General features: G+C 41.3%; 2 protein-coding genes, 1 long non-coding RNA gene and 1 other non-coding gene across 5 annotated transcripts in view; 2 read left to right on the top strand and 2 right to left on the bottom strand.

Annotated features, from left to right (window-relative positions):
• WDR44 (WD repeat domain 44) overlaps positions 1-79485 on the bottom strand; it is a 115073-nt gene extending 35588 nt beyond the window's left edge. Inside the window, exons 1-13 of one of the 2 annotated variants that reach the window (XM_058658267.1) lie at positions 79346-79485; positions 78993-79185; positions 48924-48957; positions 42522-42596; positions 36362-36995; positions 35733-35863; positions 34569-34664; positions 33243-33379; positions 32264-32347; positions 27515-27621; positions 26374-26525; positions 24173-24311; positions 22882-22946 (exon numbers count right to left, since the gene is read on the bottom strand). In XM_058658267.1, the coding sequence (XP_058514250.1) occupies positions 22882-22946; positions 24173-24311; positions 26374-26525; positions 27515-27621; positions 32264-32347; positions 33243-33379; positions 34569-34664; positions 35733-35863; positions 36362-36995; positions 42522-42596; positions 48924-48957; positions 78993-79069 (1731 nt within the window). In that variant the 5' untranslated portion in view covers positions 79070-79185; positions 79346-79485. Of the gene's footprint in view, positions 1-22881; positions 22947-24172; positions 24312-26373; positions 26526-27514; positions 27622-32263; positions 32348-33242; positions 33380-34568; positions 34665-35732; positions 35864-36361; positions 36996-42521; positions 42597-48923; positions 48958-78992 lie in introns of both variants that reach the window. The other variant, XM_004587628.3, reaches the window with a different exon arrangement.
• A 60631-nt stretch (positions 79486-140116) lies between these two features.
• LOC131478522 (uncharacterized) lies at positions 140117-249652 on the top strand. The gene is made up of 3 exons (XR_009244525.1): positions 140117-140211; positions 185124-185263; positions 249592-249652. It is a non-coding gene; the product is annotated as an uncharacterized LOC131478522 (long non-coding RNA).
• LOC118760651 (small nucleolar RNA U13) lies at positions 144027-144130 on the top strand. Its single transcript, XR_004996907.2, has one exon. It is a non-coding gene; the product is annotated as a small nucleolar RNA U13 (small nucleolar RNA).
• On the bottom strand, positions 230944-231336 carry LOC131478521 (translation machinery-associated protein 7). Its single transcript, XM_058658643.1, has one exon. The coding sequence runs from the start codon at positions 231306-231308 to the stop codon at positions 231114-231116; it is 195 nt and encodes a 64-aa protein (XP_058514626.1). The 5' UTR covers positions 231309-231336; the 3' UTR covers positions 230944-231113.
• Positions 249653-255852: the final 6200 nt, after the last annotated feature.

Genomic DNA, 255852 nt, shown 5'->3' with positions numbered 1-255852 from the left:
GGCTGCGGGAGAGGACGTCTAGCTCGGATCCCGAACCCAGTCCGCCATGTGCCCATGGCTCATGGCGGGCTGGGCCCGGACATGCCTGGGTGCGGCCTGCTTCCTTCTGGGGTGAGTACGCCGAGGGGGGAGGCCTCCGTGACTGGGCATGTCCGGGACCCACCCAACACCCTCATTGGGTGGTGGGTGAACGGGATTGGGGAGGGGCGCAACCTCGGGCCTGCAGGATTTAACTTCCGGCTGCCAGAGGCGAGCCGAGGGCTGCGGGAGAGGACGTCTAGCTCGGATCCCGAACCCAGTCCGCCATGTGCCCATGGCTCATGGCGGGCTGGGCCCGGACATGCCTGGGTGCGGCCTGCTTCCTTCTGGGGTGAGTACGCCGAGGGGGGAGGCCTCCGTGACTGGGCATGTCCGGGACCCACCCAACACCCTCATTGGGTGGTGGGTGAACGGGATTGGGGAGGGGCGCAACCTCGGGCCTGCAGGATTTAACTTCCGGCTGCCAGAGGCGAGCCGAGGGCTGCGGGAGAGGACGTCTAGCTCGGATCCCGAACCCAGTCCGCCATGTGCCCATGGCTCATGGCGGGCTGGGCCCGGACATGCCTGGGTGCGGCCTGCTTCCTTCTGGGGTGAGTACGCCGAGGGGGGAGGCCTCCGTGACTGGGCATGTCCGGGACCCACCCAACACCCTCATTGGGTGGTGGGTGAACGGGATTGGGGAGGGGCGCAACCTCGGGCCTGCAGGATTTAACTTCCGGCTGCCAGAGGCGAGCCGAGGGCTGCGGGAGAGGACGTCTAGCTCGGATCCCGAACCCAGTCCGCCATGTGCCCATGGCTCATGGCGGGCTGGGCCCGGACATGCCTGGGTGCGGCCTGCTTCCTTCTGGGGTGAGTACGCCGAGGGGGGAGGCCTCCGTGACTGGGCATGTCCGGGACCCACCCAACACCCTCATTGGGTGGTGGGTGAACGGGATTGGGGAGGGGCGCAACCTCGGGCCTGCAGGATTTAACTTCCGGCTGCCAGAGGCGAGCCGAGGGCTGCGGGAGAGGACGTCTAGCTCGGATCCCGAACCCAGTCCGCCATGTGCCCATGGCTCATGGCGGGCTGGGCCCGGACATGCCTGGGTGCGGCCTGCTTCCTTCTGGGGTGAGTACGCCGAGGGGGGAGGCCTCCGTGACTGGGCATGTCCGGGACCCACCCAACACCCTCATTGGGTGGTGGGTGAACGGGATTGGGGAGGGGCGCAACCTCGGGCCTGCAGGATTTAACTTCCGGCTGCCAGAGGCGAGCCGAGGGCTGCGGGAGAGGACGTCTAGCTCGGATCCCGAACCCAGTCCGCCATGTGCCCATGGCTCATGGCGGGCTGGGCCCGGACATGCCTGGGTGCGGCCTGCTTCCTTCTGGGGTGAGTACGCCGAGGGGGGAGGCCTCCGTGACTGGGCATGTCCGGGACCCACCCAACACCCTCATTGGGTGGTGGGTGAACGGGATTGGGGAGGGGCGCAACCTCGGGCCTGCAGGATTTAACTTCCGGCTGCCAGAGGCGAGCCGAGGGCTGCGGGAGAGGACGTCTAGCTCGGATCCCGAACCCAGTCCGCCATGTGCCCATGGCTCATGGCGGGCTGGGCCCGGACATGCCTGGGTGCGGCCTGCTTCCTTCTGGGGTGAGTACGCCGAGGGGGGAGGCCTCCGTGACTGGGCATGTCCGGGACCCACCCAACACCCTCATTGGGTGGTGGGTGAACGGGATTGGGGAGGGGCGCAACCTCGGGCCTGCAGGATTTAACTTCCGGCTGCCAGAGGCGAGCCGAGGGCTGCGGGAGAGGACGTCTAGCTCGGATCCCGAACCCAGTCCGCCATGTGCCCATGGCTCATGGCGGGCTGGGCCCGGACATGCCTGGGTGCGGCCTGCTTCCTTCTGGGGTGAGTACGCCGAGGGGGGAGGCCTCCGTGACTGGGCATGTCCGGGACCCACCCAACACCCTCATTGGGTGGTGGGTGAACGGGATTGGGGAGGGGCGCAACCTCGGGCCTGCAGGATTTAACTTCCGGCTGCCAGAGGCGAGCCGAGGGCTGCGGGAGAGGACGTCTAGCTCGGATCCCGAACCCAGTCCGCCATGTGCCCATGGCTCATGGCGGGCTGGGCCCGGACATGCCTGGGTGCGGCCTGCTTCCTTCTGGGGTGAGTACGCCGAGGGGGGAGGCCTCCGTGACTGGGCATGTCCGGGACCCACCCAACACCCTCATTGGGTGGTGGGTGAACGGGATTGGGGAGGGGCGCAACCTCGGGCCTGCAGGATTTAACTTCCGGCTGCCAGAGGCGAGCCGAGGGCTGCGGGAGAGGACGTCTAGCTCGGATCCCGAACCCAGTCCGCCATGTGCCCATGGCTCATGGCGGGCTGGGCCCGGACATGCCTGGGTGCGGCCTGCTTCCTTCTGGGGTGAGTACGCCGAGGGGGGAGGCCTCCGTGACTGGGCATGTCCGGGACCCACCCAACACCCTCATTGGGTGGTGGGTGAACGGGATTGGGGAGGGGCGCAACCTCGGGCCTGCAGGATTTAACTTCCGGCTGCCAGAGGCGAGCCGAGGGCTGCGGGAGAGGACGTCTAGCTCGGATCCCGAACCCAGTCCGCCATGTGCCCATGGCTCATGGCGGGCTGGGCCCGGACATGCCTGGGTGCGGCCTGCTTCCTTCTGGGGTGAGTACGCCGAGGGGGGAGGCCTCCGTGACTGGGCATGTCCGGGACCCACCCAACACCCTCATTGGGTGGTGGGTGAACGGGATTGGGGAGGGGCGCAACCTCGGGCCTGCAGGATTTAACTTCCGGCTGCCAGAGGCGAGCCGAGGGCTGCGGGAGAGGACGTCTAGCTCGGATCCCGAACCCAGTCCGCCATGTGCCCATGGCTCATGGCGGGCTGGGCCCGGACATGCCTGGGTGCGGCCTGCTTCCTTCTGGGGTGAGTACGCCGAGGGGGGAGGCCTCCGTGACTGGGCATGTCCGGGACCCACCCAACACCCTCATTGGGTGGTGGGTGAACGGGATTGGGGAGGGGCGCAACCTCGGGCCTGCAGGATTTAACTTCCGGCTGCCAGAGGCGAGCCGAGGGCTGCGGGAGAGGACGTCTAGCTCGGATCCCGAACCCAGTCCGCCATGTGCCCATGGCTCATGGCGGGCTGGGCCCGGACATGCCTGGGTGCGGCCTGCTTCCTTCTGGGGTGAGTACGCCGAGGGGGGAGGCCTCCGTGACTGGGCATGTCCGGGACCCACCCAACACCCTCATTGGGTGGTGGTGTGAACGGGATTGGGGAGGGGCGCAACCTCGGGCCTGCAGGATTTAACTTCCGGCTGCCAGAGGCGAGCCGAGGGCTGCGGGAGAGGACGTCTAGCTCGGATCCCGAACCCAGTCCGCCATGTGCCCATGGCTCATGGCGGGCTGGGCCCGGACATGCCTGGGTGCGGCCTGCTTCCTTCTGGGGTGAGTACGCCGAGGGGGGAGGCCTCCGTGACTGGGCATGTCCGGGACCCACCCAACACCCTCATTGGGTGGTGGGTGAACGGGATTGGGGAGGGGCGCAACCTCGGGCCTGCAGGATTTAACTTCCGGCTGCCAGAGGCGAGCCGAGGGCTGCGGGAGAGGACGTCTAGCTCGGATCCCGAACCCAGTCCGCCATGTGCCCATGGCTCATGGCGGGCTGGGCCCGGACATGCCTGGGTGCGGCCTGCTTCCTTCTGGGGTGAGTACGCCGAGGGGGGAGGCCTCCGTGACTGGGCATGTCCGGGACCCACCCAACACCCTCATTGGGTGGTGGGTGAACGGGATTGGGGAGGGGCGCAACCTCGGGCCTGCAGGATTTAACTTCCGGCTGCCAGAGGCGAGCCGAGGGCTGCGGGAGAGGACGTCTAGCTCGGATCCCGAACCCAGTCCGCCATGTGCCCATGGCTCATGGCGGGCTGGGCCCGGACATGCCTGGGTGCGGCCTGCTTCCTTCTGGGGTGAGTACGCCGAGGGGGGAGGCCTCCGTGACTGGGCATGTCCGGGACCCACCCAACACCCTCATTGGGTGGTGGGTGAACGGGATTGGGGAGGGGCGCAACCTCGGGCCTGCAGGATTTAACTTCCGGCTGCCAGAGGCGAGCCGAGGGCTGCGGGAGAGGACGTCTAGCTCGGATCCCGAACCCAGTCCGCCATGTGCCCATGGCTCATGGCGGGCTGGGCCCGGACATGCCTGGGTGCGGCCTGCTTCCTTCTGGGGTGAGTACGCCGAGGGGGGAGGCCTCCGTGACTGGGCATGTCCGGGACCCACCCAACACCCTCATTGGGTGGTGGGTGAACGGGATTGGGGAGGGGCGCAACCTCGGGCCTGCAGGATTTAACTTCCGGCTGCCAGAGGCGAGCCGAGGGCTGCGGGAGAGGACGTCTAGCTCGGATCCCGAACCCAGTCCGCCATGTGCCCATGGCTCATGGCGGGCTGGGCCCGGACATGCCTGGGTGCGGCCTGCTTCCTTCTGGGGTGAGTACGCCGAGGGGGGAGGCCTCCGTGACTGGGCATGTCCGGGACCCACCCAACACCCTCATTGGGTGGTGGGTGAACGGGATTGGGGAGGGGCGCAACCTCGGGCCTGCAGGATTTAACTTCCGGCTGCCAGAGGCGAGCCGAGGGCTGCGGGAGAGGACGTCTAGCTCGGATCCCGAACCCAGTCCGCCATGTGCCCATGGCTCATGGCGGGCTGGGCCCGGACATGCCTGGGTGCGGCCTGCTTCCTTCTGGGGTGAGTACGCCGAGGGGGGAGGCCTCCGTGACTGGGCATGTCCGGGACCCACCCAACACCCTCATTGGGTGGTGGGTGAACGGGATTGGGGAGGGGCGCAACCTCGGGCCTGCAGGATTTAACTTCCGGCTGCCAGAGGCGAGCCGAGGGCTGCGGGAGAGGACGTCTAGCTCGGATCCCGAACCCAGTCCGCCATGTGCCCATGGCTCATGGCGGGCTGGGCCCGGACATGCCTGGGTGCGGCCTGCTTCCTTCTGGGGTGAGTACGCCGAGGGGGGAGGCCTCCGTGACTGGGCATGTCCGGGACCCACCCAACACCCTCATTGGGTGGTGGGTGAACGGGATTGGGGAGGGGCGCAACCTCGGGCCTGCAGGATTTAACTTCCGGCTGCCAGAGGCGAGCCGAGGGCTGCGGGAGAGGACGTCTAGCTCGGATCCCGAACCCAGTCCGCCATGTGCCCATGGCTCATGGCGGGCTGGGCCCGGACATGCCTGGGTGCGGCCTGCTTCCTTCTGGGGTGAGTACGCCGAGGGGGGAGGCCTCCGTGACTGGGCATGTCCGGGACCCACCCAACACCCTCATTGGGTGGTGGGTGAACGGGATTGGGGAGGGGCGCAACCTCGGGCCTGCAGGATTTAACTTCCGGCTGCCAGAGGCGAGCCGAGGGCTGCGGGAGAGGACGTCTAGCTCGGATCCCGAACCCAGTCCGCCATGTGCCCATGGCTCATGGCGGGCTGGGCCCGGACATGCCTGGGTGCGGCCTGCTTCCTTCTGGGGTGAGTACGCCGAGGGGGGAGGCCTCCGTGACTGGGCATGTCCGGGACCCACCCAACACCCTCATTGGGTGGTGGGTGAACGGGATTGGGGAGGGGCGCAACCTCGGGCCTGCAGGATTTAACTTCCGGCTGCCAGAGGCGAGCCGAGGGCTGCGGGAGAGGACGTCTAGCTCGGATCCCGAACCCAGTCCGCCATGTGCCCATGGCTCATGGCGGGCTGGGCCCGGACATGCCTGGGTGCGGCCTGCTTCCTTCTGGGGTGAGTACGCCGAGGGGGGAGGCCTCCGTGACTGGGCATGTCCGGGACCCACCCAACACCCTCATTGGGTGGTGGGTGAACGGGATTGGGGAGGGGCGCAACCTCGGGCCTGCAGGATTTAACTTCCGGCTGCCAGAGGCGAGCCGAGGGCTGCGGGAGAGGACGTCTAGCTCGGATCCCGAACCCAGTCCGCCATGTGCCCATGGCTCATGGCGGGCTGGGCCCGGACATGCCTGGGTGCGGCCTGCTTCCTTCTGGGGTGAGTACGCCGAGGGGGGAGGCCTCCGTGACTGGGCATGTCCGGGACCCACCCAACACCCTCATTGGGTGGTGGGTGAACGGGATTGGGGAGGGGCGCAACCTCGGGCCTGCAGGATTTAACTTCCGGCTGCCAGAGGCGAGCCGAGGGCTGCGGGAGAGGACGTCTAGCTCGGATCCCGAACCCAGTCCGCCATGTGCCCATGGCTCATGGCGGGCTGGGCCCGGACATGCCTGGGTGCGGCCTGCTTCCTTCTGGGGTGAGTACGCCGAGGGGGGAGGCCTCCGTGACTGGGCATGTCCGGGACCCACCCAACACCCTCATTGGGTGGTGGGTGAACGGGATTGGGGAGGGGCGCAACCTCGGGCCTGCAGGATTTAACTTCCGGCTGCCAGAGGCGAGCCGAGGGCTGCGGGAGAGGACGTCTAGCTCGGATCCCGAACCCAGTCCGCCATGTGCCCATGGCTCATGGCGGGCTGGGCCCGGACATGCCTGGGTGCGGCCTGCTTCCTTCTGGGGTGAGTACGCCGAGGGGGGAGGCCTCCGTGACTGGGCATGTCCGGGACCCACCCAACACCCTCATTGGGTGGTGGGTGAACGGGATTGGGGAGGGGCGCAACCTCGGGCCTGCAGGATTTAACTTCCGGCTGCCAGAGGCGAGCCGAGGGCTGCGGGAGAGGACGTCTAGCTCGGATCCCGAACCCAGTCCGCCATGTGCCCATGGCTCATGGCGGGCTGGGCCCGGACATGCCTGGGTGCGGCCTGCTTCCTTCTGGGGTGAGTACGCCGAGGGGGGAGGCCTCCGTGACTGGGCATGTCCGGGACCCACCCAACACCCTCATTGGGTGGTGGGTGAACGGGATTGGGGAGGGGCGCAACCTCGGGCCTGCAGGATTTAACTTCCGGCTGCCAGAGGCGAGCCGAGGGCTGCGGGAGAGGACGTCTAGCTCGGATCCCGAACCCAGTCCGCCATGTGCCCATGGCTCATGGCGGGCTGGGCCCGGACATGCCTGGGTGCGGCCTGCTTCCTTCTGGGGTGAGTACGCCGAGGGGGGAGGCCTCCGTGACTGGGCATGTCCGGGACCCACCCAACACCCTCATTGGGTGGTGGGTGAACGGGATTGGGGAGGGGCGCAACCTCGGGCCTGCAGGATTTAACTTCCGGCTGCCAGAGGCGAGCCGAGGGCTGCGGGAGAGGACGTCTAGCTCGGATCCCGAACCCAGTCCGCCATGTGCCCATGGCTCATGGCGGGCTGGGCCCGGACATGCCTGGGTGCGGCCTGCTTCCTTCTGGGGTGAGTACGCCGAGGGGGGAGGCCTCCGTGACTGGGCATGTCCGGGACCCACCCAACACCCTCATTGGGTGGTGGGTGAACGGGATTGGGGAGGGGCGCAACCTCGGGCCTGCAGGATTTAACTTCCGGCTGCCAGAGGCGAGCCGAGGGCTGCGGGAGAGGACGTCTAGCTCGGATCCCGAACCCAGTCCGCCATGTGCCCATGGCTCATGGCGGGCTGGGCCCGGACATGCCTGGGTGCGGCCTGCTTCCTTCTGGGGTGAGTACGCCGAGGGGGGAGGCCTCCGTGACTGGGCATGTCCGGGACCCACCCAACACCCTCATTGGGTGGTGGGTGAACGGGATTGGGGAGGGGCGCAACCTCGGGCCTGCAGGATTTAACTTCCGGCTGCCAGAGGCGAGCCGAGGGCTGCGGGAGAGGACGTCTAGCTCGGATCCCGAACCCAGTCCGCCATGTGCCCATGGCTCATGGCGGGCTGGGCCCGGACATGCCTGGGTGCGGCCTGCTTCCTTCTGGGGTGAGTACGCCGAGGGGGGAGGCCTCCGTGACTGGGCATGTCCGGGACCCACCCAACACCCTCATTGGGTGGTGGGTGAACGGGATTGGGGAGGGGCGCAACCTCGGGCCTGCAGGATTTAACTTCCGGCTGCCAGAGGCGAGCCGAGGGCTGCGGGAGAGGACGTCTAGCTCGGATCCCGAACCCAGTCCGCCATGTGCCCATGGCTCATGGCGGGCTGGGCCCGGACATGCCTGGGTGCGGCCTGCTTCCTTCTGGGGTGAGTACGCCGAGGGGGGAGGCCTCCGTGACTGGGCATGTCCGGGACCCACCCAACACCCTCATTGGGTGGTGGGTGAACGGGATTGGGGAGGGGCGCAACCTCGGGCCTGCAGGATTTAACTTCCGGCTGCCAGAGGCGAGCCGAGGGCTGCGGGAGAGGACGTCTAGCTCGGATCCCGAACCCAGTCCGCCATGTGCCCATGGCTCATGGCGGGCTGGGCCCGGACATGCCTGGGTGCGGCCTGCTTCCTTCTGGGGTGAGTACGCCGAGGGGGGAGGCCTCCGTGACTGGGCATGTCCGGGACCCACCCAACACCCTCATTGGGTGGTGGGTGAACGGGATTGGGGAGGGGCGCAACCTCGGGCCTGCAGGATTTAACTTCCGGCTGCCAGAGGCGAGCCGAGGGCTGCGGGAGAGGACGTCTAGCTCGGATCCCGAACCCAGTCCGCCATGTGCCCATGGCTCATGGCGGGCTGGGCCCGGACATGCCTGGGTGCGGCCTGCTTCCTTCTGGGGTGAGTACGCCGAGGGGGGAGGCCTCCGTGACTGGGCATGTCCGGGACCCACCCAACACCCTCATTGGGTGGTGGGTGAACGGGATTGGGGAGGGGCGCAACCTCGGGCCTGCAGGATTTAACTTCCGGCTGCCAGAGGCGAGCCGAGGGCTGCGGGAGAGGACGTCTAGCTCGGATCCCGAACCCAGTCCGCCATGTGCCCATGGCTCATGGCGGGCTGGGCCCGGACATGCCTGGGTGCGGCCTGCTTCCTTCTGGGGTGAGTACGCCGAGGGGGGAGGCCTCCGTGACTGGGCATGTCCGGGACCCACCCAACACCCTCATTGGGTGGTGGGTGAACGGGATTGGGGAGGGGCGCAACCTCGGGCCTGCAGGATTTAACTTCCGGCTGCCAGAGGCGAGCCGAGGGCTGCGGGAGAGGACGTCTAGCTCGGATCCCGAACCCAGTCCGCCATGTGCCCATGGCTCATGGCGGGCTGGGCCCGGACATGCCTGGGTGCGGCCTGCTTCCTTCTGGGGTGAGTACGCCGAGGGGGGAGGCCTCCGTGACTGGGCATGTCCGGGACCCACCCAACACCCTCATTGGGTGGTGGGTGAACGGGATTGGGGAGGGGCGCAACCTCGGGCCTGCAGGATTTAACTTCCGGCTGCCAGAGGCGAGCCGAGGGCTGCGGGAGAGGACGTCTAGCTCGGATCCCGAACCCAGTCCGCCATGTGCCCATGGCTCATGGCGGGCTGGGCCCGGACATGCCTGGGTGCGGCCTGCTTCCTTCTGGGGTGAGTACGCCGAGGGGGGAGGCCTCCGTGACTGGGCATGTCCGGGACCCACCCAACACCCTCATTGGGTGGTGGGTGAACGGGATTGGGGAGGGGCGCAACCTCGGGCCTGCAGGATTTAACTTCCGGCTGCCAGAGGCGAGCCGAGGGCTGCGGGAGAGGACGTCTAGCTCGGATCCCGAACCCAGTCCGCCATGTGCCCATGGCTCATGGCGGGCTGGGCCCGGACATGCCTGGGTGCGGCCTGCTTCCTTCTGGGGTGAGTACGCCGAGGGGGGAGGCCTCCGTGACTGGGCATGTCCGGGACCCACCCAACACCCTCATTGGGTGGTGGGTGAACGGGATTGGGGAGGGGCGCAACCTCGGGCCTGCAGGATTTAACTTCCGGCTGCCAGAGGCGAGCCGAGGGCTGCGGGAGAGGACGTCTAGCTCGGATCCCGAACCCAGTCCGCCATGTGCCCATGGCTCATGGCGGGCTGGGCCCGGACATGCCTGGGTGCGGCCTGCTTCCTTCTGGGGTGAGTACGCCGAGGGGGGAGGCCTCCGTGACTGGGCATGTCCGGGACCCACCCAACACCCTCATTGGGTGGTGGGTGAACGGGATTGGGGAGGGGCGCAACCTCGGGCCTGCAGGATTTAACTTCCGGCTGCCAGAGGCGAGCCGAGGGCTGCGGGAGAGGACGTCTAGCTCGGATCCCGAACCCAGTCCGCCATGTGCCCATGGCTCATGGCGGGCTGGGCCCGGACATGCCTGGGTGCGGCCTGCTTCCTTCTGGGGTGAGTACGCCGAGGGGGGAGGCCTCCGTGACTGGGCATGTCCGGGACCCACCCAACACCCTCATTGGGTGGTGGGTGAACGGGATTGGGGAGGGGCGCAACCTCGGGCCTGCAGGATTTAACTTCCGGCTGCCAGAGGCGAGCCGAGGGCTGCGGGAGAGGACGTCTAGCTCGGATCCCGAACCCAGTCCGCCATGTGCCCATGGCTCATGGCGGGCTGGGCCCGGACATGCCTGGGTGCGGCCTGCTTCCTTCTGGGGTGAGTACGCCGAGGGGGGAGGCCTCCGTGACTGGGCATGTCCGGGACCCACCCAACACCCTCATTGGGTGGTGGGTGAACGGGATTGGGGAGGGGCGCAACCTCGGGCCTGCAGGATTTAACTTCCGGCTGCCAGAGGCGAGCCGAGGGCTGCGGGAGAGGACGTCTAGCTCGGATCCCGAACCCAGTCCGCCATGTGCCCATGGCTCATGGCGGGCTGGGCCCGGACATGCCTGGGTGCGGCCTGCTTCCTTCTGGGGTGAGTACGCCGAGGGGGGAGGCCTCCGTGACTGGGCATGTCCGGGACCCACCCAACACCCTCATTGGGTGGTGGGTGAACGGGATTGGGGAGGGGCGCAACCTCGGGCCTGCAGGATTTAACTTCCGGCTGCCAGAGGCGAGCCGAGGGCTGCGGGAGAGGACGTCTAGCTCGGATCCCGAACCCAGTCCGCCATGTGCCCATGGCTCATGGCGGGCTGGGCCCGGACATGCCTGGGTGCGGCCTGCTTCCTTCTGGGGTGAGTACGCCGAGGGGGGAGGCCTCCGTGACTGGGCATGTCCGGGACCCACCCAACACCCTCATTGGGTGGTGGGTGAACGGGATTGGGGAGGGGCGCAACCTCGGGCCTGCAGGATTTAACTTCCGGCTGCCAGAGGCGAGCCGAGGGCTGCGGGAGAGGACGTCTAGCTCGGATCCCGAACCCAGTCCGCCATGTGCCCATGGCTCATGGCGGGCTGGGCCCGGACATGCCTGGGTGCGGCCTGCTTCCTTCTGGGGTGAGTACGCCGAGGGGGGAGGCCTCCGTGACTGGGCATGTCCGGGACCCACCCAACACCCTCATTGGGTGGTGGGTGAACGGGATTGGGGAGGGGCGCAACCTCGGGCCTGCAGGATTTAACTTCCGGCTGCCAGAGGCGAGCCGAGGGCTGCGGGAGAGGACGTCTAGCTCGGATCCCGAACCCAGTCCGCCATGTGCCCATGGCTCATGGCGGGCTGGGCCCGGACATGCCTGGGTGCGGCCTGCTTCCTTCTGGGGTGAGTACGCCGAGGGGGGAGGCCTCCGTGACTGGGCATGTCCGGGACCCACCCAACACCCTCATTGGGTGGTGGGTGAACGGGATTGGGGAGGGGCGCAACCTCGGGCCTGCAGGATTTAACTTCCGGCTGCCAGAGGCGAGCCGAGGGCTGCGGGAGAGGACGTCTAGCTCGGATCCCGAACCCAGTCCGCCATGTGCCCATGGCTCATGGCGGGCTGGGCCCGGACATGCCTGGGTGCGGCCTGCTTCCTTCTGGGGTGAGTACGCCGAGGGGGGAGGCCTCCGTGACTGGGCATGTCCGGGACCCACCCAACACCCTCATTGGGTGGTGGGTGAACGGGATTGGGGAGGGGCGCAACCTCGGGCCTGCAGGATTTAACTTCCGGCTGCCAGAGGCGAGCCGAGGGCTGCGGGAGAGGACGTCTAGCTCGGATCCCGAACCCAGTCCGCCATGTGCCCATGGCTCATGGCGGGCTGGGCCCGGACATGCCTGGGTGCGGCCTGCTTCCTTCTGGGGTGAGTACGCCGAGGGGGGAGGCCTCCGTGACTGGGCATGTCCGGGACCCACCCAACACCCTCATTGGGTGGTGGGTGAACGGGATTGGGGAGGGGCGCAACCTCGGGCCTGCAGGATTTAACTTCCGGCTGCCAGAGGCGAGCCGAGGGCTGCGGGAGAGGACGTCTAGCTCGGATCCCGAACCCAGTCCGCCATGTGCCCATGGCTCATGGCGGGCTGGGCCCGGACATGCCTGGGTGCGGCCTGCTTCCTTCTGGGGTGAGTACGCCGAGGGGGGAGGCCTCCGTGACTGGGCATGTCCGGGACCCACCCAACACCCTCATTGGGTGGTGGGTGAACGGGATTGGGGAGGGGCGCAACCTCGGGCCTGCAGGATTTAACTTCCGGCTGCCAGAGGCGAGCCGAGGGCTGCGGGAGAGGACGTCTAGCTCGGATCCCGAACCCAGTCCGCCATGTGCCCATGGCTCATGGCGGGCTGGGCCCGGACATGCCTGGGTGCGGCCTGCTTCCTTCTGGGGTGAGTACGCCGAGGGGGGAGGCCTCCGTGACTGGGCATGTCCGGGACCCACCCAACACCCTCATTGGGTGGTGGGTGAACGGGATTGGGGAGGGGCGCAACCTCGGGCCTGCAGGATTTAACTTCCGGCTGCCAGAGGCGAGCCGAGGGCTGCGGGAGAGGACGTCTAGCTCGGATCCCGAACCCAGTCCGCCATGTGCCCATGGCTCATGGCGGGCTGGGCCCGGACATGCCTGGGTGCGGCCTGCTTCCTTCTGGGGTGAGTACGCCGAGGGGGGAGGCCTCCGTGACTGGGCATGTCCGGGACCCACCCAACACCCTCATTGGGTGGTGGGTGAACGGGATTGGGGAGGGGCGCAACCTCGGGCCTGCAGGATTTAACTTCCGGCTGCCAGAGGCGAGCCGAGGGCTGCGGGAGAGGACGTCTAGCTCGGATCCCGAACCCAGTCCGCCATGTGCCCATGGCTCATGGCGGGCTGGGCCCGGACATGCCTGGGTGCGGCCTGCTTCCTTCTGGGGTGAGTACGCCGAGGGGGGAGGCCTCCGTGACTGGGCATGTCCGGGACCCACCCAACACCCTCATTGGGTGGTGGGTGAACGGGATTGGGGAGGGGCGCAACCTCGGGCCTGCAGGATTTAACTTCCGGCTGCCAGAGGCGAGCCGAGGGCTGCGGGAGAGGACGTCTAGCTCGGATCCCGAACCCAGTCCGCCATGTGCCCATGGCTCATGGCGGGCTGGGCCCGGACATGCCTGGGTGCGGCCTGCTTCCTTCTGGGGTGAGTACGCCGAGGGGGGAGGCCTCCGTGACTGGGCATGTCCGGGACCCACCCAACACCCTCATTGGGTGGTGGGTGAACGGGATTGGGGAGGGGCGCAACCTCGGGCCTGCAGGATTTAACTTCCGGCTGCCAGAGGCGAGCCGAGGGCTGCGGGAGAGGACGTCTAGCTCGGATCCCGAACCCAGTCCGCCATGTGCCCATGGCTCATGGCGGGCTGGGCCCGGACATGCCTGGGTGCGGCCTGCTTCCTTCTGGGGTGAGTACGCCGAGGGGGGAGGCCTCCGTGACTGGGCATGTCCGGGACCCACCCAACACCCTCATTGGGTGGTGGGTGAACGGGATTGGGGAGGGGCGCAACCTCGGGCCTGCAGGATTTAACTTCCGGCTGCCAGAGGCGAGCCGAGGGCTGCGGGAGAGGACGTCTAGCTCGGATCCCGAACCCAGTCCGCCATGTGCCCATGGCTCATGGCGGGCTGGGCCCGGACATGCCTGGGTGCGGCCTGCTTCCTTCTGGGGTGAGTACGCCGAGGGGGGAGGCCTCCGTGACTGGGCATGTCCGGGACCCACCCAACACCCTCATTGGGTGGTGGGTGAACGGGATTGGGGAGGGGCGCAACCTCGGGCCTGCAGGATTTAACTTCCGGCTGCCAGAGGCGAGCCGAGGGCTGCGGGAGAGGACGTCTAGCTCGGATCCCGAACCCAGTCCGCCATGTGCCCATGGCTCATGGCGGGCTGGGCCCGGACATGCCTGGGTGCGGCCTGCTTCCTTCTGGGGTGAGTACGCCGAGGGGGGAGGCCTCCGTGACTGGGCATGTCCGGGACCCACCCAACACCCTCATTGGGTGGTGGGTGAACGGGATTGGGGAGGGGCGCAACCTCGGGCCTGCAGGATTTAACTTCCGGCTGCCAGAGGCGAGCCGAGGGCTGCGGGAGAGGACGTCTAGCTCGGATCCCGAACCCAGTCCGCCATGTGCCCATGGCTCATGGCGGGCTGGGCCCGGACATGCCTGGGTGCGGCCTGCTTCCTTCTGGGGTGAGTACGCCGAGGGGGGAGGCCTCCGTGACTGGGCATGTCCGGGACCCACCCAACACCCTCATTGGGTGGTGGGTGAACGGGATTGGGGAGGGGCGCAACCTCGGGCCTGCAGGATTTAACTTCCGGCTGCCAGAGGCGAGCCGAGGGCTGCGGGAGAGGACGTCTAGCTCGGATCCCGAACCCAGTCCGCCATGTGCCCATGGCTCATGGCGGGCTGGGCCCGGACATGCCTGGGTGCGGCCTGCTTCCTTCTGGGGTGAGTACGCCGAGGGGGGAGGCCTCCGTGACTGGGCATGTCCGGGACCCACCCAACACCCTCATTGGGTGGTGGGTGAACGGGATTGGGGAGGGGCGCAACCTCGGGCCTGCAGGATTTAACTTCCGGCTGCCAGAGGCGAGCCGAGGGCTGCGGGAGAGGACGTCTAGCTCGGATCCCGAACCCAGTCCGCCATGTGCCCATGGCTCATGGCGGGCTGGGCCCGGACATGCCTGGGTGCGGCCTGCTTCCTTCTGGGGTGAGTACGCCGAGGGGGGAGGCCTCCGTGACTGGGCATGTCCGGGACCCACCCAACACCCTCATTGGGTGGTGGGTGAACGGGATTGGGGAGGGGCGCAACCTCGGGCCTGCAGGATTTAACTTCCGGCTGCCAGAGGCGAGCCGAGGGCTGCGGGAGAGGACGTCTAGCTCGGATCCCGAACCCAGTCCGCCATGTGCCCATGGCTCATGGCGGGCTGGGCCCGGACATGCCTGGGTGCGGCCTGCTTCCTTCTGGGGTGAGTACGCCGAGGGGGGAGGCCTCCGTGACTGGGCATGTCCGGGACCCACCCAACACCCTCATTGGGTGGTGGGTGAACGGGATTGGGGAGGGGCGCAACCTCGGGCCTGCAGGATTTAACTTCCGGCTGCCAGAGGCGAGCCGAGGGCTGCGGGAGAGGACGTCTAGCTCGGATCCCGAACCCAGTCCGCCATGTGCCCATGGCTCATGGCGGGCTGGGCCCGGACATGCCTGGGTGCGGCCTGCTTCCTTCTGGGGTGAGTACGCCGAGGGGGGAGGCCTCCGTGACTGGGCATGTCCGGGACCCACCCAACACCCTCATTGGGTGGTGGGTGAACGGGATTGGGGAGGGGCGCAACCTCGGGCCTGCAGGATTTAACTTCCGGCTGCCAGAGGCGAGCCGAGGGCTGCGGGAGAGGACGTCTAGCTCGGATCCCGAACCCAGTCCGCCATGTGCCCATGGCTCATGGCGGGCTGGGCCCGGACATGCCTGGGTGCGGCCTGCTTCCTTCTGGGGTGAGTACGCCGAGGGGGGAGGCCTCCGTGACTGGGCATGTCCGGGACCCACCCAACACCCTCATTGGGTGGTGGGTGAACGGGATTGGGGAGGGGCGCAACCTCGGGCCTGCAGGATTTAACTTCCGGCTGCCAGAGGCGAGCCGAGGGCTGCGGGAGAGGACGTCTAGCTCGGATCCCGAACCCAGTCCGCCATGTGCCCATGGCTCATGGCGGGCTGGGCCCGGACATGCCTGGGTGCGGCCTGCTTCCTTCTGGGGTGAGTACGCCGAGGGGGGAGGCCTCCGTGACTGGGCATGTCCGGGACCCACCCAACACCCTCATTGGGTGGTGGGTGAACGGGATTGGGGAGGGGCGCAACCTCGGGCCTGCAGGATTTAACTTCCGGCTGCCAGAGGCGAGCCGAGGGCTGCGGGAGAGGACGTCTAGCTCGGATCCCGAACCCAGTCCGCCATGTGCCCATGGCTCATGGCGGGCTGGGCCCGGGCGGCCAGTGCGCCATTTGGCGCCAGGCTGTGCCTACTGGCCGCCCGGCCGGGGAGCTCTGGGGTATTGGACATCTGAATCGCTGCTGAGATAGCTCTAGAGTGACCCCACTGTTTCTGGGATCTGAGTCAATCCTAAAGATTCCCAATGCCAGTAACTCTTCCTTTGAAGAACTTCCAATCCCTTAATAATGCTGAGCTTTGAACACCTATCAAATAAAAGATAAGCTCCGGCTTGTGTAGCAGGCTGGCACCTAATGGTCCTCGGAGCAACCACGTGCAGGTGCGTGATTTACAGCTAGGAACGGTCCCAATCTGGAAAGCCACAGCTGGGATGAGGTTCCCACCAAGGGGTGCATGTGCTGGAATGGGGGCTGCGTTCTATCTAGGAAACAGTTGCAGTCACCCGAGGCACTAGTGTGGGCTGGGATTGGATGCACCAGGCCGGTTCAGATCCCAGCACCATCTGGTGTTATGGAGAAACAGGGTAGATGTGGGACTGACTAGGCTGGGTCTCAATCCCCTTCTGAGCCATGTGTGAGCTGTATGTGGGTATGGACGAGCCATGGCTGGGCTGAAACATCCAACAACAAGAGTCAGAATGGGGTGAAAGCCAGCCAGGAAAAGCCACTGTTCCTGCTAGGACAGGAGGTGAACTGAGTAGGGTTGGCTCAAGAACCCCCTGGCAAGCGCAAAATCTGGCATTGGGAGGGGTTCTGATGGAGGAGCCTGGGCAACTCCTCTGGCAGGACACAGTCCCTGCAGGTAAGCGCGAGAAGCATGATTGGAAACAGCCCAGAATAGGCCATGGAAAGTTTCCCACTGGCATGCATTCGGCATGGGTCAGGAGCAGGCCAGGCTGAATCAGTTCATGTCATCCTCTGGCAAATCCGATCACCAGAACAGAGTGTGGAATGGGCCGGGTTTGGTTGCGACAAAACCAGTACACATTCTGGAACGCCAGGGCGTGGTTGCCTGTACTGGATATGAATGCAACACCCATCCAGCACACGTGAGATCCAGGAAGAGAGGGGCAGAGCTGGCGGGGGGGTTAAGGGGCTGGTCCCCTCGCTGGACAACCACTCCCACTGGAGAGTGTTGGCTGGGATAGAGACAGACACGACTAAGCAAGGCTACAACACCTGTGCGCTGCATGTGGACAAGATCAGGGCCACAGCATCAGCTGGCAGAAGCTGGCACTGGGGACTAATTCTGTCGAGTCAAATCACAGGACCACCTAAAGAGTGCATAAACCGGGACAGAGAGACCTGGGAGGGAAAAAGTGGGTTCCCCCTTCTTGGGTCACTATTCCCGTGGGAGGGCATGAAAACTAGGACGGGGGCTGGGATGGCTAGACAGAGGCACTCAACAACATCTGTGAGGGCTGGATGGTTGAGTCGATTAGATAGAACTAAGCTTTAATACCCATTGACAAGTACCAGAGCCAAATGGGATGGGGGACAGACTGGTCTTCTGCTACACAAATTGGCAAACCAGGGTAGGGGGCAGGCTTGGTGGGGGTTATTGTGGGTCGCCCCGACTAGGCTGCAGCTCCCACTGGTTGATGTAAGGACCGAACCAGACTGGACTGCAACACCCATTGGTTCCAGTGCAACTCGGGACTGAAAACAGAACCAACACAGCAATTGCAACCACCAGCTGATCAGGGTGATGGACTGTGCCGGGCCCTGTGCTTGCTAGAACATACAAGAATCTGGTCTGGGAATACCTCAAAGTATCTTTGGAGATCTCCCCACTTGAACTGCTGGACTCAGAATTCTAACCAAGAAAAGACAGAAGACAGAACAGGACAATCATTCATCTCAGCTACATGTTGGCAGCGAAATATGGGACAAATGGAGACTTCATGATGGACCATATCAATCAGTGGACCACCTCATCGAGCGAAACTGGCAGTGACTCATAACTGGAGAACTATTAACTCTACTTGAGCACATATCTCAGAGCATGCCCCACATATGGGACTTGGGGTGGGCGGGAAACCGGGTGGGGCTTCTCCCTCAATATCCCCTTTTACCTCAGATACATGATGGAAACAATATGGACATAATAGCATTGCCCACCTCCCTATCCCCCTGAACCTTTTTTTTTTTTTTTTTTTTTTTCCTTCTCTTTCTTGATTTTCCTTCAACTATAGTTAACTATGTAAAGATTGTCAACAACAATACAATAAAATGGATTATATATAAAAAAAAAAAAAAAAAAAAAAAAAAAAAAAAAAAAAAACAATACTGACTTTGGAATCTTACAACTCAAAATAGGTTCATGTGGCCCTCAGATATAATGGCCAGCAGGTTCTGGCAAGATCAGCACCACCAACAACCTAGTTATTTTTATATATATATATATATATATATATATATATATATATATATATATATATATATAATATTATATTAGATATAATATATATATAAAGATTCATTTCTTTTTATTGGAAAGGCAGATATACAGAGAGGAGGAGACAGAGAGGAAGATCTGTTGATTCATTCCCCCAGGGGCCACAACAGCCACAGCTGAGCCAATCCGAAGCCAGGAGCCAGGAGCCTCTTCTGGGTCTCCCACATGAGTACAGGATCCCAAGGCTTTGGGCCGTCCTTGACTGCTTTCCCAGGCCACAAGCAGGGAGGTGGATGGGAAGTGAAGCAGTCAGGATATAAACTGATGTCCATATGGGATGCCAGTGCTTACAGCTGGACAATTAGCCTGTAGAGTCACCTTGGACCCTGAAACTGTTAAATCTCAAAATTCAAGACAAAGTGGAAATCAAAAGCATGCACAGGTTTGACGTTGTGGCACAGTGAGTAATCCCACTGCCTGCAACACTGGCATTCCACGTGGACACGAGGTACAGTCCCAATTGCTCTACTTTTGACCCTGCTTCCTGCTGACATGCCTGGGAATGCAGCAGAAGATGGCCTAAGTGTATAGGCCCTTGCTACCCACGTGGGAAATTTGGAGGAAGCTCTTGGCCACTGACTACTGACTAGTCCAGCTCTGACCATTGTTGCCATTTGAAAAGTGATTCAGCAGATGGATGATCTCTCTCTCTCTCTCTGTAACTCTGCCTTTTAAATAAATAAATGAATCTTCAAAAAAGGAGAATTGTATTGTTCCCAAGAACTTTTTGAAGATGCCCTCATATGCATTATTGTGTAATCAGTGTTTTATTTTGCATGAACACTAAGAAGAAAATCTCTCTCCAGCTCTGCTTCAAATAAATAAAAAACATAGTTATGTAAATAAAAGAGCAGGGAGTGTTGTGGCTCTTCAGCTGCTCCATTTCCCATTTACCTCCCTGCTGATGTACCTGGAAAAGCAGCAAATGATGGCATAAGCCTGTACCTATGTGCGAAATATGGGTGGATTTCCAGGCTCCTAGCTTTGACTTGATCCAGCCTCCAGTTTTATAGCCGTTTGGAAGCAAAGCAAATAGCTCTCTCTTTCTGCCTCTCCCTTTCTCTGTGTAACTCTGCATTTCAAATGAAGAAACCACCTCTTCTTAAAGAAAGATAAAGGAATGAGAAAACATCTCAAGAGACGTGACTAAGGTTATCAGTATCATAAGGGAAAAAAGAACATGCATTGGGCCGGGCACAGTAGCCTAGAGGCTAAAGTCCTCGCCTTGGACGCACCAGGATCCCATATGGGTGCCAGTTCTAATCTCAGTGGCCCTGCTTCCCATCCAGCTCCCTGGTTGTTGCCTGGGAAGGCAGTTGAGGATAGCCCAAAGCCTTGGGACCCTGCACCCATGTGAGAGATCCAGATCAAGCTCCTGGCTCCTGGCTTCAGATCAGCGCAGCACCATCCACTGTGGCCACTTGGGGAGTGAATCAGCGGATGGAAGATCTTCCTCTCTGTCTCTCCTCCTCTCCGTATACCTCACTTTCCAATAAAAATAAAATAAATCTAAAAATAAAAAGGAACATGGACAACAGGAAAATAAACTCAGTTGCATTTATCGTACCCCACTGCACCTAGTGCTCGGTTAAAAGGTAATGGCAATATGACCCAGCAATCCCGCTCTTAGGAATATACCCAACAGAAGTGAAATCTGCATACGAGAAGGGGATCTGTAATCCTATATTCACAGCAGCACAATCCACAATAGCAATGTCATGGAAACAAACCAGATGTGCGTCTAAGGAAGAATGGTTAAAAAAACTGCGGTACATCTATTCAATGGAATATTATTCAGCTGTCAAGAAGAACGATATTATTCTATTCAAACCCAGGTGGTCCCAACTAGAAACTATTATGCTCAGCGAAATGAGTCAATCACAAAAGAATAAATACCATATATTCTCTCTCATATAAGGAAGCCAACATGGAAAGGTAGAGTTCATCAAGTGCCCATCGAGTTCTGATCTAAATATAGATTGCTACAAGTCAGGTCCCACGGCAAGAGAAGGTGAAAATTCTCTGTTCTAGGCATGTAGGCATTCCATGGATGAAGTAATAGCAGAGTATACTTAGCATGTTGTGAACATGAATATGGCAAATTGGCAGTTTCCGTCAGTTGCTGGCAATAGTTTAGAGTGATGACAAATATTATTTTGATTTTTTTGTGTGTTATTTAGTTATGAGGAAAGTGTATGGTAAGCAGTCCATTTGATGCTTTACTAATTTCCTCGTTGTTGAGAAGTCCGAGTTGATTATGTATTTAATATGATAACCATTTGTGTGCTGTGAATTGCATTAAGAGTTATGTAGGGCAGAGATGATGCTTACTAAATGTACAAAATGGACTGATGAGATTAGCCAGTTAAATCTTTTCACCAGTAAGGCACTCAACAGCCCATGAGATATTTATTAAAAATGTCAAGTAAATCCTCTTATTTTTGTATCATAGTGTCAAATAGCAGTAAAATAAACATGTTAAGATCCTTAAAAAAAAAAAAACTCAGTGTTAAAAAAAAAAAAAAAAAAAGGTAATGGCAAGGGCCAGTGCTGTGATGAAGCACATAAACAGCCTTCTGCAACCCTGGCATCTGTATGGGTGCCAGTTTGAGTCCCAGTGCCCCATTTTTGATCCAGCTCCCTGCTAATGCACCTGGGGAAAGCAGCAGAAGATGGCTCAAGAGCTGGAGTCCCTGCCATCCACATTGGAGACCTAGAAGTATTCCCTGGCTCCTGGCTTCAGCCTGTCTCAGCCCTGATCAGTGTGGCCATCTGCAGAGTGAACCAGCAAACAGATCTCTCCCTCTCTCTGTTTAATTGTGACTTTTAAATAAATATTTTAAAAAATATTATTTTTATTGGAAAGACAGATATACAGAGAAAAGGAGAGACAGAGATCTTCTATCTGCTGGTTCATTTCCCAAGTGGCTGACACAGCCTAAGCTGAGCTGATCCGAAGCCAGGAGCCTGTAGCCTCTTCTGGGTCTCCCCTGTGAGTCGCTGCAGGGTCCCAAGGCTTTTAGCCATTTTCCATTGCTTTCCCAGGCCACAAGCAGGGAGCTGGATGGGAAGTGGAGCAGCCACAACAGAGATTAGCACCATATGGGATCCTGGCGCTTGCAAGGCAAGGATTTAGCCATTGAGCCATTGTACTGGGCTTTAAATAATCTTGAACAAAAATGATAAATGCAGACATCAAATTTCAATGACATATGAAAGAGACTTCTTTGTCTCCAAATAGACGAAAAAGAAATGTGAAATAATCACTTCCGAAAACATTTAAATGTTATTCAACGGTTGCAGAAATTTTGTCAAAAAACTATGTCAATTTTGTCAAAAAAACTATTTACACTTGTTTTTAAAAGGCCCTATTATTCAAGCAATAGTGAGGTTTACTTAAGATTTTTTTTTTGTGGGGTTGGGGTAGATGGAATTGGTATAAGTAGGATTGTTGAAATGAAGATAATACAAGATAGAACAGACAGTCCAATGCCCAGAAATGTTATGGTAAACTGACTAATAAAAGCAAATTATTTTCTTTAAAGCAAAGCACTTAAAATTTTACCAGTACATTAGAGAACGCTTTATGGAGAAAATGGGTCATGAAAATTGAACAAGCTTTGAACAGCAAGAAGGGAGGTCGAAGGCATCCAGATTAGCGAACAACATGAATGGAGGCACAGAGGCAGGAAAGGAACACGGACTACAGGCATACTGCGGTGGGCACGAGGTCAGACTCCAGGAACACACTGACAGAGAAACAAGGCATGTTGACATTTATATAAAAGCACTTATGATGTGCTATCAGAACAGAAATGAGGAACAATTTTGCCTGCTGAATTCGGGGAAAATCATAAAAGAAGGTAAGATAAATGGGGTCTTGCCCTGTGAGGAAAGTGGAGTGAGTGAGGAGTATTTCTGGCAAAGCAAACAGCACTGACAAAGAACATGCAAGGGCAAGCGTGTTAAAGGTACAACTTACATAACATGCACAGGTACTAGGGAATTAGAACTGATTTTAAAATAGGCAGCATAACAGAATTGCGAAGGACCTATATTCTAGAAGTGATAAGGAACTAACAGGAAATTTTAAACTACAAAAATGCTATCTTATTATTATCATTTTAAAAGTATAGAATAACTTTTTCTACATTTTATATTAACAGTTTGGTGCCCTGAGTAGCATTATTCTCTGCCTAGCAATTTCTAACCACAACTTTTTATCACTTCATACAATTCTAATTTCTGATACAAAAGGTACTTCATAGTAAACAGATTATACCACAGCATTTTATGATAGTAATCATACAATAAGAAACATACCCCTATGTCAGTATCAGATTTTGATGAGTTTAGGCTTTCCTGAGAAGGAGATGGGGACACACGTCCTGTAAACAAAATAAAAAATTTTAAAAGAAATGTATATATACCAATACATCCATCACAAACAACATTCAGAAATAATGCCCAAGTAAACCCAGTTAGTACAGAATGTACCATTCTGAAATATGCATTTCCAAACAAGTCAAACGTGCTATTAGCAAGAAAGTATTTGTTTTTCATTATGCTTATATAAATGGGTTAATTATTGCTCCATTTTAGTAACAATACTGCCAAATGCTCAATATTCAAAGAGAATAAATTCTTGCTCATCATGACAAGTAGCAAGGAGTACAATAAAGGGGAAGAGGCTGGGTCTCAACGTTCACTGAACAATAGTATTTCTATTGTAGCTAGGGCCATTGAAAGCAACTATAAGGATCTAGAATGACAAACACCCACTGCATAGGAAACATAGTTTAATTGCTTGTTAAGTCATCATTACCTTCAATTATGTATTACAACATAATGTAAGCAAAACCCACAAGAGTTCACTAAACTACATGGGGCTTAACCTGTCAATTTATTGAATCTCTCTGGAATTCTATATTCCTCAAATCAGTGCTTCAGTTACATACAGCCAATGCTCTTCTCCATGGCTCCCTCTGCTCTCCTTTTCTCCCACTTCTTAACCTCTTATTTTCAGCTTTAGGAGACAGGAGGGGAGCAGTGGAGAAATCTGCAACACAGTTTAATAATTTTAAGAAAACGTCTTATGCCCTTGGAGCTCCTATTTACATCAATTCTACATACTTTCCCAAAAACTTACTATGATATAGAAGTAGTTCATGAAAAAATATGTAATCAGCACGCACAATGTTCCGAGGTGTCTCTTTTCTACTTAATATTTCTTTATACACCCCCTGATATATGGACAGTTGCCATTTACTTTCCATGACCATTTACTTAATCACTGCTTACTTATTGGGCATGTATATGAGTGTTATTCTCTTCTAGTTTAAATAGATACTTCATTTTAATCAGGAAAGAAAGGAAGGTTGTTGAGGAAACCAAGCAACTTTGTTCACAGTAGTTAAGAAAATTAACTATCCTAAAAGAGGATAAATCAAAAGCTTTTTGTAGCTCTTTTCACAGGTTTTTTGCTGTTGATTTTTCTCTTTTAGTTTTTAGATAGTATAGAAAGCAGTGATTGTTGCAAATATGAGCCAAATATTATTCCCAAAATAAAAAGAATCTAGTTTTTTCCAGATTTTTTTTTAAATGAAAAAAATACCTTCAGTGTTATATTTCATTCGCATATTGTTGAAATAGTCAAAAGCATTTTTTAAAGCCCATATTCTGACTACATTGTCTTGTCCAGCTGAGGCAAGTAATCGGCCACAATGAGAAAATTTCATAGTCCAAACAGCGCCCTAAGAAAATAAAGAAGTCTCATAGTTACAACTTTAAAACTTTACTGACATTATCTTTAAGCCAGAGTTTGAAATGATGCCAACCTATACACAAGACAGTAACGCTCACCACTTCAGGCCAAGAAGGGTCCTTTGTGTTTAAGACCAAGGCAAAAGTGCCGTAATACAGACGGAGCATCACTAATACAAAAATCTTAAATCTGAAATATTCCGAAATCATGTTAGAGGTTAAAAAAAAAAAAAAAGATTTTGGAGCATTTCAAATTTCAGGATTTCTGATTAGTGATACTACATAGCTAAATTCTACAGAAATATTCCCAAATTAAAAATAACAACAACAACAACAGAAACTCCGTATCTGAAACTCTTCTGATCCTAAGCATTTTAGACAGATTAAAGAAACGGAAGATAAAATTGCTATATTGTGTCACAACCTAAACCACATTCATGGAAATGGGAACTTCACAGTGACCAGAAAATACAATTAGAAAAGCTCTAATCCTAATTTGGAATCTTACTCCCCACATTGATTGTAAAACAGAGATGGGAAGGAGAGTCCTCAGCACAGCAGTAATAACTCTTGATCAAGACTGAGGGAAAATGAGTGAATCAACCTAGCTTAACCATGATCCTCACAGAAGTGGGCACTTGCAAAAGTATTGAAATGGTATGGTCCTATCTTGCTTTATCTTTATAGAAACAAGATTTTGCAGTATATCACTAGAAGCTCCAAATAATGAAACCATTGGGAAAATGTGTACGTGTGCACGCACATGAGTGTTATGGGGTGGGATGGGAAGGTTGAGTCTGGGTATTGAAAAAAATTAACCGAGGACCTGCACTGTGGTTGTTGGTTCAAGTCCTGGCTACCTCACTTCTTATTCAGCTCCTAGCTAACGTGCCTGGGAAAGCAGCAGAGGCCAGCCCGAGTCCTTGGGCCCCTGCTTGTGGGAGACTAGCATCCTGCTTTGGATCAGCTCAGCTCTGGTAGTTGCAGCCATTTGGGGAGTGAACTAGCAGATGGAAGATCTTTCTGTGTTTTTCCTCTCTCATTCTGCTTTCAATTAAATAAATCTTTAAAAAGCCCCACAAAACATATACCCTTACATTAGAAAATACCAAACCCTATTGCCACATATACTATTATAACATACATCTAGGTATATTGAGATTATCCAAGTTAGAAGCAACAGAGAATTTACTGGAATAATATTTATTTCTACAAAATGCAAGTATATTTAAAGGTCTGTCACAAAATTTTACTTAGAACATTTATCTAATTCTGAGTTTTATTTCTGCTTTTCCTTTGTTGCTAGCATTTGGAGGGAGTAACTGGAATTCAAGAATTTGCACTTTCATCCATGTTGGTACATGTGAAGTTAATAGAGAATTAGAACTTCTAACTCTACCTAATTTTCTTGAGTATTTCACTTTTCAATGTATATGCTGAACTTCTGAAATAGTTGTATCAATTACTTAAAATCTAGCAGGGAACATCTTAAATATGCTTCAAAGTAACAGACTACCCCCTACCTGCTTTAAAGTTCGATCCCTTCACATAGCTTAATGATACAGACCTAAGTTTACTTACTCAATGACTAACTTTTTCAATAATAATTTAGAAGGGTCAGTGTTGTAGAGCATCAAGTTAAGCCACCAGTTGCAACATCAGCATTCCATATCAGAATGCTGGTTTGAAGCCTGGCTGCTCTACTCCTGATCCAGTTCCCTGCTAATGTGCCTAGTAAGGCAGTGGAAGATTGCTCAAGTCCTGGGGCCCCTGCCACCCATGTGGAGACCCAGATAGAGTTTCTGCATCCTGGCTCCAGCCCTGGACATATTTTTGTCTTTCTCTTTCTCTCTATTGTTGTTTCAATGCAAATAAATCAGCCTTTAAAAAAACAATTTAGAGATAGAATCTATATTACCTATTCAGTAAATACTATTAGTATGTTTTATTCTTCTTGAGGCAGGCTAGTACAATTACACATGTAAGAAGAGATTAGTTTTATTGAAGCCAACAAGAGCCCTATTAAGCCTGAAAAATTTAAAAGTTGCTTACCATATGTTCACCACTAAGATCTTGCACCACTTTTATCTGATCAAAATCATAAGGTCCTTTGAAACCATGAGCTGCTTTAAATTTAACTGGTCTTGTATATGGCATTCCTTCATCATCACTTGATGAAGGATCATCTTGATCAGTATGAAACACTGAATAGAACAGTAATGGAAATCATTATTAGCTAATACAGAGACAGCTGTTGTTATCTTTTCATCTTCAGCTTATCAAGAGAATTCATTAAGTGAGAAAGCAAAATTCACCTATTATTATATAGCATACTGATTAAAAGCATGAAGTCTGTTGTCAGATAGCTTCAAATTTACCTGTCATTTACTACCACCACAAGCACAGGCAAATTAATCAACTTGTTTATGCTTCTTAGGTTTGTCATCTACAAATTGAAGATAATGAAAATATTCACATCCTAGAGTATGTATGGGTTTACTACAGGTAAAGGTGCTTAAAGAGCAAGCATCATGGGGGCTGGAGTAGTGGCACAGCACACTAATGCTTCGCTTCACATCCAGCTCCCTGCTTGTAGCCTGGGAAGGCAGTCAAGGACAGCCCAAAGCCTTGGGACCCTGCACCCATGTGGGAGACCCAGAAGAGGCTCCTGGGTCTGGATCTGCTCAGCTCTGGCTGTTGTGGCCATTTGGGGAATGAACCAGCAGAGGGAAGATCTTTCTCTCTCTCTCTGTAAACCTCTCTTTGAAATTAAAAATTAATCTTAAAAAAGTATCATGTGATTTTACTGAATAAAACAAATAGGTACACTTACAAAGGCATAGGAGATTAAGATTTGTGAACCTCTGGAAAATTTAACTAATTTTGCATATATTTATGAAAACCAACCTTGTAAACTAAAACTAACTGAAAATTGATTATTAAACACTGAATCCTTCTACATTCAGTGTTTATGATCCTGCTGTCAAATCAAAATACGTACAATTTAATGTTTAAGATGCCTAAATTCATTTTTCTTCACTCACAAAATTAAAGAAATAACTTATGATTTACTGAAATACTAAAATGTTAGCTATAAAGGTTTATTATTTTCAATAAAATAGAGTGTTGTATATACCCCAAGGTTAAATTTTGATAATCAGATTAGCTATTCAGTAGAAATGTTCTTTCTTACCTTCATCTCTAACACTTTTGACTTTATTGATAGCACGTTCGCCATATTCCTCTGCAAGGTGCTTTGCTCTCTTTACTGACTTTCCAAGAAACTTCTTTAGTTGAGTCCTTAACAAAAATACAAAAAACCCACATTGTTAATCCAACAAACCACAAAATTTCAATGATTTACAAACATATTATCTTTGACTGGTAAAGTACATTATTTTGAAATAAACTTGTTTTTGGATATAAATCAGTGTTTGAGTTTCCAAATTATTTATTCTGTGAAATAACCCCATGCATGTATTTTAAAATATTTATTTATTTATTATTTGAAAGGAAGAATTGCAGAGAGAGAAGGAGAAATATATATATAGACAGATCTTCCATCCTCTGCTACTCTCCCCAAAGGGCCACTGCAGCCAGAGCTGAGTCAGTGTGAAGTCAGGAGTTTCTTCTGCGTCTCCCATTTGGGCCCCTCCTCCACTGCTTTCCCAGGCCATTAGTGCAGAGGTGTATTGGAAATGGATTCACTGGGACTCACAGGCCCAGCACATGAATATTAAAAATATGTATATTTATTTATTTGAAAGAGTTACGGAGAGAAAGCGAAATACCTAAAAATCTTCCATTCACTGTCTGCTCCCCAATGGTCACAATTGCTAGGGCAGGGCCAGACCAAAGCCAGGAGTAAGGAGCTTTACCCAAATCTCCTATATATGTGTAGGAATCCAAGTACTTGAGTCATATTTTATTGCTTTCTTTGGCAGGCATATTAGCAGGGAGATGGATTGGAATTGAAGCAGCAGGGATTGGAACTGTTGCCCATAAGGGATGTTGGCATTGCAGGCAGTGGCTTAGGTTGCTATGGCAGCCCGAAGCATATTTAAGTCAATATGCATACTTAAGTCAATATGGCTACAAAGGAAATACAGGGAATTTCTTAAATTTATTCTGTTATATTCTAGAGCACTGGTTTTCAGTGGTGGCTAATAATTGATACATAGAAGTAAGATGGTAAGAGAAATCTAATTTAGAGGGTCTAGAGTAAGACCATGAATCCATTACCCTGGGAAAATTGCTTCAGAGTTGTCTTATTTTAAAAGATTTATTTTTATTTGAAAGACAGATTTGGGGGCCCAGTGTGATGGTTCAGTGGGTAAATTTTTGCCTTGCATGTGCCAGGATGCTATATGAGTTTCAGTTTATGTCCTGGCTACTCCATTTCCCATCCAGTTCCATGCTAGTGGTCTGGGAAAGCAGTAGAAATGGTCCAAAGCCTTAGGACCCTGCATCTATGTGAGAGACCTGGAAGAAGCTCCTGGCTTCAGATTGGCTCAGCTCTCTCCATTATGGCGATTTGGGAAGTGAGCCAGCAGATGGAAGATCTTTCTGTCTCTCCTCTCTGCAAACTTGTTTTTCCAATAAAAATAAATAAAATTTCAAAAATAAAAAAGGCAGATTTTAGCACATATGCTGCTGAAGAAAGCACTGAAAGCAGGTTTTAAAGAGAGAGAAGAAATAGAGAAGGTTTTCTATCTGCTGGCTTGCTCTTGAAATGGCTGCAAGCCAGAACTGAGCCGATCTGAAGCCAGGAGCCAGGAGCATCTACTGGGTCTCCCTTGTAGGTACAGGGTTCCAAGTGCATAGGTCATCCTCCATTGATTTCCAGTCCGTAAGAGGGAAGTGAGATCAAAAATGGAGCAGCCAGGGCTAGAATCAGGGCCCATATGAGATGCCAGTGCTGCAAGGTGGAGGATTAGCCTGTTGAACCCCTGCACTGGCCCCTTAGAGTTATCTTAAAACACATTTTACCAAAAAAAAGGGGAGAAGAGATATTAATTCTTAAAAACACAATAGCCAAGGGCCCGGCAGCGTGGCCTAGCGGCCCTTGAACGTCCCGGGATCCCATATGGGCGCCGGTTCTAATCCTGGCAGCTCCACTTCCCATCCAGCTCCCTGCTTGTGGCCTGGGAAGGCAGTCGAGGACGGCCCAATGCATTGGGACACTGCACCCGTGTGGGACACTTGGAAGAGGTTCCTGGTTCCCGGCTTCAGATCGGCGCAGCATCGGCCCATTGCGGCTCACTTGGGGAGTGAATGATCGGATGGAAGATCTTCCTCTCTGTCTCTCTTCCTCTGTATATCTGACTTTGTAATAAAAATAAAATCTTTAAAAAAAAAACACAATAGTCAAAGATGGTTTCTTTCTTTTTTCTTTCAGTGTCAGTATCTACATTTAATAAACTTAAGCTAAGCTTTCCTAGTAGGTACACCCAAACACAGCCCAGCGCTGTAGCCTAGAGGCTAAAGTCCTCGCCTTGAATGCGCCCACTTCCCATCCAGCTCCCTGCTGTGGCCTGGGAAAGCAGTCGAGGACGGCCCAAAGCCCTGGGACCCTGAACCTGCGTGGGAGACCCAGAAGAGGCTCCTGGCTCCTGGCTTTGGATCAGCTCAACTCTGGCCATTGTGGCTACTTAGAGAGTGAATCAGCAGATGGAAGATCTTCCTCTCTGTCTCCCCTCCTCCATGTATATCCACCTAGCCAATAAAAATAAATCAGTCTTTTAAAAAGTACTCATTTTAAGCCTCCATAAATAGTACTTATTGTTTTCTCAATTATCTAAGCTTCAAATTTAATACATTAAGATCATTTTTTAAAACAATGTACAGTATGTGATATTTAAAATAAAAAACTTACAAATCAGGGGTACATTTTACCAGTTCAAATAAGCTCATGTTAGGGATAATACTTGGCTAACTCTATTACTTTTATAATCTTATTTTCTTTATAATATTATTAACATAGTTAAGAGGGAAGCATGCCCATGTGGGCCTCTGATTAGGATGGGAAGGGTCAGGTATGGTGTAAGGCATGTGGGACAAACGTTTCAACTTTTTTTCTCCCATGTCCACATGGGGAAGAGAAGGAGAGAGCTGTTCTTTGCTGTCTAACTACATCAGTGCCTAGAGATGGGTGATGGTACTTTAATGACACCTTAGAGATCTCTATGTGAGGAAGTGTTCCGAGGGTATCACTTGAGTGATTTTGAGTTCTGAGAAGCTGTTCATTTCATTGCTACAGGGTTGAGAAGCTGTTTTCAGGACTACTGGCTGACAAAGTTCACCTTAGTACATCCACAGACTCAGGAACATGATGCAAAGCTTGGTCAAGAGAGTGGTCCAACCTGTTCTGCTCTCCATTCTCTGAGGAGGCACAGCAGAACTTCTCTGCTGGCCTAGATGAGCTAGGTGTCAAGTCCCCTGTGTGCATCTACTGCTTTTTAAGTGTCAGATCATACAACTATCTCAAAAAGACACCTCTTGACTTTAGATCAGTGCCTCCAATGGCATCTCACATTTTTACCATAACCAGATAGTGTTATTTGTGTAATTACATGGGTAATGTCTCTCTCATTTAACTGGAACTTCTATGAGGGCAGAAACTATGACTGTCTTCCTAATGGTCACATACTCAGCACTTAACTTCCATGTCTGGCTAACTCAAAGACTGTAATGTATTTACTGTTGATACTGCTATGAATATATGCTTTCGACATATTCAATTTTCAAAGACATGCAGGTTGACACACTATTGGCAGAGTGTAATACCATCTTTGTGAGGAAAATTTATGCTTTGGAGAATATATTCAGCTTACCAGTGATTATTTATGGGTGTGAAGTCTGGGAAATTTTCACTTTACAGATTTCTGTTATTACTTGTGATAACCAGAAAACAGAGATTATACGTAAATCATCTTTAAACCATCACAAGGTCTCTGTTGTCTATAATTCTGGTTCTGTTTTCTACAGAAGTGGAGGTTTATTACTATTTTCAAAACCCCCAAAATCCCAAATCTCAATTATTTTGGATTAATATTTCTAAAATATTTTCATACCTTCTTAAATAGCACTTCACAAGCAAAATCTTTTCCCTTGATGAATAGGGACATCACTATCATCTTTATTGTTCTATATCACATTAATGGTCTTCCTTTTTTTTTTTTTAAGATTTATTTTTATTACAAGCCAGATATACAGAGAGGAGGAGAGACAGAGAGAAAGATCTTCCATCCGATGATTCACTCCCCAAGTGAGCCGCAACGGCCGGTGCGCACCGATCCGATGCCGGGAACCAGGAACCTCTTCCAAGTCTCCCACACGGGTGCAGTGTCCCAATGCATTGGGCCGTCCTTGACTGCTTTCCCAGGCCACAAGCAGGGAGCTGGATGGGAAGTGGAGCTGCTGGGATTAGAACCGGCGCCCATATGGGATCCCGGGGCTTTCAAGGCGAGGACTTTAGCCGCTAGGCCACGCTGCCGGGCCCCATTCATGGTCTTTCAAACAGGTGGCCTATATTATCAGTTCCACCCTCAAGGGTGCAGGGAAGCAAGAACCCTGGGCTAATGTCTTCAGCTTATCAGCTGCCTCAATGGTTTACTCCAGCATTCAGTGCAGATATTACTATGTACTATGGGTGTTACAGCACGAGAAAAGTTGAAAAGTGCTGTGGTTCAGATAGTTGTGCTGTGTTTGATTCCTTTTAGAATTTTTTCATTGATCTCTCTATCCACAGTACTACCTGACACTGTTACCTGTGTTGTCATAGTTTGCTGCAGAGTGGCTGGGACCTGAACTGGAATCAGCATTCTAATGCCGGATGCCAGCATCCCAAGTGGTGGCTTGGCACACTGTCTTACAATGAGGACCCTGGTAGTTGCTACATTTCAAACAAAACCTTGAAATTAAGACATGTACTGTAACTCACGTTTTCTGTTTTAACCTTCCACCATCAGTATCAGTTTGTTGAGACTGTAACTTCTCTTCATCATCTGACTGTGCTGCATCATTACTGTAAGAAGGAAAAGTCATTGGTGGGAGGGTTTGGGGAGGGGTGGGAGAACCCAAGTATCTATGTAACTGTGTCACATAATACAATGTAGTTAATGAAGTTAAATAATAAATAATTAAAAAAAAAAAGAAGGAAAAGTCATTTTACACTTGATCTTAGCCAAAAGGCTGGGAAGCAAAGAAAAATCATTTTTAAAGAAACTATTTTACTATATACTTCTCAAAATTCTCTATTTTAGTTGTCACCAAATCAGAACATTAAAAAATGTATTAAACTTCATATAATTTTACATTGTCATACTGAAAACTTGAGAAGCTTAGAAACTAAAGCATCTTTAAACAAAGTACAACATACAAATTATAAGTGAATACAATTTAGTCTTTATAAAAAACTTACTAACTTTTTTGCTAGGTGAAATGTACCATACAGAACTGACAGAATAACTTGTAGACAACTTCCTGCCTTCTTATCAGTTACATCAAGTATTATATTTAAAAACTCTTGCTTTTATAAAAGGTCTACTTATATCTCAAAATGAAGTCTACTGCTTCACTCTAGAGCAATTTCTAACCCTATAGAAATAGTATCATTTGTCATAAAATTTATGATCATTAGAGAAAAGAGTCAGGAGGCTAATAAATATTTACCTTTTAGCTTTAAAATGCTTCTACACTGTCTCTAGTATAACATTAATCATTTTTAAAGTACAGAAACTAAACACTATGGAATCTAAGATTTGTTCCATTTCCCCTAAGTAACTAGACAATCATAAGAGAGAACAAAGTTAAAGAATTCATAAATCAGCTAGCTGTATTAATTCCAGATTTAAAAAATAATACTGAATGAAACCATCATTCTGAAATACTACAAAGATAAATAACATTATTTGACATACCTTACATACTCTTTCGTTCTTCTCATGATGTGTAGGGTGAGAGGATTAATACCTGTTGGCAATTTCTCTTCTGCAAGACTCAGAGGTATTTCTTCTCCAGTATCCAGATTCTTAATCATTACACTGGCTAAAATTTCCTGATGTAAAAAATATAATACCAAGAAAATCTATACTCATCTCTGGAGTCTAAGGTATGGCCTTACCAGTTATATTCGACATTGAGCAAAATCATTTTTAACACTTATATGGTGATATAATTCACATAGTATAAACACACTCATTTGAAGCAAATAATTCACTGGTTTTCCCATCAGAGTTATGCTTCCACCACCACGGTCAGAATATTTCCATCACTCTAAAAGGAAATTTGTCCATTAGCATTCACACTTTATTTCTCTTTCCTCCTAGCCCCTAGCAACTACTCAACTACTTTCTATCTCTATGGATTTGTCTATTCTAGAAATTTCATGTAAGTTAAGTCATACAACACACAGTCTTTTTTGTCTGCTTTCTTTTGTTTAGAATGAACTTTCCAAGGTTCATTTATTATTGTAGCATGGACCAATACTTCCTTCTTTGAAACTGTTGGAATTATATTGCTTCTTGGAAATATCAGCACTTCATTTATTAATTCATTGGTAAAAGACATTGAAGTTGATTATACCTTTTAGCTATGAATATTTACATACTGTTTTATATGTAAATATACGCTTTTGTATATATGTAGGAAAATATGGCTTATGATTATTGGTAATAATAATACTGTTTAACTGCTGAGAAACTGTTAAACTATTTTCCATAGTTAATGGTTTTTAAAATGTGCTATTTTAAAGAAATAAAAATCAAGATTTTGTTTCAAAACTTCATTCTGGATCAGTTGGCCAACAGGTGTATGCTGCTAAATATTAATGATAAGAAACCATTAAAATAGTAAAACCCATTTTAGTTTTTAAAAATATACACCATTTTATATTACCGAAATGTAGACCTTGCTTTCAATATATTTACTAACATATAATTACATGAGAGCAAGAAGCCAGAGAAATAAGATCCAGCATATCAAAACACAAAACCAACAATATTTAATTCATATTTTTTTCTTCTACATGATTTGTTTTGCCCATCAGCAATATACTTTAAATGCTTTTTAAATTCTGTTAAACTAAATCACACAAAATTCACCATTTTAAGCATTTCTAGTATATAGTTTAGGACCACTAGGTACACTTGAAATGCTGTACGACCGTCACTACCACCCATCTTCAGAACTGGGTTTTTCCCATCATGATTTTTATGCTTTACATTTTTAAGAATAAAAATAACTACCTCATCAGTAAGTTCTCTCCCCGAATTGGATCTAGGTCTTTGAGGGCCCATCACTTCACCGGCTACTGTCTGCCCATCAGGTGCTTTCCCATTTTCCTGAAATTACATTTTTATAGCAGAAAATAGACTGAGTCAATTTCTATAAAATTTCAATTATTTATTACCATACACAGTTATAAAGAATCCCATAATTCAGATAATGGAAAATACTAAAAATTTAAGTGGAACACTCCATTTCAACCCTTTGTCATTCCCAGCATGCTGAAAAAAAATCAAGTACCAAAACTGCTGCTACCCATGAAATAATGCCTTAGTCACGAAAACAAATAAATCTTCTATTTGAACCAGGCCAAAAAAACAAACAAAGAAAAAAAAGCAGTTCTCTACTAAGACTGCATCAAGTCAGACCATAAGTGGATATTTTGAAGGCAGGGATCAAAAGTGTATTTTTCTGAAAACACACAGACAGTAAATATTTCAGGCATTTTTATCCATATAAAGACTCCGCTGTGTACTTTTTCATTTTTTAAAAAACAATACTTTTAAAATGTAAAGATCATTCTTAGCTTGGGACCCTACAAACAGGCCACTGCCAATCCCTGTTATGATTATACCAAGACTACAGTGTCATTTCTCTCAGCCTTTCAGGCTGCCCCACCACGGCTACCACCCAAATAACCTTGAGTCTCAGAATCTGGCTATGGTAAAATCTAGATTACCAAGTCTTATATATAGCCCACTTCCTAAGCACATGAAAATGTCATGATTGGGAAAAGAAAACCATAAAAATATTAGTAAATGAAGACTATAATAGGTATTTATTAATACCAGCAGTGTTACAAACAGCAGCATCTATTAGTTTTTGAATACCCACTACCTGCTCAACTTGACACACTGTTATCTCATTTCATCTTTGCAAGAAAGCTTTAAGGAAGGTTCTTTTCCCACTTTATTATCGGGGCACCTGAGACTCAGATGCTACATTGCTTGCTTGTTAAGCTAACCCAGCTAATTAGTAGCAGAGCTGGACAAGGGAAGGAAGGAAGCCAGTTGGGGGACAAGAAAATATTTGGCCTAAAGAAGAGGAAGATTCAATAATCAACAAACCAGTCAGTTGCACAAAGGCGATAAAACCTACATCAAATATAACACTAATTCACCAACCTGGGCAGTAACTATTTTATCTCCACTGGTAGCACTTGCCAAATCAAGAGAAGGCTGAGAATCCCTGACTGTACTCTCTGAAGCCATGTTTGTAGTTAGGAGAGAATCAGACGTAATATTCTCTTTGGGTACTGCAACGATAACAATAATAACAACAACTAGTATTTAAATAGGTCCTTATAGAGCTTACAAAGTGCTTTATCCTTTATTTGCTTGATTCTTATAACAACCCTGTCATAACAGTGGTCTTATTATCATGTTCTATACAGGGATACCATGTTTGAAATTATTTAACTTTCACAACACTATGCAACTCATACATCTTAAGAGATGTGGGACTTGAATTCAAGCCTTCACTTTCCAAATCCCATGTTCGTTTCATCACATAGCATTGTCTCTTAGGGGGGGTAACAGATTTCAAAGTTCAAAGTTTGCTGAAATGTTAATTACAGTATTGTAACTTAACATCGATGTAAATGTTTCTCATTTCTTTCTATCACTAAGGAAATGCTTTTTATAATGTGGTCATCAGTGTGGTTTTCTATGTATGAACTGAAACAAAAGCAGACAGTTGAATGATTTCATCTCAAAATCCCCGACAAATTAGTTATTTCTCAAACAATACTTGCCGTCTAGATCAGGTGTTTTAAGAGCCTCAAATTCCAATTCACTTTTCTTTTTTCTTGGTGGTGGTGCAGGACGAGACGGAGGTGGGGGTCTAGGAGGTGGAAAATTAGTTGGAGGGGGTGGGCGTGCTGGAACAGGCTTCTTTGTACTGGCCACAATATCAGGTTCTGGAGTAAGATGCCTTGGGGGTTTGGCAGGAGCCACTTCTTCCACAGCAAGAAAATGAGCAGGTAAGGTATCTGAGGATGTTGGTTCTAGAACATAACTTTGTTTTTCTTCGGCTACTTCCTTGTCCAATATTTCTGTTTCCACTTCAGCCACATGAAGCTGCTCAGTTGAACTTATTTCAGTTAACTTAGTAGGTTCATCAACTGGCTTCTCACAGGTATTATCAGTAGGAAAACATTTCTTTGATTCGAATTCATTTTCTTCACATACATTCTGACTCTCTGCCTTTATCGACTCTTCTTCCTGCAGTCCTTGGCCTACAGCTAACAGTTCAGGTATACTGCTAAAATCTGTTGCAGCTCCAAGAGGACCGGTACTCTGATCAGAGAGTTCTTTTCCTTTAGAATCCAAAGGGTCATCTTCAAGCTGTAGTACTTTCTGACTCTCCTCAATAATACTTTCAATAATCTGATGAAAGGTTAGAAAACAGTTTTTAAAAGCAATGCTATTTACAAGAATATAATAGCAGCTTAACATTTTTGCAGTACTTACAATGCGCCAGGCAATGTTCTTAACTCTGAAGATACTGTAGTATTTCTCTCATCATTTTAACCATCAGGTAACTAAAGCATAGAGATATCAGGAAACAATATGGACATAATAGTCTTATCCACTTCCCTATAGCCCCTGAAACTTTTTACTGTAATTAACTATGTAAAGATTGTCAACAATATAATTTAAAAAAAAGAGAGATATCAAGTAATTTGTCCAAGGTAAAAAAGGTAGTAAGAATGAGGGTGGTATAAACCAGGAATTTGGTTCTAGAATCCACACTCTTAAGCATTATGCCAGAGAATATGTGGTTAGGACACAGTCACAAAAGTTCCTTTATGTAAAACAAGCTTAATCTCTAAATTTACACTAAGATTTATAATTCATTTACATATCTTTAAAAATATTTACCTTTTTATTGGAAAGTCAGGTTTACAGAGAGGAGATACAAAGAGAAATTTCTTCCGTCCGCTAGTTCACTCCCTAAGTGGCCACAATGGCTAGAGCTGAGCTGATCTGAAGCCAGGAGCCCAGAGTCTCTTTCAGGTCTCCCACATGTATGCAGGATCCCAAAGCTTTGGGCCATGCTCCACTGCTTTCCCAGGCCACAAGCAGGGAGTTGGATGGGAAGTGGAGCAGCCAAGATACGAACCGGCACCCATATGGGATCTTGGAGCATACAAGGCTAGGATTTTAGCCACTAGACTACCATACCAGGCTTATTCATTTACATATTTTTGCTAAATTATAGTTAGTTACAGTAACTGCTCCCACTGGTTCAAGTTTAATTAGCAAAACCACAAGAATAAAATCTACTTAGGACAAGAATTACACTGAGAAGAAAGGCAAGTATGAGACCTAGTGCCTAAAGACATGGTTTAGAATGCCACTATCCCGTATTGCAGTACCTGGATTTAAGTTATGGTTCCATCCCAAATTTCTGTTGCCTGCTAACATCAATATGGGAGGCAGCAGGTGACAATTCAAGTAGTTGGGGCCCCACCACCCATGTGGGAGATCTTGACTGAGTTTCTGATTTATAACTTCAGGCCTAGACCTGTCCCAGCCATTGTGGAATGAACCAGTGAATACCAGTCCTCTCTCTTTATCACGTTTCTCATAAATAGATAAAGTCTTTACAAAAGAACTCATCTTGTTTAACCCTGAACTCAAGCATATGATGAGAGAAAACAGGCAGATGTAGGAAGATGCATAATTTTCCACATCCACACCAACGGCAGGTTCATGGAAAGAGTTCATTCAGTTCACCTGGTCTTTTCTCTCCTTTTATGTCTACAGCTATAAAAAACATATACAGGCTTTCTATGAATACCAGTATTTAGAAAAAAGTACATATCCCAGTCTTATTACTAATACATTGCCTCCTGGCCCATTTATTCCTCCACCATGCTCAATCACCCAGTTTCTCATTTTTTAATTCCTTTGTTGCTGAAAGCTAATGGAATGTGTCATAGAAACAACCTGTTTTGGCTGACCACAACTTCATACTAATGCATACAATTGTTGCTCAATAATATTTATCGCTGATTTCAAAATGTATTTAATTTGTAGTTTTCCTGTCTTCAAATTTTTAATAATAGAAATTACCTCACTTTTACCAGAGGAATATTATAATTTACCTAATCTGTCAGCTAGTTGTACCAAGCACTGAGGATCTAAAGTGACAATAGAAGCCAGTTTACAATGGATTTAAGGAGGAAGAAGAGATAAAGACAACTACAGCTAGTAGAGTCTGTGTTTTTCCAAAGTTAAGCTATAAATAGATGAGGCTGCAAGAAAGTGATCCAGCGTTTTTAAAAACTGAAGGGAAGGAACCACTGGAAAGGAAGATAACAGCAAACTTCTGAGGAAGTTAGTATGTATTAGACCAAGCATAAATGTCATTTAATCATCACACAGCCCTTGTCAGGTAGCTGGATTATTTTCCTTTCCAAAGCAGGAATTTGTGGTAACACATTAAGAATTTTTCTGAGGGCCCGGCGGCGTGGCCTAGCGGCTAAAGTCCTCGCCTTGAAAGCCCCGGGATCCCATATGGGCGCCGGTTCTTATCCCGGCAGCTCCACTTCCCATCCAGCTCCCTGCTTGTGGCCTGGGAAAGCAGTCGAGGATGGCCCAATGCTTTGGGACCCTGCACCCGCATGGGAGACCTGGAAGAGGTTCCTGGTTCCCGGCATCGGATCGGTGTGCATCGACCCGTTGCGGCTCACTTGGGGAGTGAATCATCGGACGGAAGATCTTCCTCTCTGTCTCTCCTTCTCTCTGTATATCCGGCTGTAATAAAATGAATAAATCTTTGAAAAAAAAAAAAGAATTTTTCTGAATGTCCACAAGCTAATAAGCCAATATTGAAATTCAAGTCTGTCAAAAATCCAGTGTTCTTTTGTCTTACACCAGGGCCTTATTCTGAAATATTCCCAATCCCCCAATTTTTGGAGCACCGATATGACACTTTAAGTGGAAAATTCCACATCCAACCTAATGTGGTGAATTCACAGGCAAAATGAAAACACATCAAAAATACCATATAAAGTTATGTTCAAGCTATATGTATAAGTTGTATATAAAATAAATGAATTTTGGTTTTAGATGTGGATATTCCTAAGATATCTCATTATGGATATACAAATACCCCAAATCTGAAATCTGAAACCTGCAGCACTTCCTTTTCCAAACATTTTGGATAAAAGATACTCAATTGTGCACTAAATTCTCAGCAACCAATAACATGAAAAAGAGATAAGAAAAGCAAGCAAGTTTGCAGATAAGGGAATGTGCAGATGAAGGAAAGGACGGGATTTAGGCTTCTTGGTTTCTAATGTTTACCTGCAGCTTAAAATCAGATTATTTTCTGAAAGTGAGGGGCATGCACGTGAGTACAATGAATATAAGGTAAAAATTTTAGGTAGGCCTAAAATAACGATTTTGCATAATGGAGTGTCTTATGCCACAAGAGAGGTCAAAATGAGGTTGAAATCATGTCTTCCCTCTTTTCTAATCTTCTGTATGAGAGCAATCTCTCCTGCCTCTGAACAGCATCAATCTTATTGTTCATCGTATGACAAACTCTAACATAAATCCACAAAAGTACATGGGCTAGCTCGGTCCAATCACTCTCCGTTCACTAGATAATTAGTTCCTAGAAATTAGAGCCCATATTTTCCGACTACTGATATGTCCTAACAATACCTAGCAATGGTGTCTAACTCTTTTTTTTTTTTTTCCTTCTAGAAGATTACAAAAAGAGAAAAACCAAGAGAACAGTATCAAGGCCAACACAGAGATAACACAAAAGTACTGTTTGCTTCCAAAAGCTCACTGCTTTGCTGGTGACTATAAAATAAAAACCAAGGTATTCCAGAATCTGGCCCTAACTTTGATTTCTAGATTCATGCCCAAACGTTCTACACATTCCTGATCTCCACACCTTTGGCAATATATTTCTCCTATCTCTGCCTGCCCAAATGTTGCCCATTTATAAAGAACTAGCTCAGATGCTAGTTCTTCCATGAAGTCTTGCTCATTCCTACTCTCAGGCAGGAAGGTCTACATTATATTCTTACAAACATCAGTCTGCTAGTTTATTTGGACATGCAATATATTTAGTTTTATGCCTGTCCAATTTCTTCTACTAAAAGGCAAACTCCTTGAAAGTATGGACTGTATCCTAGTCCAGGTATATCTCCCACAATCTATTTCATTAAGCCTGATATAGTTCATTATCTGAAAAGGCTAGAAATTCAAATGTAATACCTAAAAATCTTTTTTTTTAAAAGATTTATTATTGTTGGAAAGCCGGATATACACAGAGGAGGAGAGACAGAGAGGAAGATCCTCCATCCGATGTTTCACTCCCCAAGTGAGCCGCAACGGGCCGGTGCGCGCCAATCCGAAACCAGGAACCTGGAACCTCTTCCGGGTCTCCCACGCGGGTGCAGGGTCCCAAAACCTTGGCCCGTCCTCGACTGCTTTCCCAGGCCCACAGGCAGGGAGCTGGATGGGAAGTGGAGCTGCCGGGATTAGAACCGGCGCCCATATGGGATCCCAGGGCGTTCAAGGTGAGGACCCTAGCCGCTAGGCCATGCCGCCAGGCCCGTAATGCCTAAAATCTTAAACTATGCATTACTGCCCCACAGCGTTTTATATTTTTTTAGATCCCAATATCTCCTTAAAACCACTCTTGTTATTGACTATAGAAAGATTATAAACAGGTAACCAAGAAGAAATTCTTTAACATAGAAAGAAAAAATTAGAAGAAATAGAACGTTTTCAAGTTTCAACAATAAAAATGGTTAGATACACTGTAGTACATTTGTTTGATGTAGAACCAATAAAGGCTGGTAGAACAAATAAAAGCTGAATTGTAGAAATATGAGGAAAATTTACACATGGTAAGAAGCAAAATAAGAAAATGTCTATATTACAGCTGGGCAAAAATTGCATGCAAATATGTGACAATGAGAAAAAATGCTACAAAATTAAGTCAGCTGCTTGTTATAGAAATGTAATTTCTTGTTTTGAAGAAAAGTTGTTCTATTTCTGTTATAAACACACACACACACACTGATACACAATACCAACACTTCTCTTAAGTGGTAAAGTTTTCTTTTTGAATGAAAACAGATATGACCAACATTAAAGTATGCAGTCCACTGAATTTCTACACTGCATAAAGGTAGAACAATGGAAATTCACCGAAGGCAATATTGCTCTATACTCTCCAGACATGAGCTGATGTCTGTCACCTAGTACAGAGTAGCCAACAAATCTGCTAAATACCCTACAACTTGTACACCAGGACCCTCTTCCCTCCTCAACCAAGAGTTGATGAAGCCAAAACACTAAGATTGTAGCCTTTGGAGAAAGTCTGTGATTGACAATGTTCCATTTTGCTAGTCTCTAGAAACTAGTCACCTTGTTCTAGGCCTAAGGCACAAAACATAAAAAATGAATGAACAATTACCAAACACAGGCACTCTGAACGAGCCATTTTCGAATTTTTTATCCTGTGCTCAGGAGCAAATCAACCTCTGAAGCTACACAGCATCAATTATTTTGAAGACATCAAAGGTCATTATTACAGCAAGCCCATGCCATAACATAGGACTCTCAGAGAAACATCTGAATTTCCTGTAGCGAGTTTTTATAACTGCAATAATAACTTTAATAACAGGGATTATTGTTAAAAAAATGCAGACAGAAAAAAACATTCTAACAAAATACTGATTCAATGATACATTAACAATTAGAATATAAAAATAACTTTCAAAAACCGTGATACATCTTCAATTATAAATTTGACCAATTCAATACACAGTAAAATCTCTACCATGTACATAGTCTTACACAAATTTAGAACATTTTGTTATACATAAGATATAAATATGACATATGCTGTAAGCTAATATTGAACAGCTTTCCAACCTTTTTAGATACATCTTGTTTCGATTCTTGTACTGGGGACTCATTTCCGACTTTGTGGGCAGTGTTCTCTGGTTCCTGTTTTAGAAACAAAAAAATAGAGACCAAACTGTAAATTATTTCTGTGAAATCTGCCAAAGATGAACACACATGAGAAAATATAGTATTCATAAACCAAAGGTCTTTAAAGGGTTTAGATATTTGTATACTGATACATGCTCATGGATTTTATGTCAATGGAGACAATGTGATTTACACAAGAAAAGTTACCAATCAGCAACTCTCCATTTTTCTACTGTAAAAAGATATTTACCTCCAACCATGAAAATTTGCTCAATTTATAATATTAAAAAATTGTAATGGAAGGTGAGAACTTCTAAGTACTTCTGTAGCTGAAAAGGATGAAAGATTTAAGCCTAGGGTTGAATCACAAGTCTTAGTTTTCCTACAGTATTGTTCTATAAATGTACATACATATGTATAAATATAAATGTGGATAAATATAAGAGTAAATAACACAGAAAATCACATTCAGACAGCAGTTTTCTTACAACTCTGCAAGCTTTGGATAAAATGAATAAAGACAATCATAAATTAAATAAAACCTTCAAAATAGTATCAGATGAAAAAAATTAAACCCACCAAAAATACATATATATCTACGTATACATTTATATATACATACGTACATATATATATATAATTGGGAGGTCAGAGATAGTAAAAATGGATATTGCATTTCTGCTAGGAAAAAATAAGAGTAAAATAAGAGTCATATATTTGTAACTTGTAACATAAAATTATTTTCCATCTTAAGCTGCTCTTATAGAAATACAGAAACTAGATGGCTATAATCAATATTGAGAAAAATGCCCAATCCTCAGTGTAAATCAGTTTGCTAGAAGGTCATTATAACCATTTTGACAGATAAGTGACCCAAGGCACACAGGATGCAGATGAGTATCAAGTGGTATTAGGGACAGATGTTTGGCACAATTAATAAATTGCCCACTTGGGCAATTTTATTGGAGTGTCTGCTTTGAGTCCTAGCTGTTCTATATTTGATCCAGTTTCCTGTTAATAATGTAGATCATGGGAGGCAAGAGATGATGGCTCAAGTACTGAGTCCTTGTTACCCACATGTGAATTCTAGATTGACATAGGCACCTGGCTTTGGTGTGGCTGCACGCTGCTCACTGTGGGCATTTAGGAAGTGAAGCAGCAGAAGGAAGAGCTGAATCTTTCTCCTCTTCCCCAGTCTTTCTTTCAAATACAATGAAAATAAGTAAATGAAGACATTTGTAAAGCATAGAAAGTTGGAACGATTTTTGAAAATTATTTACAAAAGGTATACAAACACAAGTATCAGGGCATGTTCATGATGGGCTTTAGACAAAATTACTCCAGAGATTACTGCAGTGCTTAAGATTCAATGTGTTAATGAAATTCCTACGGGAGTTAACAACAGATCTGATCTGAAAAGCATTTTCACTAAATTTCTCCACATTTGGAGAATACTAACAATCTTATGTAGATTGTTCTAGAAGACAGTTGTTCCATGGTACCTTAAGTTTTATGTAAAATTCAAATTCCACTGTGGCTCATAAGTGCCTAATATGATATGGTCCTTGCCTGCATCTGACAATCTATACTTCTCAGCTCCATCTCTCACCATTTTTAATTATGCTCTGACCTAGTGGATGGCTCCTTGCCATTAGGATCTCAGTTAAGTGTTATTTTTTACCAGAAAAGCCTTTATCGACGATTTTAATCAGCTTAACCTCCCCTTGACCTTCTGTAGCAATATTTTATTTTCTTTACCTTTGTTGCACCTACCACCATTTAAAATGACCATATTTACTTGCTCATTCTTTTGTCTCTTATTTAACCAACTAGAATGTAAGCTCCAGGAGAACAAGGAATTTGTTTGTTCTATCACCATTTGCCCAGTTCTTAAAAGAGTACCTGGCACTAAGTTATCATTTGTTAAATGAATACTGTTAAAGATGCACATTTTTTTTAGTTAATAAATATATCTTTTAAAAATGCATTTACTTTGAAAGACAGACTGAAAGAGAAGACACACACAAACACAACTTCCATCTGTTTGTTCACCTCCAGAGTGGACACACAGCCTGGGGGTGGGTCAGGTGGAAGCCAGAAATGCTCATGTGGGCAGCATATTTGCATGGAAATGATCTATAATCACAGAAATCTTTATTACCATTTATTAAAGATCATTAAATTAAAAGCATTAATTATAAATAAATTCAGGTCACTCCTAGCTTTTACTAATGTAAGAGCTGAAGTTAATTAGCGCACCCAAAGTGAAATTACAAAAAAAAAAAAAAAAAAAAATAGAGGGACCAGCATGATGGCCTAGTGGCTAAATCCTTGCCTTGCAACCACCAGCATCCCATATGGGTGCCGGTTCTAATCCCGGCTGCTCCACATACCATCCAGCTCCCTGCTTGTGGCCTGGGAAAGCAGTCAAGGATGGTCCAAAGCCTAGGGACCCTGCAAATGTGTGGGAGACTGGAAGAAGCTCCTGCAGGGTTCCTGGCTTTGGACTGGCTTGGCTCTGGCCATTGTAACCCACCTGGGGAGTGAACCAGTGGATGGAACAACTTTTCCAACAAAGATAAATAAATCTTTTTAAAAATAGAAATGAAATGTGGCATTCCCTCTTTTTTTTTGTGGAGAAAAAAAGGGAAAGGCACTCCAAACTGGCTATTATATCACCTATCAATTCCTTTTAATACTTCCTTTTGACTGTGTCTCATGCCTTGGAATTCTGTGCCTTAATAGGTTTCTCTGGACTTAAGTTTCTTTGTTCCAAACTTTCTTCCACCTTTCCACCAGTTTTCTTAATTCCCTAGCAAAAATTATAAAAAACTGTACTATCTAGTACAGTTGTAAAACAGAAAAATTGACTTCATATTTCCTTCCTCAAAATTTAAAAACCAGAGTTTTCGATCTGATATTCAAGGTTCATCATAACCTGGCTCACTGTACTTCTCTAACATTCTACCACTAACATTTTTTTATACCAGTAAGTAACACTGCTGTTTCAATATCCATGTCAGTATCATGCTCTTTCAAATTCCATTTCTTTACATATTAATTAGTTTACATTATCTCCTAACTCTGCTTGCTCCATTTCCTCTACCGACACAGGCAAAGCTTTCAATTTTCAAAGCCCAGCATAAGTTTTACTTCCTTCCTGAAACATTTCCCTATTCCATGTAATAAAGCTTTTGTGTCTGTTCTTTTCTTCCGCTTGCTCTTCCAAACTCCTTGTAGGATTTAACACCTATAAATATCAAGATATCTTATTTGTACATCACCCACTGGGGTACTTGTCTCTTTAGTGAGACTGTCAAATCATCAAAAAATATCACACAGCAAACCTTTCTTTGTATTAGTTAAGATATCAGTGCATATATTGTTACACAAAACATGCACTCAATAGGCTCAGTGTATCTCTACCACAGAGGACTACTTGGCAATACAAACAAACGTATCATTGGTGGACAAAATGGATATATCTCATCCATTCAGCTGATAACAAAGGTCACATAATATATGATTTCAAGTACAGAATCTTCTCAAAATGACAAAATTATAGATGGAAAGCAAATTTAGGAATGGTGTGAAGGGTATAGTGCATGTGGCTATAGAGGGGCAGTACAAGGGAGAGTTGGATGATGATCAGGTCACCGGCGTCTTGATTGTGCTAGTGGCTTTATGAGCATACACATGTGATACACTGTCACAGAAACTCCCTTTGTACCAAATTCTGTGCTTAGATATAATCACTGGGAAAACTGGGCAAAGGACACACAGGATATCTTTGTACTAGCTTTGAAGCTTCTTGTGAATCCATATTTCAAAATCAAAACTTAAAAATGGGATAACATCTGGGCCTGGCAGCGTGGCCTGGCGGCTAAAGTCCTCGCCTTGGGCGCGCCCCAGAATCCCATAGGTTCTGGTCCCGGCTGCTCCACTTCCCACCCAGCTCCCTGCTTGTGGTCTGGGAAAGCAGTCGAGGATGGCCCAATGCATTGGGACAATGCACCCGTGTGGGAGACCTGGAGGAAGTTCCTGGCTCCTGGTTTTGGATCGACCCAGCGCCGGCCATTGTGGTCACTTGGGGAGTGGATCATCGGATGGAAGATCTTCCTCTCTATCTCTCCTCCTCTCTGTATATGACTTTCCAATAAAAATATATAAAAATATTTTTAAAAATTGGGATAACATCCAAATTCATATTTATTTATTAAATAGGTACTTTATTTTATTTAGGCTAGGTAAACTTATAATTTCTTGGATAAATTGAACTCCCCAAATCTACTTGTTAAAATCTTACAATCTTAGAGCTAAGTGGTTTTTCAAATCTATAAGCTAAACTTCAATATCTCATATGCTCTTGGGTGCATGACTAGGTATGGGGATAGCTACATTTTTAACCACAAATAGGTATTTTAAGAGATACTTGAAAATAGAATTAAAACATAGGTTTACTTCGGTACAAAAAATTTAAAAATCCATGTATAGCTTTTTCATGCTACATATTGTGAATGAACTTCTTGAAGACTGAGTACGTGCTGCTCCAAGCACATTTAGACAATGTACATGAAATTATTTAGATTCTTTTTATTAGAGCTGAGATGTTGTTCGTGACATCAGCATTCCATGATTTGAATCCTGGTTGATGTGCTTCTAATCCAACTCCGTTATTGTGCTTGGGAAAGCAGCAAAAGAAAAAAAAAAAAAAAAAAAGAACCAAGTAATGAGGTGTTGTTACTCATATGGAAGACCTGGATGGAGTTTCAGGTTCCTGGTTTTGGTCTGGCCTAGCCATGGCTTTTGTGCTTACAGTAAACCAGCTGATGAAAGATCTCTCTCTCTGCTTCTTCTCTAACTCTGTCTCTTCTTCTCTAACTCTGCCTTTCGAACAAATAAATAAATCTTTGAAAAGCCAAATATTTGAAAAAGATTCATATATATATATATATAGCATGTACAGATTTAAAAAATTTTGAAAAACTATTTTGATTAAACAGCTTGTAAATACAAAACACCTTTTATAACACAGAATATTATAACTTTTCTTAAGTGCTCAGTTAAGAATCATTTCTATTAACTGTTGAATCTCTTGCATATTTTTCTTCATTTTCATTTAAATATCTCCCTCTCACAGATAACTGATATTCCATAGTTTCATTGCCTTGATATTACCTAAAGTTTTACCATTCATGCATCTCTCAACAACCTATTTCTAACCAATCTGTAAATACTATATATATTTTCTTTTTAATTTATTTTTAAAATTTATTTATTTTTATGGGAAAGTCAGATATACAGAGAAGAGGAGAGACAGAGAGGAAGATCTTTCATCTGCTGATTCACTCCCCAAGCAGCTGCAATGGCCGGAGCTTAGCTCAATCTGAAGCCAGGAGCCAGGAGCCTCTTCTGGGTCTCTTTCACAGGTGCAACGTCCCAAGGGTTTGGGCCATCCTCAACTGCTTTCCCAGGCCACAAGCAGGGAGCTGGATGGGAAGTGGAACTGCTGGGTTTGGAACCTGGACCCATATGGGATCCTGGGGCATACAAGGCTAGGACTTAAGTCTCTAGATTACTACTGCACTGGGCCCCTATATATATTTTCTATGGCTTATTTATCCCCGAGTACTAACTAAAGTACTAGTACTGAAACGTATCCAAGTTTTGTGTACAATAAATTCATTCATTTCTACTGCTATGGAATGTTCTACACACACACACACACACACACCCATAATCACAGTACAATTTGTCAAAGTGACTGGTTTGCAATGTATGTACATGGTAGGTATACTTGAACTGAAAAAAAAAAGTGTTTCATAGCTATGGACACAGGCACACAAGCATACACATACAAATATATAATCTATTTGATAAAAATAGCTCAGGTTGGTAATATTATTGTATTTTAAATGGCCCTTGATGCAATAACGTCAATACCAAACTCCTCTGCTAGGATTTAAAACTGAGACTGAGTTTTATATATTGTGAAGTTATCAATAAATGTGTCCACAAGTATACAAGTGCTTTGGTTACTTCAGTTTTGTCATGCAGATTTTATTTTCTCACTTAATATATATCCAGAGGTATTGTATAATATTATTTTATCCCAAAAATGATAGTCTAAACAAGAAATGAATATAAATCTAAAATTAGTAAAAGTTAAAATCTAAAATCTCTTTTATAACATTTAATTAGCTATTTCAATAGTACTCAATTATACCCAGTAGGTTATGTGACAATGTTATTACAACAACAACAACAAAAATACATAAAATGAAGCAAAAGCAAGAAAGTGTATACAATCTCTAAAAATATTTTCGAAAAGGCACAACTTACTTTAAATGTTGAAAGCCCGACTTTTTCTGGAGACCTGTTCAGAAAATAAAAGTAAGGAGGCATTGAATATCGGAGATGAGAAGAGAAACACTTGTACATAGTTTATTAAAATTGAATCTACATGTTAAAAACATGTATATAGTTTCTGACTGGAAAGTCCTGCTTCATAAAAGGCAATGCAGAAACCAGAAAAAAGCAGAGGAAAGTGACTCACATATAATCTTACCACCTGGACTAGAGATTCAAGTATATAATAAAGATATATAACATAACATCTTTGCAAATAAAAGTGTATGCATCCTTAATGACAAATTTCCCTAAAATAAATTTTTAAAGAAGTGTAAATACAGGTCAACAGTATGTAAACTTCTCCGATTTTTGACAAACTTTCGAACTGCTATCTAAACTGCTGAACCAGTTTATAGTCCCACTGCTGTATGAGTACTTGTTTTTGATAGCCCTGCCAAAAGTATCATTTTAAAATATTTTACCAATTTGACAGGCAAAAGAATATCTCATTGTTGTAACCTGTACTTTGATTTTAGTGTATGCATTACATATTTATATTGTTTTTGAAAAAAGATACTTTTGTTCTCAGCTACATTCTCTACTAGAGCGAAACTCTTTAAATGGACTACTCCACATACATACGTAATAATTGTAAAAACAACTTTCACCAATTATTTTTATCCCTTCCTTCAAATATTTGCTTCCAAGTCGGAATAGTATGATAACGGATTCAAAGCATAAGGGAGAGAGCCATCTTATGGCCATTTATTGACTTTAAGGTTATATTGTCAGAAATATTACGAAAGGATTTTAAATAATATGTCATCCCTAAATTTCTCTCTATAAAGTGATACGATTATATATCATAAATCTTTGGGCTGAAAGGCATCTTTTAGACCATCTAATCTCATAGCCTCCTTTTACAGATAAAGAAATAGGTCCCAAGAAATTAAGTAACTTTTTTTTTTCTTAAAATCTAATTTAGAGGCAGCACAAAGAGAAGCATCAAGTACTCCTACCATATTCTTTGCATATCAAATTGAGCAATTACACTGGTGGAGAAATCCTTGATCTACAGTCAAAACTCAGTTGGATAAAAACATCACATTTGCATAACAAATAATCAGTTTACTTAATACACATTTATGGAATGCCCATTATGTACCAGGACTAGAGACAACGGGTTTTTTTAAAGCTTGATTAAAGGGTTTTTTGCTTTTTGAAAAAAAAAAAAGTAGCTATCTACAGTGTTCGGTCAATATATATTTGTGTAACAAATGACAACTTCTAGAACAGAAAACTTTTATATCACCAATTATCTGGCTCTCCCTGACACAATTACACAGAGTTGATTAGGACCAAGGCTATTCACATTTCTCTTTAAAAAACTCTTCACAAATGGATGCTTAAATAATACAAGTAAAATCAAAACAACAACAAAAAAATTTCCTAAAACACCAACCAAAAAAACCTTGGAGATCAAATTTCCATGTGGCGCAACTCAGGAACACCGCCAGCAACACAAGTGTAAAGTCAACAGAAGATGAGATTAAAACAGTGAGGTCCTGAATGAGGCAGAGAAGGAAAGAAAGGGGGTAGGTGTTGTGGCATAGCAGCTTAAGTTGTCACTTGTGACACCAACACCACACATCACAGCACTGGTATTCTACTTCAGGCTTTAATCCAGCTTCCTGTTAATGTGCCTGGAACGATTGTTGGAGTGGTTGGGCTCTAATCATCCGTATGGGAGATCCAGTGGAGTTCCTGGTTCCTGCTTTCAGTCTGCTCAACCATGGCTGTTGGGAGCAAATCAGTGGATGCAACATCTGTGTCTAAGTGCATGTCTGTTGTACTGCTTTTTAAATAAATGAATAAATATTTTTTAAAAAGAACAGGCGAGGTAGCACTGTGGCATCTCAGGTTAAACAGCTGCTTGTAGTGCAGAATCCCACAAGGGCACTGGTTCGAGTCCCAGTTGTTGCACTTCCAATCCAATTCACTGCTAATGTACCTGGGAAAGCAGCAGAAAATGGCCCATGTGGGAAACCCAGATGAAGCTCCTGGCTCCTGGCTCTGGCCTGGCACACTACAGCCACTACAGCCATTTGGGAAGTGAACTGGCAGATAAAAGTTCTCTCTCTCTCCCCCACCTTAAATTTGCCTTTTAAGTAAACTTAAACTTTTAAGTAATATTTATATTGCCTTTTATAAATTTTATAAATTTGCCTTTTAAAGTGAAAACATACACATACATATTATATATTTTCAAAAGGTAATGTGGGAAAGAAATCTGACTTTCCTATGACTGTCACATCCAGGTTTTTTAGATTCCTCTCAGAAAAAAAAGAAAAAGAATAGGATGCCACACTTAGATCTTATAGGTAACTATTTTCAAGAACAGCATTTTCTGGTTATTGATCTAAAGCATCTAAATTATTGACACATGGAATTATTCCAGATTGAGCCTGGCAGTGCTTTACATTAACCATGCATATTGCTTATTACTTTCTTTGAAATAAGGAGGCATAGTGAAAACAGGCTTTCAACCAGATGAAACTTCCTTGACTACTGTTTCTACCATTTACTCTATGAGTGATTAAAACTCTTAATCATTTGAATTCTCCAAGCTTCAGTCTCCTCCTTTATAAAACAAAAAGTGTGTGTGTGGGAGGGGGGGAAGAACCATAAGCTTTTTAGGGCTGCTATAAGGATTAAACAGGCGTACATGGGGTACATGATAAACAGTAACTTCTTAAAGCTTTTAATCGCTCTAGGTTTCTCAAAGGCCCTCTAACAGTCTGGCCGTAGTGGTAAGACTGAAAAAAAGATTTAGAACACAGAGTCTACCAAGCTCAAGTCCCTTTAACAAGAGGGAACATGACACGCAATCAACCCATCCAGCAACCCAGATTATACTGTGTTAGTGATTAAATTGGGATTCTATCAGTAACTGGTGATTTCATCAAACAAAAACAGGTAACATCATATCTGAAGCCTATTTTAAGTGTTACAAAGTTAAGGTCCTGGTAGGTAGTAAAACATTTTTAGCTACTACTATAGCTTCTCCAAATCTGTTAAGACTATGATACAGCTCAATCTGTAAGACCAAAATTTTTTTCTGATAATAAAACAAATTCTTTTAGAGATTTACTTATTTTTGAAAGAGTTATAGAGGCCCGGGCATGATAGCCTAATCACTTAATCCTCGCCTTGCATATGCTGGGATCCCATATGGGCGCTGGTCTGTACCCCGTCTGCTCTACTTCCTTTCAGCTCCCTGCCTGTAGCCTGGGAAAGCAGTTGAGGATGGGACCCTGACTTGGGACCATGCGGGAGACCCAGAGGAAGCTCCTGGCTCCTGGCTTTGTATCAGCTCAGCTCCAGCTGCTGTGGCCACTTGGGGAGTGAACCAGCAGATGGAATATCTTTCTCTCTGTAGATCTGCCTTTCCAACAAAAATAAATCTTTAAAAAAAAGTTACAGAGGGAGGGAGAAGAAGGGGGAGAGAGGGTAAGAGTAGAAAGGGATGGGAGGGAGGAGGAGAGAGAGGGAGAGGAGAGCGAGGGGAAGAGACACTGATTTAACATTTTTTCCACATATGCCTTCAACAGCCAGAGCTGAGCTAGGCTGAAGCCAGAACCCAAGCCCGATCTTCCCACATGGATGGCAGGGACACACACAAGTACTTGACTCACCACCTGTGACCTCCTGGGGTGTGCATTAGTGGGAAGACAGAAGCAGGGTGAAGCCAGGACTAGAAAGCTAGGTAATCTGTAGGTATTCCAATCAGTAGCTCAAGTGCTGGGCTAAATGCCTGTCTTTGTGATACATTTTTTTGGTTCATTTACGGAACATCAGTACCTAGCAAAAAATGGAACTATGCACAATTTGCAAAGTTGGTTAAAATGATTTGAGAGGAAAAGAAATTCTTATCACCATAAGCAGCAGTAAATCATGATTTAGTATCCCCCACATGAGGCTTTCCTAATAGGGACCTTTTAAACGAACAATAAAGTAATCACCATCATTTATTAAACATGCTTCAAAAACTATGCTAACTTAGCCTGACATATTTTAGTTTCTTTCTCAGAACCCTCCTACTAAGTTGTACTCACTTTGCTTTACAGAACAACAGAAACTAAGCCTTGGATCAGAGGAGGTCATTTAAATTGCACAGCTAATAAATATGTAGGCCCAAATTTGAGCTTGTGAAGTTTGACTCCAGGGCTACTCTCAACCACACTGCAAAACTCTCTCGTTTGTTGGCAAGGTTTTAAAAGAAGACAGTTATGAAAATATTGTTACTGGTGCTATATATGAGTACCCAAGCAAAAGTGATCAACACTACTTCTAGAGTTGCACTAAACTGATTTAAATGAAAGGCTCTGAATCCTGACCTGCCCTTAACATCTATAATTAACACCTAATTGACCTAGCACTTCCAAATAATGTATGTACATTTTCAGAGAAATAAAGCTTTTCTTTCAGTGCCAAGCTTAGGATAGTATTTTAATACTATTTTTGAATCTAAAATTTCAAAAGCAGCTTATGAATAAGTACATGAATAAGCTAAGCCCTGCAGTTTCAGTAATCTTTCTCTTGCAAATATACAATTTTCCCTTTCTTAATTAGCACAAATACTGCACTATATTTGAATGCAGTAATGCCTAATGCCCTCCAGGAATCCTAAAGTGCAGGGGATTTGTTTGCCTACACACTGAGGGACCAATCCTTAGCTATATGCTAGGAATGTCTGTGCTCTACAGTTTTGTTTCCTTCCTCATTGTAAGCAGTCACTTCTTAAATCCTCACTTTCAGTAGTCACTTCTTAAAGCTGGCCATGTGTCTACTTTTAAAAAGTTTCTTCCCAGTGCCTATCTAGTTTTTGGTTCTAGTAAGCATTGGACTAGGAAACCAGATTCTCAAGGAACAAGCTAGTGATTCTCACGGTCTCCCCAGGAGACCCTATCATGTGGCTGGCTTTCTTCCTTCCTCTCTTTCTTTTTTCTTTATTGTTCAGAGGCTTCTAATAGGATATTTCTTGTTTTCAGTTGTATCCGAGAATGAGAATGATCATTACCAAAGAAGTGGCCAGCAGGTAAGCGAGGTGTTCCTAATTTTCAGTATCCTCAGACAACTCAACACTTCTTTGTAACTCAGTTTCAAGGTAGAAAAAATAACGCTATATTATTCAGTGTGTTTAATGTGTCTAATCAAAACAACCATTCATTTTCAAGTTTGAGGATAGGAGGGAGAAAAGGGAAAGCAACTAGATGTCAAGAAAATTAAGTTCTACTCTGAGATCTCCTACCATCTAGCCACAAGATTTGAAAAAAAGGGTTTTTAAAAGTTCCTTTAATTTTAACATCATTCTAAATTAGTTGTGGAATGAAGATATCTTTTAAACCAGCAGTATCGAGAGGGTATACCTAAGAAGCCGTTGAACTTGACTGGACAATAAGATGCTGGACTCTATGTTTGGTATACGCTTGCAATGGGGGAATCTCAACTGAACTTGAGCTGTGGTTATGCAACAAGGTGGAGGAATCCACCATGGTGGGAGGGTTTGGGGAGGGGTGGGAGAACCCAAGTATCTATGTAATTGTGTCACATAATACAATGTAATTAATGAAGTTAAATAATAAATAATTAAAAAAATAAAAATAAAAAAAAATAAACCAGCAGTATCTAAATTTTATATCCTCTAATTTCCCTTAAATTTGAGATATGGTATATGAAATACAGACATAATCTGACACACACAAATCCAGAAATGTCCAGTAATACTTTGTTACATCCAGTTAACTAAGTTTCTTCACAATATTCTGTAGACAATAAATACAGCAAATTTGACTTCTCTATTTATAATGGCAAGGTAATTTTCCCTGTAAAAAATCCCAAATGCCCACATAAAGGAACTTTTATTACACTTCACACAAGTGGAAACTCTTAGAAAATCCTGAAATTGTATACTTGTTTGTGTGTGTCAGGGTGATAGAACTCATTTTAAAGAAAATTTAATAAACCAAAAATGAAAGCCGCAAGAGTTCACATTTCATTTCAAATGGCTATATCACAAGAAACTTTAAGTTCACACAGTATGCCAATTACTAAAGCTTTAAGTCATAAATGTGCTTCCTACAAGTTGAACAAAATCATGAGTATGCTTCTTGCTCACCTAATAAGAAAACCAAACCAAAACAAAAAGTTTTCAAAATATTAATAGTAATTGCAACTGCACTAAGTCTTAATTTTTTTTGTAGCGGTGTATTACAACTGTTCTATCTTAACTATTCTCCCCTCCAGTCTTACAATGGGTGTCCTTCATGTACCCTTACAAGTTCATCATGCTGCCACTGAAGTGTCTCCCAACAATGTAGGAGATTATCAGCCTTTTAAATTTTTTTAAACTTTTAATTAAACAAATTAAAACTGTGTATGGGGAACAATAAAATTTATATACTTATGTACCTTATATAATTATTAAATGAAACTAATACATCATTACTTCATATACTAGTACTTTTTTGAGGTGAGAAATCTGAAAAGTCATCTTTTAGTAATTCTAAAATATATAATACATTATCATTAACTAATGTCACAGTGCTCTAGAATACATTTCAAATATTTATTCCTCATGTCTTAGGGAAACTGTACCTTTAACCAACAACACCACATACCTCTCAACTCTTCAGCCTTGGTAAGTATCATTCTACTTTCTCACTTCTACAAATTTGACTTTTTAGATTCCAGATACAAGTGAGATCATTCAGACTTTGTCTTTCTGTTGCTGGCTTTATTTCACTAAGCATCCAGTCCTCCATGTTTGTCTATGTTGGCACAAATGATAAAACAGCCCCCTTTATAATGCTGACTAGCATTGGATCAGGTATGAGAGACTTCAGGCAATTTACAGAAAACACAAAGAAAAGATCGTTTATTTTGGTGAAAAAATATTTTTAAATTCATGTGTGTTTTTTATAGTGTTTTCCCATGAACTTTTAAAAGACTTGCTTCACGTGCAGATTTCAAAAACTGTACCGAAATAAACTATCTTCATTCCACTTGAAGTACCTTTATATATGGTATATTTTATCCATCATTTATTAACAGACATTTAGGTTGATTCCACATCTTGGCTATTGTGAATACTTCTGCAATACAGCTACTACAGCCATTTGGGGAGTAGACTAGCAGATGGAAGAGCTTTCTCTGTCTTTCCTCTCTGCAAATCTTCTTTTTCAAAAAAAATAAATCTTAAAAAAGAACATTGCACTATTACAGTTTGAATGACTAGTGACTACTTTAAAATTTACTGTATATGGGTGACATGGTCATTTTTTCATCCAATTTTGGTTTACAGCTCTTCCCTATATTCCCATTGAACTGGGATCTTTTTGATTTTTACTTGTTAAATTTTTTTGGTGAAGTATTAAGCCTTTTCAGTATACTGTAAATTTAAAACATATTATCTCAAAAACTAATTAAAAAAGAAAAGAAAGGAAAAGGGAAGGAGGATGAGGGAGGTAATACCATTATGCTCTTAGAGTTATTTCCACAAATCCCAATGAATCTGCTAAAACTGATTAAAATGCTTGAAAATTAAAAATAATTAAAAATGGGAGTACAGACATCCTTGACATACCGATTTCATTTCCTTTGTCTTATACACTCAGAAGTGGAATTATAAGATCATATCTCAGTCCTATTCTTAGTTTTTTGAGGAAGCTAAATACTGCTTTTCACAGTGGCTGTACTAAGTTACATTCCCATCAACAATGTACAAGGGTTCCCTTTCTACAGGGCCAATACTTACATGTTGTCTTTCTGATTAAGAGCCATTTGAAAAAGGTATGACGTGGTAGTTCAGTTTAATTTGCATTCCTTGACAATTACCTATGTTGAGCACTTTTGTTGCACAGTCTGTGTGTATCTTGTTTTGAGCAATGTCTCTTTAGTTCACCAAATGTTTTCAAATCAGGTTATTAATATATGTGAGTGTGTGTGTGTGTGTGTGTGTGTATTTATGGTTTTCAAATATACGCTCGATTCAAATTTTATTTTTATTTGGTAGTTCCACATCAGAATTTGCTTTTGTCGCCTGTGCTTTTGATATAATAAAAAACTCCATTGTCTAATGTAGAAAACACAACTTTTTATTTTGCAGCAATTTCAAAATGAAGACAGTGTTTATCAACAGTGTTATTAATTTAGACATGAAAAGCAATTTCCGAAACATCTTCAAAATAAAGTTTACTTTAAATATATACTAGTGTTTTACTTAAGTAACCTTATGGCTTACAGATCAATCCCTAAAGTGTTTGCATGGATTCCAGTTAGGTAGGTATTGAATATAAACACAATTTTCACATTAGTACTTCAGCAACTTTATATATACATATTCCATAAAAAAGTTATTTTAACACACACACACACACATTACTGTTCAGTTTATACTAACAAAGCTTGTGTTTCAATATAAAATAAAGTGTGACAGATGCTTTCTCTAGTCTCTATCTACTTAGCATTTTAATTAGTTTTCCCTTTTCAGCTAGCATGTTAGTGTTCAGTAGCAATATTTTTCAGTACATAGAACAGCAGCCAATATTTTAAATTTTACATGCTCTGATTAATTTGTAGGGCAGATATTACTTTTCCCTCATATCCTAGTTTGATACAATGATAACATTTGTATATCTGAAAATTTCCTTAGAATAATGTAATTACTCCCAAATAACAGGTATCTTGGTCACTGGAACCTGGATTCTGGTGACCATACCAGTTGACAAAGTTGCCCCATGAATTTTATCAGAAAGGAAAATATCAAATCCTCTATAAACTCTGACAGAACACTCCTGTATTCATTATAACAGCAGTGAAAAGTATAAATATACAAAAGAAAAGCGACATTTTTACTTAGCCCTTTTAAATGGCTGGAATTTGAAACTTGCTAAAATCTGACTCTTTACATATGAAGATACTATTCATCTATTTTAGGGGGAAAAAAAATCAAAAGAAAATGTATAGGACCTGGGGTGTTTTTTGAGATTTGGATGTAATATAACATTTATTGGTTTTCCATCTCCATCGTTAAAAATAAGAATATTATCTATTGATGTAATTTACCTTGGTTAAAGAAACTTATACTAATCCTTCTAAAAGTCTTCAAAGGAAGTTTAAAAAATCAGAAGTCAAGAATTTTTTTTTAGTTTTTCAAGCAAACTTAAGATCATTTAGACCAACTATTTCATTTTCTGTGTGAGTAAAAGGAGTCCAAAAAAGGATCAATTAACTCATTTAATATTTAAACTACTTATTTATAGAATCTAGAAGTCAGAGTTACACAGAGGAAGAGATCTTCCATCTGCAGGTTCACTTCCCAGATGGCCCCAACAGCCCAGCACTGTCGTGTCCAAAGCTGAAGCTGAAGTCAAGAGCCTCATCAAGGTTTTCCGTGTGGTTGCCGGAGTCCAAATATTTGGGCCATTTTCCACTGCTTTTCCCAGGAACATTAACGGGAAGCTGGACTGGAAGTAGAGCAGCTTGGATTTAAACTCTTGTCCACATGGGATGCTTGCATCACAAGTGGCAGTGTTAACAGCTACACCACAAAGTTGGTCTCTTGTTTAACTACTGCTTTATCATCATTTACCATACACAGTGACAGACACTAAATATAAAGTAATAATAATAAAAACATATTCCCTGTCAACCTAGAACATATGCTAAAGTCAAAAGGCCTAGTTAAGACTAGGATCCAAATTCCTTTGTTGATTTTAACAATCCACACAGACTCTTTAAAAAAATATCTACTGGGGCCACTGTGGTGGCTTAGCAAACTAATCCTCCACCTCTAGCCATCATGACCATTTGGGGAATGAACCATCAGAAAGATCTCTTTGTTTCTCCCTCTTTCTTTCTATAACTCTTTCAAGTAAAATAAATTAGATCTCTTAAAAAGAAAAAGGGCTGGCATTATGGCACAGTGGGATAACCCTCTACCCTGCGGTGCCAGCATCCTCTGTGGGCACCATTTCCTGTTCTGGCTGCTCCACTTTCAATCCAGTTTATGGCCTAGCAAGGCAGCGAAGGATGGCTCAAGTCTTTGGGGCCCTACACCCACGCACGAGGCCCAGAAGAAGCTCCTTGCTCCTGGCTTCAGGTCAGCTGAGCTCTGGTCATTGGGGCCATTTGGGGAGTGAACTTGTAGGCAGAAGATCTCTCCATGTATTTCCTTTCCTCTGTAAAATCTGCCTTTCAAATAAAAATAATAAATCATTAAAAATAAAAAAAGATGTGTTTATTGATTTTGAAAGGTGGAGTAGAGAAAGAAAAAGACATTTTCCATCCATTGGTTTACTCCCTAAAGGGTCCCAACCGCAGAGGCTAGATGTGGTCAAGCCAGGAACCTAGCATCTTTCCAGGTCTCCCATGTAGATGACAAAGGCCCAAGTCCTTGAGCTATATTACACTGCCTTCCCAGGCACATGAGCAGGAAAATAGATCAGAAGTACAGCAGTCAGTCATTTATTAAAACCTTGATTTATCTAGAAGTACCGCTATAAATTTCTCAGAGAAAGCTTTAGGGTCCCAGGGACTGAAAGGACCCTAAATAGAAGGGCCATAATTTCGGCTAAACAATAGGAGACCAGCAGCTGAAATCAGAAGACCCAAGTTTTAATCCTCAATCTGTTAATCTATATGACAAAAAAAAAAATTGGGGGGAGGTTTCCAACTTTTAGACATTTAAGACATTGAAAGCTTAGACAAAACTGGGAGGAAATCATGCAGCATATATACACCATGCTAACTATGCTCAAAAATGACCAATGTCAACAACCTACCCTCTATCGCCTGCCACATTACTTTAAAGCAAATTCCAGAAATGACTGAACAATTCTGTATGCTTCCTAAAAGGACAAGAATTTCTCTTTAAAACACAACTACAACACCAATGTAAAATTTAGTAATTTCTTATTTTATAGACAATAGAATTCCAAGAATGCCTCAGTTTTGTTTTGTGGTCAGTAAATTTCAATAAGGGAAGGTTATACATTGCAATTCGTTGATATGTGTTTTTTTCATTAAACAGTAAGTGCCCCTTCAATTTCTTCTACCACTTGTGTTGAAAAAGCTAGGTTCCTCCTGAATAATTGTTTGTTGTCTGAAATCTTATTAATTGCATCTCCATGGTGACAATGTCAAATATTTTTAAGGAAAATGAGGAGAGACTGGAGTAATGGAAAAGGTATGCACCTAAGGAAAATTCCAAAAACCTGTAAGAACAGTATCAAAAAGGTTAGTGCTCAGAAGGCACTGACAGTTGAAAAAAAATAACAAGGACAAAGATCTCCTTTTATGAAAAACGTATTTATTTAAAACCAGAGTGACAAGAGAATGAGAGAGAAAGAGAATGAGAGAGCAAGAGAGAGAGAGAGACTGAATATTTCTTCTATTTGCTGGTTCATTCGCCAAATGGCTACAACAGCTAAAGCTGGGCTAGGCTGAACGAAGGGGCTGGGAACTCGATCCTGGCAGCTTACATAGGTAGCAGCCTGGCTATTTTCCTCTGCCCTTCCAGGATCATTGGTAGGAAGCTGGATCAGAAGCAGAGCAGCTAGTACTCAAAACATACTTTTAAATGGGATACCAGCGTCATAGGTGGAGGCTTAAACTGCTGTGCCACAATGCTCTTTGCCACAAAGATAGCCCAAAGTTTTTTCTTTAATTCATATTTAGAACAACAAAAAGTGTAGGTTGGCTTATATGTGAATAATTACATGTTATTATAAAACCTACATTACCCACAATACGCTATGTTAACCGGTAATGGGGAGGGAGTGCAGGGAAATCTTTCAGGACCATAAAAAGAGTGAAGAAAAAGTACAATATAGCCTATCAAGATCAAATCTGGTAATTCATAGACAACAGACTCAAAGCGGCACTAAACAATAGTAAAACTACTATACCAATGCATGAGGGGGGAATCGGGTGCGATCCTGACAACCTCTTAACAGGAGGTCATGTGCGTGGAGCAGGGGGGCACTCCAGGGTGGAGCAGGTGGCAAGGAGAAAACCTGGATCGCAACCATGAAGACTCCCAGACTTTCACCACAAACTATTAATACGAGCAACAAGGACTATATCCCAACTGCCAAGGAGGCCACAGGGAATTGGATGCCCTCGGAGGCCGAGTACTCTGAGGTCACCTACCCCCAACCGGAGCTTCCGCAGGGGATGGAAGAAGTCCAAACACTACCGTGCAGAAACCAACGTCATCGGAAAGACAACCAGAAGCCCTGAGCAGTCCGCAGAAACAGAAGAACAATAAACGTCCTTCGAGATCAGGGAGGAGAGCTTTCTCTGGTCCGAGCCTGGCTCCACCTCTGGACCCCCACCCTCCCTCGCAATGACCATTGGGATCGCTACGAAAACCCCTCATAGCAAACAAACAATCACACAAACTAAAAAACCTAAAATAAATAGACAAACAACAAAAAGTAGAGCTTGGAATCTGACAGGAAAGAGCTGGCGTGGATTGGCTCATGCCTCGCTGGGTGGGACACAAAGATTAGTCACTCTTCACCATGGTGTTGGGGACTTTCCTGCACACCTCACCCCGAAAAAAAAATGTTCTGCACCTTAATTGTTGACAAATGTCTTGTTAGAGTTACAAGCCAGTCTAGATTACCCTAAAATCTGCCAAGATCAGTAAAATTATACTTCAACACAACAAATGGCTAAATACTAAAATGAAATAGACACGAGACAGCTGAATGGTACCTTATAGCCATTTTAAGGTATATAGCAGCCGGTCCTGTATACAAACTAAAATTGAAATGTCAATGAGCAAATCATAGGTTGTGGTTAAGAACTTGTTTTTTTTTTTTTTTAACATACTGGTTATGCAAAACCATGTCAATTCCATAATGTTACAAATTGCTGTTAATGTTATATTGGGACTCTTAATTGACTGGGATGATATTCTACCAGCTCTAACTTTGGACCAGAAATGGTCTCCCCAAGAAACTGTTCAACCCATCTGGACAATAAGTAGCTGGACTCTATGTTTGGTATATGTTTGCAAGGAAAGAATCTTGATTGAATTTGAACTGTAATACTGCATCAAGGTGGAGAAATCCACCAGGGCGGAGGGGCGTGGGGGGGATTCCCAGAGCCTATGAAATTGTCACATAATGCAAAATAATTAATAAAAAAATTTAAAAATGTGCACCTGAAAAAAAATGAATTGACATATAAAGGAATGCCAATTAAACTCACAGGAGATCTCTCACAGGAAACTCTACAGGCAAGAAGAGAATGGAGGGACATATTCCAGATTCTAAAAGAAAAAAATTGTCGGCCCAGGATAACATATCCAGCAAAGATTTTCTTTTGTCTTTGAAAATGAAATAAAATTCTTCCATAGTCAAGAAAAATTAAAAGAATTTGCCTTTTCCAAACCTGCCCTACAAATGATACTTCAAGATGTTCTCTTGACAGAGAAGAGGAATAGCACCTACCAAAACCAAAGGCAAATGGGAAGAACATCCTAGCAAAATGACAACAGAAGACTAAACCAGTGAACAACCCATTGCTAAAATGACAGGACCAAAGTACCATCCATACATATTAAACTCTGAATGTAAATGGCTTAAGCTCAAACGTCATAGATTAGTAGACTGGATTAAAAAACAAAACCCATCTGTTTATTGTGTAGAAGAGACGCATTTCACCAGAAAGATCAGCGGAAAATATATCGCATGGGTTTTGTTGTTTTCTGTTAGTTTTATCTCAAACACTTTCTTCTAATTAAATCATTCAATGACTCGTAGATCATGCAGTGGCATCATTTTTCTTCAAGAAGGTTCTTGATTTTCATTTCTTCAGCTACACGTTAGTCATTTAATAGCATGTTATTTAACTTCTGGGTGTTGCTAATTTCTTTTTTCTCCTGGATGTTGATTTTTTTTTGTGGCTCTTCATTTAAGGGGATGTATAGTAGCTGTGTAATGGAGACTGTCATATCTAGTAACATGTCATTTAACTTCATGGCATTATAAATTTCTACTTTTCTTTCTATTGTTGATTTTGTATCATGATTTTTCATTTAAGGGGATGTACAGTAGCTGTGAAATGGAGACTAACATCCAGATGTGAGGATGTAGTGTGATATGCATTTCTGCTTCCAGACAAAGATGGACTTACAATGAAACTGTTCACTATATCTTGACAATAGGATGCTGGACTCTCTGCCATTGTCCATGCCCACAATGATGGACATATGAATGTGTATGAAGTTAGTAATGATGTTAGTAATGATATAGAGGAACTAGGTGGGGGGGAGGGAATTGGGGAGGGGATAAGGGAATATGGAACTGTATCATAAAATGATAATAATAGTAATAAAATGTAAAAAAAAAATGCTAGAAATGGAACCTCTAAAAAAAAAAGCCAGAAAAGCAGCTATCTTCAAATATTAGAAGTAACATACAACAGAACTGGGATTAAGAGTAGGAATTAGAAGCCAGTGGAGTTTTGCTTAACCTAATGAATTTAAATACAACTAGAGTTTACAAACAAGAATGAGCTACTTCTTTGATAAAGTACTCAAACAGAAACTGAATGATACCTTAACAGGGATTTTACTGTTGGTTGGAACAAATGACCTCTATGGTATTTTGTTTCTAAGATCACAATCTCTCAAAACTGCAGTTTCTATGACTGTAAAAATGAAGGAGCTGGAATATAATGTTAAATTCTTTCATTCAGTCAACAAATTCTTATTGTATACCTGTGGTATAGTTGGTAAAGCCACTGTCTGTGATGCTGTTACTTCATATGAGGGCTGCCTCATTTTTTTAAGATTAAAAAAAACCCACTTATTTATTTTTCATTTAAGAGGCAGAATTACAAAGAAGAAGAGACAGAGAGGTCCTTCATTTGCTGGCTTATTCCACAAATGGCCACAATGGGGTTCTGATCAAGCTCCCTGATAATGGCCTAGGAAGCAGTGGAGGATGGCCCAAGTGCTAGGGCTGCTGTAACCATGTGGAAGACTCAGAAGAACCACCTGGTTCCTGGCTTTGCCCCAGCTCAGTCTCATCCCTAGTGGCCATTTGGGAAGCGAACTAGCAGTTCAAAGTTCCCTCTTTCTCTAATCCTGTCTTTGAAATAAATAAGGACTAAAAAAAAAATAGAACACTGAGTTTCTGTGGAGGGCCACAGCCCATAAGCCACTCTTCCTCCAGTCTCTCACCTGTTAGCTGTCGACACAGCCTCGGACCTTTTGGGCTCGGTGTTTTCTCTACCCTTACCTGAGATTTATCTGAAAACACACACAATTTATAAGCTTCTGTGAATGGGAAGGGATCAGTGTGAGGACTAAACCAACATTTGCTTCATATTCATCTTAGCAATCGGGAACTCAAAGAACCAGCTCCTAATAAAATACAAAATGCACTTACCAACCCCATTTCATGAATTCTCATTGTAGTTGATAAAAAATAATATCCCCACATAATTGATCAGCAAACAGAATAATGGATGGTAGGTCCTTTTAGTGATTTATTTATTTATTGGGGCCTTGCAAAACTCTTTCGTAGAGATGAAAAATTTGACAGATTCCTTAAAGAAAAAAGGAGCAATGATACAGAATGAGGGAGTAAAGAGAGACTCAGCTGGATAAATTGGTCGTTTGGCAAACATTTCTCCTACAGGATGGTGATTACAAAGAGTTTAGCAGGACTGAATCCTATAGGCTTATTTCACTGCCCTCCTGTTTCTCCCATTGCCACTAGAAAAAATATAAAACTTGTATAAGCTTAAGCAACATAACAAGCAACTAAATTATAGAGAGTTGAGAACCACTTGTGCATACAAAAAAGGTCCTGGGACTTCAAGGTCCTTAAGGTGAACAGACTATGAAGAGGTAAGGCCTTAGCCAAGTCAGTAAGCTAAGTAGTTAATTAAAGCATTTTGAATTGTAAAACCCAGCAAGCTGAAACTGTAAGAAACAGTAAGATCCACAGGAAACTAAGACCTAAACTGAACTGCTAAGAGTAAATAGGGAATCAGAAGGCTTCTGGTACTCAGAAACACTGACTTGAGGTTTTTTATGGGGCTTGTGTTATGGTACAGCAAGCTAGTATGCCACATGTGACGCCAGCATCAGATATAAAAGCACGGGTCTGAGTTCTGGCTGCTCTGCTTCTCATAGTCCAGATCTCTGCTAATGTTCCTGGGAAAGCAATGGACGATGGTCCAAACACTTGGGCCCCTGCTACCCATGTGGGAGACCTGGATGGAGAGCTGGGCTCCTGGAATCAGGCTGGCCCAGCCACGGCTGTTGTGGTCATTTGGGCGAGTTAATCGACAGATGAAAGATGTCTTTCTCTCTTTCTCTCTCTCCCTCCCCCTTTCATTTTCTGTCAGTTTGTCAAATAAACAAATCTCCCCCACTCCATTAGATCTAGGAAGGAAAATAAAACAAAACTAAAGGAAAAAGCATAACTAAACACCAACCAAGCAATGAATTCCAGGTTAAAAAAAATGAGGGCCCGGCGCAGTAGCCTAGCAGCTAAAGTCCTAGCCTTGAACGTACCGGGATCCCATATGCACGCAGGTTCTAATTCTGGCAGCCCCCCTTCCCATCCAGCTCCCTGCTTGTAGCCCAGGAAAGCAGTTGAGGACGGCCCAAAGCATTGGAACCCTGCACCCGTGTGGGAGACCCAGAAGCAGCTCTGGGCTCCTGGCTTCAGATTGGTGCAGCTCCAGCCATTGCAGCTGTTTGGGGAGTGAATCATTGGATGTAAGATCTTCCTCTCTGTCTCTCCTCCTCTCTCTATATCTGCCTTGCCGGTAAAAATAAATAAATATTTTTAAAAAACTGAATAGATATCAAATTTAAAGAAAAATACAATTGCTTTGGTTTTAAAGCTTGCTCTTAAGTGCACAAGTTTCAAAAATATGGTATGAAGTACAATGAAGTTCAAATATATTTACTGACTGTATGAATATTATTCTTGTGGAAGTGTTTTACTAGATTCTATCTAAGTGAGAAAATCCTCCATTGAAGGCTAAGATACCAAGCAGAAGCTTTGGGGCCAGCACTATAGCTCAACATGTTAATTCTCTACCTGCAAGTGCCAGTATCCCACATGGCTGCCTATTTGAGCCCCAGCTGCTGCATTTCAATCTAATTTCCTGGTAATGTACATAGGAAAGCAACAGCGGCTGGACAAAGTCCTTGTGATCCTGTGTCCACATGGCAGTCTTTGAAGAAGCTCCTGTCTCTCCTTCTCTATGTAAATCTGCCTTTCAAAAATCAATCTTAAAAACAAAAACAAAAAACACACCTTCAACCTAATAGTGCTCCAATGGTGAAAATTACCTCTAAAAGGAAATGATCTGCTGGCTTTTTGAACCCAAGTGTACCTGTGAAGCACCATGTCCATTCTCACAATTCAATTTTAAGGTGGGTACCTCAATAACCTGTAAAACCTAGGAACAGCAGCAAATGTAACTGCTAGGAAATAAAAAACTAGCCTTATTTTCCCAGTGCATTCTACAAGGTAATGTTTTATGTAGGTTACAGAAAATGGAATCACTGAAGCTTCCCTGGATAAGAGCAATAATTTGTTATTAAAAAGAATAACCGAAAGCTGAAAAAATCATTAGGACTATTACCTAACAGGAAAATTAACTGAATCTTCAGGACATGAATTACATTTTATTATCCTTTGAATAGTTTTAAATACAGTAGGAGCCTAGAAATAGAATATAGCTAAAGATACTCAGATATTACTTTTTACTAATGGAGATAGATGGTGAAAAAATTTGGCACAGTGGCCTTGCCTCTGGAATGTAGTATTCATGGGATTAGTTGTGTATGATCTTAAACAAAATCAAGGGAAACGTAAAGTAGACCATTAAGCAAGTACATCTTTATAAAATGACAAACTGATATTTAAAAGATCACCTACGTACCACAGGTTTATCCCATATTCCTTGGTCTAGTCAAACATTTTAAACAGAAAAGATCCTGCTCTCTACATTTTTAGCCATTCAATAAATATTTACACTGAAACAATAACTTCAGGCTAAGGCAACTACATCACAATGGCCCAATCTGCCAAAGTAGTTAGAATAAGGTCATATCTGATAATGAGGCAAGGTAAATTCTAGTAAAGTTAAGACAGAAACAGGTAACTATTTCATGCTTGCCTGGAAAAGACAACACCAATACAATCATGTAGAATCACTACGTATCATTCAAAAACTCATTTCACAGATAAAACTACATATATTTAGGGGATACCATGTGATGTTTTCATACATGTCCATATTTTATAATATTAAAAGGGAAGCATACTTATTTCCTCAAAATATTTTTACGGCAAAAATGTTTAAAAAAACAAACAAACCTTTCCCCTAGCTTTTTTCAGACAAATTGTACATTATTACCTACAGTCACCCTACTATATAGCAGAATACCAGGAGTTGCTTTTCCTACATTAGTGCCCAATGATCAACCATTCTCCATCCCTCCCTGCTACTCCTCCAGCCTGGGGTAATAACCACTACTCTGCTCCTGACTGCTATGGCATCAACTTTTTTAGATTCCACGTATAAGTCAGATCTTGTAGCATTTGTCCATTGATCCCAGCTTATTTCATTTAATCTCAGCTACTTCTGTGTTGTCATGGTAGGTGTTCATCTTTTTTATGGCTGAGCAATATTCCACTGTGTATACATGTCACAATTGATCCATTCATCAGTGGACTTAAGATGATGCCATTTCTTTTTTTAAAGTATTTATTTTCACCTACTTGAAAGGCAGACAGACAGACATGCAGAAAGACAGGGTCTCACCTGCTCATTTACTTCTCATAGGCCTGCAGCAGCTTGGCTGCCAGAGCTGGGCCAGCCCAAAATTGGGAGCCAAGACCTCCACCCAGGTCTCTCAACATGGGTGGCAGGGGCCCAAGCACTTGAGCCATCATCTGCTGCCTCCCTTGATTCAATGGCAGGAAGCTGGATAAGAAGCTGAGATCCTGGGACTCAAATAAAGATTCGGATATGAGATGCACGCATTCCAAGTTATGGCAGACCCACTGAACTACAATGCTGTCCTTGATACCATTTCTTCTTAAAAGATTTATTCATTCATTTGAAAGTAAGAGCTACAGAGAGAGGCAGAAACAGAAAAATATATCTTCTATTCTATTGGTTCATTTCCCAAATGGCTGCAACAACCAGGGCTGACACAGGCTAAAACTAGGAGCTTCATCTAGGTCTCCCACATAGGTGATAGTGGTCCAAAGACCTACGCCATCCTTCACTGCCTTTCCCAGGCAGATGGGAAGTAGAAGAGCTAGAACATGAACCGGCACCCACATGGGATGGCAGTATTACAGGCAGCAGCTTTACATGCTATGCCACAATGCCATCCAAATTTCATTTCTAGATTGTTATGAATGGGGCTGTAATAAACGCAGATGTTTACTTGACAGATTGATTTTAGTTCATATGTGTATCTATACTAAGTAGTAGGACTGCTGGTTCATATGGCAGTCCTATTTTTAATTTTTTGAGGAACATCCACATTGTTTTCTGATGTAACTTATTTTTTCCCAAAGTAAACAAACAAGAAGCTGAGCTACAAGCTTAAGCACAAAAACTTTATCAAACTACAGTTTTTACAAGTTACTAAAATATTCAATGAAATATTAATTTTACAAAATAAACACCATTAATTTTAAATACAAATGAATACACTACACAGCCTGTCACAACATTCTTTTCAAAAATTTAAATAAATTATATTGTTAATAATTCATATTTCAAGACTCCTTGATTTTCTTTCAAATTTATTGCTCATCATCAAGGATGAACAGAGGAACAAAATCTGGAATAAACTATTTCACTTTTAAACTATAGATAATCTGCTGTTATTATTTTTGATAAAAGGTTTGAGGGGAAAGGTTGTTATAAACTAATGATTTGTGATTTCTGTGTCACTAAATAGCTTTTAATTATTCATCCTCTCCCTTATAATCGTGAATAAAACCAAATTTCAGTAAGATATAATAATAAGTACTTTCTAAATTCAATTTTGTTAAGGACCTATTTATTTTTATTGGAAAGGCAGATTTACAGAAAGAAGAAGAGACCGAAAAAAGATCTTCCATCTATTGGCTCACTCCCCAACTGGCCGCAATGGCTGGAACTGAGCCAATCCGAAGCCAGAAGCCAGGAGTTTCTTCCAGGTCTCCCACATAGTTGCATGGTCACAAGGCTTTGGGCCATCCTCCATAGATTTCCTAGGCCACAAGCAGGAAGATGGGTGAGAAATAGAACGGCCGGGACACAAACTGGTGTTCATGTGGGAACCCAGTTCTTATAGGCTGTGGATTAGTCAATTGTTTCATCACATTGGGGCCCCCAAATTCAATTTCTACGTTTTATGCTATCAAATTTCTATTGCTCTATTCTCTTATGAAATATGTATCAACTTAATACTCCAGAAAAATTTAAGTTACCTAGAATGCTTACCTACATAAAACATTATACAGAATTAATTGAAACTCTTTATTATTCAGTATAAAAACGAGCATTCAACTTTATTGGCATCATAAATAATAAGTGCTGACAATGTCATAATTCTAAATACCTCACTAATGTGATGGCCATTGTGATAGATTCAATTAAGTGGAAAATGTTTCTAACTATCACATATACCTATTGTGACTGCTAGAAAATATACAGAAAAGGAGAAAGTAGAAAACACTGTGTTTCAAATTAGTGGCTTATGGCCAAAAGTATGAATCAAAGTTATTAAAAAAAAATTCTCAACAATAACACAATACTGTGGCCTAACTAAACAACTGACTAGAATCTATGAGAATCTATGAGAATCTATGAGACGTCTACAGGAAAAAAATCTGGGAATGAGAGTTTTTGTGAAGCTCTAAAGCCCAATCAGCAGAACCCAAAACCTGAGGGATCTGTCCTTAGGGACAAAGAACACAAACTTTGAAATGTCATGAATAGTGGGGTGAATGCCCAGTGTTTTCAGTAGCAAGATCATTTTCTGATGCCATGCCATAATCAACTAAGTCATAGCTTAACATTTTAGAAGGGCAGAAAAACCTTACATTTGATTGTTTTAAACAGTAAATCCTACATAAATAGAAGTCACTCTTAATATGATGGCAAAATGTGATAAGTTTAGAAAAGAAAAGTAGGGAGGAACTTGGTGTGATACAGTTCCCTTCAAAATCATACTACCTACTACAGGCAAGTAAAGTCTATCTCCTCATGCCTGTTTGACAAGTCCCCTGTTGTCAATATTTATCGTACCTATGTCACATAACTGCCAGAGAGCCAGGAATGATAACATAAATAAAAGAACATGAAACAAATCTCAAACACTGGCTGGTATTACAGCATTATGCCAATTTTCAGTGGTGAACATATTCATCTCTAAAAACAGAAAATTTATGTTATAAGGAATTGATATGAGTGTAGGATAACCAGCAACACCTCCAAGGCTTCACTTTAACATCCAGTAACTAGAGAATACATGAAAGCTAATGGTTAAATGGTAGAATTAGGGTGAGGGAATTCATTTTTGAAGGAATACTTTCTCCTTTTAAAAGGGAATACTTTGGGCCTGGCGGCATGGCCTAGCAGCTAAAGTCCTCGCCTTGAACGCCCCAGGATCCCATATGGGCGCCGGTTCTAGTCCCGGCAGCTCCACTTCCCATCCAGCTCCCTGCTTGTGGCCTGGGAAAGCAGTCGAGGACAGCCCAATGCATTGGGACCCTGCACCCGTGTGGGAGACCCGGAAGAGGTTACTGGTTCCCAGCTTCGGATCGGCACGCACCGGCCCGTTGTGGCTCACTTGGGGAGTGAAACATCGGATGGAAGATCTTCCCCTCTGTCTCTCCTCCTCTCTGTATATCTGACTTGTAATACAAAAAATAAATCTTTTTAAAAAAGGGAATACCTTCCCTTTTAGTGACAGGGGAAGAAAAGCATATTTTTAAAAAAGTTTTTAAAAGAGCACTCAAATTTTGGGGGCCAGTGTGGTGGCATATCAGCTAAAGCAACTGCTTGTGATGCCAGCACCCTACATATCAGAGAACCTATTTGAGCCCCACAGCTTCTTCCAGGTCTCCCACACGGGGGGCAGGGTCCCACGGCTTTGGGCCATCCTCAACTGGTTTCCCAGACTACAGGCAGGGAACTAGAAGAGAAGTGGGGCAGCCAGGATATGAACCAGCACTTATATGGGATCCCGGCACACGCAAGGTGAGAACTTCAGCTACTAGGCTACCATGCCAGGCCCAAAATTTTACTTTTTGCTTTTTAAAAAGAGATAACTTATTTATGGAAATCGATACCAATATTGATGCCAGTTATTGACAGGTTAACAGCATCCAATTTAGTTAACCCAAAAACTGTGCCTATTTAGAAGTTATTAAATACCACACAATTTTAATAAGCATGAGCATGAAAATCAAACATTACCAGAAACAACTTATATTTTAAAATATTTCTTCAGTATCTACTTTTTGCAAGACAAACTTAAAAAAAATCATTTATTTTTATTGGAAAAGTAGATTTACAGAAAGAGACAGATTTTCCATCCGCTGATTCTATTCCTTAAGTGGCTACAATGGCAGGAGTTGAGCTGATCTGATGCCAGGAGCTTCTTCTGGGTCTCCCCTGCAAGTACAAGGTCCCAAGGTCCTGGGTCATCTTGCACTGCTTTCCCAGGCCATAAGCAGGGAGCTGGATGGGAAGTGGAGCAGCTGGGATTGGAACCAAAGCAGCATCATATGGGATGCTGAGATGTTTGAAGGCGGAAGATTAGCCAATTCATGCACTGCTCCAGGCCCAAGACACGCATTTTTAATATAAAACTAGTTATGTGAACTGCAAGTTTCTAAGAAATAAAAATAAGTCTTAAGGATCCATACAAATATTCAATGTTTTTCTTTCTCCTTCCTTCTCTCCTCTCTCCTTCTCCATCCCCTTCTTTTCCTTTCCTTCTCCCCCCGCCCCCCCCCCCCCCCCCCGCTTTCCTTCTCAGACAGAGGAGAAGTTTTATTTGTGAAGTGAACATAAAAAGAAAAAAGGGAAAAGCACCTCCCAGAACAGACAGGCTGGGATCCAGGAGATGAGGTGTCTCTTGAAAGGAGAGAGATCTCATTGCTTACATTTGTTTTCCTGTTTATTCAAAGATGAAAATGAAAGGTAACATTTCCTACTACATTTGTAGACAGTTTCCTCCATTCTTCCTATAGCTCCTGGAAATCATTTTTTGTTTAAAGTTAGATTATTGATTCAGTAGCTTCTAAGAGTCAGGATGCTTTTGAGTCATTTCAGGTAATTCATGATGATACTGAGTCTAAAAATCATATTTGCAAATATATTTCCCAAATGATACCTTTGATCTTGAAATGTATTCTACTTGATGTTACAAGGGGATTACCAGTAAGGAAATATATTTAATCTTCAAGACAATGGTTGACACTGGAACTGCGAAAATCAGTATGAGAAATATTATACCTATTATGTTTTTATTAAATTTTGTATGTTTAAAAATGTTTGGAGACAAAAAGGTTTTGTGTATTTGAAAGCAAATGATCCTGATGGAATGCCAAACTGGAAACTGCCAGACAGCTGCAGCTGCTAATAAAACGCTAAGACCTGAAGGCTTTAGCAGAACATGATTATATGGTAATCCTAGTATCTGAGAGAAGGCAAAAGAGAAGAATAACTGATAGACTGGTTGCTATAGTAACCAAGATAAATTTGTATACTGATTGGGGAAAAACATTGGGGCTGCCATCAGGTATCAGGCCTACATTATGTCTTAGGTGCTTTTTTGCTCAGTTTCGAACTGTGAGATGACAGACTAACACAAAGACTGCTTAGTTTGAAACAAGCAAATAGAATTCCACTTGGCAGAATCAGGAAAGCATCCAATTAAAGGGTTAGCTAGTAAGTGAAATAATATCTAACAATAGGAAGGGAAAGAACTTAGGAAAGTGTTTACTAATTAGTTTAGCTCTGGATAGAAAATAAAAACGTTGGCTAATTATTAGTCCAATTTGAATATCAGCAGAACATCAAACAGCATCTACAATTTTATTACTTACATTTTGCTTATAGCATTTCTGTTTTTCTTCTTTTTTGAATTTTTCTTTATATTTAAAAGGAGATTTAAACAGAGAAGGAGAGTAAGAGAGAGATTTTCCATCCTCTAGCCCACTCCCTAATGCCTGCAATGGCCAGAGCCGTGAAGCCAGCAGCCAGGAGCTCCTCCCTGGTCTCCCACATTGTTAAAGGGTCCCAACGACTTGAACCATCCTCTGCTGCTTTCCCAGGCACAATAGTAGGGGGCTGGCTTGAAGGTGGATCAACTGGGACTCCAACCAGTGCCCACATGGGATGCCAGCGCTGGAGGTGGAGGACTAGCTTGGTATGCCACTGTACTAGCCCCTGTTTACAGCATTTCTTACAGGCTATTAATCTCTTACAAAAACAGACTTTTTAAGATTTCTTTTTTATTATTAGAAAGTCAGATATACATAGAGGAGGTGAGACAGAGAGGAAGGTCTTCCATCCAATTATATTTAACCGACGTTTGTTGTGTGTTTGTGTATATCTAAAACAATGCTAAATGGTGCTATTTGTGTTATCTCTTGCTGTCTATGCCCAAAGAGGAGGACACAGCCCTGCCCCCTTGTCATATCTGCTGCTATGGCTACCTTACCTCTGCTGCCTGCATCACAACCTGCAAAATCTTTCATATTCCCTCCCTCCATTTTCACTATCACTACCACAACCCCTAGCCACACTTCACACTGGAAGTTACTATCAAAACTGCAAGCAGAATATGAGGAAATAAACAACCTTTTCAAGGGGCTTGCCTGGCAAATTTACCTGTCTGTTCTAGCAACGAATTGAAGAGAACACACAGTACATTGTGAAAAGGTTATACAAGCCTCCAATACCAGAAATTAGAAATGCTATTTTCTAAAAGACTACCAAAGAACCGTATATCTTAGTTTTAAAAATCAAAAATCATCTATCCTGCTTTATGAAATAGGTTATGATCATAAAAACAAAGTTTTAACTTAACAGTTTTCACAAATTCCAACTGAGTGCTCAAATTTCTACACATACTGTCCTACCTGCCTCCATGATTCACCAGTGACAACTGTTTGACACTTGAACAAATGTATGAGTGTGATAAAAAAAAATAGCATTTACATTTCTATCAATCCACAAGGCCAACCACAATAAAATATGTAATCTATGATTAAATGCCAAGTCAGGAACAAACTGCCAATGTTAAAGAATCTTTCATAAAGAAATTTACATCACAAAAATATTTTAAAATTATAACTGAGATCAATTTTCAGCTCAGAGAAATGCTTCTGATGCTTAAATAAATTGAGATGCTGAGGTCAGTACTGTGGCTCAGTGGGTTAAGCCGCTGGTAGGGAGACTGGGAAGACTGGGATGTTGGCCAAGGACTTGGGCTCCTGTATCTAAGAGGGAGACCTGGTTAGATTTCCTGGCTCCCGGCTTCAGCCTGGCCTATTCCTGGCTATTGCAGCCATTTGGAAAACGGAAAGCAAGCCAGCAGGCAGATCTCTGTCTCTCCCCTTCTTTCTGATGCATAGTCCTTCGAATGAATAAATCAAGAAAACTTTTTTTTTTTTTAGATAATCAAAACATTGTTTTCAACAAAGGCAGCAATTCAATTTTTTAGTTTTTTGACCAACAATTTTTTAGTTTTTAGGATGGTGTGACGTCAGTTCTCCTAACTTAAGATGTTGCCATTATTCCAGTGTAACCGTGGTAAACTGCAGTGAACACCGAGCAGAAGTCAGAAAGTAAATAACACAAGTAACAACCGCTATTGTTAAACAGGCTACCCTTCCACAGTTTTTCAATCTTGAATTGGGGAAAATTATTGAGCAAATGTTAGGATCCTAGACTAGTCAATGTTTTTTGAGGGGTAAAATATGAAGAAACCAAGAGTCTCCTTCGAGAGCGGCAGAGCATCTCAGGAGCTAACAGGGCAGGTAGCAGAAACCTATTGCAACAATATCCAGAAACACTTCTGCCTTCCTTCCATAGACTTGGCAGCGTGGGATAAATGAGGAATTAAGAGATTTGGGCTGTAGTTCCAACTCTGCCCTGAATCAGCAACAAGACACTTCTCTTTGAACCAGGGTTTCACTTTCATTTAAATGGGGAGGCTGGGCTAAATGATCTCCAGCCCCTTCCTACAGTAAAAAATGCTATGTTTCTATCCTTCTGAGGTCTCAAAAATATTTTGGCTGCCACTAAACAAACAATAGAGTGCTGTAAATGATACGTTTATATCATGGTCTTGGTGTCAGCTTTATAATCCAAATGACTTAGCAAGGGCATTTATCACAAACACACTTCAATCAGGAAACATTTCATTTCAAATCTATGATCTGTAACCACAGACAATAGCCATACTGTTTGATATATATATGTGGAAAGATTTCCCAAGACCCTAAATTTTTCCATAAAAACACAGTATTAAACCTCAATACAATAACGAAACATTTAGAGTTGAAAGGGGCTCTCAAGTATGCCATCTCTTGAATTTGAAGATGAGGAAATGCAATGAGTCCACGGCTCGTTTCTACTGTAACACGGTTTCTCCCCCCTTCCCACTCTTTCAAGAGTCAGCACAGTAGCAGAGATTACTCAAGACTCAAGAAACGGATTTGGGTTCTAATCCTAGATATGTCATTATCTTGCTGTGGCACCTTGGACAAGTCACTTTCTCTGGGCCTCAGCTTCCACAACAGCTTGTGTGAAGCTGTTTAACTAGCTGGCCCAACTACATGCAACAGGCTTATAAAATTCCTATCTGACAAAATGAAAACGCTTTTTTGAAAGACAAAATAGGAAATTCCTAGTGAAGAGAACTGCAAGTTTGGGCTGCTGTTTTCCTAAAGATGCATTAGTACAATTTAGCAAGTTGGTAAATAAAGCATGTTACTACAGAATCTGAAAATTCCCTCACTTCGTTGCATGCATAGTGTGAGTCAGTAAGGATATACTGGGGGGGGGGGGGGGGGAGATCCTGCTAGATTAGAAATGTGAAGAGCTGGTTTCAAATCCCAGCTCTGCCACTTGAAAGCTGTTTCGCATGATAATTCTTTTAACCTCTCTGAGCCTAACGTTTATCATATGTAATTAGAAAAAAGGAAAACTAACCTAAAGCATTATCAAAACAAAACACCATAGGTGTCTCTCTCTCCCTCCTCTTTCGAGAGGCACCCCACCTCCCGGCTCTTCGGAGGTGCTTTCCCCTTCCTCTTCCTTCCCTGCTCACCTGGTCCCTTCACAAATAAACTTATCTGTTTGCAACAGAAAAAAAAAAAAAAAAAAAAAACACCATAAATGTGGTAGACACTGCAAAGCTGGGTGAATGGAAGTGATCTGCCACTGTGGAAAGGTAGGCTACATCGGACTCAAAATGTTTTTTTCTTTATATACTTAAAATTTTATATATGAAACAAATGAAATCTGCTCCCTTTGTATAAAAAAAAAGCTTTTCTTTTAAAAAATTAGGCGGAATCTAATTAAATTTTCTCAAAGAGCATATCTAAAAAAACAAAAAAACCCTAAAGACACCATTGGAGTGGAAATGTAAGATTTTGATACATTTGAGGAAATGGACTACACATCTGTGTTTTGCTGATCAATAAAATATACAGCATAACTTTGAACTGCCAGCTCAGTGTTACTACAATTCCATGAAATGATCTTGTATACTCCCAAATACAACAGCGAGGGACGTTTCTTAAGGTCCTCAAATTTGGTGTGCCACAGCAGTTCACATCCAAGGAGAGAAGATAATTTCTGATAACCAAACATTGAGTGATTCATCCTTTTCTACAACTCCAGATTTCTCATTTCTAAGTTGTTTAGCTGCTGGGCAAAGAGTCTTCACAGCACCTTATGCAAATGACAAGATGGGGGTGGGGAGGAAAATGTAAATGATGCCTATCTTTTTCTGTGCTCACAACACTGCTAGCTCTTTTCAGATGCAATTCTCAAGAAAAGTCCATTCTCTTCCAAATCCTCTATTCTGGCAAGGAAGTGTGAAATTCACAAACTGACCAGGGAGCTTTATCCACCTATTTGGGTAGGTTAGAGTTAAAACTAGAAAGCTAAATCTCAAAGGACTTTTTAACTTTTTACCTAGTATCAAAGTGCTTGAGAAGCTAAATTATCCCATAGGGGAAGAAGTGACTCTATCAACTCTATCAAAATGAGTCATTCGGTTTAGATAAGTAAAATAGCTCCGAGTTCTGTATACTTCCTCTCAAAGTAAGCACTGTGTAAAGTCAACAAATTTGCCCAGAAAGGAAGGAGTAGGGTATGAACAATTGAATGTTTTTTTCTGTTCCAGGTACTAGGCAGTTTACACAGGTCTGATAAAACTTTATTGTCCTTCGATATTTAACTTAACCATTGAACAAGAACAATGCCTACACAGTTCTGAATGGAAAGAATCCTGAGAAGGGACTGCTGTTTTCCCTCCTGAACCTGATACACATCACAAGCACTTAAGGATTTGGGCTCTCATTTAACCTGAGTTAACAGTTCATTACTTTGAAAGCAAAACCACACACACATACTTTAATTTCAGGGGAATCTACTTGGAAATCCTATTATATTTCCTATCCTCTATTATCTAGCTAAGAACTTGCTTTAGATGTTAACTTGAAGTTCATTCAGTAGGGTCTACTCAAGATTTGCCACTGCCATCTGAAACCCCACCACAGTGACAGGAAGGCTGACAGAACACACGCCGACATATATTTCTGACTTTCTTGCTGTCATTTCTGTGCCATCTGCTGTGTATAACAGACACTGGGTTTTAGAAGAATCTCTGAACTCCGCGGACAGCTTAATTTGCATTCTACAGGGAATTTCTTCCTCAGGGTAAGCAAGTGAATTAAAGCCAGTTGAACTTCCAGAACTGTATTAGTGATCAACACTAATACACAAATTGTACCAATTCGGAAGCTCTTACAGTGGGAAACGAACTGCGTCCAGTTCCACTCCCCTCCCTGAGTTCGCGACGTCGCTTTTCAAAACTGCACCAACTTTGAAAAGCAGGGTGGGTAAAGTAGTTCAAAAGTCCTGGTCAAGCAAAGCATTCTAACTCTGCACTTCCTACTCATAATCACCGAAACATCTTGCAGAATTGGATAGAGGGCACCAAGTTGGGATTGTCCTCCCAAACAGCAGATTACCAGCACTTGTTTGTACCTCCGTAGTTGGTTGTGTACGCACTCTCTCTAATGGTAAGGATCTTGTGTTCGATTTCTTTTGCCTACTGGCACGATGCTATTTTAATAAAAACACCGTTGATCTAGAGTACATCAGACAGAGGATTTTCTTAATGCCCAACCTTCACCGCCCTCCTGCCCCCGCTCCTTTTCGTTCCGTGCTGAGGAAGAGGGCGGCAAATAGGGGAGAGTTCTAGCCACCTCGGCAAGCAACGGCTGCATTAGCGATGAAAGGCAGGAAAAAAAAAAAAACAAAAACAAAAACAAACAAAACCGGGGAAGTGCAATTTCTACTGTCACTGCTCCTTTAATCTATGGTCCCCGAGGCCAAAACAGATGTTTGAAAGGTAAGCTCTGAACCGCACAAATAACAAATCTCCGGCTCCAGGGAACTAATCAGTCCCACGCAGACGGTAGGACAGGACGAGAAAAGAGCTCCCAGAGAGCCTCGGGGACTGTTGGCCAAGCAAAGGGGACTGGGGGTGCCCAAGGTGGGCGCATCCCCCTCCTTGGACACACACCGACCCCAGCAGCCGCAGCTCGGGGTTCCGAAAGTGCTCAAGTGAGACTGCGAGCACAGCGGTGGTGGACCCAGCGGGATTTTGGGAGGGCTGGAGGAGGAGAGCACCGAAGAAGCCAAGGGACTGCGATGCCCGACTGCTGGGCCGTAGCTGCAGTTACTTACCCTATCGGGGAGCCGCCGCCTAGGTGCACATCTTCAGGGGCATCATAGAATTCCTCGGTGTCGCTTTCCGACGCCATTTATAGGACACACCCGCGAGTGAGGGGGCCGGCGCCGCCTGGAGGAAGGGTGACTCTCGTCTCCTCCTCGTCGTCCTCCACCCCGGCGAGACTGAGGCGATGGGTCCCGGGTGAGGCTGAGGACGGAGTAGACAATCTGGAGTGAGGGGCCGGTTCCGGACAGGGGGACGCCCTCAGTGCCGGACTGCGGGAATGAGCAGTAGAGCAACCCCCTGAGAAGGCGGCAGTGGGTCACCGAGACTGTGCTGCTGCAGCCGCTCCCAAAGATTGGTCTACCTAGAGCCTGAGAGAAGAGGCGGTGGCTCTTCTCAGTGGGGGAGGGCGGGCGTGCCGGCGACAGCAGCTCCGATTTCTCCCGCAGCAGCAATTACAGCAGCTGGGAGAGCTAGTTGCCCGAAAAATACCGACGCCTTCTTACTCTCGCGAGACTTCGGGAAGTAGGGGGGGGTGGGAGAGAAACGGTAAAGCGTGGGCGGAGCGAAGAGGTGGCGGGGGCGGTTCCAGAGAGGCAGCGCTGGGATTACTTACGCGCGAGAAGCCTATCAAAACGGCGCAAGCGCGTGAAGGCGTGGTGGTGGGGGCGGAAGTAGTCGAGAAGGGAGAGGGTGAGCCTCTTGAGGGGAGGAGTCTACGGCCTGCGCGGAAGCCGCGTGGTTCCCCCGGTGTGAGGGCGCTCGCCCGACGTAGGTGGGCTCTTTCTGGACGTTCTAGCCACTAACCTCTATTAATTCTGAAGTTGCCAAGAGAGACGCTTCAGTGCGGGGGAAGGGGAAGGTTTCAGTCTGGTTTTTTTTTTTTTTTTTTTTTTTTTGTCTGGTTGTGAGGAAATGCTGTCGGGAAACATTGGTGCGGGCTCTTTGGCTTAAATTGGTGTTATTATTCCAGCCTGGACTATCCCACCCTAAGGCGCCGGCAGGCCCACCACGAGAACTTTACAGGAGTAACCCGCCCTACTCACTACAAGGTCTCTAATTGAGAACCCTGCCGGCCAGAGGGCGGGTGAAGTCCGTGAGAGATATATGGGGAGTGTCCTAGTTCCTTAGAGTGGTGATGGATTTATTGCTGGAGCTGAGCCAGGGTAAGGCCTCCGGTTACCTTTTCTCCACATTTGTCTATCGCTGCTCACACTTAGTGTAAGAGACATACTTGCATACTGCCCAAGATTTTCATCACCCAACTAGTCAATACTTACTGAGCAGATATCATTAGAAGACTAATAGCATCTGCCCAATGCTGAAAATAGGTACTTTTTAAAAACCATACATGTCCTTTCTTAAACAGCAAATCATTGCCTATCAAACCGTTAACACTGACTTTTCAACATGATCAGGAGGCAGTTTCCTACTAATGTCGTGTTAGGCGGGCTGTTTAAGCTGTGCAGCCTCAAGTAGTAAGATAATAAGTAGAAAAAAACCACACTGGGCCCAGTGTTGACCTCCAGTTCAGCTTGAAGTTCTTCTAGCCATCAGCTTGTTTGGTGCACTAACACCCCAGGGAGTTTAGGGAAAATGCTGCATAATCACCCACCCAGTTTATGATTTTGTTTTCTAGCTGGTAAATAAATACCAGTAAATAACTCCATTCAGTTCAGGTCAGACTATTGCCAAATGAAATTTGGAATAGACCAATCTGTTAAATAATTTATATAAAAAACAAACTTTGTAGAGCCTTCTGTATTTCAGAATTTTGAGGGTATGGCTTTTGTCAAAACTTAAGAATGATTAGTTTTTATGAGTTTTAAGCAAGATAATTAAAATATTTTTAACATCTTTATAAAAAGTGACCTTGGTGATGTGATGGATATGTTCATTAGTGTAAGTAAATATTCCTACTATATATATATATATATATATAGTAAACATCACATTGTATCCCATGATTATGAGGGTACTTAAGTGAAAAAGTTTGCAGAAAATGGAATTGACGGCTAAGGTTATTTTGGTGTCAACATTTTATAACTCCACACATACATTTGTTTGTAGAATATTCAATTTTCCATGTATGTTTTGAAGACTCCTTATATATAGAATTCTCATTTATGAATTAAAAATGAATAGAGTCAGTGTCATAGCATAGCAGATTAAGCTGGGGCTTGGGTCACTCCTCCCATCTCAAATTTGAGTGCAGCTTTGAGGCCAGACTACTCCATTTTCAATTCAACATCCTGTTTATCCCTCTTAGGAAACGCTAAATAATGGTGCAAGGGCCTGGATCCCCACTATTTGTTTGGGAGACTCAGATGAAGTTCTGGGCTCCTGTCTTCACCCTGGCCCAGCTCTTGCTGTTTTAAGCATTAGAGGATGAACCAATGAATGCGACATCTTTCTGTCTGCATTTCAAGTAAATTGAAATAGACATGTTTTAATATTTAATAAAAAGGTTTGTTTCTTAAATGTAAAAATGGATCTCAAGCTTTAAAATGCTCTTATTCAGTAAGAAAGACATACTTTTATCTCTTATGGATTATGAAAAAATAAAACTTTATATGAAAAGATATAGCCACCTGAATGTATTATCTTCCTAGTTTATTTAAGTGAATTTATGTATTCTTTTAACAAGTTTTCTTTATTTGGTAGAGACATGAATCACTTTGCACATTAAACAAAAATATATTTTAAAAATATCATGAATGGAAATCAGTCAACTCAGTAAAAGTATACTATTTGATGTTATGCATTGTTCTAGGTACAAAAGACAAATTGAGAATGAAAAAAACACTATCCAGGGACTCATGATCCAGCAATAGGGACAAATCTGGTGTCTTAGCTTGGTGCTCTTTTCCAAGTCACCATACCAACTCTCCTCGACATTTTCAGGTATGTTAAAGATTATATTTAGAAACAATCAAATGGAATAGGAATCGTAAGTTGATAACATTTTTAGATTTTTTAAAATTGACTAAGTGCTTTTACCAATTTCATCATTAAGTAAATTGCTGAGACTGTAAAACACATGCATAGCACCCCTTGTTTTTTTGAAGATATCAAACAATAAGTATTTTGCTTGGAAATCTGAAAATGAGGGGTTTTTTTGGTAAGATGATTTATTTTTATTAGAAATTCAGATTTGCAGAGAAAAGGAGAGACAGAAAGAAAGATCTGCCATAGACTGGTCCACCCTCCAAATGGCTGCAACAACGAGAACTGAACCAATCCGAAGCCAGGAGCTAGCAGCTTCTTCTGGGTTTCCCATTGGGCACAGAGTCCCAAGGCTTTGAAGCATCTTCTGCTGTTTCCCCATGCCATAAGCAGGAGTTGGATGGGACATGAAGCAGTTGGGATGCAAACCAGCACCCATAAGGGATCCTGGCTCTTGCAAGGTAAGGATTTAGCCATTGAACCAAAGCGGCAGCCCCATATCTTGAGTTTTAAAGCAACACATTTTAGTCTTAGTCCAAATAATTGGATTTGAATATTTTCTTCATGTTAGAAATGGGTATTTTTAATCAAATTAATTTCATATAAAATTATTGCTTTTATATATCTTCTTTTTATTATTTTATTTATGTAAGGTGAATAAATTTCATGTATTTCATAGTACAGATTTAAGAGCATAGTGATACTTCTCATCCTGCAGTCCTCCTGCACACATTTCCACCTCCCTCTTCCTCCTCCTCTTTTTTTCTTTAACCGTGACATAATTTCCATTTATTTCATAGCCACATGTTTAATCCTACATTGGAAAAAAACTTTAACTTTGCCCTTAAATAAAAGGTATGAACAGTAATCAGTCTCCCAAATGTCAATTTTATTCATATAGATTACATTTTTGTACTCTATATGTATTAGTTACAACTGAGCAGGGAAACATGCTTTTTTGTTTTGTTGTGGATTGGCCTATTTCACTGACAAAAATGTTTTCCATTTGCCTACATTTTGAATTTCATTTTCTATAGCTGATTAATATTCCACACTGTTTTGTATGTATGTATGTATACATATATGCAACATTTTCTTTATTTCGTCATCAATATGGGTATATGATGGGCATATGATGGGCATATGTGTTGACTTCATCTTACTCATTGTGGATGAAGCTGCTATAAACATGGCAATGCATATAACTTTTCATAGGCTGATTTCATTTCAGTTGGGTAAATTGCCAGGAGTGGGATGCCTAGGTCATATGGTAGATCTATTTTCACATTTCTGAGGAAATTTGTATACTGTCTTCCATAATGATTGCACAGTTTACATTCCCACCAAGAGTGGATTAGCTAAAATCAGTCCCTAGAAAGAACAGTCTGAACAAATGGTACTGGGAAACTTGGATCTCCACGTTGAGAAGACCAAAACAATATCCCTACCTTACACCCTTACAAAAATAGACTCAAAGTGCATCAAGAATTGAAAGCTGTGATCTGATAAGCATCAAGTTACTGGAGGGAAGCATCAGGGAACAGGGCATTGGCAGAAACAGAGGCTTCTGAGAAAAGACCCCAGAAGCACAGGTGGTAAAAATCAAAATAGACAAATAGGATTGCATCAGGCTAAAATCTTCTGCACTTACAAGGACAATCTTCAACAAAACAAAGAAAAATATTTGCAAGCTATGTAACTGTAACTGATAATTAATATCCAGAATTTGTAAATAGCTCAAGAAACTTAAAAACTAAACAATATAGTTTTTAAAATGTGCAAAGGACATGAATAGAAGTTTTGCCTAGGATGAAATCCAAGTGACCAACAGACATAAAAAAATGCTTAGGATCACTAGTAATCAGAAAAATGCAAATAAAAACCACAATGAGGTTTCACCTCACCCAATTCCAATGCTTATTGTGCAGAAATTAGAAAACAATAAACGATTCAAAGGATTTGGGGGAAAAGGTTCCTAAGTGCAGCTATTTTAAAAAATAAAATCTGCTGTATTTGAACCAGGGTGTTCACGTCTCTGCTTGCCTGGTCCTCATGTTTCCAGAGACTGCTCTAAGAATCTGTTTAAAAAAAAAAAAAAAAAGGAAAATTGGACCCGGTGCAGTAGCCTAGTGGCTGAAGTCCTTGTCTTGCATGTGCCAGGATCCCATGTAGGTGCCAGTTCATGTTCCAGCTGCTCCATTTCCCATCCAGCTCCCTGCTTGTGGCCTGGGAAAGCAGTAGAGGACGGCCCAAAGCATTGGGACCCTGCACCCATGTGGGAGACCTGGAAGAAAGCTACTGGCTCCTGACTTTTGATTGGCTTAGCTCCAGCCATTGCAACCACTTGGGGAATGAACCAGCAGATGGAAGATCTTTCTGTCTCTCCTCCTTGTACATCTGACTTTCCAATAAAAAATAAAGAAAAGAAAAATGATAGGTCCAAAGTGGTGATCAATACTTTAAACCGCTGGACAAGTTTATTTTATTGTCTGTACTTGTAAATAATGTTTTATTAGAACACAGCAAGGCCAATTTTTTTATGTGCTGTTTCTGGCTGTTTTCATGGCAAAATTGAGTAGTTGAGAGAGTCTGTATTGCTTGCAAGGCCTTTTACAGAAAAGTTTTGCTGGCTTTTGGTCCTTTGGATATGGTTTCCTAGGTTACCCCGGAAGTGAAAATACCCCTGAAGGAAATGGTTATTTGAATTAGTTTCACAACAGAATCATAGGGTGCCAAAAATCAAACTTACAGATAAAAATAAGGATAAAACCTTTTCCAACTTGGCTCATTACCAATGACTATAAAAACTGCACAGGCCTAAGTCTACATTGGTTTAAGGAAAATTTTTATGCTTGGCTTACTCACTTATCTGTGTAGCAAAAACTCTGTTCTCCAAAGGTCACAGCCGTAGTATGGAACAACTTGTCTGCAAGATGCTTGTTCTCCCCTTTAGACAAGAAAAAATACAAGCTAACTGTGTCATCTAAATAGCTTTGGCCCAACCCCTTTTGCTATGGACAAGAGTTAAAGTGAGAAATGTCTTTTATCTGGAGTTCAGTGATGTGAGGTGTGATGTTATAATGAAACGAATATTGTCATTTCTGTGAATTTTGAAGTATCACAATTCATTAAAAAAAAATCATTCTGAAACTGACCAAAATTTGTTAGGGCCATGACAAAATTCTATGATCATCAACTTTGAATTATCTCTTTGAAAGATCAATTGTGATATAGATAATAACAGTAAATATTTTAAAAATTTTATTTGACTTTAGAGGCTTGCTATCATTTTTAGAGTAAACCAGTATACTTTCTTAATGATGGGTAATGTATGTGAATCGAGTTTTTCAATGCCTAAGTACTTTAACAGTTATAAGTAGAGAAAGATAGTCTAGAAGTATATTAAAAATCACAGAAAAGCCAGCCTGGGATTGAAAATGTCTTATGTAACATAATATTATGTAGTCATACTGTTCAGGACTATGGAAGAAAATTAACTGGAATTACCTTAAGTCATAAAGGAAGTTAATTAGATTACATAATCAAAACATTTATTACATGTGCTTGTCCCATTATGATGTATATATCAGAAAACCGTTTAAGTCTAAGGTGAATTTTCAATTTGCTGCTACAAGATTTCATCAGCTGGGAACACTAGGTGAAAGTAAAAACGTGTGCTCAGCTGAATCAAGCCACATAAGACTATTTAAAACATGTAACAGAACCTCACATTTACCAGGTATTTCATTTTACTGTGTTTTAGGTCCCATCCATTCACATTTGAAAACTTTTGTTTTGGTCTCAGATGACTCTCTTTTTTCCTTTTCATAATTTAAAAGTTGTAACTTTTCTATTGATCAGTTTCAAAAGCAAGCATCAGATCTTAAAAATAACATTTATTATAGGATTTATAAATTTACCCATTTAGCATATATAACATTGTACTACCATTTTGAATAGGTTAATGTCTTTCTGTGTATATATTACAGATTGAATTCCTGATTGCTGTGCTCCTAGCCCCGGTTTTCTTGTAAACTCAGTGACTTTTATAAGTTTGTGTAGCAGAATGATTTTTAGGTGTACTGTTTTATCTTGATGATTTCATCTTGAATTGATGTTAGTCCGAATGAGGTGGCTTCAAGTATAGCTGAATCAGGACTGCAGATAAACCAGTGCTCTCTATTACTGACATCTTTGCTTACCTCTTATCTATGTTTATTGTGACACACTGGTCTCAATTTTCCCATTGCAGACAACTTTACTCCCAGCAAAGATGGCAACAAGCAACTTCAGATTATCATGTCTTAATGATTCTCAAGGAAGCAAAACTTTCTTCCTGAGTTTATACGAATATACCTCATCTTATTGCATTTCACCTTATTGCAACTTGCAAATCTTATGTATTTTACAAATTGGAGGTTTATGACAGCCCTGTGTCAAGGCAGTCTGTTGGAAACATTTTTCCAATAGCATGTGCTTACATGGTGTCTCAGTGTCATGTTTTAGTATTTCTCAAATTATTTCAAACTTTTTCATTATTATTGTATCTGTCATGGTGATCTTTGATGTTACTATTGTAGTTGTTTTGAGGGATCACAAGCTGCATCGCTGCAGTGAATTTTATAGATAAATGTTGTATCTCTCTCACTCACCTCGGGAGTCCCTATTCCCTGGGACACAACAATATTGAAATTTGGCCAATTAAACATACAGTGTTCATGGAAGAAAGAATAGCTGCAAGTCTTGCACTTTAAAGCAAAACCCAGAAATTACACTTAGGAAGGCATGTTAAAACACTAGCTGGGCCAAAAGTTAAGCCTATTACTCTGAAACAGTTAGCTAAGTTGTGAAAGTAGTAGGAAAGTTCTTAAAGAAAATTCAGAAGTGTTACTCCAGTAAACACATGAATGATAAGAAACAGCCCTGTTACTGATATGGAGAAGTTCCTAGTGCTCTGGAATGAAGATCAAAGCAACCACAACATTCTTTTAAGCCAAAGCCCAATCCAGAGCAAAGCCCTAACACTTCAATATCATGAGGACTAAAAGATGTAAGGCGGCTAAGGAAGTTTGCTCTAATAGACGTTGGCTAATGGGGTATAAGGAAAAAAGCCATTTTCATAGGAAGAAATTCAAGGTGAAGTAGTGAATGTTTACATATAGTAAGATGCCACAAGCTGTCTAGGAGACCAAGCTAAAATATTGATAAGGTGGCTACACTAAACAACAAATTTTCAGTGTAAATTAAATAGCCTTGTATTGAAAGATGATGCCATCTGGAACTTTTTTTTAAAGATTTATTTATTTTATTACAAAGTCAGATATACAGAGAGGAGGAGAGACAGAGAGGAAGATCTTCCGTCCGATGATTCACTCCCCAAGTGAGCCACAACGGGCTGGTGCGCGCTGATCCGAAGCCGGAAACCAGGAACCTCTTCCAGGTCTCCCACGTGGGTGCAGGGTCCCAAAGCATTGGGCCATCCTCGACTGCTTTCCCAGGCCACAAGCAGGGAGCTGCAAAAAGGGAAGTGGAGCTGCTGGGATTAGAACCGGCACCCATATGGGATCCTGGCGCATTCAAGTCGAGGACTTTAGCCACTAGGCCATGCTGCTGGGCCCCATCTGGAACTTTTATAACTAGAGACAGTCAATACGTGGCCTCAAAATTTTCAAGGACAGCCTGACTTTTTTGCTTCGGGCTAATGCAGCTAATGGCTTTATGTTAAACTCAATGCACATTTTCCTTTATGTAAATCCTAGGGCCCTTGAGAATTATACTGAGTCTACTCTGCCTTTGATCTATCAATAGAACAAAATCTGGGTGACAGTACCTCAGTTTATGATGTGTTACTGAAATCTTAAGACCACTTTTAAGACCTAATACTTAATCCAAATGATTAATTTTAAACACTTACTGCTCATTAACAACACATATGATCACCCAAATGTTCCGATGGCGATGTGTACAGTGAGACTCATGTTTATTTCTATACTTACTCATATGACATTCATTCTATACCCCATGGTCAAGGAGTACTTTCAAGTCTTATTATTAAAGAAATACATTTTATGAGACTGTAGTTGCTATAGATACTGATTCTTCCAATGAAACTCCTAGAAAAAGCACTAACCATTCTAGATAGACGTCATTAAGGAAATTTGTGACCCATGGGAAGAGGTCAAAATGTCAGTATTTACTTGAGTTTGGAGGAAGTTGATTCCGACCTTCATGGATGACTTTAAGAAGTTCAGGACTTCAGTGGAAGCAGTAACTACAGACGGGGTAGAAGCAAGAGAAATAGAAATGGAGCTTGAAGATGTGACTGCATTGCTCCAATTGCATGATAAAACTTGAATGGATGAGAAGTTGCTTCTTATCATTAACTAAAGAAAATGGTTTCTTTTTTTTTAAAGATTTATTTATTTGAAAGTCCAAATTATAGATAAGGAGAAATGGAGAGAGAGAGAGAGAGAGAGAGAGAGAGAGATCTATCCTCAGATTCACTCCCTCAAATGGTGACAATGATCAGGGCAGGACCAGGCTGAAACCAGGAACCAGGGAGCTTATCTGGGTCTTCCATGTAGGTAGCAGGGACACAAGCACTTGGGCCTTCCTCCATTGCTTTACTCAAGCCATTATCAAGGAGTTGAATCTTAAGTGGAGCAGCCAGGACACAAACCGGCACACATAAGGGATACTGGTATTGTAGGTGGCAACTTCAGTGCCACACTGCCGACTCCAGAAAGCAGTTTCTTGATCTAAAATATACTGGTGAGCACTTTTGAAATGACAGCTAAAGATTTAGCCTGTTAGGTAAACTTAGTTGATTAAAAGTATGGAAGGACTGACTCTAAATTTTGAAAAGTCTATTGTAGCTAAAACACTATTGCATGCTGAAGAGAAATCGATAACAAAAGGAAGAGCTAATCTGCAAGGCAAGCTTCATTTGTCCTTTTTTTTTTTTTTTTTTTTTTTTTTAAGAAATTGCCATGGATGCTGCAGCCTTCAGTAACTACCACCTGACAGCAGCTATCAAGATGCAATCAGGGACCAGTATGGTAGCGCAGTGGCTAAAGTCCTCACCTTGCATGCACCAGGATCCCTTAGGGGTGTTCCCTGCAGCCCTGCTTCCCATCAGCTCCCTGCTTGTGGTGTGGGAAAGCAGTTGAAGATGGCCCAAAGCCTTGGGACCCTGCACCCGCGTGGCAGACCCTGAAAGAACTCCTGGCTCCTGGATTTGGATTTGCTCTCAACTCTGGCCATTGCATCCACTTGAGAAGTAAATCAGCAGATGGAAGATCTTTCCATCTCTCCTTCTCACTGTGAATCTGACTTTCTGATAAAGATAAAATGAATCTTTAAAAACAGATGAAAGCAAATTGTAGCACTGGAAAACATCACAAGTCACTGAAGGCTCAGATAATCTTTATAGTCTACAGTATACTGTAAATATAACTTTTATATGTATACTGGAAAATTTTAAAAAATTGTTGTGATTGAATAATTGCAATGTCTATTATGATTTGGTTCCTGGAATACTTGTATCTATGAGGTTTGCTTGCATCTATACTAAATCTCATGGAAAGTATGGGTTGGTTTTAGGAAGCTTGTCTAGCTAGGGTCATAGAGAACTCGCATTTGTCAAGCCTATGTCAGCTCCTTCCCGGACACACACGAAGTTGAGACTATTGTGATTATTTTCATCACTAGGACCACATGCAGTATATAATAGGTGATTTTTCCAAGAAAAGGATGCTAGCAGACAGGAACAAGATGCTTACCGTAAATTATTAAGGGATAATTTATTTATAGTTATTGAATGGTAAGAGTTCATAATATGTTACAGATTTTACAGAATTATTGTTATAGATGTTATAGAATTCTTCATGTGGAATAAGCCTATTGCATAAATAATTTATATATCTATATGTGTATGGCTATGAATATAGAAAGTTTCGGAGGAATATTTCCAAAGGATTGATCATAGTTGCCTCCAGTTGCTGATAAAAATCTTACTACTGCTCTTCTAGTATCACTATCTGGTTTTTCTCTGCTCATGTATCCCCTCCGCCTTTTTAAAGACTTACTTATGTATTTGAAGGGCACAGTTACAAAGGAAAAAAAGGAGAGACAGAGACCTTCCATCTGCTGGTTTACTCCCTCAAATGGATACAATGGCCAGGACTATGGGACTGAAACCATGAGGTTAATCTCTTCTCCCAAATAGAGGAAGGAGCCTAAGGACTTAGGCCATTCTCTGCTGCTTTCGCAGATGCATTAAGATGGAACTGAATCAGAAGTGGAGCAGCCAGGACATGAATCAGCATCCATATGGGATGGAGTCACAAGTGGCGACGTAACCCACTGTATCACTATACTGTTCCCCATTCATTCTTTCTTCAACAGAATTAACAACAGATTAAGGGTTAATAGTGGTATGACTCAGTCCTTTTTGTATGGGTTTTTCATCCCTCTGATCTAAGCTCTTGGTTTGAGCTTACTCATAACTCCAACATTCTGTGTTCAGGATCTGACATATGTGACCCAGATCATCTGTGGGTGGCACTCCCTTTAGTCATTGTACAGTCCTTAAAAGTGAAACTCCTAAATTTTCATTTATTTTCTTTTATTTTTGCCTGTATTTTTCTTCTTTGCAGTCTAATCTTCTGAATGTTGGGCTTCTACAATTTGCCTTGACCACAGTTTTCCTGTATGTTCTTTGTGTAGTACTTAATTCTGGATTTGAAACCTAACTTGCCTTGCTGGAGCCTTTTCCCTGCTTCCGTCATCCCATCTGATTTTACTGCCTTGTCCAACTGAGTCATAATGGTTGGGAATACCTATTCTATTAAACCTTGTTTGCCCACTTATATCTTGATTGTGGGAAATAGTTTTGCAATTTTTATGACAGTTTCATGGGCAAAATAACCGTTTCATCAAAGGCATACAACTTGTTTAAAAACTAATCATGTAGTGGCTGGTGATGTGGTGTAGCACGAAAAGCCACAACCTGTGGTGCTGGCATCTTGTATCGATGGCAGCTTATTCTAATATGAGCTACTCTACTTCTGATCTAGCTCCCTGCTAATGTACCTGAGAAAAATCAAGGAAAAATGGCCCAGATACTTGGGTTCGTATACCCATGTGGGCAGCTCAGATGGAAGACCTCTCTCTCTTCCTTTCTCTCTCTGTAACTCTGCCTTTCAAATAAATAAAAATAAATAATTCTTTTTAAAAAGAAAAGCTAATAATGTAGATGTTTGAAGAGGTAGTCATGTTTATCCTGAATCAAACACTGGACAATGTATGCACATATTGACAATACATAGAGGTTTTGCATATCACTTTTAATGAACTAATCCTAAATATGACCTCAGTTATGGACAAATCTCAAAGTTATGAACTAAAAAGAAAGATAGAGGTAGGGTAAGATAAAAAGGGAATAATTTATTCTGTACCTGTGATCTGGCTGGTATGTTACATGCTACCTCAGTTCTTTAATTCACAGACCTCCCTCTATACATTTTTATTTTCATTTTTTCATTTTATTGAGGTGGGCCTGAAGCCGAGTGGCAGAGTCAGAATTTGTACTTGAGCCTGGCCATTAAAGGCACACTTTACCCGTTATACCATAGTAGGTGCCTACCTTTATCTCTGATTTTCCTTTTACAGGTTGAAGAATGAGCAAAGTTCCAGTTACGATGAGCAGAGGTTATCTAGCAAATGCAAATTCAGACTCTGAAGGTAAGTCTAGCTTAAATCCAGTTCTAGAATTCTGAAATCACCCATGAAACCAAAGCAATCATTGACTCTTTTGCGGATGACATCATAATTGGGTACCATGATGGCGGACTACCAAGGTTTCTCATGTAGGATAATGAAAGATTGGCATTGGATTAGTAAGTTGGATGAGCAGCCTGATGAGAGAGCACTAAATGTAGACTGAATCTGAGCATTTGCATATTTCAGTAAGTAACCATTTGATATTGTCTTTTTCCTATCATCTTTAGTATTTCCTACTAGTACTCCTGTTAGATGTACATAGATTATTCTCATACCCTGCATATGTCTTATATTTCATATTTTTGTTGATATGTTTTGTGATATCTGTTATGACATGCTCATTCAAATTTTATCTTTGTACATATTTGAAACCTGAGTTTGAAGTGCATTATTCCAGGAAAATGTTACAGTTAGTTCTTTTAACCACCTCAAATCCTACCAATCCAGAACTGGCTTAAACCTAATTTGTGGTGTGAGGATTTGTGAATCCTGGGCCAGAGAACAGGTTTGGGGTATGAAGTTTCAAGGCACTTTTTTTTTCTGATTTTTCTCCCTTATACCCGCAGCAGAATCATATCTCCACCATTTGTCTCCTAGTGATAGTTTTTCTTCTTGTTCATCTGTTACATTTGGATGTTCTGAAGTAAAAGAGAAAAAAGGGGTTGCTGTATACCTGGCCCAACTTCTAGCCTTATTTAGGTTCCAGGATTTGATTCCTTTGCCTTTTCTGGTCCACTAAAAAGTTCTGTATGGTTGATAGGAACCAGAAGCTATCTTAAGGTAAATTCTAGCTTTATAGCTTCCTTTTCCTTCTCATTTAATGATGGCATATCCTTAATGGTTTTTATTCTCACCACCTCAACTATCAGCCATACATTTAAAATGATATTCTATCTGTCCTAGCTCTCTACCTACCTGTCATATATCATTTATCAAGGTGTTAATATGTGCGATGCTGGGAGGTATTTATTTGGCCATCTTGTCTTACTATGGAACCTCAATTCAGTTCTATTTTGCAGAAAGATGGGAATTTGTATGGAGTTTTCACTGAGGTAATCTTTTAGGGCAAAGCGAAAACTATAACAAGTTCTGTCTTTGGAGCTTTATTAACTAGGTCATTCCATTGATATGGTGGTTACATTGTAGTGTTTAAAATTAATGGTTGTTAGGTTTTGGATCAGATAGTGTGCCATAGCTTATTCTGCTAACTTCACATTCTGAAGAGGCTGGTTACCTTTTGGGCTGGAGAACTGGAGAAAGTGAATCCATCACTGCTTGAGTAAAAGTATGCATTTAAAAAACATTTATTTTTATTGGAAAGATATGTTTTATAGAAAGAAGGAGAAATGAAGATCTTCCATCTGTTGGCTTACTCCCCAAATGGCTGAGCTGAGCTGATCCAAAGCCAGGAGTAGGAGCTTCTTCCAGGTCTCCTATGTGGGTGCAGGGTCCTTAACATTTTGGGCCATCCTCTGTTGCTTTCACAGGCCATAAGCAGGGAGTGGATGGGAAGTGGAGCAGCTGGAAAATGAGCTATTGCCAATATGGGATCTCGACACTTACAAGGGGAAGATTAGCCAATTATTGAGTCATCACACTGGGCCCAGCATCTTTTTTTTTTTTTTAATAAATGGATTCTGAAGATATCTGGTCTGTCTGTGCAGTATGAAGCTTCAATTCATTAGAAACTTAGCTACTGTATTACTGTATTACTGAGGTGCCGTAACCTTTGTCTAAGTGGTTATTGATTTCCTTAGTGGAACCTAAGTCTTCTTTCTTTGGGTCTTTATAGTTATCCAACATCTGTCATTTAAGTTGGGAGACACAGGTCAATGAAGCTAGTAACATGAACCAGTTTCTTCTTGCCATATAGCCTATGTGGGATGTTCAGATTCTAAGCCATGACTTATTTTTTTAAGATTGATTCATTTTTATTGAAAAGGCAGATTTACAAAGAGAAGGAGATGCAGAGAGAAAAGTCTTCCATTTGCTGGTTCACAAGTGGTTGCCATGGCCAGAACTAAGCTGATCCAAAGCCAGGAGCTAGGAGCTTCCTCTGGGTCTCCCACTCAGGTCCCAAAGCTTTGAGCCATCCTCTATTGTTTTCCTAGGCCACCAGCAGGGAGCTGGATGGGAAGTGAAGCAGCTAGGACACAACCAGTGTCCTTATGGCATCTCAGCAAGGATTTGCCACTGAGCCATTGCATCAGGCTCCTAAGCCATGACTTTTACCACCCATGGGAATCACTCTGGGCCCATTCAGTCAATTGTAAGTTCAAAAGTCCAGGCAAGAAGTGATTTACTAGTAATACCCTGAGCTATATTGCCCAAGATAATTATTAGGATAGTTGTGGAAGATGTTTATGATACTATAGGGAAAATGCTGAGGCCAGGGTTGTGGCATAACAGACTAAGCCTCCTTCAGTTATCCCAATATTCCAATTGGTTGTTAGTTTGAGTATCAGTTTTTCTTCTTCCAATCCAGCAGCTTGCTAACATACCTGGGAAAACAGTGGTACATTGCCCAAGTTTTTGGGCCCCTGTACTCACACTAGGCCTCTGCACTCTGGGGAAACCTAGAAAAATGTCCTGGCTCTTGGTTTCAGCCTTATTAAGTCCTTGCTGTTTCCACCATTTGGGGAGTGAATCAATGGATAAAAGATTCTTTTTATTTATTTATTTATTTGAATAGAAGGTTCTTTCTATATATCTCCTCTCCGTGCAACTTTGTCTTTCAAACAAGTAAAAAAGAACTCTTAAAAAAGAAAATGTTCTTTGATGATCTTGTATGATATGGAAAGTGGGAGAATTTGTCGAAGGCTTAGACTCCAAACCAGGGGTTGCCTTTCCCAAGAAAAAAGTGTTGAAAATGAGTCTCTGATTGTTTTACCTTGAAGAATGAGGATTTTTTTTTTTAAATGAAAGAATTTGGTTGTTAAAGAGAATACAAATGCAGAATTCTGATCACACCAGTGATTTTATTTTTTCTTTTTTTTCTTTATATATATATATGTATATATATAAAGATTTATTCATTTCCACGGGAAAGATATACAGAGAGGAGGAGAGACAGAGAGGATCTTCCATCCGATGATTCACTCCCCAGGTGAGCCCAACGTCCAGTGCTGTGCCGATCCAAAGCCAGGAGCCAGGAACTTCCTCCAGGTCTCCTATGCAGGTGTAGGTTCCCAAGGCTTTGGGCCGTCCTCGACTGCTTTCCCAGGCCACAAGCAGGGAGCTGGATGGGAAGTGGAGCTGCCGGGATTAGAACCGGCGCCCATATGGGATCCTGGCGCATTCAGGGCGAGTACTTTAGCCACTAGGCCACGCTGCAGGGCCCATACCAGTGATTTTCAACCCAAATTTTCCATCCCATCAACAAACTTTTCTCTTGCCAGAATTTTAGATATGCTGGTCAGAGGATGCATGCTGGTTGAAAAAGAACTTCAGATATTTTTTATATCTGACTCCACCAGGAAGCTCCCCTTTTGGAATCATTTATTTCAATATTAACTGAAAATGTTTCTTTTTTTAAAAAAGATATTTATTTACTTATTTGAAAGGCAGAGTTATGGGGGTGGTGAAGAGGAGTGAGTGTGTATGTGTGTGTGTGTGTGTGTGTGAGAGAGAGAGACAGAGAGAGACAGAGAGAGACAGAGAGAGAGAGAGAGAGAGAGAGAGAGAGAGAGAGAGAGAGAGAGTGTATGCATTGATCTTCCATCTGTTAGTTTACTCCTCAAATGCCCACAACAACCAGAGTTGGCCCAGGCTGAAATCAGTAGCCAAGAATTCCCGCCTGGTCTCCCACACAGGTGGCAGGGGCCCAAGTACTTAGATTATCTTCTGCTGTCTTCTTAGGCATATTAGAGGAGGTTAGCTTGGAAGTGGAGCAGCTGGAATTCAAACTAGCCACTCCAGTGTGGGATGCTGGTGTTGAAAGCAGGGGCTTAACTCATTGCACCATAATCCTGACCCCAATTGAATGAATTTATTATTCCTATTTGTTTGTATAGCAGGTTACCAGATGCTTACAGAACATATTAGCAAGAGATTAACAGAAATAAGCAAATTCTCAGTGCTTGGACAATTTCCATTTAATTCCTAATAAATACCTTGAAGAAAAAAATATATATTTCAAGTCAGTCAACATGGAATTATTACAACTTGGGAGATGCAGGCAATGATAGAAAGAAAATGTTCATGGGGTCAGCTACTTAAAAGGAGGATCTGGAGCAAAGATGCCTAGTGGGTTAGAGGACTACATGCCATATAGGAGTGAGTGGTTCCAGTCTGGCTCTGCTTTCAAACACAGCTTTCTGCTGATAAGCACGGGTCATGGTCCAAGTAGTTGGGTTCCTACAACCCACATGGAAGACCTGGAGTGAGTTCCTGGATCCTGGCTGTGGCCTGGCCTACCTAGTTTGTTGCTAAGTAATTGGGGGAGTGATTCAGAATATGGGAGCATGATCTCTGAGTGTGTCTGTCTGTCTCCCCCCTGTGTGTGCATGCATTAAATAAATGGAAGATCTGGAGATTGATAACAAAACCTGCCATAGACTCTTACAGTTTATAAAAAATTATAACATGTGTATGTGTGTGTATGCATACATGTACATGAGATGTAGAGTTCTTGTTATTAAAATTTAGGTTTTTCTCAAAATACATTCCTGTCTTTAGAAAGTCCTAAAATTTAAAATGTGCCCGTACATAGTCACAGATGCATTTCTGGGCAAACATGGTTAAGACCGCGATGTCTAAAGTGAACAGTGCTTGTTGAGCAGCATCTCTGACTACTACAGTGGTTTTCAAACTGTACTGTTACCTGGTGAAATGTACATTCTGAGTCTTCACCCAGTTTTATTGAATTTTGATATCTACAAGGGTCCAGAAACTCAAGGGTTTTTTTTAATCTTAAAGGCAGAGTTAGAGAGAGAGAGAGAGAGAGAGAGAGAAATCAAGATCTTCTACCTGCTGGTTCACTCCCCAAATGGTTGCAATGGCCAGAACTGGGCTGTTACAAAGTCAAGAGCCTGGAGCTTTTTCCAGGTATCCCATGTGGGTGCAGGGGCTCAAGGATTTGGCCCATTTTTGGCTGCTTTTCAAGGTACATTAGCAGGGAGCTGGATCAGAAATGGAGTAGCTAATACTCAAACTAGTTCCATTATGGGATGCTGGCACTGCAAGTAGAGTCTTAAACTACTATGCTACAGCACCAGCCCTTGAAAATAACATTGTAGGAAGCTTACCTAAAGTGACAGTAGTGTAGACAGTCCTTAGAAAATACTTTAGGACCTGGTGCAGTAGCCTAGCGACTAAGGTCCTTACCTTGCAACCACCAGGACCCCAGATGGGTGCTGCTTCGTGTCTTGGTGGCTTCGCTTCCCATCCAGCTCCCTGCTTGTGACCTGAGAAAGCAGTCAAGGGTGGCCAAAAGCCTTGGGACCCTGCACCTGTGTGAGAGACCCAGAAGAATCTCCTGGCTCCTGGCTTTAAGGCAGCTCAGCTCTGGCCGTTGAGGCCACATGGGGAGTGAATCAGCAGACAAAGATCTTCCTGTCTGTCTCTCCTTCTCTCTGTAAATCTGCCTTTTCAATACAAATAAAGAAATCTTTTTTTTTTTTAAAAAAAAACAGTGCTTTAAATAAGGTTTATTTGAGGAATTTTACATTATTTTTCATATCCTAAGTATTTTCCATGTCTTCCTTCCTCTTCCAAATGACTGTGGGATTAGAAGGGGGAAGTCTAAAGTGGGAACTTTAAAAAAAAAGAAACAACTATCAGTAAATGCTTGATGATGATTAGTGGTAGTGGGAATGCTTTTGAAGATGCATATTTCTAAATCCTGTATGATGGCAAGGTAAAGCTTGAGGAAGCTAAGGAAATAGAGCCAAACTGGTAGGTGAATAACACCAAAGGGTAGACTTAGACAATCCAAAATCCAGAATTCAAAACTGATTTTTTTTGTATGTGAGGAAAACAGAAGAGTCAGAAGACATGTGAGATAACTAACATCTAGATCTAGAAGAAGCTGGATACAGGATAGACACGAGTGCTTCAAAAAGTTTATGGAGGGGTAGGTATTGTGGCACAGCAAGTTTAGCTGCTGCTTGGAACAGCAGAAGCTCATGTCAGAATCCCTGGGATTGAGTTTCCATTCTATTTCCAGTTATCTAGCATCTGTTGATGTGCACCCTGGAAGGCAGCAGATGATGGCTGGAGGGCTCAGGGCCCTGTCACTCACGTGTGAGACCTAGGGTGAAGTTCCAGGCTGCTAGCTTTGGTCTGGCCCAACCTTGGCTGTTGTGGGCATTTGGGGAAGTGAAACAGCAGATGGAAAATATCTCTCTCTCTCTGCCTATGTTTCCCTGCCTTTAAAATAACTAACACATTTTAAAAGTTTATGGGAAAATGGAATTAAAAGATACTGTGGTGCAAAAAAGTTTTGAAATACATGCACATCAGCTGGCAGAAGCTGGCACTGGGGGCTAGTTCTGTCAAGTTAAACCACAGAACCACGTGGAGAGTGCATAATCTGGGAGTGGGAGAGTCCTGGGAGGGAAATAGTGGGCTGCTCCCTCTTGGGTTACCACTTCCATGGAAGGGCACGAAAACTAGGACAGGGGCTGGGGTGGCTAGACAGAGAGGCACCCCACAACATCCGTGAATGCTGAATAGTTGAGCTGGTTAGATGGAACAAGGTTTTAATACCCATTGACATGTATGAGCAGAAGGGGATGTGGGACAGACTGGACTAGTCTGCCACACATACTGGCAAACCAGGGGAGGGGGCAGGCCTGGTGGGGGTTATTGTGGGTCGCTCTGACTAGGCTGCAGCTCCCACTGGTTTATGTGAGGGCCAAGTATGTGCTGGGCAGAACCAGGCTGGACTGCGGCAAAAACCCATTGGTTCCAATGGAAGACAGGGATGGAAACAGAACCAACCCAGCAGTTGCAACCACCAGCTGATCGGGGTGATGAACTGTGCCTGGCCCTGTGCTTGCTAGTACATACAAGAATCTGGTCTGGGAACACCTCAGACAAAGTTTGTTTGGGGATCCCCCCAAATGAGCTTCTGGTCTCAGAACCCTAACCATGAAAAAACAGAGGGCAGAACAAGTTGATCAACCACCTCAGCTATATGTTGGCAATGAAAATACTGGGCAAATGGAGACTCTATGATGGACTATGTCAATCAGTAGATTCTCCAACGACCTCATCGTGCTTGGAGTGGTGAGAGTGGCAGTAATTCATAACTGTTGAACTATCAAAACCACTTGAGCAAGAATCTTGGAGCATGCCCCACATCAGGGATCTGGGGTGGGTGAGAGACTGGGTGGGGCTTCTCCCTTAAAATCCCCTTTAACATCAGATATATTAAGAAAACAATACAGAACTAATTGTCTTGCCCATCTTCCTGTAGTGCTTGAACCTTTTGACCCTAATTATGTCAAGACTGTTAAATAAATAAATAAATAAATAAGAAAGTTAATTTTCCAAATTTCTATCAATCTTCTAAAAATATTTGGTAACAAAATTTGAATTCTCACAAATAATTTTCTAGAACGGTGAATTTTTTGAAGAAAACCTTTAAGTAGTGGGAAATGAAACATTTTATAGATTTTTATTTTTAATGTCCTATGATGGGGAGAGAGGACTGTAGTGATGTCAAGAGTATAAAGCTTATTCCTAGGCATCTAACTGTTGGATGTCTTGCTACAGGCTCTGTGTGACTTGTGTACATTATTTTTGAAAATTCAACTGGAAAATGTAGACAAATACATAAATTTGGCTTATATTTAAATAAGTGTAAATGGCTTATGATAAACAAGTATGTTTTACTTTCTTCCCATCACTCTATAATAGTTATACACTGAATGAATATAAGCTAAGAAATTCCTATTACCTAGTGATGTCATAGCTGTTATGGTGTTGTATCACAATGTGTTATGTTTTTGTTTATGGTAAACTGGTCCAAACAAGTCTATACTGTCAATGATATAGAAGCATATTATACAGTTATGTATAGCACAAAATATATTTGACAATGATAATAAATGATTACTATTGAAAAAAATACATGCACAGTTCTGTCATAATGAACACTGTTGAGAGCTTTTTGAAGATTTTTATGTCTACATGGGTTAAAAGAAGGTCCAAAACACATATAACTTTTTATTCGTTTTTCTGTGAACTTTTTAAAGTGCTCTTGTGTAATTGGCAACTACAGATGGCAGAAGCCAGGGAAAGAGTCTGGAGAATCAAGAAAAACTGCAGCCTGTTGTGAATGTTACAATTCTGGGGTCAGAAACCAGGCACTGCATGGTAGCAGAGCTGCTACCACAAGCAGAGAGGAGAAGGCAGGGAGAAACAGGACATCCCAGGAGCAGCCAGAAGGAAACTGAACAAGTGGGTGAGGATGGGTAATCAGGAAATTAGTATTATTTCAACCCCAGGCCCAAAGCTGTGTCTATTGAAAGCCGAAATAACAAAGGATTTTTCTCCCTTGGGATACAGAAAATTTAAAAACAACTGTTTTCTGAAGGAATATATTATTGTAATAAAATAGGGGAAATCAGTGGGGTGGGGGGGGAGGAGAGTGGAAATTCCAGAGCCTTTGGAGTTGTATCATAGAATAAATAAATACATTTTAACAAAACCCTATGTAGTAACCTGGGACTAGAAAGTGGAAATAGGAAAGATGATTTTGAAAAAGTAGAACTCTGAGAGTCTAGTGTGTCTGTTGCCATTCCTCTGTATTAAATGGAGTGTTAACAGTGAATTTTGGAAGGCTCTAGTTAATGGTTTCTGCTGCAGAGAGATGAGCACTACTTTGCCATCACTATGTAGCCTTTCTTCAAGTTTGTCTTTCAGTGTTTTTATTTCAGTTGTATTCTTGAAGACATTGAGAGCCAATTGTTAGAGAAATATGAGGAGAGAGCCAATCAAAGCATTCCAGGTCCACTTCAGTGCATCTGCAACCACAGTAGAGCTTTCAGTTAGAGAACAAGGTCCTCAACCTTGTTCCTGAGAGCAGGAAGAATGTGAGCCATTTTTATGCCAAACCAGTCCTCCTCAGACTAGGCTTGTGGCAATATCTTGCTGCCTGGTGTCTGTAGAAGCACATTGTGCTTTGAAGGATTTGATGATAAGCATTCCAACCACTTTTGAGCTCTAGCTTTCTTAATCTGACAACACATGCACCAAGATAATTTTCTTGATACCTCATGGCTTTTTCAAATATTCAGGTTCCTATGTTTTTGGAAAGCAGTAGCAGTTCCCTCCCTTGAATGCCTTATGTGTGTTTAGGTCAGTGAGGTAAAAGGAGTAAAGGGGTCCCGTACACAAGACATCCCTGCTTAATCAGGGTACAGGTTAGAAAAAATTTCCCCCATCCAAGTCTCAGATCTTCATATTTCTCAACGGCCAGACTTTTAACTGTGGTTAAGCACCCTGATCTAGGAGGAAGGCTCAACTTTTCTGATGTCTTCTTTGTTTTGAAATGACAACAACAGGTGTCCTCTATTTCTATGGTCTCATTTGTAATTCCAGAAATATCTTCAAGGGTTTTTTTTTTTTTTTTTTTTTTTTAAGCTGGGCTGGTTGAGTTTCTTCAGAACTTTTTAGGTAAACAGCTGTTGATAAGAATGTGATGATATAGGGAAGCCATTTAGGGAAGCTGCTGTAGGAATAAATTGTCTTGGATCTCTGGATTGAGTTTCTATCTAAAAAAGAAATTTTGGGAGACTTCATTGTACTCTGAGTTTACTGTGAGGCTCTGGAATGTTGCTACATTGCCAACTGTAAATTTATCCCAAGGAAAAATGACTCTCTAAAATTATAAATATTTTCTTAGGAGATGTGTTAACTTACCTTTAGTGATTTTATATTAATTATCAAATAAAGCAAGAATTATTATGGCTGTATCCTTGAGAAGGTTGAGGTTGATGTCAGTGAGGACAACCATGTTCTTTTGCACTGTTGGTGGCAGTATTTTGTGTAAATAAGATGATTCTAATATGGTAATATAGCAGCATATTTACAAAATGGAACTACGTACAGCTATGGTATGTTGAAAGTATTTGTGGAGATTTGTGTTTTTTTAATTACTGATGGGGTTGGTTCACTCAATAATTTGTTCATTTTTGAAAGACATAGGGCGTGCAAGAATTGAATAAGACATAGTTTATTATTTTAAAGACCTCAGTGCGTAAGAGAGTAGTTGAAATACATTGTAATGTTAAACATAACGGAAGTGTTGTTTTCAGTTTTGGCTATATATCAAATTACTTGGAGAGCTTTAAAAATGCTGATGCATAGGTGGCGCCTGAAAGAGAAGGACACTCTTCACCTGAATCTTGAATACTGATAGCTCACCATATTAAAAAGAGGAGGAAGAGCATTGTAGGCAGTGGAAATAGCAATCACAAAGGCACAGCTGGGAGAACTGCAAGCTCAGAAACATGAGATTTTAGTAAACAAGAGAAGGGACTGTGGAGACCCGGGTTTGGAGAAGTAGGCAAGAATAATTCTTAAAGGGCCCAGAAGAGATTCTTGATTTCTGTATTTTTTTAATGGAACCAGTGAAGGGTTTTAAGCCATGGTTATTATCAGAATTTTGATTTAAAAGCTCAGTGCAGTAGCAGTGCTTGAAGAGTGAATGGCCTAAAACTGGGTTAAAGAGACCTATTTAGAAGGCTATTGTAGTAATCCAGGTGAGAAGTTCTGTGGTTCTGGACTTAGGCCATGGCAATAGTCGTTAAGAGATGGATGTTAGAAATATTTGGCAAGTAAAATTAGCTTGGAACATGGAAGGGACACAAGGCTCAAAGAGGAATGGGTGTATGGAGCCTCCAACTTGGGAGATTAGGAAAATAAAAATACGCTGGACAGACACAACTCAGAAATGGAAGACAGTTTGAGGAAACGTGTTTGAGTTTAGCGATTTTTTTTTTAATGTGAAGTGATGGATAATCAGGGAGAAATCATGAAAATGCGTTTGGATATAGAAGGCTGGAGATTTCAGAAGTGGATGGTGCTGAAGATAGAAAATTTAGATTTGTGCTTATCTAAGTGAAAGCAACTGAGTGAATAGATGCATTTCCTGAAACTTTAAAAACTTTTACATTTTCTTCCTCTTTGGCTTTCTTTACCTAATTGCCCTGTGGTGACAATAAGTGCATAATAGTTCAAAATGTCCCTAAACTTAGTTAATATGATAATAAAATATACATTAAAGATCTTTAATTTGGTAAAATTATTATTAATATTTCAATATTAGTGGGTTATATCTGTAGACCAAGGATCCCAGATTGAAGCTAGGTTAAGTTGTTGTTTATCGTAATTCAAGGAGAACTGAGAAGACTTGACATTTACCTTATTTTTTAAAATGTATTTGAGAGTACTTATTATTTTTTAAAATGTATTTGAGAGGGATGCAACTGGAAGCGTGGAATTCAGTCAGTGTCTCCTACGTGGGTGGCAAGAACCCAAATTACTGGAGTCATGGCTATTGTCTTCCAGAATTTATATTAGCAGGAAGTGGCAATCTGGAGCCAGAGCCAAGTACTGAGCCTGGGCATTCCACTGTGATATGTAGGTGTCTTTCGAAAAATTTTTTTGTGATGAATGTGATGCTAATACAAAAAGAGCAGATTCAATGTAGTTCATAGATACAATTCTAAAAATATAATGATACTTCCATTCTTTTTTCTTTTTAAATTTTTAAGGTAATTTACATTGTAGCCAAAGTCTTAATGCTCCACTGAAAGAATTCACAAGTAAACAGACCTTAGTTCAGTGGAAATATAGGCAAGGCTATTCATCTAATGAAATGAAAAGATGTACATTTTGGTCATACACAGAAAATTTGAAAATGATTACAGACCATTAAAACTCTAGTAGTATATCATTTGTAACCATTGTTTGACAAAAATAAAGAATAAGGTTTGGCAAAACTGTATTTGCAGAAATGAAAAAAGAAAGAAATATCTGTATCATATGTGGATGTCTTAACTGGCATCTTAACCTCTATGCCAAATTCCTGCCCTACCTAGTTATCTATATGAGAAATCAAGAAGCATCCTGTGAATTTATTCTAAAGTAGCAGTTGTCAACCTTGCCATCACTTCAGAATCGGTTCAGTTCAGGAGAGCTTTGAAGAATCCTGATACTTAGGACACACTCTGGACCAATTAAACAGAACTTTTGAAAATGGGACCTGACCAGGCATTAATTTTTTAAAGACTTATTTATTTTATTGGAAAGGCAGATTTACAGAGAGAAGGAGATACAGAGAGAAGTATCTTCCATCTGCTCATTTATTCCCTAAGTGGCCGCAACAGCTGGAGCTGAGCCGATCTGAAACCAGGAGCCTGGAGCTTCTTCCTAATTTCTCACGTGGATGCAGGATCCCAAGACCATGGACCATCCTCTTCTGGTTTCCCAGGCCCCAAGCAGGGAGCTGTCTGGGAAGTGGAGCAACCAGGATATGAAGCAGCACCCATATGGGATCCAGGCTTATGCAAGGCAAGGATTCAGCCACTAAGCCATTGTACCAGGCCATAGACATTAATTTTTATTAAATTTCTTCAGGTAATTTGGGTATCCAAGGTTGAGATTTTATACTCTAGATGATGAGAACCTAGAGATATGGGGGTGTTAGATACTGACTAAAGTGGCAGGTAATTAGTGGTACTGGGCATTATGTGTGTCTAATAATGAAATTGGGCACAACGTACATCTAGTAATGAATTGCCCTTGGAGCCAGATCTGAGGCCAAACCTGAATTGCCATAGCTGAGACCTAGACCTAAGGAGCTACAATATAAGAGAAAAAGCAGTAGGCTAGTCAGAGCGCAAGGAGTCAACAGCTTTGGCACTAGCAACGACACTGATGGTGAGCCCCTCCATTCAGGACAATTTTATCAAAAGCCAAAGCAGTGTGCCAGACCTAGTCTAGGTGCTAGGGATATAGCGGCAAAAATGAAAGTCAAGATCTTTTCTCTCCTAGACCATGGATCTACTGTGTCTGTTGATGGGCATGGACAAACAAAACAACATCAGGCAGTGCTAAATGCTGTGTAACACACACATATCTGAAAAGTGTGAAAAGATAGATATGAGTGGGTATCTATTTGGTCTGGTAGATCAGGGAAGGTTGCTGTCTACAGAGGTGACATTTAAGGTAAAGATACAAACTATAAGAAGAGGTCAACCATATGAAGAACAAAGAAAAAATTCTTAGCAACAAAGCAGCAAAAATACCAGGACTCCAAGGCAAGAACAAGTTTGGCATTTCTGAGGAATAGAAGGGAAGCTAATTGTAGTTGGACCAGATTGAAAAGTGGCACAAGATGAGGTTCTAGAGCAGGGCTGGGGAACCTTTTTTTTTTCTGTCAAGGGCTATTTGAATATTTCTAACATCCTTTACAGGCCATGCAAAATAAGCAACTTAAAAAATCAATCTGTTAGGGCCTGGTGGCGTGGCCTAGTGGCTAAGGTCCTCACCAGGATCCCATATGGTCGCCGGTTGTAATCCCGGCAGCTCCACTTCCTCTCTGTCTCTCCCCCTCTCTGTGTATCTGACTTTGTAATAAAGGTAAAATGAAAATCTAAAAAAAAAAATCAATCTGTTATAGATTTATTGAATTTTGAGTTTCACTTGCCTTGGCAGGTCCAGAACAAATAATTTTTTGGGCTTTGTTGCAACTCACAGGTCACAAGTTCTCCACCCCAGCTCTAGAGGTAGTCAAAGGCCAGAGCATATGTAACCTAGAAATTATGGCAAGAAATCTACATTTTGATCCATGTACTACAGGGAGTCACTGAATGGTTTTGAGCAGGGAAATAAGACCTATTTATATGGTAAAGGATCATTCATGTGATGATTCTGCAAATATATTGAACTGGCACAAGAATTAAAGAGAGTTAAATTGATAAGGTATTTGCAAATGGCACAAGAAAGGCATGGTTGGTGGCATGGGCCAGGTTAGTAACAGAGGATTTGGAAAGAAGCTGCATATTTGAGATACATTTTAGAGATTCAGTCCATAAGACTTTTAGATAAACCGGACATGGGAATGAGGAAAAGATACTAATGATGAAGGCAGTGGCAGAAATATCAACTGCTGCTTTGTTGAGGACAGTAGCTGTTGACAGTGCTACCTTCTGTGGCTTTGACTAATTGCATTGCCAGCTTCAGCTCAAACATCATCCCATTCAGCCTTTCTGGGCATTGTTGACATACCAGAGACTCTCAGTGATGACAGCACAGGAGACATCCTTTCTGCAGGAAGATGGCAGGCACCACATGGCAGAGAAGCAGATTCATTTATGTAGCATATGTGAAATAGCCTCATAGTATTTTTATCCCCAGAAGTATTTAGGAAAAATTTAACAGGGGTTATGTATAACTTCTGCAGAGCAGATGGAAGAGGAGTCAGAGAGATAAAATTTTATGATTGTGATTCCATATTATTCATGGAGTGCTTTTACTTTCACAAGAGTAATCTGGATCACTCAATGCAAACATTAACATTTTTGTATTAATATTGCACAGAATTTTCAGATACATGCTAATAAAGTTTAAAACAATCTGGAAGTTAGATGTCTTAATTCTTAGTCTTGCTGAAGTCACATTCCCCTGCAAGAGGTTACAATAAGAACAGCTTTGTGAGTTTTTACCAAAACATTTTCCAGATATATGTGCATATGTATATGTATAGAAATATATGTGTATGTGTGTATACACACATGAAGTGTTTTCATAAATACAATAATATTAAAAGTAGTGACTTGTATTTTGCCTTTGAAAAATATACTAATAGCAGAGGCATAATTCCATTCCAGTATAGCTGCTTTTTAAAACAAATACCCAATGGGACAGGCTTTAGGGCATAGTATATTAAGCTGTTGCTTGGTATGCATGAATTCCAAATGCGCTGTGTCAAAATGCAGTTCTCTAATGGCATGGGAAAGCAGTAGAGAATGACCAAAGTCCTTGGTCCCCTGCATCCATATAGGAGACCTAGAAGAAGCTCTCGGCTCTTGGCTTCAGATAGGCTCAGTACTGGTCATTTGAGCCATGTAGGGAGTGAACCACTGGATAGAAGATCAGATTCTCTGTCCCTTCCTTTCTCTTAGTCTTTCAAATAAAAATTAAATAAAGCTTTAAATAAAATTGACTGTTATTTGAAAGGAAGATCTTCTCAACTGAAGATTACCTATAAAAGTATTCTACTGTATTTTAATATGTTTTATTTGAATATTTTTCTGCTTTGTTATAATTTAAAAATTAAATGTATTGTATGAAAATATCATAGGTGTAATAATAAAATAAAACCTGTATATTCGCCATTCAGCTCAAGGAAGAAAACATTTTAACATCTTAGAAAAGTGCCTCAATTCATTCCTCTTCCCTCATCACCAGAGGCCATTACTATCTTGCTTTTTCTAAAAACAGCAATCATTTTTGTTTTGGAATTTTTGTTTGAATGGGGTTGGGTAGAGAGAGGGAGGGAAGGTGGGAGAGAGACAGAGAAATCAATCATTAGTTCACTCTCCTAAGTGCCCATAGCAGTCTGAACCACTCAAAGCCAGAAAGCTTAAACTCAACCAGGATCTCCCATGTTGGTGGCAGGGACTGAAGCATCTCAGCAGCTGGCTCCCAGGATATACATCAGCATGAATTTGAATTGGAAATAGGGTTAGGCCTTATACCCAGGTGGTCCAATATGGGATCTAGGTATCCCAAATAGCCCTGAATACCTTCTCCTATCTTGCCTTTTGTTTTAAATATTTTTTTTGATTCGTGTATTAGCAACCTATGTATAATATATTTATTTTGGAAAAAATTGTATGGCATGCACTTACCTGACTGTATAAGGAGTGGGTAGCCTTGGCACTATTTAGTAAGCATTCCCAGGGGAATTGTCTCCGGGGCACAGTTCCTCTTCACTTCCTTAAGGGTTTAAAAGAATACTTTCTAAGGAAACTAGTAGGCAAAGTTATGAGTATTGCTGTGCCATGTAGTGAATTGGAATTGGCTTATGAGTTAAAGAAACTTATGACATATTATATTAGCAGCTTAAAATTGCCTTTACTTGATAGTGGGGGTTTGAGGCAAGTTGGATTGAGGAGATGTTGGTCAAAGGGTACAAAATTCACTTAGACAGGAGAAATATATTCAAGAGATATTGTACAACATGATGCCTATTGTTAATAGAAAGTATTATTTGCTTGAACATTGCTAAGATTAGACTTTGAGTATTCTCATCACATAAAAATGGTATGTAAAGTAATACATATGTCAACTAATTCATTTTAATCATCCTACAAGGTGTATGCATTTCAAAGCATCATGTTGTATACTACAAACATGTACAATCTGAGGCCAGCGTTGTGGCATAGCACATAAAACTGCTGCCTGTGATGCTCAACATATGGCTGCCAGTTCAGGACTTGGCTCCTCCTCTGACCCGTTTCTCTGCCCAGTGCACCTGGGAAAGCTGCAGAAGATGGCCCAAGCGTGTGGGTTCCTGCAGCCACATGGGAGATCCAGAAGAAGCTCCAGACTTCTGGCTTTGGCCTGGTTCATGCTCTGCCATTTGTGGTCATTTGGGGAGTTAACCAGCACACGTAAGATCTTACTCTGTCTCTGCCTCTGTATGACTTTCAAATAAACAAATTCATCTTTTAAAAAGATATATGCAATCTTAGTTTTCAATTTTTAAAGTAAAATTAAAAATTTTCATAATGTGAATATTTTCATTGTGAACATGGGCAGTCCTAAAATAAGAACTTTTTGTTTTAATTAAAATATTTTTGGAGGGCAATGTTGTAGTCCAATGAATTAATTTGTTTATAACTCTGGATCCCGGGCCCAGTGGCATGGCCTAGCAGCTAAAGTCCTCGCCTTGAATGCGCCAGGATCCCATATGGGTGCCGGTTCTAGTCCCGGCAGCTCCACTTCCCATCCAGCTCCCTGCTTGTGGCCTGGGAAAGCAGTCGAGGACAGCCCAAAGCCTTGGGACCCTACACCTGTGTGGGAGATCTGGAAGAAGTTCCTGGCTCCTGGCTTTGGATTGGCACAGCACCGGCCATTGCACTCACTTGAGGAGTGAACCATCGGACGGAAGATCTTCCTCTCTGTCTCTCCTCCTCTCTGTATATCTGACTTCGTAATAAAAATAAACAAATCTTTAAAAAAATAACCCTGGATCCCATATTTGAACACTGGTTCAAGTCCCAGCTCCTCAACTTCCATTCTAGCTCCTTGCAAATGCACCTGGGAGAGCAGCAGAAGATGGATCAAGTACTTGAGTCTTTGACGCCTTTGGGGGTGACCTGGATTCCTACTACTAATTTTGACCTGCTCCAGCTTCAACCAGTGCATTCATTTAAGGACTGAACCAGTGGATGGAAACTCTTTTTCCCCCTCTGTCTCAGTCATTCGCCTTTCAGATAAGTAAATATGTCTTTAAAAAATATTTTTGGAGCACCCGGTAACCAGACAATACAAGTCCTGAGACACTTATGCCTGACAGTGGCCTTATTTGGTAAGACTGTAGCACAGATCACATTTTGAACATCCTGCAGAAATATGACCAAGGGAAATAAACTGTGTTTCTTAAACTCAACATGGTAAACCTTCAGCTTTCAAGGACAGGTCACAGGCATAATAAATCTTTTTAAAAAGCTTAATTTAATTTTCTTTTTATTTGGAAGGCAAAAAAAAAGAGACATATAGAAGAAAATATTTTCCATCTGCGTTTTCACTCCCCAAGGCCTTCAACAGCCAGTGCTTGATAGACCAAAGCAGGAGCCTGAAATTTGGGTCTCCCACATGGATCTCCGGGATCCAAGTACTTGATCCTTCATCCTGCTACCTCACAGGGTACTCATTAGCAGGAAGCTGGAATGGAAACAGAATAGAGAACTCAAGGCAAGTACTCAGATACAGGGAGCGGGCAGCAGACACCTCAAGCAGCGTATTAGCCACTGCACCAGATGCCTGCCTTGGCATAATATATCTGCAGAGTGAAATTAGAATAGTTAGTTGATCTAGGCATTAGTGGTTATTACGTGATACTCCCTGTTTGAAATGTCTTTAATAATCAAGTTTGTTGTTAAATTAGTAGTCTGACTTGGTATGGAATATTACTTTGGGAAATTTCCTTCAGAGTTTAGAAGTCATCCCTTTATTGTTTTTCAATTTCCTGTGTTGACATTGAGAGATTTTCAGTTATGGTAATTAGAAGGCTTAGGTGGGGCTGGCGTGATAGCCTAGCGGCTAATTCTTCTCCTTGAATGCACCAGGATCCCATATGGGCGCCGGTTCTAGTCCCGGCAGCTTCGCTTCCCCTCCAGCTCCCTGCTTGTGGCCTGGGACGGCAGTCAAGGATGGCCCAAAGTCTTGGGACCTTGCACTCACGTGGGAGACTTGGAAGAGGCTACTGTCTTCAGATTGGCTCAGCTCCAGCCATTGCAGTCACTTGGGAGAGTGAACCATCGGATGGAAGGTCTTCCTCTCTGTCTCTCCCCCTCTCTGTATATGTCTTTCCAATAAAAATAAATAAATCTTTTAAAAAAAGAAGGCTTAGGTAATGGCAGTGGAAATAAGTAAGATAACTTGGAAAAAAAAGCATCACAAGATGCAAAGGGTGCAAGGAAATGATTAACAATAGTGTTTTGTTGATCATCCCTGTGAATATCAATGTCACGAAGAATAATGACAGCAGTGGTGAGTTAGTATAAGCAGTAAGACTTGCAAAGTCATAGTTTACTCTGTGCTAGGTGACTATAGCCAGATATGGAGCTGGTGATTTTAAAGAAAAAGTGAAATGGAAATGGCTGTGAGGACATTGGGCAACAAGGAAGCATATTATATCAATTCTATACTTGTGATGTGTGTAAAGATAAGCTGTTGTGGGAATGTAAGTGATTAGGGGAGGAGTTAAAGTCTGACAAGCTGCTTGTCAGCTTACACAACAGCAAAAGTGGGTGGGAAAATCAAGATGGCAGAATAGGGTAAGGACACGTTTAAACAGATGGCAAAACATTAGCCTACGTGAAGCAGAGGGAGCACATTCCAGGAAATAGAGGAGGACAGAATGATAGCAGAGGGATACCTGGAGAAGACAGACACTGGAAGCAGTGGACACAGTGGTGTGGCGTTGCAGTGACTGATCCCCAGCGGCATTTAGCCAGCAGTGATCTGAATTGCAGCAGCCGCGGGAACTCCACCAGCAAAAAGGTGGGAAGGGGTGTTCACTGGGAGCTCAGGAGGTGAACCCAGACAAAGAACTGCCTGTCCTGCTGGTCTGTTTGATTTGACCAGGAGCAGAGGCAGAGCTGCAGATTCCAAATGGGAGGTGTGGGAACAGGGTGGATTTCACAGCTCAGTCCTCCCACTAGAGCTGAACCGGGCGCCATTTGGTTAAGGAGGCAAAGACTATGGGGCAGGACTGAGCATGCACTGAGCTGGGACTGAATTGTAACAACGTGGCATCCTATAAGAGTTATGGGAGTCCCAGAAGGTGTAGAAACAGAAGCTTGGTTTAAAAAATGTGTTTAACGAAATAATAAGGGAAATTTTCCATAATCTAGAGAGAGAATTGGGAAACAACATCCAGGAGGGGCACAAAACTCCTAACAGGCTTGATCAAAAGCAATCTTTACCATGACATATGATCATCAGGCTCTCATCAATTGAACATAAGGAAAAGATCCTTAAATGTGCACGTGAAAAAAATCAATTGACATTTAAAGGAATGCCAATTAAACTCACGGGCAATCTCTCACAGGAAACTCTACAGGCCAGAAGAGAAATATTCCAGTTTCTAAAAGCAAAAAATTGTCAGCCCAGGATAACCCAGCAAAGCTTTCCTTTGTCTTTGAAAATGAAATAAAATTCTTCCACAGTCAAGAAAAGTTAAAAGAATGTGCCTTTTATTTTAGGTTTTTTTTAGTTTGTGTGATTGTTTGTTTGCTATGAGGGGTTTTCGTAGCGATCCCAATGGTCATTGCGAGGGAGAGTGGGGGTCCAGAGGTGGAGCCAGGCTCGGACCAGAGAAAGCTCTCCTCCCTGATCCCGAAGGACGTTTATTGTTCTTCTGTTTCTGCGGACCGCTCAGGGCTTCTGGTTGTCGTTCCGATGACGCTGGTTTCTGTACGGTAGTGTTTGGACTTCTTCCATCCCCTGCGGAAGCTCCGGTTGGGGGTGGGTGACCTCAGAGTACTCGGCCTCCAAGGGCATCCAATTTCCTGTGGCCTCCTTGGCAGTTGGGATATAGTCCTTGTTGCTCGTATTAATAGTTTGTGGTGAAGGTCTGGGAGTCTTCATGGTTGGGATCCAAGCTTCCTCCTTACCACCTGCTCCACTCTGGAGTGCCCCCCCTGCTCTAGGCACATGACCTCCTGTTAAGAGGTTGTCAGGATCGCACCCGATTCCCCCCTCATGCATTGGTATAGTAGCTTTACTGTTGTTTAGTGCTGCTTTGAGTCTGTTGTCTATGAATTACCAGAATTGATCTTGATAGGCTATATTGTACTTTTTCTTCACTCTTTTTATGGTCCTGAAAGATTTCCCTGCACTCCCTCCCCATTACCGGTTAACATAGCGTATTGTGGGTAATGTAGGTTTTACAGTTTTTCGATGTAGATCTTAAGTATTCTGACATTAATTGTTGGTTTATAGATTATATCGCATTATTTTATTGCATTGGATACAGGTTGTTAGAGATTGCACTAACATTACAATATACAGGTACTATCTTCCAAGTTGTCATGTTTTCATCTCAGATTAAGGCAAACATGTGGTATTTAACCTTTTGGGATTGGTTCATTTCTCTTAGCATGATGGATTCCAGTCGGGCCCATTTGACCACAAAGAACTGCATTTCGTTTTTTTTAATAGCTGAGTAGTATTCCATAGAGTAGATGAACCATAGCTTTCTTACCCAGTCTTCTATTGATGGGCATTTTGGTTGCTTCCAGGTTTTTGCGATTGTAGATTGTGCTGCTATGAACATAGGCGTGCATGTTGGTTTCTTGTGTAGGAGATCTTTTGGATATATCCCTAGGAGTGCTATTGCTGGATCATATGGTATGTTGATTTTCAGTTGTTTGAGTATTCGCCAAACTGATTCCCATAGAGGTTGTACAAGTCTGCAGTCCCACCAGCAGTGGAGAAGGGTTCCCTTTTCCCCACATCCTCGCCAGCAAGTGTTGGTGGTATTATGTATGTGTGCCATCCTTACTGGAGTTAGGTGGTACCTCATTGTTGTCTTCGTTTGGATTTCCCTTATTGCCAGGGAACTTGAGCATATTTTCATATGCTTGTTTGCCATTTGGGTTTGTTCTTTTGTGAAATGTCTGTCCATTTCCCGTGCCCATTTCTTGAGTGGCTTGTTTATTTTGGTGTTTTGGCTGTTTTGTAATTCTCTGTATACTCTGGAGATTAGTCCTCTATCTCCTATGTAGTGTGCAAAGATCTTCTCCCATTCTGTAGGTTGTTTTTTTACTTTGTTGATTGTTTCTCTAGCTGTACAGAAGCTTCTTAGTTTGATGAGGTCCCAATTGTTTATTTTGGTCTCGATTTCTACTGCTTTTGGAGTCTTTTTTAGGAAGTCAGGGCCTACTCCTAAGTGTTGCAATGTGTTTCCAACATTTTCTTCCAAAAGTTTGAAGGTTTCTGGATGTAGGTTTAGGTCTTTTATCCATTTAGATTTGATCTTAGTGTATGGTGAGAGATGTGGGTCTATCTTTTTGTTTCTGCAGGCTGTCAACCAGTTGTCCCAACAGCATTTATTGAACAGACCTTCCCATTTGCTTGGATTGTTGTCTGTCTTTTTGTCAAAGATTAATTGACTGTATCTGTGTGGGTTTCCATCTGTTGTTTCTATTCTGCTCCATTGATCTTCCTCTGTATCTTTGTGCCAGTACCAGGCTGTTTTGATAACCACTGCCCTATAATATGTCCATAGATCCGGTACTGTGATTCCCCCTGTTAAGCTCCTGTTCTTCAGAGTGGTTCTGGCTATTCGTGTTTTTTTGTGTTTCCAGATGAATCTGTGTATCATTGTTTCCAGTTCCATGAAGAATGTTTTGGGCAATTTGATTGGGATTGCATTGAATGTATATATTGCTTTTGTTAGTATAGACATTTTGATGATATTAATTTTGCCTATCCAGGAGCATGGGATGTTGTTCCATGTTTTGAGGTCTTGTTCTATTTGTTTTTTGAGTGTTTTGTAATTTTCTTCATAAAGGTCTTCTACGCTTTTGGTTAAATTTATTCCCAGAAATGCCCCCGTAAGTGATAATGTATGATATTTGTCTTTGTGTCAGTCTTATTTTGTGTAACAGACAATTCTCCAGTTCCATCCATCTTGTTGCCAGTGACAGAATTTCATTTCTTTGTGTATCAAAAAATATTCCATGTTGTGTATATAATGCATTTTCTTTATCAGTTAATCTATCAGTTGACATCTAGATTGATTCCGTACCTTGGCTTTTATGAATAGTGCTGGAATGAACAAGTAGGTCTAGCTGTCTCTTTGGCATCTTGATTTCAATCCTGTTAGATATGTACTAAATAGAGGGATTGGTGTGTCATATGGTAGTTTAAATTCTAGATTTTAAGAAACATTAAGGGGATATTTTTAAAATGGAAATTTGGATATTTTGAGTATTATGAGACTCTGGAACTTGCCTTAAGTTTCTGTTTTGCCTGCCTTCCTCTGGCATACTCTGGCAAGGGGAGAGGCACATAGGTTTCTCACATGTAATTTAATGAAATTCACACAGTTGGGTTACTTCTTGCTAATGCTACATAGGGGGTGGGAATTCTAGTTCCCACCTAAGCCTGCATTCATACTTACCTGGCTGTTGTCTATACGGTCTCCAGTGACACTATGGGGTGGTGGTGGGGGGATTGCATTTCCTGCCACCAGACAGTGGTTGCAATTTCTGTTAAGCCTGCTGTGGCACTGTTCATGAAGGAAGGAAGAGGATCCTCATTACTTTAGGATCCCATTGTGGTAGCTACTTCCATTATTAAAGCATGTATTCTCATTATCATTCATCAGAAGTGAAAATTGGCTTCCTCACCAGGATATTGGGATAGCTTGTTATAGCCTAGAGAGAGAGATCTAGTTTTTTACTCAGTTACTGACAGGAATGAGGATGGAGATTCAGGTTTTTCTATAGAGTTTGCCTGCAGTGGAATGATTATTGCCTAGAAGGGTTCTGTCTCACCAGGCTATTTCATTCCTTAGGTATTTGTATAGAGAGGGCAGTTGTTTCTTAGGGATTTTTTTAAGCTATATATATCTATATCTATGTATCTATCTATCTATCTATATATTTTTAAGATATATATATATATATATTATACTGATATATATATATCAGTATAAACTATTACTGGCAAAGGCAAAAACACCCAGGGTACAGAAGCATTAACATCCATTACTGACTTGGTTTTGGCTTCTTTTTTCATATTTTGTTCTCTGATAATTTCCTCTTTTTTCTTGCTGGCTCAGTTATGTTATGCATCAAAAAGTTTAAAATAATATATGATTTTCTAATTATTTTGTGGCAGAAAGATTTTGGGGGATCTGTCTTTTCATATGCCCAGATTCAGAGTTCTTTTTATCCTTTCAATTGCCTATGGGACTGTATATCTGATATTACAAACAGTACTCATGAGTCAAATTTGGGACCAGGGTTGTGGCATAGTGGAATAAGCTGCTGATTGCAAAGTTAACAGTCCCATATGGGTGCAGGTTCAAGTCCTGGCTGCTCTCTTTCAAACATGCTCCCTTCTAATGCAATGAGAAAGTTGCAGAACATGACCCAGGTGCTTGGGCCCCTGAACCCATATGGGAAACCTAGAAGAAGCATCTGGCTTAGGACTGGCCCATCTCTAGCCATTGTGGCCATTTGGGCAGTAAAACAGCAGATGGAAGAGTCTCTCTTTTTCTCTCTTCCACTGTAACTCTGCCTTTTAGATAAATAAATAAAGCTTCTTTCAAAAAAGTTAAGTTTAAGATAATATTGAAGAGTCGGGCCTGGCGGCATGGCCTAGTGGCTAAAGTCCTTACCCTGAACGCGCCGAGATCCCATATGGGCGCTGGTTCTAATCCCGGCAGCTCCACTTCCCATCTAGCTTCCTGCTTGTGGCCTGGAAAAGCAGTCAAGGACGACCCAAAGCTTTGGGACCCTGCACCTGTGTGGGAGACCTGGAAGAAGTTCCTGGCTCCTGGCTTTGGATTGGCACAGCACCAGCCGTTGCACTCACTTGAGGAGTGAATCATCGGACGGAAGATCTTCCTCTCTGTCTCTCCTCCTCTCTGTATATCTCTGACTTTGTAATAAAAATAAAGTAAATCTTAAAAAAGGGTAATATTGAGAGTTACCTGGTAAAGCTCATGGAGATTATTACAGTGAAGGCAACTGGCATCGCTGTGACCCCGAAGATGTATTTTAGGGTAAGGACAGTAGAAATGGTTAAGAAGTGAGATGAGCAGAGTTTGCCATCCTTTCAGTATTTTTTATTTCCATCATTCACATTCTAACATTTTCTCTTTTTTAAAAAATTATTTATTTGAACGTCAGAGTTACACTGAGAGGGAAGAGAGGAAGGAGAATGAGCTTCTATCTGCTGATTCACTACTATAATGGCTGCATTGGCTGGGTCTGGGTTAGGCTGAGGCCAAGAGTCAGGCATTTCTTCCAGGTCTCCATCTTCTGCTGCTTCCTCTGTCAAGTTCATTAGCATGGAGCTGGATCAGAATTGGAACTGCCAGTACAACAGTAGAGGCAGCTGGCACTCATATGGCATCACCAGCCACAGCCTAACACTCTAGATACAACACTGCCCCCTAACGTTTTTTAGCTGTGTATGTTTTGGGAACATTTCTTAAGGTCTTAGCTTCATTTTCATCAAGTGTCACGTAAGAATACTAGCTGAATCTTGCAGAGTTGTTAGAGATTAAAGTGAGATAACATGTGAAATACTTGACTGAAGGCACAAAAAAGATGTTGAAAGAATGTTAGAGCCATTTACTAGCTAGTGCTTGCACAGATGTGACTGGGAGTAGGTTGCAGTGATGCTGAGTAGTGGTAGGGAATAAAGCAATGAATGAAGAAGAGAGCCACAGTAGCGCAGTGAAGGGAAATATTGACATTTACTGCAGCGGAGCAGCTATTCATATATGATTTGGGCTTACATAGTCAAACATCAACTTCCTTTGTGCTAGTTATTAACAATATTTCAGTTTTATTCAGTTTGAGTTTATTCATGATTCTCAGAAAACAACTGTCACTGGTAAAATGATAGCATGGGAAAGAAGAATCAAGACCAAAATTACAACAAAGAAAACAGAATATGACTTGCACTGCTTACAATAAATGGAGGGTACGAGTTTGCATTGTGGTGCAGTGCTTTAAGCTGTGGCCTGTGATGCAGGAAACCCTTAAGGATGTTGATTTGAGCACTGAATGCTTGCTTTCTAATCCAGTCCCCTGCTAATATGCCTGGGAAGGCAGTAGAAAATGGCTTTAGTATTTGGATTACTGCCACCCACATGGGAAGCCTGGATATAATTCTGGGCTCATGGCTTTAGGTTGGCCTAGCCCCTACTATTGTGGCTACTTGGGGAGCGAGTCAGTACATGGAAGATCTCTGTCAGTCATTTTTCTCTCCATAATTCTGCCTTTCAAATAGATGAATCTTTCATTAAAGCATAAATATAAATTTGATGGCATATGACAGTATATGCAATTTAACTACCTGAAGAGCTATGCTTTCATAGGAATTACTTGCTATTTTTAAATTGTTGATTTTATTTAGATAAAAGGGCCACATTTATGTAAATAGGCAATATAAAAGAAAACAGAATGTACATTTATTTAGCATGACATATCTGTAGTGTTAAAGTATAATACAAAGGATTAAAAGAATTTCAATTTCAGTTCTTATTTTATGAGTTCTTGTGATATAGTTAGATTTTGTAGTAACTTATATAGGACTGCTTCACGGTTTAATTTTAGCCATATAACAGATCCTAATTCAAATGCCAGAGCCTTAGATTAAGAACCCAGAGATGATTTAAATTTTGCCTGGTTTACCAATTGCACTAAAACATGAATTATAGCCTTGATATTCTCTGGAAGACCATGACTAATAGCAGAAATAATAATAATTATTGTCAATCCTAAATCAAGAGAAGGAGCATAAAAACAGAATTTGGAGTGTAGATGTTAGATTTATTTCTTTTGGAGTGAATGAAAAATAAGTAGTTAAAATGTAGTGTAGTGAAAAAGATGTAAGACTGGTTTTGTGATAATTGATTTATTACTATTCAAGAGGGACTTTAAGGGACCATTCAGAGAAGGTAGATCATTTTGAAAGGCCTATGTGTAATTTAGAGGTGGCCAGGCTAAAGCTGTGTTTGTTATTATATTTATATTAGTACATCAATCAAAGGAGAATCAAGATTGTTGTTTTAGAGTCCTTGTGCTTATAATATAGTTTCTCAACCATAAACAACAACCTAAAAGTCAGTATTCATTATATTAACATATTTATTTGAAATTGTATTCTCTTGAATATAGTATAGAAGGATTGTTATTGTTAGCTGTATGAGAATGTTTAATAATTTACCGTTGATGTGTTGTAAGAACATTGGCCTCATATACTCCTAAGAAGTGTTTCTCTAGTCCTTCACTGCCATACCTAGTCAAGCCCGTGAAAAACAATCTCTCATTTTTCTTCTTGGCCCATCAGCAATACACTCTTAGGTCATTCATCATAAAGGTATCAAAGCCACTATATTGAGGATTGGGGAGGATTCAACCATAATTTAATTAAATGTATTTAAGATAAAGAGAAAATTGACACAGTTCAGCCTAAGTAGGTGTCTCACATTTGATGTAGTTGATTTAGAGAAGCTCTGACCTCAAGAAATTAATTTATTTCCTAAGATACAAGCAGTGGCTTTATCTCTCTCTCTCTTGGATTTTACAAAGTTGCTGGTATTATGTCCTCTCCTACCCACCATCTACAGAAATACCAAAATAACTTCCTGAAATGATGTTTGAATTCAGGCTCTGAAATTACAGTGTGACTTTGTAACAGATTGTACCACTTATTAGCTTTATGTTTTGAGTCAAATTACTTAACCTCTGCATGTGTGTGTGTGTGTGAGTGTGAGTGTGTGTGTGTGTGTGTGTGTGTATCTTCTAAAAAAATTGGATAATATGCTTTCTATTTCACGGGTTGTTGTCAGCTTTAAATGTATTAATCCATGTAAAATGCTTCACGCAGCATTTGGTATATAGTGAGTACTATGCTTTGTAGAAGTTAGCTGTTCTTATTACTCTATCCTGGAATGATAAATGATAAAAAAGCAATTAATATGTGACTATAATAAGCCTTTTATCAATTTCAATAAGCACTGTTTTTCATACAATAAATACCTTAGTGAGAGAAATACTACTGTTTTGTTTTTTAATTATTCTTTATAAAAATTTTTACTTATTTAAGATTTAAAAAATTTAATTGAAAAGCAGAGTTACATAGAGAGAGGAAGAGACAGAGATTGATCTTCCATCTACTGGTTTATTCTCCAAGTGGCTGCAATGGCCGAGGCTGTGCCAGGCTGATTCCAGGTGCCCAGAGCTTCATCTGGGTCCCTCACATGTGGATGCAGAGGCCCAAAAACTTGGGCCATTTTATGCTGCATTCCAAGGTGCATTAGCAGGGAACTGGATTGGAAGTAGAGTAGGTAGGACTTGAACCTGTGCCCATGTGGGATGCCTGTATTGCAGGCAGTGAGTTAATATTGCTATGCCACAATACTAGCTCCTTTCATTTGTTTGTATTTAAGATGCAGAGAGACTGATTTCTATTTGCTGATTCACTCCCAATAGCCAGAGCTGGGCCAGGCCAAAGCCAGGAGCTTGGAATTCAATCTGGATCCTCCATGTGAGTAGCAGGTGCCCGGGCACTTGAGACATCATCTCTTGTGTCTCATGGTGTTTGCCCCAGGAAGCTGATCAGGAACAATGGATTCTGGCATCCCAAGTAGCAACCCAATTGCTGGTACCACATGCCTGGCACCAGCACCACCATTTAAACGTTTTATTTATTTGAAAGGCAGAGTGACATAGAGAGAAGTGAAGGCATAGGATAAGAGATTGTCCATGCACTGATTCATTCTTCAAGTGGCCAGGTTAAAGCCAGCAATCGGAAACTGCATCTTGATCTCCTACATGAGTGGTAGGAAGCCAAGCGCTTGAGCTATCACATGCTGCCTCTCAAGATGTGCATCAAAAGGAAGCTGAATCAAACTTGAAGCAGTCAGGACTAGAATCAATACTCTGATATGGGATGACAGTGTCACAAGCAGCAGCTTAACCCACTGGACCACAATGCTAGCTTCAGAACCACCATTTAATCATTACATTGGAAATAGGGGCACATTTTAATTTCCTACTCATTTTTTTAAATAGTAGCCAACCAGAAATCAACTGTGTTAGCTAAATGGCTATGCTTTGTGCATTATCATCTTCTCCTAACAAAACAAATCCTTTGAGGCAAGCCTTTGATAAGATCTCCATATCGTGTTGGAGTGTCTGGGTTCATGTCCCAGCTTCTCTTGATTCCAGCTTGTTAATTCACATTCTGGAGGCAGCAGATGAGAGTTCAAGTGGTTGAGTCTTTGCCACTCATGTGCGAAGGCTGGATTGTGTTCCTGGCTTTGGCTGTCCCAGCACCAGCCATTCTGGACATTTGGTGAATTGGTAGGGGAGAGCTCTCTCTTTTTCTTGCCTGCTGTGTGTGTGTGTGTGTGTGTGTGTGTGAGAGAGAGAGAGAGAGAGAGAGAGAGAGAGAGAAAGACAGAGAATTAATGAAGTTTTTAAAAAAGAAGATCCTTAAAAATTCTTTGACAAACAAGAATTAATCCATTCAAGACATCTGAAAAGGGAATGGTAAATCTGAAATGGGGGGATATTAGAAATAGTATTAAACTGTGTTTCCATAGTAAAACAATATGTGAGGCAATGTTAACTAAAGTAATTCTGCTACCAGAATCTCTGACATTCTATTACATTTATACTTTTGGTCATTTTTCTGTTATAATTTGTGCAAAATATATTATTTGTTATTTTATATTAATCATGATTTTCTCTCTAAAATATGTCATTGAAAATTCTGGTACATTTCAGAGTGTGATTTTTTTAAATAGCCAGAGGGTTAAATTTTTTTCAGTGCATGTGGCTCCAATTTGGTAGGGTATGTCAATGAAAAAAAAAAAAAAAAGAATTCCTTGTTCAGTAAATTCTCTTTTACAGTAAACTTATCAGAAACATACAATTGCTTTGTTGGGGTTAAATATATAAAGATTCAATACCACATTGTGTAATTCCAGGGGAAACCAGAAAATATGTTCTACCAACGTTTTGATTCTGGCTACTTGTTTTAATAACAAATAATAGCAATGGACTGTTAGAGAGTGTTTATTTAGTCGCTGCCTGTGGCATGCATTTTGCTCCATTCCCCCATGGTTAAGAGACCTCTGTCCTTTTGCCAGCTGTTATGTTCAGTTGTCTGAGTTATTTTGGATAGCAGTTGGTTCATTTCAGGAAGGAAATGGTTGTATATGTCTGCATTTTGAAATACCCAGAATAAAAAAGTCATGAAAGATTTGGGGGTGGAAATCTTAGTTTCACCAAAACAGTTTGAGTTCTGGGGAATTGGTCAGGTTTTAAAAATTAGAAGGCTGCAGAAAGTTGTAACAAACAAGTCCCTTATTAATGTAAAATACTTGCTGTCAAAGGCATTTCAGAATAGCGTGCTGAGCAAGGGAGTGCTACAGACACTTTGTAGTAATGCATTTGAATCCCCATGTATCTCCTCCTGTGGGCAAGGGAGAAGAGGGAGCATGAGCAGAATGATTGATGGTGTAGTCAATTGGATTAGTAGCTCATCACCCAAAGCTTTCTCTAGTCTCGCCATCAGGGCCCTGCTTAATCTCTGTCATGTGTTAAATATTTTCATCAGTAACTTGAATGGAAAGCATGCGTGCCAGATTTAAGGGTGCTATAAAGATGAATGTATGCATCCAAAATATGGTGCAAAAACTACCTGAGTGACTGGTTGCATGGGCTGAAATGCATTTTTGCAGGAATACATGCGGAGGTCTCTACTTAGGAATGAGGAAGTATTATTGATTGGCTGAATAATTGTTTATACTTGTATGCAATTGGACTCTGGCATGTTACTTAACCCTATTTTTTAAAATTCTTTTTCATGATATACTACTTAATCCTACTTTAAGCCCCAATTTCCTCATTTATAGATATATTTTCATGGAAATAAAAGCAAAAATATGAAGTATAAAGGAACATGAAATGATCACAAATTCTCCTGGCTCTACATTTCCCAGTATTGTTCTCCAGATGTGTTTTGGGAAATTTCCCCAGAGATGGTCTAGGCACATACTGAACATAATCTTGTGTATACCTTCTTTTAAAAAGAATACATAATGTATGTCACCCCCCCCTCTTGTAAGTTGCTTCATTTATCTGTCATACAGATAGAAATGACAGATTTTGACACCACACTGCCTGGGTTCAATTCCTAGCGCTACCATTTGACTTGCTGTGTGACCTTGAACAACTTATTTAACATTTCTGTGCCTATAGGCTTGATCTAACTGTTAGGCAAAGAAGGCACATTTGTTCAGGCCTGTTATGTACTTTCAGGAGTCCATGAAAGTGTTTTAGTTTTAATTTATTTTAAAATCAGGAGATAAAAGTGAATATATAATAATGGATCCAGCTCAGATTATATTTTCATATGCCACAACCATTACAAAAATATAACATTTCTTTATTTTATGGATAAAGGGTCCTATCAAGGTCAAAATACCAGGGCTCATGGAAAGGTAACCCAGTGTACTTGACTTTTGTTACCTGTGAAAGGGAAATAGCAATAGTGCCTGCTTCATGGAGTTATTGTGAAAAATGTCTTACTTAATATTTAGAAAGTTGATAATACTCATCACATAGTAATTTTATGTGTTTATAAAATAATTAAAAAATGAGTAGGCACTTACTGCACAGTTGACAGTGCTTGTGGTGCCCACTTCTTATGTTTGAGTGCCTGTTTCTTTTTAAAAATAATATATGTATATATTTATTATTTTCCATGATATAGTTTTGTAGGCATAGTGATTCCTCCCTCCACCTTCTCTTCTTCCCTCCCCATCCCCCCCACCACTGTTTTCCTTCATATTATTACAGTGGTATAGTCCTTTAGCAAGAGTGAGAAGTCCAACATTCTGCTATTTAACTGTATCATGGTATTGTAGGTATAGGTAGTGGTAGAAAATCTAGTATCTGGCTCAGTGCAATGGCTCAATTGCCAAATCCTCATCTTGGTATTCCATATGGGCACTGGTTTGTGTTCTGGCTGCTCTACTTCCCATCCAGCTCCCTGCTTGTAGCCTGGGAAGGCAGTCAAGGATGACCCAAAGCCTTGGGACCCTGCATCCATGCGGGAGACCTGGAAGAAGCTCCTGGCTCCTGCTTTGGATTGGCTTGGCTCTGGCCATTGTAGCCACTTTAGGAATGAACCAGCAGATGGAAGATCTTTCTCTATGCATCTCCTTCTCTCTATTAATCTGCATTTACAATAAAAACAAATCTTTTTTTGAAGAAAATCTAGTACCATATTTTTCAAGGTGTACTGAACAGTTTCATTTGGGAGTAGAGTTACATACTGCAGCAAATCTTCACTTCTTGGTATGACAGTCTTCATTTTATAGTTTATCCAAATGAATATATGTATATACAAGTTTACCTAAATATATTTTTATTTTTAAAGATTTATTTTTATTGAAAGATTTACAGAGAAAAAGATCTTCCATCCACTTATTCACTCCCTAAGTGGCTGCAATGGCTGGAACTGAGCCAATCTGAAGCCAGGAGCCTGGAGCCTCCTCCGGGTCTCCCTAACAGGTGCAGGGTCCCAAATCCTTGGACCATCCTTGACTGCTTTCCAGCAGGGAGCTGGATGGGACGTGGAGCAACCAGGACAGGAACTGGCACCCATATGGGATCCTGGCATATGCAAGACAAGGACTTTACTCACTCGGCTACCACGCCGGGCCTGGTATCTATGTATTTTGTATTTTACATGAAGGTTACCTTATATCACAGAGAACATATGATATTTGTCCTTTTGGGATTGGTTTACTTCATTGAGCATAATGATCTCTATAAATTGTACCATTTCATTCTTTTTTTTTAAGATTTATTTATTTTTATTGTAAGGTCAAATTTATAGAGAGGAGAGACAGAAAGATCTTCCATCTACTGGTTCATTCCTAAGTGGCCACAGTGGCCAGAGCTGAGGTGATCCGAAGCCAGAAGCCAGGAACTTCTGGGTCTTTCATGCAGGTGCAGGGTCCCAAGGCTTTGGGTTGTCCTCAGCTGCTTTCCCGGGCTACAAGCAAGGAGCTGGAAGGGAAGTAGAGCAGCCGGAACACCAACCAGTACTCATATGGGATGCCAGCATTTACAGGTTGAAGATTAACCAATTGAGCCATCATATTGGCCCCACAAATAAATCATTAAAAAGAAAAAGACTTCTTTGAACTCTAAAGAAGATAAGTTGAATTCTGTTTATAGTGGAACTGGCAAAATAACATTGGAATTATTCACTACTTGGATATTAAGATTTGTTGAAAACCTCTGGGCCCCATTCACTTTGGGGAATACCTTCTGTTAACAGTGTTTAATATTGTCTGTAGTATTTGGAAGTTTGCTTCTAGTTTGAGTGATTCAGATTTTCCTAGGAAACAGTTTATTTTAGTCATGTTTTCAAATGTATTTTATTTTTTAATTTATTTGTATTTTTAAATTTTTATTAGAAAGGTGGATATACAGAGAGGAGGAGAGACAGAGAAGATCTTCCTTCCTATGGTTCACTCCCCGAGTGACCGCAATGGCTGGAGCTAAGCCAATCCAAAGCCAGGAGCCAGGAGCTCTTCCGGGTCCCCCACGTGGGTGCAGGGTCCCAAAGCCTTGGGCCGTCCTCAACTGCTTTCCCAGACCACAAGCAGGGAGCTGGATGGGAAGCAGGGCCGCCAGGATTAGAACTGGCACCCATATGGGATCCTGGGCACGTGCAAAGCGAGGACTTTAACCACTATGCTATCGTGCCAGGCCCCAAATGTATTTTATAGAACTCTACAAATTATTGTACAATAATTCTTTTGATTTCATCTGTAATTTTTCATTTTGTGATTTTCCTCTTTTTTGTGGAAAGTAAGCTTAGGTTTCTAAGTTTTCAAAAAAATGTATTTGTTTTTAAATAAGAATGAGAGAGAGAGAGTATCCTATCTGGTAGTTTATTCCTTAGATGGCTGCAATGGCTGTAGGCCAGGCAGAAGCCAGGAGCCAGGTTTTTCATCTGTGTCTCCCATGTGGAATACAGGGATCCTAGTATTCAGGCTCTCTTCTGTCTTTCCCAGGTTTTTAGCAGGGAACTGAATCGGAAATGGAGCAGCCAAGAGACATAATGGCACCTATATGGCATGCCAGCATTGCAAACCACAGCTTTATGGACTATACCACAATGTGTTCCCCTAGAAACCAAGTTTTTTTGTGTGATTTTTTAAATTATATTTTGGCAATCTTTACATTGTTAATTAGGGTAAAAAGGTACAAGGGCAAGGAAAGTGGGTAAGACAACCATTTCCCTATTGTTTCCTTCATATATCCGAGGTAAAGGGAATATTGAAGGAGAAGCCCCACCCAGTCTCCCACCTACCCCAGGTCCTGGATGTAGGGAACGCTCTGAGATCCTTGCTCAAGTGGTTCCAATAGTTCACCAGTCATAAATCACTGCCAATCTTGCCACTCCAGGTACAATGAGGCTGTTGAAGAATCCACTGATTGACATAGTCCATTGTAGAGTCTTCCCTTGTCCAGTGTTTCGCTGCCAACATATAGCTGAGGCGGTTGATTGACCTACTCCATCTTCCATCTTTTCTTGGTTAATGTTCTGATTCCTCCATTTCGATTGAGGGGATCCCCAAAGAAAATTTGAGGTGTTCCCAGACCAGATTCCTATATGTACTAGCAAATACAGGGCCCGCCACAGTCCATCACCCTGATCAGCTGGTGGTTGCAACTGCTGGGTTGGTTCTATTCTCAGCCCCGACATCCACCGGAACCAATGAGTGCTGCATTCCATCCTGGCTCTGCCTATCACATACTCGGCCCTCACCTAAACCAGTGGGAGCTGCGGCCCAGTCAGAGCAACCCACAATAACCCCCACCAGGTGCGCCCCTGCCCTGGTTTGCCAGTATGTGTAGTAGACTAGTCCAGTCTGCCCCATATCCCATCTGATTCTTACGTGAGTCGAAGGGCTTAGTTCCATCTAACCAGCTCAGCTATCTAGCCCTCACAGATGTTGTTGAGTGCCTGTCTGTCTAGCCTCCCCAGTCCCCATGGTGGTTGTTTAGTGCCCTCCCATGGGAGTGGTAACCCAAGAGGGAGGAGACCACTATTTCCCTCCCAGGTCTCTCTCATTCCCAGATTATGCACTCTCCAGGTGGCTCTGTGAAAACCAAGTTTTAAAACAGCTTTATTGAAATATAACTCACTAACCACAAGGTTAATAAATTTAAACTGTACAGTTTAACTCTTTTGAAAGATGTCTGAAAAGAAGTGCAACCATCACTACAGCCAATTTTAGGATGTGTTCTGAAAGAAACCCAATACGCACTAATGGTCTGCTTTAATGTCCCTCCAGTGCCCCCAGGCCCAAACAGCCATCCATCTCTTTGTGTCTATCTATATAGATTTGCCTGTTTCAGACATTTCTTATAAATGAAGTCATATAATAGATAGTCTTTTATGGCTTCTCTCACTTGGTATAGTGTTTTCAAGGCTCACCATGTTATTTTAAAGTAGATTTTAAAATGTGTATCCAGGACAGTTATTTGGCACAGTGTTTGAGGTGCTGCTCGTGATATTTGTAACCCATATCAGCTTCCTGCTAATGTATACCTTGGAAGACCACAGATGATGGCACAAGTGCCTAGGTCTGTCTACGGCCATACCACCCTGAATGCACCCAATCTTGTCTGATCTCGGAAGCTAAGCAGGGTCGGAAGCTAAGCAGGGTCGGGCCTGGTTAGTACTTGGATGGGAGACAAGTGCCTAGGTCCCCGCCACTCCCCTGGGAGTTCTGGGCTGCTGGCTTCAGTCTTCAACAATGGTTACTGTGGGCATTTAATGAATGAACCAATGGGTAAAAGATTTTTCTGTCTGTTGGCCTTTCAAATAAATGGAGATCAACATTGGTTTTACAACATTCATTACAGGTTTAATGTATGTATTAGCTGGCCCAAATTGGGGCTATTAGGCTTTTAAAAAATTAATAAGAAATGTACCACTGTGTTGAGAAAAGCTGTGTATTAGACAATGCATGGTTTGATGCAAACCTGTTTTTCCTCCCTCCTTTTTTGGTCTATGCCAGTAACAGCATATGACTCATTTCCATCTCAGCAATAGGATTATGAATTATGGAAATAGGTATTCTTTCCTATTAAAGATAGTGTCAATTTTATAAAACATATTCACAGTTATGTTACAACATACTATTGAAGGAATTTAATTGTTTCTGTTACTTGCATTTCTGTTCAAATATGAACACTTTAATACATTCTGTTCATTTAGCACTAAGTGTACATCTCAGTGATTTCTGTTTTGAAGTTAGCAGTCCCCATCCAACACAGACATTATAACCAATTCATTCATCATATATGCTGTGATATTCATAGTTGTGAAGATATTGTATTAGCTTTAAAATAAGAATATCCTTGAAATTCAACACACAGTAAATGATATCTGTCACTAGCATGAGACACAGTCAAGAGCATCGTGTTTCCTTGTTTTCTTGTTACCATGCCAGCAATCCAACAGTTTTGTTGTCATTATAAACTCCAGGATTAACCTTCTCCTGCAAAAAACAAAAGCAGCATTATCCAATTACAGTCTAAGAGTGGCCTAATCTTCAAGCCAGCTGCTCTAGGGTAGCACAGGCTTCCTATTAATCAAATTTATTAACATCTCATTCTTTCAGTTTTGCACATTGCAGTAATGGAAAGGCTTAGCAAATACACAGAAAATGTATTGATATTTTGCATAGATATGTTAATAGCTCCTTCCAGCATTTTGGTATAATGGACTATAACACCAAATTTAGAGAAGACTTGCTTAAAAAGGTCATTGCCAAGTATGTTCTTTTCCTTTAACTGCTGTTGCTTTGAATTTTCCTAATGAAGATTTAAGTTGTGTTCAGAATCCCTTGCATTCTTTTTCAGTTTTTCTGCATACTTTATATTTGTTGAAGCCATTAACCCCTGGACTATAATATAAAATAAAATGTTATCTCAAAAAATCCTGCTAATATGTGTGTGTGTGTGTGTGTGTGTATAGTATTTTTACTTCTTACCATAGTAATGCATGTACATTATAAAATAAAATGAGGGGCTGATGCTGTGGTATAGAAAGCAAATTCTCTAACTGGCATGCCGGCATATCTTCTGGCACTGGTTCGTGTCCCAGCTGCTCTACTTCTGATCCAGCTCTCTGCTTATGACCTGGAAAAGCAACAGAAGATGGCCTATGTCATTCAGCTGCTATTCCTAAGTGCGAAACCCGGAAGTTCCTGGCTCCTAGCTTCGGATCAGCTCAGCTCTGGCTGAGTGAACTATTGGATGGACGATCTCTCTCTCTCTGTCTCTCCCCTCCTCTCTGTAACTCTGCCTTCCAAAATAAAATAAAATAAAATAAAAATTAATAATATGTAGCAGATGGTGAATGTAAATGAATTCTATCCTTCAGAGACAATGGTTAAGAGTTAAATGTATACTTTCTTGCCTTTTTTCTCATCTATCCCAACATATATGAGTTTTCAAAAAAATGTAAAATACGAACTATACAAGAACTAAGCATTGATTTTAATCTTTTTGTACCCAAAGAAACTTACCTTTTAATTGCATTTTCCACAAATGTTCTGAGTACTTTAATGTGTCAATAAGATAACATTTGGGTACATATACAAGATTTTTGCACCTTGCTCTTCTCTCTTTTTCAACTTGTTTTTCAAAGTATGAATTATTTCAAACACAGGTAAGAATAGAAAATAATGCAAAAATACTTAGGTATATACCACCTAGTTTTATGCAATCTTGATAGGTTTTATTATTTTATCAAATAGATTTTAGGGAAGATGTGGTAGATAGGAATCTATGCTTCTACATCTGTACCATAAACATTGTGAAATATTTTGATTTTGTTGTAAGTTGAAAAAAATTTAAAAATAAGAATAAATTAAAAATGGATTTTATGATTGAAACAAAAATTTCTGTATTTGAGATCCCACATATATACCATTCCTTTATTCTATTCTTTTCTCTACCCAGAGAAAATTTTTTTCAAAAATTTATTTATTACTTAAGTATCTGAAAATAGTAAAATAGCAGTGTTTTCTTTCTTTTCCAGGCTTTTAAAACTTCATATAAATTGTGTCATTATATACACATCATTCTCAACTTGCTTTTTCTCTACAGAGCTAAGGTTTTCTTTACTAATCATTTTTTCCTTATCTCCACTCCTATCCTGTACTTTTTGTTGGATTAGTAAAGCTTTCCATAGTCCCATAATTTCTTCTGATTTTAAAGCCATTCACTCTGCCTTTAAAAAAAGATTTATTTTTGTTTGAAAGGCAGATTTATAGAAAGAAGAGGGAGGGAGGGAGGGAGAGAGAGAGAGCGAGAGAGAGAGAGAGAGAGAGATCTTCCATCTGCTTGTTCACTACCAAAATGGCAGCAATGGCTGGTGATGTGCTGATGTGAAGCCAGGATCCAGGAGCCTCCTCCAGGTCCCCCACATGGCTACAGGGGCCCAAGGATTTGAGCCATCCTTTACTGCTTTCTCAGTCTATAAGCAGAGAGCTGGAATTTAAGTAGAGCAACCAGGACTAGAATTGGCACCCTTATGGGATGATGGTGCCGTGGGTGGAAGATGAGCATGCTATGCCACTTCTGGCTCCTGCCTTTTTAAATTCTTTTATAATTTTCTTTAATTTTTTATGATACTTAAATTTTTTTCTAATAAAATCAACAAATTATCCAGTGACTCTTTCTTGACTACTACCACAAGGATCTTAGCACTTTTTCTTTTCTTTTTTCTTCCTCCCGCCCTGGATCTTAGCACTTTAATTGTCCATTTATTATTTCTCCTCTGTTGTCACTATCATCAGTTGGTTTTCCATGCACATGTACAGCCCCTCCCAAACTTTAATGTCCCATGCCTGAATGGTCCAATTGCTGCAACAGATTACCCTGCATTTACACATCATCACCAAGTCCATAGTTTATATTAGGGTTCACCCTAGACTTGTACATTCTGTGAGTTTTGATAAATGAACACCAATGAGCAATGACATGGAGCCACGATTATGGCATCATGTGCTCTGTGCTTCATCTATTCATTCCTGCTTCGTTTACCCCAGCAGCCACTGATCATTTGGCCTTTATCAGAGTGTTATGTATTTTGATTTTCACAGTTTGTAGTCTTTTGTAGTCTTTTTGGGTTGTCTTCTTTCACATGCATCCTAAAATAACATTTTGGTCCCTGATGGACAACATATATAGCAATGGCCCCATAAGACTACAATGGATCTGAAAAATTCCTATCATCTTGCATTTTTTTTCTGTATCATCTCTATAGTTACACAATTATCATTGTGTTATGTTGTCTACATTTTCAGAAATAGATGTGATATATATTCATATACATTTTTATCTATAACCTAGAAGCAATAGGTGCTACTATATGACCTAGATGTGGAGTAGGCTAAACCACTGAGGCTTGAGTTACTATGTTGTATGATGTTAGTATTATAGGAAGGATGCCCAATGGTGTGTTTCTCAGAAATCAGTTGTTAAGTGATGCATTCCTAAATATGCATTTATGGCTTTTCTTTATCTTTTTGTAACTTGATCTTATTTTTTAGCTTTAATTAATTCATTTGTCTAGATGTACCAGGTTATCTATCTGTTCAACTGCTAAAAGACATCTTGGTTGCTTTCAAGTTTTAGCAATTATGAGTAAAACTACTATAAACATGTGTGCTGTTTCTGTTAAGCTTTTTTGGGTAGATATAAGGGATAACTGGATCATTTGATACAAGTATGCTTTATTTTGTAAGAAATTGTCAAACTGTCTTCCAGAGTGACTGTGGCATTCTGTATTCCCACCAGCACTAAATGGGTATTCCTGTTACTTCACATCCTCATCAGCATTTGGTGTTATCAGTGTTTTGGGTTTTTGTTTAAATAGACAGGTAGTGATATCTTATGGTTGCTTTAATTTGCAATTCCCTACTGATATTTTGTTGAGTGTTTCTTTGCATGTTTATTGGCTATCTGTATATATATATTTTGCTGAGATGTCTGTTCAGGTATTTTTCTAGTTTTTAAATTAGGTTGCCTTTTTATTATTGAATTATTGAGATTTCTTTATATGTTTTGAATAATATTTCTTTTTTAAAAAAGATTTATCTATTTTTACTACAAAGTCAGATATACAGAGAGGAGGAGAGACAGAGAGGAAGATCTTCCGTCCGATGATTCACTCCTCAAGTGAGTGCAACGGCTGATGCTGTGCCGATCCGAAGCCGGGAACCAGGAACCTCTTCCGGGTGTCCCACATGAGTGCAGGGTCCCAAAGCATTGAGCCATCCTTGACTGCTTTCCCAGGCCACAAGCAGGGAGCTGCAAGCAGGGAAGTGGAGCTGCCGGGATTAGAACCAGCACCCACATGGGATCCCGGGGCGTTCAAGGCGAGGACCTCAGCCACTAGGCTACGCTGCTGGGCCCATGAATAATATTTCTTTAGGAGATGAATATTTTACAAATATTTTCTCCAGTTTACTGCTTACTTTCTTATTCTCTTGACATTGTCTTATACAAAGTGTAAAGTTTAAATTTTAATGGAGTATAGCTTATAAATGATTTCTTTCACTGATTGTGACTTTGATGTTTTATTTGAAAAGTCACTCCCATACATAAAGTCATACATATTTTTCTTTTATGTTATATTCTAGGGCTTGTCTTACTTTTTATTGCCCTAAAGATCCAGCTGTTTCCTCATAAGAAAGACAGAGAGAGAGGGAGAGAGGGAGAGAGGGAGAGAGGGAGAGAGGGAGAGAGAGAGAGAGAGAGAGAGAGAGAGAGAGAGAAGGAGCTGGATCAGAAGTAGAGGAGTCAGGACTCAAACTGTCATTTTATGAGATACAGGTGTCCAAAGCGGTGGCTCAACTTACTGTGCCACAAAGCCTACCTTTTCTAGCAATTTTATAGTTTCCACATTTATGTCTAGTATCCATTTTGAATTGTTTGCATAAGGACTATGTCTAGATTTTTCTTTTTTTCCACATATGATATCCCATTGTTACAGCATTATTTGTTGAAAAGACTATTGTTTCTCCTTTACAGCATTTGCTACTTTGTCGAAGATCACTTGACTATATTTATCTTGCTCTATTTCTGGACTGTTTACTCTACACATGTCTTTCTTATAGTATTTCCACACTATCTTGATTACTGTAACTTTATAGTAAGCTTTGAATAAAATACATTAGTTCTTCAACTTTATTCTTCCCCTTCAAAATTGTGTTGGCTCTTCTGGGTCTTGAACCACTCCATATAGATGTTATAATCAGTTTTTTGATAGATACACAGTAACTAGTTTGGGTTTATATTTGATTAATTTTTATCTGTAGAGCAAGTTGGACAAAACTGGCATAATGACAATATTGAATCTTCCTGTCGGTGAATATAGACTACTTCTGTTTTTTCAGTTCTTTGATTTCTTTCTTCAGGGTTATTGTTTTCCTCATGCGTGTTTTGTTTTGTTTACACCTAAATATTACAGGTTTCCAAGTACTAATATAAATAATATTGTTTTAAATTTCAAATTCCATGTTTGTTGATGTTACGAAGAAATGTAATTGACACTCCTATATTAGTATATGTTCTGCAGTCTTGGCATAATTACTTAATAGTTGCAGAGTCTTTATCTTGATTATTTTGGATTTTCTAGGTAAACTACTATGTCATCTGTTTTTCTTCTTTTCTAGTATGTTTACCTTTTGTTTTTTCATATTTTATTGTAATATTTATTGCAATTACATGTTTCATTGAGATACAAGCTGTTTTACTTATACATAAATGTATATATAATTTAACTGCACATTTTATTTTTAGTAATTCCAGAATGATTTTTGAAAAGAATCTATGAGAGGAAATATCCTAGCCTTGTATTTTTTCTTAGCTGGATAAGCTGATACGGGGCTAACTTTGAAGAAATCCCAGAAACCTAACAGGAAACAAGCACATAGTAGTGTCCAATATTCATAGATATGTCTTTCTTTGCATTTAAGAAAAAAGAATAAGGTTAAAATAGTCAATAATATTAGCTAATGTTGATAGAAAGGTCATAGGTCATGTATTGGATTTTGGTCTTTAGTTTTCCAATATTTGCATTATTTCCTGATCAGCAACGACTTAGCATTAAAAAATAAAAAATTTCATTTTCATAGATTGCTTTTTTAAAAAAGGATTTATTTACTTATTTGAAAGGCAGAGTGACTGTTTCACTGCCCAAACGGTCATAACAGCCAGGAACTCCATCTGGGTTTCTCATGTGCATGGCACCATCCCCAGGCTTTGGGCCATCCCCTACTGCTTTCCTAGGCCATTAACAGGGAGCTGGAATGAAAATGGAGCATCTGAGAGAAGAACTGGTATCCATATGGGATGCTAGCACTTGCAGGTGGAGGATTAACCAATTGAGACAGTGTGTAGATTCTCCCCTGCCCCCAAATTATATCTTTATAAAATATTAATTTATTTGAAAAGGATCTCTGCCTCTCTCTCTCTCTCTCTCTCTCTCTCTCTCTCTCTCTCTCTCTCTATCTCTCTGGAAAGAGACAACTGCAGAGTACTTCTGTCTAGTGTTTTGCTTCCTAAAATAGCAGCAGAAGCTTGGGTCAAGCGAGGCTAAAGCCAGAAGCCAGGAATTAAAACTGAGTTTCCTGCATGAGTGCCAGGGATCCAAATACTTGAAGCTACCACCGGCTGCCTCCCAGAATGCACATTAACAGAAAGCTGAAATCAAGAACTAGTGTGAGGTCTCAAATTAAACATTCTAATATGAGATGTAGGCATCCCAAGCAACATCTTAACTTACACTAAATACCTGCCCATCTAATGATTTTGTCTTTGTATTTTATAAAAGCATTTTTTGTAATTACTATTAAAAGCTTATGATTTTTGTGATTTTCTACCATTGTTTCTATCCCCACTTTTCAGATCTTGATTATGTTAGGTATGAATCATTGATAGTAGTGTTCAAATAGAAGTCAGTGTTTTATACACACACAGAACACACACACAAATCAGTAAAATTTCTTTCTCTGAAAATAAATAAAACCGGACTTGATTGACCCTAGGTGGTTATGACTATTTATGTATTCATTTCAGAATTGGAGTTATAACTATTTAATATTCTCTTTCTGTGTGACCTTTGTCAGAATCATTATTATTTTAAAAAATATTTATTTTCATTGGAAAGTCAGATTTACAGAGGAGAGACAGAAAAGATGTTCTGTCTGCTGGTTCATTCCTCGAGTACCTGCAACAGCCAGAGCTGAGCTGATCTGAAGCCAGGAGCTTTTTCCAGATCTTCCACACAGGTGCAGGGTCCCAAGGCTTTGGGCTGTGCTCTACTGCTTTCCCAGGCCACAAGCAGGAAGCTGAAAGGGAAGTGGAGCAGCAGGGACATGAACTGGTGCCCATATGGGATCCTGGTGCGTGCAAGGCAGGGACTTTAGCCACTAGGCTACCACGTCAGGCCTGAAAATTATTTTTTAAATACTTTTATACAATTCTGAAATGAGAGTCTAAGGAAGAGTAATTTTCAAAGTAGAATATGGAAAATCTGAGTCATCCTTTATTATTGTCAGTGCCAGTAAATGCCCCCAAATTTTAATGCTTAAAGGAAATAATTTAGATACTTATATCAAAGTGAAAAGCATCACCTCTGTAAAAATTTAAATTACACAAGGGGTGGTCTGCAGATATCAGTTTCATTTGCTGGTCATTGTGATATTCTGAACTTGTCCCAAATTTGGCCATTTGTCATGTCATGCTGGCAGAAAGTTCTCCATTTGGATTCCATGGTCTATTTGACAAGGGATTAAGTTTGAAGAGTTGAGGCAGGTGTGATTAACTGGATTAGAATGATTACCCCATTCCTGGATTTCTGAAAAAGTTTCGTTGCTTTCAGTCTGTTCTGAGTCAATCTTCAGTACAACTAGTCTACCAGATTCTGAAACATGACTTTTGTTTTGATCGTCTTCCTTTATCACTTAGAAACTTTGTAGACTCCGTACTTCCTGTAAGTTTAAGTCCATGGTTCTCAATGTGGTTTTCAAGATCTTTTATGAACTTTGCCTTTCCAACAATTTCTCCCACTTGTTCTTGAGTCTCAACCACTCTTCAGGTCAACTAGGTCCCAACATTGCTGGGACTAGAAGCAGAGGTTTAAGTACAACTAATCAAAGCCATGAATTAGCATTCAACTGTCTGTATCCAGTCTCAAATATAATGTGGAAAATGAGTATTTGAAGTGTATGTATGGAAAACTTAAATCAATGAATAGGGCCAGCAGTTGTCTCTTGTTGAGAACTTTATGACTTTGAATTTGAAACATACTAGGGTTACTGGCTGTGCAATTTATGCATTGCCTAGTACCTGTTGCTGAGAATACACATAACTTGTTAAAGGAGCCACAGTGGGCAGATCTCTTCTTCCTCATCTTGATCTACTATGACACTTCTCCTTATGCCTCCTCCTGGGCAGCATGGAAAGTTCCTTCAGACTTTGGCCTTACTCTCATCCAGATACATCAGCTGATCTTGGTCCTTAGTTTTACTAAGCAGTGTCCAGGATTTTTTTATATGAGCAATTATGGTTCTCAGGGATCTTCCCCTGATAGAGAAATTTGATTAGACAAAATGAAAAGGGCCCAGAACAAATAACAAGTATTTGGATATGATGAGCCGGAGCCCAGAGCAAGCATCTAGAACACCAGTTAGTATAGAATAGGTGCTTAGTTATTAACTAAGGAATGAGTTATAAAGTGTAATGGTGAGCACAGGCAATTATTGCATATGACTGCTTTCATGCTTCAACAATAGAGTCAGATAATTGTAACCTACCCCGAATGTACCACAAAGCTTAAAGTACTTATTATCTGCTACTTTAAAGAAAAAAAAAAAAACTTTTCCTAGCTCTGCTTTAGAAAATGCAATGAAGGAGTAAGGAGAATTTTAACACAGTTCTCCTCAGCCCTCATTATGTGCTCAGTATGTGTGCTGAGCAGAAAGGACCTCCTTGGGATAGCTATATAGGATTTGACACTGTAGGGTAGAAAGCAAGATCTCAAACAGGAGATGGAATGAGGTGATATTAGAAGGAGTGGCAGAAGTGGACTTAGTTACCATGGAATGTGTTCCAGACGGTGTAATAAAAATGTTGCATGAATGACAATGCAAGAAATTGGGTAGAGATGGGAAGTAGAGGGTAATACCATTGAAAAATTATGGGATATTTTATGTCCAGCCAAAGTTTGTAATTTTGATGGTACTCAAGCATCATAGACATAAAAAGGTAAGGAGGAATTTGCCCAGGTTTCCCATTTGGGTCAGGTGGAGCTACTTTCAGATTGCTAAGGTCAGGAATTAAAAAATTGTAAAGGGAGGATACCATGGCAAGGTGACTTGCAGAGCAGCCCTGAACTTCTCTGATGTCCCTGTTTTTAGCAATTTCAGAAATATGTCATTTGGTAATTTTAAAATATAGAGTATATCCTGATTTTCCCTTTATTGGAATATTTATGGATTTTACCTTTTCGTCACTGGCATTACAAAGACTTAATTTCCTACTTTTGTCACCTGGCTGGATGGTATGCATACAAGTAACTAGTTTGAAGGCATTGCATTTTATAATATGCATTGTACGAACATATAGATTTATGTTTACAACATATAAAGTGTATTTATATATACACACATATAATGTATATAATACATTGTGTCCTTAGATGAGACTCATCTTCCATTCTCTATCTTGATTGGTGTCCAAAATTGTAAGTTCCATCAAGGCAAGGACTGTATTTGATTTCTTTGTTGTGTCTCCAGAGCATAGGAATAATAAAAACATGCTAGGTTTCTGTTGGGTGGGTGAATGAGAAAGAATGTTTTTCATTAATGAAAAATGGCTTCAGTAGAAGGTTGAAGACACAGGAAAATATAGTTAAGATTTACTGTGAGAACTAGTGGGTGCTCAAACTGTCTAAGTTAAGAAAAATTAAGAATTAAAAGATCGCAGGATATTAAATGTTTTAGAAATAAATGCTTTGCAACTAAATGCTTTAGGAAAAATCCCATTTTGGTTGCATTAATACTAGTGTATTTTAGGCATATATCTTCTATGTGATTTTAAATGTGTGATGATTGAGGAGGCTAAGACAGAGGGAGGATTGGAAAGGGACAAGACACAAAAATGGCGATAGGACACAAACCTAGGCTCTCAGCAATTACTACCAATTCAATACATCAACAGAATCTGTTCCAGAGGAAGGAAAGTACGTGAGTGATAAGTCAAACAAAGCACCACAAATCTATGACAGTCATAAGAAGAAAATACATAGACCCACGGGTCTTGTTTTGCATTCGTCTGTTTTAAGAAAGAATGTGGACAGGATTAGGACTTCAGGTTGTTTATTTTTAGAGAGTCACCTCAAATTTGAGTTTGAGAGGTGTGGTATTATGTAGTTTCAGCTTGGGCTAGTTAGATAATTTTAACTGTGTGACCTTGAAAAATTTATGATTTCTTTTTTTCTTTCAAAGGATTTGTTTATTTTACTTGAAAGAGTTACAAAGAGAGAGAGGGAGGGAGGGAGGGAGAATCAAGAGAGAGCTTCCATTTGCTGGTTCACTCCCAAAGTGGTCTTAATGGCCAGAGCTGAGATGATCTGAAGCCAGGAGCCAGGACTTTTTTCCGGGTCTCCAACTTGGGTGCAGGGTCCGAAGGCCAGGAGACATCCTGTACTGATTTCCCAGGACATAAACAGGGACCTGGATGGGTGATGGACTATCTGGGACTTGAATTGGAGCCCATGTAGGATTCATCACCACAGGTGACGGATTAGCCTACTCCACCACCGCACTGACACTTTTATTTCTTTAGGTCTGAATTTATTCATGAATAGTACCTACCTTACAGTGTTGGATGAGAGTTAAATTAGTATGCGTGTACACACCCCCAACCCCCAGAATATCACGTATCACAAAGAACGTACTCAATACTTTTTATCTGTCATTATTATTATATTTAATATCAAATAAACATGGGGTGGAGAGGGATAAAGTATAAACAATGGTGTTGTTTACTGGATTAGAAGTAGCTTTTTATCCAGTATCAACCCCAATAACCAAGTGAAAGGTTTTGTATGCTCTCAGCTTTGTTCACTGAACTACTGAAGAAGAGGATTTACAGTATGATGGAGGATGCAGGCTGGTTTTTATTATCCATTCCCCTATAAGTTTCTAGAATGTCAATTTAAAAAATCTTGTCCATAGAATGAGAGTGAAGGAAGGCAGAAAGTTGGGTTCAGTGGCATTTTCTTCTGGTGCATTTCAAAGCATTACCATCGGGTGGAGCTCCTCCCTTACTCTAAAATCACATACAGTTTAAAACCCAACTTTAAGATTACAGCAGATGGAGGGAGAATAATGAGAGCAACTTAAAATTGATTACTGTCTCGGTACACTAGAAGTAATTTTGCTTTAGAAAGGATACAGTTTCAACATTAAATACTTTGTGATGAGAAAATAATTGCTTCAATAAAATAAAAATATTTGAAGATTTTAGATTCATACAAAAAAGAGACATTTTATTTAAAGATTTATTTATTTAAAGGAAGAGTGACACAGAGAAAGAGAGAGAGAGGGAGGGAGAGAGAGAGATCTTCTATTCATTGGTTTGCTCTCCAATGGTTACAACATGGGGTATTTGAAGCCAGGAGCCAGATATTCCATCCTGATCTCCTACATGGATGACATGGCAAAGGCCCAAATCATTGGGCAGTCTTTCCCTGCTTTCCCAGGTGCATTAGTAGAAAGTTGGACTGGAAAAGTGGAATACCTGGGATTGAACTGGCACTAGGCTATGGGGATGCAGGTGTTGTTGCTGTACTACAATGCTGACCTTGAGAGATTTTTTTTAGATTTTATTTTATTTTTATTGTGAAGTTAGATGTACAGAGAGGAGGAGAGACAGATAAGAAGATCTTCCGTTTGCTGATTCACTCCCCAAGCAGGAGCAGTGGCCAAAGCTGAGCCAATCCAAAGCCAGGAGCCAGGAGCTTCCTCCAGGATCTCCTACATGGATGCAGGGTCCCAAGACCTTGGGCCATCCTTGACTGCTTTTCCAGGTCACAAGCAGGGAGCTGGATGGGAAGCAGGGCCGCCGGGATTAGAATTGGTGCCCATATGGGATTCCGGTGCATGCAAGGCGAGGACTTTAGCCTTAAGCTACAGCACTGGGCCCACCTTAAGGGATTAAAAAAAATCGTAACAAAATTAGCTGGGTAACAAGCCATGTAATGTATGAATACGTATGGATGTATACACACTCTCACATATCTGCATTTCTTCTAACTTCTTACCAGCCTCAAATTAATGTCTGAGTGTGCTTGTTTTCTGGAGACTGGTAAAGCCAAAGTCAGATAGCTTGAAATCATGTGTTTACATATTCAGGGTATCTGCTGCAGCAGACTATTGTGGCTGTAAGCCTTAAATGCTGATGGGTTTTGTGAACTCATCTATATACCTAGTTGCCAGCATACTATAAAAATAGAACTCTGAATCTTCTAACTCTATTAATGAACTAAGTTCTAAATTCTCTTGTGTTATGACTACTGGAACAATTGAGTTAATAAGTATCAGAGGTGGCACAGTGTGACTACGTGGGGCTCTCAGAGGTTACCTAGGGAATTCTTTTATTTATTTGAAGGATAGAGTGAGAGTAAGAGCAAGAGCAAGAGAGATAGTGAGATAGTGCTTATGTGCACAGATCTACTCCAGACTTGGGCCAGCCTGAGGCTGGGAGAGAAGAACTTCATCTCAGTTTCTCACTGTAGGTAGCAGAGACCCAGGAATTTAAGCCATTATCTTCTGCTTCTCAGGGTGTACATCAGCAGGAGGCTGGATCAGAAATAGATGAGGGAGTTGATCCCAGGAGCTGTGATATGAAATGTGTGCTGCTCAAGAAGCAGGTAAGTTCTTCACGAGTAAAAGGTGATGAAAAAAGCCCAACTGATTCATTGGAGAACAGTGAGAATGCTGGTGGTGGTAGGGAAATGTGAACAACTGCTTGCAGAGTAAGGAACCCATCCCCGTACAGTGTGAGCTAGGCTAAGTATTTTTGGAGTCACCTGGGTGAAAACCTTAACAAAGTCAGATGAACTCCACTTCTGTCCATAACCACAGAATCGTGGGTTGGGGGCCAGGGCTCAGTTCCTGGCCTGGGGTTCTTGGGGTGAGTCAGGGCTGAGGAGTGTAGGCAGTCTTGATGGACCCCAAATCCTTTCCTTTTCCTGTAGTATGGGAACATTTCCAAAAGGGGGAAATCCAGGGTTGTGAATTTATTAAAAGCATTCCTGTGTTCTCCATACCCTGGCATATGGTGATGTACCCATGATATGTAATAGCCAAGAATGTTCCACAATACCTCTAGAATGGTTCTCTCATGGGTGTCTGTTGTAGAAAAATCATTAAGGAGGAGCTCGTTTTCAGCCCTCTGTCTCTAGCTCCAAAGGCTGGTTGTCAACCTTGGTACCTTTGTTTTTGTTTTTGTTTGTTTGTTTGTTTTCCATGCCTAACAGACACTATATTTAGCAAAGGGAAAGTGAAACTCCCCATTGGAGAGGCAGGGTGAGAGGCCTCTGGGTGAGGCCCCAAAGACACTGGGACTAACCTTGGTACCTTTGAACAGCTGTACTTGTATAGGGGAAAACCTGGAATTTTACTGACAACCCCTAAATTTGTGGTGAGAGGAAGGTTTGGGATGGGGTGTGTATATGTATGTGTAAGAATGAGAGTGAGAGGGCCTGGCGTGATAAGGTAGTGGTTAAAGTCCTCGCCTTGAATGTGCCAGGATCCCGTATGGGTGCCGGTTCTAATCCCGGCAGCTCCACTTCCCATCCAGCTCCCTGCTTGTGGCCTGGGAAAGCAGTTGAGGACAGCCCAGGGCTTGGGACCCTGGGACCCATGTGGGAGACCTGGAGGAGCTCCTGGCTCCTGGCTTTGGATTGGCCTAGCTCCAGCTGTTGTGGCTGCTTGTGGAGTGAATCATTGCATGGAAGATCTTTCTCTATGTCTCTCCTCCTCTTTGTATATCTGCCTTTCCAATAAAAATAAATAAATCTTTTGTTTTAAAAAAAGAATGAGAGTGAGAGAGAGTGAGAATACATATAAATCAAAGGAAATAACAGGTTTGACCTTTGGGACAGAAAACCAAGGTTCAGAAAATAATGGTGAATGAAGCATGGTGAGATTAGACGCAGCTAGGCAAGCTGGGGTACAGGTTTAGGAATCTAAGGATATCTCTAAAGGATACAAGAGAATAAATTGGTGAAAATCAGTTTAGATAATCAGGAACTTAAAGGACAGATATTACCAACTAATACTTTATTTCTTAAAGACTTGCTTATTTATGCAAAGTGTAGAGTTAGAGAAAAGGGAAGAGAGTGGAGGAGTGCCAGCTTTATCTGGATCTGCCACATGGGTGCAGGGGCCCAAGCACTTGGGAACCAACTAACCCCTGAAAGACCGGTCTTTGGCGTTAGGCATGTTTTACTTAGTGCTCACATCTATTTCACAGTTGGATCTTCAAAGATGTGTGTATCACCAATTTCTTAGCTTGTTTGTGTCCCTACTTACTAAGATTTTGCAAAAAGAAAAAAAAAAGAGCTTCACCAACTAAAATAATTACCAATGATGCTAGATTTAACATTTTGCCCTTCTCATCATTGAAAAATATGTTTGTATATCTATTGTGAAAGAAAATTCTAGGGTCCTATTTTTTCTATTTAGATGAGAAATCTCGTCGTCTTTGTGTAATTTGCTTTAGTTTGAACCACGGATTTTTCAGGCCAACTTTGTGTCTCTGACCCAGTTTTTCCCTCTCTTTTGTCATTTGGCTTATTTTAAATGTGAAACTGGGAACCAGGCACTTGGGGCCTCATGATGATTGTGTCAGTGATTCGGTATGTGATCTTGGCCAAGATGCTTAGCAGATGAGGCAAATAAAGGTTAAATGGGGTTCGAAGGGCTGTGAATACTGACCTGCCTTGCTAAGATATTGTTTAGGTCAGTACATTTATTGAAAAATACAAAACCAAAACAAAGCCAATCAAAACAAAACATTAATCTCCCCCTTCCTTGTTTTTTTTTTTTTTTTTTAAATTCCTTATTCTCTGTTCTCTTCCCTTTCCATATCTGTTGGTCAAGTCTAGAGAGGATACTTTTTCAAAATGTCTCTTGTTCCTCTTGATCTGTGATCCTGAGCAGTCCCGCAGTATCTTTGAGGTGCTTCATCTGTGAAAGTGGGGAGTTCTATTTAGGATTGAAAAAACGTTTTTAAAAATCATCACATTTAGTTTGCATAGAGTGAAATCGTGTATTTTGAGGAATCTGTGCTAATCTCAGTTTTGTCACTGGTTCATCTGATGCACTCAGGCATAAACACAAAGGAAGCTTTAAGTCACCAGCCTGCTAGTGAGAAACAAGCTTGCGAGCTAGAAAGCCCAGAGGACTCAGTGCTTGAATCCTTCTTAGAAACCTTATGATCTAAGCATAACTTTGTTCCCAAGCCTACCAATAAAATGAGCATTAAATTGCTTGTTTTCTATGTGGTTAATATGCCAATCATGTATATTAGATTAAAAATTATAAAGTAGTAATGTATTTGAAGTCCTTGCAAACATAATTTTCAAGGAATAATTAAAATAAAACTGGGTTATTGTGTTATAACATGTTCTGGGGGTCGGTGGTATGGGTTGTGATTCCAGCTAATGTGTGCTACAATAACCATGGTACCAAATGGGTCTTTTCTTGTTCTAATTTATAATGTGTAGCTATAATTGAATCTCCGGCTTTTAGTGTGGTATTTTCTGTGTTGCTCCAACTAGGGAAACCATTCTGAAGTTCTTTTAAAAAATAAATTTGTAACTGTCACTAAGAGACTACACTACTGTGATAATATGGGTGAAAATGGTGAGATGGGAAAGCAGGGAGGGAGGAAGGAGACATGGAGGGAGGAATCCCTATACCTAAAAAACTGAATAATGGAATGAATATGTGTGTGTGTGTATATATATATATATCTCAGATATACATAGAGGAGGAGAGACAGAGAGGAAGATCTTCCATGCAATGATTCAGTCCCCAAGTGACCACAATGGCCAGAGCTGAGCTAATCCAAATCCAGGAGCCAGGAGCTCTTCCTGGTCTCCCACACAGGTGCAGGGTCCCAAGGCTTTGGGCCGTCCTCAACTGCTTTCCCAGGCCACAAGCAGGGAGCTGGATGGGAAGTGGAGCTGCTGGGATTAGAACCGGTGCCCATATGGGATCCTGGCACATTCAAGGCGAGGACTTTAGCCACTAGGCTACCGTGCTGGGCCATAAAACGTGTGTGTGTATAGGATTCCTGTGTTTCAAGTAAAAATTCAATTTTAGAATCCCAGGTTAAAATAAACAAAAATACATAAATCTGTTCTAGAATATGTTGGGATTAGGTCCAGGTACAAATTAGAAAAAACCTTTTTCAATAGACAGGCAGGAAACCCTGCCTGCCTGACCCTTCCTGCTTTGTCTTACCTTCCTGTAGTGACAATCTCAGTTACCTTCTAGTATCTGATACCCCATCTTCTTTTTAGAAGCTGGATTTTTGAGTACCATGTTGCTCAGCTAAAAGACACTATTTTTTCAGCTTCCCTTACGTGTGCCCATGTGACCAAGATCCAGATAATGAAATAAAAGTGATCACTATCTAACACTTTGAGGAACTCTCCTTTCAGTTTGAAATCTGATCCTTTTATGACTCATCATTGTGATGATTGAGTTTACACACCACTGGGCTCGATGTGCCTCGCTCAAACTTTGTTACAATGTTGGCACATTACTCAACCAATGTGAATTTAGATGGGGATAAAATAAAGTATACTAAAAGGCAAAGAGAACACATTTATTCTCATTTTTCTCCCGTACATTCTTTAGAACATGAATGTATTAACTAGAGCAGCATTCATCTTTGACCTTGAAGACATATAACCTACGATTTTCAGAGTGTACATTCTCACTCCTTGGAGTCTTCGTGGTGCAGCCATATGAGCCCTGGTGTTGTCTATTAGCTCATGCTGGGAAATGTTGACTTACAATGGAAGACAAATAACCTTCTAATGATCATTCCATTTGCAGACCTTGCCTTTAAAAGTGTTTTATACATTGTTCCCAATGCAATTTCTTAAAACCATTTTGACCTGTGCCTCTTCACTACTGCATGATTTTCTTAGGCTGACACTGAATGCCTTGCACAATCTGGTCTGCATCTGCTTTTCCAACTGTTTTAAATTGTGACTTCCATGAACCCTGTTGTTTTAGTTATACAGATCTACCTCTATGTTGTATTTATATTCAACAATTCTCTCTTTTGCACATACTCAGGATCATTGTCAGACCATGTGGATTCTTGGTGTAAAATAAGAAAACAGAGTTTCTTTCCTAACACATTACTTCCATCTGTTAGAATTGTAATGATCATTGGCAAATGATATTCTTCTGACATATATTAGAATATTGTAACATATGCACAAATTACTCAAATTTGGAATAATAAAGTATGAACAGTTTTCACATCAACGCATCAACAATGTGAGCAGTATCCCCTCATTTGTTTTTTTTTTATTAATTATTTTGCAATATGTGACAGTTTCATAGGCTCTGGGAGTCCCCCCACTCCTCCCCACGCCCCTCCCCCCTGGTGGATTCCTCCACCTTGATGCAGTATTACAGTTCAAATTCAATCAAGATTCTTTCCTTGCAAACATATACCAAGCCTAGAGTCCAGCTACTTATTGTCCAGATGGGTTGAACAGTTTCTTGGGGGAGACCATTTCTGGTCTGAAGTTAGAGCTGGTAGAATATCATCACAGTCAATTAATTAAGAGTCCCAATATAACATCAACAGCAGTTTGCAATATTATGGAATTGACATGGTTTTGAGTAACCAGTATGTTTAAAAAAAAAAAGGAAAAAAAAAGCAAGTTCTTAACCACAACCTATGATTAGCTCATTGACATTTCGATTTTAGTTTATATACAGGACTGGCTGCTATATACCTTAGAATGGCTATAAGGTACCATTCATTTAGCCATTTTACTATTATGGCTATTTTTACTATTTTACTATTTAGCCATTTGTTGTGTTGAAGTATAATTTTGCTGATCTTGGCAGATTTTAGGATAATCTAGACTGGCTTGTAACTCTAACAAGATATTTGTCGACATTTAAGGTGCAGAACATTTTTTTTGGGAGGGGTGTGCAGGAAAATCTTCAACACCATGGTGAGGAGTAACTAATCTTTGTGTCCAACCCAGCGAGGCATGAGCCAATCCACGCCAGCTCTTTCCTGTCAGATTTCAAGCTCTACTTTCTGTTGTTTGCCTATTTATTTTAGGTTTTTTTTTTTTTTAGTTTGTGTGATTGTTTGTTTGCTGTGAGGGGTTTTCGAAGCGATCCCGATGGTCATTGCGAGGGAGAGTGGGGGTCCAGAGGTGGAGCCAGGCTCGGACCAGAGAAAGCTCTCCTCCCTGATCCCGAAGGACGTTTATTGTTCTTCTGTTTCTGCAGACCGCTCAGGGCTTCTGGTTGTCGTTCTGATGACGCTGGTTTCTGCACGGTAGTGTTTGGACTTCTTCCATCCCCTGCGGAAGCTCCGGTTGGGGGTGGGTGACCTCAGAGTACTCGGCCTCTGAGGGCATCCAATTCCCTGTGGCCTCCTTGGCAGTTGGGATATAGTCCTTGTTGCTCGTATTAATAGTTTGTGGTGAAGGTCTGGGAGTCTTCATGGTTGGGATCCAAGCTTCCTCCTTAACCTGCTCCACCCTGGAGTGCCCTCCTGCTCCAGGCACATGACCTCCTGTTAAGAGGTTGTCAGGATCGCACCCGATTCCCCCCTCATGCATTGGTATAGTAGTTTTACTGTTGTTTAGTGCTGCTTTGAGTCTGTTGTCTATGAATTACCAGATTTGATCTTGATAGGCTATATTGTACTTTTTCTCACTCTTTTTATGGTCCTGAAAGATTTCCCTGCACTCCCTCCCCAGTATCCCCTCATTTGTAACACCTTTTCAGCACACCAACTGAAAAACCATGGGTGGAGTCCTGCTTATATCATTGCCTCCACCTGAAACTGTCACCTGCCACCATCTTCATGTGCCCATGAACTCCATGAGGAACACTTTCATAAAGCCTTTCCTAATTCATTGTGGTAAAAATCAAATCTGTTATTACCCCTGCAAACTCAATATAATTTGCACCTCTTTCAGGGTATTTACCACTTTCTAATAGTATGGTGTTGGTTTATGTGCATGTGTTTTCATTCTACTAGACTAAATGCTGTCTGAAGGGAGGGTGAACTTACAACCTAATTTAACTGCTTCACAATACTGACAGTGTTACACTTAGGGTTATCACACATCTCAGTTTGCCCAAGCAAATTTGGGATTATGCTTATCACTCTGATGTAAGTAATAACAGTGCCAGCTTTCATAGTCAAAATACTCCAGTTGAAATGATATATATTGTGCATTCGCTTTCCATATATGATTTGCAGCAAGTAAATTGATGAATGAATATGTGAATGAGAGGCATTACATAGTCTTGACAATAGGACGCTAGACTCTGCTATTGTCCATGCCTACAATGTGAGGATACACTTAAATAGCAGAATGATGGAATTATGACTGATCGTGAAGGACGATACTATTGTAATGGCATGGGAGAAATCAGTAGGGGTGTGGGGATTTGGGGAGGGGATAAGGAGAATGCTGGAGCCTGTGGAACTGTATCATGGAATAATAAAATAAATAAATTTTTTAAAAAGTGAGTATATTAATCAAGAGGGAGTATAGAGAAGATGAGAGCCAAGGATAGGACCTTTGGGGAGAATATCTGTATTTCTTGGGTAGAAAGAGGAAGAAGAGCCAAAGAAGATGAATTGGAAAAAAAGAGATAGGAAGGAAAAAATAATGGTTATTTCATGGAAGCCAGGGAGAGTGTTCTAAGAAGGGTGAAGTGGTTTACCTTGGTAAAAACTGTAGGAAGGTCAAGCAGGGAGAATTCTAACACGAAAAAAAAAACATTAAATCTTCCAGTTATTAGGTCATTGCTGACTTTCAAGACAGCAGGTTGAATAGTGTGTAAAAGAGTGGAGGGCCTGGAGTGCTGATGAGAGAGGCAGCAAGAAGTGCGGTTTACGGAAGGAAGCTGAGAAATAGGATGGTAACTAAGGTCAAGATAGGGGAGCCCTGAACATGGATATGAGGAAGGAACCACTAAAAATAGTTGATGGACAATTTCTCTGAGCAGCTGAAGAGAGAAGGGATCAGATACCCAGGAAGAGGGCATAGCTTCAGCAAAGAAACACAGTGCTTTCTTTGAGATAGCATTGCAGTAGAGTATGGGCAAAAGCAGTATGCATGGGCCTGGGGCAATAACCTAGCAGCTAAAGTCCTCATCTTGCATGCACAGGGATCCCATAGGGGCGCTGGTTTGTATCCCTGCTGCTCCACTTCCCATCTGGCTCCCTGCTTGTGGCCTCGGAAAGCAGTCAAAGACAGCCCAAAGCCTTGGGTCCCCAAACCCACTTGGGAGAGCTGGGGGATGCTCCTGGCTCCTGGCTTTGGACTGGCCGTTACGGCCACTTGTGTAGTGAATCAGTGGATGGAAGAGCTTCCTCTCTGTCTCTCCATTCTGTATATCTGACTTTCCAATAAAAATACATACATAAATAAAATTTATAAAAAAGGAGTATGCATTCTGCAGTTTGAAGAAGGAAAGGGAATGAGGGTGCCTACATGGTCACAGCCTTCACAGTGAAGTAGGTGGTGAGGTCACCCATGAGAAGAGAGACAGCTGGAGTAGGACTGGGGACTTGAGAGAGTGGAAACAGTTTGAATTTAGAACAACTGTTCTAAGAAATTCTCAAGAGAGTCAACAAGAGGCCTGCCAAGCTGCAATTGCAAGTCCAGCTGAAGTTTAACTTCCCATACAGAATGAGATAGTTATTTCCACAGAATCCATAGAAAATGTATTTTTCAAGCTTATTATCAAAATATGGTTTTATTCCACCAGGAAGAGAAGAAAGGAAAATGTGTTGACAGTTTATAGTATGGAAGAGTTAGAAGCATTAATTGTCCCCAGTAGTGTTGCTCAGGAATACTTCATATGGGTTGCTTGTGGGAGGCTATGGGCACAGATCTAAATTCCAAGTTCTTCTATTTTCAGAACCACTCAGAGACAAACCTTGACTTCGCTGTAGCCAGTCCAGAGCAAAGGCAAACACTGACATTTCTGTGAGACAGAGCATAAAGTTGCAAATAGCCTCTGTGATCAAACCTGATTTAACCAGCAAAACCTTTAAGCTTACAAGCAGCCTGTGAAATCCATCAAAGACCAAATGTCAGGTGTTGCCCTTTAAAGCTCAAGTAAATGACCACAGTCTTGGTGGCTTAAGATGAGAAAAGTTAAACATTTCACACACACACAGATAATCTTTCCAAATGTCATCTAATCATATATTCATAATTATTACAGTGTTCTTTAAGGAGGATAACATTTGGAGACAACTGTTGGGACAGAGTGTTAGGTGTTATTTTCTTGAAAACAGAGTCTGTTTCCTTTGTTTCAGTGGGGAATCAGGGTGGCATTGGTCCAACAGCACAGCTGCCCAAGTACAGAAATAAGTGACTCCAGTTCTTTTGTATCCACCTCTCTAAGAGCAGGATCTACACATATGAACTTGATTAAGGATATTTTCATGTGTTTGTGTTGCCAGATTCTTCCAATGGCATATATCTGAGAGGTGAGTGTAAAACAGAATTTAAATCTAAAGACATACATAAGGTGCCATAAGTAATTTCACTTATGTGTCTTTAAAATACTCAGTTTCCCTGTTTTGTTTACTCAGTGAAAGAGTTGTTTATTAAGCACCACCTGCATTACATTGTATCAGTAGTAATTTCATTTGGAAATAATTAGACTGTGTATTCATGTGCTTTAACATCATCAACTGTACTATTCCAGGGGCATTATAGATCTATAGTGGAAAAAAATCACACCATTTGGGAATAACCTTTCTCAATCTCAAGGCAGAATATGGCCTGTAAGAGTTCTTTTCTTCAACTCTGCTGTATAATTTTAATTAGCAACTGAGGTAGGGGGAACGAGGAAGATACAGGCAAAGGAAACACCTTTCTCTCCTAGAGAGCCCACAAAAGCTATTTGCTTCAATGATAGAAATTATTATTTCTACCAATCATTTATTAAGTGCAATTACTATGCCAACAGTGTTACCAAATGCTATGTTGTTTTATTTCATCTTCACAAAGCCTTATGGAATAGTCAGGAAGGGGATTTATTTTTTGTTTTAGTTTTGTTTTTTGAGCTGACGATCTGTAAGATTCAATGATCTTTCCTAACGTCTCATAGCTCCAGAAACTACCTGGGAGAATTGGGAATTGAACCAAGGTATTTTGATGGTGATCCTTCTTGTAATATTCTCAGTGGTCAATTGGAGGAAAACATTTCAGCGTTTTAGTATTCAAAAGTTGGAAACACCCTTAAAGACATATCTATCCCTCATGAAAAGTTAATGTAGCAATTGTGTAATTTCTCTGTACAATGAATACTCCTTTCCTTCTGCCTGTGGCTAGTTTTTTCATTTTTCACATTTGTTAATTCATAGGCACTTATTTCTACTTAACTATTGCTTGTTTGTCTCTGTTTTCTCATAAAGATATAAAAGCATAAGGCTGTGGTCTAAAAATATTGAGGGAATTTTCACAAATGGCTGCTAAATTCCAAAAGAGGTTTGATTTAACCAAATAGTAATTATAGACTTTGCTATGCCCTGGGCCCAATCACAGCCACTGAAACATAGCTTTCTATTGCATAAGCCTGATTAAAGATAATTAGAGGTGAGCACAAGTGGCAAGTGTGCACCTTAGGAAAGGAATTACACTTAATTTTTACTCTAAAGTTCCCAGAAAAATTACAGGCAGTCATATTCCAGGACAGGTCTCAATTCTTTTTTCTAACTGGCTGCTGCCTGCTCACTCCAGAGTTCCAATCTGCTGGTTCACTCCCCAAATGCCTGCTATTAACAGCTAGGGCTGGGCCAGTGAAGAGCAGGTCTCTCACTAGGAGCCCAGTTAATGGAGTCATCACCTGCTGCCTCCCAGGGTCTGCATTAGCAGGAAGCCGGAATCTGGAGCTGGAGCCAGGGATTGAACTCCAGTATTCTGATAAAGGACATAGTGTCTTGCTAGCATATTAGATGGTAAGCTGAACTCCTATTACTGACTTCCTCTCTACTTACTTTTCAAGTTTTACTTCTATAATCTCTATGGTGAAGGTTGGCACTCCTGAGTAACTTACGCTGAGCTAGTAGGCGAAGAATGACGGAACACAGGACCCAATTCTCCATGAGCTTGTTCTGTTCTCTCAGTGGCCTACTGAGTGCCTTCAGCAATCTCTGCATTGTGGCTGGATCCCTGGGTATATTACTGATACCAAAGTTGTATCAGCATGCACATTTGTTATTGCTTCTGTTGAGTGGCATTTGCCTATTCAGGTTATTAAGCTGTTAGGTGTCTGCAGCCATTTTATAGCTACACATCCTAATAATTCTCCCTTGGTCTAACTTGTAGTCCTATCTAAGAAAAAATTCTGCTGAGCACATGAATTTTAGTAGCAGTTCAGTGGGTTGTCTAGCACTATATGTGATTGGCATTCATAGACCTCAAAGGGATGCAACCAAGAATAACAAGCCAATAGAATTTATAGAATAAAATCATTACCTACAATTTGTAGGAAATTAATAGGTATGCAACCAAGTCGTTTAAACAAAGGACAGCCATGGAAGACTGTGAAAACAAATGTTCATAATTCAGAAGCATACATCTGGTCATCTAACTGTTGACACTCAGAGTAGAGGTATTCCTTGCTCTTCCTTCTGTTTTCCCAATCACCCACTGATGATTGTTTTATTTTCTTCCTCAACGTGTGTTGGATGAAAAGAATAGCCTTATTTCCTCCCTATCTCTCACTGCATGTCTTATGCTAATTTGTATGGATATCAAACCAGACAAAATATAAAAGACTAAGTGGGCTACTTCAAGTCTAATAATTACAGTTACATTGAAACCTTATTTTCTGAATTTACATCATCACAACACAAACAGTGGAGCTAAGTATAACAATCTTAATTATAATCAGTGTTTACATTCAAAGAAAACATGAGTAATCTAATGCAAGTGTTTGCTTCTTGTGCACATAATAGAGAATTCAAATAAGTGTGTTTGAAAATGAAAATGAGACGAAAACATTTTTCCTTTTGTCTGTGCTGGAGAAAATTTGCTGCTTGATATTTATCTGTATATTGGTTACATTTAATCTGCAAAAAAGAAGTGTTCATCTAGACACCATTGCTTGGCTCTCGATTCTATTTCTAGATAAGATTAATAATGAATTATTGGAAAAATATTGACTTTCTGTAATAAAAACAGACATTGAAGGAACGTAATACTTATAAAGACCCCATTTATTTATTTTGGATTTATTTTGGCTTTGACTATTTGTGCTTTAGGTGACTTTTCTGAGAAGTCTTTCTCAATTCCTGTATCTTATAAAGTGCTTCCTATGTTTTCCTCTAATAGTTTGATGGGTGAAGATTTAGGTGCTTGATCCTTTTAGAGCTGATTTTTGTGTAAGGTGACAGGCTTACAGTCTTGCTTCTTACCTCTACAGGTTGCTAACCAATTGTCCCAGCAGCATTTGTTGAAGAGACCAAGCATTTTCCTTGGATTATTTTCAGTTCACTTGTCCAAGATTAGTTAGCTATACATGTGTGGACTATCTTCTGGTGTTTCTGTTCTGCTCCATTTATCTTCTCTGTTTCTGTATCAGTATCAAATTGTTTTGATGACCACTTCCCTGTAGTATATCTTGAGATCTGGAATTGTGGTTCCTTCGCGTGGTTTTTATTCTTCAGGATAGCTTTGACTGTTCATGATCTCTTGTGTTTCCAGATAAATTTTCATATCATCTTTTCTATTTCTGAGAACATTGTTGTGACTTTGATTGGGATTGGGATGGCACTGAAAATATATATGACTTTTGGTAATATGAACGGTTTGATGATGTTGATTCTACAGACCCAGGAATATGGCAAGTTTCTCCGTCTTTTAATGTCTTCTATTTAATTTTTTAATGTTTTATCATTTTTATCATGGTGGTCTTCCATAGCTTTCAATAGGTTTATACCAAGGTATTTAAGAGTCTTCTTTACAATTTTAAAGGGGAATGTATTTATAAGTTTTTTCTCAGCCATGGAATTATTTGTGTTTACCATATCAATTTATGCTCATTGATTTTGTACCCTACTATCCCACTGAACTCTCTCCTTTTTAAAATAAGATTTATTTTTATTGGACAGTCAGATATACAGAGAGGAGAAGAGACAGAGAGGAAGATCTTCTGTCTGCTGATTCACTCCCCAAGCAGCCTCAACAGCTGGAGCTGAGCCAATCTGAAGTCTGGAGCCAGGAGTTCTTCCAGGTCTCCCACATGGGCACAGAGTCCCAAAACTTTGAGCTGTCCTCGACTGCTTTCCCAGGCCACAAGCAGGGAAGCTGGATGGGAAGCGGGGATGCCAGGATCAGAACCAGTGCCCATATGGGATCCCGAGCATGCAAGGCAAGGACTTTAGCCACTAGGCCGATGCGCTGGGTCCCTGAACTCTCTTAGAAATTCTAACAGTCTGTTGACTGAGTCTTTTGGTTTTCCTATGTATAGAATCATGTTGTCTGAGAACAGGGATCATTTATTTCATTTCCAATTTAAATTCCTTTAATTTGTTTCTTGCCTGATAGCTCTCACGAGGACTTCCAGTAGTACGTTAAATAGCAGTGGTGAAAGTGGAGTTCCCTTTCTAGTTCCAGATCTTAGTGGAAAAGCACTTCCAGTCTTTCCACATTCAGCATGATGCTTGCATTGAGTTTCTCATATATTTCTTTGTGTTGCAGAATTTTTCTTCTATGCCTGTCTTCCTCCGAGTTTTTAGCATGAAGTAGTGTTAGATTTTTTTTTCATGATATGGTTCCACAGGCACAGGGGTTTCCCCTTCCATCCCCTCAAACTCCCCTGTCACTATTTTCTCCCATAGTATTACAATAAATATAGTACTTTAGTAACAGTCACTAGTGTGGTGTTGGATTTTATCAAACGCCTTCTCTGTATCTATTGAGATGACCATGTGGTTTTTATTCATTTTTGTCGATATGGTGAATCACATTTATTGGTTTGCATTGTTAAACCATTACTATATGCTAGGGATAAATCCCACCTGGTCTGAGTGAATGAGCTATCTGATGTACTGTTGGATTCTATTGTCTGCTCAGACTTTCTTCTCACATTTCCAGCAGACCGTGGGATTAGGGAGACACCAGCTGTGACTTTAAAGTAGATCACAGGGTTGTCAGTGGTGCTTGTTACAGAGGTTTTTTCCCTTCCTCTTCTTGATTAAACCTGCTGGCAGTTATGTCTGTACCTGGACCCATTTTGAATGAAACCAAGTCAGTATTATTTTCCTGGTGGGCTCAGTGCAAAGTGTTGAGCCAGAAGTGAGTTCTCTCCTCACTCACTCCCCAGGAACTTTGTCACAGAAGTTAAAATGGTGGCACATACAGCAGTAGTGGATGATTGGGCTGTGAAATCCACCTTGTTTCCCACATTCGTCCTATAGAGTTCCACCACTCTGCTTCTGCTTGTGATCAGATTTAAAAAATCAGTGGGACCTGCAGGTCTATGGTTGGGTTTACTTCTTGTGTTCCTGGTTACCTCACCTTCCTACCTGACTGCTGGTGAGTTCCTATTGTCACTGGAGTTATCTGTTCACTACGGCACTGCTCCACTGTCTCTGATGTTTCTTTGTGTCCATGGGTCTCCAGGTGTCCCTCTGCCATCATCCTCTCCTCTTCTATTTTCTTTTTTTTTTAAAAGATTTATTCATTTTTATTACAGCCAGATATACACAGAGGAGGAGAGACACAGACCGTCCGATGATTCACTCCCCAAGTGAGCCACAACGGGCTGATGCGCACCGATCCAAAGCCGGGAACCTGGAACCTCTTCCGGGTCTCCCACGCTGGTGCAGGGTCCCAAAGCCCTGGGCCGTCCTTAACCGCTTTCCCAGGCCACAAGGAGGGAGCTGGATGGGAAGTGGAGCTGCCGGGATTAGAACCGGCACCCATATGGGATCCTGGGGCTTTCAAGGCGAGGACTTTTAGCCGCTAGGCCACGCCGCCGGGCCCCTCCTCTTATATTTTCCAGGATCGTGCCTTTTCTGCTTTTCCTCAGTTAATCCTTTTTCACTTTTAGCATGTTCTCGTCTTATTCTGCTTACTTGCCCCCTTATTGTGTTTGTCAGTTTGAACATTCTTCCATTTGCTGATTTTCCTCCCAAATGACCACACAGGCTGGGGCTGAGCCGGGCTGAATCTAAGAGATAGGAGCTTCTTTTGGGTCTCCTATGTGTGTGGATAGGGCCCAAGGAATGGGACATCTTCCATGGCTTTTCCCAGGCTGTTAGCAGGGAGCTGGGTCGAAAGTAGAATAGCCAGGGTATGAACCATTGTTCATATGGGATACTGGCACTATAGGCAGTGGCTTAACCCACTGTGCCACAGTACCTTGGGCCTAGAGATGACTTGTAAAGATAAAACACTTTACACCTTTATACTAATACTTTTAAATTCAAATTCAATACAAAGTGATAATAACTTTTATCTTTATATATTTAATTTTCTTGTAGCTTTTTGATATACAAAAGTTTTTAAAAAATCTATGTAATCAAATTTATCCTTTCTTGCTGCCTTTCAGTTATTGAGTTGTAGAAGGAAATTTTTTTTTCTTTCAGGTTATAGAGGAATTTATTCCTGTTTTCTAGTACTAATATTAGCTTTTTAAAAATTTGTGTTTCTGATTTGGTTGAAATTCGTATGTATGATGTGAGGAAGGGATCTAATTTTATTTTTTTCATGGCTACCTAGTTATCTCAATACTATTAAAAATCCATATTTTGATCACTGATTTGAGATGATATTTTTTATTGTAAATTAAACTTGTACATGTAATTGGGTCTAGTTTTGGATTTTACATTTAATTACTGCTCTTATTCTATTTTATTAAAGAGGTTGCATGGCATATTTAAATCTCCTATAGGCTAGTGCTTCTCCCCCAGGCTCTTGTATTTCAGGATTTTCTCACATATGCCTACCTGCTTGTTCTTCCAAATTAATTTTGTAATTGTGAATTAGAATGTTTAATAAAGTATGTATTTTAACTATTTTGCAAATAACCTATTTGATTTCTCTTCTTAAGTAAAAGAAGGTAAAGACACAACACATATTTGATTAAGGGTTCTTTTTTAAACAAATGTTTTCTATTTTCACATTGAAGTCTCTGATCCACTTGGAGTTTATCCTGGTTTGTGGTGTGAGAAATGTATCCAACTTTACCTTCCATTTGGAAGATTGAAAGGCAAAATAGGATAAAGGAATAGGATATCAAAGTATTGCTGAGTAAATAGAAGCATAGCTAAATTTTATTCACAGTGGAAACAATTAGTTTGTTATTTTTGTATCATTTTACTATACCACTGCCATTTGTGCTCTGTGCTCTACTTCCATCAATAGAAAACTACTCAATAGGAAACCTTATAATCTTGACACTTGTTAAAGTGAAGCTGAACATACCTTGCTAAGACAGAAAATGTTGACTCTAAGGTGTCCTAGGATGTTGATTGCAGTTTTATTTTGTGATAGTACATAGGAATCTGTTCTGTGGAAATATTGATATATAGTTATCTGTTTGGAACCTTATAAGACAACCAGAACTTTTTTCGCAGGAGAACTTTCGATAAAGAATTGCAATGATAGAACCTTTTTTTTTTTTTTTACCATAATTAACTATGTAAAGATTGTCAAAAATATAATAAAAAAGAAATTAAAAAAAGAAATTAAAAAAAAAAGAACTGCAATGATAGAATTAAGCAAAATCAGGCAAAATTTGCTGAAAGAGAAAAGTAGGATGTTCGGGTCACACTTGGGGCACACAACTTTGCCCCCAGGAGCTTCCAATTTCTCTTTAACAGTTTAAGCAGTGTTGTCATTTTGGTTTTTAAAAAAAGGTGAAATACACACACACAGTAGTTTATGCTATTAGTCGTCTTTGCAAATGACAAGATACATGCCATGCTTCTTGATTTTCTCTACTTTGTCCACCTTCATGTTACCTAAGTATATTAACCCCAGGCCCAAATATATTATCATTGAGGCACTCATCAGAGAACTTTATTTGAACTGCACAGAATAGTTGGAATTATTTGAGGGAAATACATTGGAGTGTTAAGCATGCACACACACAAATACTCTAAGTACAATTTGATGCAATATCTGTGACTTTTTTAAAGAGATAGTTTAACAAATGGGCATATAAAATAATTCTGTATCAGAGAACAATTTGTTCAAATGATTGCAACACATTTCGTTTTTTAAGTAAGAACTGTTAAGAGAGATGCCATCTTGAATTTTGTACTGGGAAAGGATTTGCTTCTGTGGAAGAATCAGAGTTGTTCAGACAGTAAACACTATGGAATTTTTTTCTTTTGGTCTGACTTGGCTTGACTAATCTTGGATCTTAGGATGTTTAGAAGGAAATTGAATCTAAATTACAGTAATTATTTGGTCTCTGGTTCCTGATAAATTCTTCCCCATCTCTCTTACAGTCTTAATATATATGAAATTATATATGTATGTATATATATAATCATCCTTAGATGTGTACCCATGTGTTTTTAATTAAAAATTATATGAAAAATGAGTTTTTCTTCTCTCTCATTTTTCATTTTATGAGAGGAGAGGCCAGTTGTTTCTTCTTTAGTCTTTCATATTGAGCTTATCTTCAGTCATAAAAAGTTTGTCTGATGCAAGACCAATATCTTGTCAGAGAGGAGTGCTTAGTGTTGATATAAATTTACATCATACCTCATCCTAAGCCACCACTGTTATTGTTGCAAAAGGTGATTTTAAGCACTAAGAAATAGGTAAGGAGAGAGCAGGATGAGAGCCAAGGAAACCAGCAGTAGTAGTTACCAGGTGGGAACAGACTGAGGCGAGGAGAACTGGATACCCTAAGCATGAGTGTGTAGCAGTGTGTTCTAGATGATGGAAATGGGCCAGAGCCACTTCACTGAAGTAATGCATCCATTTGGGGAATGAACCAGTGGATGGAAGATTCTGTCTTTGCATTCTCTATCTGTGATTCTGCCTTTCAAATAAATAAATAAATCTCTAGAATTAATCAAAGAGAATAAATCCTGTATACGGAGTACTCCAGCCTTTCAAAGTTGCAGCTGAAGAGCAACTCCTTCTTGCATTGAACTTCTCCTAGTCTCTCTTCTCCTCATTCCCAGGGCAGAAATAATCCTTGCTTTATCTGACATTAGGTAGCACCTCCTTTCTACTGTGTTTCTGGCATTTACTGGTTTTTACTATGGTTGCTGATAGCAATTTGTTCACCTTTATCACCTAAGACCTAGCTTCTTTCCTGGACTATGGAGTTTTGAGTAGTTTTTGTTGAATAATGAATGTCATAATGAAGAGTAATTAGTGCAGACCGAATCCATACTGCTTTACTTAGTGTTGATTGGTTTCTCACACTAATGGGCTTGTTGGCTTATGAAAGAACTGGATACCATTAAACCACAATTTTACCATTTAAATTATTTCAGAATTCAGGTGCTTGTAGGATCTCAAAACCTTTTAGACTGTACAACATAGATGTCTATTCCTTGACTTGGCTAATGATCTCTTGATGCTTTGGAAGCTATGTCCCTTGTGTCATGGTTGGCATTTGGCTTTGGGGAAGGAACATTATTTTTCTGGCTACTGACACACTTTTTTTTCCTTTTCTTTTACTAAATAGCATGCCAAGGGAAAAATGAAATGTCTCTTTCTCCCCATCTCCATCTTAACGGCACTTTTAAAGAATGACAGCTTCCATTTTGAGCACTTTTTAATGAGAGCCTCCTCTTCTGCAGAAGTCAACTTTTTTGTTTTCATTAGGACCAGTGACTTGGTTTTCCTGGTATTTATTCTCCAATTTTGCCACACAGTGTAGCTCGCTAACTTGCTCTCTTTCTCTCTGATGCTACTGTGGTCTACATTTCTTTCCTCTTTGGTTGAAGAGTACAACATTCTTTTTCATGTCTTGCACTAATTCATTAGAAAGGAGGTGCCTGCGTGGGTAAAGGCGCTGTAGTTTTGTGAAAAGAATTTCCTTAAGAAGCAAGTAAATAACTCCTCCCATAACATGCCTCTCCAGGGTCACTGTCTGGGGAGGAATAGTTTTCATGTTTGTTACAGTACTTCCGAAGCCTTTAAAAAGTTCTGTAAGCTGAGCCAGCCAGCTCTACCTTCAATGCTGTCATCCCACATGTGTGCCGGTTTGTGTCTCAGCTGCTCCACTTCCAATCTAGCTCCCTACTGACATGCTTGGGAAAGCAGTGGAGGATGGCTCAAGTGCTTGGGCCCTGAACCCACAAGGGAGATCCAGGTGAAGCTCCTGGCTCCTGGTTTCAGCCTGGTGCAGTCCCAGCCATTGTGGCCATTTTTGGGAGTGAACCAGATTTGGAAATTTTTGGAAAATTTTTCTGTGTCTCTGTAACTGTGCCATAATTTGTCCCCTTAGAGCCTCTGGGTGGAATACAACTCTGCTGAGACCTTGATTTTCCTGACCTCGGAATGTGTAGGATAATAGATACATACAGTTTTAAGGCACAGGGTTTGTGATGATTCATTGCAGCTACCACAGAAAATGAAAAAAAGAACTCTATGCTTTTATCACTATGCCTTGCTTAGACGAATACAAAAGAAAGCCTGTAGATGGGTGTCCGGCTCAGTTATTAAGTTGCCTCTTGGAACACTTCTCCCTGCATTGGAATGCCTGGTTTGAGTCCTGGCTATTTCACTTTTGATCCACTTTCCTGGTAATGGGTGCCCTGAGGCAGTAGGTAATGGCTCAATTACTTGTATCTTTGGCACCCATATGGGAGAACTGAATTTAGTTCTGGATTTCAGGTTTAGTCTGGCCCAGCCCTGATTTTTGGCATTTGGGTGAAAGCAAGTGGATGGAAAAAACCTCTCTCTTTGCTGCTCATGCAAAATGAAAATAAATAAATAAATAAAGAGATAGGTAGATAAATAAAATCTTTAACGAGGAAAGTTTGTGAAATTACAGAGCCATCCTTAAAAAAAAAAAATGGGAAATTCTGGCTGTTTGGTAGGGAATACCCAGAACAGAATAAATGTGTAAATCAATCCTGTTGGTGTTACTTCATTTTGCTTTTTATTTTTAAATATGATCATAAAATCTTTCATCTTTCTGATAAATCGTATGAGAGAAAGGAAAAATGAAGGAGAGAGAGAGACAAAGAGAAAGTGATTCTTTGAAATTATAGTTATTGTGGTATCTGGTATACATCCACTAGATGTCAGGAGAAGCAACGCTCAGGCTTCTAACTGCTGCAACCTTGTATTCAGGTAGCATTGGAGACACTGAAAAAGCAAGCCTTTGCAGAAATGATACAATTCTAAATGATTTGTTTTGAGACTGTATAGCTTAACAAATACATTTAGTCTGTGAGTATGTTTTGCATTTTTAGAGAACACCTCACTTTGAAAGCTTCCTGGCAGCCTGGCATTAGGGTGTGTGCTTTACTGGTTTTGTGTAAGTTAGATTTGTCTTAGTGTTTGTGTGAGAGAAGCCGTTCTGTCTTGAGCACTCTTTAATTTGCTTATTTAGAAAGTTTAAGGAATTTTCTCTAGATCCTATCTGCTTTCTGTTCTCACATTGACCAGTGTAGTTCTGACTGAGTGCAGTTTTTTCTTTCTTTTTTTTTTTTTTTTAATTTCTTTTGGTTAGCTCCGGGGGCAGAATGCATTCATCTGAAAAAGGGAAACAAAGAAGGATTGCAATGTAATAAACACCACCAAGATAAAGGTTAGAGTCAGTGATGTTGTCAGATGACTCATCAGAATGGCATTGGGGTTAGAAGAGCAGAGAAGTAATGAACAACAAAAACAACAAAGGAAAGCACTTTTGGTTGAGCTGTGAAGTGTGTAAATGGTGTGTGTGTGTGCGCATTTGCACATGCATACATGCGCTTGCCAACTGGCTTGATTCCTGAGGCAGGGGGAGGGGAATATTCACAGATTGTACCATGCCTGCCCGCAGATTATCAAAGTATGCCCATTGATTGTAAACAGAGCTTAATTCCTCTTACTTACATAAGATCTTTTCAGATAACATATGTACATTCCTTCATTAGTTAAAGTATTATTTGGTAAGATCTTATATTCTATTAAGCAGTCTTCCTGTTTCTTATATTTGTGGTGCTACCTGAATTTTCTTTCTTTTTTTCCTGGTTTAACAGATCATCTGCCATTATCTTTGTTTAAATTTTCTAAGTCAGGTATGATAGGTACATACTCTTTTTAGATACACATACTCAGGAATCAATGACCCTGCCCCACATTTGCAGGCTTACATTTGCTCTGAGCCAAAGGCAGGGATATTTTGAGCTATTATTCTCTTATGTCTAATTTTTGCCATCTTTTTACTTTCATAATTTAAAATACATGCATATGGAACAAGATATAAAAAAATAAAGCAACAGACAAAAAACACAAAAGTGAAACTTTTTCTTTCTATCCTAAGCCTAGTCATTCAATTTCCTTCTACAAAGCAGTAACTGCTATTTACTTTCTGGTTATTCTCCGAAGATAGCCTAAGCATTTATACAATAAAAATAATAGCATAGTTTTTACCGTTTCCTGCACTCAACTTTCTTCATTCAACATTGTTTTGGGATTAGTTCATACATGTACAAATCATTTCTCATTCCATTACTTAAAGATAACCATTTTAAAGATTTTTTTGATATTTCCTTTTTCTCATGTATGTAGAAATATAGTTTTTGTTTTATGAAATTGGGATCATATTATACATATAGCTTTTTTCTTGCTTTTTTCCACTTAATATATAGTACCATAAGAAAATTTCCCATGTTAAATATCTTATTCTTCAAATATGATCAATTTTTTAAAAATCTTTTTATTTATTATTATTATTATCATTTTATGATACAGTTTCATAGGCCCTGGGATTTCCCTTATCCCCTCCCCAATTTTCCGCCACCCCACCTAGCTTCTCTATATCATTATTAAAGTATAGTTTTTTTATACACAGTCATACGTCCATCATTGCGGGCATGGGCAAAGGCAGAGAGCCCAGCATCCTATTGTCAAGATATAGTAAACAGTATCATTGTAAGTCCATCTTTGTCTGGAAGTAGAGATGCATACTACATTGTATCCTCACATCTGGATGTTAGTCTCCACTTCACAGCTACTGCATGTCCCCTCAAATGAAAAGTCATAATACAAAATCAACAGCAGGAAGAAAAATAGAAATTTACAGTGCCATGAAGTTAAATAACATGTTACTAGATATTACAGTCTCTAGTACATCTAGCTACTATACATCCCCTTAAATGGAAAGACACAAAACAAAATCACCAACAGGAAGAAAAAAGAAATTATCAACACCACGAAGTGGAATAACATGCTACTGAATGACTAATGTGTCACTGAAGAAATGAAAAAGAAAATCAAGAACGTTCTTGAAGGAAATGATGTTACTGTATGATCTATGAGCCACTGAAGAATTTAATCAGAAGAGAGTATTTGAAGAGATGAAACTAACAAAAACAAAAAAATCAAAATCCATGAGATATATTTTCTGCTGATTTTTGTTGCTGAAATGTGTCTCCTGTAGGCAACAAATAGATGGGTTTTGTTTTTTAATCCAGTCTACTAATCTATGATGTTTGATTGAGCTTAAGCCATTTACACTCAGGGTTAATGTATTTGCCTTTGGTTTTGGTTGGTGCTATTCCTCTTCTCTGTCAAGAGAACATCTTGAAGTATCATTTGTAGGGCAGGTTTGGAAGAGGCATATTCTTTTAACTTTTCTTGACTGTGGAAGAATTTTATTTCATTTTCAAAGACAAAGCAAAGTTTGGTTGGGTATGTTATCCTAGGCTGACAATTTTTTTCTTTTAGAATCTGGAATATGTCACTGCATTCTCTTCTGGCCTGTAGAATTTCCTGTGAGGGTCTTCTGTGGATTTAATTGGCATTCCTTTTTATGTCAATTGATTTTTTCATGTGCACGTTTAAAGATCTTTTTCTTATGTTTGAAGAGAGCTTGATAATCATGTGTCTTGGTGAAGATCACTTTTGATTAAGCCTGTTAGGAGTTCTGTGCCCCTCCTGGATGTTGTTTCCCAATTCTTTCTCCAGATTAGGGAAATTTTCCCTTATTATTTCATTAAATACATTTTTAAAACCCAGCTTCTTTTTCTACATCTTCTGGGACTCCCATAACTCTTATATTTGGCCTCTTAATAGTGTCTTTCAATTCTTGAATACTTTTTTTAGCCTGATCCAACTCTGCTTCCAGCTATTTGTTTGCTTCTCCCAGGTGACAGGAAATATCTTCCAATTCTGAGATTCTTTCTTCTGCTTGCTTCATTCTATTTTGGAGACTCTCCACTGTACTTTTAATTTGCTCTACTGTGTTCTTAATTTCTGATATATCAGCCTTGATTTGCTTTATTGATGCTATTTCCTGTTTAACATATTCCTTAAATTCTTTGAACTCTTGTATGTGCTTCTCATTGTTGATAAGAAGTTTTAAAATGAGTTTTATGAATTCCCTATCCCCCATTTTCTTGATGTCTTCCTCAGTTAACTCTGAGGTTGGCATAGGGTTTTGCTCCTTCACAGGGGAGTCTTCAGTAATATTCATTGTGCCTGTGTGTCTTCTTTTGCTCTTGATCATTGTACTTCTGGTTATCAGATTCTTCTCCTTGGGGCAGGTTTCTAAGCTGTGTCACCCACTGGTCTACAATTCGATTTTACTTATTGCAGTTGGTGCATGGCTCTTTGTTTGCAGTCACTTGTGCCACTCCCTCCAGCAAGTTCCAGGTCTGGGTTCTTCTGTTAGATTTCTCAGTAGCCCCAGCTCCTGGCTCACCAATCTCCACATCCTGTAATGTGCTGAGGCTACACTGTTGTCTCTACAACCTTTCTCCCACTTCTGGTTGGAGCAGGTCCCAGGATTAGTGAGACACCAGGTGTCCTATATAGCTAAGTTGTTGGTGGTGCTGATCTTGCTGGAATTTGTTGAGCATTACGTCTGAGGGCCACACGGGCCCATATGATGCCACAGTTGGTATTACTTTCCTGTGGGACCAGTGCAATCTAGGGACCTCAATGAGTTCTCGTGAGCTCAGCACATGCGCAGTTCACTGTTGTCCCTGCAGTCCTAAAACTTTTGCCACACTGTACAAAATGGTGCCTGACGTGCCACTACTAGAGTTATTTATCTGCTAGCCATCAGGTCTTAGGGCTACCCAGACCTGTCTTGGTTGGAACCTGTAGAAAGGCACATTGCTGCAGTTCACTGAGTCAGAGAAGAGTTCACTTCCAGCTCAGTGTATGCTCAGTGCTTTCCCTTGCCTTTGCCTCCTTAAGCAAAATGGCACCCAATTCAGCCCTAGGGGGCTGACTGGGTTGTGAAATCCACCCTGTTCTCACACTGCCCATCTGGGATCTGCTGCTCTGTCCTTTCTCCTGGTCAAATCAAACAGACCATCCGAGATCCGGTGCGTTCAGGGTGGTATGGCCGTAGACCATCTGAACAGACCATCTGAACAGGCAGTCCCTTGTCTGGGTTTGCCTCCCAAGCTCCCAGTGAAAGTCCCTTCCTACCTGGTTGCTGGTGGAGTTCAGATCACTGCTGGCTGAATGCTGCTGGAGTATCAGTCACTGCAACACCGCACCATTGTTTTCGCTGCTCTCCTGTGTCTGTCAGTCTCCAGGTACCCCTCTGCTGTTGTTCTGTTCTCTCCTATTTCCTATAATGTGTCCTCTCTGCTTTATCCCGATTAAATATTTCTCCGTCTGTTTAAATGTGTCCTTACCCTATTCTGCCATCTTAATCCTCCAAAATATGACCAATTTTATTGTTGTTCTGGTACTTTTGTATTTGCATCTATCTTTTTAAACAAGATCTGCTTCATCTGTCTGAAAGGCAGAGTGACACAGAGTGGGAAAGGGAGAGAGATCATCCAGCCACTGTCATTCCGCAAATGACCACAACAGCCAGGGCTGGTCCTGGCTGAAGGCGAGAACCCACAACTCCATCCAGATCTCTCACATGGTTGATACCGCCCCAAGTGTCTGAGCAAATTTCTGCTTTCCTTCCAGGTGCTTTAGCAGGGAGGCTGTTTGGAAGCAGATTATCCAGGATTCTAGTAGGTACTCTGGTATGGGATGCCGGCATCTCAAGACGTGGCTTAATTCACTGCTATGCCACAATGCTGCCTACATGCATCTGTTTTAAGGCTTAGTTTAGAAGCTCTGTAGTAAGGGAAACTTTTCTGTGCAAATAGTATGAGTAGTGTTTGGGCAGTCTTTATGTTTTGAGGAATACCTGGTACATACTTATTGGTAATATCACATTTTCCTTTCCATCAATCAAATCCGTGATTCAATGTTATGTGCAGACATGTCCAACAGTTTCATTACGACTCCATCTTTGGTAGGGATGCATACTGCATTTTATCTTCATATCTGAATATGATAGTCTCTATTATGCCATCATTATACATTCCCTTAAATGACATATTTAGACAATGGGATCCTGGACTGTATGACATTACCTGTGCCAGCAGTGTCGGGGAACACTTAAATAGCAGACTGGTGGACTTATGACTACTAATGAAGAACTATACTATTGTAATAATATGGGGAAAATCAATCGGGGGTGGGAATTTGGGGGGGTAGGGAAATCCCAGACCCTATGGAATTGTAGCATGAAATTCAAAATTTTAAAAAATTTACGAAAAAGTTAAGTGCAGTCATATCTAATTTGGGACCAAACTCTATAATGTTCCAAGACTGCATGTGAGATAAATATTTAATAAAATTTGGGCCCAATACCACTTTAATATTGAATCATGCCAAATCATTATTTCCCATGGGCATTTAATGCTTATATCTCATTTAATTAGGTAATCATTTAACAATTTAAACATACATAGGGAATGTGATGTAGGTAATACTTGAATTCTCTTTTAAAATATTTTTATTTATTTTAAGGCAGAGAGAGAGAAACGACAGCAGAGATGTGTCTGCTAGGCCATTCCTAAATGCCTGCAACAGCCAGCTGATGCCAAAGCCATGAGCCTAGAACTCCACCTGATTTTCCTGCATGGATGGCAAGGACTTAGGCAATCATCTGATGCCTCCTAGCATATAAACTATAGCAGAGAAGTGGAATCAGAAGGAGGGCAAGGACTTGAAACCAGGCACTCTGATATAGGATATAGGTATCCCAAAGTCTTAATCAATCAGTATGCCAGATGCGCAGTCTAGAATTTGATTTCTGATGACAGAATAATAGAAGTATTCTTGAAATAAGTGGCATTTGATGTGGGACTATATAGAATTTAATCTGTAGAGATATAGAGCTGGAAAGGGCAAGACATTTCTAGCAGAGAATCAGATGATTGACTAGGTTTGTCTGGTGAATTATCAGTAGTCCCATTTGGTTGGTGTGTGGGTTGTGTGAGTTATAACAGAGAAGAGAGAACATGTTTGGATAATAACTTTGCAGGGACTGGTGGTGTTGGCCTCGAGGGTAAAGCCACCTGCAGTGCCAGTATCCCATATAGGTGCCAGTTCGTGTTCTGGCATTTTGTGTTTTGATCTAGTTCCCTGCTAATGTGCATGGAAAATACAGCAGATGTTGGTTGAGCCCCTGTGCTCATGTGGGAGACCCAGATGAAGCTCCCAGCTTCTGGGTTTGGCCAGCCCTGTGCCATTAAGGCTGTCTGGGGAGTGAACTAGCAGTAGGAAGATCTTTGTTTCTGTGTCTCTCCCTTTTTGCAACTCTGATTTTCAAATAAATAATCTTTTAAAAAAGACAAAGGAATTTTTCAAGTGTAGAACTTAATAAAAGCTTTGAAAGATAGCCTAAGGAGTTGATACTTATTTAGGCGTTAGAGTGATTAAACGTTAGCTTTTTACTATGGAAAATGTTAAACCTACACAAAGGTAAACAGAACAGCAGAGTAACTTGTCATGCAGCCATCACCCTGCTGCAGCAATCGTCACCTTACGGTCAATGTCGTTTAATCTCATGCCCCATTTACCCTGCATTATTTTGAAGTCCTCTCAGACATCCTATTACTTCATATATGTCTCTGAAATAGAAGAATTCCTTACAGAAACATAACCACAAGCTATAGTCACACTGAAGAGAACTGTTTCTTTAATATGATTTAAGGGTTTTGAACAAGGTGCTATGAATAGTGTAATGCTCAACTCAGGGAAGAATATGACTGCTCCCTCAAGCATAAAATATTGTGTTATTTAATTGAATGAACTTGATGTTGCATAAAGAGCTACCTAAATGCAGATAACATAAATGAGCCATTTTTTTATGAGTAGTAAATGCTGTAAGTCACTTTGCTGACACAAAGTCATTTAGAATTTTTTTTTTTAAGCTTGCAGTTATGTCAGAGTCAGAGCTTGGAAATGATGTTTCTCAGAAGGGAAAATGGCATAGTCAATTTCCTTTAAAATAAAAATGACAAAATAATTTTCTCAACCTTTTATAGTCTTTCATACAAATAACAGGGGTCCATTTTCTTCAATCTTTGTGCCTTTGACTGAAACTGCCCAAGACAGAAGGTTTTTTTAAAAAAAAAAAAAACACTAAAGTTCAAGAAAGATAATTAAATGAAAGGAAGAAAATAAATACCTCAGCATTGCAATAAATTGTGCTCTTCTAAAGAAACTGCACCATATTGGAACAAATAATTATCGGGGGGTGGTTGGAAAAATCCTACTGTCGTGGTTGGAATAATCCTACTATCATGGCCGAAATGCAATTATAGTGCATTGGATATTGATGAAGAGAAGGCCATGAAACCTAGAAGCCTCTTTATCCCCTGGGTGCCTTCATCCCTGTGACATTCACCACCTGGAGCCCTGTTTGTTCAGTTGCCCATCTGACAGAATATCCAATCTCCTCATTTCCTATGCTGTGGGAAATTATTTTATTCAGCATGTGACTGAATCCTTCTTTAGAGTGGAAATCACTGATGTGTTTGAGACAATGTATTTGGCAAAAAGCAGAGTCTTAGATTTCTTTTGCTACCACACCTTGTGCAAAAACTTTTCAAAATTTTAAAAGAAGATAATAGAAAGTCCATTTGGGATTGGTAGAGACAGGATTGTTTTAAAAGGTAAATAGTTCATTTTAACTTTTTTTTTTTGAAGACTCACTCCTTTCTCATAAGATGGGAGGAAAAAGAAAAGCCTGTATTAGTACGGCTGTTTCTACTGCTGAATTTTAGTTGCAATTCAGCCCTTCTGTGAGGTCACAAGCCATTTAAGTCTGGGAAGATAATCACACTTTGTATTGAGATGCTTTAATGAGTATCTTTTAGTTCAAATCCTTTTTAAAAAAAGGATTTATATCTTGTAGTATCTTATGGCTACAAGATATAAATCCTGGGCCCGGCGGCGTGGCCTAGCGGCTAAAGTCCTCGCCTTGAAAGCCCCGGGATCCCATATGGGCGCCGGTTCTAATCCCGGCAGCTCCACTTCCCATCCAGCTCCCTGCTTGTGGCCTGGGAAAGCAGTCAAGGACGGCCCAAGGCTTTGGGACCCTGTACCCACGTGGGAGACCCAGAAGAGGCTCCAGGTTCCCGGCATCTAACGGGTGAGCACCGGCCCGTTGTGGCTCACTTGGGGAGTGAACCATCAGATGGAAGATCTCCCGTGTGGGTGCAGGGTCCCAAGGCTTTGGGCTGTACTTGACTGCTTTCCCAGGCCACAAGCAGGGAGCTGGATGGGAAGTGGAGCTACCGGAATTAGAACTGGCGCCCATATGGGATCCTGGCGCTTTAAAAGCAAGGACTTTAACCACTACACTATTGCGCCAGGCCCAAGATATAAATACTTTAAAAAAATATTTTGCACTTTTTCTGCAATATAGTAGTCCCAACGAGAAACAGAGGCTCCTCAGCACAGGAGGTAAACTTGGCATATTTTACCTTCATTGATTTCCTTGTTCGAACAGCCTTTATTTTTGTTCTTTGGGTAAATGGCTTGTTCCCTATTATTCTGCCACTAACTACATTAAATTTGTGTAAACATAGTTCTCCTAGATTATAAGGTTCACACGTCTGTCTGCACAGCATGGAGATAGAGCAAACATTTCAACAGATTAGACTGCATAGATGTAAACTGTGGTAATATCCTCTTTATCTGTAGTTTAGACTTTTAGCAGTCTTAACTGGCCTCTCTGGATGGCAGCCAGAATTTAGAAGGAAACAAAGAAAGACTTTAACAGGTCAAAATAACTATCACAAAGACCATGGACTTTAGCTTGTAGGAGAAGCATCAGGAGAGGCAGTCAGGTTCCAACTTTAATCAGTAACCTTAGTTTGTGCACAGTTCTAATAGACTTCATTATCTGGTTTGTTGGCCCTCAGCAAATTATATGAGAGGCCATTAGCAGCAGGTCCACTGAGAACCACAAGAAATAATGGCCAAAGATGTGAATGCAAGAATGGGATAGAATTTTAAAAGACATGTACAAAATCAGAGAAAAACTGCGCAGCCTGAAACCGTAAATGAAGGGACAGATAGACATGTGGGCTTCAAGAACTTTGAGTGTATCACTTCTTTAAGATGGAACTATCTTGCCTCTTTACCTATGATTCCAGCACTTACACAATTACAAAAATTACACAATAGGCATAGATTTTTTTTTTTTGGAAAGCGAACATGAAAGTAGGATCCATGTGTAACCCAATAGTGCTCATAATGCTGAATCCAAGTCACTGAAGGATAATTAGATTCTGTTTCTTCTCTGATTAAGAAGGAAGGAAAACAATTCCATTCTGGCAAATGATTAAAAACACTCAGGTGCATACCTAGGAATTAGATTGCTGCATCATGTGGTAGATTTAGATTTAACTTTATTAGAAGCTTGGTGCTTTTCAAAGTGACTATAGCAATTTGTTCTTCCACCATTATTGCTTTAAGGTTGCTGTTGATCTGTACCTTTGTCAGCACTTGATCTTATCACTTTCTAAAAATTGCAATCTTCTGATGTTAAAGGATATCAGAATATTATTTTTTCTTTTTCTGTTTTTTCTTTACTTTTGACAATCTTTACATAGTTAATTAGGGTAAAAAGGTTCAAGCACTACAAGAAGATGGGCAAGACAATTAGTTCTGTATTGTTTCCTTAATATATCTGATGTTAAAGGGGATTTTAAGAGAGAAGCCCCACCCAGTCTCCCACCTACCCCAGCTCCCTGATGTGGGGCATGCTCTGAGATTCTTGCTCAAGTGGTTTTGATAGTTCAGCAGTTATGAATTGCTGCCAATCTCGCCACCCCAAGCACGATGAGGTCATTGAAGAATCCACTGATTGACATAGTCCATCATAGAGTCTCCGTTTCCCCAGTATTTTCATTGCCAGCATATAGCTGAGGTGGTTGATTGACTTGTTCTGCCCTCTGTCTTTTCTTGGCTAGGGTTCTGAGTCTGGCAGTTCGATTGGGGAGATACCCAAAGAGAATTTGAGGTGTTCCCAGACCAGATTCTTGTATGTACTGTAAGCAAGCACAGGACCCAGCATGGTCCATCGCCCCAATCAGCTGGTGGTTGCAATTGCTGGGTTGGTTCTGTTTCCATACCTGTCTTTCACTGGAACCAATGGGTGTTGCAGTCCAGCCTGGTTCTGCATAGCACACACACTCGGCCCTCACATAACCAGTAGGAGCTGCAGCCTAGTCAGAGCGACCCACAATAACTCCCACCAGGCCTGCCCCCTATCCTGGTTTGCCAGTATGTGCAGTAGTCCAGTCTGTCCCACATCCCATTCAGCTCTCATACATGTCAATGGACATTGAAACCTAGTTCAATCCAACGAGCCCGACTATCCAGCCCACACACATGCTGTTGGGTGCCTTTCTGTCTAGCCATCCCAGCCCCTGTCCTGGTTTTTGTGCCCTCCAGTGGGGGTGGTAACCCAAGAGGGAGGAACCCACTATTTCCCTTCTAGGCCACTCCCACTCCTGGATCATGCAGTCTCCAGGTGGTTCTGCAGTTTAACTTGACAGAATTAGCCCCCCGTGCCAGCTTCTACCAGTTGTTACTGCAGCAAAGCCCAACCAACCCTCACCCACTCTGATTTATGCTTGCACCAGTAAGAACAATCAGCCCAGCCTGGCTTTTCCCTAATCTAGCTCACATGATCTAGCGCATAGGTATTGTAACCCTGCCTAGTCTGGTCTAAACCCATCCCAGCTCACACTCTCCACTGGAAGTAGCTGTCCAACAGGGGAGCAACCCCCCATATTCCCCCCTGCCGGCCATGCCCCCTCCCTTCCTGGTTCTCACGTGTGCTGGTTGGGTGCTGTGGTCACATCCAGTACAGGCAACCTCACCTTGGCATTCCATAATGTGCACTGGTTTTTGTCACTAGCAGTCTTGGCTCAACCCACACTCTGTTCTGGTGCTCGGATTTGCCAGTGGATGACGTGAACTGATTCAGCCTGGTCTGCCCCCGACCCATGCCAAATGTATGCCAGTGGGACATTTTTCATGACCTCTTCTGGGCTGTTTCCTTTCTTTTTTTTAATTAAATTTATTCATTAATTACATTGTGTTGTAATTACATAGAATCTCCCTCCACCCTCCCCCCATGGTGGGTTCCTCCACCTTGTTGCATAACCATAGTTCAAGTTCAGTTGAAATTACCTCTTTGCAGGTATATGCCAAGCATAGAGTCCAACATCTTATAGTCCAGTCAAGTCCAACTACTTATTGGGTAGACCCTCTCTGGTCTGAGGGCAGAGTCAGCAGAGTATCATCCCGGTCAAATAAAAGCACTAATATACCATCTGCAACAATTAACATTGTTATGGAATTAATTGACATGGTATTGAGCAGTCAACGTGTTAAAAATAAATGCGATTTCTTTTTTTTTTTTTTAAAGATTTATTCATTTTATTACAGCCAGATATACACAGAGGAGGAGAGACAGAGAGGAAGATCTTCCATCCGATGTTTCACTCCCCAAGTGAGCTACAACGGGCCGATGCTGTGCCAATCCGATGCCGGGAACCTGGAACCTCTTCCGGGTCTCCAACGTGGGTGCAGTGTCCCAATGCATTGGGCCGTCCTCAACTGCTTTCCCAGGCCACAAGCAGGGAGCTGGATGGGAAGTGGAGCTGCCGGGATTAGAACCGGCGCCCATATGGGATCCCGGGGCTTTAAAGGCGAGGACTTTAGCCGCTAGACCACGCAGCCGGGCCCAAATGCGATTTCTTAATCACTTTCTGTGACCCCCCATTCAGTTCAATTTTAGTTTATATACTACATATGACATAATATCCATAACATAACATGTTATGCGTAACATCATATCATCTTAAATTAAGGCAAACATGTGGTATCTAACCTTTTGGGATTGGTTCATTTCCCTTAGCATTATGGTTTCCAGTTTGGCCCATTTGGCCACAAAGAACTGCATTTTGTTTTTTTTAATGGCTGAGTAGTATTCCATGGAGTAGATGAACCATAGCTTTCTTATCCAATCCTCTGTTGATGGGCATTTTGGTTGCTTCCATGTTTTTGCAATTACTGATTGTGCTGCTATGAACATAGGAGTGCATGTTGGTTTCTCGTAAAACAAGTTTTTTGGATATATTCCTAGCAGTGCTATAGCTGGGTCATACGGTATGTCGATTTTGAGTTGTTTGAATATTCTCCATACTGATTTCCATAGAGGCTGTACCAGCCTGCAGCCCCACCAGCAGTGGAGTAGGGTTCCTTTTTCCCCGCAAGCTCACCAACAAGTGTTGTTGGTGTTTTTCATGTGGGCCACCCTTACTGGCGTCAGGTGGTATCTCATTGATGTTTTAATTTGGATTTCCCTTATTGCCAGGGAACTTGAGCATTTTTTCATATGTTTATTTGCCATTTGGGTTTGTTCTTTTGTGAAGTGTCTGCCCATTTCCCGTGCCCATTTCTTGAGTGGTTTGTTTGTTTTGGTGTTTTGGCTGTTTTGTAGTTCTTTGTATATTCTGGAGATTAGCCCTCTGTCACCTACGTAGTGCGCAAAGATCTTCTCCCATTCTGTGGGCTGCTTTTTTACTTTGTTGATTGTTTCCTTTCCTGTGCAGAAGCTTCTTAGTTTGATGAGGTCCCATTTATTTATTTTGGTCTCGATTTCTACTGCTTTTGGTGTCCTTCTTAGGAAGTCGGGACCTACCCCTAGATCTTGCAGAGTATTTCTGACATTTTCTTTCAAAAGTTTGAAGGTTTCTGGATGCAGGTTTAGATCTTTTATCCATTTAGATTTGATCTTAGTATATGGTGAGAGATGTGGGTCTATCTTTTTGTTTCTACAGGCTATCAACCAGTTGTCCCAACAGCATTTATTGAACAGACCTTCCCATTTGCCAGGATTATCGTTTGTCTTTTTGTCAAAGATTATTTGGCTGTATCTGTGTTGGTTCCCGTCTGGTGTTTCTATTCTGCTCCATTGATCTTCTTCTCTATCTTTGTGCCAGTACCAGGCTGTTTTGATAACCACTGCCCTATAGTACGTCCAGAGGTCTGGAACTGTGATTCCCCCTGCTCACTTCCTGTTCAGGATGGTTCTAGCTATTCATGGTGTTTTGTGTTTCCAGATGAACCTTTGGATCATTGTTTCCAGATCTGTGAAGAATGTTTTTGGCAATTTGATTGGAATTGCGTTGAATGTATATATTGCCTTTGGCAATATAGACATTTTAATGATATTGATTTTACCTATCCAGGAGCATGGGATGTTACTCCATCTTTTGAGGTCTTCTTCAGTTTCTTTTTTAAGTGGTTTGTAGTTTTCCTCAAATAGGTCTCCTACATTTTTGGTTAGGTTTATTCCCAGATACTTCATGCTTTTCTCTGTTATTTTGAACGGTATTTTGCTGGTTAGATCTTTTTCCAGCTTGGGGCTATTAGGATACACTATGGCTGTTGATTTTTGTTCATTAATTTTGTACCCTGCCACTCTACCGAACTCTCATATAAGTTCTAGGAGTCTCTGTGTTGAGCCTCTTGGCTCTTCCATATAAAGAATCATGTCATCTGCATATAGTGAAAGCTTGACTTCTTCGTGTCCCATTTGGATTCCTTTGATTTCTTTTTCTTGTCTTATGGCCTCAGCGAGTACCTCTAGAACTATGTTGAATAGCAGTGGAGAAAGCGGACATCCCTGTCTTGTTCCAGATTTCAGTGGGAAGGGTTCTAGTTGTTCTCCATTCAGTATGATGCTGGCGTTGGGCTTTTCATATATTGCTTTGATTATGTTGTGGATTTTTCCATCTATGCCTACCTTGGTTAGGGTTTTTAGCAGGAAATTGTGTAGGATTTTGTCGAAAGCTTTTTCTGCGTCTATTGATACTATCATGTGGTTCTTGTTTTTCAGTTTTTGGATGTGGTGTATCACATTGATGGATTTCCTTATGTTGAACCACCCCTGCATTCCAGGGATGAATCCTACTTGATTCGGGTGAATGATCTGTCAGATGATTTTTTGAATTCTATTGGCTAGGATTTTGTTGAGTATCTTAGCATCAATGTTCATCAGAGAGATAGGTCTGTAGTTTTCTTTCTCTGTAGAATCTCTGTCGGGTTTTGGGATTAAGGTAATGTTGGCTTCATAGAGTGAGTTTGGAAGGGTTGCTTCCTTTTCTATTGTTTTGAAGAGTTTGTAGAGGATTGGGGTTAGTTCTGTTCGGAATGTTTTGCAGAATTCTGTAATGAAGCCGTCTGGGCCTGGGCTTTTCTTTGCTGGGAGATCTTTAATCACTGATTCAATCTCTGCTTCAGTTATGGGTTTATTCATTTGTTGCCTCTGGGCTAAGTTTTGGCAGGTGGTGTGAGTCTAAGAACTTTTCCATTTCTTGGTGGTCTTCTGATTTGTTGGAGTACAGTGCTTTGTAGTAATTTCTAATTATGGCCTTAATGGATGTGGTGTCTGTTGTTATGTTGCCTTTTTCATCTTTGATGCTGTTAATTCTTGCCTTCTCTTGTTTTTTCTTTGTCATTCAGGACAGCGGGGGTCTATTTTGTTTATCTTTTCAAAAAACCAGCTTTTTGATTCATTGATTTTGTGTATGGTTTTTTTTATTTATATCTGGTTGATTTCCTCCCTTGTTTTGATGATTTCTTGTTTCCTGTTGTATATGGGGCTATTCTGCTGCTGCTTTTCCAATTCCTGGAGGTGTGTGGTTAGTTCCTGTATTTGGCGCCTCTCTTGGGCCTTGACATGAGCTCCAATTGCGATGAATTTACCCCGTAGCACTGCTTTGGCAGTGTCCCACAAATTTTGGAATGTTGTGTCAGAGTTTTCATTGGTTTGCATAAATTTTTTTATCTCATCTTTAATTTCTTCCCTGACCCATTGTTCATTTAATAGCATATTGTTCAACCTCCTAGATGGGCTGTTTCCTTTCCTGCTTTTTTTTTTTTTTATTGGAAAGCTGGATATACAGAGAGGAGGAGAGACAGAGAGGAAGATCTTCCATCCGATGATTCACTCCCCATGTGAGCCGCAACAGGCCGGTGCTCACCCGTTAGATGCCGGGAACCTGGAGCCTCTTCCGGGTCTCCCACACGGGTGCAGGGTCCCAAAGCCTTGGGCCGTCTTTGACTGCTTTCCCAGGCCACAAGGAGGGAGCTGGATGGGAAGTGGAGCTGCTGGGATTAGAACCGGCGCCCATATGGGTTCCCGGGGCTTTCAAGGCGAGGACTTAAGTCACTAGGCCACGCCGCCGGGCCCTCCTTTCATGCTTCTTGCGCTTACCTGCAGGGTCTGTGTCCTGCCAGAGGAGTTGCCCAGGCTCCTCCATCAGAACCTCTCCCAATGTCAGATTTCCCGCCTACCAGGGGGTCCAAGAGCCAGCCCTACTCAGTTCACCTCCTGTCCCAGCAGGAACAGTGGCTTTTCCTAACTGGCCTTCAACCCAATCTGGTTCTTACTGTTGGATGTTTCAGTCCAGCCATGGCTCGTCTGTACCCACATACAGCTCACACATGGCTCAGTAGGGGCTGAGACCTAGCGTAGTCCATCCCACATCTACCCTGGTCCTCCAGAGCACCAGATGGTGTTGTGGTCTAGCCCGGCTTGGTGCATCCAGTCCCAGTCCACACTAGTGCCAAGGGAGACTACAACCATATCCTGATCAGAATGCAGCCCCCATTCCAGCCCCGTGCTGCTTAGTGGGAGCCTCCACCCAGCTAGGGTGATCCGTTAGCTCCCCAACTGAGCCTGTTTCCAGCCATACATCATGCGCATGCCAGTAGTTGCTCTGACTTAGCTTGGCACAGCCCCTCCCTCACCTGTCCCAGCCCTTGTCTTAGACACTGTGGCTTAGCGTCCCTGGCTCTTGCAGACCAGTAAGTGCAAGAGCCTAGCTCGTTATGACCTGTGCTCCATCCTGATTTCTGATTTTGCTTGTGGGCTAATGTTTGCTCAGTCCTGCCCGGTCCACCCCCATTTCATTACCAATCCGTGCATTAGCCAGCCATTGGAGCTATTTTGCCCAGCTTGTCCGACCCCCAGGTCTGGACCATGTGTTCACCAGCGGGAGCTTTGAACCAAGTTTCCCAAGTTCCTCCACTTGATCCCCTCCCAGACCCAGTTCTCATACATGCCATTGGGTTTTAGGCCAGGTTCCAGTGAAGTCTGGCCTTCTATTTGGCCTTGTATGAGCTGGTGAATGTTGCAGCCCAGCCCACCCCACACCCTATTCAGGATGCACATTTGAGTGCTGCTGCCTTGACCAGTCCAGACTGTTGTGGGTTCCTTTACCTGTGAATGATTGCAGACTCCTTGGTCACACCGAGTTTAGTCCATCACCCCTTCAACTCTTGAGCTAACCAGTGGGGCTAGTATTTCCATGGAGTTTGGCCACACATCCCTCACAGAATCTACCCCCGGATATGGTTCTCTCGTGTGCTACTTAATGTCATGCCTCTGACTAATATGACCCATTTCCTGATCCATCAACGTGTCAGGTAATAGGATATGAACCTGCTAGACAAGCCCCAAGCCTTAGCTTTTGCATGGACTGGTGTTCGATGATTACAAGTACTACACAGTATTTTAAGGAGTTTGGTATATCAGTGTTATCCATAAAGATCATCTGGTCCCTCTCCTCCAACCTACTAGGTCTCATTACCCTCGCTAACCTTCAAAGGAAAAGTTACTCTGTCGTTGGGATTCTTTAGGATTGATTGACATCCCAGAAGTACAGTGGGCTTGACATGGAGATACCTAAGCAGCAATTCAAAGCCCAAAACCCCAGAGCAGGCTGCTGGGTGACCAGCAGGCGGAGCCTGGTGCCGAATGGTGCACTGGCTGCCCAAGGACAGGTCACCACGTGGACTCAGTGGCTAGAATCGGGCCTCCAAGCATGGAGACTATCCCCCCTGGCACCCACCCAGAATATTATTTTGACTGTAATTTTCATCTTCCTAACAACTAGTGTTGTTGAACATCTTTTCATGTGCTTGGTTGCCATCTGTGTCTTGTTGAGTGAAATATCCCTTCAGACATTTTAACTTTTTTTTTTTTTAACAGTTGGGTCACTTGATTTCCTTTTACTGGGTTTGCAAAGTTCTTCACAGGATTTTGGTAAAAGCCTTTTACCAGATAAGTAAATGAAAATTTGTGTTCCTACAAAAAGCCATATAGAAGTGTTTATAGTGGCTTTATTCATAATTGCTTAAAGCTGGAAACTATCCAAACGTCCTGCAACTGATGACTGGTTAAAAAATTATAATATATCCATAAAATTGAATACTCCTCCACGGTAAAAATGAACGAACACCTGATTAGTAGCACAGGTGAGACTCAAAAGTTTTATGCCAGTCTAAAGAAGCCAGGATTAAAATGTTACATACTGTGTGATTCTACCGCTTGCCAGGAGCTATGGGGCAGGGACTGGGATTCACTACAGCAGGGCAGAATGAGGCAATGAATGGTTCTACATCTTGATTTTGTTGATGGTTAACATGAAACTAGCATAACAGAAGCTGAGTTTTCTGTAAGTGAACTATGCCTCTGGTTTCAAGAAAGGAAAAAAAATCGCAGTTAATGGAAGGATAATGAAAGAAGGTAAACTTTGCATTGTGGTCCTGCTGTGGCTACATTTCAGAGGACAGTCAATGACCTTGGACATTCAATTAGTCTTTAGGATCCTATAGGAAGTTTAACCCTGTTTTCAGGATGTCACAAAGGGAAAAAATGCAGTCTTGTGGATTTTAACTTGTGGAGAATTGTTAATGCAGCAGCCTTAGGCCTTTGATGTGTGTGTCTGAGAGCCATCAAGTGAGAGTGAGAGAGAAAGAGAGAGAGAGAGAGAGGAGAAATAAGCTGGATCTTCTTTTACTGGTGGTCATGGTCATTCACTCAAAACTGGTTTTCTCTTCCCTCTTCTTCCACGTGAGTGGAAGGGAACCAAAGCATTGTTGCCTCCCTGGGACTGCATTAACAAAAAGCTGGAGTCAGAGACAGGAGCATCTAAGCATGTAAGGCATCTTAGCTGGTGCCTTAATTGCTAGGCCAAATGCCAGGCCCCATGAAATTCTCAAAGATCTCTCATGTGCATGATTTTCAAAGGTTTTTTTGTTTGTTTGTTTTGTTTTTTGCATCAAAACAAAGTTATCTTTTAATTCAGTTGTCCATGGACTTTCTGAAGTTCCTTTCAGTACCCGTTCTTCACAGCTTATTTCCTGTGAGCTTTTCCTATTTAGGTGAATTTGTTCCATTCTCACTATCTGATATGCCTTACCTTCTTTGATTCCTCTTACCTTTGAAGGGTAGAATTGAACCTATCTTTTCAAGATATTGGAAGATGGGCCTGGACTTCTGACTTTGAGGCAATGTAAAGTAGTATTTAGGAGCATTGAGGCACCACATTTGCTGATGTTTGAATGCCAGCTCCTCTGTATATTGGCTGTGTGATATGCACAAGTTGGTTCTAAGTTTCAGTTTCTTCATGTATAAAATTCATATAATAGTATCACCTACCTGGCTTTGTTATGAGGAATATGAATGTGTCACCTATCTGGTTTTGTTATGAGGAGTATGAATGACTTTGTTATTTAAAGAGCATGACACATAGGTAGCCCCATGTAATTATGGACTGCTTTTGTTTTAGAAGCAACCTTAATATTTCCAACTGATTCTAATTACATGAGCTATATATATATATTAATTTAAGAGATATGTTGCTTCCAACATATCTCCTATTACCATTAGGAGAGGCAGGAAATATGTGGTAGTACTTATATTCTTCCCATCCAGGTATGTCAGAGAGATCAGACATACTGGTGCTATAATGAATTCTAACCCAACTCTGAAAATGCATCATTTCAGCCTTCCTAATAGGACTCTCAAAGGGCTGCATAGATAGGGTGGGGGAAGGGTGAGCCAGCTGCTGTATCGACTTCTCTGAAGAGAGCCCTTATAGCTGGCCTCTTCCACTAGCAGCCATTTGATATTCTAGGCAGCTGCCTGACACTGCACTTTGGTGCCCCTCAGTGTTATTAACAGGCATGCATACAGCTGCCTTGTCAAACACTTGGTCGGGCTTGGCAATGAATGCTACAGAGGCAGGGTGGTAGCAGGCATCACTCACCTTGGGCACTGAGCTTTCCTAACAGCCCGGTAATAACACTGCAGCTGTATGTATCTTGAGCACATATGTAAATAGTGTGCCTGCTGATTTCTTAGAGGACTATTGAAATCCCTCAATTCATAGAATTCCCATTCTCTAGCTTATATGATATTATCACTAGCTTGAACACCTCCTGGATGTTATCAGAGTCAGCTGTGATTCTTTAGGTTATTTTTTTTTCCTTTTAATTCTCCTCTAGACCACACAAAGAGACTTCCATTTCTGCTGCCACTGGCCAGCTAAATCTTGTTCAGGGAAGGAAGTGTTAGAGGAAGTGTGATGCCAGGGGAAAAGCACAGGTCTGGGAATCAGCAGACCTCCTTTTTTTGTTCTGGTTTGAGAAAGACATTTACTCTCTACAGACCTTTGGAAAAATACAAAACAAATAGATATATAGGTAACATAGATTCTCATAGATGAACTGTATAATGGAGATTAGTATACCATGAAGTGAAGATATATTTTAGTACACATCTCTAACCCCAAATAAAAGGAGGACTTCCAATGATGAACAGTTAAATATACCTTGACAATATGATACTAAGTTTTCTATGTTGTCTAAACCTACAATGTCATAGTACACTTAAATAGCAGAATGTTAGATTTGTGACTGCTGCTGAGGAACTATACTACTGTAATAATATGGGGGGAACCTGGGGGTGTGGAGTAAGGTGAGGTGGAAGGGGGATCCCCTATATTTATAAAACTGTATCATGAGAAAAAAATACAAATGAAATGGTTAAGCTGGAAACAAACTTTCTGGGGATATTTGTGGCCCTGCTAATTAAAACTCAAGCCATTTTAGGGTCTCTGGGTCTGGATGCAATGGAATTTACCCAAAGTCCCCTCATTGCCATAAAACCAAGTCTTATGAAGAATAAGCTTCTAGTTTACCCTACTTTGCAGTTTACTTGAAGTTGCTATGTAATCTGAGCATGGAATTGTACCCAGAATGCTACAGTTGTTTTTGTTAAACAACTCAAACATGACAAAATGGAACCCAAGGATTAATTTCAAGCATAAACTTGTCATTCCACTTGGGCTACATGCCTACCCTGCATTTGCTCACCTAGGTGGCCTCTTTCATATTTTATCTGTCAGTTGTCTGTCTAATGTGAGAAATACTTGGTTTTAACTGGACTCATTTAACTTATTTCTTTTTGGGAGAAGTGTTCTTTCACACCTAGGGGTTTATGCTAGAGAGAGAGGGATTGGCCTCTGGAAATCTTGCTGGATGCCTTGTGCATGTACTTATCCATTTGCAGTCAGGTCGAGGAGAACACCAGGGGTAGTTCAGCTGGGGTTGGTGGTGACTAACAAGAAGACCAGCAGGCTTAAGGTGTGTGTGGTTAGGAGGCTGAGTCTCCATAGACCACACTATTGCTGATTATGCCTTGAGAAATGGGTATTCTTTGAGAATAAGAACCCATTGTGTGCATCTCTCCACAGTTACGCATTCAGCGATGACCAGTTTGTACCTTTTGAAATTGGCTATGTGTAAATGACCAATGTCACTGTGTAAACCAGTAAAGACTACAAATCAGGGATACTTGTATTTTAGAGTGATTTTCCACCTACATGTTTTGAGTTCATGGGCTCTTTCCTCTGTCATTTCCAATTTGCTGTTGATCCTTTAGAATACGTTTTAATTTTGGTTGCCTTGCTTTTTAATTAAAATGTTACATTTAGAATGTATGCCTTTTATTTCTTTTCTCAGGTTTAACACTGTCCTAATTATTACAAGAATGTTTACAATTGAGTGGAAGAGCACTTTTCTATTTTGAACTGTACCGTTTTGATCCTGGCATCTACTGATTGTATATTCTCATGTAAATCGAGATTTTCCAGGTTATTCCTATGCCAAGTAGTTTTTGAGTTGCATTGTGCATTTTGAATATTATGTTTTAAGACTTTAGGTTTTGTGCAAGTCCTATGAAAGAAATGATATTTTACTAGGTAATTTTGACCCAGGTATATTTAGGCTGCAATTTGCAACCCATATCTGTGGACTGTGATTGCAATTTTAGTTTAAAATTTTGGTTATTTGGATCTGTGCCACATGAATGCCTCCCATGATCAGATTGGGAATTGGGCACTGACCTATGTTGTGGTTCAGTTCTAGAAGTTTTGGTATAGTCATTAGGATTAGATTGATTAGGATCAGATTCATGCATGCACAGCTTGGAGATGGTTGCCTTCCCGAGTGCCTACCTCTCTGCAATCTTCTAAATATTTTGTGGGGATCCTTTTTGTGATCCATTAGCCTGAAATCAGGGGTTTTAGTTCTGGACTATGCACATTTGTGAGTATGCTCACTTCCAATGAGAGACAAAAAATAGCAACAAGGAACACTGGGGAAGTTGCCTGCCCTTTTGTTATCACAGTTCTACCTAAAAAAAAGAAAGTTTAGTAGTTCTTCTTGCTTTACTTGAGTCAGTATAAAATAGTTTCTTCTGGAGCTTCCTCTGTTTGAATTAACCCTCACTATCAAGTTTCAGGCTGGGGAATATTACTGGGGATGAGCTGGGGAAATGTGATAAACTCACCATCAATTTGGTGATACTTTGATTTCTGGTTTTCTCTCCCAGTCTGCTGGGTCTATTAACATTCAGCATCTTTGAATAGCTGACCCATGAGTTTGGTCCAGATTCTACAGCTGATTCAGTGGGGTAGAGTTCGCTGACTTCATCTTGTCTTCAGCCAAGGGCATAGTAGTATTTTTTTTCCCCTGGAGATCCAGCTGTTAAACACGTATCAGCCCACTACTAGCTGATTCTACCAAGTATAGCTCTTCATGGATCCTTTCACTTTACTTGCATGGGGGCCTTCTGTTTTCTGACCCTGAGCAATAGTTTGTCAGTCTGAGCCTTGGTATGGGAATTATAATAGTGTATACCTCCCTGGGTTGTACAAGCAGTTAGGTGAAATAATGCTATATCTAGAACAATGCTGAGAATATAGTGTGTGCTCAGTAAGTGGAAGCTATAATATTTTTTAAAAGAATCTTGGTGTGTTTCAGTATCTTTCAGGAGTGGATAGGTATATATTTAGCTAACTCATACCCTAGAGCTGGGAAGAACTTATGGCATAGTGGTTTAGCACTTCTCCTTTAGAGCCAGCTGGGAAATCTCCCGCTCAGAAACTTACTGGTTATGTAATGTTGGGTAAGTCACTTCACCTTTCTGTGACAGCAGGAAAATGGGCACAATGATAATTTATATTTCACAGGATAATTAGAAAGATTAATACATGAAAAATACACATCAGTAACTGTGAGCTACTAATAACGTGTTTCACCTTGATTTAATGTCTACTGCGATCTAGACCCTGTGGGACTATTTAATGTGTATTTTGTAGATATAATGCCTATAAATGGTTAATTATACATACCCTCTCTTCAGGAGACATCTCACTGCATAGCAATCTGGTCTTTATAACATTCCAGGGCCAGGCACCACTTTCTGGATCTACTTTATTTTTTTATTTTTAAATTTTCATGATATAATTATATAGGCTCAGGAATCTGCTTTATTATCTAAACATGCTTACTGGACTTTAGCAAAAGGAAACTAATGAGAACACAGTTAATTTCTGCAGATTGAATAAACTCTGTGTCACTTCCTGCTTATAGCTATGGCCTTTAGTTCTCTTCAAATTCAGTTTGTGGCTTTTTGGCTTGCCTTTCTGTGAACCAGGCTGCTCAGTCAGTGGGACAGCAAATGTGTTGTTTCTGTTGCAAATGGTTGCTGGAGGCAGAGTTATAAGAAGTAGTTTTGCTAATACATTTTTTGAGGTTTGTCTGCCACACTCATTTTTTTTTTTAAGATTTTATTATTATTGGAAAGCCGGATATACAGAGAGGAGGAGAGACAGAGAGGAAGATCTTCCATCGATGTTTCACTCCCCAAGTGAGCCACAACGGTCCGGTGTGCGCCGATCTGATGCCGGGAACCAGGAATCTCTTCCGGGTCTCCCATGTGAGTGCAGGGTCCCAAAGCCTTGGGCCGTCCTCAACTGCTTTCCCAGGCCACAAGCAGGGAGCTGGATGGGAAGTGGAGCTGCCGGGGTTAGAACCGGCGCCCATATGGGATCCTGGGGCGTTCAAGGCGAGGACTTAAGTCGGTAGGCCACGCCGCCGGGCCCTCTGCCACACTCTTTTTCCAGGAAAATATTGACTCTAGTTTCCCTCACTGGGTGTCTGGTTGTATTGTATTGCATTGTATTGTATTTTTATCATTTTATTTTATTTTATTTTTCATGATGCGATTTCATAGGCACAGGGATTTCCCCTTCCACCTCATTGGTTATATTTAAATTTTCTTTGTGTTAGTCTTTTTGATTTGGAAATTTCTCTGTGATTTAAGTGTGTTGATTTTCCACTTTAGGATTTTGGTGAAAAATGGCTATAGTATTTGATAGTTAAAGCAACAGCAATAAAGCTCTTAATGTGATATGATACTATTGTAGAAGCCCCCAGCTTCTACTGCCTTCTAGGAAACAGCATAATATAATAAACAGAACTCTGTGTGGTAGTCAGAAAAACTTATGTCTAGTCCAGGATCTATCCCTAACTTTCTTGGAGTCCTAGGGAAAGATATATCAATGCCCTAGGCCCCAGATTCTGTCACTTAAATACATTGAAGCTAGGGGCCACAGCAACAGAGATGAGCTAAGGCCATGACAGAGCAGATGGATACCAGCAACTGCAGAGCAGTATCAGTGACCAACCAGCAAGAGCACAGGTTGCTGCCGGGGGCCCTGTTGGGGAAATGAGGGTTTTGAGGATCTGCTTTCTAGCCAAACTTGCTTGTTCTTTTATCATTGGGTTGGTGGAATCACTGACAACAGGAGTCCTCTATGAGACATGAAGGCTTAGGCCAGATGATTACTGAGTCCACTTAGCGTCAAAATTTGGGGATTACTGTGAGAGCAACTTGGGTAAAGCAGGTGCAAGGATATTGCTAAAGCTGCCACTGTTATACTTGGGTGCCCCAGACAGGAGGAACAAAAATTGAGTCAGTTAATTGTGCAGTTTTGTTTCCTCATTTCTGAAATGAGGATAATACTATCTCCTTGGCTAAGTGCTCAGAGCAGCTGTGAAGAGCAAATGTGGCACTGCCTATGAATATAGCCCTGATAGCACTCCCAAGTAGAAATAGTATAAGCCATGTCAGGGGCCCATTGGGGAAAATCCACTCATTTTCTGGCTTATCCATTGTGTATACCAGTGCCCGTATTGGGATCCTGGTGCTTGCACAGTAAGCATTTAGTCATTAAGCCATTGCACCTGGGAGACCCTGTAAAAGCTCCTGGCTCCTGGCTTCAGATTGGCTCAGCTCCGGCCATTGTGGCCGCTTGGCCACAAGCTAGAAGATGGAAGATTTTTCTCTCTTGTCTCTCCTTCTCTCTTTAAGTCTGCCTTTCCAATAAAAACAAGTAAATCTTTTTAAAAAACCCTTTACTTTCGTTGTTCTTGAAAGAGAGAGCTTTCTCATTTACTGCTTCATTCCTCAAACCCATCCCTCGCAGGGATGGATTAATCTGAAACCAGGGGCCCAGAGATCAACTCTGGACCCAAGTATCTGAGCCATAATCTATTATTTCCCCAAGTACATTGGTGGGAAACTGGATCAGAAACAGAATAGCAGGGATTCCAGCCAGGCACACTTGGCAGGGGATATAGGCATCAAAAGTAGTGACTCAAGTGCTGTCTCCAAAACCTGAACTGGACACCAGAATCTTAATTGTGTTTTCAGGAAATGTCCAAATAGCTCAGTTAACATTACTGAGTTATGATGGTTTGACTTTCGATTTTTCCATTACAGTTACGTGAAAGTAATGCATATTCAATATAAACCATACTGTACATTTTCACTTCTGATCTTTCGCCAGGCTGTTAGTATACAGTATGATGCTCTATCATGATGCTGACCATGATGACAACCACAACTCCCAGTCAATCCCATGATCATAAGGATCAGCAATTACTAGTGTACAGTATACTGTGTTGCAAAGCTGCAAGACTTGATAGGGTAGGTATATTAAATGCATTTTAATTTGTGACATTTTCAATGTATTAACTTAGCAGGGTGAAACTCCATTACAACTTGAAATCTTTTCTTGAACACAGCAAAAAGACTTAATTGAAAATGTTTCAATGTAGGCAACTTTTATATAGAATTGGATATAATTTAAATTGGAGCATAATTCTCTATAAAAACCATAGATACTACAGTGTTAACATTTTAATTTCTAATGTCTTCTGCATTCAAAAATTAGGGAAGACCTTAGCTCAAGAAACTGTTAAATTCTGATACATTTTGGATTTCCATCCTTTTTCCCTCACCCAAGTTCTACAGATCCTTTTTCTATGTGTCCTGTGCTGTTTTTATTTCATGTCAAGATGCACTGGGAAATTTTTTTGTTTTTTTATTAAGACACCTTCTAATTGATAAAGGAGATTTGCAGAAATTCAGCCAACATTTATTGTATTGGCTATGTGTTGTGCATTAAGCTAGAGAGTGGGGCTACTGAGATCTAGAAAAATATTCCTATTCTAAAGGAACCTTAGAGATTAACAAAGGAGCCATATAATTGCTATAGTGAGATAAGTACTCTGATAGCTTCATAGAAGGCCCTATGAAAGTCCAGTGTATTTTGTTTATGGAATTGGTTGACAAAACTGATTCTGGGAAGGCCACCATCGCGGAAGTAATTTAGTTGTCCTGGAGAAGGGGGATTGGTGAAGGATTTTCCAGGCTGAGGAAGCAGTATGTGCCAAGATACTGGGTCACTGGAGAGCATAGCTGTATAGGGAGCTACAGTAGTTTTATTAATTCAAGGGTAACTATTAAGGAGTAGCTTGATGGGAAAGGAGACTGAAAGAAAAAGCATGGGCTGGATTATGAAGGACTTTGGACATCATACTGGAAGTGAGAAACTAGTAAAGGATTTTAAGGAATTAAATTGACCAGGTTTGTACATTTATTTGAGAGCTAAGGTGTTGAAAGGGGATTCAAGATGTTTAAGCATAATTGACCAGGCATGGTCAGAAAACATGGGAAAAACCCAGTCTCCATCCAGGAGATGGCATAACATCCAGAAGAAGGTGGTAGAAGTGAGGATAGAGATTCAAACTTGATTCTGCATGTGTGGTCCAATTAGTAACTAGGGTCTTTGGGCAATCTTAGATAAGTGCTGTGAATATCAAGGTTTAACAATGACTGAAAAAAGATCCTGGATTTGTCACAAATGGAGTTACTAATGCAAGAGCTAAAGATATGGATAGCAAGAAGTGAACTGTGCTCTCACATGCAGAATCCAGGAGAGCTAGAAGGTACAATATGTTGAGTCCAAATCCATGACAGCTATTTTGTTGTTGTTATTGTGCTTTGCTCATATTAAAGAGCACAAACTGGAGTGTGTGTTTTATTTGGCCTACAACATTGCAAACACTTTGGGTCAACAATGAAAGTAAATTTTATAGTTTAAAAATTCAAATTTCTGCTTTTTCTCTCTTTTTTTAAAGATTTGTTTTTGAATTTATTTGAAAGGCAAAGTGATACAGACATAGAGTTAGAAAGAGACTGTTCATCCCTTAGTTAACTCCCCAAATGGCTGTGGGAGTCAGGGCTGACCCCTCTGGTTTCTCTTGAATATCCAGTACCTCCAGTACCTCTGGCAATATGGGGCTTACTAATGTTCTAATGAACTAATGATCATGTTGATCAGACGAGGCTAAGAGGTTACTGAGCCCTTTAAAGATAGTGTTTACTGAAAAAAACTAATGCTGGCCTTCCAACCTTTTGCAGACCTCCATTTCACACCAGCTGAGCACAGGCTGCCACACAATTTCTTTGCCTGCTTGGCCAGTGTGAGCTTTGAGTTTATAATTTCCAGCTTCTCCCATGCTTGGTTTTTGTGGAGATTTGGGTAGTTAGATTGGGCATAAAGGGTGGTTTTTTTTTTTTATCATCATAGTGAGGGGGTTAGGTCATCAACTGAGAAGGAAGGATATGGAGGACAGATCAGGTTTCAGGTAGTATCTGGACCTTTCACTATAACCTTGATAACATAAAATTAATCTGTAAGTGTGGTACCTTTTGGAAGGTGTTTTGTAAAGTATTTCTTATTGCTCTGTATTGTCACTGTTTACATGAATCTCTTTCCCCTCACCTGGAGATGCTCTTCTAGTCAAGAATTATGCCTTTTCCTTGGCTATAGGTTGGAAATAATAGAAGGTACTGAATATATATGTCTTTGTTGGGAGAAATGAGACAAGGAGTAAGAGTACCCCTCAGGGCTATTGGGGGACCAGTTGAGGCAGTGCATGGCAAAATGTGTAACACTGAGCCTAGCTCGTAGTAAACATGCAAATCCATTTTAAAAAAAATTTTGTGTATGAAAGCTTAAAGAGTAAGCACTTACTAAAAGCTGTATGCGCTTCTTCCCTGTTCTTTTCTGATGTCCATATTTCTGGGAGATTCCTTTAAGACTATGGTATCAGAAGCTTTTATATGCAGCCTTTCCCATATAATAGGTCACATGTTTATATTCGATGCATTAATGGTATGTGATGTACCTACCATATATTCAAATCTGTACCCAGCACTGTAGAGGCACCAGAGGCAAGATGCAGTTCCTACTCTTGCTCATTGTCTGATGAAAGGATCAGACCCACATTTACAGAGCTCTGTTTGTGGAAAGTGAACTTTTCTGTGTGCAGCTGGGGATTACAGGCAAAATGCCCCTGCCATTCAAAGAGGGAAAGAAGCCTCATGAGGTTCGGTAAACTAGGAAAGGCTTCCAAGTGAAAGTGATGCCAGACATGGCATGGAAAAGAATAGGAGCTCACCATATAGAAGTAGAGAGACTGGGAAGACAGTAATCTGCCCGCACAGGAATTTTCCCTTGGATTACTTTAAACAATGTAGAGACACTACTTCATTTTTTCTACAGGTCTATTTACCCACTAAGAGAACTCTATATAAACTGAACAAAAGCAAACATATCTCAAGGTGTGACATTTAACTGGGTAATGCCACCAGACTTATTTGAAACACGGAACTGGTGTCATTTCTTTGTCCATAGCTGAATACTCATTCAGCAAATATTTATTGAGCATCTATTATATGCCAAGCAGTGGTGCTGTTACCAAATACCGTGACATATAAAAACAAATGCAGTATGGGTCAGGGCCTCAAACAGACTCTATTTAGTGAGATACAAATGAAAATCATCTAATGTGCTTAGTCCAGTGGGAACTTTTTCAAACCACTGTGGAGTGTACAGATGGAAGATGTCATAAAGGAGGTGACATTTTTAATGGAAATGGATAAGTAAATTCTACTAAAAGTAGAGAAAGAGAAGTAAAAATCAGCTAGCCTTAAGCACAACTAGGAGCTTGACTGTCAGTGCAACCTTGTGGTCTGGTTGTCACAGTGTTTGTTTCGCAGATGAGAAAATTGAGGGCTCAGAGAGACTAAAGGACTCATCTAAGGTCACTAAGCTAGTCAGTGTCAGAGTTGGACTTTAAACTCAGGCCTGTGTGACCCTCCACCCCACCCCCATTTAGCTGCCTTCTTAGGGAAGAAACAGGGATCTGTGGGGATATGGAAAGGTATTTTAAAAGGCAGGAACAAAAGCATTGCTGGAGAAGGAAAAGGTCTAGGTGAAATGAGTCTCACTTCAACAATATCCTGACTTTGGAGAATGTTAGGTATGGCTATGTCCTTTTTTTAAAAAAATTTTTACTTCTTTTTATTATTATCATTTTATGATATAGTTCCAAAGGCCCTGGGATTTCCCTTATTCCAGCCCAATTCCCTCCCCCAATCCACTGAGTTCACCTATATCATTGCTATAATATAGTTCTTTATATACAGTCATATGTCCATCATTGTGGGCCTGGACAATGGCAGAGTCCAGCATCCTATTGTCAAGATATAGTGAACAGTTTCATTGGGAGTCCATCTTTGTCTGGGAGTAGAGATGCATACTGCATTGTATCCTCACATCTGGATGTGATAGTCTCCATTACACAGTTACTATACAACCCCTTACATGAAAACCCACAAAACAAAATCAACAACAGGAAGAAAAAAAAAGAAATTAATAACACCATGAAGTGAAATAACATGCTACTGAATCACTAATGTGTCGCTGAAAAAATGAAAAAGAAAATGAAGAACCTTCTTGAAGAAAATGATGCTACTATATCATGTATGAGTCATTGACTAATTTAATCAGAAGAAAGTATTTGAAGAGGTGAAACTAACAAAAAAAATCAAAATCCATGGGATAGAGTTTCCGCTGATCTTTGTTGGTGAAATATGTCTCCTGCAGGCAACAAATAGATGGGTTTTGTTTTTTTAATCCAGTCTATTAATCTATGATGTTTGATTGATGAGTTTAAGCCATTTACATTCAGGGTTAATGTGAATGGGTGGTAATTTGGTCCTGTCATTTTAGCAATGGGTTGTTCATTGATTTAGTCTTCTGCTGTTATTTTATTGAGATGTTCTTTGCATTTGCCTTTGGTTTTGTTGGGCGCTGTTTCTCTTCTCTGTGAAGAGAACATCTTGAAGTATCATTTGTAGGGCAGGTTTGGAAGAGGCATATTCTTTTAACTTTTTTTTGACTATGGAAGAATTTTATTTCAATTTCAAAGCCAAAGGAAAGTTTTGCTGGGTTATCCTGGGCTGACGATTTTTTGCTTTTAGAAACTGGAATATGTCTCTCCATTCTCTTCTGCCTGTAGAGCTTCCTTGTGAGGGATCTCCTGTGAGTTTAATTGACATTCCGTTGTATGTCAGTTGACTTTTTTCACGTGCACATTGAAGGATCTTTTCTTTATGTTCAATTGAAGAGAGCTTGATGATCATGTGTCTTGGTGAAGATCATTTTTGATCAAGCCTGTTAGGAGTTCTGTGACCTTCCTGGATGTTGTTTCCCAATTCTTTCTCTAGATTAGGCAAATTTTCCCTTATTATTTCATTAAATACATTTTTTAAACCGAACTTCTCTATCTGCACCTTCTGGGATTCCCATAACTCTTATATTGGGCCTTTTAATAGTATCTTTTTATATATATATACTGATCCAGCTCTGCTTCCAGCTACTTCTTTGCTTCTCCCAGGTGACAGGAGATATCTTCTGATTTTGAGATTTCTTTCTTCTGCATCCTTCATTCTATTTTGGAGACTCTGCACTGTACCTTTAGTTTGAGCCACTGTACTATTCATTTCTGATATATCAGCTTTCATATGATTCATATCCAGTGTGACATATTCCTTGAATTCCTTGAGTGCCTGCTTTACGTGCTTCATGTTGTTGATAAGTTTTATAAGAAGTGTTTTAAATTCTATATTCCTCATTTTCTCGATGTCTTCCTCAGTGAACTCTGAGGTTGGCAAAGGGTTTTACTCCTTCACAGGGGAGTCTTCAGTAATATTCCTTGTGTTTGTGTGTCTTCCTTTGCTCTTGGTCATTGTACTTCTAGTTAACAGAGTCTTCTTGGGGCAGGTTTCTAAGCTGGGTCACTCACAGGTCTACATCTTGATTTTACTTATTGTAGTTGGTGCATGGCTCTTTGTTTGCAGTCACTTGTGCCACTCCCTGCAGCAAGTTCCAGGTCTGGGTTCTTATGTTAGATTTCCACCATGGTCTCCATAGCCCCAGCTCCTGGCTCACCACTCTCCACCTCCTGTGATACTGTGCTGAGTCTGCACCATTGTCTATACAACCTTTCTCCCACTTCTGGTTGGAGCAGGTCCCAGGATTAGTGAGACACCAGGTGTCCTATATAGCTAAGTTGTTGGTGGTACTGGTCTTGCTGGAACTTGTTGGCCATTAGGTCTGAGGGCCACACAGACCTATTTTGATCCGTATGATGCTAAAGTCGGTATTACTTTCCTGTGGGACCAGTGCAATCTGGGGAACTCAGTGAGTTCTTCCCAATCTCAGAGCATGCCCAGCTCACTGTTGTCCTTTTTCATTCTTAAATCCTTTGTCACACAGTAAGAAATGGCACCTGATGTGCCACTACTAGAGTTCTTGATCTGCTGGCCGTCAGGTCTGTGGGCTACCTGGACCTGTCTTGGTGGGAGCCTGTAGGATAACCATCCCCCCCCCCCCCCCCGTTGTTGCAGTTTGCTGAGCCAGACATGTGTTCAGTCCCAGCTCAGTGCATGCACAGTCTTGCCCCATAGCCCTTGTCTCCTTAAGCAAAATGGCACTCGATATGGCTCTGAGGGGTGGACTGGGTTGTGAAATTCACCCTGTTCTCTCACCACCCATCTGGGATCTACTGCTCTGTCTCTTCTCCTAGTTAAATCAACAGACCATCCAAACAGGCAGTTCCTTGTCTGAATTCACCTCCTGAGCTCTCTGGGTGAAAATCCCTTCGCACCTTGTTGCTGGTGTAGTTCTGGCTGCTGGTGGAGTTCAGATCACTACTGGCTGAATGCTGCTGTGGTATCAGTCACTGCAACACCACACCATTGTGTCTGCTGCTTTCCCGTGTCTGTCAGTCTCCAGGTGCCCTCTACTGTTGTTCTGTCCTCTTCTATTTCCTGGAATGTGCCCTCTCTGCTTCACACTGGCTAATAGTTCTCTGTCTTTTTAAATGTATCCTTACTCTCTTCGGCCATCTTGATTTTGCGTATGTCATTTTAGAACTGCTTTCAAAATTGGTGTTGCTCAGTGCCTGCTTTTATCAGCTGTAAAATTCAGCTCAAGCATTTATTTACTGTCTTGGCTGCCACACAAGGGATTTGGGCTATTCAGCCGTCTTCAAAATAATTTGTACAGTGATAGATTGGAACAAGTCTCTGAAGTTCACTTCAGCCTTAGGTTTGCCAAAGTCAACAGATTGATGATGCTATTTCCTGTTGGTTACACCGATAAGGAGACATTGTGTGAGAGTAAAGGCTGCAAGGAACTTATTTTTCAAGAATTAGCTTTCTTGAAACTAAGTACAAAGTAGTATGTATTTAATAGCCGCATTAACCTCTTTCATGAACGAGACACAGTTTATATAAATAGATAAGCATACAAATACATAGGATGATGGGATAACCATATCTGTATTTATAAACCCATACACCTTTAATATAAACATAATGAGTAGTTCAGCAAGTAAAATTTGTACTGTGGCTTAACTAATAAACCTGACCCTGTAGCAACAAAGTCTACCATAATAGTTCCTTATTCTTAACAAACACAAACTTGTCCCTTTTCCTCCTTTGAGGAACTATATCTAAGGTCTAATGAGGTTAATAATGAAAAGAAAATCAATGCAAGTCTGCCTGATTTGCTGATGAGAACCTGCCAAATATTAGGAGGCAGAAGCTGCAGCACTACAGTCAACAAGTAGTACCATCAAGGCTGGCATTATGACATAGCTTGTTAACTGCCACTCGGGACACTGGCATCCTATGTGAGAGTACTTGGGTTCAGATCCTAACTCCAGTCCTGATTCAGCTTTCTCTTATTGCACTTGCGAGGCAGCAGATGATGGCTCAAGGACTTGGGTCTCTGGCACCTTGGGTCTCTGTGGGCAAACCAGATGGAGTTCCTGGCTTAGACTGGCCCTGACTTTTGGAGGAGTGAGGGAACAAATCAAAGGTTAGAAGAGGTGCCTCTGTATACCTATTCTGCCTGTCAAATAGAAAAATTTAATTAAAAAAATAGTCCCATACACCCATACAACTGATAAGCTTCCCCACACACCCCTGATATAATATTTTGGGTAGAGATAGAGATAGAGATAGAGATAGAGATAGAGATAGAGATAGAGATAGAGATAGAGATAGAGATAGAGATATATAAAACTCTTGGCAATTCTGGAATATTCCAAAATTGCCAAGAGTTTTCATTCTCTTATCTGGAATAATTTTTAACGATATCCCCTCTTTTCTCTATGACTAGCTGTTATCCTCGCTGAAATCTTTACCACATAACACTTACACTATTGCAATAGCTTTTAAGTTATAAATTTCATCCTAGCTGTTTTAAAATCTATCCATGCATAGCTGTTTAAAACCAAGCATTACTCTCTGCTTCTCAGTCATCTTGTACTAAACAAGTAATAGATATGTACTTTTCCCTAATCAGAAGACTAGCACATTTGTTGTTAAAATATACCAATTCAAATATAAATGAAATATAAATGAAATAAAGTCACCTGAATTTTCGCTGTTGAGAGATAACCATGTTGTTTACATCTCTTCATTCACTTCTTGTATTTGTACACACATGTAATGTTATGATTTTTGATTGTCTAGTGCTCTCCATGGTATAACCAGTGTTAACAATTGAGTGTGTATATGCTTTTGCCTCATTCTTTGGGTTTATGTAACTGAAATTTAAAAACAAATCCTCCTTTAAAAAAGTATCAAGTTATTTACTTTGCTTGTTGGTTTTCTTTCGTATTATTTTATAAATTTATTTTATCCTTGATGATGATTACATAGTTGAGAATGATGCATGCCCCATATGGACCACCAGTTAGGGTGGGAAGGGTCAAAGAATGGGGGAAAGTGGATGGGTCGAAGAATGGGGGAAAGTGGATGAGGAAACTGTCTGCAATCTTCCTTTTTCTTCCTCTATCTCAGGAAAGTGGGGAAGAAGGGGAGAGGGCTAGCAGCCCAACTGCATCAGTACCCAGGGATGGGGGATGGCCACTCGATTTCATCCCAGGGTCTCCAATGTGGAGTATATTCCAAGGGTGCTGCTTAAGTGGTTTTTATAGTTCTGCGATACTTTGATTTCATTGCACCAAGGTTGAGGAAATCCTCCCAAGGTCCATTGGCTGATGTAGTCCAACTTAGTCTCAATTCACCCAAATATGCGCTGTCAAAGCTGCCTGTGAGAGCTGTCCAATCTGCCCTCAATGATACTAGACATCCTCATTTGCATCTAGGCATGTGCTTGACTGCATAGGCCTCAACAACTGAGGAGACACAGTTCTGAAACATGTACTCCAGGTCAGAACACAGATCTTGTGATATCCAGTGGTTGGAGTTCTGAGTCCAGTGATCCAGTTGTTGGAGGAATCCCCAAAGAAACCTAACCAGAGGTGAATCCAGACCTGACTCCTGTGTGTGTCAGCCAGTGTGGCGTCTGGCTCAATCCATGAGCTGCATCAGCCTACAGAACACACTGGTGGTTGTAGTCACCTGGTCAGTTCTGTCACTAGCCCCATCTTGTGTGCAAACCAATGGATACTGCAGCCCAGCCTAACCCTACTTACCACACACTTGGCCTTCACACACACCAGCAGAAACTGCAGCCTAGTTGGGGTGACCCCCAATAACCACCACCAGGCCTGCCCCCAACCCTGGTTCCTGCACAGGCTTGTGTGTGCAGCAGATTTATCCATTCTGTCCTGCATCCCATTAGGCTTTTGCACACATCAGTGAGCATTGGAGTCTAGCTCAGCCTGATCAGCCACTATCTAGCCCACACTCATGCTGGTGATGTCACTACCTGTCTAGCCAGGTCTGCCCCAGCGCTGGTTCCTTTGCTTACTGGCAGGAACGGCAGCCTATCAGAGGGGGTACCCACAGTTCTCCTTAGGCCTACTCTCAGCCCTGAATCATGCACTTACCAGGTGGTTCTGCAGTCTAGCCTGACAGGACTTGCTCCCAGTCCTAGCACCTGCTAGTTGATGATGCAGCAAAGCATGACCAGCCTGCATTTACTCTGGCCCATGCATGCACCAGTGGATATTGTCACTTAGCCCAGCCTGACTGTCCTGCTAACACAGCTCACATGCAAGGCAGCAGGTTTTGCAGTCCTACCCAGCCTAGTCTATCCTCAGTCCCAGTTCTCACACTCACCAGTGGGAGCAGTGACCCAGAAGGGGAGTCCTCATAGCCTCCCTTCCAGGCTTGCCTCCACCCCACCCCCCAGGTCTTATGTATGCTGTTGTATGCTGTGGCCCAGTCTGGCATGGCCTGCCTCAACTCAGCATTCATTGTCACGTGCTGCAGCCTGGCTTGGACCAGTTTTAGCTCATGCTGGTGGGTGTTGCAGCCTAGCCCAGCCTGGTCAGCCCCCAGTCCTGGCCCTAATGTAAACTGGCTGGTGTTGTTGCCCAACACAGCCCTTCCTGCACCCTGTCCTGGTTCTCACATGTGCCAATGGGTGTTATTAATTGGCCTTGCCTGGAACACCCCCAGACCTGACCCATATGCATGCCACTGGGTACTGTAACCTGACCTGATCTGGGCTGCTTTCAGCTTCTTATGGTCATCTGCAAGGACTACATCCTGAAAGAAGAGTTCCCCAAGCTCCCTTATCAGGTCACCTCCCAATGGCAGATCTTGCACACACCAGTAGGTTCTTGGCGTAGTCTGACTTGGTCCACCTCCTGTCTGACAGGAACAGTGGCCTTTCCCAACCAGCCCACCTGCATTCTGGCTTTTACTATTGGGTGCTACAGCCCAGCTCTGCCTAGTGCTGAGACCTAGCCCAACTCAGTCTACACCCACTCTGGCTCTCAGGAGTACCAGTAGGTACTGGAGCCAGCCCAGTCTGGCATACCCTAGACTCAGTCCACACAAATACTAAACTGGCCATACCCAGCCTAGTTCATTGCCCCATTCCAGCTCTTGCGCTCACTAGTGGGAATCATAGCCCAACTGGGGCATTCCCCTACCCTCTCCCTCCACCACACCAGGCCGCTTCCAGCCACAGATCTTGCACATTCTAGTGGTTGCTCTGACCCAGCAAGGTAGAACCCATCACCTGGCTTGGCCTTTACCATCAGATGCTGTAGCCTGGCCTGGCCTGCCCTATTCCCCATCCTAGCTCTCACTGGTGGGTGCTGCGGCCTAGCCTTACTCAGTCTGTCTCCATCCCTGGCTTTCATGTGAACTAGTAGATGTAATAGCTTAGTATGGCATGGCCCACACAACATCCTGGCTCCCATACATGCTAGTGTGCTATAGTTTGGCCTAGCTTTGCCCGGTCTGGCCCATACAGAGCCGACCCACATGCCTGCCGACAGGTGAAGCAATCCTCCCTGGCCTGACGAATACCTAGCAGACTCATGTACTCACTAGTGGGAACTACAGCCCACCAGGGGAGTTCTCTAAGTTCCCCCACCAGTTCCACCCCATACCCAGATCTCATGTGTGCCAGTACATGGTAGGCCCTTACCCAGTAGTCTGCCCCCAGTGTCAGCCTTTTAGTGTGCTGGTGGATGTTGTGGCCCAACTGCTATACCAGCCCCCCCCCCCAGTTCTTATGCGTGCCATGGGTGTTGCAGCCTGGAACAGCCCAGCCTGTTCCCAACCCCAGTACCTATGAGTGTTAGTGAGTTCCATTGTCATGCCTAGCTTGGCTTATCACCACCCCCAGCCCTTGAGCAAACCAGGTAGTATGGCAGTCCTATAGGGGTGAGCCCACAGATTCCCCCACAGAATGTTTCCAGACAAGGTTCTGTCTTGCATGCTGGTGGGTGTCATGGCCCAGCCTATCGTGGCTTACCCCCTTCCCTGGCACTCATTGGTGGGTACTGTGGTTGAACCCTGCCAGGTAAGATCCCCATCCATGGCTTCCATGTGTACCAGTTGATGTTGGCTGATACCAACAAGCCCAGCTCGGGTCTCTCACATGGGCCTGTGTATTGGTTTGGCCTTGAAAGGACCTCCAATTTCCGTCCTCCAAACCACCTGGTCTCAGCACCTTCGTTTACCGGCAAGAGCAATAGCCTGTTTGGTGAAAGTTCCTCACCTATCACGTTCTCCCTTAGCAGTATTCCCACACATCTCTAGCCCGCTTCCCTGAGCAATCCACAGTTCCACATGCCTGTGAGGGTGCAGATCCCCAAGCTCAGTCCTTTGGCAATGTGTTGTGCTGACCTGGGGCCCTGCTCACCTGCCTGGCATCTGTACATGCTTGGATCTTCAGACCCCGTTTGCTAGCATGCCACAGCTGCCCCTCACATATCCTAAAAAAAGAAAAGAAAAAAAGAACAGGCATATATGCTGGCACACTGGTATAGTTAACACAAATTTGGTATTAACCAGGTCCAGAATGCCCACCAGCTATTAGCTGCTTTTCTCTCAGCAGTGTAACACTTGGCTAGGTACGGTGCAACTTAGTCCTGTGCCTACAGCTAGGAGTTTATTTCTTTTCTTACTTGACAATAAAATCCGCCCAAGTTTACTGGTACAGATCTAATTAATTCCCTTTAACATATGTATATTATTTCATAGTATAGATATAATTTATTCACCTCTATCCATAGAAAGGCATTCTTGCTACTCATTTTCTGCTGCTTTAGAAGTAATGTGGATTACTTTGGATATGTAATCTTTGGATATGCCCAGGATTTATTCCCCAACTACTCACAGCCCAGAGCTGGTTCCAGAGCTGGGTTGGGGCCACATCTATGACCCAGGGACACAATTCACCTCTCCCATGTGAATGGCAAGAATTCAGTTTCTTGAGCCATCACTGCCAGCTCCCAGAGTCTGTATTAGTAGGAAGCTGGAGCAGGAACTAGACCTGGATACTGAATCCAGACATTGTTACAAGAGACATGAGCATCTTAATTTCTAGGCCAGCTGTCCACCCCCCAGACTCTTGTATTGAATAAATGACCTCCTTCAAGCTGAATTGCATTGCAAACTTTATCACGTATCAAAATCTCAATGTGTGCTGGTCTGTATTTCCACATTTGGTTTTGTTCCACTGGACTGTTTTCCTATTCTTATGCCATCATCAAAGCATGTTTATTATAATGGCTTCCAAATACGTTTTAAATCTAGTGAGGCAAGTATCATTAACTAATTTTTCTTTTATATAACTTTCTCAGATATTCTTAGACATGTATTTTTAGTCTAAGCATAAAGATTATTTACTGGTTATAAAACAAAGCAATACAAATTATGGGATGGGAATTATAATTGTATTAACTATATATTCATCTGGGAGAACTGACATTTTAATTATACTTAAATTTTCTGTACTACATCATGGCACGTTGTCTTATTCAATAAATTTATTTATTTATATTTATTTTGAATTTACTTATTTATTTGGAAATCAAAGTGACAGGTGGAGAGATAGAGGGATATTCTATTCACTGGTTCAGTCCCCAAATGGTTGTAATCCTGGCTGAAGCCAGGACTGGGAGCCTGGAATTCCACCTGGGTTTCCATGTAGATGCAAGTGCCCAAGTACCTGGATGATCCTCAATTGCTTTTCCAGGAGCATTAGAAAGGAGTTGGATCAGAAATAGAGTAATCAGGACTTGAATCAGTGCTTGTATGTCATTCTGGCTTCCCAGGTTTCAGTCCAAGCTTTTGTGTCACAATGCTGGCCCCTGTTTATTTTCTAATCTTTTCTCTTTTATTTGAAAGAGTTAGAGAGAGAGAGAGAGAGAGAGAGAGAGAGAGAGAGAGAGAGAGAGAGAGAGAGAGAAAGCTCTTTCATCTGCTGGTTCACTCCCCAGAGGGCCACAATGATGCCAGGAAACAGGAGCTTTATCTGGGTCTCCCATATAGGTAGCAAGTGGCCCAAGCATTTGGTTCATCTTCCACTGATTTTTCCAAGAAACATTATCAGAGAGTTGGATCAGAAGTGGGGCAGTGGGGGTAAGAACTATTGCTCATATGGGATGCTGGCATCATAGGCTATGGCTTCACGCACTATACCGTAATGCCAGCCCCTCGATAAAAATAACTTATAACCAATGGTTAAAGTCCTTACTTAGTTCCAACTTTGGATCCCCATCCTCTCTTGCAATGACCATCAGGGTCACTCTGGAGCCCCCCCAAACAAACAAACAAAATTAGAATAGATAGACAGAGAACAACAAGGAACGCTTAGAACCAGACAGGAAATGGTCAGCGTGGATTCACATATACCTTACTAGGCTGGACACAGAGATTAGTTACTCCTCACTGGGGAATGGAAGATTTCTCTGCACACCCCTCCTAAAACTGTTCTGCACCTCAACTGTTGACATATGCCTTGTTAGAGTTATAAGCCAATTTAGACTATCCTAAAATCTGCCAAGTTCAGTAGAATTATGCTTCAACGCTATAGACTGCTGAATACTAAAATGAGGATAGACACGAGACAGTTGAATAGTACCCTATAGCCATTTTAAGGTGTATAGAAGCTGGTTGTATATAAACTAAAATTGAAATGTCAATGAAGTCGTCACAGGATGTGGTTAAGAACTTGCATTTTTTAAAACATATTGTTTACTCAATACCATGACAATTAATTCCATAATGTTGTAAACTGTTGTTGATGTTATGTTGGGGCTTTTAATTGATCAGGATGATATTCTATCAGCTCAGCCTTCAGACCAGAGATGGTCTCCCCAACAAGCCGTTGAATGTATCTGGACAATAAGATGCTGGACTCTGTGCTTGGTATACTCTTGCAATGAAAGAATCTTGACTGAATTTGAACTGTAATACTGTAACAAGGTGGAGGAATCCACCATGGGGGGAGGGTATGGGGAGGGGTTGGGGGAACCTCAGAGCCTATGAAATTGTTTCACATAATACAATGTAATTAACAAAAGAATCAGAATAAGAAGCTCAGCTACTGATGAAAGTGTGGTGATCATGTACTTTCATTTGGATTTTCTTTTGTAAACTCTAAGAAGATAACTTGAAAATCATTTATTAATAGTGAGAGTTTTTAGAGTATTGGGTAAGTGAAAAGTAAATGCAAGTATCTCTCAACACCACTATGCAAATTTTAAAACTATATCCAATTTTTACTGGGTAAGTTAAAAACCTGCCACAAATTGACCCATTTGTGTGTAATATTTAAAATTTTATCACTAAGTACATTTTATTTTTTTTATTTTTTATTTTTTTTAAATTTTTTTTATTAATTACATTGCATTATGTGACAGTTACATAGACTCTGGGTTTCCCCCATCCCCTCCCCATACCCTTCCCCCTGGTGGATTCCTCCACCTTGTTGCAATATTACAGTTCAAATTCAATCAAGATTCTTTCCTTGCAAACTTATGCCAAGTATAGAGTCCAGCATCTTATCGTCCAGATAAGTTGAACAGTTTCTTGGGGAGACCATTTCTGGTCTGAAGGTAGAGCTGGTAGAATATCGTCCCAGTCAATTAAGAATCCCGACATAACATCAACAACGATTTACACCATTATGGAATTGACCTGCACACCCCTCAAAAAAAAAAAAATGTTCTGCACCTTAATTGTCAACAAATGTCTTAGAGTTATAAGCCAGTCTAGATTATCCCAAAATCCGCCAAGTTCAGCAAAATTATACTTCAACACAATAAACGGCTAAATATTAAAATGAAAATAGATGCGAGACAGCTGAATAGTACCTCATAGCCGTTTTAAGGGGTATAACAGCCGGCTCTATATATAAACTAAAATTGAAACATTTTATTTTTTAAATGACACTTGTAATGATTATATATCTTTTAAAAAATATTTATTTGAGAGGTCTAGATAGAAAGAGAAAGAGAGACTTCCACCTGCTGGTTCTCCAGATGGCCATAACAGCTAAGACTGGGGCAGGCTGAAGCTGGGAGCTAGGAGCTTCTTCCAGGTCTCCTATGTAGGTACAGGGTCCCAAGCAGTTAGGTCATCTTCTGCTGCTTTCCCCAGGCTATTAGCAAGGAGCTGGATCGAAAGTGAAGTAGCTGGGACACAAACTAGCACCCCTATGGGACGCCAGTGCCTTCGGCAGCAATTTTACCTGCTACGTCATAATACTGCCCCCAGCAATTATATAACATTGTACTACTTCATTGTTTACTTTTAAAAAATGATTTGTTTATTTTTATTTGGAAAGTCAGATATACAGAGAGGAGGAGAGACAGAGAGGAAGATCTTCCGTCCGATGGTTCATTCCCCAAATGGCTGCAATGGCTGGGCTCAGCCAATCCAAAGTCAGGAGTCCGGGGCCTCTTATGGGTCTCCCATGCAGGTGAAGGGTCCCAAGGCCTTGGGCAATCCTCGACTGCTTTCCCAGGCCACAAGCAGGGAGCTGGAAGGGAAGCGGGGCCACTGAAATTAAAACTGGCGCCCTTACGGGATCCGGGCATGTGCAAGTCAAGGACTTTAGCTGCTAGGCTACCATGCTGGGCCCTCATTGTTTATTTATATGAAAGAATGTGGTTATTGCCACTTAGATGGAAATTATAACTGATACTATATAACTTACTTGCATATTGCATGAAAATATACCAAAATTAATTAATTAAGGAATAATTGAAGAATCACTTTCATAAAATGATTTATTTTTATTTGAAAGATCCACAGAGAGAGAGAAGTAGAGACAGAGAGATCTTCCATCCAATATTTCACTCCCCAGATTGCCGCAATAATCAGAGCTGGGCCGATTTGGAGCCAGGAGCCTGGAATTTCTTCCAGATCTCCCATGTAGATGAAGGGACCCAAGGGCTTAGGTCATCTTCTGCTGCATTCCTAGGTACATTAGCAGAGGGCTGGATCTGAGGTGGAATGGCCAGGATTCGAACTGGTACCATATGGGATGCTGGCCTAGAGGGCAGAGGCTTAACCTACTCTGCCATGGCACTGGCTCTGGTAATTTTTAAAATGCATTATATTATGTTACAATTCTTAGTGAATAGCTACAAAGGTGTCTAGGAGTTCTTTAGTGATATTTAAAGAAATTGGAGTTACCAGAAGGGCTAGGAATTACATTTTTATTTTCATCATTTTAAACAATATATTATTGACTGGCTTTTAGAAAATTGGCTGGCCGGCATATTTTGTAACACTGAATATGAAGTGATACCTATATCTCTGAAATAGTACATTTCCTCCATTATACTAGCAAATGCAAGTTTGCAGTGTCGTGGAAAAGATACATTCACAGTGACCATTGATTTTGGGAGAGCCAAGGTAACGTTTGGTTCTCTTTCCTGAGGTTTCCTGGAAAGGCAGGGCTTTAAATGTGGGCTCAACTTAGTGATTTATTTTTTATGAACAGTATCTCATCAAAGTGTTGGGATGAATTTTTAGAGATTTTTATAGAAAGATTGTGACTCCCTTCTCTGTAACGCAGTAATGAATGACTGAAACTCATTTACCACCAGACTAGGAGATCTGGTTCAGCAATACTCTTAACATTTAGCACAGTACAGAGCACAAGTTAGGCTTTCCATAAGTATTTTATTTCTCTTCTATTTTTTTTTAAATTTTATGATATGATTCCACAGGTTCTGGGATTTCCCTTACTCTCTTCCCAAACAGAATGGTCCTTTCTTCAGTTCTGTCACATTTTATCATTTAGGCTGCAAAGCAGCCCATCTTATGTATGGACTCTCATGAAATCTTTTTGGAAGAGTTTTAATTCATTCCTGAGCCACTTTTCTAACCGTAAGGCCTAAAATGAATGCTAAAAGCCAGTTAGGTGACATTTGCCATCTCTTTTTGCCAGGAACATATTTTCTCCCTAGCTATGGTGGTTTGCAGACACACATCTCTGCTTCCAACAAATATACCTTTAAGGTGATCATACCTAAAGAAGAAAACTGGATTCCCACCTCCATCTCAAGAAGGGGTATTTGTTTAGGATGTGTCAAAAGGACCCGTGTGACTATTTTTTTTTTCTCAAAAGAAATGAATATTTTCCATTAAAAATTTGACAGCTCCACTACTTGCTAGAGAGTAACTGCTTGCCAATTGGGAAAGACGTTTTGTTGTTGTTAGTTTTATTTTTTCCCAGATCCTATCTATGGCTACACTTGGCACAGTATAGCTCATAGACTTTCATGCTAATGACCAACTACTCTGGCCCAGTTACACCCTGATTTTGTACAGTTCTATCATAAAGGTCATTTTGGTTTTGGTTGGAAATGCCTGTGAGAGAAAAGATGCTTGTGAAAAATGAAAGCTAATTCATTTTACAAGAGCTAAGCCATTATCACCTGGAAAAAAAAAACTATTAAGTGGTCACAGTTTCTGCTGCAAAAATAAAGCTCAGTAAAACAATATGATGGATTATTTTCTAAACAGTTTCAGTTTTCATGAATAGTAAAAATTACATGAGTAATCCCAATTCATTTTGTTAACCACATGATATTAAAGTTTAACCTTGGTCTTATCCGAAGTGTGTGCCCCACCCTAACTTCATATGAATGCAATAATGTATTTTTTGTAAGGTAAATGTGGATATGATTTAATATTTACTTACAATGAAATTCAGAATTTAAATCAGCAAACTTGTATACAGTCTATTTTATATACATGTATTTCTTAATCCCTATGTCTTTTTAATCTGTAAGGAATTATAACAGATGTGGTGGTACTGGCATTTTCTATTGTGTGTTCATTAGTGTCAAATATTCTTTTCCCAGATTATCTCCTTTTTACTATTTATTTATTTTACTTGAAAGTCAAAGATGCAGAGAGAAGAGAGAATGAGATGGAGGAAGGGAGGGAGGGAAGGAGAAAGAGAGAAAGAGAGAGATCATTCTTCCATCTGTTGGTTTACTTCCCAAATGGCCAGAGTGGTTTGAGCTGAGCCAATCCAAATCCAGGAACCAGGAACTTCTTGTGGATTTACCACATGGGTCAAGGGATCCAAGTACTTGAACCATTCTCCACTGCTCTCCCAGGACATAAGCAGAGAGCTTGTATGAAAGTAGAGCAGCCTAGGTTCGAACCAGCACCCATATGGGGTATTGGTGCCACAGACAGAGGGTTAGCCTACTGCGCCAGCATGCTGGCCCCATAGATTTTCTTTTTGTAGGCTTCCTAGGAATCTTATTAAGTAATACAAAGTTATTATCTTGATTTTATATTATATATAAGCAAAAGAAGTCATCCCAGGAAGTTTCAGTTAGGCACGTAGTTTACAACAGTGGCCATGGAACAAAGAACTATAATACATAATTTATTAAAGATGACCATGGTAAGAAAACTTGCTGGGTAGACTCCAAGGAACCAAAGCCTTGAATCCTGTAGAGTTTACGGAGTTGTTACTCAGAGGAGCTGATGGAAGGGCTTCATCAGGAATGGAACTGAAGGCTGAATTTGACTTACGGATGGAAACCTCACCTGTCCTGGGTGCACTGGAACTGGCAGATTGATAGCTTTGTTTTGAGACTTTGGGAGATTATGCATGATGGTTTAAAATCTATACTGATTTGGGCCTGGCAGGATAGCCTGGTGATTAAATCCTTGACTTGCAACCACAGTGATCCCATATGGGTGCCAGTTTGTGTCCCGGCTGCTCCACTTCTCATCCGGTTCCCTGCTTGTGGCCTAGGAAAGCAGTTGAAGATGGGCCAAAGCCTTGGGATCCTTCACCCATGTGGGAGACCCAGAAGAGGCTCCTGGCTCCTGGCTTTGGATTGGATCAGCTCTGGCTGTTGTGGTCACTTGGTGAGTGAACCAGCAGGCGAAAGACCTTTCTTCATGTCTAACCTCTCTGTATATTTGACTTTGCAATAAAAGTAAAATGAATCTTTAAAAAATATACACAATTGTGTATTGTATAATTAATCCTCTAAGACAAGATAGAATATGATAAGTAACATTAAGTGAGCTTTATTTAAATGCTTTTGCAAAGGAGTGGCGATTTGCTGCGGTATTTGGGATGATATTTGGGTCACCTGTATCAGTACTGGGACATCTGAATTCAAGTCCTAGCTCTGCTTCTAATTCCAGCTTCCTGCTCATGTGCACTCTGAAAGAATGTAGAAGTGGGCTCAGGTAGTTGCGTCCCAATGTTCCACGTGGGAGTCCTGGATGGAGCTCTAGGTTCCTGGCTTTGACTTGCTCTGACTTTTGTAGGCAATCGGGAACCGAACTAATGTGTGTTTCTGTCTTTGCCTTTCAAATAAATAAAAGTAAAATAATTTTTAAATGCCATTGAAATTGAGATAACAAAAATATAAGCTTGTATCCTAAATGCTTTCTCTGTAACAATTGTTGTGTTTCATATTCACCATTTATTCAGTCTTCATACCATGTATCTTATGAAATGAGCAACTTTTCTCATGTCCATGTTTGAGGACAACTCTGAAAAATTCAACATCTTGTTGAAGGGCATTCAGCTAGTGAATAGTGGAACTTGATCCAAATCCAATTCGACTTGGTTGACCTCAGGGAGTTTTCAGGTGGATGACTCAGAACAGTCCTTAAAGCAAGTGGCATTTGGGAAGGACTCTAAGTGGGAGACAAAGTTCTAAGCAAGTAGTAAGAGCATAAACAAAGGCATACATGAGGGAGAGGATGGAACTGAGTGCAGAAACAGTGAGTTGTAGTTTGGCTGGAGATTGGGTTGGTTAAAATACAAAGGGTAAGACAAGACTTGAATGCAGAACCACAGTTTCCTGGTCCCCAAGTTGCAAACTTAAGAATCTGTAGCCTTCTACCACTTTTATTAAGGGTGAACTAACAAAATACTACAGAATTAGTGGCTAAAAGAGTTGCATTTTTGTGTATATGTGCTATAGAGCTGGAGCATACAAGTCAGAAACCAAGGTGTTGGTAAGGTTGTTTCCTTCTGAGGGTGGTGAAAAAAAATATCTGTTCTAGGATGCTTTCTCTGGGCTGTAGTCATCTTCTGTCTGTGTCTTCACATGGTCTTCCCTATGTGTATGTCTCTTTAAATTTCCTGTTCCTATCAGACACCAGTCATATTTGATTGACAATTGCTCTAAAGAACTTATTTAAACTTGATGGACTTTATGAAGATTATCTCCCAAATAGGTGACATTTTAATGTACTAGAAGTTAGGGTTTCAACATACAACCTTTTTTCTATTTTTAAATTATTATTATCATTTTATGATATAGTTCCATAGGCCCTGGGTTTTCCCCTACCCCCTCCGAACCACTCCCACACCCCCCCCACACACTGAGTTCTCCCATATCATTACAACAGTACAGTTCTGCATAAACAGTCATAAGTCCATCATTGCAGGCATGGACAAAGGCAGAGAGTCCAACAACCCATTGTCAATATACATCCAACAGTTTCACTGGGAGTCCATCCTTGATCTGAAAGTAGAGATGCATACTGCACTGTATCCTCACATGAATATGTCAGTCTCTACCACAGAATCACTATAAATTCCCCCAAGTAAAAAGCCACAACAAAATCAACAACAGGAAAAAAAAGAAATTTACAATGTTAAATAACATGTTATTGAATGACTAATGTGTTGCTGAAGAAATGAAAAAGAAAATCAAGAACCTTCTTGAAGAAAATGATGCTATAGTATGACCTATGAATCAGTGAAGAACTTACTGTGAGAAAAACTGTTTTGAAGAAATGAAAATGAAAGCAAAAACATCAAAATCCATGAGTTATAGTTTCCAGTGATCTTTGTTGGTTAGATGTGTCTCCTGTAGGCAACAAATAGATGGGTTTTGTTTTTTAATCCAGTCTACTATTTAAAAGGCTTAAACTCATCAATCAAATATCATAAAGTAGTAGATCAACATACAACTTTTAAGGGAGATACATAACATTTGCCAGGCAGAGGGTTCACAAGTTTTATGGAATCTGTTTTGAGGAAACTGATATTTAACTGTCAGACTTTCAAAATAGATACTTAAAATCAAGTGATGCAAATCATGTGAAATAAAGAAAATAATAAATCTCATATGCCCTGGTGAATGCAGAAGAAAAAGAAAACCTTTCTGTTTAAAACAAGAGCTGACTGCAGAAATGTTTCATCAAGAACTGGGGCATTACACATGTCCAGGAAGATGCCTTTTTGTTTGACACAGTATCTTGATGGCATATTTGATTTTGTATGGTGGACCCAACATTCTTCAACCCGGAACATTGTTGGAGAGAATAGAACAAAGAAAATTTTCATTATACTAAAGGATGGAATTGAAAAATGAAGGTTGAATGGAAATGATGTAAGAAGGAAGGGAGGTGATGTTAGTGAGAGGGAGAAAAAGAAGATAAAAGGAAAAGAGAAGCAAAACACGACAGTCTAGAAAAAGGAATAAATTTGGATGTTGAGACATTTTGTGTGATAGAAGTAGTACACAGATGTAGTCTTTTTGAAGTTGCTCACTGTATTTTTAGTAATGTGATCCCCTCCTCTCCAAATACCTCTATGTATAATATCCTTTTGATCGTGGTGTTTAGGAGAACTAAGGAAAGAGTTGTATTATGTTTAGGTCTTTATGAGCTAGAGAAAAGAACAACTACAGAAGGCAAGTAGTTACTGAGATTAAGAACTAAGTGAAAGAAGAAATTGAAATCTCATAGCTGTCAAATTAACCAAGTGGGGGCTACTACTTACTAGCAGTGTGGCCTGAAAGAAACCAGCTAATCTCTTGAGCCTCAATTTCTCATCTTGAAAGTAAGGGTGAAAATGGAACCTATCTCATAAAGTTGCTATGAGGATTAAATGAGGTAATGGTAGTAAAAGGTTTGGAACAATGCCAGACACAGAATTTACTGCTGAGTAAATATTAGCTGTGGGAAAGAGCTAGGAACTTCCTGTGAGCTTGAAGTGGGGTCTCACAACACTTTTTCCCCTAACTATTGAAGGGAAGAATGGGCCAAGAAGGAGGGAGGTCTTGGGAACACCCAAGCTGGAAACATCTGGGTTGTACTGGGGCTTAAGGCTAAATCTGCAGAAGTGTAGTATGGACAGGAAGACTGAAGGTAACAAAGTTTCTGAGAGAAAATCAAGGCAAAATTTCCCTTTTAATGAATTCAATCAATTGTGATTACTCCCCGTCTCTCTTGGCTCTCTTCTATTTTTCTCAGTTTGCCTCTGTTTTTAGGAATTATAATTCTGGACAAGCGCCTCCCTCTACACCCAATTATCCTGTATTATGATAGACTGCAAGAACATAGTGAAGCATAGAGGAAAATGTGAGAAACACCTAGGTGCTCACCCACCCCCACTTCTATCAAATGTTAACATTTTGCCGTGTTTTCTTTTCCTCCTCATTTTAAATAAAACATTTTTAATATAGAAACAGTTCTTTCTTTTCTCAATATAAGTGTATATGCATAGGAAGTCATTCTTTCCCCCTCCCGCCTTCCCTCCTACCTTCTAACCCTCCTCTTTTCATGTCTCCAATTTTTACAATGGCATAGTCATTCGTTTTACCATTACAGACTTACATTTATGATACATAAGTGTATCATTGCAAAAAATACAGTAAAAGAAAGAAAATAAAGTAATGTAACATAGAAGTATTTTTAGAGGAAAAACATTGATACAATAGAAGCCTCCTGGATGACTCTCCCCAAGCGCATCCTTCCTCTTCCATTCCAATCTAAGAAAGATTTTTCTGATAGAATACAATGTGAGTCATAAACAGCAATCTAGATACATGAATTAGGTATTTACCATCCACACATTTTATTACCTTTAGCACCTATGAGTATGTCCATAAACAGTATTGCCTTTTTTTCTTGCACGTTTTTTTTTAGTTAATTTTTTTTATTGGAAAGTCATATTCAGATTTCCAGAGTGAAAGGGAGACAGAGAGAAAGATGTCCCAGCTGCTAATTCACTCCCCAAGTAGCCACAATGGCCAGTGGTGAGCTGATGTGAAGCCAGGAGCCAGGAGCTTCTTCTGGATCTCCGACGTGGGTGCAGGGTTCCAAGGCTTTGGGCCGTCCTCCACTGCTTTCCCAGACCACAAGCAGGGAGCTCGATGGGAAGTGGGGTTCCTGGACACAAACCGGCACCCATATGGGATCCTGAGCAGCAAGGCGAGAACTTCAGCCACTAGGCTACAGTGTTGGGCCCTCTTGCTCGGTTTTGAACTTTACTAAGGATACCATTTTGTATTTAACCTTCTGTAGCTTTTTTAAAATGGGGTATTATCACTGTGTTATTGAATTTATCCATGGAGATCCATGGAGCTTTCTTTATTCATTTCATTAATGTAAAAATAATTTCCACTCTGTGAATCTGCCAGAAATTTAGGTTATATTCTGGACATTTAGGTTATTTCCCATTTATTTTGCTATTGCTGCAATAAACATGCTTTTACATTCTGTACGAGTTTTTCCAACTCATAGACTAAAATGGAATTGCACATATTCAACACTTGATGAGAAGTGGAACAGCCAGGACATAAACAGGTGCCCATATGTGATGTCTATAAAGCATCAACAAGTTGCTCTCTGAAGTAGTTATACTAATTCTGTGTAATTAGTTTATGGTAATTCCCAGTGACAGGCAAGTTTCAATCACATCCTCATCAGCAATTGGTATTGTCATACATTTAAAATGTTTCCTAATCTAATGCCTAGGGAATATCTTGTTATAAAACATACTTTCATTTACTTATTTATAAGGCACAAGGACAGAATAAGAGAGACATAGAAACAGGGAAATGTCTTCCATTTGCTGATTTACTCCCAAAATATCTGTAACAGCTGAGGTTGGGTAGTTTCAAGCTGGGAATCAGGAACTCAAGCTGAGTCTTCCACACAGGTGGCACAGACCTAAGCAATTGACCCATCACATTACCAGGAATATGTACTTGGAAGTGGAGCTGGAACTCAAATTTATGTACTTTCATACAGAATGAAATTGATGCAAGTGCATTTTCAACCATTATGTCACATATCTATCCTTTGCCATTTGAATGTTGTTTTTCTGTTTTTGAAAAGCTTGCCATTTTAATAATTATTGGTGAGTTCGAATGTATGTTCTGCAATTTATTGACTGTGATTTTTCCTCTTCTATAAATTTTCTGTTTATACCTTTTAAGGCTTAAATAATGTGATTATGAAAATACTTTAAAAGTTACAGAAAAGAGAATCATGAGTTTATTTTGATGCAAAAATGAAATCTATTTGTAGGTTTTCATAATATACATTTTCATACACTTTTTGAAGAGCTTTCATACTCATGGATTTAAACAGTTTTCCAGGGCCACCATACTGGCCTAACTGACTAATCTTCCATATTGCAGTGCTGACATCTCATATGGGTGCTTGTTTGTGTCCTGGCTATCCCACTTCCCTTCCAGCTCCCTGACTGTGGCCTGGGAAAGCAGTGGAGGATGGCCCAAAGCCTTGGGACTCTATGCCCACCTGGAAAACCTGGAGAAATATCCTGGCTCCTAGCTTTGGATCAGCTCAGCTCTAGCCATTGCAGCTATTGCGGAGTGAACTAGTAGATGGAAGACCTTGCTGTCTTTCTCCTTCTCTCCATAAAGCTACCTTTCCAATAAAAATAAATAAATTGTAAAAATTGTTCCACCCTCAACTACTTAGTTTCAATTCTGTTTTCCACATTTTGAAGTACCCTTGTATCTATAAGGCAGTTGGAATAGTGCCAGATACATAATACATTTAATTTTGTTATTGGCAAATATATTCTCCAGATCTGTAGCTGTATTTTCAGTTTTATAATGTACATACATTTTATTTTTAAAAAGATTCATTTTATTTTTACTTGAAAGGCAGATTTTAGAGAGAAGATTGTGAGAGAAGATCTTCCATCCATTGGTGACCATATGGGATGCCAGCGCCACAGAGCAGAGAATTAGCCTGTTGGGGCCACTACACTGGACCCATACATATATTTTAGATTTCAAAAAATCCAATGTACCGTTACTTTCCTATTTGTTTTGATATATTTTGCATCTTGTTAAATCCTTACTTTACAGTCATAGTTTATTTTCTTAATAGGATATTTATTTTCTTTTTTTTTTTTAAAGATTTATTCATTTTATTACAGCCAGATATACACAGAGGAGGAGAGACAGAGAGGAAGATCTTCCATCCGATGATTCACTCCGCAAGTGAGCCGCAACGGGCCGGTGCTGTGCCAATCCGAAGCAGGGAACCTGGCACCTCTTCCGGGTCTCCACGTGGGTGCAGGGTCCCAATGCATTGAGCCGTCCTCAACTGCTTTCCCAGGCCACAAGCAGGGAGCTGGATGGGAAGTGGAGCTGCCAGGATTAGAACCGGCACCCATATGGGATCCCGGGGCTTTCAAGGCGAGGACTTTAGCCACTAGGCCACGCCGCCTGGCCCAGGATATTTATTTTCTTATAAAGGTATTAAGACTCAGGCCCGTCACAGTAGCCTAGTAGCTAAAGTCCTCACCTTGCATGCGTTGGGATCCCATATTGGTGCTGGTTCATGTCCCAGTTGCTCCACTTTCCATTCAGCTCCCAGCTTGTACCCTTGAAAAGCAGAAGAGGACAGCCCAAAGCCTTGGGGCTCTGCACTCATGAGGGAGACTGGAAGAAGCTCCTGGCTCCTGGCTTCGGATTGACTCAACTCTGGCTTTGCGGCTACTTGGGGAATGAGCTAGCAGATGGGAAATCTGTCTCCTCTCTAAATCTGACTTTCCAATAAAAATCAATAAATCTTTAAAAAAAGTTCTTCCCAGATTTGAAAATAAAGTCCAAATATCTTATTTTTTAAAAAATATTTATTTATTAAATGTATTATTTTAAGATTTATTTTATTGGAAAGGCAGATTTACAGAGAGAAGGAGAGACAGAGAGAAAGATGTTCCATCTGCTGGTTCAGTCCCCATGTGGCCTCAATGTCCAGAGCTGAGCTGATGCGAAGCCAGGAACCAGGAGCTAGGGACTTTTTCCCGGTCTCCCACATGGGTGCAGAGTCCCAAGGCTTTGGGCCGTTCTGCTGCTTTTCCAGGCCATAAGCCAGGAATTGGATGAAAATTGGAGCAACCCGAACATGAACTGGTGTCCATATGGGATCCCTGTGTGTTCAAAGCAAGAATTTAACCATTACGCCATTCCACTAGGCCCAGAATTTTTTTCCTCAGGAGGTTAACCAGCACTGTTTAAATAATTGTTCATCATTTCCTCACTGATTTGAAATGCTGCTTTTGCTGTGTGTCATGATTGTCTAGATCTGTTTTAAAGATTTATTTCATTACTTGAATATCAGAGATACAGAGGGAGAGAGAGAGAGAGAGAAAGAGAGAGAGAGAGAGATGTTAAATGCTCTGGTTCACTCCCCAGATGGCCACAATGGCATGGCCAGGTATCGGCCAGGGTGAAGCTAGGAGCCAGGAGCTTCTTTGAGGTCTCTCATGTGGGTTGCAAGTGCCCTAAACTTTGGGCCATTGTCCTCTGCTTTTCCCTGGACAGTAGCAAGACCCTGGATTGAAGTGGAACAATTGGGATATAAACTGGTGTCCATATGCTGGAATTGCAAGCGATAACTTTATGCCACAATGCAACCACCTGTTTTTGCAGTTCTTTATTTGGTTACATTGGGCCATTTGTCCCTGTACCATTCCCACACTGTCTTAATTAATCTCATGTTAAAGTCTTTAAATCCAGCTTCCTTCTAGTTTGCTTTTCCTTGTTATGTTCTCATTCTTCTTAGCTCTTTGTCATCTCATGTGAATTTTTTTATTTTTTTTATTTATTATTTTTAATTCATTAATTACATTGTATTATGTGACACAGTATCATAGGTACTTGGATTCTCCCCACCCCTGCCCAAACCCTCCCACCATGATGGATTCCTCCACCTTGTTGCATAACCACAGTTCAAGTTCAGTTGAGATTCCCCCATTGCAAGCATATACCAAACATAGAGTCCAGCATCTTATTGTCCAGTCAAGTTCAACGGCTTCTTAGGTATACCCTCTCTGGTCTGAAGACAGAGCCAGCAGAGTATCATCCCGATCAATTAAAAGCTCCAACATACCATCAGCAAAAATTTACATCATTATGGAATTAATTGACATAGTAATGAGTAACCAGTATGTTAAAAGTAAATGGGAGTTCTTAATCACCTTCTGTGGCCACCTCATTGACATTTCAATTTTAGTTTATACACAACATATAACATACATAACATAACATGTCATACATAACATCATATCCTCTTAAATTAAGGCAAACATGTGGTATTTAACCTTTTGGAATTGGCTCATTTCCCTTAGCATTATGGTTTCCAGTTTGGCCCATTTGGCCACAAAGAACTGCATTTTGTTTTTTTTAATAGCTGAGTAGTATTCCATGGAGTAGATGAACCATAGCTTTCTTATCCAATCCTCTGTTGATGGGCATTTTGGTTGCTTCCATGTTTTTGCAATTACTGATTGTGCTGCTATGAGCATAGGAGTGCATGTTGGTTTCTCATAAAACAAGTGTTCTGGATATATTCCTAGGAGTGCTATTGCTGGATCATACAGTATGTTGATTTTGAGTTGTTTCAATGTTCTCCATACTGATTTCCATAGAGGCTGTACCAATCTGCAGCCCCACCAGCAGTGGAGTAGGGTTCCCTTTTCCCTGCAGCCTCGCCAACAAGTGTTGTTGGTGCTTTTATTCATGTGGGCCAGTCTTACTGGCGTCAGGTGGTACCTCATTGATGTTTTAATTTGGATTTCCCTTATTGCCAGGGAACTTGAGCATTTTTTCATATGTTTATTTGCCATTTGGGTTTGTTCCTTTGTGAAGTGTCTGCCCATTTCCCGTGCCCATTTCTTGAGTGGCTTGTTTGTTTTGGTGTTTTTGCTGTTTTGTAGTTCTTTGTATATTCTGGAGATTAGCCCTCTGTCACCTACGTAGTGCGCAAAGATCTTCTCCCATTCTGTGGGCTGCTTTTTTACTTTGTTGATTGTTTCCTTTCCTGCACAGAAGCTTCTTAGTTTGATGAGGTCCCATTTGTTTATTCTGGTCTTGATTTCTATTGCTTTTGGAGTCCTTTTAAGGAAGTAGGGACCTACCCCTAGATCTTGCAGAGTATTTCCAACATTTTCTTCCAAAAGTTTGAAGGTTTCTGGATGTAGGTTTAGATCTTTTATCCATTTAGATTTGATCTTGGTGTATAGTGAGAGATGTGGGTCTATCTTTTTGTTTCTGCAGGCTATCAACCAGTTGTCCTAACAGCATTTATTGAAGAGACCTTCCCATTTGCCTGCATTGTCGTTTGTCCTTTTGTCAAAGATTATTTGGCTGTATCTGTGTTGGTTCCCATCTGGTGTTTCTATTCTGCTCCATTGATCTTCCTCTCTATCTTTGTGCCAGTACCAGGCTGTTTTGATAACCACTGCCCTATAGTACGTCCAGAGGTCTGGAACTGTGATTCCCCCTGCTAACTTCCTGTTCTTGAGAATGGTTCTAGCTATTCGTGGTTTTTTGTGTTTCCGGATGAACCTTTGGATCATTATTTCCAGATCTGTGAAGAATGTTTTTGGCAATTTGATTGGAATTGCGTTGAATGTATATATTGCCTTTGGCAATATAGACATTTTAATGATATTGATTTTACCTATCCAGGAGCATGGGATATTACTCCATCTTTTGAGGTCTTCTTCAGTTTCTTTTTTAAGTGGTTTGTAGTTTTCCTCAAATAGGTCTCCTACATTTTTGGTTAGGTTTATTCCCAGATACTTCATGCTTTTCTCTGTTATTTTGAACGGTACCTTGCTGGTTAGATCTTTTTCCAACTTGGGGCTGTTTGCATACACTATGGCTGTTGATTTTTGTTCATTAATTTTGTATCCTGCCACTCTACCAAACTCTCGTATAAGTTCTAGGAGTCTCTGTGTTGAGCCTCTTGGCTCTTCTATATAAAGAATCATGTCATCTGCGTATAGTGAAAGTTTGACTTCTTCGTGTCCCATTTGGATTCCTTTGATTTCTTTTTCTTGTCTTATGGCCTCAGCGAGTACGTCTAGGACTATGTTGAACAGCAGCGGAGAAAGCGGACATCCCTGTCTTGTTCCAGATTTCAGTGGGAAGGGTTCTAGTTTTTCTCCATTCAGTATGATGCTGGCGTTGGGCTTTTCATATATTGCTTTGATTATGTTGTGGATTTTTCCATCTATGCCTACCTTGGTTAGGGTTTTTAGCAGGAAATTGTGTAGGATTTTGTCGAAAGCTTTTTCTGCGTCTATTGATACTATCATGTGATTCTTGTTTTTCAGTTTTTGGATGTGGTGTATCACATTGATGGATTTCCTTATGTTGAACCACCCCTGCATTCCAGGGATGAATCCTACTTGATACGGGTGAATGATCTGTCGGATGATTTTTTGAATTCTATTGGCTAGGATTTTGTTGAGTATCTTAGCATCAATGTTCATCAGAGAGATAGATCTGTAGTTTTCTTTCTCTGTAGGATCTCTGTCGGGTTTTGGGATTAAGGTAATGTTGGCTTCATAGAATGAGTTTGGAAGGGTTGCTTCCTTTTCTATTGTTTTGAAGAGTTTGTAGAGGATTGGGGTCAGTTCTGTTCGGAATGTTTTGTAGAATTCTGTAATGAAGCCGTCTGGGCCTGGGCTTTTCTTTGCTGGGAGATCTTTAATCACTGATTCAATCTCTGCTTCAGTTATGGGTTTATTCATTTGTTGCCTCTGGGCTAAGTTTTGGCAGGTGGTGTGAGTCTAAGAACTTTTCCATTTCTTGGTGGTCTTCTGATTTGTTGGAGTACAGTGCTTTGTAGTAATTTCTGATTATGTTCTTAATGGTTGTAATGTCTGTTGTTATGTTGCCTTTTTCATCTTTGATGCTGTTAATTCTTGCTTTCTCTTGTTTTTTCTTTGTCATTCAGGACAGCGGGGTGTCTATTTTGTTTATCTTTTCAAAAAACCAGCTTTTTGATTCATTGATTTTGTGTATGGTTTTTTTTATTTATATCTGGTTGATTTCCTCCCTTGTTTTGATGATTTTTTTGTTTTCTGTTGTGTGTGAGGCTATTCTGCTGCTGCTTTTCCGAATCCTGGAGGTGTGTGTTTAGTTCCTGTATTTGGCGCCTCTCTTGGGCCTTGACATGAGCTCCAATTGCGATGAATTTACCCCATAGCACTGCTTTGGCCGTGTCCCATAAGTTTTGGAATGTTGTGTCAGAGTTTTCATTGGTTTCCATAAATTTTTTGATCTCATCTTTAATTTCTTCCCTGACCCTTTGTTCGTTTAATAGCATATTGTTCAACCTCCAAGAGTTTCTGTATTTCCTTGGGCATTTTGAATTGCGGATTTCCAGTTTCATTCCGTGGTTGTCTGAGAGGGTACATGGTATGATTCCTATCTTTTTGAAGTTATTTAGGTTTGCTTTGTGTCCTATCATGTGGTCGATCCTGGAGAAGGTGCCATGCACTGCTGAAAAAAATGTATAATCTGTGGATAAATAGTTCTGTAAATGTCTACTATGTCTAGTTGTTCTAATATTTGTTTGAGCTCTCTTGTTTCTTTGTTGAGTTTTTGTTTTGTTGATCTGTCTATAGTTGTTAGTGGAGTGTTAAGATCGCCCACTGTTATTGTGTGTATATCTGTGTCTCCCCTTAAGTCTGTAAGTAATTGCTTCACGTAGCTAGGTGCATTGGAATTAGGTGCATATATGTTCACGATTGTAATTACTTCCTGATGTATCAATCCCTTCACCAATATATAATGTCCTTCTCTGTCTTTTTTGATGTCTGTGAGCTTGAAGTCTAGGTCATCTGAGATTAGGACAGCTATGCCAGCCTTTTTTTCTCGTCCATTGGCATGAAATGTCTTTTTCCATCCCTTCATTTTAAATTTCTTAGAGGCTTTTCTGGTTAGATGTGTCTGTAGGCAACAGATTGTTGGGTCCTGTTTCATGATCCAGTGTGTTAATCTGTGTCTTTTGATTGGTGAGTTTAGGCCATTTGTGTTTAGAGACAATATTGAGAGGGTGTGATTTTGGGCTTCCATGAGTGTGTGTAAGTGTGCAAGTGTGTATTTGCGACTATTAGAGTTTCTGATTGGTTGGCTTTCCTTGTATGGATTTTTGTGGGGAGGTCTTCCCATTTGCCATCTTTGATTTTGGTTTTCATTTTTTCTTTCTGGGTTTAGCACCTTCCTGAGGAGATTTTCCAGAGCTGGTTTCGTGTTGATGTATTCTTTGAGTTTCTCTTTACTGTTGAAGTATTTCATTTCATTCTCAAATACAAATGAGAGCTTTGCTGGGTACATTATTCTCGGTTGGCAGTTGTTTTGTTTCAGGATTTGAAAGGTTTTACCCCATTCTCTCCTTGCTTGGAGCGTTTCTTCTGATAGGTTGGCTGTGATTCTGATTTGCCTTCCTCTGAAAGTAATCTTATCCTTTTTTCTTACTTGTCTTAGAATAGTTTCCTTGTATTCACTTGAAGGTAGCTTGAGGACCACATGTCTGGGTGAGGATCTGTTTGTATCTAATCTGCTGGGGGTTCTTTGTCCTTCCTGGATTTGTGCTGGATTTATATTTCCAGTGTTCTGGAAGTTCTCCTGTATTATCTCATTGAGTACCCGTTGCAAGCCTGTCTCCTTTTCCACTCCTTCGGGAAGGCCTATTATTCTAATATTTGATTTTTTGAGGTTGTCTTTCATTTCCTGTACGGACCTATTGGCTTTCTCTAGATTTGTCTCCAACTGTTTTATGAACTGCTGTCTTTCATTCTGAATGTCTTCCAATTCTGATATTCTGTCCTCTGCTGTGTTCATTGTGTTCGTTAGGCTTTCAGTTTTGTGCTCTATATCGAGGACTCTGTTTTTGACTTGATTTATTTCTGCAGTGACATGGTTTTCTAATTCCTTGGACTCTTCCCAGCGCTTCTCACTGTCTCTAATGAATTTCTTCACTAGTTTCTTAAAGTCCTTATCTGGTATTTCCTCTATGTCATCATCTTGCATCTCAGATATTGAGATAAGTTTTTGGTTGTATTGGGATGGAGTGCTTGATCTTTCTTTTGGGTCATTGCTTTTTCTGATACTTCTCCTCATTGTGTTTTTGCTTCTTGTTGTTTTTGGATTTTAGCCTCTGACTTGCTTGTCCAGAGCCATTGCCCTCAGTGCTGTAATCTGTAGGAGGTGTGATCTAGCTCCTGCTGTATGGGGTGCTGGCATAAGCGTTATATTTCTTACTCTATTGGGGACAACAGGTGATGGTGGGGTTGTTGTTGGGTTGCTTCGTTTGCGCCTGGGTTTATATTTCTGCCACCTGGCTCCGTTGTAGCTAGTTGGTTAGGAGTTGTCCTACGTGCACCACCACCTCTGAGGCTCCAGCTGAGTAGAGCAGGGGGTGCTGCCTGAGTCACCAGCTGCTTGCTGCTCAGAGTTTGTAATCTATAGCCCTGAGCTGGGTCAGGAGGCTTTGTGGGCCAGCCCTAGTGCCAGGCCCCTTCCCCTGCGGCACCCTCTCAAAGGCGTTGCCCCACTGAGGACTTCCACCTCAGTGCCGAGCTGATACACTCCTTCAGGGCTTGAGGTTAGCACCGCAAGGGCCTCTGTTGCTCGAAGCTTGAAATCCCCAACCCCGTGCTGGGTTGGAAATTTCTGTGGGCCTCAGCGCCGAACTCTGCTCTCCTGAATTTCCACTCAGAAGTGCTGCTCCGCTGAGAGGTGCAACACCGTCTCCCGCCACTGGGCATGCAGGCTTTTCTGAGTGGGCTCCTGCTGGGAGAACCTATCTGGCCGATTCAGCTGAACCGGCTCTGGTTTAGCCTCTCCAGCTGAGCCCAGCAGGGGATTCTGCCTGAGAGAAGCTACTTTCTCAGTTGCACTTTCTCAACAGTGGAAGCGGATCCCTGAGAGGCACAGAGCTGTGAGGGGCACGCAGCCGTGCCCCTACTAGTTTGCTCTTCTGCCCAGGTCGTGAGGTTCTGCCGAGTGTTGCCCAGCCTCTGGAGCTCAGGCTGAGCCCAGCAATAGGATCCACTGGATTCTCTAGCAGCTAGTCCACTGTTCGGAGCTGATATGGGGATTTCTAAGCCCCAGTCCCACAGCGCCACTCCAGTTCCCTCTGCACTCTCTCAAAGCTGCTGAGCAGTTGGGAGGCCTGCTTCTGGGATATCTCCCCTGCTTGTCCTCCACTTCTGCAGGGGATGATGCCCCCTATGATCAGTCCAGTAGCCTCCTCTCGGGGCTCCAGCCCTCCAGTGGACTGGTGCCCCTGTCGGTGTGGGCGCCTATCCTTCCAGCTGCCTCTGTTTTCCCTGGGACGGTTGAGACTCTGCCGCCTTCCCCCTGCCTGGGATCGTGACTTACCAAGTTTCTCGCAGCGTGCTGTATTTTCTTTCCCACTTTTTGCGGCTGTCCTTCACGCTGTGTAGATCTTCTTGCTTTAGTGAACTCCAGTGACCTTCCCGCTCTTCTTCCTACAATTTTGTGTTTCCTGGCCTGTTTCTCTGCTGGATCGGTTCCCCTCTTTCCCTGCTCCACCCTACACCAGCTCTCTGTGGTCGGCCATCTTTCCCCCTCCATTTCATGTGAATTTTAAAACCATTTTATAAAATCTTCCCCCAAATCTTAATATTTAAAAATTACTAATTTTTTAAAGATTTGTTCATTTTATTACAGCCAGATATACACAGAGGAGGAGAGACAGAGAGGAAAATCTTCCATCTGATGATTCACTCCCCAAGTGAGCCGCAACGGGCCGGTGCGTGCCAATCCGAAGCAGGGAACCTGGAACCTCTTCCAGGTCTCCCACATGGGTGCAGTGTCCCAATGCATTGGGCCGTCCTCAACTGCTTTCCCAGGCCACAAGCAAGGAGCTGGATGGGAAGTGGAGCTGCCAGGATTAGAACCGGCGCCCATATGGGATCCCGGGGCTTTCAAGGCGAGGACTTTAGCCACTAGGCCACGCCGCCGGGCCCTAAAAATTACTAATTTTAGAATTAGTCAAGCAGAGCTTCTGAAGCTGTAAGCTAATAGAAGTTATGAGAACTAATTAAAATGATCAAATTGGCACAGCACAGAAAAAACAAGATAATGTGACAAATGGGATTTCATCCAATTTAAAGAGGTACTGCACAGCAAAGAAAACGGCCAAGTAGAGAGAAAACATCATGGAATTTGAGAAAATATTTGTAAGCTGTCATCTGACAAGAGGTTATTTCCCAGAATATATAGAAATACCAATAACTCAAAAGCAAAAATAGCAAAGCTGAAAGAGTCAGCCTGATTTAAAAATGAGCCGTAGATCTAAATAGACATTTCTCAGAGGAATGTGTACAAATGGCGTCCAGGTACAGGAAAAAGAAATGCTCCATTTGACTAATCATCATGGAAATGCAATCAAGTCCACAATGAGGTATCTCTTCACTCCCTTTAAATTGGTGCTTAACGAAAAGATAAAAGATTAATGGGTGTTGGTAAGGGTGTGGACAAAAGGGGACTCTTATGTACCATTGGTGAAAATAGTATTGAGGTTTCTATAATATCTAAAATTGGAACTACCCTATGATCTGAAAGTCCCTCTACTGGGGATATTTATATTTTTAAGGAAAATAAAATCAGTCTGTTGACGAAGGAAACACACTTCTAGATTTCTTATGGAACTATACATAATAGCTAAGAGATGGAAACAACCGAAGTGCCCATCCACTGACGAGGGAAGCTTAATTAATGAGTATACTAAAGTATAGTTAGATGGAAGTTAGAAGTTTTGAGGTTCTGTTATGCAGTAGAGTGGCTACAGGTAATGTTAATATCCACCATGTTGCTCTATAAAATGGAAAAATTCTAGGAAAGATATAAATGGTGTTTCAGGAGATATGTTAACCCTATTTGAACATTTCAAAATGTATGTATGTACTGAAATATTACATACTATACCACAAATATGTGTAATTTTTATAAGTCTTTTAAAATTGTTAAAAATGAAACATTTTTTAAAAAGAGACTTGCATTTGCTTTAAGGGTTATTTGACATTCTTAATGTATTTATTAGAGTCTTCCCATTCAAGAATATGATACAGTAAGTTCTTCCTTTGTTTTTTAGTAAGCTTTCATTATTTTCTCCCCAAAGCTCTTGTGCATATTTGGTTAGATCAATTCCTGTATATTGTAGAATTTTGTGGCTATTTTACAAAAGATATTTTAATTCATATGCTTATATTCTATCTATCTTCTGGCGTACAGGAACCAAATAGATATTTTCATTTCAATCTTTTATCCAACAACATTGCTATATCTTTTTGTTCTTTTCATGCAAAAAATCTAATAATTTGATTAGAATATAATAAGTGTTATTTTTGTTCCTTACTTTTGTGTCTTTGGAAAATTTTAAAACATTTTATACATAAAAATGAGAGCAAACTTCATGTATTTCACATACATAATTTTTGAGAACATGATGTTATGTACTACCCTACCCTACCTCCCTCTTTTCCTTACCCTTTTTTCCTTATTTTTCTTTTAATTTTAATAGTGACATCATTTCAGTTTTCTTTATAATCACAAGCTTAACCCTTCACTAAATAAAGAATTCAGCAATTAGTAAATAGAAAAATTGCTGTTCCTTAAGAATATACATGGTCTATAAACAATTATCAAATCTCAGAGTGTCAATTTCATTCACAATACATTACACTTTTTGTGTTCTGTATATATTAGTTACCCAAATCCAAGGAAAATATATGTCATTTGTCTTTTTGACGCTGGTTTATTTCAACTACTGATATTACAGTTTTCACTGTTAGAATTTTCAGTAACGTATGTATGTGTTTAAATTCGTGGACATCATAGATATTAACTATATTCCTCAGAGTTTGATCTGTAGTATTTTCCCTTTCAGTTTTGTGTATTAACAAATTTCTGTTATGATTTCTTGGTTTTGGCCAATGAATCATTTAGAAATGTTCTCATTTTCAATGTTATATTTTTGGATATATATATATATATAATTTTGAAAATGAGAATTTATATATATATAGCATTTTCTCCTGGACTGATACTCCTACAGCAGATTTTGTCTAATTTAGGAGAAGGCCTTGAGAAAACTTCAGGTCCTAGCTTGCCTAATTTGGAATCAAAAATGTTATACTTGTCCATAGTGGCAACCCTCAAACTTACAAAAGGAGTCTGCTACCATATTTGTCAGTTGCATATTTGAAATTTTGTGCTTGTTTTCCCATAGGAAGAATGTTATATTTTATAGGGTTGAGGGTGGACCCATAAAACAATTTAACCTAGATTGTGGCTGAAAAAAATTGTTACATTTATGATTTTAAAGATCATTCCTTTAAGTTTTCGAAAATGTATTTAGACATTACAACATCACTTTAAAGTATATGAAACCCTAGGAACCCTAACTAACTTGGTTCACAGTTGGTAACTCAGCTGAGAACTTTTACATTGATGAATCCCTGTAACACATCACTAGAAATGGACAAGCAATGGAGAGACTGGGTTCCTTGAACTCTGATAGGTAATGACAGCATGAATGGTTCAATTTCTGCCTTTCCAACTCTCAGGAGTCAGAATGTACTTCACCTAAGAGGAAGGGAAAGAATAAGGGGAACACTGGAAGCATATGGATGAGTTCCAGATGCTAATTAGCCACTCCGGTAGCCAGGCAGAACCCTTGCTGGCAGCAGCTGAGAACAGGACAACTGTCATCTTCCAGTCATCCAGCCCGGAGAGTGAGGTAAGATCTTCCATAGAGATCCTGTAACAGTAAACCTGCCTGGGAAGATGAATGGGAAGAGGGAAATCAAGACTGGAAATTCTGTTAATCAAATAGCATAGAAGTTTCAACAGATGAATTCAAAGGAAAAGAGGGATGGATGGAAATTGATTTAAAGAGGCTTAAGAGACATCTGAGTTTTAAAAATGGGCAAAGCTTAAATATAGTCTCTGGGGATGCACATTTCGGTGATAAAACTTTCAGACAGCAAGGGATGATTGCTATAGGTTTGAACAGTTTGGGTAAAGAGAAGGGGTTGAAATTTGGGCAATGCCTATAGGAAGGACTTGTAGGATGACTAACAAGCATCTGTTACTTTTTAAAGGAATGTATTTATTTTAACAGCAGAGGAATGGAAAACAAAAGTTGGAGTTGAGAGAGAGAGATCAATATTTCTGGTTCACTCCCCAAAAGTCTGCAACTGTCAGGCCTAGGCCAGGCTAAAATCAAAAGTTTGGGTTTCCCACAAAGGTGGCAGGGGCACAACTACTTGGACCATCTTCCCCCATCCAAGACATGTGGACAGGGAGCTGGATCAAAATCAGGGCAGCCAGGACTTGAAATGATGTTCCAATGTGGGATGCCTAGATTGCAAGTGGCAGCTTAATTCACTGTGCCAAAATGTGAATGTCAAGATCTAGTTCTTATTTAGTAAGAGCTACATGAGAGCCACTGCTATGTGAGTCCCTTAAGCCTAATTCATATGTGTGTGTGTTTTTCTTCCTCTGTTTCACTTTGCAAAAAAAAAAAAAACATAAAAAAATAAATGGGCATATTCATGAATCAAAGTAGCTACTGGTGAGCCTAAAATGGTTGCTGTTGCTGTAGAGAGAAAAAAGTATTGCCATCAGAGCGGGGGTAGAATGGAGTGAAGGAAAAACAGATGGCTAGGGAGTCACCGTAATAACAGAAAAGGAAGGGAGAGATTCAAGGTTTGGAAAGAATTGGGGTCATTTGTCAAACACTTTACAGCAGAATTCTAGGCTGAGCCTACATTCATCATTTAAAGAACATAGGAGGGATCTTCAAAAAGTTCACAGAACACATCCAGAGATTCCTCAATAATCTAAAAATAGGTGCTGGCATTGTGGCACAGCAAATTAAGCTGGCACTTGCAATGCCAGCATCCCATGTTGGAACACTGGTTCAAGTCCTAGCTGCTCTCCTTCTGATTCAATCACTGCTAATGCATTTGGGAAAGTAGTGGAAGATGGGCCAAGTACTAGGACTCCAGCTACCCATATAGAAAATCTGATAGGAGTTCCAGGCTCTGGTCTGAATCCTGGCCTGGCTCTGGCCATTGGGGATATTTGGGGAGTGAACCAGCAGATGGAAGATCACCTTTTCTCTGTCTCTTCTCCCCTTTTTCTGTCACTTAGTCATTCTAATAAATAAAATGAAAAAATTTTAAAACCTCCTAAAAATGATCTGTCAGTTCTGTATTTATTGTGGAGCTATTCATAGCAGCCAAGAATAGGAGTCAACCTGAAAATTCATTTATGGAAATGGATATAGAAGAAAAACCAAATATATACATTGAAATGTTACTCAACTATGACAAGAATAAAATGCCTAACAAAATTTGTTGACATTCATAACAAAAATGGGTAGAATTGGATATCATTAAGGTAAATAAAAGAAGCCACATACAAGTATAAATACCATGTGTTTCATTTCATAGATGGAATTCAGTACATAGAGTAGATAATGGGTGCGTATCATATTATTTGCTATATATTTGTAAATGTTGTCATCATTGAATTATACTTGTAATAAAAATTGAAGACTAAGTGTAGATTTTAAAATATTTTTACACTCAAATGAGCATATCTGCCTCCATGGACTGAGGAAGGATCCTTGTGGTGGTTCTTTCCCAAATATGATCCGAAGTCAGCAAAAAAGTACCTCACATGCTGTTTGTTCATTTCAAAGCCAGAATAATGTCTCCAGTCTGCCTTGAGAGATCCTGAATTAACAAGATATGATATTTCAATAAAATTCTTAACAGAATGGATCAAATTGACACAGATTTCGGTTTAGGAAGCACCCAATGAGATGGTAAGAAATTCAAAGCAGCATAGGAGTGAGCATAGCTCAAGAATGCAAGAAGGTATAGATAACATATGTTTGCCTTAATTTAAGAAGATATGATGTTATGCATAACATGTTATGTTATGGATGTTATGTCAAATGGAAATGTGAATGGGGTGGTCACAGAATGTGGTTAAGAAATCGCATTTATTTTTAACATGTTGGCTGCTCAATACTATGTCAATTAATTCCATTACGATGTTAATTGTTGCTGATAATATGTTAGTGCTTTTATTTGATCGGGATGATACTCTGCTGGCTCTGCCCTCAGACCAGAGAGGGTCTCCCCAATAAGTAGTTGGACTTGACTGGACTATAAGGTGTTGGACTCTATACTTGGCATATGCTTGCTAAGAGGGAATCTCAACTGAACTTGAACTATGGTTATGCAACAAGGTGGAGGAACCCACCATGGGGGGAGGGTGTGGGGAAGTGTGGGGAGAATCCCAGTTCCTATGAAATTACAACACAATGTAATTAATGAATAAATTTAATAAAAATAATAAAAAAAAGAATGCAAGAAGGTGGATAGCAGGAAGGAATGGGGGCTCTGCAATTGTACTGGAATTTAAGGTCAGGGTCCTCGTTTGGCAAGAGCAAAGCAGAGCTCCTGTTGCAGAGTGACCGAGGCAGTGAACAAATTAGCTAGATAGGAATTTAGTCACAGGGATGGTAGGCGACCAATAAGTGCACCTGGGCTGAAGACATTGTATTGATCAGTGGGATTCAGCTGGTGTCATCCTGGTTGCTGATTTAGAAAATGTCCCATCAATATTTAATCTAATGATTGTTGCCTCCCTAATGATTGTAATCTTGATCCATTATTTCATTATGGGTTGAAGATTGATGATTTTCCAGTGCCGTCCTTTTTTCTGTATTTATTAGTGAGAATTCTACAAAGAAGAAATTCCTTATAAATGACTATTGTGGAATACAGTTCTTATGGGAGAGACAGGTCTACATGTTAATTCTTGTCCTTTACTTAGGTTTTCAGTATGTTTTAATGTTTACATAAGCTCCAATGGGGATCAGTGTGTTTGTATTAACTCATTATGAATTCATGGACTTTCAAGTATTTGAAGTATTTCAATGAATCACACTATTCTTTTTCATTGTTATACAAATTGACCCTCAGTAGACCAGTGAGAGCAGCTTAAAGTTGGATCCTGAGGCCTTTTGACACAACCAGGGTAATTGCTGGTAGTGTCTGCTTTTTCCCTGAAGAGACATGCCAGGCTCATCTAATACAGTTCCTGCCCTAGATGTGGAGTCAGCCATTTCATTAAGCAACTTTGGTTTTAAGTGTTGGGGAAGGGTACTGAGAGATTACAGTTTGCGTGCCAGAAGTGCTCATTCCTATTCTGTGCTCATTGCTTGTAGCTATTTTCAGCGGTCATAGTTGGCAGTTACCTTTTTGTTTAAAAAAAAAAGAAAAAAAGAAAGAAAGAAAGAAAGAAAAACTGGAAAGAAAGAAAGAAAGAAAGAAAAACTGGAAAGAAAGAAAAACTGGAAAGAAATGTATTTATAGTGGTAGTGCTTGTACAAGTTTAAGGTTATAGGATTTTTTAAAAATTTAACTTATTTGAGTTTGTTCTTATATCTGTCTAAATTCTCTTATTGTAAGTGTCTTGGTTCTTGAGAATATTGACAGTTACCTTTAAGAATATTAAAATACATTTGTTGAGAATCTTAGCATCAATGTTCATCAAAGAGATAGGTCTGTAGTTTTCCTTCTCTGTTAGTTCTCTGCCTGGTTTTGGGATTAAGGTAATGTTGGCTTCATAGAATGAGTTTGGAAGGGTTGCCTCTTTTTCTATTGTTTTGAAGAGTTTGTAGAGGATTGGGGTCAGCTCTGTTCGGAATGTTTTGTAGAATTCTGGAGTGAGCTTCTGTACAGCTAGAGAAACAATCAACAAAGTAAAAAGGCAACCCACAGAATGGGAGAAGATCTTCGCACACGACATAGGTGATAGAGGGCTGATCTCCAGAATATACAAAGAGCTACAAAACAACCAAAATGTCAAAACAAACAAGCCACTCAAGAAATGGGCACGGGAAATGGGCAAACACTTCACAAAGGAACAAACCCAAATGGCAAATAAGCATATGAAAAAATGCTCAAGTTCCCTGGCAATAAGGGAAATCCAAATTAAAACATCAATGAGGTACCACCTAACACCAGTAAGACTGGCCCACATGAATAAAAGCACCAACAACACTTGTTGGCGAGGTTGCAGGGAAAAGGGAACCCTACTCCACTGCTGGTGGGGCTGCAGGCTGGTACAGCCTCTATGGAAATCAGTATGGAGAATATTCAAACAACTCAAATTCAACATACCGTATGATCCAGCAATAGCACTCCTAGGAATATATCCAGAACACTTGTTTTATGAGAAACCAACATGCACTCCTATGTTCATAGCAGCACAATCAGTAATTGCAAAAACATGGAAACAACCAAAATGCCCATCAACAGAGGATTGGATAAGAAAGCTATGGTTCATCTACTCCATGGAATACTACTCAGCTATTAAAAAAAACAAAATGCAGTTCTTTGTGGCCAAATGGGCCAAACTGGAAACCATCATGCTAAGGGAAATGAGCCAATCCCAAAAGGTTAAATACCACATGTTTGCCTTAATTTAAGATGATATGATGTTATGTATAACATGTTATGTTTTGAATGTTATATGTTGTGTATAAACTAAAATTGAAGTATAGGTGAGGTGGTCACAGAAGGTGGCTGGGAACTCGCATTTACTTTTAACATATTGGTTACTCATTACTATGTCAATTAATTCCATAATGATGTAAATTTTTGCTGATGGTATGTTGGAGCTTTCAATTGACTGGGATGATACTCTGCTGGCTCTGTCTTCAGACCAGAGAGGGTATACCTAAGAAGCCGTTGAACTTGACGGGACAATAAGATACTGGACTCTATGTTTGGTATATGCTTGCAATGGGGAAATCTCAACTGAACTTGAGCTGTGGTTATGCAACAAGGTGGAGGAATCCACCATGGTGGGAGGGTTTGGGGAGGGGTGGGGAGAACCCAAGTATCTATGTAACTGTGTCACATAATACAATGTAATTACTGAAGTTAAATAATAAATAATTAAAAAAAAGAATATTAAAATACAGATAACAGTATGCTCATTAACAACAAAAATAGTGAATGCAGCTTAGAAATTCTTAGTATTTGTCTGTTGCCTGAGAATATGTTCAGTTGTGAATACACAGTCAAATTTCTGTGTTTTTCCTCAAAGATTTATTATTTATCTGGAAGTCAAGTTTGCATTGAGAGCAAGAGAGAAAGGGAGATACAGAAAGGGAGCTTTCATCTGCGGGTTTGTTCCTCAAATGGCTGTTATGGTCAGGGCTAGTTATTATCATTGCAGCATTTCTTTTTAAAGATACAAGGAAATGTATGTATCATGGATTCATGTGTTTTTCTTTAAAATAGGCTACTCAAAATGTCTTATTTGTGGCTGATTTAAGGCACAGTATAAACATTGTTTTCCCATGTTCCCACTGCCCCTGCACCAATAAGAGATCCTGGAGGTGTGCCATATAAGTATATAGAAATGTTCCTCATTATTGGGACCAACATTGAAGCTCAGTGGATCAAGCCATTGCGCATGATGCTGATATCCCCTGTGGGTGCCACTTTGAGTCCTAGCTGCTCCACTTCTAACCCAGTTCCCTGCTGATATGCTTAATATGCAGGGCCCAAGCACTTGGACCAACTTTTGCTTCTTTACTGGATGAAGTTTCTGGGTTCTGAATTCATCCTAGCCCAGTTTGGTCTGTTGCAGCCATTTGTGGATTGAATCAGCGGAAGGGAAAGTTCTGTAACTGCCTTTCAAATAAAGAGATAGATAAAATAAATAAGTAACTATTAAAAAAGAGATGTTCTTCATTTTAAAAAGTAGCTGTATAGTACCCATTGTATGGATCTACCATAGTTTATTCAATTTGCCTTTTATTGATGCATGTCTGGGTTCTTTTCAGGTTTAGCTACAAACAATACTGTGTCAAATGGTCTTGCACTTATGTGATTTAATATTTTATCAGTGTATCTTATGAAAATTGTGTATAATTTATAATGTGAACTTCGATTGCACAAGACAATTTACATGTTCTAGTGGTTGGTCAATAGTAAGAGCATTTTGCTGTTTTGTGGTTAATGGATACCATCAGGAGAAATGCTAAAGGTAGCAGATACATTCACAAGCCACTTAGAATTCAGTGTTTCTTGACATCCCTTCAGTGTAGTGAGTAAGTGGGAAGTTGGTTCCAGGATCCCCCTGTGGGTGCCAAAATCCTCACATGCTCAATTTACTTATGTAAAATGTTACAGTGTGTGTATATAATGTATTCTCCTGTATAATCATTTGTGGATGACTTATAATACCTAATACAATACAAATCCTTATGTGAATAGTTGTCATATTGTTTAGTGAATAATGACAAGGAAAACAACTGTACACACACATTCAGTATTAGATACAATTTTTGGGAAATGTTTTCTTTGTGAGTTTGGTTGAATCTAATGATCTGCAGCCTAAGAATATGTGGGCAGCCATCCAAATACTTCATATGCATTCTTTTTTAAAAAAAAAATTTACTTCTTTTATTATTATCAGTTTATGATACAGTTCCATAGGCCCTGGGATTTCCCTTATTCCAGCCCCAATTCCCTCCCCCCTCACTGAGTTCACCTATATCATTGCTATAGTATAGTACTTTATCTACAGTCATATGTCCATCATTGTGGATGTGGACAATGGCAAGAGAGTCCAGCATCCTATTGTCAAAATATAGTAAACGGTTTCACTGGGAATCCATCTTTGTCTGGAAGTAGAGATGCATGCTGCATTGTATCCTCACATCTGGATATGATAGTCTCCATTACACAGTTACTGTACATCCCCTTACATGAAAACCCACAAAACAAAATCAACAACAGGAATAAAAATAGAAATTTACAATGCCATGAAGTAAATGTAACATGCTGCTAGATATGATCGTCTCTATTACATAGTTACTATACATCCCCTTAAATGAAAAGCCACAAAACATAATCAGCAATAGGAAGAAAAAGAAGAAATTAACAACACCACGAAGTGAAATAACACGCTACTGAATCACTAATGTGTCGCTGAAAAAATGAAAATGAAGAACCTTCTTGAAGAAAATGATGCTACTGTATCATGTATGAGACATTGACTAATTTGACCAGAAGAAAGTATTTGAAGAGGTGAAACTAACAAAAACAAACAAAAAATCAAAATCCATGGGATAGAGTTTCCGCTGATCTTTATTGGTGAAATGTATCTCCTGTAGGCAACAAATAGATGGGTTTGTTTTTTAATCCAGTCTATTAATCTACGATGTTTGATTGATGAGTTTAAGCTATTTACATTCAGGGTTAATATGAATGGGTGGTAATTTGGTCCTGTCATTTTAGCAATGGGTTGTTCATTGATTTAGTCTTCTGCTGTTATTTTATTGAGATGTTCTTTGCATTTGCCTTTGGTTTTGTTGGGCGCTGTTTCTCTTCTCTGTGAAGAGAACATCTTGAAGTATCATTTGTAGGGCAGGTTTGGAAGAGGCATATTTTAACTTTTCTTGACTGTGGAAAAATTTTGTTTAATTTTCAAAGCCAAAGGAAAGTTTTGCTGGGTTATCCTGAGCTGACAATTTTTGCTTTTAGAAACTGGAATATGTCTCTCCATTCTCTTCTGCCTGTAGAGTTTCCTGTGAGAGGTGTCTTGTGAGTTTAATTGTCATTCCTTAATATGTCAGTTGACTTTTTTCACATGCACATTGAAGGATCTTTTCTTTATGTTCAATTGAAGAGAGCTTGATGATCATGTGTCTTGGTAAAGATTGCTTTTGGTCAAGCCTGGTGGGAGTTCTGTGCCTCTCCTGGGTGTTATTTCCCAATTCTCTCACTGGATTAGGGAAATTTTCCCTTATTATGTCATTAAACATATTTTTAAAACCAGCTTGTCTATCTGCACCTTCTGGGACTCCCATAACTCCTTTTTTGTTTGTTTTTTGTTATATTATTTGTTATTGATTGCATTGCGTTATGTGACACTGTCTCATAGGCTCTGCGATTCCCCCAACCCCTCCCAATACCCTCACCCCATGGGGGACTCCTCCACCTTGTTGCAGAATTACAGTTCAAATTCAGTCAAGATTGTTTCCTTGGAAGCATCGAGTCCAGCATCTTATTGGGACTCCCCTAACTCTTTTTTTTTTTTTTTTTTTTACAAAAGTTTATTTGTAAATGTACAACGGGCTCCAAAGTGACACTACATTCTAACTATGGGCGGCTAAAGATACTCCGGCCGAGACGCCAGATGTTCAGACACGTGTGGGGTCGAGGGAAGCATCACTTCAGGTGCCAAGGAGCAGCTTACTTTTTGCCAGATTTCTTAATTCCACCTGTGGCCAGGGGGCCCTTCCCCGCGGCCTTCGCTTTCAGCTCCTCCAGTTTCTTCTGTTCCTCTTTCTGTTTCTGTTTGAAAGCCTTATCCTCCTCATCCATCTCCTTGGCCTGCTTCTTGGGTTGTTTCAGGGGCTTCTTTTTGCCACCTTCCCGGCCGGACATGGCGCCTGCCGCCCCTTCCCCAGACCCTGCCACCTCCCCTAACTCTTATATTAGGCCTTTTAATAGTGTCTTTCAGTTCTTGGTTGGGTTCTTTTTTTTTTTTTTTTGGTCCTGATCCATCTCTGCTTCCAGCTACTTCTTTGCTTCTCCCAGGTGACAGGAGATATCTTCTGATTTTGAGATTCTTTCTTTGGAGACTCTGCACTGTACCTTTAGTTTGCTCCACTGTACTGTTCATTTCTGATATATCAGCTTTCATATGATTCATATCCAGTGTGACATATTCCTTGAATTCCTTGAGTGCCTGCTTTACGTGCTTCATGTTGTTGATAATTTTATAAGAAGTGTTTTAAATTCTGTATTCCTCATTTTCTCGATGTCTTCCTCAGTGAACTCTGAGGTTGGCAAAGGGTTTTACTCCTTCACAGGGGAGTCTTCAGTAATATTCATTTGTGCCTCTGTGTCTTCCTTTGCTCTTGGTCATTGTACTTCTAGTTAACAGAGTCTTCTTGGGGCAGGTTTCTAAGTTGTGTCACCCACAGGACTACAGTTCGATTTTACTTATTGTAGTTGGTACATGGCTCTTTGTTTGCAGTCACTTGTGCCACTCCCTGCAGCAAGTTCCAGGTCTGGGTTCTTATGTTAGATTTCCACCATGCTCTCAGTAGCCCCAGCTCCTGGCTCACCACTCTCCACCTCCTGTGATACTGTGCTGAGTCTGCACCATTGTCTATACAACCTTTCTCCCACTTCTGGTTGGAGCAGGTCCCAGGATTAGTGAGACACCAGGTGTCCTATATAGCTAAGTTGTTGGTGGTACTGGTCTTGCTGGAACTTGTTGGCCATTAGGTCTGAGGGCCACACAGACCTATTTTGATCCGTATGATGCTAAAGTCGGTATTACTTTCCTGTGGGACCAGTGCAATCTGGGGAACTCAGTGAGTTCTTCCCAATCTCAGAGCATGCCCAGCTCACTGTTGTCCTTTTTCATTCTTAAATCCTTTGTCACACAGTAAGAAATGGCACCTGATGTGCCACTACTAGAGTTCTTGATCTGCTGGCTGTCAGGTCTGTGGGCTACCTGGACCTGTCTTGGTTGGAACCTGTAGGATACCCTCCCCCCGTTGTTGCAGTTTGCTGAGCCAGACATGTGTTCAGTCCCAGCTCAGTGCATGCACAGTCTTGCCCCATAGCCCTTGTCTCCTTAAGCAAAATGGCACTCGATATGGCTCTGAGGGGTGGACTGGGTTGTGAAATTCACCCTGTTCTCTCACCACCCATCTGGGATCTACTGCTCTGTCTCTTCTCCTAGTTAAATCAACAGACCATCCAAACAGGCAGTTCCTTGTCTGAATTCACCTCCTGAGCTCTCTGGGTGAAAATCCCTTCGCACCTTGTTGCTGGTGTAGTTCTGGCTGCTGGTGGAGTTCAGATCACTGCTGGCTGAATGCTGCTGTGGTATCAGTCACTGCAACACCACACCATTGTGTCTGCTGCTTTCCCGTGTCTGTCAGTCTCCAGGTGCCCTCTACTGTTGTTCTGTCCTCTTCTATTTCCTGGAATGTGCCCTCTCTGCTTCACACTGGCATTTCTCCATCTGTTTAAACACATCCTTATCCTATTCCACCATCTTGATTCTCCTCTCATATGCATTCTTGTTCAGAAACTTTGCTCTTCCACAACCTAATATCCTCTGAATCCCTTTCTTTTTCCATCATTTTTAATTATGTATTTTTATTGCAAAGGCAGATTTACAGAGAGAAGGAGCCAGATGAGAAGTGGAGCAGTCAGGACAAGAACTGTACTGGTGCCCATATGGGACCCTGGCACTATGCCATTGTGTGGGATTGAATTCTATGAATTCTAATTCAGATGTTTTATACCACAATGTTTATGTTATTTATAACTTTTTAGTGCAATTGTTTTGGTGCAGTGGGATAAGTTGCTGTTTGCTACTCTTTCATCCCATGTTAAAGTCTGGGCTATGCAGTATTTCTAATCTGCCTTGTGCTAATGTGTTCAGAAAAGCAGCTGATGGTGGCTTAAGTACTTGGATCTTTGCCACCCACGTGGGAGCCCTAGATGAAATTCTGGACTATGGGCTTTAGCTTGGTTAAGTCAAGATTGTTACTGGCATTTAGGCAGTGAGCTCCTGGGTGGAAGATGTCTCTGTCTCTTCTCTATCACCCTGCCTTTGTAATAAATAAGTGAATTAATTTTAAAGGTAAAAGTTTATGGTTTGAACACCTGAGACATCTTTAAAACAGTGCTTAGTTACCTCCCCCCACCCCCGAAATTAGGGTATATTGCTGCTGTTAGATGAAATCATTTATTTTATGTTTCAAATGGTTTGAATTCCAAAACATGGTTATGTGGGCAAATTTCTCTTGAGTCTGCTTATCTACACTGAGGCAATGGTTTAGGGGATCTCAATTCTCTCTCCTTAACTTCTGTGAGTCTAAATGATTCACTACTTGGTTCCAGGTTTTTGGGGGTTTTTTGCTTGTTTTGTTTTATTTTTTACCTTTTTCATTTCCTTTTAGCAAGAGAAAAAGATACAGGTCTTTCCTAGGCTGAGGATGATATAATCAGAGATATATCAGATATGTATCAGATATATATTCAGAGATATTATTCATCAAAAATAATAATCTGACCAAACAATAAAAATTCTTCTTATTCATCACGATTTTTTTTAAAGTAGCTGTTGGGCTAGGTATTATTTGAGTATGTATTTATTTCCTTTGTTAATTTATGTGCTTCTTCAAAAATATTATTGGAAGTTTTGATATACCATTTGGTTGTTACTAGATTTGTTACTTTCTTTTTTTTTAACATTAGGTTATGCTTAAAAACTTCTCTCTTATTTTTGGAATTTCTAATTATAAATACATTCCATTAACAGAAACTTCTAAATTAAAAATGTAAATAATTTTCTTAACAAAATTATAACCTAGATGAGTCATATTCCTTAAGTAGATGGCAAGAGCCTTAGTGGTTTTCATACATTTTGAATTAACACACTTTAAAAAACGACAACAGTGATAACTAGGGTGGCCTAGAGTTGTCATTTTTTTGTTTTGATAATTGAGAATGTTATACAAATACCAGAATACACTAAAGAGTATTTCAGTGCTAAGAAAAAATTAGAAAGGAAATACTTATAATAAAAACAAAATCGTAATAAAAGCAAGTCCTTAAAAATGAATGTTTAGAGTTGTGAAACATTTTCTTCATTAACCTCTTTGTTTTTCGTTAAATATTGCAATGGACCAGTCTAAGCCTGGTAACCAGTGTTTGGGAATCACTGTTTCAGGATAGGGACTGAATTTTATTCTAACTTAATCGTTGCTAAGCTAGGCCCCCTGAAACAAGTTTTATATTCAGTTGAACTGTAGAGTTACTGTGCTTTGATAAAAGCATTATTGTTTTGACAGAGGAGTTGGTATCTCATACTCTGAATGACACATATGAAGTATTAAGTATTTCTAGTCTAGATTTAACAGATGACAAAAAGACACAGAAAGTTAAGTGACCCATGTCCTTACTAAATGAATTAGTAAAATCAAAGAAACAAATAAAAAAAACAACCAAAAAATGAGAGTAGAAGAGTATAGAATTTTAGAACCACATAGATAACTACCTACAGAAATTGGAGCTGACTGACTGTTTATGTGATTTTCAACAACTTGGGGCTAAGTAATTACCCTCATGAGAGTGACTTTTTCTATCTAGTCCTAGATAGAAATTAATTTAGCTCTGTTACATTTTACTGTGGCTGAGTTCATATTTTTCTCCAATGTGGAGAAGGCAATGACTTCTAGCTATAGTCTTCCAAAGCGCCGCTTAGTAAAAATATGTGAAGGTATATAAGATCTTGACATGAGTGATTTTCCCTAGCATAGTCCTGGCTCTATGGCAGACTAAGCTAATCTTGTAGAACCTTCTCAGCTCAGAGATTCTAGAATTCTGTTATTTTCTACAGTTTCTAATCTATAGACCAAATCAACTAAGTCAGGGATTGTCCACTTACCATGCTGTCCCAAAATATCTTGCAATGTGTAAGGATTTTGTGTATATTCTGTTTCCGAAGTCACATTTCATCAGTAGAATAACAGAAGACTGTTTAAATTATTGTTATCTTATAAATTTTGGTGTAAAAATACTGAGAGTTTACAAGGAATTGTGTTAGATATCATTACACATTATCAATTGTGTTGTAGTATTCCATGTAATACTAACTTTACAGTTTATCCCCCATGAGAAGAGAATATTGAAGTTCAGAAAGGTGACATTTTAAGATATCCTGGAGTGTAGCTGTCAGTAGATGTTGAGCAATGGTTATCAGCCTGTAAGCTGAACCTTCACAATCAGAAGATGTGATCCTTTTAAGACTAGGAGGGCCTACCAGAGAGGACCTGAGCTAAAAACAAGGCCAAAATGCACATGCCTTGTTGACTCAATCTCAGTACTCAGGATGACTCTGGACTTTCGGGTGTGACTGGACTTCTGCCTTGTTATATTTTCCACTTTTCTGGCTCCTCTCTTTACAGGCCTGGGTCTACATTTTCTTGACCAGCCTGCTCAATCCAGTAAGAAGATACTCATTTGGTGAATGTTCCTGATCTGTCTCTGTCCAAGCATTCCATTTTTTTTTTTGTACTTTAATTTCTCCAGCATGCATCCCAGTTTGACCTACCAAGTAACAACCACAGCTTCTTGTATTTATTCATGTTAGCTTGAAATCTCTCTGCAACTATTTTTTTCTTCAAAAACCTCTTGGAAAAATGCCACAAAGAAACAACAAATATTTGAGGAAATGAAACATTACATGTATACATAATGTATCCATGAATCAAAATACTACACACACTTTGACATGATAGCTAGTAGCTAAAATCCTTGCCTTGCTTCCACTGGAATCCCATATGAGTGCTGGTTTATAACCAGGCTGCTCCACTTCCCATCCAGCTCCCTGCTTGTGGCCTGGGAAAGTGGTGAAGGACGGCCCAAAGCCTTGGGAACCTCTACCTGCGTGAGAGACCTGAAAGAAGCTTTTGGCTCCTGGCTTCAGATCGGCTCAGCTCTGGCCATTGTGGCCACTTGGGGAACAAACCAGTTGTCAGAAGATCTTTCTCTCTATCTCTTCTTCTCTCTGTAAATCTCCTTTTCCAATAAAATAAACCTTTAGAAAGTACTACATATCACTATAGAGATACATAGAATTTTTACATATCAGTTTAGAATTATTTTCTAAAACTTAATTAAAGAGGCAAGTTTAAGAGACTAATGTTTGCAACAGCATGTTAGGTTACCACTTTTGATGCCAGCATCCCATGTCAGGGTGTTGGTTCCAGTTGAGATTCTCTGCTTCCAATCACCTTCCTACTAAAGCTCTTGGGAAAGCAACCTCCTGCAATCCTGACAACAAGCTTGAAGCACTGATCATAAGAGAAAGATGATTGTTATTAGTTGTACGGGCAAGGTCAAGTTATAAGGGCTGAAATGAAGAGGGTAAATAGCATATGTACTTGTTGTGGGTTGGAAGCAAATCCTGCCATTCCTTTCCTTTGTCATCCAAAGCTTGGACATAGATCTCTGAACAGTGCTCTTGGGAGCACAGTTATCCTTATCATTCATCAACCTGCATTGCTTGCTCTAGGATGTCTTCTCTAGGTTTTTTTGTTTTTTTAAGATTTACCTTTTTAAAAAAAAGATTTATTTATTTTTATTGGAAAGGCAGATATACAGAGAGAAGGAGAGACAGAGAGGAAGATCTTCCGTCTGATGGTTCATTCCCCAAGTGACTGCAATGGCTGGAACTCAGCCAATCTCAAACCAGGAGCCAGGAGCTCTTCGGGGTCTCCCACGAGGGCACAGGTTCCATAGCCAGGCCAAAGTTAGGAGTCTGGAACTGCATCCAGGTCTTTCATGTGAGTGACAGGGACCCAGGCATTTTCCACAGGTAGATTGCCACTAATTTTCTTTCAAATATTTTTTTTATTCATGTGAAAGTAAGTTTTCATATGAAAGTAAGAGTTTAAGAGAGAGTACAGACAAATTTTCCATCTGCTGGTTTGCTCCCAGTGGCTGCAAGAGCCAGCCCTGGGATAGGCTGAAGCCAGGGGCTAGCAGCTTCTTCCAGGTCTCCCAGGTAGCTTTTTCCTAGACCTCTGGTAGGGAGCTGGATTGGAAGTGAAACAGCTGGGGCACAAACCGGTGCACCCACTGGTGTCAGCTTTACTTTATAGACTTTATATACCACAACTCCAGTCCTTGCCATGTATATTTTCTGCTCAAGCATGAAAAATTTCCTTGTTCTCACTGAAATTAAAATGCTCTTCTGTTTTTAACTTTACTTGATGAGCCACTGAGTGTCCTAGATAGCGCTTATACTCAGACCGGAGGTGAAATGCCAGCTCCACCACTTGCTTATGTAGGACTTCGGAGAAATTAATTTCTCAGACTTAGTTTTATTCTGTATAAAAATAGAGATAATAGTGCTTGTCTCCTGGAATTGATATGAGAATTACGTGAGTTACACATTTCAAAGGGTCAACTATTGGCAGTCAGTAAATGCTGGTTCCTTTTTACTTGCCTTCCACCCTTCCTCTTGGCATTCTTAACTTTGTTCCCTCTGTAGATGCCTGGTCACCACAGCAGATTTTCCCTTCCTCAAACAATGAGAACCTTGGGAGAGCAATTTCCTTTTAGATTTTTTCCACATCATATGTAATCTAAGCAAAAATAAACCCTTTCCATATTTATTACCTTTTATTACCTTAAACTCCAGTGCATTCAAAACTCAGGCATTTGGCCTACTGGTTAAGACAATACTAAAGATGTTTGTGTCCCATTTTGGCGTGCCTGGATTTAACTCCCAGCTTTGTGTTCTGACTCCAGCTTCCTGCTAATACAAATTCTTGCAGGCAGTGATAATGGCCCAGTGACTGGATCCTTGTCACCCATGTAGGAGATGTGGATTGTCTTCCCAGTTCCCAGGTTTGATCCTGATTGTGAGTCGGCTATAGACCTTTGGAGAATGAATCAGCAGATGGCAAGATCTCTGCTGCTCTTTCTCTGTTTTTTTTTCTCTGTCTTTATCTCCTTCTGTTGTTTTCTGTGTCCTCAATATAAAAAAGAAACTTAGAAAAGGAACAGAACTCACATGAATTGACTGAATTTATCAGAGTGACATAGAACTTATAGGGCCACAACATTAAAAAATTGAAAACTAGCACCTCTGTTGTATCCCCCCAAATGTCCTCAATATTCAGAGCTGAACCAGGCTGAAGCTAGGAACCAGGATCTCCATTCAGGTTTCCCAAGTAGATGGCAGGAACCCAAAAACTTAGGCCATCCTCTGCTGCTTTCCCAGGCAAATCAGCAGGAAGCTGGATCAGAAGATAAGTAGGCAGGGCTCAAGCTGGCACTCTGATATGGCATGTCAGCATCACAAGTGTGGCTTAACATGCAATGCCACAATGCTGACTGTTGACTTTGTATTATTTCTTCATTGCATAAAGAATAAATGTCCTGACGCTTGCTTTTTCAGGATAGATTACAGTATAGATTACAGTATAGAAAAGCAATGTAAATTGGTTACTAAGTATGAGTTTCAGCAGATTCTGGGCCACATTATGCTACAGGAATGTCAAATGGGTAGCTTTGCTATGGATAGCTGCTCTTACTTCACAGCTTTTCCATTTTCCAGCTATGAAACTTGAGCAAGTTGCTTAGCTCTGAAGCTTCCATTTTTTAAAAAATGTGTAATGTGGAGTGAATAAAATATTATTCTAGAAAATGTTGTTAGGAATAAATGAACTGACTTGTGTAAAGTTCTTATCATAGTACCTGGCACATAATGAACACCCAATACCAGTCAGCTTATTACCAGTATTACAGTCATCAATATTATTATTCAGGCAAAGTCAGAGCTTGTAGGCCTATATTTCATCTGTTCACAGATTATCCTTTTCATTTGGGGAAGGATGGGGGATGAAAAACGTGACTGCCAACTCTGCCACCTAGTATTCATAAGACCTTCAGGAAGCTATTTAATCTCATCAAATTACAGTTTTCAGATCAAGAAAATAAAGAGATTAATGGTTGCTATTTCTTAGGAATGTTGGGATGATTACATGACATAATGGGGAAATCTGATGTATTTGAGTGAATAAAAAAGGAGTAATAGAATTTTACTTGATACACAATTCTCGAGCTTAGGGAGCCCAAGATTGAGGGGCCAAGTCTGGTGAGGTTCTTCTTGCTACATCAAAATATGGCAGAAAGTGTCATATGATGTATTCATGCTTAAGAAAGACATGCACAGTTTTCCTTCTGCTAAGATCCTATTCTCATCCCAGTAGCATTTATCCATTCATGAAGGCAGTGCCCTTGCAACCTCATCACCTCTTGAAAGTCCCGCTTCTACCCCTGATCTTAGCCAAAAGGCTGATAAGCGATTTGAAGATCCCACTTCTTAATGCTGTCACGATTGCAATGAAATTTCTGCATGATTTTTGGAGGGGGCATTCAAACTATAGGAGACACCAGGCTCAGTGCCTGGAAAAACATGGTAATATACAGTGTAAGGTAGCTATCAGAATTACAGAGGTATTGTTCTACCATAAATGTTCCCTTCTGGGGCTCTGTTCAGAGGAAAGAAATAATTCTGGGAATTGGCATTGTAGCACAGAGTGTGAAGCTGCCACTTGCAATACCAGTATCCAAAATGGGTGCTTGTTCCAGTCCTGGATGCTCTTGTTCTGATCCAGCTTCCTACTAGTGCACCTGGGAAAACAGTGGAGATGGCTCATGCACTTTAGCCTTTGCCACCTACATGGGAGACGTGGAAAAATTCCACTCGCCTGGCTTCATTTCAGCCATTTACGAAGCAAAATGGCAAATGAAAAATTCTGTCTCTCCCTCTCTGTCACTGTGTCTTTCTTATAAATAAAATAAATCTTTAAGTAAGTAATTTTTAATAGGAATAATTAATTTCTTATCTCAATGAATAACCCTTTCTACTTTATTATTACTAATTTTGATAATTATTTTCATTTTTGATGGTTTTTGCATAGTTGATTAGGGTGATGAGGGTCAAGAGCTACAGGAAGGTTGGTGGGACCATTATTTCCACATTCTCTTTTTTTTCCTTCCTGTATCTGGGGAAAGGGGGGGAACAAGGAGAGAAGCCACACCCAGGCTCCCAAATGCCTCTGCACCCTGGGATGGAGGGCAGCCACCTGACTCCATCCCAGGTTCCCTGATGTTGGGCATGCTGTGAGGGTCCTGCTCAAGAGGTTTTGATAGTTCAACAGTTTGAATTACTGCCGATCTTACCACTTCAAGCATAATGAAATCTCTCCAGAATCCACTGGTTGACACAGTCCACCTTAGAGTCTGTTTGCCCAGATACTCACTGCCAACACTTGGTTAGGGTTGTTGATAAATTTGTTCTGTCCTCTATCCTCTGTTATGGTACCAGGTGTCCTCTGCAGGTTCCAATGTACTGCCATATCCTCCATGTACATCTGGATATGCTTCGTCTAAGCCAATGAGGAGGCTCAGCTCTAACACATGCACTCCCTGGTCAAACCATGGAACCTGCATTTCTCTCCATGGTTGGAATTCTGAGCCCAGCAATTCAGTTTGGGGATCCCCATAGAAACTTCATCTGAGGTATTCCCAGACCTGATTCTTGTGTGTGCTTGCCAATACAGGGTCTGGCACAGTCCGTTGCCCCAGTCAGCTTATGCACATGCTGGTGATTGCAATTGCTGGGTCAGTTCTGTCTCCAGCCCTTTCTTCTACACAAATCAGTGGGTGTTGGGGCCCATCCTGATCTTGCCCACCGCACATTCAGCCCTTAGACAAACAAGTGGAAGCTGTGGCCTAGTCGAAGTGACTCCCAATAACCCCCACCAAGCCTGCCCCCTGCCCTGGTTCCAATGCTTGCCAGTATGTACAGCAGACTGTTCCAGTCTCTCCCACATGCTGTTCAGCTCTCATATATGTCAATGGGCATTGAAGCCTAGATCAACCCAACCAGCCCCACTCTCCAGCTCACACTTGTGCAGGCGGGTGCCACACTCTGTCTAGTCACGCCTTCCCTGGTCCTGATTGTCATGCTCACCATAGGGAGTGACAACCCAAGAGGGATATGCCCACTGTTTCCCTACTTGACCCACTCCCACTTCTGTTTCTTACACTATCCAGGTGGTTCTGCAGTTTAACTTGACAGATTTTGCTCCCTTTGCCAGCATCTGCCAGCTGATGCTGTGGCAAAGTCCAACCAACCCAAATCCACTCTGTCTTATGTGTGCATCGTAGGAACAGTCAACCCAGCCTTTCCCCTGATCCAGCTCACATGAGGCCAACAGGTTTTGTATCCCTGCCCAGCCTGGTCTGCCCCCCATCCTAGTTTTCATGCTTATCAGTTGGAGTAGTGGCCCAGCAGGGGAGCCCCACACAGCCCCCTTTCTGGGTTCGCCCCCTGCTCTCCACCCCAAACCCCCAGGTCTCACATGTGCTGGTTTGGTGATGTGGCCTAGTCTAACATGGCCTGCCTCACCTTGGCATTTGTCAGTCGGTGCTGTAGCCTGGCCAGACCCAGAATGCCCCCAATTCCAGCTCACTGGTGGAAGTACAGACTCTCCCAGCCCAGCCGGCCCTAATGTGAACTAGCTTGCGTGGTGGCCTGACCTGGGCTGACCCACACTCTATTCTGGTGCTCAAAATTGTCCACAGGTGATATGAACTGGCCCAGCTTGGTTCACCCTAAACCTGCTCCAAATGTATGCCCGTGGGTACCATTCCCTGTTCTGGGCTGGGCTGCTCCCTGTCTTGGTTCTTGCACTCATCTGCAGGAACTGTGTCCTGACAGAGGAGTCCTCCAAGCTCTTCCATCAGAACCTCTCCCAAATCTAAACCTTGTGCCCATCAGTGGGTCCATGGACCAGCCCTACTTAGTCCCCCTCCTGTCCTGGCAGGAACAATGTCCTTTCCTGACTGACCTTCACCCATTCCGATTCTTACTGTTGGGTGTTACAGCCCAGCCAAGTCTGGTCCACGCTCAGACACAGCTCACACATGGCTCAGCAGGGGCAGAGACCTAGTCTAGCCTGTCCTACACTTACCCTGGTTCTCATGAGCACCAGTGGGTGCTAGAGTCTGGCCCAGTCTGGCTTACCCCAGACCAAGTCTACACTTGTTCCTAGGGATACTGCAGCCATGACAGACCAGACAGCAGCCCCCACTATGGTCCTTGCACTCACCCAACGGGAACCACAACCCAGTCAGGGCATCTTCTTTGCTCCCTAACCTGGCCTGTTCCCAGCCATAGATCTTGTGTGTGCCAGTGGTTGCTTTGTCAGCTTAGCATAGTCCCTCACCTATCTTGGCCTTTGCCTTCAGATGCTGTAGCCTGGCCTGACCCTCAATCCCAGCTCTCACGGGCGGGTGCTGGAACCTGGCCCTGCTCAGTCTGCTCCCATCCTTGACTCATGCAGACTGGTAGGTATGATAGCCTAGCCTGGCATGACCTGCACTCTGGCCTGACTTTTACATTTGCCAGTGAGCTAAGGTTTGCTCGGCCCTACGTGGTCTGCCCCTTTCCAAAACCAACCCAACAGTTGAAACTACCTTGCCCAGCCTGCCTGAACCCCAGGCCTGGACCATATGCTCACCAGGGGGAGCTATGACCCACTAGGGGAGTTTCTTAAGTTCCCCCCCTCTCAACCTACTTTCAGCCCCAGATCTCAGGCATGCCATCGGGTGATAGATCCTAGCCTGCCATAGCCTGAGCTGTCATCTTGGCATAGTATGAGCTAGTGAATGTTGTGGCCTAGCTTGCCCCACACCCTGTTTTAGGATGCGCATGTGGGTGCTGCTGCCTGGACCTGCCCAGCCTATTTTCCGTCCCTGTACACTTGAGTGATGGCAGGTTCCATGGTCACACTGAACTCAGCCCAACACCACCCCAAGTCTTGAGCTAACCATCGGGGCTTATATTTCCACAGGGTTTGTTCCACATATCCCCCACAGAATGTACCCCTGGACCTTGTTCTGCTGTGTGCTGGTTAGTGTCATGCCGCAGCCTAAGGTGACCCATCCCCTGTTCTGACACTCAGTCTGGTACTGGGATCTAGCCTTGCTAGACACTCCCTCAATCCTAGATTTTGTGTGGACTAGCAAGTTGTCGTCAGCAATGTTCCATGCTAATAAGCCCAGCTCAGGACTTCCATGTGGGCTGGTGTATCAGTCTGAACCATAAAGATCTTCTAATCTCTCCCCTTCAAACCACCAGGTCTCAGTCCCCTCACTTATCTGCTAGTACAGTGGCCCTGTCATTGGGATTTATTCCTCACTTACATGGATGTCCCTAGGCAGTAATTCCACAGTCCCAAGTCCCCAGAGCTCGCCTCTGGGTGGCCAGCAGGTGAGGCCCAGCACCTTTGGCACTCTGGCCATCAGCAAGGTCAGGATTTGCAGTCTGCCTGACAACAGTGGCTGGTGCTAGGGCCCCAAGCATGGAACCCAATCTGACTCAGGTCCCCCCTGCTGTTGCCATGCTGCTGTGAGCTCCATACACTCATTCTATTTTATTATGAAAAGAATCGATCCCCTTTTACTAAATTTCCCCATTTCATATTATACTCTCTGAGCTTTGGCTTCCATCATCAAAGGGTCCATAATGTTGTTATACTAAACTGATGATCAGCATATTCCTGTGGCCCTCAGATAAATTTTGGTGCCTCATCATCTGTGTGGATTCCATGCTTTTGAAGAGCAATTTCCTTCTACCCATGCAGTAGAACGTACTAGGAAAGATGAGATTTCACACATCCATTTTGGACCAGGAGGCCTCAGTGACTACTTTTTTGAGTCCTTCCCACTTTCATTAATTTTAGTCACGAAATGCCTCTGACCTGTTAATGTCAAAAGCAATGTATTTATCCTCCAACAATCTCCAGTAGTGTGTGAGGAGGCTATGGCCTTCAGGGGCATTCATGCCATTTTGATCCACAGAAATCTTCAAGCTGGCCTGTGTGAGGAGAAAGGGGAAAAGTGTGTACTTGGCCGTGGGGGTTGGGAAGAGCAGAGATCAACTGGATTATAAAGCATACACTTGCCAGGTAATAAGGAACATTAAAGTAAACAGCCCAAGCAGTCCATTTGCTCAAAAGAGATTTAATTATTTTTCAGAAGTGAGGGCCCATAAAATAAACATAGAGACATTAGCATTTGATTTTAATGTCTTCTTATTTTGCCACAGGCCACAATTTAATTAAAATTCTGAATAGAAACTTGAAGAGGACACATTCTCCTCCCTAGAAGCCAGACAATGCAGAAAAAAAACACCCCTAATATTTCCCTATGATTTTGAACATTTTAGCTAAATGCTGGTAGCTTAGGTCATCTTTGACAGCTGACTCCACACTTACCTTCTGGCAGTGGTGGCACTGATGAGAGATGTTTACAGTATCTAAATTATTTATTTTAAATCTAGGTAATGCTATTAATTTAAGGAAAATGAAGGATTTATCAAGAGAAGTTGAGGCAAGTATGGGTTTTGGAGAGATTGCTGATTTTGTTGATGTGATTTTCATTGATAAACTTAGAATTGTATCGAGAATTCAGAAATTTTAGATTCTAGCCCTGACTCTCATAGTTTTAACTCTCACAGTTAAAGATGCATTTAAAATCTACCATCACTTTAAATTTACCATCTGTAAAATGACACATGATGGGCCAGTGATCTTTTAAGGTCCCTCTAGCGCTAACATGCCCTGTAAGATAAAAATTACCTTAGAATGGAAATTACCACAATTCCAAATATTTTGGAAATGATGGAGGTTTTTTCAACTGTGTTGTTAAGATTTCAGAAGAAATTACAGAGACATTTTTGTTACTACTTTTAACATAATTAGCTACAGCAATGCCTGGCTCATAGTAGGTTCTCAAGAAATATTTGTTGGCTGAATTTGTGAATTGTCCATGGGTATTGGAACTCTCGGTTTTCATTAACTACCTCCACAACCCATGTTGTGACCATTTTGAAGATGTTTTAGTGATCCTGGAAGAAAATATGCTTAATAGGAAATAAATATGTTGAATTATGAGCCATTGCATTTTAATTTGCTTTTATTCTGTCAGTAAATTGCTACCATGACAGATTTTAAAAACTGTTGTCTGTGTGCTAATTACGTAAGTTATATTTTTATTTAACCTTATGTATATTAAGGCCAAGGGCCTAAAATTATTTCTGTCAGATTCTGACTTTCTGATAATTACTTTATTTGATATTACTTAAAAAAATTCATGGAAAATGCCTATTATGATAAAAACTATGTGTGGATTTCAATTTTTTTGCATCAAAATAAACCTTCCTTATTTTAAGTGTAGTCTTTTGTTTTTATTTGAGAGGGAGAGACAGAAAAAGCTACTTTTTCACTCCCTAAATGCCAGCAATAGCTGCGGCTAGACCAGGCTGAAGCTGGGAGCTGAGAACTCAATCTTTATTTCTGTGACGGGCCTAATTTGTTGAGCTGTCACTGCTGTCTGCCAAGGTCTGCATTATAGGAAGCGGACACAAGGAGCTGGAGCTAAGAATTCAACCCATGCACTCTGATATGAGATACAGGCAACTTAATAATACTTATAATCACTGGGCTAAACATTTTTCCTGGATTGGTTGTCTTCTGTTTTTGTTGGGTTTTTAAAGTTCTTGATATACTTGCATTTTTGTTAAAAATCAATTAACTATATAGATTAATTTATAGGTTCTCGATTCTGTTCCAATGATTTATGTAGTGGTTTTTATGCTAATACAAAGCTGTTTTAATTAATACAGCTTTGTCTTGTGCTTTCACATCAGTATCGTGATACCCCCACCTTGACTTTTCCTGCTCAGTATCACTTTGGTTGCTTGAGATCCTCTCTGATTCCATAGGAATTTTATCATTTTTTGTTTTAATTCTGTAAAGAATGACATTGGTATTATGACAGGGATTACACTGAGTCTGTAGATTGTTTAGGTAGTATACACATTTTTATGACATTTATTACTCCAATCCATGAACAAGGCATGTCTTTCTACCTTGCTGCTTTCTTGATTATTCCTTTCATCATTATGTATTAATTTTTGTTGTAGAAACTTTTTACTTCTTTGGTTAAATATATTCCTAAATATTTGATTTTTTTGTGTGTGGCTATTGTGTATTAGATTTTTTTTTCCTGATTTCTCTTTCTTTGAGTTCATTCTTGGCATACAGAAAAGATAATGGTTTTTGTATATTTGTTGTGTAAACTGCAGCTTTACTGAGTTGGCTTACCAATTCTAACAGCTTTTTGGTAGAATGCTTAGGTTTTCCAATGTATAACATTTGTATCTTCTGCAAATGGACAATTCTTCTTTCCAGTTTTCATTTTCTTTACTTCTTTGTCATCCATAACTGCTTTTTTTAAAAAAAGATTTATTTATTTTTATTAAAAGTCAGATATACAGAGAGGAGGAGAGACAGAGAGGAAGATCTTCCGTCCAATGATTGACTCCCCAAGTGAGCCGCAGCGGGCCAGTGCTGTGCCGATCCGAAGCCGGGAATCAGGAACCTCCTCCAGGTCTCCCTCGTGGGTGCAGGGTCCCAATGCACTGGGCCGTCCTCAACCGCCTTCCCAGGCCACAAGCAGGGAGCTGGATGGGAAGTGGAGCTGCCTGGATTAGAACCAGGCCCACATGGGATCCTGGTGTGTTCAAGGTGAGGACTTTAGCCACTAGGCCATGCTGCCGGGCCACCATAATTGCTTTTGCTAAAAACTTCCAGTAGTATATTGGATAAAGGTGAGGAAAGTTGACATCCCCGTCTTGTTCCAGAACTAAAGGGAAATGCTTTCGGCTTTTCCACATTCAGCATGATATTGGCTATTCTTTTGTGATATACAACCTTTATATTCTTTTTTTTTTAAAGATTTATTCATTTTATTACAGCCAGATATACACAGAGGAGGAGAGACAGAGAGGAAGATCTTCCGTCCAATGATTCACTCCCCAAGTGAGCTGCAACGGGCCGATGCGTGCCAATCCAATGCCGGGAACCAGGAACCTCTTCCAGATCTCCCACGCGGGTACAGTGTCCCAAAGCTTTGGGTCATCCTCAACTGCTTTCCCAGGCCACAAGCAGGGAGCTGGATGGGAAGTGGAGCAGCCGGGATTAGAACCGGCGCCCATATGGGATCCTGGGGCTTTCAAGGAGAGGACTTTAGCCACTAAGCCACGCCGCTGGGCCCAGAACCTTTATAATCTTGAGGAATATCCTTCTGTACATAATTTATGAAGATTTTATCATGGAGAAGTAATGATTATTATCAAATAATTTCTCTGCATCTATTGAGATTACCATATGGCTTCTGTTCATTTTACTGATGTGATTTATGATGTTTAATTGAACTTCTGTGATAGAATTTCTGTGAAAAATCTCGCCAACTCATGCTATATGATCCTTTTTATGTGGTTTTGGGTTGATTTGCCAGCATTTGGTTGAGCATATTTGAATCTATGTTCATTAAAGATGTAGGTCTGTAGTTTTTATTCTGTGCTTGATTTTGGTATCAAAGAGATGCTGGCCTCATAAAAATATTTTGGTGGAGTTCCATTTTGTCCAATATTTTTGGAATATTCTAGAAAGTATTAGGGTTACTTCCTTTTTGAACACTTTCTAGAATTCAGTAGTGAAGCCATCTTTCCTGGACTTGGTGTAAGACTTTTGATTACTGCTTCAATCTCATTGTTATATGCCACTTTCTGTCATCAGTATCTACTTGACTTAATCTTGGTAGGTAACATGTGTCCAGGAATTTATCCATTTCTTCTAGGTTTTCCAATTTTTTAGCATATAATTCTTCCTAGTACTTTCTTATAATCCTTTGTATTCTAGTGATGTTGGTTGTGATGTCTCTTAGTTCATCTTTAATTTTATTTATTTGGGTTTTTTCTTTTTTGGTAAGTTTGTGTAGAAGCTCATCTATTTATCTTCTCAAAAAATCAACTTTTTGTTTTATCATTTGTATATTTTAGTCTCAATTTCATTTATGTCTACTCCCATTTTTATTTTTTCTTGCCTTCTGCTGATTTTGGGTTGAGTTTGTTCATTTTTTAAAAAGATTTATTTGTTTCTATTTGAAAAAGCTACAGAGAGAGAAAGATGTCAAGAGAGAGAGACATCTTCCATCCACTGGTTCACACCCCAATAGCAGCAGCATCTAGAGCTGAGCTGGTTCAAAGCCAGGAACCAGGAGCTTCTTCTGGGTCTTTCACATGAATCTAGGGGCCCAAGGCCTTGGGCCATCCTTTGCTGATTTCCCAAGCCATTAGCAGGTAGCTAGAGAGGAAGTGGAGCAGCTGGGATTAGAACCTACATTCATATAGGATGCTGACATTGTAGGTGGAGGATTGTTCTGCTATGTCACTATGTCAGCATTTTGATTGTTCTTGTGTTTCTGAGTCTTCAAGATGCATCGTTAGATGTTTGAGACATTTGTCTTTTTAAAATGTAAGCTCCTAGTGCTATAAACTTCCTTCTTAATATTGTTTTTGCTGCATCACACTGGTTTTTATGTTTGTTTTCATTTTCATTTATTTCAATAAAAATTTGATTTTCTTTTGTAGTTTCTTCAATGACCCATTGATCATTCAGTAGCATGTTGCTTAATTTCTAAGTATTTATCAATATGCTCTTACTCTTTGTTAATTTCTAGTTTTATTCCTTTATGGTTCTGTTGCTGTCCCGCAGTGATGGACTTGGTGCACGGGAGCCAATAATAACACACGTGGACCCTGACTGATGGTGAAAGCCGTAGTTTATTAGTGGCATCAAACTTTATACACTGAGGGCCATATAGGATAAGGGATGAAGTATTGAGCTCATCAACAAAACCATCAATGCTTTTGTTTGGAACTCTTCTGTATTGTATATTCCACCAGGTGTTCTCATATACATACTCTCCACTCAACTGTTCTTTTGCAAATGATATCCAATAAGGTATACAAAAGGTAGCCATTTGGTTATTCTTCTCCAAATATTATCCAGCCAACTGTAATCCTGTGCTCACTGACCTAGGGTCACAATGTCCTCCTACATGGTTCCTCAGTCACTTTTAAAAAATACGAATCTGATTGTTCTATAGCTCAATATTATTTAAAGTTTCTGTGTTGCCTATGCTAGAATTTTAAACCTCTCTTGGAGCATATTTTTTCATGATCTGCCTTCACCTTTTTCTCTAGGTTTATCTCTGCATGCCATCCTTTCATGCAGTTGTAACAAGGAGCTGCTTGGATCCCTGGTGAGTACTGCATCCTTTCATCTATGTAATCCTTTGTCAGGCTGTTCCTTCTCCCAAGCACTACTACCTCTGGAAGGCTTCCATACCTCAAACTCTTCTTCCAGTCTCCAATTGCATCATATATCAACTTCATTTTAGGTGACATTGTGTTGCAATTGCATGCATTGTGTGTTGCTTTGATTAAATATATATATATCCCTATTCCAGAGGCAAAGAAAGTGGCGGTCTTGGTAGATGAGTAAATTTTACAAGCAAGACCCAGACAGAATTGCAGCCTATTTAGAGAGCATGAGCTAAGTTTGATATCACCCTTCATTCTCCAGAATTCCAGTGGAGAAAATAAGGGTACACTCCCTAACCCAAAGAAGGAATAAGAGTAACATTGTCTTTATTGCTTCAAGTAAGGCATGTAATTAACACAGTGACAAAGTTAGGTGAAGCTGTCCAAATAGCCCATGTGCTTTCAACAATACCAAATCATTTCTTGAACATTGAGCAAAGTGATAAGATTTTGTTAGAGGATTTCAACAGTGGCATAGGTGTAATTTGTTTCCTGTTGCCTTTAGCTGTTCCTTCTTTTGGTGATAGCTGCATTTTGTCCTGAATTTTATGGGGGCAGAGGGTAGCTTGGCAAGTCAGGTCAATGAATTCTAAGCACACCAAAAATGAGAAAATATTTAGGGACAGAGCTATTTTAGTACATTAGGAGAAATACAGCATTTAGGGGAAGGAACTTTTAGACAAATGTAACTTCAGAGTGCTGATATATAAATACACACACATATATATACACGTATGTATATATACATACAAAAATTACAACATGAGAATCAAAATAGTAGTTACCTTGTGGTTGTGGGGTGTGGTACACAGGAGATTTCTAGTGTGCCAGAATACTTTTTAACATCTGTTTTTATTTAAATGGTGGGGAAAGGAGAGATGAGAGATGGGCAATGAGAGGGAGGAAAAGGGAGAAAGAGAGATAGAGAAGGAGACTGAGACTCCAGTCTGCTGTTTGACTTTCCCCAGACACCTACAACAATTGGCACTGGGCTAAGTCAAAGCCAAAAGCTCAGAACTTGGCCTGACCTCCCATGTGGGCAACAGGGACCTAATCACTTGAGGCTTCACTTGCCACCTCATAGTGTGCATTAGTGGGAAGCTGGACTCTGAAATGTAGTCAGTATTTTAACCCAGGTCATCTAAAATGAAACATGGGCATCCAAAAGTGACATTTTAAGGGCTGTGCTGCAATAGTTACTTCTAGAATATTTTGTCTTGACTTGATCAGTAAAAACATGGGTGTATTCATAATTAATGCTTTATTGAATGTTGCATTTAACAGTTGTGCAGTTTACAGTTTGTGTGTTACAACCCAATAAAAGTTATAGAAATGAGGAAAAATGTATATAGCAAAGTGTAGCCCTTCATCAGTTACATTTTATATGCAGCATTGATACCTAAATTCAAATTGCTATATTAGAATTATGTTTTACTTTAGGCTTTAGCTACTTCTCCTGTGAATAAGCTGTGATCAAAGTAAGAGGTCATTGTTACCAAAAGGATATTTTCCTAGATTTCTTGCAGAATTCTTGTAATTGTGTGTTTGTCCTCATTATATTGCAAGCCCTTCAAAGTCAGCAAGCCTGTCTTCCATGTATCTCAAGTGTGTGGCACACAGTAGTTGTCCCATTAGTAGTTATCTCTGCAATAATTATTTCTTTTCTACCAAAGCATGAAACAGACACAGACTTTTATCTTCTGTCCTACTTGTCTGTGTCCCTCTCCCTCCACCTTGGTGCTCCCCTGACCTTTCTGCCACCTGAAGCTCTGCTGTCATAAACACCTCTTGGCTGTTGGAGGGACACTGTGACCATCACATATTTGGCACTTGATAGAGACTTGTTGACCAGGGAAGAGAAACAGAGAAATAAGAATCAGGGTGAGGATAAAGCTGGTGGGCTGAGTAAGTCAAAGAAGGCAGTCATAGGAAGGCATGGGGGAGCTGCTGTGAGGAGCAAGTTTTCAAGGAGAAAGTTCAAGACACAGTAGGAGAATCTAGAGCCCAGTCTCAGGCCCTGGGTCTGAAATACCAATCCAGAGTGTAAGAGCTGAAGCTGGTAAGAATCAGGGACATCTAGGGAAGATTACTGGTAAGGTAGGAGCATGCCTAAAGGAGACTTGGTCAAGTGGAGGCCATTTCTGTCCAAGTTGACAGCTTTGAACTGCTTGAAACTGTTCTTTGTGAACTGAGACTTGTGGTCCGTTTATTTTAAACTGATTAGGTGCATTTCTCTGGTTGTCAAATAGCTTATCTAATCCTATCAGAGATTTAGTTCATCACAATCATATCTTACAGTTGTATACTCTACAAACTTCTACAAAAAATTTTTTTGCATCCATTAAATTCAGCAATGCCCCACGAGAAAGTAGTACAAGGTGTTAGCATTGCCGTTTAGCAGATAAAGAAACTAAACTCGAAGAAGTTAAATGTTTTGCCTAAAGTCACATAGTTATGTAATAATTGGCAGACTCACAGCTAGAAATTTTTTAGCATGCTGTAAATTTGTGATAATGAATTAAGAGATTACCTTTCACAATGGTGTTTAATTTTGCATAGGGGACTCTTGAAAGTGGAAAAGGCTTCAAGATGTATGAAAGTGACATTGTAATGGTGAAAATTTGGGGCATTTTCGTGGGAGGTGGGAGATTTCGGGGGGGCTCTCTGAAGAAGAATACTGGCTGCCACTCAGTTTGGCGCATAGTTACATAGTGTCTAAGGTGAAATCATCCCCCCCCCCCGTTATAACCCATCCAAAATATACCTGGAGCATAGGTCTGATTGAGACAGTGATATTTGAGAGGAAGAGTCAAAGACATAGTTTAGCTATTTATTCCCCAGGATTCTCTGAACTATATGCCTGTATTGAGTCTGATCATGAATAAAACTACCTGGATGAACTATATTGCTTTGTTCTCCTCCATTCCATTCCCTTCCATTCCCTGAACAGTTATTATAGAATTGTTTTTCACCATAGCACTTGTCTATATTTTCTCATTTTGTTTTGTTTCTAAGTGAAAGCTATTTCATATCTTCTATGGAAGGAAGGAGCAGATATATAAATGTTCAAATGGGTTCCTGTTTAGAGTAGCCAAAACAATTGCCACAATTTCGAGCCCCTCATATATTAATGAAGAGCAGGAAACCTGAAGGGTTCATTTCGTGGGTGGGCTAGAAGCAATCAGAGGAGAATTGTTAGCAAATATGGGTTTTTGGTGTCTTGTTATATATATACACACATATATATGTATATGTGTGTATATATGTATATATATTCTATTTTTGTTAGTTGTTATTCTTTTACTGTGCCTAATTTATTTTTAAGGAATTTATTATTATGTTAGATTTTCAAAGTCATAGCATGCTGCCACTACAGTCTTTTCTAACTTCATTTATATGTTTGTCAAACCAAAGGTTAAGAGTTATATGCTACTGGAGTTTTAATGATCTGCGATTATTTTAGAATTTGCTGTAGATCAGTGGAATGGATACTTCTTATTTGATCATTGTTTACATCCCTTGCCCATATTCCTATTGAACTGTGACCTCTTTGCTTTTGACTTGTTGATCTATTTATTTAGTGGAGCTTTAAACCTTTGAATGTAATGTAAATTACAAATAAGTCATAGCTGCTGAAGTATCAAAAAGCATAAAGAAGTTGTGAAAAGTGAAAATGCTTAGTGCATGATGGAGCAAGGTGCTGGGTGCCTGCGAAGGGTCGTGAGGTGAGGGATGCGGATCCCGTATCCCTCCCTCATTTTCCTTTTTAATGTCCTCAGCTCACCAACCCTAAATTGAACCACTGCTCTCTCCCTTCTCTCCCTCCTGGTTTCAGGAGACAACCTTCACACAGTGTGGCTGTGCTGCCCTGTGTCTGCTGTATGTTTGCCTATTAATAGAGTACTGGTTGCAGGTGTGCTCAGTAATTTATCTTCTACATTAAGTATTTATATAGTATGTGATTTATGAGCTCTGTGCTTACAAGTAGCCATTAAGATATCACTGTCACCAGCTTGTTGTTGTTGGTGGTGGTGGTGGTGGTTTTCATAATCTTGTTCCTGGGTTTGAGCTGATTTTAGAGATAATATGAAGTGCGAATCTGATGTTCAAGACCCTTTTAGAGACTCTGGCATTATGCATCAATAATCAAGGACTGACAGGTCTTTTAGCTCATTGTAACTATAATGTAGAGAGGGCAAAATTCTGTCTTGATCCCATAGTCATGCTAATGTGCTTTGGGAATCAGTTGAAAAGTTGCTAATTTTCTTTAAAGTAAAAGCGATGTGTGGAAATCCCGATTTTGTGAATAAATTAATGGGTAGTTATTTACTCTGCAAAATGACTCACAGATTCCTTTAAATAGCAAGTTCCTCTAGTGTGCTTAAAATATGGGTCAATTTATTTTTAAGAAGGCTTTTTATTTGTGGCCGATTTAGAAGTAAGCTTTTATATAAAGGAAGATATATATGTATGATGGTTTGAGGTTTGGTTTTGGATTTAACAGACTTCACTTGTCCAAATGAATTCACTTCTATATTTTCCTAAGAAAGTCTTATTTTCACTTTGGGAGCTGAAGGTAATTGGATTAGGATCCTTAAAATAATCAACAGAGAAGTTCCATTCATTCTGTTTCCTGCAGTGGTCTGAGACTAGCAAATTCTTGTTGCAGGGGAATCATAATGATCTCAATGACCCTTTCTGTGTACTTCTTTTCTGGTGTGTTAGTACAAAGTGTGGTATTTTTTGTGTATTTTACAAAATTTTTCACTGAAATATCTAGGTTCTCTGAAGACCTCAGAAACCTTTGGGAGTTTGTGAATCACAAGGGGGAACTATGTGAGGCTTTTTTTATAATCCTAAATTATTTTTGAAACAGAATTAAGACTTTTTGTAGTAGGAGGCATTCTAAAAGTCATGAGACCACCATTACCTTACTACTTTGCTCTGCCTTTCAAGTCAAACTTATATGTGAGCCATACTGGTACTCAGCAATGGTAGTGAGGATGCTAAGATTGAGCTGAAGTAGAGAAAAGGATCCTGTCCAAGGAGGGTGGCCCACTAGCCAAATCAAGCATCTAAAGGAATGGGGCAGATTTCATCTGGAACTGGACATATATTTATATTTAGAATGTCCCACCTGATAGTTTGGTCCTTGTAGCACAAGAGGCACTTAGAGTCAAGTCCATGACTTACAGCATGCTTTGGGGTAGGTGGTTGGGTACTGATACCTGCTTTTAGCAGGATTTCAGCTAGTCAGTACAGAGAGGAGTAAGTATAGTCCAAGAAGAAAAGAAGTGGTTGATGTCAGATGGGGACAAAAGTGCTGCTTGGGATTCTGGGCAGCAGACTTGGAATGCAATTCAGAATTATAGAGGAAGTAGAGTCAGGCAAGTACAGTCACTCATTGCTTAACACTTTCTTAGAAATGTGTTGTTAGGTTGTCATTGTGTCACTATTATAAAGTATCTAGAAAATCCAAACTGGCTACAATGCTATTAGGCAATATAATCTTATGGGACTTCTGTTGAATATTTAGCTTGTCATTGAACAAAACATTACATGACATTTAACTCTAATGTAATAGTTGCTCTTTATAAATCACTGTATATTCTTGTATTTAATGCCCAGAGCAGCTCTGACACCAAATACATGGTATTTTTCTAATACTAATCAATTATAAGATAATCTGAGGACACTAACTGGACATCTAACAATTCAATTCAGTTCATTCTGATGTTACACAGAGTTACTCCAGACCTCCCAAAAGACTGTCCTCAAATACCAGCCACAAGTGAGGTCCTTAGATTGCCTACATTTCCACCCAGGTGACTGCCAACTGAGAAATTCCTTGAGCTCCATCAAGATTGATATGAGAAAATAAGTAATTCCCAGAACTCAGGAAAGCACTTTACTTACATTTGCTGGGTTGTTTTTGCAAACAGGAACAGCCAAATGGAAGAGATCCAAGTACACAGGGCAAGTTGATGGGAGGGGCACAAGGCTTCAATACTCTCCTGCCCTTTACATCAATATGTTCACCATATTGCAGGTCTCATTTTAAAGAATTTATTTCTGTGTTCATCTGGGTGTGCCATCAACTGCTTTATCTAAGCCATTGAGGCAGCTCAGATCTACAATAAC

The sequence above is a fragment of the Ochotona princeps genome, chromosome X, assembly GCF_030435755.1.
Source record: "Ochotona princeps isolate mOchPri1 chromosome X, mOchPri1.hap1, whole genome shotgun sequence".
NCBI lineage: Eukaryota > Metazoa > Chordata > Mammalia > Lagomorpha > Ochotonidae > Ochotona > Ochotona princeps.
This window is presented reverse-complemented; position numbering and strand designations above follow the sequence as displayed.

Excerpts from the sequence above, each read along its gene's own strand:
- LOC131478521 (XM_058658643.1), bottom strand. The coding sequence starts at position 231,308 with ATGTCCGGCCGGGAAGGTGGCAAAAAGAAGCCCCTGAAACAACCCAAG.